General features: G+C 34.1%; 1 pseudogene; it reads left to right on the top strand.

Annotated features, from left to right (window-relative positions):
- The first annotated feature begins 234,782 nt into the window (after positions 1-234,782).
- LOC142857041 (importin subunit beta-1 pseudogene) lies at positions 234,783-242,108 on the top strand (annotated as a pseudogene).
- Positions 242,109-288,358: the final 46,250 nt, after the last annotated feature.

Genomic DNA, 288,358 nt, shown 5'->3' with positions numbered 1-288,358 from the left:
GCCTCCCTTCTCCCTCCCCCTCCTCCCACCCTTCTCCCCCTCCTCCCACCCTTCTCCCCCTCCTCCCACCCTTCTCCCCCTCCCCTCACTCCTTTCCCCCTCCCTCTCCAGTCCAAAGAGCAGTCAGGGTTCCCTGCCCTGTGGTAAGTCCTAGGACCTCCCTCCTCCGTCCATATATAGGAAGGTGAACATCCAAACTGGCTAGGCTCCCACAAAGCCAGCACATTAAGTAGGATCAAAACCTTGTACCATTGTCCTTGGCTTCTCATCAGCCCTCATTGTTCGCCATGTTCAGAGAGTCCGGTTTTATCCCATGCTTTTTCAGTCGCAGTCCAGCTGGCCTTGGTGAGCTCCCAGTAGATCAGCCCCACTGTCTCAGTGGGTGGGTGCACCCCTCGTGGTCCCGACTTCTTTGCTCATGTTCTCCCTCCTTCTGCTCCTCATTTGGACCTTGGGAGCTCAGTCCAGTGCTCCAGTGTGGGTCTCTGTCTCTATGTCCATCCATCTCCAGATGAAGGTTCTATGGTGATATGCAAGATATTCGTCAGTATTGCTATAGGATAGGGTCATTTCAGGTTCCCTATCCTCAGCTGCCCAAGGAACTAACTGGGGACCTCGGCTTGGGCACCTGTGTAGTAATAAGGGCGGCGGGGCTGTGTCCCCCAATATCCCAGCCGCCTGGCTCGGCTAGCTTATGCCCCAAATAATTACACGGACACTGTATTCTTTTAAACACTGCTCTGGCCCATTTTTAATCATCTGTGTAGCGCCCCTAGGTGCGCTTACCGGGAAGATTCTAGCCTAAGTCCATCCTGGGTCGGAGCTTCATAGCGTGCGTCTTCCCTGGAGCAGGTAGCATGGCGTCTCTCCTGAGGCGTCTGCTCCGGAGAGCAGAGCTGTGGAGTCTGACCTCACTTCCTCTTTCTCCCGGCATTCTGTTCTGTTTACTCCACCCACCTAAGGGTGGGCCTATCCAATGGGCCTAACAGTTTCTTTATTGCTTAGCCAATGAAATCAACAGATTGATATATGACACTCCCACATCACTTCCCCTTTTTCTGTTTAAACAAAAAAAGGAAGGCTTTAACCTTAACATAGTGAAATTACATATAACAAAACAGTTATCAAGTAAAAGTTACATCAGAAACATTTATACATATATCAAAATTGACCGTAAATCTCTATCAATAAAGCAAAATCTATACTAATGCAAATTATTCATATCTATATCATATCCCCCTTTAAATGTAAAAGAACATTTATAAACCATATTTGGGAACATGGGCGCAGTTTTTTCTCTCCAAACTGCTTTTTGCTGAATGGGGGCGTCGTTAATCAGATTATTTAGGGTGTAACCTGTGTGCCAGGTTTATCTCAGTTGGCAGTTGAGCAAAGCAATTTTCTGAAGATGTTTACAGCAACCCTTTAGGAGGACGTGGTCCATCATATCAAATCAGAATAGAAGAAATCCATAGAGTCTCATCCTCTGTGAAAACAAAAGAAGAATCTCTTTTTCAAAGTATTATATCCTTAGATCCAAATTTTGAAATCATAATACACTTATATCCATTCTGGTTTAGCTTGGCAGCCCATATAATGAAATATCTCTCTGTACTTAGCTCCTTCACAGTCAAAAATTTTAAAGAAAACACAATAATACAAAGAATCCAGACTCTCTGTGAATTTTTCATCTTTTACGTAGCCTATTTTTTTTTATTTTTTTTAATCTCTTAACTATCTGTACTCTGTCTCTTTAAAGACTTTACCTTTTTTTTTTTAACATTAACTTTATTCTCTATATTCTTTTTTTTTTTCTCCCAAGCCTATGTACATTCATCCAACAGTGTGACTCGTTTAGTGGTCTGAATCTGTCCTATTGTGAATCTGCAATTTTTTACTATCCAGGAGCACTTTTGATTTACACCTTTAAATCACTAGGCGCTAAGCTGTGACATTTTTAGGTTAACTTTTTGCTTTTTGAGCGCATATCTTTGACCTGGAATAACCCTGTAGACCAGGCTGTCTTTGAACTCTCAGAGATTTGCCTGTCTCTGCCTTCCAGGCATTGGGATTAAAGGCGTACACTACTACACCTTGAACTCACAGAGATCTGTTTGTCTTTGCCTTTTAGGCACTGGGATTAAAGGCGTGTGCTACCACACCTTGAAGTCACAGAGGTCTATCTCCCTCTGCCTCCCAAGTGTTGGGATTAAAGGTGTGTACTACGACACACAACAACTCGCTTCTTTTTTTTTGTTTTTTGCTTTAAGAACTTTAACTTTTAGCTTGCATATATTTTTAACACACTTTAAATCATTTAAAAATTTTTTTTGTCTTTGAATCTCTCTTTACTGTATATCTCTCTTTTTTTGACCACATGAGCCTTTACTTTACCAAACAATATCAGTAGGACTAAAGGCGTGGCTTTGACGGCTGGATCCTTAGCTTTCCAGCCTCATGGCTGAGGTACTGGCTGTAGCCATGTTTATAGCCACAACTGGCATTTCAAGGTCCTTGCCAACCAGAGAGCTACAACAGACAACACTCAAGTACTCTCTCGGTAGCCGGCCCTCCTGCCTCAAACAGTCAGAGTTTGCCCTGGCAGGATGGCCCAGAAAGCCGGCATTTTTAAACAGTGCAGCTTTTTTTTTTCTGTTATGGCTGAAAACCGAAAAGCATGTGTTCAGCTTTTCGTCAACACCGTTTAAGTGTTTTGTGGCAGGACCTCTTAATGAGCTGCAGGCTTTGCAGCTAAAGCTGAGTCAGGAAGCCTCTCTTAGATGAGGCGCTTGCTTGCCTCTGGCAAGCAGAGTAGACCCAAGAGATTGCCACAAGAAACATGCTTTACTCTATTCTTTTTCAAGCTTTCTCAGGCTTTCTGTGGACTCAGTTAGCCCCACGTTGGGCGCCATTTGTAGTAATAAGGGCAGCGGGGCTGCGTCCCCCAATATCCCAGCCGCCTGGCTCGGCTAGCTTATGCCCCAAATAATTACACGGACACTGTATTCTTTTAAACACTGCTCTGGCCCATTTCTAATCATCTGTGTAGCGCCCCTAGGTGCGCTTACCGGGAAGATTCTAGCCTAAGTCCATCCTGGGTCGGAGCTTCATATCGTGCGTCTTCCCTGGAGCAGGTAGCATGGCGTCTCTCCTGAGGCGTCTGCTCCGGAGAGCAGAGCTGTGGAGTCTGACCTCACTTCCTCTTCCTCCCGGCATTCTGTTCTGTTTACTCCACCCACCTAAGGGTGGGCCTATCCAATGGGCCTAACAGTTTCTTTATTGCTTAGCCAATGAAATCAACAGATTGATATATGACACTCCCACATCACACCTGGGAGCCACTTCAGGTTCAAGTCTCTTGCCAACCCTAAGGTGGCTCCCTTAACTAAGAATTGTGCTTCCCTGCTCTCCTATCCAACCTTCCTTTATCCCAATCCTCCTTTTTCCCCAAGTTCCCCCCATCCTCCCCTTCTCCCTTTTCCCTCCCCATCTCCCCTCACCCCCATCCCACCCCACCTCCAAGATCTCAATTTTCTCCCCGGCAACTTTGTCTACTTCCCATAGCCAAGAGGATAACTATATGTTTTTCCTTTGGTTCACCTTCTTACTTAGCTTCTTTAGGATCACCAATTGTAGACTCCGTGTCCCTTATTTATGGCTAGAAACCAATTATGGGTGAGTACATCCCATGTTCATCTTTTTGGGTCTGGGTTGCCTCACTCAGGATAGTGTTTTCTATTTCCATCCATTTGCATGCAAAATTCGAGAAGTCATTGTTTTTTACCGCAGCGTAGTACTCTAATGTGTAGATATTCCACACTTTCTTCATCCATTCTTCCATTGAGGGGCATCTAGGTTGTTTCCAGGTTCTGGCTATTACAAATAATACTGCTATGAACATGGTTGAACAAATGCTCTTGTCATATGACAGGGCATCTCTTGGGTATATTCCCAAGAGTGGTATTGCTGGGTCCAGGGGTAGGTTGATCCCAAATTTCCTGAGAAACCAAAACACTGATTTCCAAAGTGGTTGCACAAGATTGCATTACCACCAGCAGTAGATGAAGGTACCCCTTCCTCCACAGCCTCTCCAGCAAAGGCTATCATTGGAGTTTTTTTATTTTAGCCATTCTGACGGGTGTAAGATGATATCTCAAAGTTGTTTTGATTTGCATTTCCCTGATCGCTAAGGAGGTTGAGCATGACCTTAAGTGTCTTTTGGCCATTTGAACTTCCTCTGCTGAGAATTCTCTGTTCAGATCAGTGCCCCATTTTTTAACTGGGTTAATTAGCATTTTAAAGTCTAGTTTCCTGCGACCCCCAAAACTCCACCAAAGAACTTTTACAGCTGATAAACACCTTTAGTAATGTGGCAGGATAAAAGATCAACTCCAAAAATCATGTGTATAGCCCTCTTATACACAAAGGATATGGAAGCACAGAGGGAAGTCAGAGAAGCTTCACCTTTCACGATAGCCACAAACAGCATAAAATATCTTGCGGTAACTCTAACCAAGGAAGTGAAAGATCTACTTGACAAGAACTTTAAGGCATTGAAGAAAGAAACTGAGGAGTATACCAGAAAATGGAAGGACCTCCCTTGCTCTTGGATTGAGAGGATCAACATAGTAAAAATGGCAATTCTACCAAAGGCAACTTATAGATTCAATGCAATCCCCATCAAGGCCCATCAAAATTCTTCACAGATCTTGAGAGGACAATAATCAACTTTATATGGAAAAACAAAAAACCCAGGATAACCAAAACAATCCTATACAATAAAGGATTGTCTGGAGGCATTACCATCCCTGACTTCAAACTCTATTACAGAGCTACAGTAATGAAAACAGTGTGGTACTGGCATAAAAACAGAGAAGTCGACCAATGGAATCGTATAGAAGACCCGAATTTTAACCCACAAACCTATGAACACCTCATTTTTGATAAAGGAGCCAAAAGTATACAATGGAAGAAAGAAAGCATCTTCAACAAATGGTGCTGGCATAACTGGATGTCAACCTGTAGAAGAATGAAAATAGACCCATATCTATCACCATGCACAAAACTCAAGTCCAAATTGATTAAAGACCTCACTATCAGTCAGAACACATTGAACCTGATAGAAGGGAAAGTGGGAAGTACCCTACATCAGATGGGCACAGGAGATCGCTTCCTATGTGTAACCCCAACAACACAGACATTAAGGGCAACAATGAATAAATGGGACCTATAAAAACTGAGAAGCTTCTGTAAAGCAAAGGACACTGTCACCAAGACAGAAAGGCAACCTACTGACTCGAAATCTTGTTAGATGTTGAACACAGTGTAGTCAGCTGTGAAACCATATACACACAAAACAATAGTGGACTCACTAAATTGTATTAATACTTTGCATACACAAACACACACACATGTGCACAGTAATACACAAACACACAGCAGTATTAATCATGGAAAAAGACTTGAGAGTGGGCTGAGGCATAGTTAGGTTTCAGAGAAGATATTTGGGAATGCCTGGAGTAGGAAAAGAGAGGAAACATGATGTAAATTAACTTCAATTAAAAAAATAGCTAAAAAACAAATTCATGCCAAATCAAATTATACATAAAACTCTCATCCAAAATTTATGCACTCATCTATTCAGTTTAGTAACAGTGCAGGAAAATATTGTTCTACAGTTGAGTATAAGAAATCTCTATTGCATAAAACCAAACGAGGGCATTTTAATTTTGCTAATTGTTTAAATCAGCACTGCAAATAATTCTGTTTTAGAACATTTTCCTGTTTTAATAAAATTACACAGTTTTAAATATGAAAATTTATTTGATGCTCTAATATAAATTAATCCATTTATCTAATAAAAAAAGTTGAAATTTTTATAATTTTAAAGGGATGATTTGGGGTTATTTGTCCTATGATATAATGTTAAATAACAATCTGATGACATAGTGCATATATTGAATTTTAATCCTATCATACCACTAGTCCTGCTTTTAACTCCTTCACAATCCCCTTCTTAACCCCTCCAAACGTGTGGCCTTTTAAATTAAATTCACTGAATCCTGTTTATCCAACCATTGTCTTTGTTTTGTGATGAAAGTCTTCATGTAAATCCTAAAATCATGCACAGAAACCTTTAATAATATTATTGTTATGTTTCTACAATTCTAGGATGAGAAATGATATTTTATATTTGTATTATAACTGAACATGTAGCACCTACTTGTGGAAGGTGTCAACAGCGATCCGTTTATCAATGCATTGAATATCAGCCTTGACTATAAAAGGACCAGCACAGAAACAACTGATCAGTAAATGGCTATTATTTGACCTCTGAACACTGAATTTCTGAAAAAGTTTTATCTGGGTTTTGTTTTATAGGTGCTTTAATCTTATATTTTCACACAGATGTTTATGTTACATTTCTTGTGAATTGAGTTTAATTGCTGAGTAAAAACTGTCTTAATGGAAGCAAATCATAAGAAACACATTAAGATCAATAAGAGCAAGATTAGCAGCAGATATTTCCTGGCTTTTATTTCTTGCTCTGTTAAGTAAAAGACTAGCAGTTAATGTTATTTACTTCCTCATATTTCTTGGCAGTTATATAACTAGTGTGCATTCACATGAGATAGAAGTCAATTGATATAACATAGTTATGTTATTGAATTAGATCTTAAGTTTTTCCCATTTTAGTTTGCTAATACACATTTAAATTCTGTTTCACAGAAAAACCTAAACATTCTTATATATGATATAATCATAATGGAAATGATAAAATATTATCGTATTTCTGTATGACTATGTTACTTTAAACAATGATCTAAATTTATATTGTGGCAACTATTCTAAAGAAAATACTAATATTAAACTCTTTATAAAAGTTTAAACTATGTTCTTATTAGGCATGCTTTTTGATGTGAAGAAAGGAGAACAGAAGAGAAAATATATTCATACATGTGTATATATTATTATAAAGGATTAAAGCCAAGATAATAATAAAACAGCATGTAGAAAACAATTTGACTTAATTTGGGTGGCTATACCTGCCGTGTCTGCAAGTGTAACTTAATTAAAAGTAAAAAAGCATGATATTTGGGTAATATATTTTTGAACCTTCTGTCTAATTACCCACTATAAGAGCAGTGACCTCATGCTGATCTTAAACAACTGAAAATAATACAAAATATATTTCCCTAATGGTCCTTTCAAAATAAGTACAGTTAGCCAATTACCAGTAAGTATTTACTTTCAAACTTCCATTTAAACAAATATGTGCTGAAATTAAGATTATTAGAAAAATAGAAGTTATTATAATTCTTTATTAACATAAAATATGTGTCAACATTTTATTTGGGAAAAGTATTTCTATGTTACAAAAACTTATTCAAAGCTCAAGAGGATTTTAAAAATAAAAGTCAATACCATAAAAAACAAAATGTAAATAAATATCAAGCTATAATCTGTTTACTCGGAAAGTTTCAAAATGGTTATTATTTGTGATGCTTATTGTCTCAGTTATTACACCCGAATTGTTGAGATGTGAAGTTCAGGAGCAACTTCTGAGAATGGTGAGGAAGGGAAATCATAAAAGGGTCATGATTCATGAAATAAGGAGTCTCTCTCTTCCTTTCCAATCATTGACTTCTAGAGTTGGTAACTTTATGCAATGTGTTATCTTAGACATGGTCTCAATTTAGAGTTATATTTTAAATGGTAACCTCATGCAGTGTTTTTTTTTTCTGAATAATAACCACTTTCAGTTAAGAAGTATTAGGGAATTAAGAAAAAAGTCCAGTTAATACATCAGTGACAAATGTACATCAATAAGCAGGTGAATGTATTATAGTGAAATAGTTGGAAGAAATAGGAAATGACAGAACCAGGAAATGATTATCAAAGTGTGGTACATCTGTTAATCAATTATATGATCATATGGGAGCCAGCTTCCTCATATTCATATCTTTGTTCACGAAGAATTGTCATTTCACTTTCAAGGGTCTTCAGGTTATGCAGAGTGAACAGGATTCATACATGTTGCAGTGTTTTCTCAGAAAGAATACCTTATTGAACTATTGCTACTTATATCCAAATTGCATATGTGATACATTATGAAGATTTAGAAATTATTTATATATTTGTGTGAAAAAAATAGAATGGTATGTTTATGTTCAAAATATTAAGGCACTTATTGCCATGATAAATACTTATATATAATGTTTATTATCTACCTTACCTAATAATAATTCAAACCCAATCAAGATATATCAGTTGGGCTTCAGAGGTTGCACAATGGTTAAAAGCATCTATTGATCTTGGAGAAAACACACACTTAGGTCCCAGCACTGACACATAATGTTCATTACCATCTGTAACTTGAACTCCAAGGTTATCATAAACCTCTGAGCATCGCTGACACCGCTATGCAGCTGCACATAGCCACACACAAACACTCACACTACACTGTTATTAAAGTAAATAAATAAATAAACAATATCTCGGAGAAAAGTAGAAAATAACGTATGTTTTATTAGTAAATCCTTCCCTTGAAGAGAACTTAGTTATATGGTATGCTAAGAGACAAAATGATACCTATCCATGAATTAAAAATGAAAACCAACATCTATTTGAGCTTTTATGCTTCTTATATACTAGTTCCTACCTAAATAGTCTGATATCTGGCACACCTCAAATATAAAAGAATGTAAGCAGTTAAGCACTAGCTCGGTCCTCTTTGGTATTCTCATGAGAATAATCTTAATCTGTTTCTTTGGACTTTTCCACAAGTGCTGAAAGTAAAAAACTAGTTTATGATCAGGGTTTATACTCTATTTAAATATGCATTTTGTATTGCCTATATGTTCAATATAGTACTAATACATGATAGTGTAACAGGAGGAGCAGGCTGCTTGTTTTCCCAGCTGCCCAGCTATCTTACACCAGAAATAATCACATAGAAACTGTATTCTTTTAAACACTGCTTGGATCCTTAGCTCTAACCATTTATTTACTAATTCTTACATCTTAATTTAATCCATTTCTATTATTCTGTATATTGCCATATGACTGTGGCTTATCGGCAAGATTCTAACCAGCATCAGTCTCAGACAGGAGATCCATGGCATCTGTCCTTCTTCCCAGCATTCAGCTCTATCTACTCTGCCTACGTATCAACCAGATCAAGGAAGTTTCCTTGTTCATTATCCAATAAAAGCAACACACAAACAGAACTCCTACACCATAATAGTATGCATTTAATATTTAAGACTTGATGTATAACATTTCAACAGTTCATAATGATATTAATGTAATAATGCAAGAGGGAAATGAGGGAATAGTTAGAAGGAATAATATTAGCTAGAACAATACAGCCATTTTTGTGAAAGATAAAATATTATAATCAGAGATGAATAGTAGAGGAAAATAGTCAGATGCCATGCATTAAGAAGCACAGAGGGAGGAACACTTCCCTGCTGTGCAAGGTTAATGATCCTAAGGCATATACATTCTTTTAATATAAAATTTACATGCAGAGAAATGAACTGTCTATGGGGGCTAGAACATTAAAAAGGTCATAATTGTATTTTTCACATTTGATTTCACATATTTGTATTCCATTTTGTCTTCTGCCTACTCTTCCCTCAAGTTCACCCCGCTCTCTAAGGGCTCACCTCCCTAGGCTTGCTAAAAGCCTAGCTAAAGTTAACATTGACTCTTATCTGGAGAACTTTGTAAGGGATGGAGATAGAACAGGGATAATGAATGACTCCGCTTTTAACCCCTCTGAGTCTTCCCTCTGCCTGGGGAATTCATATGCTTGGAATCTCCATTCATAATATAAATTTTATAAACTGGAACATAAATTTACAATGAAAATAGAAATACTATAATGAACATTTTATTCAGAAATGAATGAACTGAAGTTTAAGTAAAATTGACATAATCATATATTAAAGGATTTTATTTAGATAATTTTGAAGTGAAGTGTATGGTTGTTTCCCATCTGTATAGTATTTAACATGATTAAAAACTGGAGTCATACTTTATCATCGTGTCTATGTAGTCACACAATAAGTGTATTTTTTAATCATAAATTTCAGGGATCTTTTTAAGATGTGATCAAAAGACCCTAAAATGTAACTAAGAAAAATTGAAAAGATAAAGGGAAAAATATCAGGTATACCAGGAACCATAAAACAGCAGGGATTTGGGACACAAGACTTAAATCCCAGCACTTAGATGGATGAAGCAGGAGGAATGCCGTGGGTTTGAGGCAGTGCTCTGACACATAATAAGTTCCAAGCAGTCAGGTCTACAGTATAAGATATTGTTAGTCAGTGTAAATAAATTTCTTTATTTACTTTACATCCTGACCCGAGTTTCTCCTCCCTCCTCTCCTTCCCTTCCCCACACCATTGCTGTCACTCCCTCCTTCTATTCTCCCTCTGTTTCTGTTCATAAGGTGCGTGTTTTTCATGAGTATCAACAACGAAATCAACAAAGTTGCAGTAAGACTCAGCAAACCCCTTGCAGTAAGGCTGGGCAAGACAATCCAGTGTGAGGAATAGGTTCCCAAGAACCAATCAAAGCAAAAGGTCCTGCTCCCATTATTTGGAGTTGCAAAAGTAGACAAGGCTACTCAGCAGTCATATATATGTCAGGCACCTAAGTCAATACCATGCAGGCTCCCTGGATGTTCGTTCAGACAGCATGAGTTCCAATGAGCCAGGATAGTTGTTTCTGTGAGTTTTCTTGAGATTTTCTTGATCCTTGTTGGTGCTGCAATCTTTACTCTTTCTCTTCAACAAGGTTTCCTGAGTTTTGCCTAATATTTGATGTAGGTCACTGCATCTATTTTCATCAGTTAATGGATGAAAGCTCTCTGATGACAAATGGGCTAGTCAACAATCTGATCACGGGAGATGGCCAGTTCAGGCTACATATTCTATATTCACTATTACTAGGAGTCTTAGCTGGGGTCATCCTTGTAGATTCGTGGGAGTTTCCCTTACATTAAGAGTCTACCTGACTCCGAATTGCCACATATTCCTTTCTTTTTTTAATTTTTTTAATTTATTTATTTATTAAAGATTTCTGCCTCTTCCCCGCCACTGCCTCCCATTTCCCTCCCCCTCCCCTGATGAAGTCCCCCTCCCTCATCAGCTCGAAGAGCAATCAGGGTTCCCTGACCTGTGGGAAGTCCAAGGACCACCCACCTCCATCCAGGTCTAGTAAGGTGAGCATCCAAACTGCCTAGGCTCCCCCAAAGCCAGTACGTGATGTAGGATCAAAACCCCATTGCTATTGTTCTTGAGTTCTCAGTAGTCCTCATTGGCATCCTCCTGAATATTAACCTTCATCAGGCGATGAAAGGAGACACGACAGAGACCCATACATCCCTTTCTACTCCTCTCTTTTAGTACGCTCAGTGCCATTTGTCCCAAAATCGGATACTAGTTCCTATCCCTATCTGCCCCCGGTCCACCCAGGAGATCTTTTCTATTTCCCCTTCCCACGGAGAGCCACATATCCCAAATGCTGCTGGGTCGTAATGTCTTCCTATGCGGAGGGGTTGAATAGGGGTGACATCAACAAACACAGCTACCAGGAGGCAGGTAAGAAGGCTTACTTACAGCAGACTCGTTTATTTAACAACAGGGAAAAACTTACATAGTCTCCCAGCAACCAAGCACTCTGACTTATTGACAATTGCCATTTCCTGCTTGTCCCTCATTGACTAGACACTCAGGAAGCCCAACTTGGTCCCTCCTTATAAGATAGGCAAGGTCAGGACCTCTGACAGTGCCATGCAGACTCCAGGTTGGCTTCTTTTGGCCTGGTAGAACTTAAATTCCTACGCCTGCCTTGAACTCTCTCTGGGTCTGTGTAATATAGCAGAGTTATGCTGCCCTTACAGCTATTAACCACTGATGAGTTAATACATACCATGTTTGTCTTTCTGAGTCTGACTTACCTCACTCAGGATTTTTTTTTCTACTCTCATTTATTTGCCTTCAAATTTCCTGATTTCATTGCTTTTAACAGCATAGTAATACCCTGTTGTGTAATTGTACCACATTTTCTTTATCTTTCTTCAGTTGAAGGGCATGCCAATAGGAGAAAAGCACTAATGTAAATATTAAAAAATATATGTAACATTGAAGTTCCGTATTAGTACAAGAATTTATAAACTAAATTTAAAAGGAAATTGTGAAATACATAAAATAAAATGAAACAGAAAGAATTACGTCAAGGAGAGTAAATAGTAAGTATAGGTTAAAATGCACCTAAACTTTTTCAACCAAAAAGTTGCAAATTACATAACAGTAAGCTCTTTTGCCTGTACTGGGTTAGTAGTAAATCATAATACTGGATAATAACCCATATTGGCAACTGAACAGAGGAATTGACCCTTTTCTTTTCAAGGGTGATATTCAGTTATAATATACTATTGTAGTAAAATATTATTCCCAGCATTAGAATCTAATGAGATTGGACAGTATCTTAGTTCTCATAATTTCAAAATATTTTCATATTTCTCTCCCCTAAATAGGAATACAGTTTGACGAAATATTCTTAAAGCACAGACAATATATCCAGACTCAGAATAGGGTAGTATGGGTAAGTGAGATCTCTGTCAAGTGGACAATCTGAGTTACATGCCTCTGTTCCATATGATGGAAGGAGAGTAAGTGACCCTCACAGAACAAACCCCATGATTTAAGAAATATGACCCACAGAGTGACAACACCAGAAAAATATCAGTGTGAGTATGGAAAGTTCCATAGTTCAGTACCTAGACAAAGAGATGCAGGCTATCAACGACTGTTTAGAGAGGGGACATTGCTATTCTTCAGGGAAGAGACTCTAGAAAGGTATCCAAACCCAAGCAGTTAGCCTTGTGCATATGTACATATGAGCAACATATGTATATGTAACGTAGTTATTATGAAAGAGGTCACAAATTTGAGAGGATGGAAGAGTAAAGGAAATAATCCAAAGGTAAAAGATAGGAATAGAAATGACATAAAAGCATGTATGAACTTCATAAATCAATTGCAAAATAGAGAATAAGGCAGGATTTCCTAAAAAAATCTTTATATCATCATTAAGAAATCAATATATTTTTAACTGCATGAAAACATGGAATGAGGTTAGTGGTAAAGAATTTTGGCAGTAACTGTCTAAGTAGATGCCTTTATTTCTAATGTGGGGTATTTAAAAGTTAAAAGACTTCTATTTTGAGACCAATTCCAAATATAAGATCTAACCAATACTAATTGTATTCTCATTATTTTTCTTCTGTCAGTCCATGGATTTTTGAGCCATAGTAAAGAAGGTGGTTCACATTAGTTATACTCTCAAGAAGTCCTAGTGTGCAGATGCTGAAAATGTTATTCTGTTTCCTTAGCTATGAATGTATAGCCACAGTGCCATTTTCACAGTAAGTACAACCCCCACTCTTGCCCACTGGATTATATATGCTCCTGGTCACTGGCACCATTAATAAGACAACTGGCTACCCGAGCATTTGGCGTAACTCCAAAGGATGAAAGAAAGTTTAGGTTCATGGTAAAATTATTATACCTGCATAATTATAATGAATTTAAATCCCACAGTCATCTGTATTTGAACTACTGGTTTATGGTACAAAAATATACAATTTGTTGTTTTTGATTTTCCTTTCAAAATGAAACTGGGATCTGGCACTTCTTCAGACAATTTTCCAAGAGCTCTCATGATAACAACATTAGGAATCATAGATTCAAAATTATCAGAGCACAGGGAATCTAATTTCATAGAACCTGTTTAGGTGATTTTGTAAGTCAGTGAATAAAAGAAAAGAAATTGTTTCACAATTGTGTGCCTCCTCCTCGATCAATAAGAGAATAGGGAAATTTAGTAGCGAAATTCACATATTACATCTCAACGGCTTATGAAACTATACAGTGTTTCTAGAGTCAAAAATACTTGCAAAACTTTGAGAGTTAGCACTGTATTTAGTACAATGGCTTATTTTGTCTTTTCTCCACCTCTGATACTACCTTCTTGGCTCTGCATTTGTTGATCGAGAGTAGTATACACAATTTGAAAACTTTACATTATTCTAACTCTTATATATGGGTCAGTAAATAGAAGAAGAAAAATTAATTATGAATAAAGTTTGTTAAATTTGAATATACTATTGAATAAATTGAATAAAATCTAGATTTATTTTTCCTATGGGAATCTTGAGTAAGACAGTATGAGAAATGAACACTGAAAGCAAAGCACATGTAATTGGATTTTGAATTGGCCATTTCACCTACCTTGTGTTAATAAAATCCCTCTGCCTTTTTAAAGTGTGAAATAAAGTTATAGCATGCCATAACATAACCCATTATTAAAGTGTTCACCTTCTCAAATTTTTATGCAATATATGACATTATAAGATCAAGTGGATGTTGCCCTGTGGATTTAAGGGCTATGAAGCTATATAGGATTGCAGGATGAGTGACTCTTTATTTTAATGACATTACAGATCTTACAAAACACACAGGAACGGATAGGCTTAAGGACACTTAATCTCTAATTTTAGATGTGTTTTAAAAGCTAGAAGCTTTTGAGCAGCTTCAGAGAAGATTATCATATACCACAACTGCAGGCAATGTAAGACTGAAATCAAGCCTGGGACAGAGCTGAGCAAGTTATGTAAATTGTATTGTTGCATGCCCAATTTTAGAACGCAGTAGAAAATGAATAGAAGCATGGGAACTGAAATTTAGAGAAAGAGCTAAGGAATTTCATTTCCTAAAACCTCTGGAACTTATTTGCTGAGAGCAGCTTCCCTGTCCCACTGGCTATAATAGAATGCTTCCTTTGTGTGAAGACCTTATAATGATCATGAATGAGCATTTTCTTGATGTCCATTTCTTTTACCCCTTTTGGCTTAGGAGAAAATGAAAGGATATTTCTTCATCACTTCCAGAACCTGAAAGAAAGTGTTCAAGGACTAAAGTAATTGCATAAAAGGGAAACTTTTACGAGGACAAGGTCTCTGACTACTTTTAGATAAGAGGATCAAAATCAAGCTGTTGAGTGAGAATCCATTGACAATTAGGTTTTGACACAAAATAAAATGTTCTTCATATGAAATGGTCTGAATAGTTGGTCATTTTTCCTGTAGTAACTATCTCAAACCATAGATTAAAATGATTAATTATATATATATATATATATATATATATATATATATGAGGCTAGCACATCTGTGTACACAATTCATAGATTCAGAGAGTGATCTGAGGACCCTGAAAAATGACAATTATAGAAAATAACTGTAAAAATTGTACCTCGTAAATGTGTACTGCAAAAGAATAAACTGAACACTCACAGTGTATTGTTACAAAAGCAGCACAATGAATACTGGAAGCAAGGGAATTATTCTGTATAAAATGATGTGCAGTCCCCTTTCTTTGCAGGTTAGGATACAAGTTGGATACACTGACTATAAATACACTGCATCTCTTCAGAAATGGCAGAAGCCAGATGGCAGCAGTGGATTGATACAGAGTGGAACCAATTATCTTAATGAGAAGCAAAGTTGAAGTTACGTTTGGAGTTCATTAGCCCCAGAAATATGAGGTAATGGATAATAAATAGATCACGTTTAGGGTGTTCTGTAGGCAAGGCAGATAACTGACTATAGTTTACTCTATTTGCATAATGTATAAAAGAGAGAAAGCTGCAAGCTAGACTGAGCTTAATTTTTGGCGGAGACTGCTCGTTCAACTTGGCCAAACAGATCTGAAATAACCACACAGAAACTTTATTAATTAAAATACCGCTTGGCCAATCACTTAGGCATATTGCTAGCTAGCTCTTATATCTTAAACTAAGCAATTTCTGTTAATTGTGTATAGCCAAGTGGTTGTTGCCTACCAGTAAGGTTCCATACTGCTTCCGGCCTCCAGTTCTGTATCCTGTGGTGGCTATATAAGTTTTAACTTCATCTCCTAACAGTAACTACAAGGACAATAACTAAGGTTTAATGTGCTTTTAATGTAAAGACCATTACATTCCAAGTAAGTATTTCTCTCACTCTGAGGAGAAATGTGTCCCATAGCATGTGTCCAGAGGACTAGGCTATATGCTTAGGAAAAATAAGGTATTTACATCCTTTGTTTCAATTTAATATCTGACACAATTGAGGCAGGTGATCGTAGATTAGCCCCTTACATATTTCTTCTGTAAAGATTGCTATGAAGTATGCTTATTCCATAAGGCTTTTCTAGAGGCATTTTGTGTAACTGGAGAAATTGCTTTATTTTCTTGTGACAATGTGGCCCCAGGTTACACAAACTTTTATTTACTTTTCTTACTTTTCAGAGTCATTTCCCCATTTGCTATTACTTTCTTGAGATTTTGTCTTCAAATAGATTTTTTGTCTTCCAACACATAAATTTTGCTTCAAGCTGTTTCTATGGAATCAATGAAATATTTGGGGTTTTTTTGCTTGTTTTCAAACCCTTAATAATTATAAACCTTTAAGAAAAGAGCATAGCACATAGTAAATAACGGACATGGAAAATAACTTACATTGTCATTGTTAATATTACAATGTAGAAATAAAATATGAGCCTTATCATTAAATGCAAACAAGTAAGGGTTGCTTTAGTACATGTTAACTAAAAATTTGATATGTATACCATTTAAACATACATCTATTTTCACCTTTAGATCATTGCTACTACATTATGAAACAAAGTTAATTTGAAATTCAAAAGAAATCCATCTGATTTTTAGGCATTGGTTCCTTACCATGAGAGAAAATATGTAAGATCAGAATTGGAACATACAGCAATATATTATATTACTTTCCCTAAAGAGTCTATTTCAATTCACTACAAATTGGGTGCAATGCTCAAAAAAAAAATTCTCTCCAGTACAGCTTGGTGAACCACTTATATTTATCAGGGTTACTCATAAGAAGGTGGGTAGTTTCCGCAGTGATGACAAGAAAAAGCTGACTTACCATGCCATTATCAATGTTCACCATGGCAAGGGAAGGTAGCAACATGACTGATAACCCTTCCTGTTTTCTCAGCAATTGAGTACTGCTTCTACAATATTGAGGATGGGCTTATAAATCTTTTAAGTTGTTTGATTTTGTGAATTCTTTGAAGCTCTTTTTTACCTCAAAGAGGAAATGTTTTATCTAAGAGGAGACAGCCCACACACAACTCCTCCTCCCTACACATATGTTTCTGTTGCTCTCTCTTCCACCAATGTTTCTTGAACCTTGGAAATAGTAATAGTAATTATTAGCTATATTGTTTTACTTATAACTATGCAGTTTACTGATAGGCCATACAAATTATCAATTATTCTCAATATTTTAACTGGTTATGGTCCTGCAATAATTACTTCCCACTAAACCAAGAAGTTTCAATTCTCAACCATAAAGAACCAGCAACTGATAATCATTCATAGAAGTATTTAAAAGATGATTTAACAGACACATGTTACTCATTTAGCTATTCTAGGAGATTTCCCTTTACTAGAGTCATTAATCCCTACTCCCAGTCTCAGATCTTTGTTGTGACTACAGTGTTCTTTTCTGCTGTGTGAACCTTAAATCCAGTAAACAGCTGGTTGTATCCGTATTAGTTGTGCCAGTATTGAATCAATAAATATATTTTATTAATACTGTTAATACGATATTAATTCTTTGGAACACAGAATTCACATCCTTATAATTCTCTTGACTATAATTCTTCCCCAGGGGCATGCATAGCCCTTACCAGAATTATGAATATCAACTAATAAGAAGACAACTACTAATTACTAACATATCTCTAGCTTCATATAAATGTATATTATAAAAATTAAGTGTATGTTGTCTTTAGAAGTGTGGCATTACTGTTTACTTCTTGTGTGGAGTAAAAAAAATGTTCATAACATATTAAGACAGGCTGCTTATCAATTTGAATTTCCCAGCCCATTCAAGACAGTTTAGCTTATATTATGTAACAGTTGCTTTTGCTGCCCTTAGAATTGGATTTTGTTTTCTCTTTTTTTCAATTTTCTGTCATTCAAGACATAAGTTATGAAGATCCATCATTATCTATCCAAACAACAGCAAACTGGGATATGGGATTTAACAGATAATAGAAGGAAAAATACGAAAAGAAGAGGAAAGAAAAGAAAGTGAAAAAATAATGGCCCAATGTAACATTCTATAGATGGAATTTATCTAACTCTTACTAAATAGAGTAATGGCTATTAAAGTACTATGGATATGGGATATTACTTTATTTAGTCTTCTAATCCACAGTTATTCCATATGAGAAATTGCATCCTCTGTTGGGTCACTGTCAGGGGCCTGTTGTGAATTTCCTACTCTGGATGGGTTCAAGCATGCCAGTAATATTCTGCTCTAATACATAAAGTATGAGCTAAGGAAAGGAGCAGCAAAGATTGAGTATGGCTGTGATCACCCTTACCCTCCCCTTGAGAGTAGATGAGACAGCATAATGGCCTCAGACACAAGTGTGTTCATAATTGTTTTAAATAGGCTATGTAGAATTTTTCCAGTCTCTGAAACAGGTAACTTTTCCTGAGAGACTTTGTATGACCCCTGTTATTGACAGGACCACTCAGATTGACTCTTACAAGAGATAAAATGGTATTTCCTTGAGTGTTTTTTTTTTGTTAGTGGTGATGTTGATGTGATTTTTAAATTTGAAACATTTTTCAAACTTTGGGAATTTTATGAGTATAGTATTTATATCATTTCCATACCCTTTTCCTCTTTTAGAAATTCTTATGCCTCTCTGGTTTCCTCTCAAAATTATCATGTCTTCTTTAAATATTGACACACACTAATACAACATATGTATATATAAAAATTCAGCATGTTAACTATATTTAGAGTTGCTATTATGTCTCTATGCTTTTGGCTGATTCTTGGAATTTGGTAACAAAACAGTCTCAACCGTAGACTAGAAAAGTCAGATTTCTCACTTTCTCAGCATATATTAATTGCTTGTAGCTGTTTATTTAATTTATTAAGGATAATGCCATGCAAGGTTTTCCCAGTCCACACTGTTATATCAACTAATGTCATCCTTGTGTATGTATTGTTGAAATGACAATATTTTTAAGATTTCCTGGGTGAAACTTTTCTGTACTATATAGAAAATACTTTCTCAAATAGATATCATGCTCCTTTGACTCTTATAATGTTTCTCTAACCTCTTCTGCAATATTCTGTGAACTTTTTGTACAAGGGCAGCATTAGAGAAGCATTAATTGAGTTTAGGCACACCATAGTCTTTTTTTTTTCTTTGCATTTGAGTGGTTCTAGATTTTTTAAAATGGTTTCTATCTATTGCAAAACGAAGGTTCTTTGACAATGTGTGAGAAATATACTTATTATCTTGATTCAGGATAAATATTTAGAATGCAGCTAGAGGTTATATTTGTTTATGAGAGTGGCACTAGAATGTTCTTCTCCCACCAGCTATATCTAGTTGTCTATATTTACAGTGCCAGGCAGGATTTCCCTCTTAATGAGTGGATTCAAGTCTAAATAGGAAGTTGTTCACTACATTCAAGATATATGTGCCACTATTTTACATTAAGGACATCTTGCTACTCTTGTAATTTTTGTGGTTTGTATTCTGCTGAATACTGCTATTGATTGCTTTTTTACATTGGCAGCTTGCACAGCATCATTTTATATTAAGAGAGTTAGTTCTTAGAAAGGTGACTTCCAGTCCAGTTATAGCTCCTTTCCTCCAAGTTCTGGTCTTAAGAGTGTGGTGCTGTCATTAGTAGTATCTCACTTTCAAGTTTTAAGAGGCAACCAAGGGCAAGGATAATAGCCTACACTGTTTTTAGAAGCTCAATTCTTCTCACCAAATACTTGAAGAGAGATTTCCCATGCCTAGTACTGGAGTTTTTGTCAGATAGTCTATGTCTCTTTGGGGAGCATGATCACTTCCAGTGGCACTGATTTATCAAACTCTGTGTTATTTATGTATATAATTATTGTCACTGTCTTGATCCTTCAATTTTTCCATGAATTAGTTGTAATATATATATATATATATATATATATATATATATATTATATTATATTATATTATATAAAATATACTTTGAAATAATTGCGTGGACATTATTCCATAAATTCTACAATATATTTAATAAATGTAATACATTATAAAATAACATTTTTCCCTACAATATGATGGCTTTCTTAGAGAAAAAAAATCAGAGATGCTGGAGTTTCCAAGTGGGGTCCAAGATTTTCCTACAAAGAGAATGTTCTTTGCCTTGTTTTTATATCCTACCACAGAAGGCAAGAGCAGGAGTATGAAAAAAAATCCAAAGTCCACAGTTCTGTCTATGTTAGCTAAACTTCTTTTGCTGTTTTAAATTTTGTAACAAACTCATCTTATGGTAGAAGTTTTCCTTTTTGACTTATAGTTCCTGAGGGCATATAGTCTATTAAAGCAAGGAACACATGTTAATAGGAGCATAAAGCCACTCCATTACATTATAATGGCAACCTGACAGGAGAAAGGAGACAGGGAATGGGGCCAACTATGAAACCACAAAGGTAACCTCAAGTGACTAATTCTTCCATCAAGTCTCAAAGTCCTAAGAATTCCATAAACTCCTTCAACAGCACCACCAGCTCAGTGATAAGTGTTCAAATAAATGTGACTAATATACAGATTTCAAGATCAAAGTGCAATGATACTTTTCAACTTTATCACTAAATGTTCTCCCCCAGTCTCTATATAAGATGGTATGGAAGACACTATAGCAGGGAGTGTATTTTCAAGTTGGTCATAAAACTTTCAAGTTTTATCTCATGGGTTCAGATACTCTGTGATTCCAGCTTACCTTGAACTGCCCATATCCATTTTGTTTCTAGAGTAAGTCTATATGACACCACCAAATGCAGCTAATAGCCCTACATAAACTGTTTATGCCCTCACAATGAGGCAAGATTAAAAATACTTATAATAATTCTTTGAAGGATCAGTTTCTATTCTTCTAAAAAACTGATTCATACTTTTGTACCAGGAAAATAAACATTAGACTATATTAAGGATTATTTTTATATTATTTATTATAATAAAAGAGTTAAAGTGTAACATCTTCACAACAACATAACATATACTTATTAAAATATGAAACTTTCTCATACCTGTTTCCATTGAAAACTTTTTTAACCTTCATATAATGTTCTACTTTTAAATTACTTTAGTAATATTATTTTAAGTGGAAAATAGAACACTATATTAGTTGAATTCATTTGAAAAGTGCATTGGTATAATTTTTTAAAATGCTAATCTGTTGGGGCAAAATTATCTCAGGGCATATACCATGAGGCCTCTAGGACAGAGAAAAGCCTGACTTGAGTTTGAAGGATAGTCTCAAAGCTACCGAGGATGATACAGCAAAATCTAGGTAGATGGCCCTCTAGCCAGAGGGAGGGCTTGGCTCTCTCTCATTGGCTGGAGGTGCCCCCACATCAGAAGACATCACTTAATCTATATAAGCTGATGCTCACAGTAATAAACTGAGCTTCTGCTTTGACTTGACTCCCTATCATGTCTGATTGTCCTGTGTCATGAGGATGCATAACAGCACACACTCACCTTTCCCTGGGGAATAAGTTTAAGGAGGCCTGGCACCTGGCATTGGAATGTGGGATGACTGGTTCCAGGGCAAAGTGGTCCTCAAGGTGAATGGGACCCCTCAATGGGTAATTCAACTTCACACAAAAAAGACCAAGCCCTTAGGGCCCCGAGATATATGCTACTCTCCGGAGGCCTGGAATTTTCAGACCACAATGCAATCCAGGCATGAGAGGATATAGTTATTTATCCTGGCCCCCTGGGTACTCACTGGGAATCTTTTCTCATGGGACATGTGGAACCTGGTGGAGCCTCTGGCCAGAGAAAGGGAAAAACACTTTGATAGACTCCAACATTGGGATTCTATCCAACTATTACAGCCCTTAAGGCGTGTTTTCACCATGCTGCTCTGCCTCCCCCAATGGAGTAAGGATAGGGTCAAAGATTGGGAGAAGTCTGAAGAATCCAAAAGTAACCAATTAACTAAAAGAATGGGAGAAAAGGAAACAGATGTGGGGGGAGAATGAAAATTGGCACAATTTACTGAAGAGCAGTCCAAGAGGAAAGGACTAAGGCAGGCAGAGGCAAAGACAAATGGAAAGAAGATATTGTCTGTTATGAGGAGTGGCCATCTCTTTATGCACCCAGCCACTCTTGAAAGGATAAAATGGGAGAGGGTAATGGGACAAATAAGGGGGCTTCTCCCTTGCTAGGAGAAAATGAATAGACACTTGGATGGGGCCGGACAGAAACAAAGGAAAGTTCTGGCTTCTGATCTTCCCAGGGATGTCTGCCAACCTCCTGGGATAAGATATGTTAGGACAAATGGATGCTGTTATTACCACTGACCACCTAGCCTTTCATGATGATAAATCTGAACGAGGTGTCACCACCCCCAACAACTGGATTCACCCCCAAAAGTAGAGGCCACAGCCCTTAGGGTCTCCCCCATTAGGTGGCCACCTGGTAAGCCAGCATGGGTGGAGCAGTGGCCTCTACCTGAACATAAATTGTAGAAGGAGCAAAGTGCTGCTTCCCACCACCTGGCTAGCTTTACCCAAAATAATTACACGGAAACTATATTGTTTTAAACAATGCCTGGCCCATTAGTTCCAGCCTCTTATTGGCTAACTCTCATATCTTGATTAACCTATTTCTAATAATGTGTGTAGCACCACGAAGTGATGGCTTACCAGGAAAGATCTTAACCTGCATCTGTCTCTGGTGAGAGAATCATGGCGACTGCCTGACTTGGCTTCTTTCTCCCAGCATTCTGTTTTCTTTTCTCCACCTACCTGATTTTCTGTCCTATCAAAGGGCCAAGGCAGTTTCTTTATTAACCAACAGACAGATGACCCTCTTCCATCAATAAATGTAAAATGCTCAAGGAAATCACCAGAAATCTGCTTAAAGAAGGACTGATAAGGCTTTCGATGAGCCCCTGGAACAGACCTGTGTTTGTGATATGTAAACCTATGAGACCTGGAGGATGTTACATGACCTACAAGCAATCAATGCCCGTATGGAGCTAGTAGGGGCCTCTTTAAGGGGATTACATTGGGTCCTAGCAATCCCCCTCCAGTTTATAAAAAAGATAGTCTTTTAAATTGTGGGGAAGCCGGGCGGTGGTGGCGCACGCCTTTAATCCCAGCACTCGGGAGGCAGAGGCAGGCGGATCTCTGTGAGTTCGAGACCAGCCTGGTCTACAAGAGCTAGTTCCAGGACAGGCTCCAAAACCACAGAGAAACCCTGTCTCGAAAAACCAAAAAAAAAAAAAAAAATAAATTGTGGGGAATATATTGCAATTATAATAGACGAGGAATCCAAAGAACATATAAATGAGCACATTTGTCTGTTGGAATTTTGTTTTCAGTTAAGAATTGTTCTTCACATGTACACATATATCACATATAAGTTCTCTGACAATTTTATGAAAATTAGTTTGGTACTTTCCTTTCCTACATACCCAATATTGTGACTTAAAAAACAATCATCAAATCCAATTAGTGCTTCCAATAATCTGGGTCATGTGCCCTTAGGGCGCAGTGTAGTTACCTTGCCAAGAACTAAACTTTTAGTGAAAACTGATTCTCCCTCTCACAAGAGTTAACAATTGAAAAAACTCTACAGCTTCATGCCTTCATATATACACACATAGGCTAGTATTTGTTCTTGCTTGAGCTTCCCAGACTTTGGTGTAATAGTGGCACTTATGTTGTGGGATATGATGCTTTGGCTAAGAATGGCCCTGGGAGGTGCATATATTTGAATGTTTAGTTACCAAGAGTGAAACTCTCATGGGATTAGGATAAGGAGCCAAGGCCTTGTTGGAGGAAGTGTTTCAAGGTGGAGAGTTTTGAGGCTTCAAATACCCAAGTCAAGCCCAGTGTCATTTCTCTCTCTCTCAGCCTGCAGACCAGGATGTAACTCTCAGATACTACCACAACCCCTCGTATACCACCATGTTTCCTGCCATGATGATAATGGACTAACCATCTGAAACTATAGCGTGCCTCAATGAAGAATTTTCCTTCATAAAAGTTGCCCTTGTCATAGAGTCTCTTAAAGCAATAAAATAGGCACTAATTGGGCTGTTTGCTTTATTAATGTTTTAGGTTTCTTTGTTTTTGTTTTTTTTTTTTACTTTTTTGTGTATCCTAAATTCTCAGTCAGAGGGTTTCCCTATCATGTAGACATTCCTTCATTATAATTACTGAGTTCTTAGCTTTACAGACAAGTTTTATTTTCATGATATCTCATTTTTTAACCATTTTTCCCCAATGCCTATGTTATAATGGTCCTTTGCTAAAAATCTTTTCATATGTCAATGAGCTTAAGGGCATTTCCCACATTCTCCTCTATAACATGGGTTTTCTGTTGAGATCTTTGTGGTGGTGAGTTCTGTGCAGCATGAGAATTCAGATCAGGTTTCATTCATTTACATTACATCCCTTTTTAAATCATAAAAAGATTATGAAGATAAACTGAGATTTGATACTTTGAGTAGGCGAGGGAAGGAGGGAAGCGTTGTTGAAGGGACAGTCCCAATCGCAGTAAATATTCAAGGATTGCTGGGGATGACAGCATTTTAGGACACCTGCTAAGGACAGTGCTAGATATTTGGTGAAGTTGACACATGACAATCTGTTCATGCTTTGAATAGCAGAAGTAAACAGTGTAGTCACTGAAGCCTTTGGTGCCAGATCATGGATGACTCCCAGCCAGACACCAGGAAGAAAATTTATAAGATTTTTTTTTTTTTAAGCACACTGCTTGATTTTGATCTTGCTTAAATATAATGCTTTTTTCTACCCCAGCTCTTATCTATTAGAGGGAAAAAAAAAAACATTTAACTGGCTTTGGATTTTACAGGACAGCACTATTGAGACCCATTGGAGTTTAACAGAGACATTGAACATTTCATTTTGCTGCTTTTGTTTTGCTTTTTTCAAGACATTTTCTTAGGTAGCTTTGACTGTTCTAGAACTTTGACTGTTCAATCTGGCCTTGAATTTACAGAGATCCACACACCTGACTCTGCCTCCCGAAGGTTGGTATTAAAAGTGTATGCTGCCACCATCAGGCAAAGCATTGAACTTTTTGTAACAATTTTTAAAAGTTGGGAAATTAAGTCTGTATTGTGTATTTACTATGCTATTACCATGAGATGGGAACAAATAACAAAGGAAAGGTCATAGCTAGAAAGAGAAAACTTTGATTGAGAAATTCTTTCGTTATGGTTGGCCTGTGGATATGTCTGTGTGGTAATAACTTTATTGGTATTTTCTGCAACGGAGCCTGTCTCACTGTGGTCCATATTTCTGCTGGGTAGCTAGGTTTATGTTTTATAAAAAAAAAAAAAAGCTGAGGTTGAGGCTAGGTAAGTAAGAAATTTTCCTACTGTTTTACTTCTTTAGATATTGCCTCAAATTCCCTGCATTCATGTAATGATTTGAATTCTCTAGATACTAAGCTGTAACCTGAAACGGAAATTTACATTTTTCTATACACAAATGCATACAGACAGACAAACAGAAACGTATGAACACATACAGACATACATGCACAGACAAAGTCACACAAAATCACTCACAAAATGAACATATTTCTGTCTGTGTGTATGATGTATAATTTGAATTAAAAGTACTAATCAATATTAATCTCACATACTCTTTGTTTGAAACTTTTTCTTCATATCAATGGCCTAAAGTTATTAAATTTAACACTTATATTTTCTAAAGCAGGCTCTGTCTGTATTTGTAAATATAATTATTTTCCTGAAGCATTTATCTTACTCTGTTGCTCCTTATATCAACATATGTATATTTTAGAAGTTATGACATTCATGCATTTGTTCATATTTTATCACCAAATTTTCCAAATAGTAAAGCAGAATAACTGTAAGTGCAAACTCAGGAATGACAATTCATTTCTTAAAATAAGTGTTTATTAGTTATGCAAGCGAGTATTAGTTCATTTTTCAATTCATTGTCCTTTTTGCTTTTCTGAAAAAGGAGACTGTACTGAATTATCCAACATAAGAATGTTCTTTGTGAAAGTAAATAATAAAATTCATATAAATATATAGCATATCATAGTAAGATAGTTTGCAATAAATTGATTCTGCTAATTCATGTGATCAATGGGTAGTATGTTGAAGCAAATAGATCTCCACTGAATTTTAATTTAAATAATTTCACTTCAATTGTGTAAAGCATTGATTGGCTTATTAACCTATTTTTCCTTTGTCAGATTGTATGATGAAACCACACTGACATAACCCATAATTCTGCTAGTAAATTTTGTATATAAGACTATTATCAGTTTTTTTAGGGGATATGGTGATGTTAATTGACATATATCTCCTGAAATAGAATTTCCTTCCTGATACGAATGTCACTTTTAAAATTAATGTCTGGCAAGCACAATCTGCTGGCAGCTCATTAGAACCAGTTACTCCTCTGAAAGAAAGAAGTGATAAAAATAATAAAATCACCATTTGTTGATGCATACAAATAAGCGACAGATATATGATATCGTAAAGGCTTTTTAGTACAAAGCCTCGTACTGTAGAAATTCATGCCAGATTTCTGTCATTCAAATGCACATATATTTTGCATTTTTAATAATCTATGAGAAATTTTATCCATTGTTCAAATAATATGTTCACAAGGAAATGATCTAGCCTATTAAAATTGATATCTCTTAGTGATTCAAATTCTCTTGAGTCACAATAGCATGCTGCAAATGTAATAAGGTAGTTTTATCCAATAAACAGGAAAGTACTTACTTATTATTGAGAAATGATTAAAGCACCATCTCCATGCCTGGCAACACTTTTCTAGACAATAAGACCTTCTTAAGAAAATTGTTCCTTAGCATCACTCTTAATGATCATTAAGACTCTTCTGTTTTGACAAATTTCTGTTTTTAACAGAAATGCTACTAAAACAAAAACAAAATCGTTAAACCTTGTCAAATGTCCAAGGCTAGTAAAGTCATGGATTATAGAGGAGGGTCTAATACTACCGATTTAAGACACCATCAATATCCCTAGCTACATTCTAAATACTTGTCCTAATACCCACAGATAACTGTAGTTTTTGCCCACCCTCCTTCAAGAAAACTGATGCTGCCAACTGACAGAGACCATACCAGAAAACCACAGTCAAACAGAATTCAGGGATATACAGCCCAATCACAATGGATGCATCTAAAATAAAATTTCTACTCCTCAAGGATCATTGCCAGGTATACAAGAAGTTTTCTGAGAGTTTGTGTCCTCTAGGAAAGTTAGAAGCCACATTCATAAAATCAACCATCATGCATGGCTAAAACATGTGCTGAACACGAACAACCCCAGTAGACATGCGAATGTGGAGAGGGAAGATCCAAGGAGGCCTCAGTCCTACACAAATAACTACAGTTGAATAGAGAATGTTGAAAGTGGGAGGAATACACTTCTCTAGAAAAGAGAGAAAGAATGTGTGTGATGTGTGTGCACATGTAAAAACAATTAATGAAAAGGGAAGGCATGAATTTGAAAAAGAATAAGGAGGGGTATGTGAGAGGTTTTAGAGGGATGAGTAGAAAGGGAAAATGATATATTGTAATCTCAAAAAATAAAAGATACAGACATTAAAAAATTACAACTAAAGTAACTAATATCAAACTTCCACAGACATGTTTAAACATAAGATGTTGTTTCAAATGTTAACATCATTAGGACATTAATGTGATAGCTTATTGTGACATATTTATAGTAGTTGATTTTAAGGAACCTGTATAAACTTAAGAGATAACCATTTAGGAAAAATAATTACATGGATGTGATATAGTCACATACCTTTGAGTACTCAGAGAGATGCCTGTTGCATGTTACACTTTTTGTCTCCTGAATGATCCACTAGGACTTTGTGTTGCAATACACTCACTTGAGGTAAATGGTTTTATTTACAGAAGGAATTATAGTATGAAGAATTCTGTCACATTAAACACAAACTAATTCAAATCAATGCAAAATTGTTTTACATAGTAATTTTTAAAAATAGACCAGTGTAAATAAAAGTGTAAGGATCAACCATTAGTACAAATTAAAACTATAATTAAAAAGCATGAATACTGAGGAACATCGATAAGCATTTTAGTAACTAATAATTTTCTACCAATTACTTTAGTAAAAATATATCTTCTATTTAGTAACTTTTAGTAAAGTAACTGATATTTATATAATCGGCTTTGTGTAGACCTGTATATTTTGACTACTTTCTTTCTCTATGAACTTTTCATTATATATCATTGCTTCTTTGAGAAGACATGTAAAAGAAATATTGATATTGAAATCAAAAGTGTTTGTCAAACATTTTCTAACTTGTACAATTTGATAGTAAGCATTTGGATTGACTTTGTTTTCTCCCATTCACATATGAAAACATGTGATTGTTTTAGGCTTATCATATTTCTGGAACAAAATATTTCATAGTTTTATCCAAGTTTCTATAAGTGAAAAGTATATAAATTACTATTGTAGAATACCGTAATACACATTTGTAAATTTATGGGATTTTCAAAGCTTTCAATCATAAAATATATCAAAGTAAAGGCTAATTGTTCAGGTTAAGAACATTGCATTAATATTCTGAAATATCATATTGAACCACATGAGTAGATAAAATGAATATACACTAAAAATGATTCATCCTAATTTATGCCTAATGCAATTATACATTCTTACAATTTGACTGGGTACTTAGAAGATAAAAGTGATTTTAAAAAAGTGAATTTTAGCTACTGGATTTTATTCTGCAAACTGATAACTAATAGTAATATAATCAAAGCAAATGTATCTTAACTTATGAAATCAATAAGTTTATTTTTATTAGTTATAAAATATAAGAACCATATGAAAATCAACTTGATATTATAGTGATGAGCATATTTTTATGGAAGCTACCCACTTCTAATAAGCATTGGCCTTCATGAAATTTCTCTGGATCTTGCCCAAATGCATGCTGATTTTTTTAAATTACACCACGTACGTCATTTGTTTTCATATTATCTCGTGCATACACTAATATTTACCTGGTCAACATGTAATAGCCTATGCAGTTAAGCACAGTTAGTCAGTTAACGAATATTTATGGAATGGTTTGTTCTCTTTGTTGTCTACTTCCTTTCCAATGGCAGGCACTGCCTCCATGACAGAATGTCCAGGCAATGGGAATAAAAAGCAAATCAAATGCTCACATAAGTAAAAATTATCTGCTAGTTTTATTTCATCCAACCATCAAACACATTCAAGTCCAATAACATATCCTACTGTTACAGACTGTATTGCTGTTAAGAAAATTGTTCTGACTTGTGTTACAAACAGCTTCAAGTTACCACGAAAGTTCTAACAAGGCTAACAATGAGTTCAGTGCAAAATAGAAATATGCTATAAAAGTTTACTATTACATTGCTTATGAATGATAAATATGACTTTTATAGAAACACCCCAAGCTCTCAGCTTATTATGTTGAAAAAAAAACATTAGAAACGTAAACAAACTTCAAGACTCAAAATAAAACAGAGGAAAGTTGTCCAGCAGCAGTTACGGGAAAACACATCCACAAGCAAACAGAGATTGTATAATAACTAGACATCTGAATTTTTTTTTAAATTTATTGTTTCTTGGTTGTTGTTTGCTTATTTGGATTATTTATTTGTCTTTTGTTTTGGGTAGGATATCACTTAGCCCTACCTGCTCCTTAACTCAGCCAGAAATGATCTGCAATTCCCAATTCCTTCCTCTATGTTCCAATTCCCAATTTTAGCACACCAATCACATTCTCAAAAGATGAATTAATGCTGTTCTTTAACCAATTTATTATATAATATAGCTTCATGCCAGTTGAGGGGGATCCTTGACTATGTCCTGTAACTTAAGTGAACCAAGATCATAAGAGACTTAAAGTAACTGCTGTCATTCACTTTCATATTTATTATCAAGGCTGTCATGATGCAGCTTGGCATTCAGGCTCTTACATCAGATGAGGACTGTGGCCTTCTATCTTCCCACCAGAAGGGACATGAGCAGATACTTAAACTGCATGGCAGCTGCATGAAATCCACTCCTCATCACCAGCATGGCCACTGTTCCTGTCTTCGTCATCCAGGTCATTTCTTTCAGTGTCATCCTGTGGATCATGGGTCATATATGTTTGGTACCTTTCTTAAAGCCATTTTCATTGGTCCTGTAATTCATAAAGTGTCCGCATTTTAAAGGTGTTTGTTTTTTCTCTTCTAGACAACTGTGTCTGTCTGGGCTGACATAGCTTTCCAAGAAATATCATCTGGAAGTTGTTTTTAAAACGCTATTTCATAAAGTTGATTTCCTTTACTGAAACAATAGAAGACTTGACAGGTGAAGTTCAAACCAATGCACTAATGGGAAAATATAGATGATAAAAATAATTTATAATTATATAAAGGTGGAATCATGTGACTGACTGAAATATTGCTAAGATTTTAAAAATCTCAATCATTATATTTTGCTTAAATCTAGATAGTTCACCCTCTTAAATTTTCCTTCAAGTTTAAAATGCTCATAAAAGAACGGATCTTTTAAGAATATTTTTATGACAAACATAAAGAAAATATATCACATGGAACTTCAAAAATGCTGAACAAACTGAACACCAAATGAGATTTTTCAGGGTATTTCAAAGCTTATTTTTAAATTACAATTAGGAGATATAGAAAGAAAATCATTACAATTCATCTTTCTTTCTGTGTCTAGATGATATAACTATTAAAACAAATAAGGGGTAATGGAGCAAAGCAAAACTAGTTTTGAAACTGTTTAATATGGAAAAGTCTCTTTGGGAATTCATTGTGTAATCATCAGGGAAAAGCTTATTGTCAGAATAAGAACTACATTAACAAGAGAAAAAATATCCAGAGATTGCCATTTTACTTTGTGATGAAGTGCTAAAAATTTTCTAAAAGCATATTTTTTTTCGGAGTTAATATCTCAATTTGGGCTAAATTACAGCAGCTTAGACATGAGTGGTCAGCAGTTTTGAAAGTCCATGGGTATAGATCTACATTCTACAAATCCTAATGCGGTCTTCCATTGCTTACTTATTTTCAAGAATCGAGAAATTCTTCAAAACAATGTCAAAGAACAAGAAAATTATTGCAGACATTTTGTAGCCTGTGTTTGTTGATGTTGAATTTCGTGACTGGTTACACTGACCACTTGATAGGATAATTGGCAAAAGATGATTAGAATTTTCTCTGCATGTATTTTTGTGTTGAGATCTTGTCAAAACCTTTTAACATGGCATTTAAACATTTTTTACATATTTTCTGTTAATATTTTCAATTTAAAGTAGTAATATCTGGATTTACATCACATAAACTTTACAAGGCATTGAGTTTATTACTATCTTCCATTTCTACATAAGAATATTGAATATTGCATGCAACATTTAAAGAAGGCTTCTTGAATTTGAGCATGCTTACTTCAAGAAAGTAATTCTTGAACCACAGCTGTAGAATGCTGATTATGTAAAATTAACTTACAAACAAGTAATGTATTCCAAATTACTATGACTACCTTTCTTTTACTAGTATGTTTACAATAAACATATAGCAACCAACTATGAACTTCAAGATAAATAATTCTGTAATTACTGTTCTAAATACAATGTCTGCTTCTTATATTTAGGCTGTAACTCCTTGTCTTTACAGATGAGTGTTTCAAAGATTGTTATTCATGAAAACATAATAGAATACTGACATTTTTGTATATTACTATATTCTATTTTGATATTAACACTGAAACAATAAATCTATAATATAAACAAGGAATGCTGAATGTGTCAATAATCATTAAAGCTGCCCTGATGACTTAAATTAATTAATTTATCATTTATGTATTTATCAATTTGCTTTTCCAAGATGCTCTTCAAAATGTTCACATGAGTGTGGACTATTTAATCTGAATCTTGACAAATTCTTTCAGCTAATAATGGAAAACTCTACTGTTCTCATAAGTCATATAGGTATCCATATGGTAATTTGTAGCCCAAAGACTAGCAATAAGCTATTCTATTATAGATAATATATATATATATATGTATATAGTTTATTATATATATTAGTCTTTGGAAATATAGATATTATTAATTATTTATTAATATAGATATTGATATTATTAATATAGATATTAGTCTTTGGAAATGTTATGGAAACAAAAAAGAAAACATAAGAAATATATCTTAGATTTGGAATGATGAGATCAGGACCCAACCTTGAAATAGTATATCACATAGCAGCTTCTCTCTTGATTTCTCAGTGACACTATAAACATTTTTATTACTTAAATATCCCCAAAAAACTGTTTCCTACTCAATAAAAAAATCATTTCACATTTCTGACTTAATTCAGATATGTTATATTTTATATACATACTTTACCTGTTATATAATAAACAAATAATATAAAAATGTATATTCCTCTGCATTAGAGTTAATAGTCAGTGTCTCTATAAGAGCAAAGTATACAAGACAAATGAAATAGTCATTGACTCATAATTTTTAACTCATTATAATTAAGATACAAATTGCTTACTAATTATATTATAACGAGCACCTTGCTGAGAGACTTGATTCTAGTTAGTTCCTGACTAACTTAGATTTTTCTAACATGTTTTATATTGCTTGAGTATCAAGTCATTTCCCTTAAATTTTAAATATATTTGCATACTGATTTCTTCATTATATTCTAATTACATAAACTAATTCTTTCAGACAGAAACAGGACAACTGCTGTGATGTTTGAATGTCTTGCAGTGGATTCAGCAAGTTTCCCCAGGCTTGCTTGTTGTGAAATTCTCTCAGGACTTTTACAGAATGTCCTACCATTTTAATCAAAACTATCCACTGCTTTTTTGTGGTGGGACTTATCAGTTAGGCAGGAATTTTTTCCTAGTTAATGTTTTTTATGCTGTGAACACACCGTGGCCAAGGCAACTCTCATAAAAGAAACCATTTAATTGGAAGCCTGCTTGGAGTTTCAGACATTTAGTTATTGAACATCATGTCGGATTCATGTTAGCACACATGACACTGGAGCAACAGCTGAACACTGTATCCTGATCTGCGGGTCAAGACACACACACACACACACACACACAGAGAGAGAGAGAGAGAGAGAGAGAGAGAGAGAGAGAGAGAGAGAGAGAGAGAGAGAGAGAGATTGGCTTGGTTTGGGCTTTTGGAATGTCAAACCCATAAACCAGTGACACACTTCTTCTAGCAAGTCCACACCTCCTGATCCTTCTAATCTTTTCAAGTAGTACCACTCCCTGGTGACTAAACATTTTTATTAAAACCACTACATCATTGCTATCACTCTCCATTTGCATCAGTGTTGTATTTTTGGTAAGTTTCTGCCTTTATTACTTCATATAGTGAATAAATACTTATTAAACATTAAAAAGATAAATGAAACAGTGTGGCCTCTCACTGCAGAAAACAGTGTCACTAGATAAAAGCAATGAACACAATATTAGAAATTTTACCATATGCATCCCCTCTCTAATATTTCCCAGACCCACCTTCCCTGCCCTACTACCCTACTTTGCATCATTTCTCCACCCCCTTTAAGACCAGTTATGCCAATCAAATACTCTTGAAAGTTTGGTTTTTCACTGGAGTATGATCAGCTTAACAGGGGATACACTCTTAGAGAATTGATTCTCTTTTTTGCCACAGGTAGCAGTTGTCAAGATCCCCACCCCTGAGAGTGGAAGAATTTTGTGCCCAACTCGCCTCTCTATGTTTCGATTCGGACTGGCTTTGGCTTGCATAACTTTCCACTTTGGGGATTTTAATTACACATTCCTTAGATGAAAGGTGTATCATAGAGAGCAAAAAAAAAAAGCTTATTTCACTATTAGAGTCTACAGCAGCATATTTAAAAAATCTGTCTTTATCAACATAATATACTTGAAAATCCGGAAATAAATCCACACATCTACGAAAACCTTATTTTTGATTAAAAAAAAGGACAGAAATACACACTGGAAAAAAAGAAAGTATTTCCAACAAGCAGTATTGATCAAATACATGTTGAATGTAGAATAATGCACATAGATTCATATTTATAGCATCACATAAAACTCCCCTTAAAATGAAAAAATGACTACAACATAAAGCCTGAAAGAACTGAATCTTATAGAATTGAAATAGGGAATTATCTTGAACTTATGAAGGGCAGGAACTAACGTGGAAGGTAAGGGAAGACAAGAGGGAGGGAAGGAATATGTGGTAGGGCAGTTAAAACTAGGGACCATTTGACAGGTTGTATGGAAAGCTAATACAGTAGAACTTTCCTTTAATATATAGATATATCAAAACAATCTAAATGAGAATACCAAATAAAGGAATAGACAGAGATGTCTTAAATGGATATTTCTCTTCACCAAATTCCAGTACCAAGAATGGATTACATCTAATTGAGTCCTTGGCCAAATGATTCCTATGGAAACCCCCAAACAACGCAGGCTATTGACGAAGCTATTTATCACATTACACAAACAAACATATGACCCTATCACTGAAGGGAAGAAATTTACAACACATTGAAAACAAAGAAGTTCAGCTTGTACCTACTGATGGCCTCATCCCTAAGGACTAGTTATTATTCTTGGTGCCAGAAGTTATTCTATACTCTACCAAAAGATATAGGTAAACACTAACACAGTTTATAACCTTCTGATCCATAATAGTGAGCTACCTGCAGCACACTGGTGCAATAACAGCAAAAGACTTGTGCGAGTAACCCATTCCTGATTGGAGTAGAGACCCACTCTATGGCATGGGTTCCATGTCATAGACTGGCCAATCATCTGACACTAGAGAGGCTATAGAACAAGAAGGGAACCAATACTACTCTTTTAATAAAGGAATAAATCAACAGAGTCTAATGACATTTTTCTATACTCACCTATTTTTAAAAGTAGGAAGTGAATTCGTTTTATAGCACAATGCTGCCTATGTAACAAGTGAGATTTGGACCAATGAAAATCTCTTCTTTAGTTTTTGTTTTTGCTTTTGCAAGTAATATAAAGAATGTTGCAAGAATCGGAAATAGTTAGGTTGATATGTATGTAATTAAAATAGATTTAACCACTTTTTCTTTTTTTCCTCTAATATCTCCCTTCTACTTTTGCTCCAACCCTCCTTATGACTCCCAACTCTCGAACTGATAGTCATTTCTATTTATATTTTTGTCATATATATGAGTGGGTTTTTTTTGCTGTTTTGCTAACTATGTTATTTTCTAGGTATTATGTCTAGTTGACCTATAAAATTCAAAGCATGAATTCTTACATTTTGAGGCAAAATAAGTCATTCAATGCAAATATTGTGGGTTTAGGCAGTGGTAGAATGCATAGAACAGCTTTGAGTCTTCTGAGAGTTGAAGAGAGATGTTCAAATTGGATGGTAAAGTAATTCAGTATGAAAGAAACTGCAGGCATGAGAACATATCTGAGTATCTGTGAATGTAACATTACATGACTCTAATGCACAAAAAAAATCTTAAATAATTTTATCTTAGAAACTCTTGAGTGCTTATTATGGAAAATAATAATGTAGTGATCTGGAATTTTACATAAAAAAGGAGATTGGGTCTATAAATGAACAATTCTGTAGCTCTGAGTGGAAAGGTTTTGGTTATCTATCTATCATCTATCTATCTATCTATCTATCTATCTATCTATCTATCTATCTATCATCTATCTGTCTATCATCTATCTATCCATCTATCTATCTATCATCTATCTATGTATCTATCATCTATATAATCGCATTTATCAAATTTATAATTTTATTGCCTATAAAAATAGTTTTAAAAGTAACATTTAAATTTCCAAAAAAATTCAAAATTTAGATATTAATAAAATATTTGCATGTAATGCTTATTTCAAAGCATGCACCTATAAGGATTATTTTTCTTAAAGAAGTATAAGTCATAAATTTAATATGAAATATAAATACAAATTAATAAGATGAAACAGGGATACATTTAATGTAAGGCAAAGAAGTACAATGAAGTTATTAAATAATTTTCTTTTCATCAAAAAATATTTTAAAGTGGTATTAAGTAGTGAGTGCTTTCTTGTAGATAAACATTCTAAGCTTAAGGGATTTAGAACTTTGTTCTCACTCTTCAGAGGATGATTTATCTCAGATGGGCAAATTAGTCATTGTGCTCTTCATTTTCTCTTCATCTGCAGGAAAGAACTCATTGCACCTCCCAGATCAACTGTTTCAGGATTTAAATGGAGCATCTCATCTGAGTAGGTAAGTGTTCATCAAGTAATAATTCCTTACATTTCATCAGTATCCTGGCATATGATTCAGAATTCTGTTTCTTCAATATTTGTGATATGTTTGGTATGTATAAACAACAGATTGAAAAAAATTAAAGAAATGGCCAGTCTCCTGTGAAAATTTTGTTAGCACTCAAATATTTTAATTCCTGGGCTTTGAAAGATCAAACAAATTATTTGGCATGTTTACAGTTTCAACAGAGAGTGAGCCTCAGCATAAAACACATTATGAAGCTCAGGTAATTTTATACTGATTATTGTAACTTCGTGAGAGAATGTGTGATTTATTATACCTGTCTCTCTAAGTGAGATAAAATGTTTGAATAAAAAGTAATTTTCATCTATAAGCCTAGAAATGGATTTCATAGGAAAGAGCCAATTAGTGATAAAACCCCTTGTGATGTAAGGAGTTGAAGGAAAAAAACTGAGTGAAAAGATGAGGAATTCCATTGTTCCAGAAGTGCCAGAGAATTATAAAAACAGGGCTGAGGCAGAAGCTGTGAGAATTCAGAATTGTGCTGTGGGTTTTATTGAACAGATAGCATATCTATTTCAAATTAAGATCAAACACTTTTTCTTTCAGGATTATAGAAAGATAAATAAAACAACTAGTTTGTGTGTATTTAGTTAGTTTTCATAACTACTGCGCTATCCATAGAAGTAGAGTCTATCTCTTGGTATTAAAGTATATATCAGTAGAACCAGAGTTGAAGATTGAACATAACACAATGTGTAGGTCAGTGACTGCTCATTTGGTATATCTTACTGAATACCATTTCTCTATACTGAAATGTGTGCTGAAGAGACTTATTTTAACTGACATATTATATCATCCTGAGAATATTTTTATGATGAGTTCATCTCTAAGTCCAATCATGAATAGATATCTTTCTGTTAAAATAATCAAATTCATCTTTAGTTATATAATTCTTCTGACGGTCTAACAGTATACTAGAGATTGAGGCATAACATTGGGAAATTACCATCTTACCTCTAGTCTAAAAACATTTTGAAAGTGTTGTAGAAAGACTTTACCCCATGTAAGTTATTACTATTGACCAGGTAATTGATGGTAAGTTTACATATTATGAGATTTCTGTGTATGGGTGATTTGTAGAAAAGCCAAGTAAGTTTCATTGTAATGTTTGATTTAGTTTTATACAAAGGAATTAGGATAAGCTATAACAAAAATTATATATTCAAATAGCTGACATGTTGAATTAGTGAGATTAGCAAACAGCCAGTTACAGAAGTTGTTAAGAGGGAGAACCTTAATATTTGTGAAAGAGGGATTTCTTGCTTTCTGCCTCAAGCATGGAGCAAGCTAGATACACATGAAGGTACTATCCTTCAGGGACCAAAACTCAAAAAGTATTCTGTATGAACACATGAAGGTACTATCCTACAGGGACCAAAACTCAAAAAGTATTCTGTATGACTTCTCCCTTCCATTAGGGAAGTTAGTTAAAAATTATTCTTGTTTTTTGTATAGGGAAACATGCATTCTCTTCACTAACTAAATTGCTTCTAATTCAAAAAATGATTTGTCAGCATAAATTAGGAAAAGTTATATTATCCAAATTCATATTGTACTGAGAATAGAAAAAGAGGAGCTAAAATAGTGTGCTAATATATAAGGGCTAAATATATAAGGGCTGACATTCTCTATGTCCACACTCTTATATTATGTCTTAGTGGTCTTGACTACCTTTCTTCCTTTCTGTAGGACTAGTTCTAGTCTTGTGTTTGAAGTAGATGATTTTGATGAAGAAATCAATCACCATAACAAAGAACAAACAGATATAAGAACCTAAGAAGTCAATCAGAGCACCCATTGAACTATCATGATAAACACATATGTCTAATACAATACCAACATGGGGAGAGGCATGCTCCACAATGACTTTCTCATCAACAATGAGAAAGTTTCTTCCTTTATCCAAACTCTAGAAGAAGACTATCTCAAAGAACACAAGTGAGTTTGTGTGTGAGAGACAATCACAGCACAAAGGTGGTCAAATGTGTAGAAGTGGATAAGGGCTGTTCAATGCAAAATTAAGCACAAAGCAGATATTGAATAACACTTAGGGCATCAAGGAATGCAGTAACTTGAAGCATAAAACAAATTTCATGGTAGTAGTAGTAGTAGTAGTGTGTGTGTGGGGAGTATAACATTTTCTCTGTTTTTTTTTGTTGTTGTTGTTGTTGCTGTTTGTCTTTTTAACTCTTTGCTCTTTGGAAACCTATCACCCAGATTCCAAATAAATAAAGACTTATACTTATTATTACTTATAAATGTCCAACTTTAGCTTGGCTTTTTTCTATCCAGATTTTCTTAAATTATCCCATCTCCCTTTTGTCTCTGGGCCTTTATCTTTCTCTATTCTCTATTCCTTTCTTTCATACTCCATGGCTGGTTGTGTGGGTAGGTGGCTGACCTCTGGTGTCCTCTCGTTTTTTTCTTGATCCTGTCTTTCCCCTCTTTTATTTATTTTTCCTGCCTGGCATCTCTGCTTAATTTTCTCTCCTGCATAGCTATTGGCTGATCAGCTCTTTATTAGATCAATTACGTGTTTTAGACAGGCAAAGTAACATAGCTTTACAGAGTAAAACAAATGTCATACATCTTTGCATCATTAAACAAATATTTTATAGCATCAAAGAATGTAACACATCTTTAACTATTTCCCTGCAATGCCACATCATTTGGAAAATGTGGAATATACAGACAGAAATAAAGAAACTTTTAATATTTTTCATCTTATCCTTATATATGAGTAAAAATGTATTTGTTTTATTAGCATGATTGTAGCATAAATATGTTTGTTAATCTTCTTCCTGCTATTAACTAATAGTAAGAAGCAACTTAAAGGAAAAGGAGGTTGATTGTGGCTCTCTCTTGAGCTATAATCTATCATGGCAGGAAAGGTGTGATGGATAGAACTTGTCCAGTGGAGAAGCTGGTGACAACTACTTCATTTGTCATGGATACCAGGAAGCAGATAGCAGATCAAAAGTAAGGACAAAATATATTCAAAAGTCTGCTGTGCGGCCTCAAGTCTGCCTCCTGCAAATTGTTCATTGCCTTCAGTTAGGCTACTCATAAAAGTTCCAAAAACATCTAAAATTAGTGACACTGTACCCTGGGTACTAAGTGGCCAAAAAACATGATGCTTCAAAGGAGATTTCATGTGTAAACTGCAATACTTTTTCCTTTCTAACCCTACTTACTAATGAAAAGTCATTGGATATAACTTCAACAATTTCCAGTCCTAAAATTTCTTTGCTATTTAATGCTCAAAGTACATTCTGAGTCTTCCACTAAATCCTTAACTGAAAACTTTTGTAATATAAAAGAAAATATAATAAATAGAACAATGACTACATACCAGTTACATATATTCATCAACTAATATGATAAAAATTCTCATTCTAAAAGGAAGGAGTTGGAGCATCACCATACATGATTAAAACTCACAAGGACAAACTCTAAACTGAACTCATCACTAGTTTGGGGTTCAGAATGATATCAATTGTGCTCTAATTTTCTTCATTAGTTTTGTCCTTCTAATTATATTCACTGAAACCTGTATGTCATATCCATCAAGCCAAGTCTACTTGTCAATTACAGCTTGTCTAATCTGAAATCCCGCATTCTTTAACTTCCAATGTCTTGAAATGTTTAGTGCAATTTAGGCACTTGTAACATTTGTAGCATCATTCCCATTATACCATGGAACTCCATTCAAAAAATACATGTGTGGTACATGATAGATTATATTTATGGAATTGTTGTGCAAGCCCTTCTGATACGTTTGCTTTTGCATTTTTGCATCCTGCATTCCCATAGAATCAATACTATGAGACAATGACAATATTTGCTCCCAGATCAAGTTGTATCTTCACCCTTACTTTTGGGAACAGTGACTTCTAGGTGTCTTTATGTTGGTAACTACAAAACACTTTCATAGGGTACTGCCTCAAGACACAAATTGCAGGCACTATTTTTCTATGGGCTCTCTTCTGGTTAATTTGTTAGCAGTTTTGAGATAGTTTCTCATTGCAGCCTAGACAGGCCACTATTAACAATGTTGCCCAGTTTTTTTATTATTATTATTTACTCTGCTCTCAGTCTCCCCAGTTCTGAGGCTATCGATATGTATAGCAGGTCCAGCTAGGCACTCTCTTTTGAAATGAAAACTCTTTCAGATATGATTGTATTGTCACATGTGTATCACCACATGAATAGATTCCTACCCATCAGGCACTTTTCTACGGTGCCAGTAAAAAGTTTTATATTCATTCTTACTAGCTATAACCTCTTTGTACTCCTTGTCTGTGACTCTGAATGTTCATTCTACTTTTTGTTATAAGTGCACACTTCACTTCTCCTACAAACTTCACAAAACACAAAGATGGCTAACCATGTCACAGCTTGGCTGTTAGGTTGTCTGGAATTTATTCTACCATGCAACTGAATCAATTAGTTCTGAAATTTGCTTCACTAAAGATTTCAACACACTGGGGGCACTATCTGGGTCTTCTCTAGAATAGATCCAGAATGGCTTTTTCTCCAGTTCCTGATGAAGCCCTTTGTTTTGCTCTAAAATCCTATAAGCACTGTCTATATTGTACTTATTTAAAACTGGTGTAGGAGGCCCTTATGTTTATGTGTTGCTTTCATTGGTTGAATAAAAAAACTGCCATGGCCTTTTGATAGGGCAGAACTTAGATGGGGGAGTATACCGAACTGAATGCTGGGAAGAAGGTCAACGTGGCAGATGTCATGAATCTCCTGACTGAGACAGATGTAGGTTAGAATCTTGCCGGTAAGCCATAGTCATGTGGTATTACACAGATTTAATAGAAATGGGTTAATCAAGATGTGAGAGTTAGTCAATAAACGGATAGAGCTAATGGGCCAGGCAGTGATTAAATGAATACAGTTTCTCTGTGGATTATTTTGGGTGTAAGCTAGCAAGGTGGCCGGGACCAAAAGCAAGCCCTCTCACACAACATAAAAGTATTATGATAGTGTTTTGAACTTTCACCAGAAAGACCTGTTAAGTGTGTCTGGTAAAATTAAATGTTTTTCTTTTCATAGCTTCATACATTCCTATATAATTATGTAGAGCAATTGCAAATACTTTGGAACCCCATGGCCACCCTTGTCACAACAAAAACCCAGTTGTAAATTTCTATTTGCTCCATTCATTACTTTCCTCATTAATGTGACCATATCATATATCAAAACAATTTAAAGAGAGAAATGATTTTGCTACATGGATTGACAGTAATGGTGACAATTAGATCCCTGACAAAGTGGTTCACAGTTTATTACAAGGAACAGAAAAACTGCCACAAGAAGAACTGGCTTGTAAACCTCAAGACCTGTTCTTGACCAATTCACTTTCTCCAGGAACATTCCATCATCTAAGTGTTCCACAGCCTTCCATAATAGTATCATCAGCTAGAGTCTCAATCTTTAAATGATAGCCTGTGGGGAAAGAACAATAAAATCTTATCATACAACATATCTCCTATTTCTATGTGTTCAGCAACAGCATATACCTTATTTATTTTCCAAAATGCTTGCCTTGTTGAGGTGAGCTACAGCCCCAATAATTTAACTTACAAAAAACTAGGAACTGAAATGGAGCAATGCTAATGTAACAAATGTTTTATTGTTATTTCACAATGAATTAGAAACTTTTATGAACTAGACATATGGCACATCATCAATTCAAGCAAAAGATGTAACCATGATAATGAGTTTGAGACTAGCCTATGCTATATAGCATGACTCTATTTTTTTTAAAGTCACATGGAGAAACATGGCTACTACTCTAGGCTGAGTAAAGTTCATAACAGGCATCCATTTCCTAAACTTTAGAAATCATGACTATGTTTGATTGTAGATTAGTCAGGGAGTCAAATTTAAAATATGTAAATCTTTTGTGATGACTCTTTTTGTCAACTTGACTACATCTGGAACTAACTAAAACCCGCAGGGCTTGGTACACCTGTAAGAGATATTTTATTAATTAACTTATTTGAAGTCTGAGGTTTAAAGAGGAACTTTAAGTCTGTGTCTTTTGAGATGGAAAGATTAACCTTTAATCTGGACCACACATTGTATTCAAAGTCTATATAAAGGATATCAAAGAATGAAACTTAGGGTTTCTTTTTGTATTTTTTTTTTGCCTGCCTGCTTTTGTTCTTACTGGCAAGTCCATTCCTCCACAGACATTAAAGCCTACTTCTTTGGAATTCCAGCATATACTAAAGACCAGCTATGATATTCAGCCTCATGGACTGAATAACAGCTTGATTCTAGGACATTTAATTGTTAGACAGCCATGGACAAACTATACATACTGTGAGAAATTTTAATAAACATGTTCTTTCTACACACACACACACACACACATGATGGAGGAAGGTCATTGGTTAAAATAAAAGAAGCTGCTTGGCTCTCATTGGTTAGGAGATAGGTGGGAGGAGTAAACAGAACAGAATGCCGGGAGGAAGAGGAAGTGAGCTCAGACTCGACAGCTCTGCCCTCCGGAGCAGACGCCTTCGGAGAGACGCCATGCTACCTGCTCCAGGGAAGACGCACACCATGCCCCAGCTCCGACCCAGGATGGACTTAGGCTAGAATCTTCCCGGTAAGCGCACCTAGGGGCGCTACACAGATGATTAGAAATGGGCTAGTCCAGGTGTGAGAATTAGCCTAGAAGAGAATGGGCCAAGCAGTGTTTAAAAGAATACAGTGTCCGTGTAATTATTTCGGGTAAAGCTAGCTGGGCAGGGCAGGCGGCTGGGGTGTTTGGGGACGCAACCCTGCCGCCGCCCATATTACTACACACACACATACACACATATATATATACGAATATATACATCTATATTGTATATGTAGAATGAATATATAACTCTTTCCCTTTAGAGAGCCTACTAATTTCTTACAACACAGAGATTTCTATACATTTAATCAATAATAAGGATTTTAAGAAATTACAGGGAACCAGACTATGAAAGATATTGTAGGAGGGCTGCCTATTTGGTTTTTGAATCCACATGAAAGTGTATAATGAGGCCACTGGAAGATAAATGAAAAATAAAATGTTGAGTTCTTGTTATCTGAAAAGTTTGCTTTACAGTATTCTAATATGTTGACAGAGGTTTTTGTCCTGCCCTATCCTGCAGCTGTTCAACCCCAAAGAAACACACAGAGGCTTACATTAATTATAAATAGGTTAACCTATTAGCTCATGCTTCTTATTAACTAATTTTTACATATTAAATTAGCCCGTTATTCTTGTCTATGTTAGTCACATGGCTTGGTACCTTTATCAGTGAGGCGTTCTCATCTTGATTGTTCTGTGTCTGGGTTCCTCTGTGATGATTGCAGACTGACTGTTTTCTCTTCCCAGAATTCTCCTGTTCATGTCTCCCTGCCTTTACTTCCTGCCTGATCACCCCATCTAAATGGCCAGTCAGCATTTTATTAAAATACAAGTAACAAATCTTTACAAAATAAAAGACCATTGTCCCATAGCACTAATAACATAAAAATAAAGGCATAATTGCTAGTACAATCTTTGAAATGCATCAGTCACCTTCTTATAACGCTGTCCTAAAATTATAAAATGACTCTTCAGGAGCCAAGTAAATTATTCATTGGTATTCATTGTTCTTTAACATAGTGGGCAGTTTTTATTCCTGACCTATCATGAATACAGAAATAATCAATACTGTTTTAAAACATTTTACATTTGGAAAGTTTCTTTGGAATTCTGTTCCACTGAATTGTTTGTCTCAAAACCTATGACATTTTCCATTATGTAAGCAATAAATATCATAGAGAAAAGCACATGGAAGACATTTTATTCAATGTTATGCCCAGAAAGGAATGTATCTCATTTAACACTGATAAAAACATTGTATTTGATTGTATTTGTTATTTCACAGCTGAATAGTCTGCTGGCTTATGTTTATCCTCTCAGGTGATGAGGTCAACAGTTGTATTCCACCTACATTTCAATGCCTATTTCTTTCATGCTTTTAGTATTCAAACTTGTCATTTCTATTTTCATCTAAAAATGTATCTAGCTCTCTTACTGTCCCCTCTGACATGTGCACACATGTCTCTGTCTCTCTCTCTCTCATCCTCTCTCTCTCTCTCCCTTTCTATCTCCTTTAATAAATGTTTAGCTTTATGTTTAAAAAAATGTTTCTATTGCAAGGATCATCTAAAAGTACCAAAATTGTTTTTAACAATGATAAAAGATTAAGATTTGCTAAATCAGGCGTAGGTTTAAATTTTTTACCTCAATATAACACTTGAGATTCAAATGACACTACTTTAATATAATAAAACAAAACAGCACCAATATCATCAAAAGGAGAGATAGAGAAAAAGACACACATAAACATACAAATAATACATACACATACACACATATACACAGAAGGTATATACAACTTAATACAACTGCAAGGAAGAGACTTAGTACTTAACTGTTCTTACAGATTCTGGCTTATGCAGATGTAGGTTATCTAATCACTCCTTTATTAGCTTGCATAGATTGGATGCTTCTAAGAGCATCTGTAGATTCTGTGCTTCACTGATGTTATAGGACTCATCACCATGGTCTGGATAAGAAAACTGTTGCTTTGTATTTTAATGATGGGAGGAAATTACACACTAAATGTTTAACAGACGAACTCTCTTTGAGTTTAACATAAAAACTACAAGTGGTTAGTGAAGTGTGAGGCTAGAGCACTCATTCACTGTATTTGTCTTTATGCTAGAAAAGGGAAAAGAGCCAACATAACAAGCCTACATGGATTTTCGAGGGATATGAATCAATTAAAATTCAAGAGAAGAGAAAACAAAAGTCCAGAGCAATTTATTAATTTGTTTACAGCTGTTTGAATATGTAATATGAAACAGTAGTTTGGGGAATAGCTGTAGATTGGGGGATATATTGATTTTGATGATATTGCTCACAGAAATAGACAAGAGCGTTTGATGTATAAACTGCTACAGTGTAACTTGTTTAGTCTATTGATTCATGTGCTTTGATAGAATTGTATTTGTAGGCTGTTTGGGGACTCATTGAAAAATGAGATGCCATTTCAATGTGTACAATAAAAGGCATATTTAAATGTGAAAAGCCTCTGTTTACTTCTGCCATTTTACTGTAGTTTTTGTTCATTGGGCAAGAGATTTAGTCACAGCAATCATTGCATTTGATTTTAAATAAAGTAAAAAGAATAATTTAAAACTTTTGTATAAAAATTAAAGATATATATGTATAATTTTATATAATTATAAATATATGTGCGTATGTACCTTTATATGCATATATATCCATATGCATATGGTGAGCCAGTAATTAAAAGCATTTAATTTTAATTGCTCTTGCAATAGAACAGACTTGGGTTCTCAGCACAAACTGTAGAGTGGCTTACAAATGTCTTAACTACAAGAGAACAGGAATCTCTAGGTAATTTGGACACCTGTATTTCATAGAGGCACAGACATTCCTAAACTAAAATATAATTTTTTTTTAAAAAAAGCAGTCAGCAATTTTGTAGTTAACCATAAAATTTTAAGATGAAATCACTGTTTCAGAAACAAAACAATTGACTTATTGAGAATGAATTCATTAATACACTACAATTCGTTTCTTATGATTTAAAATAATTTTGCTGGGAGCAGCAATCTAATGTATCTTTAACAATAAAAAAAAATAAGAGTCAAATATGGGGGTAAGAACCTTAAAGATCAGAGAGGCAAGGAGCAGCTACCAGTTGCTTTCTACCGCTTCTGTTTCGTCATCCAAAAAAGAAATCGTCTTTCAGCCACGCCTCACTACTTCCTGTCTTCTCTCAGTCTACAGCCCTTCAATCCTCTACGATTAATTTTTTTTCAACTAGCGGATAGCTCTTTCATTTGACTCAACAAGCTTTATTTGTCAGAACACAATAAAAATATCACACAACATTTTCTTTTCAAAAATAATTTTCCTTTTAGAAATTATAGATGCATCATTTACTCATCTTTTTTCTCCTCCTAAACCTCCCATATATTCCTTCTTGATGATTTGAAAATTCTTGGCATTTGTTTTGATTAATTTTTGACTTGTTTATACATACATAGAGATAGACACACACACACACACACACACATTTAATTAGTTTAATTTTTCCTGAATACATAAGGGTAGGTTGTTTCATCTTTATAATGTTTTATATGTGTTTTCAGGCAATATAAAAGGTCATATACTAGATTAGGATGTTTTGAAAACATTTTTATTCTTTTTGTATTTTCCTGAGTTTACTATTGCTACTTTTGGTTACTTATTTTATTTTTCATCTGATATATAACTACATAATATTCACTTTCCATTTCCTCCTGCAAACCCTCATATATACTCCTTTCTCTTTCAAATCTATTAGCCTCTGCCTCTTCATGAGTGATTATTCAACGTTAATGAATTTAGGAGGAAGATAAGCTTAAATAGAGGTGGAGCTTTTCTTTTCTACTGATAGCTGAGTCTGAATAAAGACACAAAAGTACAAATTGTGTATGTCTTTACAAACTGATTGTATACACATTTTTACACTTACATCTTAAATATCATTTGTTAGTTTGCAAGTATAAAACCCTCACAATTTCCGACACTACAGTAAACTTTAACATTAAAAATAACTAAAATATGGTATTGTTAAATAAAGCGTAAAATATTACTTTGATCCAATCTTCAGTAAATGATAGACTATATAAATATTTATATGCATATCACCTTAAATCAGCTCTGCCCAAATTTTTAAAACTTGCAAATATAGCATGTGGTATTCCATGCTTAGCTTATGAACACTTGAGCACACGGATCTGCTGTGGCACAATGGTTTGTACCTTGTCAATTGTATTTTAATAAAATGCTATTTGGCCAGTAGCTGGGCAGGAAATATAGGTGGGACAACCAGGCAGGAAGTAGAGGCAAGGTAACAAGAATTCAGGGAGAGAAAAGCTCAGTCTGCTGTTGTGATCCAGCTGCAGAGGAAGCAATATGTGACTGCCTCACTGAAAAAGCTAAGAAGCCATGTGGCTATGATACACAAGTTTATGGGCTCATATAAGTTATACGAGTTAATAAGAAGCCTGAGCTACTAGGCCAATCAGTTTATAGTTAATATAGACCTGACCAACGTGTGTTTCATTGGGACTGAATGATTGTGGGAACTGGGTGGGACAGAACCCCAGTCAACATGGATCATAGAAAGGAGAGAGAGAGAGAGAGAGAGAGAGAGAGGAAGAATGAGAGAATTAGAAAAGAATTAAGAATGGTGATTGAAACTCTCTGTTTTGTATTTGCCATAAAATTAGAGGTGGGGACATTGGAGCACTGGACTGAGCTCCCAAGGCCCAAATGAGGAGCAAAGGAGGGAGAACATGAGCAAAGAAGTCAGGACCCGGATTGATGCACCCTCCGACTGAGACAGTGGGGCTGATCTAAAGGGAGCTCACCAAGGCCAGCCTGACTGGGACTGAAAAAGCATGGGATAAAACCAGACTCTCTGAACATGGCGGACAATGAGGGCTGATGAGAAGCCAAGAACAGTGGCACTGGGTTTTGATCCTGCTGCATGCGCTGGCTTTGTGGGAGCCTGGCCTGTTTGGATGTTCACCTTCCTAGACCTGGATGGAGGGGGAGGACCTTGGACTTCCCTCAGGGCAGGGAACCCTGACTGCTCTTTGGACTGCAGAGGGAGGGGGAAAGAAGTGGGGGGAGGGGGAGGGAAATGGGAGGTGGGGAGGAGGCAGAAATTTTTTCAATAAAAAAAAATAGAGGTGGGGAAAGGGAGCATGATCCTAGAGTCTGTCATATGAAGATCTGCCCTTAACTGAAATCTGGTGTTGGAAACTCGGTCTTATTCAAGAAAGTAATATGTCTTTCAGCGTTCAAATGCAAGTGGGTTAAGAAGCCACCAAATCCCTGCTATTCACAAAGGGAGCACAGCTCTAGCAACATTTTAGTTTTAACTTCATTTTGAAAAAAATTTACTACTGCTTTCAGCTACAGGTTTGAGTCAATCAGTGTATCCATTCTTTCAGCTACACTGATAGGCATCCTACCCAGCAGGATGCTCATAGCCATTACTTATAAAAAATAGGAAAACATGCTGTTTCTTGCATCCATTTCATCTGGTTTTTAAGCTATAACCCACTACTGTATTTAACTATGAAAACTTATTTTTAAATTATCCACATATTGGGAATAGAAAAAAAAACCCACTTATATAAAGAAGACTGAAGAACCAGACCACAGTGTAAGGACGACCAATGAACTCTACAAAGTTATTGGATCATTGTATTTAGTCTTAACTGAGACTATCAGTGTCTTTAGATATTTTCATCATGCAAGTCCATAAATACAGTTTTATAGACAAGCCATATTTAGATTTTATACTGCTGACTGATACTTGATTCCCGATATTTCAGGAATATTATGTGCTCTACTATAAGCTTTAGTCAGTACTATTTTATGATTTTAAAGTCATTCTTTTCTGCCAAAATGAGGATTATGTTGTTTAAATGAAATTCATGAATGACAAAATTTCATCATAAATATACCTAGGTCATCCATTATAGAGATAGTTTTAAAAAGTAGTACATGAAATACAGTTTGTAGACAAGCATCCTCTTAACAACTGAGGTATTCTTAGAAAAGAGATTGAAACCCAATGATTTCATAAGATGGAACTACTATCATGTAACTCGTCAGTACTTTTCATCTGCTACTCCACAGTATAAGATAAATTTAATATTGTATTTCATCTAATATCGATGGACCTTTTGGAAGAATACAGATTTATAGTTTATAGTAGCATAATTCAAAGAAGCAGAAATAGACATTGATTTTTCCAGATGGCTTATTGATAAAAGAGAGATAGTGTTACCTTGATACCTTTACTCTTTTGTCAATAACAGCAAGGTGAACTATATAATTTATTTTTTTCTTACATTTAATTTTTCTTTCTTCTATAATTTGTTTATGGACATGTATCTCAGACCTTCCTTTAATACACTTATATGTTTGGCCAAGTGAAAAATGAATGATCAATTATTTGTAATAAAATAAAATAAAAAAGAGCCCAGGGAGGTGATTCAGAGGTTAAAGTGTCTGACACCAAAACTGACCACTGGAGTTTGATGTTTGACACTCACCTTCCTGGTAGAAGGAAAGATCTGATTCCAAAGCTGTCTTCTGACCTTTGAGTGTATGACACATAACACACACACACACACACAAAAATATATATATATATTTTATTGAAAAATATTCTTTAATAATTTATTTTAAATAAATTACTTAATAAGACATGCTAATGCAAACTTTAGCACTCAGAATCTTTTGTCTCTAGTAATGTAAAAGAATTCTTTAAATCCTGAAGAATGATAACCATTTGTTGCATTAAGCTAAACAAAGACAAGCAACAGTGAGAAGTGGAGTCACCTTAAAAGCAATAACAACCAGGTGAAATTTGCCTTTACTTTGATCCAGTAACTCTCTGTGAACCAAATTAAGAAAAACTCAATTTCCTCCATATAGGTGACAGCTTACATCTGTAGCTCTGGGACTCATGAGGCTGAGGAACAATGTCTACAGCAAGTTTGAGGCAGTTCTGGGATAAATAGTAAGTACTAGATTGGCCTGAGTTATAGAAAATAGTGAGAGTATAAGGGAGGAAGGAACATGAGAAGGGGAAAATGGAAGGAGAGAAAAGAGAGACAAGATGGTCTATCTTTATTGCTGATACTATCTGAATTTGGTGTATAATGAATGGCCCTGAAATAGACTTTTATGTGTACAAAACAGATTCTAGTAGACACATAATAGTGCCAGCTATTTAGTCAAAGCATTTTCTTAATATAATGGAAATTTTTACTGGCATATTTTTACCCATTTTGATTGTTAATGATAATTATTAAGTCAAGTTGGTGCAATATTTGTAAATATTGAAATTATTTTTCTTCATAATCATTTCGTAAGCTATTATATGTCTTAATCCAATGATGAAACTTAAATTTTTTATTTTTGCCTGTTTTGTTTTCATTGTTGTTGTTTGCTTTTTGGAACAAAGCTACAGAAAGGATTTATTCATGTTGATTCTATTTTGAAATACTATTTTTAAAGAATAAAAAGATTATCTTAAAACACACATAATATACTCCAGCATTCATTTCCTCACAACCATTTGAACTTCCACTTATGTGAAGTTCTTTCATCATTAGGGATAAGTACATCAGTGAACACAAATTCCGTCTTAAGAAAGGACCATTTAAAAACTTAAAAGAAGATTTTAAGTTTTTTAAATAGAAGAATGGGTTACTTCCATTCATGCCCAACCACAAGAAACATTAATTTAATTGGCTTGTCATTGTTTGCTTCCTAATGTGCTAAAATGGTTTACTATTTAACTACAGTCATATATCATTGCTGTAAATTATCATCTCCAATTAAAGTATGATATTAAGGCTCATCTCATTAATTCTTCAACTTACTTTACAGATACTTTAAACATCTAGTTCACCTAAATCAACTTGGGAATGTTTGCTTTTCAGAAATATACATAAAATAACCCACATATGCTTTGTTTTAAATTTTTTAAAGGCTATTCTCTGGTTTCCTCCTCTTATAAAACATGCTACACACACACACACACACACACACACACACACACACAATTTGATTAAAGTTCACTTATATAATTATGTGTAGTAACTTCATGCGATGTCTTTTCTAAACAATGAAATTATTCAAATAGTGTTTATTGATCTCAGCTATAGAAACTTGATTGAAAGGCTGTTCCTTCTCAAGCAACTTTAGCATATAGGATCAAATATAGTGTCCTGGGTGACCCAAGGAGTTAGTGTGAGTTGACTCCTTTTCTCTTAATGGCATTCCATGGCACTTTGTCGGTTATTTACATATATGTTTCAGCCCTAGTAACCTTTCTAAATAGTTGATTTTTAAAATTTTAAATTAATACATATAAAGAGCAATATGCATAGTATCATGAACTTGTGAGTTGAAAACTTTACCTTCTCAGTTTTGCCGCTTTTCTGTTTTATTTTTTTTGCTCATTGAAATTTGATATTAACGTGGACTGTGTTTTATAGAAATTTCAAAAAATAAGTCTTCATACCTAATGATGAGTACATTTATACTTATCATTGTATAAATATACATTTTCATTCATACATATATATATATATAAAAAATCATAAATATATGTACATTATTTGACTGTTAATATAAATACAGTTGTGATGGTCACAGGTAATAAATAGTGTTAGTAGAAATTAAACACTTTCAGTAGTGTTGAAAAGATCCATGTAACTGAGGGGAGGGTGCTGTAATGTGGTGTCTTCAACAGTAGTCTCTTACCATCAAATTCTATATGGTAACTAAGAGAACTGGCAAGTAAGTTTAATATTTGAGTATTTTAAAGACATCAATGAACAACTCCAAAAGAAGTAGTCCACTGCTAATGTGGGCCTCTTTTATTTGTTACCCTTTGGTGGATTGTAGAAGTTGTGTTACCTTGTTAAAGAATAAATCCTTAAACCTCGTTTTCAGAATCTGTAGGTTTACTAATCATAGGTACCATGGGAGAACACTCAACATGCCACATTTCTTTATTAATCCTATATGGTTGTAAAATATTATGGTACAATCTGGTCAAATTTTGTTTTTAAAAATTGATTATCTATTAAAAGAATCCTTATGTTTTTAAAATATTTAACACTTTTTGGAATTGAAAGTAATAACTTGAGGAACTGAGTAAATGAAGTAATTCAAAAATTGAAGTAATAAATTAAAATTCTAATTTATTTCATAATAAATATTTCAAAAATATACATATAAATATTTGCAACTTCTGCTCAGTTTTTTGCCTGATAACTCTAATATTATTACTAAAATACATCTTATAATTCATATAAAAATAAATAAAATCTTATCTAGTCAAAGTATTTTATCTTAATATTCAAAATTAATAAAATTATATCCATTTAAAAAGTCAATCAAGGATTCAGTTATTTTGAAATATTTATGATTTTTGCATATCCTCATGGAGGACCACTAGACGACATGGAATCATTGTTACAAAGTAGAATTCACAGTGCAATGAATCACTCCTTTACACTAAAAATAAAAATTTGAAATTTATTCAACCAAGGTGCATTTATAAAATGTAAATCATAGTACGGCATACCTTCTAAACCCCATCAATCATTTCATTACTCTCCTGAAGTTATACATGATTCAGACACTCAGAATGTAGAAAACTTAATGTAGATTTCATGAGATGGACTTAATGCTTTTACTAATAACAGTCTTGGAATTTTTAAAGCTTCCTATGGTCCCTATGCAGCTGCAGCAAAGGATTTGCAAATTCTTCTCCTGTGTAGGCTTTGGACATCTGACATAATGAGATTCTACTACAATGATCGTGATTGACTCTCCTGGGAACCAACTGCTCGCCAAAGGCAAGAGCATGCTGCCTGTGGGTTATAAGAGCCTGTGTGTATCGGTATTGTTTGAGAACTCTCTCAGAGGATCTGCTTTATTAAACATTGATGACAGAATATCATTGAGAGTTTCTGGTAAAATATTGTACTGATGAAAGAACTTTAAATACACAGAAAGTTAACGCCTATCACCTCTGTTTTGGAATTGAATATGATGGGACATTGATAATAGTTATTCCCAGGCTCTGCTCCGTACTACAGATATAGAAAAATATCTTGGTGATTTTGTTACTTCTGTTCAAATTCTTTCCTGACAATTTGCTGTGAACACATTTTGTGCATAATATTTTATTTTTATCACATATCATTATATGCAACTGATAATTTTAACACAGCAATTATTGCTTTTATGATAATTTATTTAAGTAATTTATTTCCATTTTAGTGAGAAGTCACTAATAATTGTAAATTAATAGGATATGGATCTTATTTGAGTTCATGTCAGAAAGCTTATATTATAATTTTAAATGTTAGAAGAAAGAAAAATAAATTATATTAAACTCAAAACTATCCCAGAAAAGACTCTGACAGTAATAGATATCTTTCCATAGTCATAACAGTTCAAATAAGATGATTTGTCAAAATATTTTGTATAAAATGCTAATAACCTCTTACTTTTCTTATTAAATCGCATTAAATGCAAGGTTTTGACTACTATGTTATTGCAAATGCAATTATGTGGGATCCATTAAAAAAACAGTGGCACACTGCATTGAGTATATATTATTTCTTCAATTTCTCCGCACGTTATCTATCACACCAATGAAAAATTTCTTTCCAATTTTGTTGTATTAGGTTCACAATTTAATTACTTTGATTAAATATTTAACATGGTGCCGAAATTGTTCATTTCCACATCTAGTTTTAAAATCTCCCTTATGGCAGTGTAGAAGGTATGCAAATCCAAAGTCAAAGGTACAAGAGCTTACCTAAGTGTGAGAGCAGATGTAGGCACCCTGGTCACTCATATCTGAGAGTGCAATCAACACACCTCTAATTAGCTCATGAAAGATGAAGGTATATTTCCATAATTGCCTTCTTCCCAAGTGAGCTGGCTGATTCACTACCTCATTAAAAATGGCCATTTGTTGTGTTTTGTCTTTCAGAAAGACATTCTGGCAACAGATAATGACACTGAAGGCTAAGAAGCAGGTCCTAACCACTGTCAATGACAGACAGATGAAAAACTCATACCAATAATGTTGAAATAAAGAGAACTTGAGGAAATCGATTGAGATCAATTTGGAATGAAACACACCATGCGTAATGTGAGGTTATGAATATTTTGAGACTTGTAAGTTATAATTAAGTTATTGCTCAGAAAATTGTATTTAATATATAAGAATAATAATAAACTCAATAATATATTATTTTCATGAATGAAGCAAAAATTAGTTTTGATGTTATGAAAATATTGATGAAACTGTTGCAATCATACTTGGCATTGACTACATATTTATTTGTTCTGATACTAGTGTAAAATCTTGGATATGTTATTGCACTAATTATAATAGCAAAGATAAAGGTTAATAATGCTCTCATTTTTACTCATAATTGAGCTAAGCTTTGCAGAGGTTAAGTAGCATCCAAAACATAATACAGTTGGCAGTCAACTAAGTCATTTGGCTACACAATCAGTGTTCTTAATTGTTTCTCTGTATGTTATTCCAGTAATACTATAGTTTCAATCACAACATTTTATATGTATTTATGAACTTTATAGTATAAAAATGTGAAAGCAAATCATTGCAAAATTCAAACACTTACATATATATTTATCACAAAATTCTAATTTTTGTAATATATATTACAAAAATATAATTTACAGTGATATATATATCACTGTAAATTATATATATATATATATATATATATATATATATATATATATATATCCTTACAGGAAGTAGTGGCATCCCAATTAATAAATCAAGAATTTTTTCATTAAAGATAGATATGAATACAAGTATGTGGTTTACAAATATTAAATAAAAGGCATATAAAAATATATATGGTAAATAAGGAACAAATAATGCTAAATAAGGAACACATTAGAAACTGTTCAATCCTTTTTACCCAAACTCTAATCATCAATTTTATATCAGATAAGGATCAACTTGTTGCCGGGCAGTGGTGGTGCAAGCTTTTAATCCCAGCACTTGGGAGGCAGAGGCAGGTGGATCTCTGGGAGTTCAAGGCCAGCCTGGTTTACAAGAGCTAGTTCCAGGAAAGGCTCCAAAGCTATAGAGAAACCCTGTCTTGAAAAAAAAAAGAATTGACTTGTTTAGGGTGTTATATTTTATTCAGGAGCTATTAGATTTAGGAAATTTTACAATTTTAATATAAATGTATAATTATTATCTCTTCCCTTTTTCTCACTCCAACTCCAATCATTCACTTATTTTTGTTTTATCTCTCATGTTCATGGTTTCTTTTTCTTCAGTTTTTATGATACACATTATAGGTATGGATATATATGTGTGTGTGTGTGTGTGTGTGTGTGTGTGTGTGTGTGTGTGTGTGTATGTATGTATATATTCTCACAGACATAAACACAAAATGCTTATTCCATATTGTACTTGTATGTATGCACTGATTACTTAATGCTGGATAGGAAAGGCCAATACTTCCTTTACTTAGCATTCCTTGGATGCCTGTATTCCTTTGTCTGGCTCTGGATCTCCAGGAATGGTATCCCTACCAAATTGCATTACTATGAGAATGGTTGTCCTTCTGATACTGTTTACTTAGCCATGCTGATGAGACATCTTGTGAGTAGCTTCTCAGACATTTCTAGGAGAAGCAATTTCACAGGAAACTTTGTTTCTCTGGCTTTTAAAATCTTTCTGCTCCCCTCCCTTCCTCAATGACCTCCAAACCTTAGATGCAGGAATAGTGCTGCAGATGTATCAGTTGGAACTGGGCATCACACAACCTATTGTTCTCTACCTTTAGATTAGTTGTGGCCTCTTGTAATTGTCTCTTTGTATTAGTTTCAAAGGTGTGTGGGGAGGTATATGGAAGGGAGGATCAGGTAGGCTGTGATGAAAGTTCTATATAAACTCTTTAATTGTTTCTCTGAGTATTAAGCCTTAACTAACATTAGATGCTAAGCTCTTGGTTATACTCAGTGTCTGTCTATTCATAAAATATGACATATGGCACTTTGTATTATCAATTATAGACATCAAATTCTTTCATAAGATATAGAATTAGAATAAAATATTTAAGCTTATTGATAAATATATGCATAAATTAATTACTTTGGCACTATGATATGAATGTCAATGACACTGAGAGTATTTTATAAGGAAAAACAACAAATTTGTGTTTTCTTTAGTAAGAAATTGTTATCTCATTTAGTACTTCAAAATGCCAAGAATTTGAATGGGTACCATGGCATTCGTAAATAATATGTTATAGAAAACGAAAGGGTTAACCAGTTATATTATCCTCCAACAAAATTAAGTACCTTTAGATGAAGGTCTGAAAGAATTCAGGCAATTATGCTTGCACTTACCCCTTAGCCTTGACCCTTGTGACAACCAAAGGAAATAAGGGTCACAGATTTCGAAGCTGTCTATGAAATTAATGAGCAGCTTCCTAAAGTGAAATATTCAACTATGTGCATTAAAAAATGCATTACTTTGTAACTATGTTTCATAAATTGAACACCTAGGGATTATTTTGTGTTGGTGACTAGCCATAAAAGGTAGGTAGGTAAATGCTTTCTGCTTGGTTGATATTGAAAGGAGAACAAATTAGACCTAGTCAGGGCAGTATCCACATGAGTGCTGTCTACCATGTCTGGTTTAGGGTTTTGATTATTGTCTCAGTTCATTTGGGATTTGAATCTCACCCTTCTAAAACCTTCTATACATCTCTAAGTGGTTTTGCTTCTTAAATAAATGTATCGCTTTCCATTTCTAGACAAATTCACTGATTATTTAATATGAAAAAACTCTTTTCTTTTTTGGGTGTATAGACTTGCAAAAGTTCATTCAGTATGTGCTATTAGCATTTCTAAGTAGCTGAGTCACTTTTTTTTTTTTTTCGAGACAGGGTTTCTCTGTGGTTTTGGAGCCTGTCCTGGAACTAGCTCTTGTAGACCAGGCTGGTCTTGAACTCACAGAGATCCGCCTGCCTCTGCTTCCCGAGTGCTGGGATTAAAGGCGTGCGCCACCACTGCCCGGCTCCTGAGTCACTTTTGAAATGTAATTAAGGTTACAGTACTAGTAGACAATGTGACGTTTTTTTTGGGGGGGGATGCTTTTAATTCACATAGATATTATAGTTTAGGTATGCAATTAGATAGTGTGGAAAAAAATATGGATATGGATAAAATAATGAAGAGTGATGTAAAAGCTAATGGGTCAGGGAACATGAACGCTTGAATGGCAGAAGAAAATTAAATTTCAACAATTCATATTTATATAAGAGGATCTTAGTTTTCAACAAATACGAAGATAAATCAAAATATATTTATAAGCTTTAATCTTCAAACAGAATGCACTGGAGTATATCTTTTTATATGATCTATCCAATTATGCATGTCCATGTTGCTCAAATTTGGCACTTCTATTGACTTACAAAATTAGATGAAAATTGCATGCTTAGTACAGAACTTGACGAGTAGGAATTTCAGTTTAACATTTAATATGAGAGTTTAGAGAAATGCTTTACTAATAAAATTTCAAAATATATTAAGCTACCATCCTTGAGGAGCTATTACTTATTTTTGAATTTTTATTTTAAAAGCATTTTGGACAAGATGGATTGTGTTTTCTAATGCAACTTTTGGTCTGCATCTTTTTTTTATTAAATTTTTTTTAATTAAAAATTTTCTCCTCCTCCCTGCCTCCCATTTCCCTCCCCCTCCTCCCACCCTTCTCCCCCTCCTCCCACCCTTCTCCCCCTCCCCCAAACTCCTTTCCCCCTCCCTCTCTAGTCCAAAGAGCAGTGAGGGTTCCCTGCCCTGTGGGCAGTCCAAGGTCCTCCCTCCTCCATCCAGGTCTAAGAAGGTGAGCATCCAAACCGACTAGGCTCCCACAAAGCCAGTACATGGTCTGCATCTTTTAAAATCTATATGATTTTACATTTGAAATGTGCAGGCAGGATGAATGTTTAACCACCAGTCTTTTTCTATTCATGAGGAACGGGACTCTGGTTGTGGGATAATCTCTTTGTACACTGTGAAGTTACATAGCCATTGATTTGTTTAATGACGAACTGAATGGGCAAGGACTAGACAGGAGAGCACAGGTAGGATTTCTGAGGAGAGAGGGAAACTCAGAAGAATTTGAGGCTTGTGGAATTTGCCGACCAAACACAGAGGGAGTCAGACATATAGAATGGAGCGTGGGTTAAGACCTATATGACATGTTCCTCTTCATTAATAGAAACAGGTAAAATTAAGTTATAAAATCGAGATGGGAAAAAGGCTAAGCTAAGGCCAATCTTTCATAAGTAATAATAAATCTCATTGTCACTATTTAGGGGCTGGAAGTCCAAAAATGTCTGATAAAAAAATACCTGCTCTATTATTTCTTATTGCTAATTTAATGAATGTCTATTATTTTTAAAATCAATTATAGGAAAGAAGATAGACTATTTTATTTAAAAAAAGGAATTCTATCAAACTGAGTTGTTTAATTGGCTTTATTTTACAAATTCATTATTTACTTTATTAACGTGCTGTTAAATTGGCAGCAAAATACCCTGTGATTTTAAGGTTTCTAATGCAATTTGTCTCCTTTGGTTTTATTATGTTTTACTTTTATATTCTCTGTGTTACATAAATATGTTTAATATTGCTGTGTTTTAATATATTTTATAATAAAGTATTCATTTCTCGCAATACTAAATAAAATAACTTTTCAATAGTTTATAGAAGCTTTTCCATGAAATAGCTCCACAATAGTGAAAATTTTAATTCTCTGACATATAGAAACCATCTATTCACAAGTATTTCCTTACCTGTGGCAAAATGCTAAACAAGCTGTGTTCTATGATGAGAGCCTGAAGCTACGACTTAGCAACAGAGTCAAAAAATAAAATCCTATAAAAAAAAGAGAGGCAGCAAATATTATTTCCTGGCAGAAAGCTTTAGAAATCTCAATGAGCTATGGGGGAAGGAAAAACATATGAATGTAAAAATAGGATAAGAGACTGTGAGGAGAGAAGACCTCAAGAATGCTGTAGGTTGATAGTAAAATGCATTATACCAGTGGCATCAGCTTTTAACAATAAGATTCTAATTTCTACTCGTGTTTCTTATATGCTGTTTCCAATTGATGGCCTCGCTTTTGACAAGGATGCAATTGAATAGAGATCGGTGACATTGCTCTACTAGTCTACTATTTCACCTGAATTTTAATAATTTCTGAATCTCTATGGAATTAATGATATTTTGCATCTTTCAGTGATTATGTTCTGTCATTATAATATCACATAACACAAATGTACATGGTATTATGGACATCTCTGTACTATGAGAAAAGTAGCAAAGAGAAAGGAGCTCATGTCTGTATTTCTTCTCTTGTGAGACATAGGAAGTATAATAGATATAAGTTTTAGTTCATTAAGTTTACATGATGATTTACAAGGTAGCTGGCTTACAGAGCACAAAATAGTCTAAAAAGCACAAATAGAAAAACTAATAATTGGGCAAGTGTGATTGTGGCACATAACATTATTCCCAGCACCCAGTAGGCAGACAGAGGTAGAAATTAAAGATGGAAAGAAGGGTATAACTATAATGTTCCAGACCACTCAGTGCTACATAGAGAGGCTGTGGCTAGAATAAAAATAGCAACAACAATAACAAAGTTGCTTTTTATTAACAAATCATTCACAGAAGAAATGCAAAGGTAAAAGAAGGAAGACAATGATGTTAGAGAAATCGAAAGAAGTAGGTTTGCTTCTGGACCTCAATGTGGAATGAAATTTTTGCTTGATTTTTCTTGCTGACACACAAATGAGAGTGACCTCATTAAGTGATTATTGGCTGGCAAAGTTTTGAGTAAAAGCATACAGCAAATGCTTCCTTTAAAAAAGTATAAATTATCATGGTGTTTTATGAAATAAAATACATATAGACCTTTTGCATTAAAGAATAGACTAGAAATGCAAAAAGATAAAAGAAAAAAATTTAGATTAAAAATGTTCAAATATCATTAATAGTAATATTTTCACATAGTGTATTTAAAAGACCTGTGTATATATAAAATGAAGGGCCATTCAGAAAGTTTATAGCAAAAATGCCTTGTTTTACTTAACTGTTTATATCTGTGTTTTTCATTGGTTTTTGTACTGTAAGGTAATTTAACAAGATTTCTACAAATGAGAAAGAAAATTCAAGAAACGATTTCAATAACTTAAATGAAGTTTTGTATACTTATAGTTACCCCTATATTGAATCTTGTTATCTGTATTCTAGAGACTTTATAATATATTCTGTTATTATAATGATTATATTTAAATAAGCAAAAATCCGAAAGGAATATAGACTTATTATCAAATATACCTAGACCTTAATTCATCCTATTATGGAAACTTTTCCCTTCCTTCCCCTCTGTCTTTTATTTTTTCCATCTTTCTTTGGTTAATATTAATTAATTAGCAAACTCTTTAAATGGGTATTTTGAAATAGTACTTTACTAAGCTATGATCTAAAAATTAGCATTTGACATATTTTTATATACAGTACAAACTTCTTTCACTTATTTTGTGCTGTAAGTTGAAAATGAAGAAAAATTGTGTCAGCTTTATCTGTTAAGTGAAGATTTATATCAGAATAAATATATATTTTAAGTATACATTTAATAACACAACTAGAATTATTGTCAAGACTCTTGCTAATCAATAAAGAATGACACTGTATCCATCATAACAGAAAACTGGGAATATGGGATAAAAACATAGAACTTCTTTTTAAGTTTTTAATTCCTCAATGTATAAGAATGAAAAAAAATCAATATTTTGAATCAATGAGTAAGAGAAAAGTATTGTTGCTTTTGTCTACATTTTTAACTTTGGTGTTGTTTACTAGGACTAAATGAAAAAGAGAGAACAAACACGTAAGATAAGGAGAACCTTTGAAATATACTTTAAAGGCAACAAATAATATGTCAGATAAATATTTTAAATCTATTAATTCGAAAATATTTGCTTAGAAAATTTCCTTAAATTGTTTGTTATGCATCCTTGAGGTTCTACGGTGTTATTGTTATTCAGAAGCTTCGGGACTTTCAGAACTTCATTTTAAATGGTCAAATCACACCTTTAATCCTAGCATATGAGACAAAGAGCCAGGTAAATATTTATGAGATCAAACCACCCTGGTCCAAAGAGTGAGTTTCCATATAAACAGGGCTGTTATAAAGGGAAACTCTGTCTGGATAAACCAAAAACCAAAACCAAAACTAAAACAAATAAAAAAATTAATGAACCAAACAAATATAAAGTTTAGAACACAGGTCACTCCATTATTATAATGAGATATTAGGAGTTTTAAAGAGAAACTTTAGAAATCTCCATTGCAAAATTCTTAGAACAATTTTCTGTTTAGTCAGACTTTGAATATTTAAATAATTAGAAATTTATAAGCATCAAACTATGTTAGCATGAAAAAATTTATCCAGTCTTTTAGAGCCCCCCAGGAACCAGTGTTGATGCTATGTGCTTGAAACACATGCTACCCAACATTTACATGTAGTATATCATGGGATTGGCTAACTATAGGTTTGTTTTAAGGATTTCGTCAATATGCTGCAAGAAATTCTATGATTCTAACATGACTTTCAAGACCAAATTATTTAACAACAGTAAAATCTGAACAAATCTATAACCAGTAAGAAATTGAGTCAGCAATAATTTCTTATCAAAGTACAAGAAAAAAATACAAAAAAGAAAATCAGAATCATTTCTTTTTACCAGCAATCTCTGTGAATATTAAAAAAAACAAAGCTCAAATATTATTTCTTCCCAAACTCTTACAACAATTTAAATATAAAATCCAGTTTCAACTCATTTCATGAAACAACAAATTCCTGACACAAAAGTAAATAGAAATATCTTAGTAAAAGCATTGACCAATAATCCCAAGAATTACAGATTCAATAGTCCTCAACAAAATAACAGCAAATTTCATTAAACAGCATAATAAAAAAATCACATACTGTGACTGGGTGAGTCTTTCCTGAGAAGCCAAGATAATTCAAGACACAAAAATCAATTAATGTGATAAATATCTCATTAAAATAATGAAGGACAAAACCATGTATGTATAAATGAAGATAAAACACTTGACAAATTCAGTACTTTTTCATGAAGAAAAATGATTTTCAGTTAAACTAGAAATAGAACATAGTTCAGATAAGCTCCTTACTTGACAGGCAACAGCCAACTGTTGCAAGAGGGGCCACTTGTTTTTCCCAGCCACCCAGCTAGCTTAGATCGAAAATAAATGCACAGAAACTATATTAAATCACTGCTCAGCCTATTAGCTCTTGCTTCTTATTGGCTAACTCTTACATATTAGTTTAACCCATTTCTATTAATCTTTATATCGCCATGAGGCTGTGGTTTACCAGGTAAAATTGACAGCATCTGTCTCTGGCGGTTCCACGACTACTCTCTCTGACTCTGCTTTCTTTTTCCCAGCATTCACTTTAGTTTTCCCTGTCTAGCTCTGTTCTTTTGCCCTATTACAGGTCAAGACAGTTTCTTTATTCAGCACACAGAGGAGAGAGGACTCTCACATCAGCCAACTTCATAGAAAATAGGGAGATAAGTAAAGATATGGGAGCTGAAACAAGGATAAAATGCTCTTCTTGTCTCTTCTGTTCACATAGCATTGGAAGCCAGATTATATTTACTCCTGATGACCCTCTTCTATTTGCCAAGTGTCGCTCCCAATACATCTCTATCACAACTCAGGATCCATCTTCTTTCCTCTTGATTTACTGAGTCCAATTAGTGATGCCCATTTGTATATGGATGTGCAGCCATCTAGTCGGTCAAGTCATGATGTACTTACCTGTGGGCATATCATGTAAAAAAAAAAGACAGTTTCTTCTAGAGCAACCCATCAACTCCCAGTAACCCTCCACCCCCAACGTCCCCACTTGCTGAAATGATTCACTGCTGAGTTTCCAGGTAACTCAGCTGCTTTACAGCATGTCATAGCCAGAAAGCAAGATGCCATAAAATTTTTTACAACCCTCTATTTCTAAAGTTTTCATTATCTGGATTTTATATAATTTTTGCTCCTTCTTCTGAGATGATCTCTGAGCTTTGGACTTTATATATTGGTACAGATAAACAATATATCCTGAAGCTTTTGTAGTTACCTAGTCTCAGTACCTTTTGTCTCTGCTATACTCGTTATTTTCTACAAAAGCAAACTAAACACATTCAACTCTCTACAAATTTCTATGTTAAAACAAAGATTTGGAATTCAGTTTGATGATATAAAAATTTATCAAACAAGAGTAAGACCCCTCACCTATGGTCTAGATCTTCTCCACCATGTATTTGGCCAGGCTTATAATACCAGTAATGAATTCCAATCTGTTGAGCACTTTTTTCTTACCTTTTCTTTTTTGACTTATTTCTGTGGAATTAATGTATATTTTGTCTCTTAAAATTTTCAGGACAATTTTAATCATGATATTTTAATCATAATTTTATTATTTAATATTAATTAGTTATCATATGCTCTTTATTTAGAATCAGAAGTTTTACATAGGTAAAACAAAAATAAGCCATGGTGAAATTAATGTCAAATTATGAGTTAGTGAGGTGAACCACTGTAAAAATTATTCTATACATTGTCTTCACATTTTAAGGAACATAGCTTCCATTAGCACATCTATCTATCTATCTATCTATCTATCTATCTATCTATCTATCTATCTATCTATCTATCATCTATCTATATATTTAGTACTTGAGAAATTTTAGTCTTTTAAGACTGATTAAAAGTGATAAAAACATAGATATATTTTATAAAACCTTTTATTAGCTAAGCTTTTATCAAGACAATAGTTTGATACCTGAATTTATTTCTAGCATCTACACAGTGTTTTCTGAAACAACAGATCTTTGGGATGTATATTGACATTGGACCAGATCTGTGCTATTGCTTTGGATAATATATTTACTGCTGTAGCCATGTGGTGGTTTCTAGACTAATACTGAATTTTTGCCAATCTACCGTGTGTGTGTGTTTCCATGTCTGGGGTACGTGGTTGCATACTATTGTTCAAGGCATCGGTGAAAGTCAGAGGACCACTTGCAAGTGCCCGTTTTCTCCTTCTACAATGTATGTTCCAGGAATCAAAATCACATCCTCAAGCTTGACACAAAATGCCTTTACCTGCTGCCTTTACCTGCTGAGCAGTCTCCCTGGTTCATGCTTTTACCCTTTGCTTTGTTTTCTTCAGTGCTTGGTTTTGAATTGAGGGACTTGCAAAGCAATGGAAATATCACTAGAAATAATAGGTGCTCTGTTATGGCTGTTTTTGCTCTCTTCTAGTAATATTTCCATTGCTTTGCATTTCATTGCTCCAGTTTCTTCCTCCTTGATGTGACGAGTCTATTCATATACAATGACTACACCCATATTTGTTGAATTACTTATATTTTCATAGTAAATATGCCAAAATCAGGCAAAAAATAGAGTTTGAGATATATGCTAATGTTATTCCTTCTGCCTAACATGGGCAAGTCCCTTAATTCAAAACCAAGCACTGGGGTGTGCACCAGCCAGCTCTCAAATAAATCCCATACAGAGGCTCAATCTTACTTATGAACACCTGGCCTATTTTTACTTGTGTCTTGCCAGTTTTTCTTAAATTATCCCAACTACCTTTTGCCTCTGGGCTTTTATCTTTCTCATTTCTGTATACCTTTCTTTTCTTCTTTCTCAATGGCTTGCTGTGTAGCTGTATACCTGGGCTCTGGTGTCTTCCTCTCCTTGTTATCTTGTTCCTCTTCTTTGTCATTTCTCCTTCTATTTATTCTCTCTGCCTGCTAACGCCACCTATTCTTGCTCCTATTTTGCCATTGGCCATTTTGTTCTTTATTAGATCACCAGGTGTTTTAGACAGGCAAAGATTCACGGCTTCACATAGTTAAACGAACATAGCATAAACAAAAGCCACACACCCTAAAAACATATTCCCCAACAGAGGTCCTGGACAAGGTCAAGGAAGGTACCCCTTCATGTGATCTACTGTCATTATCAGAAAACATCTACAATGACTAGAGAAGGGTAATACAGAGTTCAACTTTCTTCTTGCTAGAGATGACTGCACATCTTTATATTATAGTTTGTCTTTTCAAAAATTATCTTTGGATACTTAAAAATATGCATACATAATTTTTAATGCTCATTTTATTTTCTCTGTTAAAATGAAATACTGACTCTTTGTTCACATCCATGTTACATTTTCATAGGACAGTGTCTGAAAAAGAATGTGTGCTCATTAATTAATTTTAATGGATGGGTAAATGAAAATTAATTTATCTGAAAAATAAAGGAAATGAATATTTCAGAAACTGAAGAAGAATATTTTGTCAAATGTTAGACAAGAATGCAAAATATAGAAGATTACCTTTTGAATTATTTGATTATATTAATGTATTTGGTTATAGTAGCTGCTATAATTTTTGCAAATGGATCTCTTAACTTTTTCTAAAACACTGTTGAAACAAATGTGCAATTTCAAGTTTCATGTCCTTTGTTGCCCAATTTCAATTTCGTTTGATTCTTTCTAGCCATTTTTAAATTAATTATTTTATCTTTTTCTGAGAAGTTCATACATATGCACCCTATTTTCACCATTTTCTCCCCTCCCTGCTACAACTGTTGTGATTATTTCCCTCATTCCCTCTCAAATTTATGACTTGTTATTGTTAAATATGTATACGTAATGTATTTCTAGCAAATAAGTATAATTTTGGTGTGTTTCCTATCACAGTCTATGCTCATGTGTACCTGTAGTTAGTTTTGGCTACTTTTACTTGTATAATGTATCCTGTAGTTCATCACAGGAAAAAACTATTTCAGCAGGCATTGATAACATACATGCCTTCATCCAAGGTTAGATAATGACCCCTCCTCAGCACCTCCTGCCTGCCCCCGCTAGTCATTAACTTTGACATGTCAATTGGAGGTGTTATTCTTCAGGTTTTGTTTAAGTGCTCATATTTTGAGGATATTATTTGTCCAGCTTCTCTCTCATATTTAGAAAGCGCTATCTCACAACACCTATTCTGATCTTATAATCTTACAATCTTTCTGCATGTTCTTCTTAATGAACCCTGAGCCTTGGCATGCTAATTGATGTTGTCATTATTCAGAACATGTTTACACAGACATATTATTGAAATTTTTTACATTGAATTGGTTCAACAAGCATGGAAATAGATTTGGGCAGTTTAGAATTATTCATTTTATAAATATGTATTATACTGTACTGTATACATTAAAGAAAACAAAGCAATTATTTTCCTAAAATGTCTGACAAGGGTTCATATCTTTTATGGGAATTATCATTTTCTCTTCTTTCTAAATTTGTTAAATAATTTCTCCTAAAATCATAACATGTAAGAGAAAAAGTACTATTAAATCCTTCTCTTAACTTCCTGTGTGTCTAAAGAACAAACTGGAGTAATTAGTACATAAATCGTGAAACAGAAGACTGGCATAAAAAGGTTGTAAAGTTTTCCTAAAGTTTATAATTTAGAAATGAAACTGGAGTCATATGTCTCTGAACAATTTTTGAAAACGGTATAATATTAACTGGGAATGTTATTGGAGTTTGGATTGCGTTATCGCTGCATCTGCCCATTGTTCAGCACTCTGTGCTCTGGGTCACACAGATGGCCATGCTTGTAATCTCCCTTCTTCATTACTTGACACATTTGGATTCAGTGCTGAGCCAAAAGCCCTACAATTTTGGATGTCAAAAATTTATGATTATATTGTGAAAAATTAAAAGGTATGTGAAATACAATATTTGAGTAGATTTCTCACATGTAGAACACTCTCCTAAACCATGTCCCTAAAGTACCTGGAGGTCACCTCATTCATACACATAAGATACCTATTAAAGGGCTTTTACAGACTTTAAAAAGGAGCTGGGGATTAACTGTTCTCTGTGGAGACATACTTCAGTTAAACAGCTCTTTTGATTTCAGTTGGAATCCATGATTCCCAGGACACCGAATCTATTTAAGAATTTTATCAAACATCACAAGACTGTACTATAAAAATCTGCTCCTAAACTTCCTTGAGTGGAAATGCTGTCATAGTTTTTCAAAGTGATTATATAATAAATAAACAAAATACTCAGGTATTACTATTTTAGAGGATGTTAGATAATAGCCTTGAGCTCACTTTGAAACCCATTAGTCAAGCCTGCTATGTGTCAAAGTGAAAAAAAGTGTCACATAGTCTTTTAGGTGATATGTATTCTTCCCAGTCAGCTTATTCAATATTATTTCGAATTACTTGCCTATCCTTTAAATCAAAATTTACACATGGTATCAACAAGTATTATCATACCACTTAAACTTTTATTTCTCCATGTAGTCTGTGCATGTGTGTACACCTATGCACTTATGTGTGCTGCACGGTTTGCATGAGATCAATTCATATTTGTTAGTTCCAAACACTTGTTCACTCTATTTTCTATAGATGCTTATTGAACTCAAAGTTCACATTTTCAGAAAGAGATTAGATGACCAGTGTGTGTTGAGATGCACCTGTTTTGTACCCATAGCTGGCATTACAGGCATGTGCCACTATGCTTGGAATGAGAACCTGGCTTTTGATACCAACTGGGGGCTTCCAGCCTGTAAACTAGCATTTCACTTGCTGAGATACATCTTTGGGTCACTACAAAATGAAGCCAAATGGAAAAAGGTTTTCTTTCCAGGTAAATACCAATGGTAATGACAGCTTACTTGCAAATTTGAAGAGAACATTGTCAAAATTAAAGACAAAGGACTCACTGTTAGTCCTCTGAAGAATTAAGTTGGCTTTGTGAGTATGACAGTGGTATAACATAGGCTTTATGAATTATTAGTTTCAAGTGTAATAATTTGTCCTAATGTGTTACCTTTCTTTGAAGAAATTGATTCATCACCAGCTAGTGATGAAGAATCATCAAACTGTCACATGTGGTTAATATTTTTTATTTTCCCATAGTGCATGATTATTTTATCAATTGGGGGTTTATCTCCTCCTTGCTCTACAACACTGTACTGAGCAAATAATCCTTGACTCTCAAATATTCCATACATAATTACTGGGTTTATTTTATAAAAATCATTTCCCTGCATTGAGGTCTTAAAGAGCAAGAGTTATGGTACATACGTTGTTGTAAGCAATACCTGGTGCTTGTACTTACAAAAGGGAAATTATAGCACCCATACTGGCATTGGTGATATCAGGTCACTGGGGTTTAATCAAAAGGTAGTAATAGACTTGATATTGGTCTTCAGAAAATACCAACTATATGCAGAGATGCATGAACAGTTTCCTTAATATTTTACCTTTTTACAAATAGTGTTATGACTACCTTTTCTCAATTTATGCTAGTGGAATTTTAGAAAATTTGCAACGGAAGAAATATGACTGATAGATGATAGGTAGACAAATAATTAGATATATCTAATAGGCACAGATAGATAGATAGATAGATAGATAGATAGATAGATAGATAGATAGATAGATGATAGGTAGACAGATAGATATAAATATTTACATATATACTTGATGATAGATATTTAGATAGTGAATTAACCAAACTGAGAGTAATGATATTATAAATTTCAAGGACAAGGATGAGAATAAATCAGGAAAATTTCATTATATATATATAAACACAAACACATACATATGCTAGTTATATATATATATATATATATATATATAAATGTATATATACAAAATAGATATATACATTAGTGAGTGTTTACTAGGGCATTTCTCTTATACAGGTATGTGCAAGTTGGTTATATATATATAGAGAGGGTTATATCAGTTGTCTGCTTCTGTAGTAATCAGTCTTTCTAATTGATATAGAATCTGGAAGTGACCCCAGAGGTCATTATTCACTAGTCTTAATGTCCAGCAACTTCCTGTATCTTCCTGTTTCTTACCAGCCACCAGGAATTCTGATTACAGATCTCTACCACAATGTCCTGTTTTTCACACAGGTACGAGGGATCTAAACTTAGATTAAGTCTTGTGTAGCAAGCATTTTTACTAATGAAACCTTCTCCCAGCTTGAAAATTTGAATTTCACATAGTTCATGACATTTGTTTTTATGGAAAGCATCACTGAAATAAAGAAAATATTTTTCAGCTAACAGCAATGACTAAAGATGTAAATCAATTTTCAGAGAACAGAATCTGGAGAACAGTTGCACAGGTGTGTGGATCAATCACCCAGAGTTTGATAAAGGTTAAAGATGTGTATTATCTGATACTTAGTAATAAGGCTCAGTGAATGTGGAGACTCATAACAGTCAGATGTAAGTCTATTCTTCCTTGTGACTGTGAATCTTTCAGCACCTCCTCCAATTCACCTCCCCATTTTTCTACTGAATTGATTAGAAGGTAATAGTTTTCTCAGGATAGAATACAAGAAATCTTTGTCATGGATTTAGTCTCAAAAAGTGATGAAGATATGCTAGTATTGAGTGAAAACTTTGCCAGACTATTGTATGGAATCATTTCCCAACACAATACCCTGCTCTTTTATTACAGCAGCAAGCCAGGTATGGCATGGCAGGTTGTTTCTGTTGCAGTGGTCTAAATGTTTTCTCATTTGGAAAGGCAATTTTTTGGATTTTAGATTTCTTTCTTCTTGTTACTTCCAGTTTTACACAAATAAGCTTCCTAAATTCTACAACATCAGAAATTCTAAAATTATGATGTTTTCATGTAAATAATGCAAAGTATATATGAGATGTCATAGTATCTAATGTGTTAATTAATGGCATGACATTACCTTCATGTTTACCTTAACAGCCCAGATCAGACCTCTTCATGTGGTGAACATATCTTTGCTGTTTTCAATTTTCTCTATGATTTCCCTAAAGTTTTCTTCTTGAAGTAACTGCTTTTATTGTACCTCTCTCAAGGGGCCTGTTGTGTTCTCTGTCACGGGGAATAATGAATCACAGTATGTAATAGCATAACTAAATTTTGGTAATTAATTGAGCTGTATAGTATTTAGTCCTTAGGTTGAGGGACTGTTAAAAATCTTAGTATTGTGTAATGCTATTTTCTGTTAATCATAGCATAATAAAAAATATATAAACTAGGTCTGGTGAAAGCAACCAACATTTTAATATTGTATCTGCAAACCCACGTTTAAAAGGTCTTTCCCTGGCTATTGGTAATATTTGACTTACAATCTTGAAGTCCAAGTCAAAAATGCATAATAGTATAAACAGTAACTTGTTCACAGGACATTTACCACAGCAACTGTAAGGGTAATAATTCTACAGGGCATCTTGTATGCATTTCCCTGTCTGAAAGTCAAATCATCAAAGGCTCAGACCCCTATATAACAAAATTTTGAATTGGGCTATAATTTAATATTCTATTGATTTTAAATACATCTTTCTCTCTTTCTACCTTCTTCTCCCAAGCCCCCTCTCTCTAATATGTGTGGGTATGTATGTGTACACATGTGTATGTATGTTCAATTATTAGAGGAATAATTGTATTTAATCAAAATATGTGAACCAAATTACCGTGAATGATGACTACAATGGTGAGAGATTGGAAAGCTTTTGTTTGTTTGCTTGGTTTTTGTTTGTTTGTTTGTTTTTTAAGTTAGGGTTTCTCTGTAGCTTTGGAGCCTGTCCTGGAACTAACTCTTGTAGACCAGGCTAGCCTCAAACTCATATAGATCTGCCTGACTCTGCCTCTCGACTACTGGAATTAAAAAAATGCACTGCCAACCACCTTGCAGAAAGCTGCTTTTTATCACATGTACAGTTTCATCTGCTGATCCAAGTGCATTTTATCAATAGTCATTTTAATTTTAAATATAATTTGATATTATTGATAAGACACATATTTTAATAACTTGTAAATGGATATTTTTGTTGTTGTTAAAGAATCTCAAAGCTCTGGCTAGCCTACAGTTTGTCATGTAGCCTAAGACCCTCTTTCCAAGTTATCAAGCACCGGAAATACAGTCCTATTACCTCATACTATGGGTTGTCACAGGTAAATATTAATAGGGAAAAGGAACCTTCATTCTCTGCTTTTGGGATGGCAAGTTGCTGCAGCTATAATAGATATCACTTTAGAGAATATTCAAAATGCAAAGTAACAACAACAAACAATAGCAACCAAAAACAAATCAAAACAATCATATGAACCAGATATACTACTCACTGGTTTATAGCCAAAGACATTACAACTATTCCCTAGATAGTTGCTCAGCCATTTTCTTTGCTGCTCTATTCACAATAGCTAGGAACAGCTAGGAAGAGTTAGAGGGAGGATTTGGAGGAATGAATTCAATCTGATCCTTCTTTCAACTTTTGTATAAAAGCAACCACATTGAATTCTTTAGTCAAAAACAAACAAACAAACAAACAACAACAAAATACTATGGTGTCTGTGTGCTCAATATTTTGTACTCATTTTCTTTGAATTTTTCAATTCTACAGTCAAAAGATCAACATTAGTAAAGATATTGATTGTGATGCAGCTGTTTGTTTCAACAAAAATTTAAGACTATGTTTTAAGAAGACTTTATTATTATCATCTTAATGTCTTCTCTCAAACATTCAATTAGGAAATTCTTAAATAACAATTATTTTTTTTTCTTAAAGTTAACATATGCAGAAGAAATCAGTCAGCTCATTAGAATACTATGACTGTCCTCTCTGAAGGTATGTATTCAACACTGATTTCAGAGGTCTGCCCTGGGAAGTGATGATGGTTGGGCATAGAAAGAAGGCAGCTTCAAGTCAGCAAATACTACCTTTCAGAGCATGCTGGTGAACACTTCTCTTATTTGTCCTATCATCAGTGTAGTGGTTGTTTTATTTCTAATTTCTGAAATCCAATGTATGCATTTTACTGATTGAGAGGCCTGCATTTTTCTTCAGGTATTTTTTTTCCTGTCCTGTTATAAATGGAGTCCTGATAAACATTTACGTTCTTAAACATGGGGAAACAATTTTCCCGTACTCAGTCTAAAAACTGAAAAGCAGCAATGACTAGTGAGCATTGATATATGATTCAGAGATTTTTGCTTTCTTACCTAAAGTTTCTTTTATAAGAGATGTGGAGGCCCAAAATGTGGGCCCATTTTTATTTTGTCTGATGGTCAGAGTTTGAAGGTTGCATAAATGATGGACAAGCAAAGTTGCACACAGTTGCTTGGGTAATTTTAACAGTAAATAGCTCATTCAAGTAGGTCCATGCCATCCTGACAGGTGGTCCGGATATACAAATGTACTTTTGTTCCTTCTTTTGTAACAATGAGGTAACCTGGGGAGGGGCAGCCTTCAGAATAGTGCTGTAGATCAGCCTCACTACCTAGACAACAGAATGCTAATGATTTGATGTCTCAGAGTGTTAAAGCCATTGGCTGTGTGAGTTATCTTTGGATCATGTTAATAAAGTCTTTTGTTACCTTCCCAACCTCCCATTTACGTTGGGTATAAAAGCTATGGCAAAATAAATGCAAATGATTTCAGGATTTCAGTAATCACTAGTATCCCCTCCTGGTTTTATTCCTTGGTTTCTGTCCTGCTATTTTTATGCATCTTAATATTCTTTCCTTATATTTCTAAAAGTCCCATGACACTATTCTGGTAAGAGGTGATTTTGTCAAGGCCCGTCCTTGACAAAGAGAAATATCTATTTTGTTCATGTGAATCAAGATTAGTTATTTTTCACAGGGATAGTCAAATAACCATCATACATAGAGCAAGACCAAATGCAAACCATCCTGAGAACTTGGTAATCTTGGCATTATCAAGGCATTCAGATTAATTCTTCTCCAGTATTTATAAATGTAAAGTTTCTAAATTTGACCAATGACTTAAGGGGGAAAATGGCATCATTTCTATGTTAAAACTTTCTAATGAAGTGGTTATTTTTATCACTATTATAACTAATAGGCTTTCTTAATATCTTCATGTCAATGCCTTATTCACTTCAAGCATTGCATTTGAAAAACAATGAAGCCTATACATTGAGTTTGCTTCTTTGTTGAAACTAACATGATTATCTCACTTGGAAAATGTACATTGAAATAGCTACTTTTTCATATTACTTATATAAGAGATAAATGAGAAGTTGCATTCGTTTCAACATGTGTCTCGTTTCAAACTCAATGCTTTAACCATTATCATAAAAATTAGCTATATTTCTGTATAATATGATAAGTAAAGTTATCACACTTAAAATTTAACATTATAAAGTAAGTGTTCAGAGGCTGGAGAGACAACTCAGAATTTAAAAGTAACTGCTGCTCTTGCAGGATAACTGTGTTTGATTTTCCACACTTGCTGGCCCACACTCATTTGTTTGTTTGTTTGTTTCTGGAGTCAGAGTTTCTCTGTAGCTTTAAAGCACATCCTGCAACCAGCTCTTGTAGACCAGATTGGCCTTGAACTTATAGAGATCCTCCTCCCCTGACTTCCAAGTACTGGGATTAAAGTCATACCACACTGCCCAGCTTCCAACTTTACTCTAATTTCAGGGTTCCAACTCTCTCTGCTATTTCTCTGGACACTGTGCACAAGTGGTGTGTATATATATATATATATATATATATATATATATATATATATATATATATATATGAAGGCAAAACTTTCATACACATAAAATAAAACAAATAAATCTAAAAGATAACTAGTTCACAAATATTTAATTCAATATACCACTGATACACATATCATGAATCTTAACACAGAAACATAATAAAAGTTAATTCTACCATTCTACCATATTCCCTTAATTTATTTCTAAAGCAATAATATTTAGCAAGATATTCAATATAGTACTTTTCAACTATCAATTGCACATAATAGTTGATAACAATTTCTTGAAAAATACATATGTATTTAATACCCTTTAATCTACGATGACAAAATTCATTATGTATATACAACTATAACTTAACCCTGTACATATAAATAATTCTAATTTATGCTAGAAATATATTTGGCATTAGTGTGTTATTAGTGATAATAAGTTGATGTTGTAGGTTTCTGGAAAGTATGGGTTCAGCATGCAAAGTTCATATAGTTAACACTAGTGTTCCTAAGAATTAATATTCAAGAATACTGGGATTATATAAAATATTTTTGATATCATATTTATTCGTTATAACTATAATACATGGTTAGAAACTTTGAAATTATTATGAATAAATTCTAGAAAAAATGTTTCTCCATCCTTGAAAGTATATATTTCAAAGGAAACAGTCAATAAGACAAAACGGCAGTCTACAGAATGGGAAAAGATCTTCACCAACTCCATATCTGAGAGAGGGTTGATCTCCAAAATGCACAAAGAACACAAGAAATTGGTCATCAAAAGAACAAATAATCCAATCAAAAATGGGGTACAGACCTAAACAGAGAACTCAATAAAGGAATCTAAAATGGCTGAAAGACACATAAGGAAATGCTCAAAATCCTTAGTCATCAGAGAAATGCAAATCAAAACAACTCTGAGATTCCATCTCACACCTGTAATAAAGGCCAAGATCCAAAACACTGATGATACTTTATGCTGAAGAGGATGTGGGGTAAAGGGAACACTTCTGCACTGCTGGTGAGAGTACAAACTGCTACAACAGGTTTGAATATCAATATGGCAATTTCTCAGAAAATCAGAAAACAGCCTACCTCAAGACCCAACAATACAACTTTTGGGTATATACCCAAGGGATGCCCTACTGTACAAAAGGATATGTGCTCAACTATGTTCATGGCAGCATTGTAGCCAGAACCTGGAAACAAACTAAATGCCTCTTGACCAAAGAATGGATAAGAAAAATGTACATTTACACAATCGAGTAATACACAGTAGAAAAAAAATGACATCTTCAAATTAGCAGGCAAATTGATGTATCTAGAAAACATCATATTGAGTGAGGTAACTCAAAACCAGAAAGACAATAATCATATGTACTCACTCATAAGTGGCCTTTAGACATAAAGCAGAGATAACCAGTCTACAATTCATTTAGAAAAAGCAAGATAGACACCTTAGGAGAATATACATTCAGAAGTATTTGAACATTATTTTCTGTAGTTATTATGTCCTTTTGATCTACAATATGAATTAATTAAGGTACTCTCCCTGTTTATTTCTCCCAATATGGCCTATCTGTTGATGGAAGTAAGGCACTGATGTTGCTTCCTATTATGTTGGTGATAATATATACTAATGATTATAAACTTACAAATTAGTCAATAATAAATATATAAAACCACTCTCCTTTTAGTAGTTCTATGAATTTGGATATATCCTTTTCATATGTATATATTTAATATGGCAATGTTCTTGATTAATTGTTCCCTTCAGCAGTATGAACTGACCCGTTCCATCTCTGCTAATTATGATTTGAAATCTATTTTGTCAAATATTAGGACAGTGGAACCTAATTAATCCTAGTTCAGTTTGCTTAAAATAACTTCTTTTATTCATTCACCCCAATATTGTCTGTGTATTTTAGGATGAAGTGTGTGTCTTTCAATTAATAAAAAGGTGAATAATAGTCTCAAAACTGCTATGTTGTATTTTTGATTGATGTTGATACCATTAATTATTAATGTTTCTTAATATCATGCATTTTTTTCCTCTTGAAGTTTTAGTATTAGGTCATCTATTATTGATTTGCTTAGCTACTCTCTTATCAAGATTCATTCTTTAGAGTAATCACATAGATGTGTTTATTTTTTCAATATGAAGTATTCCTTTCATTATATTCTATAAATCTCTCTTAGTTGTCATGAATTTCTTTAGCTTGATTTATTACAGATAATATATTTCATTTCAATTATGACATGTATTTTTGCTCAATAGTTTCCTGGGTTGAACACTGTTGCCTCTCAGAGCCTGAAGTGCATCATTTCCCATCCTCTTGGGTCTTATTCCCCATTTGGGGAAGTTAATGTTTGTATGATCTTATGATCTATCTTTCATTATATATGACTTGTTATTCCTTTTTTTTTTTGATTTTCTGTTTGATTTCTTTGTGGGGTTTTTGCCTTAAATATTGTCTGGCGATAGGCAACTGTTTTCTGATATTGACCATTTGGTTATTACAAATGGTTATTAGTCATCTCATTTTCTTATTTTGAAACAGTTTGCTATTTTAGGATTACTGAACTTTTATATGTCTTTAGCATGAAGTCTTATACAGACAACTAATTTGTTGAATATTCTCATAGTGCCCAAATATCTCAAATGTTCTCTATTTACCTTCTTTTATATTTATCTTTGTCATTGTGTTGGAGATCTACTTACTCCATGGCTTTCTAAAAAATTCTGTTGGTGTAATAAAACTCAATGAACAAAAGCAACATTATATATATCTTACAACACTCAGATTAGAGTCCCCACTGAGGGAAGCTAGGGTCAGAACTAACAGTGGAGGCCAGGAACTGAATCAGAGATCATGGAAGGATGCTGTTATTACTATCTTCATTTTTCTTCCTTATCTTGCTATCTTATACACCCAAGGAACACCTGCCTAGGGATCACAGCGATACCACTGGACTGGCCCTCCCCACATAAATCATCATCCAAGAAAATTCCTCCACAGACTTACCGCCAGACCAATCTGATATAAATAAAATGAGACTTCTTCTATCCAGATCACTGAAGATTATGCCAACATAATGCTTTAGAAAACAACAACACATATAATTTGTCTTCAAGAACAAGTAGTTTTTCTAACTTTGAACTGTTTATTGGTGAAATGTTCCATGAAGTTTATATTCAAATTTCTGAAATTTGATTTCTGGTATTTACGGTTCATTTGCTTTCAGTGTATCTCCTTATAAATTCCACTCTCATACTGTTTCAACTTTTTTATTTTGTATTTAGCCGTTCATGTTCTTTTGGCATTCATTCAAGGGTTTATTTATATCTTCTTTTTATCTTTTTCTTTCTGATTTAAACATACTGAAATCATTTTTTATTTTTAATTTTCTTGTCTTGAATTATGTCTTTTTTTCTGAAAGGTGCTATTCAATATCCTCAGTGGTCCTTCTGAAATCAGATCCCAGATGCTGGATATCTCATCATGATAGGTGTCTAAATATTATTCTCCTTTCAAGGACTTCCTCCTGCATGTCCTGTGCCGTGGCTGCAAAGTTACATCTGTGTTTCTGATTATGGGTATTACCAAATCTTCCCCTTGCTTAGTGTGCCTAGTTCTAGTAAAAGAAAGCTCCTTAGGCACAACTACAGGTAATTGGGAAGAAGTATTGGGAATACAGTCTCATGATACTTTCCCTGGATTGCCAAGTGTGCAATTTAGTAAGATAAGAGTTGTCAAACCTTAAAATTGTTATCTTGCTGCTTCTGTGGTACAGCATCAGGAAACAGGTTTCTTCTTGGAACTTCCCTTCCTTTCCTAATGTTTTGTGAATCTCTGTCTCTGTCTCCAATCTTCAAATTTTCGAGGTCTCCTTTACTGATTTTATGAGTCCTTTTCTAAAACCATGACCTCAAACATCTTCTGTGTTGCCTGCCATTGGAAGGAGAAATCTCACCAAACATTTGCAATCTCTGTAGTTTGTTTTCTGGCCTTCTTCCTTTTCTGTCTTGTAAAGTTTTTGTTGTTATTGTTTATTTTTGGTTTCTGTTGTTATTTTGTTTTACTTTGTTTTGATTTCTTCTTTGTTTTCGTTTTAACTCTGTTTGAACGTTGATATTTTTGGTCATCTCTCAGTTCTCATAATTGTGATGGAACACTTTGGCTTTGTCTCAAGTAGGTTCTTTGCATTTATCTATTTTTATATTTATTTATTTGCTTATTCTGGTTTTATTGAGTGAAGGTATCTCTTCAGGGCTCTGACTGTCCTAGAACTGACTCTATAACCAGGCTGGCTTCAAATTCAGATATCCAACTGTCTCTGCCTTCTGGGTTCCTGGAATTAAAGGTGTGCACCACTACTGCCTGGACCAAGGAACATCTTATAGAATACTTCTGTTTATAAACCATCATCTTCTTAATTCCCTTCTTATTTATTTGCATTTATGTTTTTGCAGACAAAATATTTTAATGGTACTTTAGAAGCATAAATTGTGAATATTTTGTAAGAGGAAAATTGATGATACCTTTCAAAATTCTGTTTGACGCTTTATGTAAAATTTATTTCTTTCATATAATCAAATATAAAACTATTAAAATCTGTAAAATACCAAATCATCCAAAAATAAAATGACAAAAAAATTAAAGAATCAGAAAGAAGAAAAGAGAAAGATTTCAGATTGCTAGCTATACTGATAGTAAGGTATTATATCTCAATCAAAAGAATGTTTTCCCAGATTGGAGAGATGGCTCAGAGGTTAAGAACACTGGCTTTTCTTAAGAGGTCATGAGTTCAATTTCCAGCAATCGCATGGAAAATGACAACCATTCAGAATGAGATCTGGTGCCCTCCTCTGGCATGCACACATACAAGCAGGTAGACCACTGTATACAAAATAAATGAATATTCATTTAAAAATATTTTTTTCTATAAGGGAAGTATAATTCCAAATTTTGCTGCAAAAGCGTAAATAGAATAATATTTACAATTGAGAACTGATCTGAAATATGAGATTTATGCGATATCTCTTAATAAGCTTATTTTCTACAGATCTACGAAGTTATCTGTAAGATACTCCAGTATGTTTAATTGGTACAATATATTTTCACATGCTTCTCCTGCATAAATTACACCATAAAGTTTGTAATTACTCCTTTGTCTGAGAATAACTGGTAAATATTTATTACAGTTATAAATAAACAGGATCATGAATGATTTCAAGTTTTTATATAAACACCCACTGAATTTTTGATCTATTGCTGTTAAAAGAGATATGCAGACAGAATTTCTGTTAGTTTTCTATTTTGGCATAATAAATTATAAACTTTTAATTATGTTCTTTGCACCAAACACAGAACAATATAAAATGTTTTCTTTTCTGAGTAACTGAGAGGTATTTAGTTACAAGAGATAAGAAATTTGTCGGCACGGGCAGATGCACAGGTGTATGCACATGCAGATGAACACCATGCTTTAATATTAACTGATTGTTTCCTTCCTCATATTTCTGCATCTTGGATACAACACTGCCAAAGAGAAATAAATATGGAAAATCAAAAAGTTCAAAATCTTTTTTCCCATTTATATTTTTAAATTTATTATACAATTTGCTTTGAAAACATTCTTCCCCTCCCCTTTTTGTTCAGATTGTCTTTACTTTCATATTGAGCCAACTTCATATTCTTTCTTTCTTAAACAGAAAACTAACAAAAATCTTAAAAACAAAACAAAAATGTCAAATATAAAGTCACCACCCACACAGATAACACACATATCACAAAGACCCAACAACATGATAACAATGGTTGATATGTCCAATATTTTACCATTTAAGAAAAAATATTTTTAATATGCCAATTTTTATAAATTAGTAATACTTTTCTTTATATGGATATGACTTTGTATTGACTTCCTTGCCTCTATAACAGAATTTTGTCTGCCAGGTATCTGTGCAATGCTGAGTATGCTATCACATTAAATTTATCCCTGTATTGTTGTTTTCTCTATTTATTTACAGGAGTTGAAAGGCAGAATATATATAATCTCATGCATAGGTAGAGTGAGAGAGAAGCCATGTTACAATGCCAAAGACAAATGCCAAAACTTTAGCCAGTAAGCTACAGTCACATAGAGATATACATATTAATAAAAAAAAGTCGGTCAAATTAAGATATAAGAGTTAACCAATAAAAAGCTAGAGCTAATGGGAGGCAGTGATTTAAATAATATAGTTTCTCTGTGTTTATTTCGCAGCTGAGTAGTCAGCAAATGAACAAGGGGCCTCCTCCAGCACTTAGAGAAACATGATTATTGGCTTTTAGTTTTTCTCATATTTGTTGACAGACACTTGTGTTTTGAGATGAGGTAGCATCAAACAAATAACAATTAAAGCTGCTATTTTCTGGTTTTAATATCTCATTTATCAGTTATCACAAGGAATTCCAAGAGAAGTAAAATAATCGAGCCTATTCTCTGAGCTTGAATATTTGAACAAAAAAATTCCCACTCCAGGCTCCTATTTAAATCTTATCATTGTAACAATCAAAACACTGTCATATTGCTTATATTTTTTGGCATATTGTTATAACAGATATGCTGTATTCTTTTCAGTTAGCAATGAACTATAGCTGTGAGAATTATATTTTCATAAATACTTAAAGTATAAATACAAGTTATATCATTGATACCGATAGATAATATGACTTCTGATCTTTAAATTAGTAGGTCTGCTTTGGAATACAAATCAGTTTTAGATAAATCTTTAAGAAAGACATTAGGATCTAAAAAGATGTCCACCATGGCACTTATAGTAAAATACAATAATATAGCAACACTGAGCAATTTACAAATGACAGCATTGGCTGAATAGATGAGTTTTCTGATAAAAAAACAAGTCATCTACACTTCCAAGATTTTATGCAACTGTTTCTTTCTCTTTCACTTTTATATCACCAGTTCTGTTTGCAATATAAGTGTCTTTTGTAATATTTTAAAACACTTAAGATAATTTAATACTATATTTAAAAATAATGAAAGGGGAGAAAATTAATAATTGAAAATTCTGTGTTTATCATTTCTCAACAAGAAAGATGAATTAAGTGATCTGCTTCTTAGTTTATTGTTGTAGGAGGAGGGGACTCCTTGTTTGTCCCGGCCACCCAGTTTGGGTACACCTGAAATAATCACACCAAAACTGTATTAATTAAAATACTGCTTGCCCATTAGCTCTAACTTCTTACTGGATAACTCTTACATATTAGTTTAACCCATCTTCATTAATCTGTGTAATGCCACATGGCAGTGAATTACCGGAGATTCTAACTGACGTTCATTTCAAGCAGATGATCCATGGCTTCTCTGACTCTGTCCTTCTTCCTCCCAGCATTCAGTTCTTTTTTCTCTGCCTATCTAAATTCTGTCCTATCAACTAGGCCAAGACAGTTTCTTTATTCATTAGCCAATTAAAGCAATACACAAACAGAAGGAACTCCTACACCAGTTTTATTTTCTTTTTCAATGGCTAAATTGTCAGACAACCAGATGCTGTTCAGTGCTTACCCAGAATAGAAAATGTACATTATCACGAGCTTCTTATACAGACTCTGGGCTTCTAGTGCAAGAAAAAATTCTAAGTATTAAAAATTACAGAGAAATGAATAGGTTATGATATAAACATTAATTCTATGGAAGTCAGATGTAGATATTAGATCACTTAATGTTTTAAGAAATGTAGAATTCTGTAAGGATTATTTAAGCAGTGTACAGATACATCCACTACAACAGGGTGCATCTACCTTCTCCAATTACCCTTGGATGTTCTTATAGCAAAAAGTTTAAGTAATTTATGCTATCTTCATTATTTATAACATCCTTAGGGAAGTAGAAAAGCATTTGAGGAAATTTAAAAAAATGTTGTGAATTCCACCAACTGTGATAAAGAAAAACATTTTTATTGTTAAAAAGTTTTTCACACTATCTGAAAATTGTATAGTATTAATCAGTATATACTTCTGCATATATTCCCTACTGTTACATAACAACACCCTTAAGACTTAGAATGCAGTACTGAGGTAGCAAACAATAAGCATACGTTTTCCTACACTTATTGAAATTATTATTAGCAATTTGCCTATTAAATTTTAATTTTCTTATTTCAATCTGATTACTTCTACTTACTGATTAATAAAGTTATTTTCTGTATTCATTGTGTTAACATTTGCAAAAATGCTTAATGTACTGCTCTGAAACAATAATATCTCATGAATGATATATGTAGCAAGGAGGCTCCTTGTTTTTCCCAGCCACTTAGCCCTGAAACAATCACATAGAAACTGTATTAGTTAAGTCACTGCTTGGCCCATTAGTTCTAGTTTCTTATTGGCTAATACTTATATCTTAATTTAACCCATTTCTAGTAATCTCTGTATCGCCACAGGCTGTGACTTATCGGGTAAAGTTCCATTTGGCTCCATGGTTTCTCTCTGATTATGTTCTTCTTTTTTTCCCAGCATTCAGTTTAGTTTTCCCCACCTAGGTCTATTGCCCTATAGCTCTGCTATAGGCCCAAAGCAGTTCCTTTATTAACCAATGGTAATCAGAGCATACAGAGGGAAATCCCACATCACCTCTCCTTTTCTGTTTAAATAAAAAGGAAGGTTTTACTTTAGCATAGTAAAATTACATGTAACAAAATATATATCAAGCAAGAATTACAGTTATAATATTTATATCTATTTTATTTTTATCATAACTAAAGAAAATTATAACTGTAACTATAAATTCTTTAACTCCATGAAAGACTCCAGAGACTATATTACCTATAAATAGGAAATACATTGTAAGCAACTTCCAAAACTCTAGAAATGACAGAGACATCTTGCTGCCTGTACAGTCACCCAAAGTTCTTCTGTACCATCAGGGAATCCCATTTCAGCATACCACCCATAGTAATGAGCAGACTTTTAAATAAAACAGAAAATTTCAAAGACATTTATTTCTATATTGGCAGTTTTTCAGTCACTTTCTTCTGTGTCCTGCAGAATGTATAGCAAACCCTTTCATGAAGCTGGAACCCCGAAGGATAGACTTACCGTTAGGAAAGTTCAACAGTCATTTCTCTGTGGGTCCTGCATGTCCAGTTCATACAGAAAAGCATCAAGCATTCCAGGAAAGTGCAAGAATTCCTATCTAACTGAAATATATCTCTATATATCTAGAAAACCTAACATGACTACTCAATTGACTATAATAGATGATTATCTAGTAACCTATATTTCTTAATTGTATATTATATTTTTAAATGAGCTGCACAAACAAAATACTTTAATCAAGAGCAGAAATACACATGTAACAAAAATTGACCTAAAATGTGTTTTAAAAAAAACCCAACAAGATCCATACCAATGCAAATCTCTATCCTCTTTTAAATGTTAACAAACATGTATAAAAAATCATTTAGGGAATTGGGTGTAGTTCTCTCCAAATTGCTTCCTGCTTTTTGTTTCATGAAGTAATTTTGGGGGTATTCACAGTGACTTTTTGGGGGATCTTAGTGCATCAAACCACATTAATCTGGAATTAATCCATATGATCTCATCTTCTGTGGAAACAAAAGAAGAATTTTTTTTTCCAAAGCAACATATTCTTAGGCCCAAATTGTGAAGTCAAGATACCTTTACAGTATATATTCTGGTTTAGTTCAACCTTTGGTACAATGAATTGTCTTTCTGTACTTAGCTCATTTACAGTCAAAAAATTAAAATAAAACATGATAGTATACATAAAGCAGACTCTGTATTTTTCCATCTTTTACATGGCTTATTTTTCTTACTCTATTACTTTTTCTACAAGTTTACTCTGTCTCTTTAAAAACTTTGCTTTATTTTTTAAAACAATTTACCTCTTCTTGAAGCTCTCTATACCATATTTTTTTTTTTTTTGCTCTTCCAAGCCTAAGTACATTTATCTAATACTGTGACCCATTTTGAGGTCCTTTTCTATCTGAATTTGTTTTTATTGTATATCTATAATCCTTTTTCTGACCAGGATAACTTATTAGTTTTTAGTAGGAGGTTTCTGTTCTACCTCGTCCTATAATAATCACACCAAAACCATACTATTTGCAGTACTGTTTGGCTAATAGCTTAAGTGTATTTCTTGCTAACACATATTCTAAATTAACCCATCTCCACTAATCTACATGACTGTTGCTTACTGGGTAAATTTCCATTCAGTTTCTGTCTCTAGCAGGGCTACATGGTGTTTCCAGACTCTGCCTTGTTTATCCCAGAATTTAGTTTTATTTTTCCCCACTTAGCTCTGTTTTGATCTGCTCTGCTATATGCTCAAAGCAGTTTCTTTACTAACCAATGGGATTCACAGCATACAGAGGGTAATCACACTTTATTTATTTATTTATCTATTTATTTATTTGTTATTTTTATATTGCATTAAGGTATCATCAATAGAGCAGGCTGTCTTAGAACTCAAATATCTGCCTGCCCTTGCCTTTTAGGATTTGGGATTAAATTGGATGTCATCATGTCCAGTTTGAACCTGTTTCATATGCAAAGATTCTTACATAAATAAGGTTTATCACATATTCATTCAAAATTCTGCTTCCCCTTTATAGAATTTTAGTACTATGTCATAATAATTTAAAAATTAATTTTGTTAAAGATTTTAATTTATATATTGAATTTAAAAAGTAGCTGTCTTTCTAATAAACCATTGCTGGACACATGATAGTATTACATATTTTATGTGTTGACTATTATAAATAAAATAAAACATACATAGCCTCTTAAAGACAAATTAAAAGTCATATGATTGATAGCTTACAGACTGATCTGTGGAATCAAGAACATATGAATGTGTTAAATATTTATTTGGGCAAAGTGGTATAAGTTGTGATTTAAATATTGAATCAGTATTCAGAAAAACTGATGTTTAAAAGTAATCTCGATATTGAAAAATATTCTTGTTCTAAATAAATGTTTAGCTCAAGAAATTATCTCTCACCTGCTATTAACTTAATAGTAATAATTATTAAGAGGAATCCTTATGTTTATATTCTCAATATAACTATATTGCAGCATGGGGTTACCCTTGAGACTCTGACTCAAGGGTCTCTATCCTATTTCGCAGAAAAAAAAAAAAAACAAGCATACAAAAAAAAATGAAAGGCATATTTTTAAATCTAGATTTTGTCAGTTTTCCGAATCTTTATTATGGGTTCCAAGACATATAACTCTTTCGTACTAGAGAAAGAAAGTATTTTAAAAAATTTAAAATCTGCTGTATTTATAGTAAACAGGACAAACCGCTTGCCCTATATTTTTGTTTTTACATATTTAGTACTTTGCTGACACACAGTGTGTGCCTCTTTGACAGCTGTGTCTGTGAAATCATATAACCTTTCTCCAACGCTATTTCACAACTCTAAATTTATCCTAGGTGTCAATTTTGATGGCTGCCAATTGAATCAGAACTATGTCCCATGAAATTACTCTAGCGATTTGGATATTATCAAGCAAAGTTGCAAGTTTGTTTCTAGATAAAGTGGATGTTAAATGGATATTGTAGTTCTTGTTTAAAGACTTTAAGCAAATGCCTTCAGTGTAATAACAGCAGCTTTTCCTTCAGTGTTGGCAGACTTTTTCTGTGAAATATGAAATATATGATGTACCCAATCCAACCAGAAACATGGACCTTTAAACCCCACACTGCCTCAGTATGAAGAGTACTTCACTTTGTGCTTAATTTGATGTAATGAAATCCTTGGAAGATGAAAATAAAAAGAACAAAGGAAAGAAAGAAGTCATTTGTTTGGGAAATTTTTTTCCTTATTCTCTACTGTACTCTTACATCTGATTACTAGACACCTTCTTTTCTATATGACAGTAATGGTTGATATCCTTATATATAAATAGATGTACTAAATAGAGACATAATACATCTATATATGGGTGTTATTCCCTTTTATTATTTTCAGTAAGTATAGAGGTTTGTACTATTTTTGAAGAACTGCTTTCACCAGATGAACTATCAATTTCTTCTCCAGTTTCTAGTATGGTGAGTGTCCTGGTTCTCCCTATCTTTAACTTCTCTCCCACAAGCTAGACTTAGCAAGAGTACTACATACATATCCCAGGTGTCTTCTGACAATGCACCCATAGAATAATCAATCTCTGTGTTTCCACTAGTTCCCAGCTGGTATGCTACAACTCATAGGTCCCTTCTGTACAGCATCCAGCTTCTCTATAAGGCCAGATATACAGTATCACCTCCTTCTCTAGAGACAACACTTCGAACATCCCTGACCTCCCAAGGGAACCAGATCTAGCTATGTCATATATCTAATTACCAGGCCTACTAGAGCCTCCCCTACCCAGACTACAAATAGTATTTAGGCTTTCATATGTATCCTCTTTACTATACCCAAAGAGCAGGCCCCCGCAGTGCCATTTCACACTTCCCACTCAGTCAGATCGAGCCCCACACACCAGAATTCAAAATAGATCTTATATAAAAGCCCAGTACATCTCATTCATCTGAGTTAATTCTACCGAAGCCATTTCCAACCTCTAAGCTGAACCTGCCCAATACCCTGTCTTTTCCAATGTGCTTAGTTAATGTGAGCCTTAGCAGAACAGAGAAATACATGTGCCAAGAACACAAATCAAAAATGCCAAAAATATAAATGGTCAATCAATATCTTTCCTAAAACAAAATAAAATTAAACAAAACCCTCCAGCCCTATAGTCTGGCTTGACAATGAACCCCTGGACACAAAATTATAAAAAAATAGCATAAAGTCTATCAAAGTTTTCAGTGACTTTAAAGAAGACACACAGAAATGGCTCCATGAAAGTAAGAAAAGAAATGAGAATAAATACCTGAGTGATGAACGAGCAAACATTAACCCAGGACTTGAGAATAGAATTTAATTAGGAAATTGGGGAAACAAAAAGAACTTAATCTGAAATTAAGGCAGAATTGCAAAACCTACTAACTCAGCTACAGAGCAAAAAGGAAAACTTGGGAGTAGAGTGAACCAAGCAGAAGATAGAATATTATGACTTGAAAATCTCAATCAAACGAGCAAAGAATTCAAACTATCTAAAATGGAAAGGAGCAAACAAGAGATACGAGACAAAAAAATCCAACAACAAACATTTGAATTATAGGCATAAATGAGGGATAAGAATCCCAAGTAGATGACATATACCAAATCTTCAACAAGTTCTAGAGAAAACTTTCCCAAGCTAAGGAAAGCCACACCCATAAACATAAAAGAACACAGAACAGCAAACATCAAATGAACAAAAGCAAGAACATGACATATCCCACTTAAAATTCTTAGCACACATAACAAAGAATGTGTATTGGAAGCTACAAAAGAAAACACATGACCCACATGTAAGAGGCAATCTCTCAGAATAATAGAAGCTTTCTCGATAGAAATTTTGACAGCCAGAAAATCCAAGAACTATTCATCCTAAGTCATAAAAGACTATGACATCATAGTCAATTAAATCCAGTAAAATTATCTGCCATAATAGAGAAAGAAAGAATTTCATTCCATGGCATATACAAAGTAAAACATTCAACAAAAATAAAATACTGGAAACAAATTTGGATTGAAGTACTGAATGGGAATAATAATTGTGGAAGAAAATACATAGCCATAATTTTTAAAAAAACAAAGTACCATTGACAACACACACACACACAGACCGATAAAAGAAAAATCAACAACAAAATGACCATTAACAGTATTGACACACACACTTTCTTAATAACATTGAACGGCTTTCAACTTTAAATAACTTTAAACTTTCATTGACCCCAAGTCTATAGTCAAATGATGAAGGTAAATAAATAGATCAAGAGCAAAATATAACTATCTCTTGTCTTTAAAAGGGACATCTTAGCTATAAATTTTGAATGAACAGAAGTAATCCAATCAAATGGGACCAGGAAGCAAAGAGGGGCTACTATCATAATATCTGTCAAAACAGACTTCAAACCTAACTAATCAGAAAAGAAAAAGAGCAACATCTCATTCTCAAATAGGAAAAAGAGAACCAAGAACATTTATGCACCAACTCTGGGACTGCCAATTTCTTAAAAAAATTGTACTACTGGATTTGATGACACAAATTAACATTATTCCATTAATTGTAGATGATTTCAATACAGCACTATTTTCCAAAGACATCAATTATTTATATATTTATATATGTAATCATATAATTATATATCATGTTAAATATTTTAAAGCAAGTATAATATTTTGAGATTACTATAAATCATCATAAAACAAATTGCTAATTATGCAAAGAATTTTTTGGAAAAAGTATGGGTAGCCCTGTTTGTCTTTAGCCTGCAAACATACTTCTTCTACTCAGATGTTATAACAGGCAACTACTACCAAAATATTTTTTTTGAATTTTGAATAAGTACAGAAATAATACCATCAGATTTTTACTTACTAGTAATTTCAGAATAAAGTTGTTAGTGAAGTTTATTACTCAAAGCCAGTTGGAATTCAGGAATATTATTTTGGAATTGACTAATAAATAATTTCTGCAAGTTTTTAAATGTATATTATGTTGTATTTTCAATGAGAAAAGTCTATGATTCTTTTCTGTTTCCTTGCCAGCAGCTTCTTACAGATCAGTACTAAATGATGTAAGAAACATGCGTAGGTATCTTAAAGAGAAAACAAGTTTTGTACATAAACAGATAAATCTTGAGAACATTAGTCTGCAGGAACATCTCCTGCTGTGGGTCTCTAACCCATGGGGCATTTTTCTTCTCTAAATTGCCCACGAGGTCCCTCAGCTCAATGATAAATAGGAATCACTGGAAAAAATTATGTCTTTCTCTCATATAATATTTCAGTATAGACATGAGCTTTTAAGAAAAATGCATAATAAAACAAGTTATTTTCCATTGTGGTATATTTCATAGTGGACCTTTATGAAAACTCATTTTCTCCAGTGTGAAAAATTAGCAAATAATTTTAAATAATATCATAGGCAAAAATGTACACAAAATGACTGTTCTATCATTGAAAGTAAGCAAGAAGGTTTTCTTTTTTAAACAAATAGTCATCAAGTGTAATGAGCAATTTATCATTCTTCCTCATTTTCTAATTAACAGTAATGAGAACATGTTATTCTTCAAAGTGTTATCGGTTGATAAATTTATCTTGCAGTGGGAATGTTTTAGTTTAAGGTATCTTTTATGTATTGAAAAAATCAGCAACATTAGGTAGATTCTTTTTAGTTTCTTTACTATTAGACACTCATGCTCATATATAGCTTTGGATAAGACACTGGTTCAATAGTACAACTGGATAGCACTGGCTATTTAATGAAGAGGGAATGGGAGATGGAAAGAAGAGGAACTGAAGAGAGACTGGTAACAAAAGAGAGGGAGAGAATGAGTCTTTATATTGTCTTCACACATGGCAGTAACCCTGTTACTGCAACTTTCGCCATATCTTCATGGAAAATGACAAATGCGTTTGGGAATTTCTCAACTTTTTCTGGTGCCCATTGTCTGGGTACTGCTGTCTTGTCAGCTACAGAATCTGAGAGATTGTAGAAGTGTAGATTGGAGGCTCTGGTTCAAGGGGAAGCTTTGGTTGCCGACACCAAGAACTAGCCAGGGAAACAAATATAAACCGTGGTCTCAGGGAATCCTCTTACCTGTTGTTTCTGTGAGCCGTGTTAAAACAGAAAGTCTGGACAATAGTGTTTGAGTGTTTAGAAGCCCTTACCATCTCTGGAGGGCAGAAACCAGGTACTATTTTCAGGGTCTGGGGATAGTTTCACTGTTATCACCGAATGCTGGGAGGAGAGCAGCTGACTGTAATTTTGGTCCAAATGAGGAGCAGAAGGAGGGAGAACATGAGCAAGAAAGTCAGGACCTCAAGGGGTGCACCCACCCACTAAGACGGTGGGGCTGATCTAATGGGAACTCACCAAAGCAAGTTGGGCTGGGACTGATAGAGCATGTGATCAAACCGGACTCTCTGAATGTGTCAGACAAGGAGGGCTGACTGAGAAACCAAGGACAATGGCAGAGTTTTGATCCTACTGCACGTACTGGCCTTGTGGGAGCCTAGTCTGTTTGGATCCTCACCTTCCAAAACCAGGATGGAGGGGGAAGACCTTGGACTTCCCACAGGGCAGGGAACCCTGACTGCTCTTTGGACTGGAGAGGGAGGGAGATGAGGATGGGGAAGGGAGGAGGGGGAGGGAAATGGGAGGAGGGGAGGAGGTGGAAATTTTTATGTAAAATAAAAAAAAGAATTTATTGGATTATTTAATTTTCTCATTTATTTTTTGAAATATGTTGTCTGTGTGTATGTGTGTATGTTTGTGTAAGCTTGTGTGTGCATGCAACATGGTACATTTGTGGAAATCATAGGGAAATTTTGTGGAGTCAGTTCTTTCTTTGATTTCTTTATATGATTCAAGGGGAATAATTGCATGAATCAAATTGGTTAGCAAAAGTTTTTACTTATACAGTCATTTCTCTGGCAATATTATTTAATTTAACAAATATTATGGAGGAAGGGGGAAAGGGGGAAGAAGAGGAAAAAAATATTATGTCTGTCATACTAAAAAAATCCTAGACAAAGTCAAACATATAAGTTATTATTTACAATGAACTATTGATTAAAACAACAGTACTTAGGTGCCTAAAATGTAAAATTAGTTTCAAAAGTAAATAAATTTTCTGCTATTAACTCTGTTTTGGGACTTGAATTTATATTAAATAGTGTTCAGTTTTTAGATGAATTTTGTAAACGTTTAAACTCTAAATATTAATTATTTCTATCATTTTCAAGTAGCATAAGAATTGGATTAATATAAAGTCCTCTTTATTTCTTCTTCCTAGGACTACCAATATACAAATTAGTGACTATAGTGTATTTTTCTTCAAAAAATTTTGACAATAGAAAATAGTCATCATCCCAATCAAGCGTTCTAGATGAGACTGAATGAGTTGTACCATGTTTCAGACTATATGGAATGCTAATTCTTTACACTAATTTTATTATATGATTTAAAACTGCCAAAATGAGTCTTTCATTTTAATAAAGCTCTATACCCCACTAATCCTTGTACTGTTTGAGGTATACTTTGTAGTCAATACTGTTCTGTATTACGTGTTACATTAGTGCTTACAGACTGAACCATGAGAAATATTAGAATTTCTTAAAACAGAATGTAAATTTTGTTGTTGTCTTTACAGCTTATAAGATTTTCTAGAAGTGTTACCACATTTTAGAATTGCAGAGTGTCATCTTTTCTCAGTTTTCACCCTGCCCTCATGAAAATAAACAAGAAATGTTCACTTCCAAAATGATTAACTTTATACAGAGTGTAAAATAGTAATATATAAATCAATTTAAACAAATGTCTATTTAAAAAACCTCTGGAACTGAATAATTTCAGGAACTAAATATGTTTTAAGACACTAATATATAAGAAGATATTTTTACTTTTTTCCAATTTAATGCAGAAGACTGAATAATTTTCAAATTTCAGATACGTATCCTTTTAAGTGTCTAACTAATCTGAATCAGCTGTCTATAACTATCAGCATATCAAATAACTTTGATGGAAAACTAGAATATCATTTGTAATAACAATGCAATAATCTTATTTCATTAGCTTACATAGCACTAAAACCTCACTTTGAAATATTTCATCGATGGCAAAACCTCAAGCTTTTAATTTCTAACAAATAAATAAAAAAGATCCCACACTGGATCAGAGTTAAAACATAAAAATAAAGACAAATCTGGAGTACTGAGGTAAAATTCTGGAAAAATCATGACTTTGGAGCAGGGAGTATAGAAATGGATTTATTTGCTAAAAGTCAAAGTATATAAGACAAGGAAATGCTTTCTGCTCCTCTCCAATCAATCATCCTTCTAATTCTTCATAATCATCACTAATACAATGTGTAAGAATATTTGGCAAGTGGCATGAAATAGTAGCCTGTGTATAAAGTTTTAACCATCATAATTTTTTAAATCTTCTCTTCCTAGATACTCAATAACATCATTTAGAAATTTTATACAAAGACTGGAATCTTTTTTAGTAATTGATCAAATTCTAGTCTATAGGACTCAGTAGACAGAAAGGGCGGTAATTAACTCATAGCAGATATTGAGGGATATAAAAGTACACTTGAGTTATTAAGAAAAATCACCTGGAAAGTATATTTAGAAAATACCAGTTCATTTAAAAAGGAACATATATATATAATTAGAGGGCTTGAAGCTACAGGCTAATTTCATGTGAACACCTAAACTTACCACATCCTTTTATTGAAAAATATTGCAGGAAGTTTTAGGAAGATTTAATTAATGGCAGTTCTGGAAAAAACAGAGGAGTTTGGTAAAATGAAACTTACTAATTTTAGTTAAAGCATCTTTAAATGAGGAAAGGTGACCATTGCTGTTGCAGTCCTCTGTTAGAAATTAGACTATTTTTCTAAACTATTTTCTTTTCTGGATCTCCTGAGAGAGATAAGACATATTCTTAGACTCCCAATTGTACTGGCTAATCTCGCACCATTTTACTAACTCAGTCTTATTTTAAATGTGAAAATGCACATTTGTATTTAGAACCAAAGTAATTGGGCACTTTGGCATTGTGATTTTGACATGGCATGACTTTTCTACAAAGAACCAAAAGAAAAACGAGTTTTAATTCTAAAGCTCCAGTAGTAAGAACCAATAACAATAAAGACTTATAGAAGTTTTCAAGTATTAATGCTCAATAATTTTAAGTAGCTTTGAAATATTCTGACTATATAGATATGGTAATATTAATAAAATGCAAACATATGGACATATGTAATAATAGTACAATAAGATTTTCAGATAAGGTACTTTGAAAACTCCATGGCCATCTTTATAGCTTAAATCAACTTCAATTGATGATTTAATCAAATTACTTTTAGAAATTATAAAATATGTAAAAGTTTAGATGAGTGTAATTTCTTTGTCTATTATAATCCTTAAACACTTTAATAGAATCTTTATTTGGCTGGATAGTATTTTTGTACATATTTTAAAGTATTTTACTTCATTTTTTTTTATTTACTCATTGATTTATTGGGGTATAAGTATTTTTCGACTGGTGTGTATCAAGTTTCGGCCTCTCACATACTGAGCAAGCACTGTGCCAATGATCCCCAGTCCCAACCTAACTTCCTTTTCAGTAACAATTTATAAACTAATGCAGAACTTGACAATAATCTATGGATGATTTTCTTTAAGTGGCTTTCTAAGGGCAGATATAACACTTTCAAGTATGGTATTGATTTCAGAGAGCAATGTGATGCAGCCTTGAGGTGTCTTAGGCCAGAAACAAGACCAGTCGAATGAATTTTGTAGAAATTCACTTAGTGAAACCTTGAGTGCCAGACTTATATATCATAGCTTGGCAGAGAAAGAAGTCAGGGAGAATTGATTTGCTGAAGTAACCAATAAACATAGTCAGTAAGTGATTAAAGGGGCTTAATACTTTTGGAAAACAAGTTGAGAAGAAGACAAATAATTCCATCTAAATTGGAAAACCAAAGCTCTCTGAAAGTGAAAGAAATAGTGTTAACCCCTTGAATATCATTTCAAGAAAATAAGTCTTATATTAAAAAATAATAATACTTCACTTAATTATGTAGAAAATCATAAGAGCAAAGTCCATGGTGTGCACATTCAACATTAAATTATTCAATATTGTGAAACATGAAATATCTTCTAAAACTCAGTTTATGTACTTGAATTGGGTTCTGCAGGATTAATATTAATTTTAAATTAAACTTTTATGTTTGAAACAAATGTCAGAAGAAAACTAAAATCTGTGAATTTGTTTGTCCCACCCATCTGAGCCTATCATGCTCCTCGCTGATGTCTTTCTGGACTCTACTTTGACATACTGTATTTTTTTAGCCTCCTTTTTAATAGAGACATGAACACATTTGTGTTTCTCCATTTTCTGTAAAGCTGACACATAAGAAACTGCACCAAAATCTTGTGTCAAGTTAGTCCTTAAGTGACTTAGCAGTAGTACACATCAATAATGGGTAATAATCATCTCATTCCTATGCTCAAGCCTGGAACAGTTTATATATAGCACAGATTTTCAACTTTTTGTTTAATGTTGGGCCTGGTGATGGTTTATGAATCTGCTCTAACATTTTCAAAATCAAAACAGCAAAATAAGCTTGCGAATCTGAACATTCTTAGACAACACCTGTGAGGTTCCTTACTGGCAATTTCTGAAGTAGTTCCTCTCCTGTCTTTTGAGTAGCTTAGAAGGTCTGATCAATATGTTTCCTTGATATTTCTAGGTTCACTTTAAGGACTTTAAACACTCCTTATTTTTGACAACCCCTATGCATTCCCATCCTACCTAGCATGGTTTTCCTAATCCCCAACACCCTGTCAGAGAGAAACACGTGTTACAACTGATAAGCCTGCTTTCATACATCATCATCTCCCAGAGCTGATTCACCCATATTTCATTCTTACCATTCATTCATGAAGTTAATTCAAATGCACAATAACCTGAGCCTGCCATTACAGCATTAAACAGTGTTCTTGGTGCTCTACAGTTGTTCTGTGACTGTGATTGATTTATTCATCTGTTGCTTTGCCAGATAGCTATTGGAAACTACATACCGTTCAGCATCTTGGTTTGTTCTTTCCAGGATGTTACGTAGTTGAACACAATCAAATATAATAACACAATGATTTCATAGATTATACACTACAAATAATGTTACTTTATATGTTCAACAACATTATCTGTATGATTCCCAGTTACACTGCACCGATTCTTAGTCTTGTTACTACCTGTTCTTTCAAGGAGCTCACTTTGAGGTCAGAGAGTATTTCATTCTGCATCAGTTTGTATTCCCTAAATAAATGAAAAGAAAAACTGGTAAATTTTCTTTCAATTGATATCAAATTTAAAAAATATTCACCTTTGAGAAAAGACTTAGAGTTTTCTTTTTATTTATTTGCATTATTATTATAATAATTTTACATGAAAGTACCTTTCCTTTTTTACTAGTTTGGAATATTAGGGGCTTGTGACATGGTTAGAGGATAAGAGCACTTGTTTCTCTCCGGAGGATGTAAGTTCAATTGCTAACACCTGTTGGGGGAGGCTGTTCATTTGTTCCCCAGCTGCTCAGCTCCCAAATATAAGACTTTTGATGCCTGTATCTAGTTCTTTAGCAGTATAGGTCTGTTTAATTTGCTTATCCGGTCTTGATGTAATTTGGGTAATTGATACTTATCCAGAAAAGTTGTCCAATTTCTTTAAATTATTTTTTCTGAAAAGAAAATATTGGGATATGGGAATGATAGAATAAAAAGAAAGATAATTTAATCTACTTTTAGACTGAAAAAAACATTAGTCTCAAATATTTTACATTGCTATGGATTTCTGTATGTTGATGCAAATTTAAGTGTTTTTGTTGTATCATACTGTACATATGTTTTTAATATAATTTAAGGTATCGAATCTATTCAGCTCATTTAAATGTAATGCATAACACAGAAATACAGGTTAGTAGTTAGTCATCTAATAATCAAGCTTGTATTCATGTTATGTATATTTTCAAGAATAAACAGAGGTATATTTTGAACAGACAAATGCCTTTCAAACACTTCAGAGGTCTACATAATATGGCATTTAATGTTTTAATAATATAAGACTTTTCATGACAGTGAGATATATCTGCTACTGACAGCATAAAGCTACTTCATAAAAGGATAACCAGCATCAAGAACCTCCAGATGGAGTTTTCTTTCATTGTGGCAAATTTAGTCAGAGGACAAGAAACTGCCCTTGCTTCAACTGTTAACAGTATGCTGTCAAAATTGAATATCCAAGACATAAAAGAAGGTGGGTGGTGAACTTTGCCAAGACAAAGTAGCAGAGTCCTTCAAAATTCCTGCTTAACAGAAAGTCTGTCAGATATTTAGAACTTTAAACTGAAAATGGTTGTCCCATTGTTAAAGAGAAACCTTGGCTCACTGTCCAAATAGGCAAATGTGTTTTTCATTACTACAGTTTTCAAAGTTGCTAGCTCTTTACTTTCTTTTTACTCAGGTAGTATTTTATCCTTGTGTCTCTGATAGGACTGAAAACTAAATTGGTTATAGTTTTTTCAGTTTTCTCTGTTACCAAATTCAAAAAAGAAACTTACAAAAGAGATGTAGAATTTGTAAGATTGAGAGACATAAAACCTTAAATTATGTAAGAAAATGTTTTTAGGTACAAAAAGATATTTTGGGGTTCATAATACAAGTTAGAATAGAAAGTGAATTAGGTACAAAACCTTAGGTTCATTAAGATAAGATATATAATAGAATATGTCAAATACAAATGGACTAGAAACTGTAATATAAGGGCAGAGGACCAGGTAAATTCCTGTATACCCCTGTGCTTGCTGCTTCAGTCTCAGGGTTCATATGAACATTACTCATGTGGATTCTGAGGGTCTTGTTTTCCTTCTGTTCTCATAGAAAGGTTTTAATGATGTGAATATACATTTTGACAACTAACTGCTATTTATCATTTATTTTTGATAAACATTCCTGTTTTGTAGTCACCAATGAAAGAATACAGAAGTAATAATGGGAACTGCCTAAATTATAAGAATCTCTGAGAAGTCTGTTTTCCTGCAGGATTTAGTGTACCATTAAAAGAAATGTAGCCTAAATTATTTCTTAGGAATAGCAAGATTAATTAAATGTCTTGTGTTCTTTTATAGGCTTATGGCTAAAAAGGGAAAATGAACATTTTATGAAAACACAAACACAAAGTGATATAATATTTAATTGACTAAGAACATCTGCCCCCTGGGGACTGAAATGTTGGCTTAATACTTTTAGACAAAAAGATGAGAGATAGTAAAGAAAATAAAAAATAAGTGTAAGAGGGTTTCTGTTAAATTAATGTAGTTAATTAATGTAGATTAAATGCTTAATATATAACTAACTGAAACTAAAAAGGATACTGAATTATTGACTGTTAAGTAATTAGTTCAATTATTGATTTAATTATTTAAAAATTTATTTGTTGCAATTAGCATCACCAAATGTATTATCAAAAATACACATGTGCATGTATATTTTACTTTATTTTTAATGTTTTGCTCCTTTTATATTGGGGATTATTATTTTCAAATGTTTGATTTTTGTTTACACTACATTTGTCTAAGTCTGTTACGCTACAATTCTTTGCCTGTCTAAAACACCTGATGGTCTAATAAAGAACAGAATGGCTTTGGGATTGCCTCTTCTGACATGACTCAAGAGTGGGTGACCAACTTGAAGGCATTAGTAGAAAATAACACTGGTTAGAAACAGTTTGGAGGAAATATAAATGTTAGAAAAGTTCCAAACTTTGAATCATATAGTGTCTGCTTCTACTGGAGTCATGACCAGCATTCTTTTCTTGGTTCTGTTATATAGCATCATATAGATTCTCAACAACCCTTACTTCACCGAAACTTTAATGCTGAAAGTTTTCATGTTGCCAACTGTCACCTATGCATCAAGCTATTACTGCCTAACAAAAACAAGAAGAAAATATCCTTGAATAAAACATATTGTAATTACATACCCCCACCCTATATCTCATTTCTATGAGAAAAAACAGCTATGACTATATTAATGTCCTCAGGCCACATAGGTACTCTTCTTAGTTGGAGAGTCACAAATTTCCAATTAAGTTATACCTCTCAGAATTTGAAGACATAAATGGAGATTATGAGAGCATGCAGAGAGTGATGTGGGATTCCCCTCTGTAAGTTTTAGAACATGGTTTGTAATACATATTTTAAAACCTTTATATTTACACATTCAATGGTGAACAAATGACCATGGACTATTGTGTGGAAAACCACTACTCAAGTTAAAATGGAAACAATACCAACAGACCAGACTCTCATTCCCAAACTCTCAAGAGTATCCTAGTGTATCACCAAAAAAATAATTGCCTATTTATATAATTATTAAAAGATTTTCAAATTATCCATATACACATGTACATACGAAGTATGTTTGAAGTCCATTCCCATTCTATTAGTACTCTGTTCAAGTTACATAATACAATTAATGGAAACAAAAAAAAATCAAATAAGGGGAAATAGTTTATATTTTAAAATAATACGTATGGTTAAAATGTATCATGGAATACTGGGGATTTTCCCATGGTAATGAGATGTACTATCTACAGAATATATTTACCTATTTTCACTCATCTTTCAGTTATAACTTTAATCTGTTACTGTTTTGACATAACAACTAAATTAGTCACATGAAAGCACAGACTCACCAAAGAAAGTAATAGTTATAGCTATATGATCAATGATTGCTTACACACAGCAATAAAAATTCTGATAGGAATTTAATCCATAACTTAAATTTTGAGTGGCATATTATTTTCACATACATTATTTTTTCTTAATAATTTGTTTTTACATAAAGTATTTTCAAATATAGTGACATTAAAAACTACTAAAATCAGGTTGTTTTTCATATAGTTATGCATAAACTATGTAGATATTTAAAATTTAGAGAATAAAATAGAGATTTTTAATTAAAAATTAAATAAATAAAAAATGTAATGAGGTATGTAGACATAGATAAGATATATTGCTCAACTAGCAAAGGTAATTATTTAGAAAATATGTTGAGCAGGCTAATTTTCATAAAAATCTTATTACATATTTTCAGATTGAAAATATATATGCAAGCAATTTTTTTCAACACCTGACTTATATCATGTAGAAAAATAACCTCCAATTCTGTCTACATTAATAGAATTGCAAATGGTGAAATTTTATTCTATTTTATGGGTAAATAATATTCTTCCAGATAGTGGTGGCATATGCCTTTAATCTCAGTGCTTGGGAGACAGAGGTAGCTAAATCTCTGTGAGTTTGAGGTCAGCCCATTCTACAGAATAAGTTCCACACAGCTAAGGCTACACAAAGAAATGTCTGGAAAAATAATAAAAACAGAAAAATATATTAATAATAACAACAATAATAAAATATTTAATTGTATTAATATACCACATTCTCTTTATTTCTTTAGTACTATATTGATATAATACACCTGGAAATTTTTTTTTGTGTTGTTGTTGTTCTGTTTTTTTTAATTTATTTATTTATTAAGGATTTCTGCCTCCTCCGCGCAACCGCTTCCCATTTCCCTCCCCCTCCCCCGATCAAGTCACCCTCCCTCATCTGCTCGAAGAGCAATCAGGGTTCCCTGACCTGTGGGAAGCCCAAGGACCGCCCACCTCTATCCAGGTCTCCTAAGGTGAGCATCCAAACTGCCTAGGCTCCCACAAAGCCAGTATGTGCAGTAGGAACAAAAACCCACTGCGATTGTTCTTGAGTTTTCAGTAGTCCTCATTGTCCGCTATGTTCAGCTAGTCCGGATTTATCCCATGGTTTTTCAGACCCAGGCCAGCTGGCCTTGGTGAGTTCCCGATAGAACATCCCCATTGTCTCAGTGTGTGGGTGCACCCCTCGCGGTCCTGAGTTCCTTGCTCGTGCTCCGTCTCCTTCTGCTCCTGATTTGGACCTTGAGATTTCTGTCCTGTGCTCCTCTGTCTCTGTCTCCTTTCATCGCCTGATGAAGGTCTGATCTCCAAAATATATAAAGAAATCAAGAAACTAGACCGTAAAAGGCTAATCAATCCAATTATAAAATGGGGCACTGAGCTGAACAGAGAATTCTCAACAGAAGAACTTCAAATGGCCAAAAGACACTTAAGGTCATGCTCAACTTCCCTAGCGATCAGGGAAATGCAAATCAAGACAACTTTAAGATACCATCTTACGCCTGTCAAAATGGCTAAAATAAAAAACACCAATGATAGCCTTTGCTGGAGAGGTTGTGGAGAAAGGGGGACACTCACCCATTGCTGGTGGGAATGCAAACTTGTGCAACCACTCTGGAAAGCAGTGTTTCGGTTTCTCAGGAAATTCCGAATCAACCTACCCCTGGATCCAGCAATACCACTCTTGGGAATATACCCAAGAGAGGCCCTATCATACAACAAAAGTATATGCTCAACTATGTTCATGGCAGCATTGTTTGTAATAGCCAGAACCTGGAAACAACCTAGATGCCCTTCAACGGAAGAATGGATGAAGAAAGTATGGAATATATACATAGTAGAGTATTACTCAGCAGTAAAGAGCAAGGACTTCTTGAATTTTGCATACAAATGGATGGAAATAGAAAACACTATCCTGAGTGAGGTAAGCCAGACCCAAAAAGAGGAACATGGGATGTACTCACTCATATTTGGTTTCTAGCCATAAATAAAGGACATTGAGCTTATAATGCATGTTCCTAGAGAAGCTAAATAAGAAGGTGAACCCAAAGACAAACACATAGGCATCCTCATGATTTTTTTTTGATTTTTCGAGTCAGGGTTTCTCCGTAGCTTTTGGTTCCTGTCCTGGAACTAGCTCTTGTAGACCAGGCTGGCTGCGAACTCAAAGAGATCCACGTGCCTCTGCCTCCCGAGTGCTGGGATTAAAGGCGTGTGCCACCACCGCCCGGCACACCTGGAAATTTTATGTGTCTTCAAATATATTGATTTTATCTGCTTTTAATAATGTGGCCAGGTAAATGTTTCATACTTCCTGATAGTTCTACTTGATACTTTTTGAGAACCTACATATTGCTTCTGTGTTAACTATATCAGTTTGGAGATTACAAGAGCATGCAGAGAGTGATGTGGGATTTTCCTCTGTATGCTGTGAATACCATTGGTTAATAAAGGACTACTTTGAGCCTATAGCAGAGCAGGGGAGAACAGCGGTAGACAGGGAAAACTAAACTGAATGCTGGGAGAAAGGAGGCAGAGTGAGAGAGAAGCCATGTAGCCCTGCCAGAGACAGACGCCAGAACTTTAGCCAGCAAGTCACAGCTATGTGGCAATACACAGATTAATAGAAATGGGTTAAATTAATATGTAATAGTTAGCCAATAAGAAGCTAGTGCTAAAAGGCCAAGTCATGATTTAAATAATATGGTTTCTGGGTGATTATTTCAGTTCTACGTGGCTGGGATGAACAAGCAGGCCCCGCCAAAAGAGAGTAGTAAGGAGGCCACTTTAAAGTGTAATTGATCAATAGTGCTAGACTGCTTTAACATCCAGACTATCGTGTTTGTTAAGGTACAGTAAGGTGTTATAATGATAAAGGTCATGATTTTGAATTATTTATATGAAAACTAAAAAGAATTAGTGTTTTATTATAGGAAACAGTCATTGTTTATATGTGAGGAATACATATTATACTTGTAATTTAAATAATGTACACATGTATCTAAGCTTACCTGGAAGCTCATTAATAGATATACTTTTCCATTCACCATTTAAAAATAAATGTGTAATATAAGAAAGTATGCCAAGAGTTATGAATAGTTTGAACTTGCATCTTACTTAAAGAAGTTAGCCTGTCACAGTTTCACAGATGCTACCAGAAGAAAGCAGGTTCCTAGGTCAGACATGAGGGTCTTTACTGCTCACAGCACTATAGCTGGTCTGAGATTCATGATCAATCAGGTTTTTTCATAACCCCTAAGTTCCCTAAGACAATGCTGAGACAGCCCCAGGTGGATGCTATACACAGTAATTTCATGTCACAGTTGAGGAAATTTAAATTTGGAAAACTGCTTTTATAAACAAAACTGTTAGTAGACCTGTCGTACCATTGGCCTGGAAGGAGGCATTGTCTTTGATAAACAGGATCAGAGAGGAAACATATCCGCCTTCTGTCACTGAAGGACACCACTGTTTCAGTCTTCAAGGTTATTTCCTATACCATCTTCATTGAAAAACACTGGAAAGACAATCTGACACAGATGTGATACGAGATATAAGAGAATGCTTGGGTAAATTAATACACACAAGGATGAAGCTTGATGGTATTCATTTAAGACAGTATAAAGTCATAATGATTTAATAGCTTTTTAATATTGCTTGCCCTTTGGGAAAGAAATAATTGTTAGGGCATGCACTGATAGAAATTATTACTATAAAACATATGTTTATATATATATATATATGATTTATACATGTATATGCATATATACAAACACATATATTATAATATCGGCAATGAGAATTCACAGATAGGTGGACGCTACAGGTTTGCCTGACAGTCACTGAGCCAAGTCAAAAGCTCCAGGTTCAGTGAGACATTATACCTCAAAAAATAAATTGAAGATATGTGAAGAAAGCAATCATTATTCTTGTCCCATCACATGTAATATATATGTGTGTGTGTGTGTGTGTGTGTGTGTGTGTTTGTGTGAAAAAGAGAAATAGAGAGGTTTGTGCATGTGTTCATGTTAAGTCTTTGATGTACAATGGTGTACTGACTGCAAGTTACAAGTTTGTAATGGTGGCTCAAAGTTTGTGTGAGTAACAAACCAATACCTAATTTGGCTGAAAGACAACTCCATGAGATGGAAGTCATGCCTGACATTATTTGGGTGGTCAAGCATCTGATACAAAATAAATCAAATATTACTGTTATAAAGCAAAAAAATAAATGTGCAATAAAATGACTCAGTGGCATTCTGCTGTATTCATAGATAAGTGTCTTGCTCAGTCATTATCAGGAAAGCTTCCTCCTGCAGCAGATGGGAATGAATGCAAAGACCCAAAGTTGGACATTATTCACAGAGTGGGAGACATTGTAATACCCAGCCTTAAATAGGATTTCTCCACCAAATCCCTCACCACCAGGCTCAAAAATCTCAAAAACAGCAGGTGGTATCAGTGTATAAGAACCAGAGGGTTTAGGCTACCAAGGTAACAAAGCCATCACTTCAGCAAGATCAAAGCACATGTGAACTCACAGAGAATGATTGGAGCCTGAATCAGTTGGAATCCTATAGCTAAAAGGAGAGGTGAAAAATTGCCCCATCCCTTACGCAGAGGAATCTCCAGTTAATATCACCTTCAAATGAATATTTGTTTCCTCCAAGTAAACCTTATTGAGGAAATAAACAGCTCTTAGCAGTAGATGACCAGTAGAAAATGGATTCAACACGATCTCTGGGGATTTCTTTTCTCCTAATTGTCAGACTCCCCATCCTCCTTTTCAAAATTTTATTTTATTAACCATAAGTTTTTATTTCTATATGTTTTTCTGTTTTTATCTATAGGTCCTTTGTACATACATTATGACTTTCAGCTTAGTGTTTTTATGAAATTCTTGAGTGTGGGAACCAGTGGATCTCTGGTTCCAGGATCTGGTCTTGGACTTTTTATACTAATGGCTTGTTTTATCCAGGTCTAATATGTTAGATTTCGTTTTGATGTATTTATTTTATTACTATCACCCCATAATATCCAGTTTATTTTCTAAAGAGACAGAAAGAAAGTATATCTGTAAGGGAGGGAAATTGGTAGAAGCTAGAAAGCACAGTAGGAGGGGAAATTATTATTAGGATATTTTATGTCAGAACAAAACCAATTTATATTTTATTTTTATTCTATCAACAGTTTTCCCTCCCTTCTTTGCTGACATTCTCTACACATAACTCCCTCTCCCACCTCCATAGTCCACTCCTCGGTTTCTGTTCAGAAAGGGGCAGGGCTCCCATGGATATCAACAAAGCAAGGAATATATCAAGTTGCAGTAAGACTAAACACCACTCCTTGTATTAAGCATGGGAATGGCAACCCAATATGAGGAATAGGTACCCAAAACCAGCAAAAAAGTTGTTACCATTCCATAAATAGATCAAGATACATAACTGTCACATATATGTAGAAGGCCTAGGTTGTTCCCATGCAGGCTATCTGATTGTTGATTCAGATTCTGTGATATTCTAAGATAACAGATTAATTGGTTCAACGGGTTTTCTTATGATGTCTTTGACCATTCTAACTTCTACAATCATTCCTCTCACTCTTCCACAGGATCCCCTGACCTTAGCAAACATAATGGTTGGCTGTGGGTGTTCACATCTGTTTCCATCAGTGACTAAACAAATGCTCTATGATGACAACTGGCGTAGTCACCAACCTATGCACATAGCAGAGTGTCATTAAGCATAATTACATTGACATATAAAACCTATATAAAGGAACAGGAAAAAAATTGATTAGTCAGTACACTTGTCTCTCCCAAAGCTACAGTCTATATATTCCCAATAAGTCATAATTATTCAAAGCAGAAATTTGAGGAAACAGATAATTAGTCCTGTGCAGTTGGCAAAGAACAATCTTGGCTTCCTCATTGATATCATTATAAAATTGGCAAGGTATCTTATAAGCAGTACCCCTGGGCAAATAAAACAAATTAAGCACAGGCACATTTTTCTTTTAGTAAAATATATACTTAGTTCAGTGTGTGGAGGGGACTAATAATTTTGCTCTTGAATCAAATGAGGCAACAAAGTAAAGCATAATCCAACATTGTTTCCTTTTGATATAAAACATATAACATATCATGTTCAATCAAAATAGTTTGCCTTAAACTTAGGTATTACTGATGACAGAGGCTGCTCATTCATTTCCTAGCTACCCACATCAGAAATAAGCACAGAGAAACTATATTAATTAAATTGCTGCTTAGTCTATTAGTTTTTGCATATTTCTAGCTAACTATTACACCTTAAATTAACCCATCTCTATTCATCTGTGCATTTTCACAAGGTCATACTCTACTGGCAAGATTCTGGCTGCTGTCTGTCTCCTCTGGCAGCAGCTACATTGCATCTCTTTGACCCCAACTTCTTTCAGCATTCAGTTTAGTTTTCCTGCGTATCTTTACTCTATCCTTTCACAGGTCAAAGCAGCTTCTTTATTCATTAACCAATAACACACACACACACACACACACACACACACACACACACACACACACACATATATATGGACTCTCCACATCATCTTCCATTTTTCGTCTAAATAAAAAGGAAGGTTTTAACTTAAACATGGTAAAATTACATATTAAAAACATATATCAAGCAACAATTAGAGTTACAACATTTATATCTCATATATCTTTTATTATTACTAATGAAAACTATATTATCTATTCTTCAACTCCATCAAAGACTCCAAGAGGGTATAATATTACTTAGGTTAACAGGAAGTGCTTTGTAAGAAACTTCCCAAACCCTAGATTTGACATCTTGCTGCCTGGACACTCACTCAAAGTTCTTCTGTATTATTGGAGCATCTTCAGTCTAGAGGCCCATAGTATCTGGCAGACTTTTCCATGAAGCAGGAATTTTCAAAGACAGTTCTGCCTATATTGGAAGTTTGTCAGATCCTGCTCTCTGTGTCCTGCTGAATGTCTTGCAGAAACTTTCATGAAACAGAAACCCTGAAGGACTGTCTCACCTTTTGGCAAGTTTAGCAGTCATTTTTCTGTGAGTCCTCCATGTTTACTTTATACAACATAACATCAAGCAGTCCAAGCAAGTGCCGTTTCTTCACAAATGGCTAATGAATGCCATAAGGAGCCTATTTGATGCCCATTATTCTCTTGAAGTAGATTGGTGCTGCCAGGAGCAGATATGTCTCATTGTCATAAAAAGTCTATGTCCTTAAAACATTTTAAATGCTATATGCTGTAGTCTTTAAAAGGTTAGAAGAATAACTATCCATCTGCAATATATCTCTTTATTTCTAGAAAACCTAACTAACATGACTACAAGTATGACTATTATAGATGACTATTAGCCCGTATTTCCTAATTATATATTACATTTTTAAATAAGCTCCACAAACACAATACCTTAATCCAGATCAGAAACATTAATCAATGGATAATGTATAATTTTTTCGGTTCTGCCACATTATATTATTGATGAGGGACAAGCTTCATCTCGATTGGGTGACTGCTATTTAGAACATCGTGTGTGGAAAGTGCAATTTAGCACATTTTATCTTGTAACTCATCAGATAAAAACAGGATAGTTCACATTAGTGGATGATGGACAGAGGTTAGTGTTTTCATAGGATTCCCAAGAGAGTGAAGCATTGTTGCCCTGCCAAAAGTAATTTCAAACTGAATACGACAAGAACACAGAAAGAAAATGAAACAGATAAGTGAGTGGAACAGCCAAATTACAGAGGAAATGAGGTGGACTGCCAGAACTACACATCTTTAAATCAATGATATCAAGACAAATTGTACCTTTTAAATATTTCTTCAAATAGTTCAGAGAGTCAAGATCTAAAAAAAATGTGCAGTGAGTCATGAATGAACTAAATTTCAGCAAGAAGAACTGAACAAAGCTTTTATAGCTCTTTGTCAAACAGTGGAGGAAAAGGTAAACACCAATAAGAAGGAAGGAAAGAAGTCTGCCCATAAAAATCATCTCCTTTCTTATTCTCAATCCTTAAGATGACATTCCCTGAACAGACTAACTGCAGCCATTTGGAGATGTATTGAAACTGGAGATCACAGCAAGACTTTTCTTTTCAAGTGGAAAAGTGACAAACACTTTACTGAACATACCTCTGGATTGTGGTAGAAGGGTAGAAGGCATCAAGGCAACATTTTGGCAATTAGTGTAAAAGTTGTTGCAGATTAGTATAAAGTTATTTTTCTTATTAAATTATTTAGAAGCACAGCACACAGAACAAATTAAATGAGTACAACAATTTTTTAGGGCTAAAGATATAAATTTACTTTCAGGGACTGAATTAAGCTTTTGTTTGAGAGCATTACAAGATTTCAGTTGCTTTTCCAAAAATTGGAATTGGTAGTAAGTACATGTCACAGATCACTTTGTATTTTTTTGAAGGATCAGTTTGTTTTATTATTCATTTCTTCCAAACATATATGGTATTTTTATATCATTTATTCTATTTTTTGAGGACTTCACATACAAGCACTGCATATACATTTTTTCTACAGTTTACTCTCCTCCTTCCAACTATTGACATGTCACTCCCATTCCCTCACAATATCTGTACAGCATCTTCTTTAATTATTATTATACATGCACAATTATGTATTTGTAAATGCAAAGTGGTTTTATAATTGGATGTAGCTGTGCCCTTTTAGCATTATTTGTATTAAAATGTTCTTAGGGAAAATCATTTCAGGGGAATGATCACTGAAGAAGACTGATTCCACTAATCTTAGCTGTTGTCTTTTGTTTGTTTGTTTGTTTGTTTGTTTGTTTTCTGTTGTTTTGTTTTAGTGAAAAGATACCATGACCACAGCAACTCTAATAAAGGAAAACATTTATTTGAGATTTGCTAAGAGTTCCCAGGTTAAGTCCATTATAGTCATGGCAGGAAGCACTTGGTATGGGGGCAGACATGGTGCTGGAAAGGTAGCTGGGAGTTCTACAGCTGGTGGATTTTCTCCAGCAAAGCCCTACCTAATCCAACAAGGCCACATCTCCTAAGAGTGCCAATCCCAATGGGCCTCTGAGCAACATTTTTATTCAAAGCACTACAGTTGTCTATACCTTTCCCCTGTAGGAATAAGCTTTGGTAGATTTTCCTGATCAAGTGGATCATCAACTTGTATTGATGACCGGGGCGGATCTTCTTTGGACAACCACGTTGTTAAGGTCCCATTATCTTAGTTTTGATTTATATTTGTTCTTATCATTTTGAATACATTTAAAATTATATCATTCTCTCTGAGGAATGGATGGGGAGTAGTATTGGGGAAGGTAGGTGGAGCGGGAGGAGTGGAGGGACAGGGAACTAGGATTGGTATTTAAAATAAGAAAAGATTGTTAAAAAAAATAAAACACAAAAAATTATATGTATAGTAACACACCTTTGTTATTTTTTACTAATTTCAAATAGATTATTTGTGCTTCCTCTTTCTGTTATATTTTATCGATTGACTCTCTGGATTTCATTTTATTTACTTTTGATATTATAAAGCCTATCTTTCTGGAATCACTCAATTCTTTAATATATTCATTAGCTCTTTGCTTCATTGTGGCATTTTGCATAATTTTTCAAATCATAAAGTTCTATTCAGTAGCAAATAGGCTTTAAAAGCATACATGATGATCACTGTAGATTAGAGTGAAGCTCTCTTTAGGCTATTTAAGTATTAGCTGTGTTTTTGTAAGTTTGCTATGCATGATAAAAAATTTATAACTATTCAAAAATTATATTTAATAATTTTTAAGATAATTTTTGTAGAATTGACAAAATAACAAATACTCTAAACCATTTCTTAAAACAGAAGAAAAATGCCAAGATTCAATAACAAAACTGAAACCTCCAAATGAAGATTAGCAACAAAATTTAATTTTATAATAGTTGGTTCTCACCTAAAAATACAAGAACTCAGGAAGTTAAGATGAGGACTGCAAGTTGGTATACTTGATGGTAGAATATTTCCATATTATGTGACATTTATCAACAGTTACAGCATGATTATATGTTTACAGACATTCATATATGAACAATCACAAACTTCAATGAATAAGGAGAAATACTCTAGAAAGCTGTGACCTTGTATTAGAGTTAATCAGATAAAAATCATTACTCTCTAGTATGCACTTTCATGAGGGACTCCACTTAATAAAAAATATTTTGAAAATTACCTTCCAGTACAAATAATTTCTTTAATCCCAAAGCCATTCTGTCATTACTGTGTTTAAAGTACTCTTAATTTGAAAACATTTTATTATTTATTTATTTATTACTTACTAATGTAAGTATTTCAGAATTAATATATCAATAGACTAAAGAATAAGAGTAACATGAGTTTTGTATTGAAATATGCATGAGCTGCTTCTTTAAATTAGTACTAAATAAAACTGTCCAATATTCATTGAAACATTTATCAATGTAAAAGATATGAAGCTAGATTTTGTTTTCTTTTTCTACAGAAACTAGAAAATATACAGTTTTATATATAAAATCAGGAACATATAATCTAAACTATTTTTCTTGTGTGTAAACACATGCATTGTTATATGTGTATGTGTGTGCAAAAACACATGTATGTCGCATAATTGTTAAAAGAGGATTTTAATTCAATGACAGAAATTAAATTTGTTTAGTACATGAAGGATTCTAAAAAGAAATGCAGTATAAAAAACCTCCTCTTAAGAAAAAGAAGGTACTAGAAGGAAATGCTCTGAAAATGCTAAATGGTCTTTAGCAATCTACTCTATTTTCCTGAACATTTTATTTTCTTTGTGAATTTTTTGATTGATCGATTTTAGCCTTTGTTAATTTCTTACACATAATCAATGTATTCTGATTACTCTTTTCATTTACTTTTTCTCATTCCTTTACCACCTATCAGCTTATTGTCTTCCCTAGAAATTTCTTCCTTATACACATGTCTTTATCCTATGTCTGACTTGGAACTACTTACTAGAATATGCTAGCCTCACCAGCATTTATATAATTGAATAGTGTGCCTCTATATCTCCCTAAATTTGTTAGTTTCCCATAGTTCAATAGTAACTGATAGAGTCCTATAAGCCCCTTTTCATCCATACCTGAAAGTTAGGTGGGCCCAACTTTTCTGAGCCCAGTACAGTGGTCAGAGCTCCTGTAAATTTGTGATTGTCATGGCCATGACACAAACGAAAGACAGAGTTTCACAGCTCTGTTCCATGCCTTCATGCTTTTATGTCCCTTCTGCCCCTTCTTCCACAATGTTTACTAAACCAAAACAGAATGTCTTCATTAGGGTCGAGCCTTCAACTGACTTCAAATTCTCAAAATATTGTACAGTCCTGGGACTCTGTGTTCACATCTGTTCATTGCAAAGAGAAACCTCTCTAATTAAGGCAGAGTGTAGCATTTGCCCTTACTTATCATTTCAAAGAAGAAATAAGTTGGAGCATTGAGTAAAATAGTCTTCAACCCATGGTGGTAACTGAGACAGTGCTTCAAAATGTCACAGCTGAGGAAAGCCATTTCTATTTCTTTTCTTTTTTTTTTTTTGTTTTTTTGTTGTTTTGTTTTTGTTTGTTTTGTTTTGTTTTTCGAGACAGGGTTTCTCTGTCGCTTTGGAGCCTGTCCTGGAACTAGCTTTGTAGACCAGGCTGGTCTCGAACTCACAGAGATCGCCTGCCTCTGCCTCCCAAGTGCTGGGATTAAAGGTGTGCGCCACTACCGCCCGGCTGGAAAGCCAATTCTAGCAAACGATATCTTTCCTTTGGGATATGTATTTCAGAACTGAATGAAAAACAATAAAGCAATATTCTGAAACTATAAATGAATAGATATGGTTGTTCCAGAATAAATAAGTTATAAATAGGAATTTAAAACATTGATGTAATTGTTGACACTAAAGTTATAAATTTATATTTGCAATAAATTAAAATTATCCTGTGAAAATCACTTAGTAAAATAAGTATTCTGTTTGTAAGAAATATGAGGGAAATGTACAACAAGAGGAAGAAGAACAAGCATGTGCTCACAGATTATGTTTTCAATTTGTTCTCAAATTGTTGATGGTGGAGTAATATAATTTTGAGGCTTTTCCCAGAAATGATTTAATTTACTCTAGAATATGATGTAAGCATTTACCCCTACTATTGTCTCTCTAATTCTTACATACTCCACTCAATTTTTCAGTATGTAGAGGTAGAATATAGAATATTTGACAAATAGCTTTAGAGGAACTTGGTAATATCTCATGTCTAAGCAAAGTTGGAATCATATTAAAACCTTTTCATTGGAGGTTCATTAGATGCTTCAGTGGGTGAAGATCTTGCTTCACATGTAAATCCAAGAGCAGCAATCTCAGTACTTCTATAATGTGGTAGGGGTTATCCTCCATAGCTTGTGTGTGTGTGTGTGTGTGTGTGTGTGTGTGTGTGTGTGTACGCGCGCGCGCGTGCACGCACCATTCTTTCAAATATGTGTGAATTCAGCTAAAAGAAGCTTCGAGGTGTCTTTACCAATAACTTTCTGCTGTAAACCTTGAGAAAGGCTCTTTCGCTGAATAGGCATATGCCATATGCAGTAAGAAATTACAAAGAAAGTTTGCCTGATACAAGGTGAAATGGAAGAACCAAACTGACCTCAGCATGCACCATACACAGGCTCACATACATGGACACACATAAACACACACACATACAATTAAAAAAGACTTTGTCCTTCCAATAATTCAGGATCAATGTTGATGTATAAATTTATGATGAAATGGCAATTAAAATGGACACTGGTAGATAATCTAGAATATGTATATCAATAAAAAACAATCTTATAAAAATAAGAATCTTTTTCATAAGGATAATGAAATGATGTTGATTAGTTAGATATCTATCAACAACTTAGTAGTCAAATTATTTCTATGACTGTGTAGTATTCACAATTATTTGAAGCTACACTTTATGTGCTTTAAAAATTCCCTGAAACCTTTTTTTTACAAAGAAAGTAATTAAAGATATAGAAAAAAATTAAGTAAATAAAATTAAAATTATATTTAAAATAAATTTATTTCATAACAGAAACATTATGGTTTTAAATATATTTTAATTTGAGTGAAATGTAAACCCACAATAACTTTACTTTTCAAATCACAGAGGGAAATTACAGACAAATTGTAATTTGGTTAAAATGGGAGTTTAGTGATCTATTTTTATTTCTTTCGAGTGTGAAGAACTGAAATGAAATGGCAGATCATGCTTGAGGATAGTATTATTTTATTCCTTTTAAATCTGTATCCACATTTACACCATTTATATGAAACCCAGATACAAAGTTCTGATACTATCATATCATTAAAATGGCAAGCTATCATGTGAGAAGTTGTGTTTCTACTAACAGAGCCAAAGCTGTTCATACTGTGTAAACTGCAGTCATTCATTTGAATCACTGTCATGACAAAGGGAACTGATCATTTCCCAAGTGTAAATATTATTCTTCAAAATAAATAAATCAATTGGCAAGTCAAAATAAATCTATAGTATAATATATACAACAACACTTAATAGCCAGTTTGCAATTGTGTAACTATCATAGTTGACTATGATGAAGTGGGCAAGTAGACACACTATTAATTTAATTTTTCTGTTTAAAGGATGCTTCCATTGCAACTTAATATGATTAAGATCATTAAAAATTGTGTTATATAATGAATGTGAAATATTTTAAACTAGTATTCTTAGGGTTTTTATAATTAGGCACTTGCATTTTCTAACTATTGATAGAGGATTATTAATAAAAGAAAAAATGAAGTACAATATTTTATGCCTTGAAACTGACAAAATAAATAATTCCAATGGAAAGAATATTAATTCACCTGAAAATTAATGTTGGATTGTTAACCCACACAGCAATATACCGTGCTAGAAAGGAGGGACCTTTTAGAAGATGATTTGTTTGCAGGAACGATAAATCCGTAAGTGACATTCCATTCCTGACTCATCAAGGAGCCTCCAGATAATCTATTCCTTGCTCTCTTATGTCAATGAATAGCAAATTGGCAATATTTATAAAAACGCTTTATGCAGCCAAATTCTAAATAAAACTTCTAATAGTTGGTTCTTGGTTTTCCAAGCCTTGTATACTTTAGGAAATAAAGTTAACTTGTTTTTTTACCTTATATATTTTATTTTATTTTTTATTTTACTGATCTATACATTTTTTCTTCTCCCCTCCCTTCCTCTCCCCTTCCCTTCTACCTTCTCCCATGGTCCTCATGCTCCCAATTTACTCAGGAGATCTTGACTTTTTCTACTTTCCATGTGGATTAGATCCGTGTTTGTCTCTCTTAGAGTCCTCATTGTTGTCTAGGTTCTCTGACATCCTTAGCCATCTGAGAAATGCAAATCAAAACAACTCTGAGATTCCATTTTACACCTTTAAGATTGACCGAGATCAAAAACACTTGTGACAACTTAATCTGTAGAGGTTGTGGGGTAAAGGGAAAACTGCATTGTTGGTGGGATTGCAAACTGGTACAGCCCCTTTGGATATCAGTATGGCCACTTCTCAGAAAATTAGTAATTAACTTTCCAAAGACCCAGCAAAGCCACTTTTGGGTATACACCCAAAGGATGCTCAATCATACCACAAGTGCATATGATCAACTATATTTGTCGTTAACTTGTTTTTGATTTTATTTTTTCATAGCAAGCTAAACAATAAATGCAATAACAAAACTAAATAAAGATATGCAATGAACTCTTTCAAAAATAATAAAATATTTTATAGTCCTCCTTCATCAATATAACTTACAAATGGAATTAATTTTGTTTGAATATCCGAGTTATGGATTCAAGTGCATTTGAATACATGGGTCAGTGATTATATATGCATATATTTATTATCTAATAATATTCTGTTTTCTCATATGTTGTGCTTAAAATACTGTGATATTTTTATGTTTTACTAAGGGTATAATACCAGTGTTTTACCAAGAAAGGAATCCATAAGATCTGTTTTATTATTGTTTTATCTGTAAAGTTTATTGTTTTATCTGTAAACTTTTCAGATCTAAGAGATATAAAAGACATAAAAACATATTAAAGTATGAAATAGAAAGGAGATACAGCATTCCTCAGTCATGTGAATTTCTATGCTCCTGATTATTATTTTGATTATATGACTATACTACTATCACTGAGTACAATGAGATACTGCTATGTTTGTGTCATGACACCTCCAACAAGAACACCGCATAGTCGACTTTCTGATGCAAACCCACAGGATTCTTTAGTGCTTACAACCTCTGGAGCAAGGACCATATCCAGCACACTCACACAGCCAATGAGGGAGGAAGGTCCTCTCTCACATTGCAAAAGACTTTTAAAGGGAAAAACTGCAAGCAGAGAGTTAAGTGCCTTGGCATTACCGGATTGCATAAGGGGATTTGCTTACATTGCAGTTTGTTGTGTCAAGAGCAGATTTTTTTTTTAACTCTCCCCAAAACATCTGGTAAGTGTAAAAAGTTGTTTGCCTTACTTCTGATGGGCAGTTCTCAGGTTTCTGGGCAACCAGGCAGTTTTTGAGGTTCTTTTGTGTCTTTTCTCAGATTTTCTTGGTATATGGGGTGGGATATCGGGGGTGGGAATCCTGGTAGTTAGATTCTCACAAAATAAGGCCTGGATGTAAAATGGCTTTAGTTTTTGTCTCTTCAATACAAATATCTAAAAGATACATTTTCTTTTCTTTCCTAAATTTTTTATTAGATGTTTTTGTTTTTACCTGTGGATATATGCGATCTGATATAAATCACAAAGCATCATTGTAAAAACACAACTTGTAAAACATGCCTGGTCAGCTGTCAGTGTCAGGATCTAAAAGTGGTGAAGATAATCTGTGTTCAACTTTTTTTTTAAAAAAAATGCAGATAAAATGGCTTTTCAGCAATAGGTTTCTCTTAAACAATTAAAATTCTATTTGTTGGAATATTTACTTTCTCAAAAGATGACTTTCCAATAGAAAACGTGCTGTGATGGGAATCTAAAATGTTAACATGTACTCCACCAGAATACAGACAAATACTAAGAGGAGGCTACTTTGTTTTGCTGGCAGTTCCCGTGTTTGCTAAGAGAAAACACTTCATGATTTAATTAAACACACCCTATTCTTATACACACCGATTCCAAATGAACTCCATTTCCAGCACCTCAAATTATTTGTCATTAAAAGTCAGTACCTTTAATTTTAATTCTCTTCTTTCTAAAAGTTTTATGGCAACTTATATGCAAAATTGTCAGTGTAACTAGCAAACATTAAAAGAAAAATTATTGATCACAATTTGAAGAGAAATATTAATTACATATTTTCATTTTGTGCTTAACACTATAATTTTATATTTTTTGTCTTTGTATTTAAGAAATAGTTGAATAATTGTACCTAGAAAATATGCAAAATTTCCTAAAAGTAATGGGACAATCTTTTGTGCTGTGTTAGGAAATTTAATAAATAAATAGATCTATTCAGCAACATAAAAAGTGTATAAGTGTTGCAAGCTATTAAATTAAAGGTGACATGGTGATTGAGATTTACTTCTCTCATGAACTCAACTGTGGCTTATGAATTCTGAAACACATTGAACTTTCCAGCCACCAATTAGCAAAAAATTGTAATTGTGTTCAGATGATTTTGCTTTTTGAGTTTTACATTGAGTAACAAACTGAATAAATGGAAACCAAATTGTCATCTGTTCAATGCTATTAACATCTGAATTAACTTGGGAACAGTCAGTATGGATAACTTCTGGGAACTCTGATTTCTCTACCATTGATGATACAGGAGGGGGGGACACAGTAACTGAATGTTATACATTTTGTGTCTGGCAGCAGAACTCAAAATATTAAATGATCCATTCATCTACATGTAAATGATTGCTCTTATTTATCATATTTTATATTTATACTTAACCATATTATTCTAAGTCCTTGAGGAATGTAAGGTCCTTCACATAATTCCTGGCATTCATTCCCTTTTTATTGACAAATTATTTAAAGTTCCTCTTGACAGTTTCATTCCCTTATCCTGAAAATCTAATGCCCAAGTTTATTTGATCACTACTTTTGTTCTTGTACTTCTCACTGAATCTTAAACTTCACCAGGGCAAAACTCTGCTTTTTCCGTTTTTTTTTTTCCTTTTTTTCTCTATCCAGCAGACAGGTTACTAAAGTGAGTATAACACTGCTCATCAGAAAAATTTGTAGAAAAAAATAAGTGAATGAATAATTACAAAAAGAAAAAAATAATATTTGATTTTTTGTTACTGACAGACATGAATATTATCCCCATGAATTAATATTTCATGCTTGCACTGCAAATTGTAAACACCTTGTGGAAGAAATATATCAATATATAGCAAAAAGAAAATGGAACAAAATGTTAAGAGAGTATTATGATTTAAAGATGAAACCAGGATATGTTTACAGGCTAAAATTACAAAGTTTAGCTCTTAATGTTATATAAGTTTATCTTTTTTCACATTTAGTCATTAGATATAGAAATAAGAAATTTTATCTATAATATTAGTTTTAATGCATTATTGTGGGTTTACACATTATATTGTGATACAATGAAGAAAGATTTGTTCTTATGGAAAAAAATCATTTTCATAATTAAATAGCTGTCAAAGAATTCAAATACCTTTAAGATTCTGGTTTAGGAAAATAAGGAATTACAGGTTGTGATAAATACATGTAATACATACAAACATAACAATTTCTATATAATAACCATGAATATATTTACATAAAGTAAGCATATAATTTTAATCAGATAGTAATACATTTAAATCATTTTTTCTATCACACATACACCCACATATATATGTATGTATATACATAAAAATTTTCTACTATTTAGTGCCAAAATGTAATGTCTCTCCTTTAACTATTATCTTTTTCAGATCATTTTTAAGCAATTGATAATCATTTCTGTTCAGTAATAAAATTAATAAATGCATATTAGCAAGAGCTTATAACTTTTTGTGTCTTGGAAGTAATCTTTTGTTAGAATAGCAAAAATTCTTCTTCAAAATTGACATTAAAGCACAAAGCATCTGTGTTGAACAGAAACTTCATAAAGAATAATATCCTAAGGTAGACATATTAAATACAAAGTGGCCTTACTGAACCTCAGCCATTCATTCTGAAAATGGCCTACCAAGAATGCTTAGAGGGAACAGTTTAATGACTGTTCCTTTGACATACATAATACATTTTTTAGTTCTATACTCTTGCATTTATTTAAGGGCAAATGTTGTATGGCAAAGTTGTCTTCAAAGTTTTTTTTTTCCTCTATTATCCCCCTTGGCCTACACAGCTAGTTTTTAATAATCATAACCTTAGGAAGACATTTTAAGATAAATAGTAATTCAAGTTCTCATTTTCTAATATAATCTAGGAACAGAGTATAGCTTTCTTTTTATTACACAAGCAAACTTAGGAGTGAAGTACAAGTACAACAATATTCTGCACTACTTGCATATGCTATTGAAAGAGCTGTTTGTGTCTATGCCACTATGCTACTCACCAGTGTCTGCATAAACACCCATAGCATTTTATATATACAGATCTTCATTATGTAGCAATAAGAACTCAGTGATCAACTTCTTGTAATGGAAGGACAAGTTCTATTTTTATTCATGCTATATAGTACCCAATATGAATCATAGTAGTTCCTCATAAGTAACTGAATAAAAATACTATGGTGGTTTATTTTATCTTAATTAGAGTGAAAGGTTAATGTCTTACTTCATTTACTTTTATTTTACAAGAGCACCATTTAGCCTTATAATAAAGCTAAGCATATAGACCGAATTTATTAGCTCATCTCGTATGGCAGGCTGAGTCACTTATTCTTTTTAAGAATTAAGAACTTAAAACCATTAATACATTTTAACCCCCCTTTGGTGGTATTCATAAAAACTCTCCAGAACTATTTAAACTAGTAAGAAAAGATAAAATTTCCATGGAGATACTTTATTTCTGCATGTTCTACGAACTCAAGTATTTGATATTTTAAGCAACAGGGTCTACATCAAAGTTCTACAGTGTATCCAAGAGGAATGGCAATAGCCAATAATGTTGAGTGTATTACATGGAACTCCACTGACCAAGAACTAATAAAAAGATATTCCATGCCTAGAATTACGGATATTCATTTAACAGGCTATGGTATCTGACAGAAGAATGTTACCTCTATTAGAGTATAATTCTGTTCACCCTCTTTTACATGTGCATATCTGTATTTCTTTAGTAAGCACCTAGTAAAAAGTTTCCATATGACTTTTTTAAAGTATCTGTAGTATTATAACTTATAGTTCTTTTGTGTTTAGCCCAACCCTCCATTTTTCATCCAGTTATTTGCCAGTGAGAATGTAAGTTACAATAATCATTACCCTGGCAAGATAGGTCCACTGTTGTAAATTACAGTGACTTGAATGTTATGGCAGTAACCAACTCCTCTGACTGCATGAAAGGCCTTCTTCAGAAGATAAAACTATACTTAGATCCCTTAAATTTGCCTGAAACTCTTGGAGAAATGCATAATATTAATGTAAACAGACATAGTAATAAACTGTCCCCTAAAGTCATACCATTATACTCAAGTAATAAAACATTTTTCAATTCTCATGAGAAAAAGTATTTATCAGGAAATAGAGATCAATAGAGATTCAGAACTTGCCAATGTGTAAATAATAAGAGACTATGACATACAGTACTCTAAGTGAGCAGTCAGTATCATACTCCACTCACTTGAGACACAGGGATCTTTGCAGAAGAGCAGGAAGAAAAATCTCAGGGCCTATGGTGTTGGACATCTTCAGAAAATAATTTGATTTGCCAGTCATAACAGGGCCATGAACTCACAGAAGCTATGACTATATGCTTTTGACGTGCAAAGTATCAGATTAGTCAAAACCCTAGCATCAAATGGGTAGGACTCATAAAATTTTTGTCATAGCTGGTATTGATTAGCAGTTTCTTGTTTCTGGAAAATAATAACTTGTTTCCTTCAGGGCGGCTGTTTAGTAGACAATATGCATGATCTAATAGATGGTCCTACAATTGTGTCTATATAGACCACTAAGTGCCCTCAGTGATTTTATAAACAAATCACATGAATTTATACTCAAAAAGGATGAGGGAAAGAAGGAAGAATTGGAGGATTTAATTTAACTGGAGCAGTTAATACGTGTATATGAAATTTCAAACGATATATTTTAAAAAAATTTAATGACCATCAATGTCACTAATATGTTGAAATTTAAGCATTGATCAAATATGGGTTCAAATGCATATATTTCAATAAACATAAATCAATTAAAACACACACAAGCTGAACAAACATAATCTTTACCAGTAAGCCAAGTGTTTTGCCCAATGTCATAAAAATTTTCTACCTGACATCCAAATGATCTGGAGAAGCTGATTTATACAACAACTTCTGCAGATTTATGTCTGATTCTGAGTATATTCTTTCATCATTCATAGGTATATGTACAGTATTCAAAGTATTTCCTCCTGAACAAATTTTTCTCTGTGAAATATTGCATTTGGTCATCATCAGTCCCTGTACAGTGTAGGAAAGGTACTCAAACTGAAGGCATCAACAAGCAAAATTGATTCAGAGAATGCTACGTGGAAACGAGCAAACCCACCCTTCCTCCTTCTATTAATCTACATAATCCCTCTCTGGTTTAATAGGATTTTAACTAGTCCTTAATATATGAGCCTTTTGGAATTTTGAGAGGCTTACACTCTCTTCTAAGCAAGAAGAGTGGATTAAAACCAACCTTTGAGTTTCACAATTTGCATTTAGTTGACCTATTCTGCGCATCTTACTAAAGCCCCTAAGTGTTTTCCTCTCCAGTCTCTGGCATCTTGCTTGGATAAGATCATGAGATTTTTCTCCCCTTTGATTTATCTCAGCTTTGTAAACACAAATGCAAGAGCAAATTCTTTGTGAAATATTTCTTCTCTCTCAACTCACACACAACCCTTAAGCATTTCCCTGTTTTCACATGTTTCAGACATAGCTCTTTATTTTTGTGTTAAATATTTTCATTTTCAGAGGAAAATTGATTTTCTGGGAAAATCCTGAAAGGAAAAATAGATCTTCTTAATAAACTGTCAATAGGATATCAATGAGATGTCAAAATACATTTAATTTTTTATTTCCATTTCTATAGTTTTCTCTAACTTTCCAGAAGCTGATGTTGACAAAATGATGTATATCCTTTCTTTCTCATCTTCTGCATCTAATGAATCTGTCATTCTCAAGCATTGTGAATGCTTTATTCAGTAAAGCAAAGTTAAATATATATACAAATTACACTGTATAAATACATTTTTGTTACTTGTACAAATAAAGATGTTTACATATTTATATGTAAATATCAGACTAAAGGAAGTTTCATATACGCCATTGATTTTAACCTTAAATTGGAAACTATATGTGTGGTTGGTCATATTTTACTTGTAGATAACAAGGAAGTGGTCACATTTTTATGTTTGCTGAATAGACAGCAAAGAATTGAAAGGAGACAACAATGTTTTAAAAAAGGAAAAAAAATGGAAGGGGTGAAAAAATATTATTTGGTAATGAAGAAAAAGCTGTAAACCACGGGGCAATTTTTCCTACCTAAGTACAAAGTTATTTTTGTAAGTATGGAAATTAAACATAAAGGTTTAAAGCATGTTAACTTGGGAACTGCTTCATGGACTGGTTGACTTTCAGAAGCATGACGTTTTAGGTTGCTAAGTTTTAAAAAGTCTTGCTCCTGACATCAAATTATTGTGGATCTTTGAGAATTATTTTGGTACTGTTTAGGAAATTCCTAGACTAAAGAAAGGTTACTACTTGTGTCAAAAATAGTGTGTAAAAAACACCAGTCCTCGGTGTCATCCTTTGGTTCCTTGGATCTGGGCTCTCAGAGAGGGTAACAGCAATTACACCTGGCCCATTACCTGCATTGCCAATTTGACCAGAAGATAATAATAATACTCTGTCAGAAGGTTGGATTCAGAGATTGGCATTGACAAGCATGATTTCATACTACTTTTTCCTTTGGATAATTTTATAAGCCATGGTGGTACCTACAAAAAAGAGCTAAGTACAAGTAACTAAAAGCTAAAGATTTGTTGGATTGCTACAGAAGACAAACAACACTGAATCTAGAGTCAAAATTTAATAATAATCATTATTATTACTGTTATTATTATTTTTGTTAAAGTGAAGTTAAGAGAAAGTGTTCTACCACTAGTATAGACATAGATTCTCCATATTAGCACTAAAGTACCCACAGCCATGATTTAGATTTTCTTAAATCAGAAAAGAGAAAGCATTCCAGAAAAAAAAAATGCTGGTTGAGACACCTGGGAAGACTCAGGTCACTGCCCTGATCCTGAACTAACAAATCTTTAACCAATTTTACTTGCATAATAAAAATTCTTGAGCAAAGGACTTAAGAGAGAAAAAAATTATCTTAATCTATGTTTTGTCCCCATTAACTCTGGGCATTTTTGTAATATATAGACATGGTGAAAATGGATGGTGGGGAAAACGTCTTGCCTCATAATGAGTAAGAAGCATAGAGACTACTAGGGAACAATATGAAAAGGCAAGATAAAGTCACTAATATTCCATGTGTGACCTACAATTTGAAAGGTAGAAACATTAAAAACAGACGAACGCACACACACACACATACTGAACATTTATACACAAAATAGTATTAAAATTCAAGATAAAATATGAGAATATAGATTCACTTGGCAATGTAACATGTAGTCCCAAATCAAAAGTCTCAGTTTCCCCCTATAACACAATGTAGCGCAGGTATTCAGTGACATACAGCAACAGCATAAAGCATCATAACAAGTTACCTTTTTCTGAATTCCAGAGTATCACATGGTGCCTATCTATTGCATTCTGCAATGGAACACAGTAGTTCTGATTAATGCCTGCATCTCTAACACATGGAAGGAAAACAATTAAAACCTTTTGACACTTCTAAAATAATTTCTGAAGAAATATCATTTGTTGTAAGGCATATTATAGGTCAAAATCAGATGCAAAAAAGGGCAGTATATTTTATTGGTTTCTAATAGATTGGAAACTTCTTACAGTGCAATGCCATTAAAAAAGTCCAAAAACCTCAAACAGGGACTTGATTAGTCACATACTCACTTGCACTTCCTCAACAGTTTCTTCATGGGAGAATGATAGTATAGATTTCCTTCCCATATTCTCATCTTCTTAGCCTTCGTATTCAAAAATAATTTTAATAAATGCTTAATTTCATTGGCTAGTTTTAGGTCAATTTGACCCAAACGTATAGTCCTATGAGAGGAGGGATACTCAATTGTGGAATTGCTTCCAAAAGATAGGGTTTTAAATAGAGAAGGCTGTAGGGCATTTTCTTAATTAGTGATTGATGGAGGAGAGCTCATCTCTTTGTGGGTGGGGCCATCCATGGCCTGCAGGTCTGATGTTCTATAAGAATGCGGACTGAGCAATCCATCATGAACAAGCCAGTAAGCAGAATTCCTCCATCAATTCACCATCAGCTCTTGACTGTACAATCCTGCCCTGCTGAGTTTCTGCCTGACTTCCTTCAATAATTGATTATGATTATGGAGGTACAAGCAAAAAAAAAAAGACTTTTCTTCACCAACTTGATTTTGGTTATGTTGTTTTGTAAACTATGACTAAGAAAACCATCAACCATAGTTTTGGCAAAACATGACAGTCATTTTCCTTATGTTTCTGTGGATTTTTTTCATGCATTTTGAAAATTAGCTACTTTTTAGCTGTTACTTAAAACCCATTTATTTTTTTATCATAATCATTGCTTGTCATAGATATTACTGGGTTTTCTTGAACTTACTTCACTTAATCTATTTTTCCTTTTTCATACCCATTTTTATTCTGTAGTATAGAAATAAAATTTCAGGACCAGAGCTAAACTGAATCTTTCGTTCCTTTTCTTTTCCCAACTAAGAAATGCATTAGCACATTATTTCAGTTCAGAAGAAATATGAACTCAGAGTAGTTCTAATTTCCTGGTCCCTCTGGCTCCCTAGAAGAATAAAATACCTGTTTGTACCTTTGAAGATGAGTAGTTTCATTAATTGGTATCTCAGAATATATATCTTGAAATGGTACTTTCCTTGTTCTCTTTTGGTTCTAATAGGATATGTGCTATGCACATAAAAGCATTTTCTGTGCTTTTTCTGAAATCTTTAGCTTCCATTCAGTATACTAAAGTGTTCTATTTATAATTTGGCTCTATAATTGTATCCCACAATATAATAAAATATATAAATATGTAACCATGTATGTAATATTTGTCATGGAATTGTTTTTTCTTTATTTTCTGCTTCACCTCATTCATTTTATTCTTTAATAAAAGTTAAAATATGCATTTTGTTTCCTTTCTCTGCATTCCTATATATATGTATAATATATATATAATATTTTCGTTTTTGCAACTTAGGATCATTATTTCATTCTCAAAATTTGCACACACACCCTTACACGAATTCTTATTTAAAATTCAAAAGAAAACTTCAGCTTTTCGTATGTGCAAGTTAAAGAAAAGGATATAAACTATGTAAATTGATAAAATGGTGTGAATTAAGCTGGCAGATGAGGTTGTAACTTTTCCACTAATTACATGAAAATACTGCACATTGAAATATTGGTTTAAATACCATTCCTTTCAATATAATAAATCGATGCAATCTGTATAAACTAAGGAAAATGACTACTAAGGAAAATATGAATAGTCTGGTAATGTAACTCAGTAGTAAAGCCCTGATAGCATGGATTTTGCAAAGGCCTGAGTTGTACCCAGCACTGTAATACATAAGAGAAAAATAGGCCATAAATAAATGTTTCCTAACTTTTTACTGTATTGTAGTATTATTTGAGATTTGCTTCATTTATTTCATTGCTTTAATCATTTTCTAATAGATTTGAATCTTACATAAGAGTTTGTTTGAAAGCCCATATATTGATAACATCCCATCCCCTATCCCTTCCCAGTTATTCCTCAGCTCCCCACCTATCCAACTCCACACCATCTTTCTCTTTACGAAAAGAATAGGCACAAAACCAACAAAACTTAAAAAAATAAAATAACAGGAAACACCATAAGGAACACATACACATTGAAAATTCTGCTTCATTAATAAATATCCAAACTGAAAAACACATGTTCCTTGGATTTTGTCAGGTGTAAGTTATTCCACTGATATTACTCCATATTTGATGACGATAGCTCAAACTTTTACAAGCATATAGACACACATTCATGTATTACAAATTAATTTACTTAATGTTTAAAATAATTATTTAAAGGGAAAAATATGATCTGATTTCCAGACATACATTCAGGAAAACGGTTTTTGGAAACTTATCCATTACAAAATCTTGGTCAATGATGTTTGCCTTTTATGAAAACATAAAAACTAAATTTCTATATTTGGTCTATGATTGCATTAAGCAATAAATGTATAGATAAGGTATTTGGTCTATGATTGCATCAAGCAATAAGTGTGTAGATAAGGAATTTACACAAATTCATTATAGATTAAAAAAGTTAAGAGAGAAAATTTGTGAATTTATGAGGTTTTTTTCCCCTTTATATCACATGCAGTATTAATTTAAACAGAATACTTCTTTTTATTTATGGGAACATAATTTGTGCATACATTAGTAGCTATTCCTCATGACATTTGTTCTGTACTCAAATCTCTCATGTATATATTGCATTTTGAAACAGTTTTTATCTGTGACATGATATTTATTAACCTTAAAATTAAAGACAATAAGTAGAAATAAATTGAAAGAAATAATAAACTAAGTTTAGCTAAATAATAACTCACAAATAATAATTATCTAAAAGATAGAATCAATTATATGACTTTTTCATGTAAAATAAAAGATATTTGACAAACAAGAATCTGCACAGATTTCCAAAAATAACACAAAAAACAGATGGTAAGAATTTTATCAAGTTTCTATAAAATCGCATTCTTTTTAGGAGCATGCTAATGTTAATTATTGGTCAGTAGCCATTTTGGGAAACTTCCAAGACAGATGTAACCTTGCTTGTTGTGAACTCAACAGCTCTGAAAGAACTTGAAATTCCCAAGGCCACTCGGATTTGAAGGATACTCAAATTAAGTGTATGCAGAGAACTACAGCCTCACTGATGAGAATGGTATCATGAGGTAGCTTTTGATAATTCCTTCATGTAGTGGAAGGCAATCAACTTTTAGATCTCTAAGATACCAAAAGCTTATGAATAGATATTTGGAACATTTTCCTAGATGAAGATGTTGTAGCTCTGAAGAGATAAGTAGACACTCAATGTCATATAAACAAAGAAGTTTGAGTTTTTTCTACATATTTTATAATAATTTTATTGATGTGGATGTCTTTCTGTGTATGTGCAGCTTTTATTGGATAATAAATAAAGTTGTTTTAGCCAATACTTAGCAGAGAAAAGTCAGGTGGGAAGTCTGAACAGAGATATATAGAGAGAGTGGGCAAAGTTAAGGAGAGGCCATGCATCTGCCAAAGGAGACAGACACCACCACAACTTTTCTGGTAAGCCACAGCCTCGTGACAACGCTCAGATTAATAGTAATTGGTTAATTTAAGCTATAAGAGCTAGGTAGATATATGCCTGTTTGCCAAGCAGTGTTGTAGTATGTGTGTGATCATTTGGGTCTGGGTAGCCAAGAAGCCAATGTGCAGTTTCTATTTACATTTTATCACTGAAATTATAATACTGTTTCATCATTTGCCTCTTTTTATTTAACCCCATTGAACTTAGCATGTACCACATTTGCTCTCTTAAATTTATGGAACTTGTGTTTTTCAATTGCTGTTATTGTACTTATATTCCTATATACAGCTTGTTTACACTATGTTATGGTGCACATACAGAGTGAGCCATACCAACACACACACATACACCCATGCACACTCACAAACATCAAGGCTGACCACTTGGTATTGAATTGTGTTTGGAGGTATTTTCTGAGGCAAATCATTTTTTCCAACTCATCACAGCACTTCTGAGTTTCCCATAGTTACTTCTACAGGGTTGAAGTCCTAAAAGATTTTCACCTTCAGTGATGCTGTGTCCATCGGTGAAATCACTGTTCAAGTCTTCTGAAGGTTGACATGTTGATGATACTTTGTTGATGTTGGCTTTCTGACATTTCTGAAGACACAACTTCACAACACACTCTGTGTCCCTGCTTCTTAAAAATCTTTCTGTCTCAACTTTCATAATGATTCTTGAACATTAGGTGCAAGTGTGTATGTCAGAATATTTCAGTTGGGATGAAGCAACAACACCGTTCTTGCTCTGTAAATTTTTTATTAGTTTTGGTTTTCTGTAATAATCTTTGTGTCGAGCAGTTTCTTCGATTGTGGCTGGCAATGACACTTATTTGTAGGTATAAGGATAAATATTTAGTACGTAATTAGTAATTATACCTGTTTATTAAAGTGGAAGTGATGGGTTCTTTTCATGCTTCTATGATTTCACTACCTCTGAATAGATGCCTAGGTTTCCAGGAGCACATATGGTTTCTATTTTGTTGAGTGGGTGTTAAGCCTAATTAGAGAGCTATTGCTTACCACCAAAATATGTGTGCCACATCTGTACCCTTAGGGTAATCCTACCATGCTGGCCATCGCTGTTTGTCATAGATAGTATAGCTAAGTAAGACTATTATTTGCTTCCCTTCACTTGCAGCTTGTATGGCACCTACTGGTTCCATGAAAGCTAGCCATTGTGGAAGAGGCTTTCATGTCATATCGATCATTTGCCCACTGGTCCTGAGTACAAACTGCATGGTTTCTCAGCAGTGTTGATTTACCTTCCATCCCTGATAAGAAACAGAGTTCAACAGTAATAACATAACTTTTTTTAACTATTTTTTTCTTCCTTTTTTTTATTGAAAAAATTTCTGCCTCCTCCCCTCCTCCCATTTCCCTCCCCCTCTTCCCACTCCTCTCCTCCTCCCCCCACTCCTCTCCCCCTCTTCCCCACTCCACTCCCCCTCCCCCCACTCCATTCCCCCCCCCCCCTTGAGTCTGAAGAACAGTCCTGATTCCCTGCCCTGTGGGAAGTCCAAGCTCCTCCCTCCTCCATCCAGGTCCAGGAAGGTGAGCATTCAAACGGGCTAGGGTCCCACAAAGCCAGTTCATGCAGTAACGTAACTTTTTACAATTCTTTAAGACAATTCTTACCAACAACACGAAAACATATTTCTCATGCTTGAGTTTGAGTATTTGTTATGTAGTGTATGGCTTTTAGGGAAGCATTGCCATCCCAGATTGAAAAGTTTCACTGAAGTTACAAATGTATCCACAAATTTATATGTACTGTATAGGGCCTTAGGTGGATAGTTAATAATACAGTTGCTTAACATCTTTTTTAATGTTCTTACTATTATTTTACCTTTCTCCCCTCTTCTCTATCTCCCTGAGCACTCACAAATTAAAGTCTTTCACCTTGTTTTCCTCATTCAAATCTTTTGTGCATTGGTATTTCGTTCTGTATTGCTACTCTCCTCAAACAACCCTGTTATTTGATACTTGTCCTTTTGGATTCTTCTGCATTGACCTTCCTTTGCTCCCCTTGCTTGTGAGAGTCCTTTCCTGTTTGTCTCTTTCCAGATTTACACTGCCTCTCTCCTGCCATTCTGCTCTCAATCTCCATTACCCTATGTCTATGGTCCTGCCTTTTGTATTTAGCAAAAATTTACAATAAATATAAGCATATTGGTGTGGTCATTAAAAAAAGCTTAAAGGGAGTTATGCTACTTGGGCTGATTAATCTGCATAAAACTACACACTAACAAACTTACCAAAAGTGAAAAGAGAAAGTACCTTTAAGTTGGTTGATCAGTAGGGCCCAAGTGACTCCTAATTGACATAGACTATTGATGTAGCCTGTATGCCTCTTAGTGGCTAAAGTATACCCCTGTTGCTGAAGACACTGTATGTTTAGAAAACAAGATTTTGTTTATTTGATTTGTATCTAACCTAAAAGCCTTTACCATCAAGAGCTTACCACAGACAACTAATTTCTACTGGGAGAGAGATGTAACTTTAAAATATTACAGCAGTGATCTATTTAAACTGTCAGGTTCTCACTCCCCAAAATTCCAGAGGATTCAAATTAACACCACAAGCTAAAAAACAAACATTTAGATCATGAATGTGAAAAGGACTTTTCATAAATAAGCCACAACACAAAGTTTCAGGGGACAGGTCAGTGGTTCAGCAAATGTCGAGATCTGGTATTATATAGGTACCAGTAATTTGCAAACATGTGAAAATACTCGATTCCTATAACAGTGTTGTAGAACTATCATTTTCCATCCTTATGTTTTGACATTTTTTTTAAGTTACATTTTACCTTTCATTCACTCTGTCACTCTTTCTTTGTTCACTATCCCTATGCCTGCCTTGGCCATTATGCAAAATGTCTGTATTAACAGGGTGCTACTGTCTTAACAATGTCTTAGTTCAAAATGGTCTCAGTCACAGACAGTGCTTTGGAATGAAGTAAGAGTTTCATTTCATTTCTTTTTATTTTTTATTTCATGCTTACAAATTCTCTTTACATGACTAATGTTTAAATTAAATCTATCCTCTATTACTTTAAATATATCTATTTCGTATTTTCTTTTTTGAGAAGTAAGGTGTATTTCTAACAGGTCTACCTTTATATATTACTTAGTCTTTTTCCTTTGCATCCTTTGAAATTAATATTTTCGCTTTATTTTTCATACCAACCAGAGCTCCCCTCCCTCCTTCCCCCCTATTCCCTCCCTCTGATTCTGATCTACCCCCTCCCCATCCACCCAGTACTCCTCCATCTCCATTCAGAAAGCGGCAAGTCTAACATGGACTTGAACATACCGTGGCAAATTAAGTTAACATAGGACCGAGCTCTTCCCCCTATATAATGCCTGGTAATGTAATCCAGTATAGGAAAGAGGTTTTCAAAAATCAGCTAAATACCAGGAACTGGTCCTGATCTCACTGCTAGGAACCTCGCAAACTGACTATGTTTAATAGCCAGAATCTGCAAACAAACTAAATGTCCCATAACCAAAAAATATATAAGGAAAATGTGGTTCATTTACACACGGACTTTAACTTAGCAGAAAAAAAAAAAACCAACAAAAACAATGATCTCATGAAATTTGCAGACAAATGAATTTGTCAAAATAATTCTGAGTGACAAACATGGCATGCACTCACTAAGAAATAGATATTAGGATTGAAGTATAGGATAGCCAATCTGCAATCCATAGCCCCAGAGAGGCTAGATAACTAAGAGGGCCCAAAGAGTGATTTATGGATTTTCCTGCAAAGGGGAAATAGAAGAGATTTCCTGGGTAAACTGGGGGTGTGGGTGGGAGGTTAGGAACTTGAAGGATTGGGTTGGACAGACTGGGTACAAGAGGCAATTTAGGGACAGAACAAAGAGCTAGGGAGAAATAGGGTGCCAGTAAAGCTCCCAGGAATCCCAAAGGATGACTCCAGCTAAGACCTCTAGCAATGGTAGAGAGAGGGTACCTGAACCCACTATCTCATATAATCACATTTGTGACTACCCTATTTGCCATCATAGAACTCTGATCCAGTAAATGACCGAAGCAGATGCAGAGATTCACAGTCAAGCACTGGTCTCAGCTTTAAGACCAGTTGTTGAAGAGAAGTAGGAGGGATTTTATACACCAGGAGGTTCATGGCAGGAAAACCCGCAGAGATAACTGATCTGAGCTCTTGGAAAAACATGAACTCTAGGCCAGCAGTTAGGGAACTTCCATGGGATCAACCTGGGCCCTCGGCATGTATGAGATACTTGTGTAGCTTGGTAACTTTTAAAGGCTCCTAGCAGTGAGATCAAGACCTGTTCTTGACAACTAGGTGGCTCTCATTATTTATTCCTTAAAATTAAAGTGTAAGCCCCAAGGAAACAAAAATCAACATGCAGTTTTACCTACAGTGCTTGTTGGTACAACACTTGCCTGTGTTTTATCTTAGAAGAAAGGAGATAATGACAAATAACAATTAGATATTATATGACTGTCTTTGTTATTGAAAAAACATTTTTCATACAATATAATCTGATTATCTTCTTTTTCTTCCCTAAACCCCTCTCGGATTCTTCCCACCTTTCCTTCCACCAAACTCCATGCCCTTTCTTCTAATCTTCCTTTAAAAGGTAATCAAATAAAGGTCAGATTAAACTTATTCTTCAACTCCTTTCACAGGTGTTGAACTAGATAGATAAGGAGGGAGAACATGAGCAAGGAAGTCAGGACCACGAGGGGTGCACCCACCCACTGAGACAGTGAGGCTGATCTATTGGGAGCTCACCAAGGCCAGCTGGACTGTGACTGAAAAAGCATGGTATAAAACCGGACTCTCTGAACATGGCAGACAATGAGGCCTGATGAGAAGCCAAGGACAATGGCACTGGGTTTTGATCCTATTTCATGTTCTGGCTTTGTGGGAGCCTAGCCAGTTTGGATGCTAACCTTCCTAGAACTGGATGGAGGAGGGGAGGACCTAGGACTTTCCACAGGGCAGGGAACCCTGACTGCTCTTCAGACTGGAGAGGGAGAAGAGTGGGGGAGAGGGAGAGGAGTGAGAGGAGGGGGAGGGAAATGGGAGTCTGGGAGGAGGCAGAGATATTTTTTCAATAAAAAAATAAATAAAATATTTAGACAGTGACTTTCTATCGCCAGAAGTCTGTATGTAAAAATGACATATAGTATTCTCTATTTGTTCCATTTAATTATGTATTCTATGGACTTATTTGTCATATTACAGTTTAAACTGCATTTATCTGAACTTGATTGCTAATTTTAAGTGGCCTGGAAATGAGTGAAAATCTTTAACTTTCTTTGTAAGACTGTGCAAGGATTAAGTACTGGTCTATAACATCAGTACTCAATATGTGAAATTGATCAGTATATTAACTACTTGTAACTATAAAGTAAGGTGGAAATAAATTAATCTCAAAAGAGCACAGTGAATACTTACCAAGAAACTTAAAGTATTTCCCAGAACAATAACTTGCAAACACATAGATTTCTACCTATGTCCCTAAACTACTTTTCTTGATTTCCCATTCAATATCTCTGCCTCTTCCATTGAACAATTTCAGGTACTGAATACAAATAGATCAAAGGGTTCAACATACAAAGGCTATTTCTAGGGATAAAAAAGTTCTCTAAAATCAAATATTTGATGATGCAACTAAATGGCAAGAACTCTACTGGCAATGTCCTAGTTTTGAATGTCCTCGTATCTGGAGGTCATATTGGTGAGAATTTGTATGTTTTGAGGTTACTAGGAAACACATTTGACAGCAGAGTCACTGTTCTCCTGCATCTTATAATCATTCCATGTTCTCTGTTGTAACAGTCTCTGAGCCTCATGTGTGGGAGTGTTTTGTAGATGAAACCTTTGGGATTGCTGTGCATGCAATGTGCAACAACTCAGCACACTAATTGGTTGTGTTTTTCTGCAGAGGTCTCCATCTATTGCAAAGATGAGGAGCAAAAAACACACTTAACTTTAGGTATAAGGACACACATTTATAGATTGTTGTCTGCCTAATTCTTTTTTTTTATTTGCAATACCGTTTAGCCAAAAGCTTAAGCATATTTTTAGCTAGCTCTTCTATCCTAAACTAACCCATCTCCATTAATCTGTATATCATCACGCTGGTGGTTTATAGGCAAGGTTACAGGGACTGCCTAATTCTTTGAAGTCAGGATCTTTCACTAAACTCAGAGTGATGCTAGCAGTCAGCAAGCTCCAGGGATCCTCTTGACTACACCAAAATGTGGACGTGGTTGGCTTTTCACATGTCAGTTTGGTTTTTCAAAACATGTGCAATAATTTTTGAAGCAAATGTTTTAACCCACTGATTTCCACATTTTATTTGTTACGTTGAATTACACCTAAAAGTATTTTTTCATTAATTTTAGAAGATTTGAGTATCTTCTAATAAATTCATATTTTGAAGAAGGATATTTCCACTAACTTTCTAGAATATCATAGGCAGCTAATAGCAAACAAAAGAAATGCAGTCCACTTTTATTTGTTGATTCATTTAAGTTGCAAACTGATCATTACAGTGTCATTGTACTGCTTTAGGACTTGCCGCTGTTTGTATAACCCATGTTCTCATGTATATGCAGTAATTAGATAACGGTTATTTGGTTTCTTATATTTTGACTATATAATGTTCATGTATTAGTAATGCTAGGTTTAAAAATACTGAATAATTTTTTTTGGCAAAAACTGTTTAATTGGGTCATATGTGTTTTTCAAACAAATACAAATAGTCAATCAATCAAATCTACTCTGAGGCTTGATGAGCTATGAAACACATATAAAATTCAGGCCCTGCTCTGGAGAGTTCATAACAGCCTGGACTGCACAGTAACCCTAGGGACCCTGTCAATAGAAAAAGGTGGACAGATTAGGAAAGCAAAAGAAAGAAAGGGAAGAGGGGAAGGACTGACCAGAGAATTAATAGATCATTCTCAGTTAACAATCTTTTTCTATTGTAAATATAATCAAGAAGGATTGCTGTTTGTATTCTCAATCATTCAAAAACTTTATAACTTCAATTTATACATCAGATTGGGACATATGTGAGATTTTTGTGGGAACTATCCTGAGGAAAAGCTATTAAGGAGAAATTATAGGAGAATGAAAGAGTAATTTTTTAAGCTCTGTGTGACAATCTAAATATCAATTTGGTCAGAAAATGGACAGTATGTCATCATATATTATTCTACATATGACTGTGAAGGTATTTGTGAAAAATAACACTAGAACAGTGGACCACTTTCACAGTGCATTGCACAGTAATCTAAATGGATATCATCTAATTATTTCATAAAGTGAACACTGGATAAAGAGGGATAAGGATTATGTAAGAATAACTTCTGCCAGACTGGCAAGAAGTTACCTTTAGTGTTCTTAAGTCTGCTGAATTTCAGGACATATAAGCTGATGGTTTTCACAAGAATTACTTTATATCTCCATTATATATTATGCTTTTCGGAAAGTTCAAGAATGTTACAAATTTTAAAGCTGGTGGAGGTTCATTTGTAAAAGCTCTCAAAGATCAATGAGTTAAAGGCTTGGTTCTCAATATAGTGGTAATGGAAGTTTACGGAAGCTTCTGTAGGAACATCTGTTGGGCCTGGAGATAGGTCATTGGGTCAGCGTATTTATGAACAATACAGTAAACAGAAAGAAAACTCTTTCCTTTTTATTTATCCTTTGTTTTCTCCCCACATGGTGAGCAGAGTTCTCCATTAGACACTCACCAACATCATATCTCAGCAAACCCCCTAGAGGCTACTCCATGTCTGCCAAGGATAGACATGGGGCACTTTGCCAGGAAATTCAAATAACCATTTTAGTTTTGTAAGTTAGTTATCTCAAGTATTTTTTATTGTGACAGGAAACATTGAAAATTAACTTCTTGAGACAAAACTGAATCTGTGGAACTCCATATCAAGACAATATTAGTTCATATTATTTAAAGTTACTTGCAAGAGTGCCAGCTTCCTGAAGAAAACTTTGGAGGGAATCACCTACTACATAGTTAGATTAGTCTTTCACTCCTAAACTCAGGTCGAGTGACCAAATTGTATGGGAAGTAATATATATTATATTATTAAAAACAATAAAAATTACTTGGTCCTCTTTTCATTGAAGAATACATTTTCTGGGTTCACAGAAGTAATTATTTCTAACAATAATTACTTTAAGGAATTACTTCATTGTGAACATATACATATTTTAAGTACACTTACAAAGCTTAAAATAGCACATTTTATTTCCACTTTATAATAATATCTGTTACCTGTTCCTTGTTCAAAAATGGCTTTATTCACATACATTATCTACAAAAGCACCCTTAGAATGAAAGATGCACTGTATCTTCTAAGTATACATTACATAGAATATCTAGAGTGTGCTTTTAAATATCTCTCTGAGAACATCATGCTTTTTTCTTTGCTTTATTAAATATCTTAGAACCTCACAAAGGAGAAAAAAATAAAATTCTTTATTATGTGTAATTTCCAAAAACACCTTATTTTTTTGGTTTGGAACACTTTTCAAAGGGGGCAGGAATTATCTTTATCTACTGTGTTTATTAAATTTAGAAGGCTCTACTACCTTTCTTTATGAACAGAGAAAGTACTGCACTGGCTAACTGTTCAAATTAGCAAAGTTTCTTTTAACCATTTGAATGATGTGTTTTGACATAGAGTCTCAAACGCCTTAATTGAAAGGCAGGTTTATGATCAATAATAGGTAAGATTATGATGAGTGAAGAGTTACTGATTTCCTTCCTGCTTGTCATCCCGGGCTCCAGTGAGTGGCTTCTTGTGTCTATCACACCTGTCTAGTTAGAGTGTGTTTTTCATCCTCTCTCCTCATGTGTCACTCCATAAGAGGGATGAGCATAAAATTGGATATCTGAGGAATTTTGGTAAATTTGCTGTTCATTAAGATGGGGATTATTTCACTTATGATGTTTTAAAAGAAGACAGAAAGAGAATAGAACCGGAAGTTATAAAACTCCATTATCTATACCAATAAAATGACAGCATTTAAAGCTATTCACAAATCTATTTCAGCTTGAATCCTTAAATTCAACTGGAATAAAATTTAAACTCTAATTTAAAATCTGTCCAGTAAAATGGATAAAATTGCCAACTTAAATTAGCCCCATATTCTTCTAATTCTTGACAAACTATCACTCTGAAATATAAACTTTTTTTGTTGTGTAATCTCATTTTAAGACATATTTGATTATTGTGAAACATACTGTTATCTAATTTTAAATTTCAAAAATGATTCAGCTTAGTCCTTCATAAATATGTCTAAAACAACCAGAATTACCATTATGAAACTTTTCTGAAGAACAAAACTTATAAATAGAAGTAACTATTTTTAAATGTATTCCCATTGTGTATATGCATATATGATACTAGTTTAGATTAAAATTGTAATCAGATTACTAAGTTTAACTAATAGGATATCATGATAATATTAACGTATTCTTTAGGGTATATACTCATTTAATTTTATAATTTACAAATTAATATTTGTTCTGAGATTGTACTGAGTATGACTCCATCATAATTACATTTTATGATCTTAATAAATATTTGCTAGGTTCTTCATCTACTGAGTATTGTATTTTCAAAATTTCTTTTCCCTATGCAATGGCAAAACAAGCAAATGAACAAACAAACAAAAACACTACAATAATATCAGACTAAAAATTACCACCAAGTATGAGTTATAATTTAAGTAAATGACTGCTATTGAACATTAATTTGTGTTGGAAGTCTCTGATATATTGTTAAGTACAGAATTTGAATATGGACATATAGTTTAAATAATATATAATATTTTAACCTGAGACTGGAATGAATATCATTAAGGTAAAGTCTAAAATATTACACGTAAAAAACAATGGAATAAGTTAGTGTAAGGTGGAGAGAGTGGAATGATTCATGGGTAATTTTACTAAACAGCAATGACTTATTTAAAATATTCACAAATAAAATATATTGATAGTTTCAGCTCGCATAGCCCTACCTCATCAGTCACTATATCTACCTTATTCTACAGATTTGTATCATCCAACTACTCACCACAACATGGGCTAACAGAGACACTCAGTATAAAGGCATGCAACTTTTTGAATATTGGTTATTAAAGATACAAATACATCATGGGTATTTTAATAGATTAGCAATTAAAATGTACTTGAAATTTGATATTATATAGTATTAAAATTAGTCTTATCTGTTCAGAATGCTTTAATAAAGGCAATAGCAAATGTGAAATTAATGCATCGTAGGTAAATGTGCCTCAAACGCTGTCTATGGGATAGCATTTCTCTAGAGTTATGCATATTTAAAAGAAGTGGCATTATGAATTGAAACAATGCTAAGGTGAAATTCATAGAAGCGAATACAAAACCTACACACTTTTGATAAAAAAAATAGCTGTCAGCCTTTTAAGTTTCTTAGAAATGAGAAGATCTCTTGAGGGTCCTATTTCATTTTCTCTGGAAGCTGGGGGACCCAAGCTCATTATATCTGTCATGTGCAGTGACAGGTGTAGTTACAGCTGCAGAAAGATCCCCTTTTATATCTCAATTTCCATGTTCTAAGAGGGAAGAATATTTCACTTTTCTTCTGGAAATTTGCCATTATTTAGCCTCAGGCCAAAAAGCTTTAGTATGTTTTTTTTCTTTCCTTCTTAAAATTGTCATGGACAGCAAAGATAAACTTTTTTTTTTCCCTCTACCAAACACTCTGAGCAAAATTCATTTTATGAAGTAAGTTAAAAAATCATAAAATACAAAATATTCAGGGTGGACAGTACTTTTCACAATAGTAAGCATAATGTTCACTCCCAAAATTGATTTATAGGAAAATTCACTTAGTAATTTTTCAATTATTTAAAATGAGAGGAGAAAAACATGCTGAAGAGGCTGTAAATACTGTTGCCCTGAGACAATTTTGAAGGTTCATCAGATACTCGTACTTTTTTTTTAAGGTGGTGAAAACTGTGACCGTCTTTGTTGTTTTTATACTTCATTTATAAAATGCTTGTTGTTATGATAAGTCAGGTCTGGGAACTGTGCTTCTAGGTGATTTTGTGGAATTAAATGCAGCTACTTGCAAGCTTTTATGGAGGACATTCCTCCTCTTTATGTTCCTGAAGTATGCACAAGTGACGTCTAGAAATCCTGCCCTTATTTCATGATAGAGAGTTCCTAATATCAAGTGTTGACTTCAGTAACTCATCAAAACTTTTCTTCTTCACTTGAGATAACTCTAAGTGTGTTTGGAGCCTTTGAGTTATTCAGCGCCTACTGTGATTAGGGGAGCTGTAAGAGGGACTGGAGAAGGAACGGTTAGCTCAAAAGTCTTAGAAGTTTTTCTCATCATATTTGAGGTCTCACATCTAATGCAAAGTTTAGCATTTCATTATTGAATATAAGAAGTGTATGACATCTTTGTTGAGTGCTTCCCCCTTGTTGCATGTGTGCTGAGCATTGGGAAGTGTACGGCACACAGTCCCAGCTACCAAATTTTCTCTGGATAGAAGCTGGCATATAGTGAAAGATTTTCCTGTCAAATTAAGAAATAGGTAAAAGAGATCTTAAAAAGGACTTTAATATCAAAAGTGAAATACCAATATAGAAATTAAATTTAAGGACATAATGGTATCATGTAATAAAACAGAGTGAAGCATAGGGCTTTGAAAACAGTCAACATCAAGACTAATACCCTAAAACTGGTTATTCTTTCCTAGATGAATTTCATGTGCTGATAATTAAATAATCACAATTTTCAAGATAGTACTTTTTTTCTGATTTAGCAGAATGCTATGTAATATCTTTAAAAACATATGATGACAGTTCAAATAAACATCTGTAATAGACCAAGTAGTGGTGATGCAAGCCTTTAATCCCAGCAATCAAGAGGCAGAAGCAGGTGGATCTCTGTGAGTTTGAAGCCAGCCTGGTCTACAAGAGCTAGCTCCAGGACAGGCACCAAAGCTACAGAGAAAACTTGTCTCAAAAAATTTGTAATAGAAACCTTCTGATGTCAAGTAATGTCAATTAATAATCAGCCAGATATGGGTTAGCCTATATTCTCTGAAAATGTGCCTGTTGAAAGATAACTAACACTAGTAGTGCAACAGCTACTCTTGCCTGATCATTTCTTTAAGTATTCAGACACATTATTTGAAATTAGACGCGTCTCTGATGATACTTTCATTGAGTCAATTATCTTAAATACATGATGATATTAAAACATGCATGATATGTATAAAAATTCTTGACCTTATAGGTGTGATTAATGTTAAAATACAGGCCGGGCAGTGGTGGCATACGCCTTTAATCCCAGCACTCGGGAGGCAGAGGCAGGTGGATCTTCTCTGTGAGTTAGAGACCAGCCTGGTCTATGAGAGCTAGTTCCAGGACAGGCTCAAAAACCACAGAGAAACCCTGTCTCGAAACAAACAAACAAACAAACAAAAAAAGTTAAAATACAGGGGATGATATGATCTAAAGAAACTATAATAAGAATCCTTTACCACTATGGAAGGTAAATGATGGATGACATGATTTATGTAACATCATGGACTATGTTTAGTGTGACTCAGGCCTTGAATTAGAGGCTCCAAAGAAAATGAAGAATAGGAATTATATACTTTAACTCTATTTGAACATCTCCAATTTCTTCCCTTAAAATTCTATCAACTGCACCCACCCTGAAACTAACCTATAAACTTTCTTTTCATTAGTAAAGGTGCCATCAAAGTCTGAAAATATACAATGTATTTTGATCTTTTCATGTGCCTATTAAGCAATGCCCATCACTGGGTTAAAGAAACAATGTGAAAATTTTACTGGAAATTATGTATTTCATATTCATTCCAATTTAACATAAATCTATAAAGAAGAAACAAAAGAAGAAAAGAGGTCCTAAGGTTTAAGAGAAGAAAAAAAAAGAATATTTTTGTAGCAATTATGCTACATTGAGTAACTTTTTCTTTTATGTAAGAACTAAAAGAGTACATAAGAAGTGTCCTATGTCAAAGTGTAAAAACTGTTTTCTTATAGTCTATGCTATTAGATAAAAGATGGCTGGCATTCTATCAGCTAAAATGCATGCTGAAAATATTGAAAATTTACAGCAAATAGTAGGTATAATGAGGCTATAAAAATGAATAAAATGTCATCCTCTCCATATTTTATTTGAGGTGAATTCTGCAATTCAGGATATAAGACATAAACAATCACTAAAGGAGATATGATAATACCATTGCTAGATGCACATTAAAGGTATCTTATTTCTGAATTAAAATACCCAAGCAGAGTTAAAAAAAAAACTACAGTTTTTAAACTGATGATGGAACATAAAACCAAGAAGTGAGTATCTCTGGAAATGAAATGTTTGAATATAATGTAGGATCTGAGAGAACTACAAAGATGAGGATCAGACCATGAAGTACTTTATCTTAGTCCAAGTATTGAAGTTGGGGTTATATTTGCATACACTAACATACTACATTTAGCAATCTATTATAAATAATTATCTCTAACATGGATCTATCAAAGCAGTTATAGCAGACAGGACAATTCATTAATGTACCAAGAGTAAAAGTTTTTAGAGATTATTTTGTTTTGTCATGAATTAAGCATGGAAATGCTGCATTGGGAAACTCTGTGTTTGAATTATTTGCCATAAAGCAGTGTCTGTATATGCTAACAATACAATACAATGAAATTTTCACTATGGGAGACTTCATTACCAAATGTTATAGTGTTTTTTGAAACAATAGACTTTGGAGAGATATATTCCTGCATATTCTTCATAGGTGACAATTACTAATTCTAACACCAAGGGTTGTAAACATGATGACATTGCAATTATTAATAATATAAATATAATTGAAATAATGTTGATTACAAAATAGGAATGGTATATGTGTAATTTAAAACATTCATAAGATGAGCTCCAAAATGTGCAATACATCGGTTAGGAAAAAGTGAAAGAATTAATATTTACAGCTATTGTTTTCAGATTTCAGTGGACAGAGGAGCAACTTTACAATGCAGATTCTGATTTAGGAGTCTGAGACAACGGCGAAGACTCACCGAGGTGAATCTACAGTCAATATGCTGATGGGAGTCAAAGGTTTGCACTTGGATATAAGGTCTTTAGACAGACCTTTTAACTTTTTCTTATTTTATCGCCCTCCCTCAGGTCGAGAGTTAACCATGAAGCTGAGTTAGCTTTATGCATGACCTTGAATTTCTTTATATCTTACTACACATATATGTCTCTTGAATTCGTACGAGCTGAATATGCACTATTATATTTTATAATTACGTTACTAATCATGTATTTATTAATTATATTCATAATTTTTATTTAGCTACTTAATTTCCTTTATGTTGCATTTTTCTTTACATAAGCTATTATTTATTGACCATTTTGCTGTATATTTTGATTTTAAATTTGTTATAGCCTATTGGTGAATCATTAGGAGACATATATTTTGATCATAATTCCACATACATGGTAAGTAATGATCAACTAAGGACACAATATGTTCAAGAGAATCTTTGTCTTGGTTCTAGTGCTTGGAAAATATGACTCAAAGAAACTTGGCAATGCAAAGGTTTATTCTAATTTACAAATCTCATTTCACAGTCTGCCGTAGAAGAAAGTCAGTCAGGAACCTGGAGACAAGAACTGAAGCAAATGCCATGGAGTAGTACTCTTTATCGTTTACATAACAACTGAGGTTAGTTTGCAAAATGAAAAAAAAATCAAATAAAAAAGAAAAGATGAAAACACACACAAAAGGAGCATGGAATATATACACATTAGAGTACTACTCAGGGGTAAAAAACAATGACTTCTCAAATTTTGCATGCAAATGGATGGAAATAGAAAATACTATCCTGAGTGAGGTAACCCAGACCCAAAATGATGAGCATGGGATGTACTCACTCATAATTGGTTTCTAGCCATAAATAAAGGTCAGTGAGTCTATAATTTGATATCCTAAAGAAGCTAGATATGAAGGTGAATCCAAAGAAAAACATATAGCTATCCTCCTGGGTAGGGGAAGTAGACAAGATTGCCAGGCAAAAAATCGAGATCTTAAGGGTGGGGTGGGAGGGGGGTAAGGGGAGATGGGGAGAGAAAAGTGAGAAGGGTAGGATGGGGAGAACTTGGGGCAAAGGGATGATTGGGGTAAAGGAAGGTTGGATAGGGGAGCAGGGAAGCACATATCTTAATTAAGGGAGCCATCTTAGGGTTGGGAAGAGACTTGGACCTAGAGGGGCTTCCAGGTGCCCAAGGCGAGGTCCCCAGTTAGTTCCTAGGGTAGCTAAAGATAGGGAACCTGAAATGATCCTATCCTATAGCCATACTGATGAATATTTTGCATATCACCATAGAACCTTCATCTGGTGATGGATGGTGATAGAGACAGAGACCCACACTGGAGCACTGGACTGAGCTCCCAAAGTCCCAATGAGGAACAGAAGGAGGGAGAAGATGAGCAAGGAAGTCAGGACCACGAGGGGTGCACCCACCCACGGAGACAGTGGGGCTGATCTATTGGGAGCTCACCAAGGCCAGCTGGACTGTGACTGAAAAAGCAGGGGATAAAACCGGACTCTCTGAATATGGCAGACAATGAGGGCTGATGAGACGCCAAGGACAATGGCACTGGGTTTTGATCCTACTTCATGTTCTGGCTTTGTGGGAGCCTAGCCAGTTTGGATGTTCACCTTCCTAGACCAGGATGGAGGGGGGAGGACCTAGGACTTTCCACAGGGCAGGGAACCCTGACTGCTCTTCAGACTTGAGAGGGAGGGGGAGAGGAGTGGGGGGAGGGGGAGAGGAGTGGAGGGACGGGGAGAGGAATGGGGGGAGGGGCGGAGGAGCGGGAGGCTGGGAGGAGGCGGAAATTTTTTTTCTATATAAAAAAAAAAGAAAAAGAAATAAATTTAAAAAAAAAGGAGCAAGCACAAACAATATACCACAGGCACCAGGCACACATATTAGTGCTATTACTCCAACAATAACTTTAAACTTTATTTTTGGTCTATAATATGTGACAAATTCATTTTGGGATAAAGTCATGTTAACAATGACTTTCTCACACTGCCTTAGAACATCCTATTTCTCATATTTCTCCACCATGTTGCTCGTTCCATGCCCTCTCCTTTCCTATGATTTGCCAGTCCACAATAGCCACTCTTGTATTCCCATCAACTGTAAATTCAGTGCTTTTAGGTTCCATAGCCCGTGTTTCTCTTCCTGTGCCTGGCTTATTTCTTCACAACATAATGTCAACCAGGTCTACTTAACATTCTCAGAAACATCAGATTTAGGGCTGGAAAGGTCAGCTCAACGGGTAAATCCACCTTTTTCTCTTCTACAGGACTGAATTTGGATGAAATCAGGCAACTCACAATCGTCTGTAATTCTATTTCTAGGAATTGTCCATGACCTTCACAGGCACTTGTATTTGCAAGTATATACCCCACAAACAGTCACACCCTGGTGCGACTGTTTTTAAAAATTTTTAAGAAAGAAATAACAGTTTTACACAATTTTAAAATGTGAGGAGGTTTCATTACACATATGACATATATTCTTCATACATCTACATTTTCATCATTATGAAAATTTAGATTAATTTTACTAGCTGGTTATTGTGAACAATACTGAAATAAGCATATGAATGCAGATGTCTTTTTAGACACCATTTTATTTTCTGATTAACACACTCACAGGTAGTATTGAAGAGCCATACAGCAGTCCTAGAAGTCCCAATTATGTTTTCTTGACGAATCCATGTTTTCTTCCATGGCTATAAAACAATTTATTCTTTCTGGTGAATAAGTGAAAACACATTTTCTACACATTTTCAATAGCATTTTCCACATCTTGGTCATTTTTGAAGGCAGCTTGTTGAGAAGACAGACTAATACAAACAGGACAAAGATTGCGAAGGACAAAAGAAACTGTCCTCAATGGTTAAGGAAAAATAAGAAAAATTGGCTAAGCCACCTCCAAGTACACTAATAATAAATGAGAGAAAACATAAATTCTTTAAAGGATCAAAATTTCTGTTTATCACTTTCCCAATGAAAGATTCTGAAGGTAAATATAGATACCAGTTTTGAACCAGGAGAGAAGTGTCTACTTTAAAGTGTCGGTTGCTTCTAGGAAGTTTCATTTGACTACTGCTCTTTCGTTTAAGGTCACTTGAACAGTCAGCTTTGGAATTATCTTGGCATGATGTCAGAGGACCCAAGGTGAAGCTCCACCATGATTGTGCTGTAGGTGTTAAATAACTTTTAAAGTTGCTTCCTTCTATGGGGACAATGCCTGCTTTATTCTAAGTCCATCTTAATGCACTCAATCTTGGGACCATTTCAACATAGGTTGTGCAGTTATCAATCCTTAGGTGATATGCTTTAGTATAATATATATATATATATATATATATATATATATATATATATATATATATATTATGAAGTATATATAATTGTAAGGTATACATTATCATTTATTTATATAGCTAGTTTCAGTTTCATAGTACTCTGTTAAGTCCCCATTTCATATTTGGTATATTCTGAAATGTTTTTTTTTTTCAAATTCTTGTGTTGGTGGTGTGGGCTTGTTTTTATTTGTTGGTTTACAACTGCTTATACACTGGAACATTTAATTCAGTTTCTAGAAATGTATTTTTCCTGAATTCCTTTTCATGCCTACATTTTTATGTTCCATTTGCCCTGAGGATTGAAGATGAGATGATACAAAGCATGAAATTTTAATGAATATCTCTGAGGTTTTGCAAATAAATGGTTTATTGCTGTTGTAAAATGAGTTCCTTGGTCTGAATTAGGACACAAAAGAAAATCAAAATGAGAAATACCATTAGTTTCTATTTTTTTAAACTATTGGGATGGTGTGCCCACTTGGATAGTACCCAGTCCATATACATAACATGCTAACAATATTTTAAAAGGAATATTTCTCTTAAGGTCAAGATAAATTTATAAAAAATCATGTGGAACATTACAAAGGGGTGGTGAAACATGAAGACATTCTGAGATAAACTAGTCCACTCATGGAATTTGATAAATATATAGGCCCCACTCTTGGAAATGATTTGGCCAGACTTTTATGGATCCTGGGGCAGAACACCCACTTGTTTTATTTGCTAGGCTGTTTGCTATCTACACATGTATCCCACCTGATGGGAGAAAAGTTGCAGCCTAAAGACAAAAAGGCAGGAGCCTAACTGAAGTTCATTTAGTTCAATGTTCCATTCATCTCATAATTGTCTGGCCTTTTGCTGCACCCATCTGTCATTTTTTTTCCAATTTTGTTGCATGTTCCTGATGGTAATTTGAGGCATGAATAAAAGCAGGTTTATAGATAATATAAAAAGGATGGGGTTGCTTTTTGTTATATACTGAGATGTTCGGTTTGGCCTATCAACTCCTGGAGATATGCCATCAATTTCACTGGTACAGGATGGACGGTGGGTAATAGTGTGCTACCAGAGAGATGGATAAATTGTAATAGTGCAGCGGTACTCTGTTGTCTCTGGCATTTGAAACCACACAGAAGCTAAGAATCTGCGGGGTTTCCAGAGTAAAACAACTGCATGACAGGATACAAAACCATCTCAAGTCAGTCCAAATTGGGGAAACTTTCTTTCTGTTCACATAAAAGCTTACAAAAAACAATGAATTCATCAGTTTCATCTGTTGACATTGGGAGAATATTATGCTTCAAGTATTGTTTTTCAATAAATTATACCATAATCAATAATGTTTCACAGTCTGAGTTGGTTAAATGGATAACTGGCCTAGAGAGTGTTTTCATATTTTCAGTCTGTTGTGTAGACGGAAAATAGTCTCTCCATCAGTACAAAGTATGGTAGAGTAAAAATGACTTAGAGTAGCCGGGTGGTGGTGGCGCACGCCTTTAATCCCAGCACTTGGGAGGCAGAGGCAGGCGGATCTCTGTGAGTTCGAGACCAGCCTGGTCTACAGAGCTAGTTCCAAGACAGGCTCCAAAGCCACAGAGAAACCCTGTCTCGAAAAACAAAAAAACAAAACAAAACAAAAAAAAATGACATAGAGTATTACTATTGTGAGGATCAGTGCTAATTGTCAGTTTGTCAGGATCTTGGAGACCAGTCTTCAAGTGAGCCTGTGAGAGATTACAAAGGTTAATGTTACCTTCTAAGAAAAATGGTGAGAGACTATATCTTAAATAGGTTAATCATTGTTGAATGAATTATGAAGTGTAGACAAGAATACCCCTTAGACACGCATACTGAACTTTTCACAAATGGAGAAAGAAAACTCAATACTAATGATCATGCTCTCTGTTTGCAATTGTGGATGGCATGTGACCACCTGTCTCAAGCACTTTAGAGTGTCATATCTGTGCTATAAAGCACTATAATCTTGAACTGGAAGCGAAACTAAAGCTTTCACAAAGTTGTCATAGTACTTTATCACAACAGGAACAGAAACTAAGAAAATATTCATGAAAATGATGGAAAGATTTGCTAATATTCTTCATATAAAGATCATTCCCACTATTGAGGGGTATAATATTTGATAAAATTATTAAATAATAAAAATGGAGATTATAGAGCATGTGAAACATGTAGCCTAGTTGAAGGCAGTGGAGTCAACATTTGTGTGTCTAACAAGCAGTTATGGAGACAGTCTTACAGCATGCACGGACATTTTAACTGCTAATTTCAGACGTAAAGGAAATTAGTGATACCATATAAAGGACAATAAAAAGATAACTCTGGGTTAGGTTCAGTAACTTTTTTGGCATCAGATGAATTAAGAGCATCAGTAGGATAGAGAGTCTTTATATTTTAAGTCATACTGTAAGCTTTGTGTTTTTTGGAAGTAAAATTTGAGTCTCGATTTACTGCAAGATCTGCAACGTGCAGAATGAAGAAAGTAAAAGAATAGCCCACTACATTGAGTCTAACTGCAAGTTCCAAACATGCTGTGCATCAGCAAAGGGAGGTAATCGAGATGTACAAATGCTTTTTGTAGACAACATATACAGATTTTATACCTATACTCATTTAATTCATAGGTATTGAATGACGTCCTTCAATTTAGCCTCTTTCCTGACAATTATAGGAGATGGTACAGACACTGGTTTCCTTATGGGGTAGCCAGTACTAAGGAACAAGATATTTTAAATACATATAGTAAAGTATGTATAGTAAAGTCACATATTTTAAGAGTTCATATTGGATCAACTGAGATCTTTGTGTGTGGCATTGTTATTAGCCACTGAACTTTCTGTCATCTCTGTAAATCTGCTTGGATTTTCAGTAATTGGGGACAAATTGGCTTTGTTGTAAAATCAAACAAACAAATAAAGGCATTGTGTGTGTGTGTGTGTGTGTGTGTGTGTGTGGGTGTGTGTGTATTTACTTGGTCACAGGACCTGTCTACTCAAACGGTATGTTCAGTTATAGTGACTTTGTATGCAAAGAGTTAGTGTCAATGAGGATGATCATTAGGGAAAGAAGAAAAAAAAACTACACAATTCTAGTTCTTTAGCGTGAGTGTTCCCCATAGGCTACCAAAGAGGTCTATGTATCTTGGTGAAAAGGAAGAGCAAGGGAGGAAGAGAAGTGAACATGTTTGCTGAGGTGGGAGAAGTAGGAGCAGTAAGAGTACTGATTAGTAGGTTAGAGAAGGGTGGACCCACAGAAGAGAAAAAGGGAATAAGAAAGAAATAGAAAGAGTTAGAAAAACAAAAGGGTAATGGGAAGTGAGAAGAGGATTTAAAAGAGGCGGAGCAGGAGGAAGTTACATCTGACTCATTATAACTGCATTGGTCAAAACAATATCTCAATTGGCCATTATTGTCATTAACTTTACAGTTTGTGTGTGTGTGTGTGTGTGTGTGTGTGTGTGTGTGTTTTATAACAATGAAGGGTAAATTGACGGATGGTTAAGGGCATTTTTTGTAAAGTTGAGGAGTAGATACATGAATTGAACGAATTTGAATAGGAAATGGAGGCAAGATTTAAGAATTGGGTTTTGTGGCAGAGTAATTGGTAATTGTTAGGATCATGGTTATAGGATAGAAAGACAAACATTTGAAATAAATATCATTGAGATAATATTATGTGCATCCTTTATGCCATTCATAATGCAGTTTCAGTCCTTTGCATCTGTACTGCACACTAGTTCTAATCCTTTCCAGTGTAGAAGTGATTCCAACTAGATGATATGTCAATTTAACAGTCAATTGTAGTGTCTTATCCTATTCTAAGGGTCACAAAAGACTGAAGTCATGGGAAGAATTGGAAGCTACTGTTGAGTGTAGAAGACATTTTCACTATGGATATGTTAATCATTTTTTGAGCAGGTATCTCAGGATGTAAGAAATCACAACCAATAGAAATCACGAAAAGTGAAAACACACTTTGTCCCAGATAGTAAAGATGATATTTGTAAAAACACCTTCCTTTTATTTACCATAAGTTTGATATGGGTTATCCCAGATTCTTAGTATCTGATATTGGAACAATTCCTTCTGGAATAATTCTTTTCAAGGAACTAACAAATCAATGAATAATAATGTGCATAGCCTTTTTTTCTTAGGTAAACTTCCCTGAGTGTTTTCTCCATCAGAGACAGAAGGCTGTCATTAAGCCTGCTGCTTTAAATTTTCAATTTAGACCTTTGCTCTTTACTGAAAATGAATCATCTGTGTACTCTGAAAAGTGTATAGTAAATAGAAATATTTCATTTAATATATTTTAAAAATCAGAATGGAAGACATTTCTAATTCTTCTAGAGACTCAGCACTGTTTTCCCAAATCCACACTAGTCTGATGAGAACTACAAACTCACTTGGTTTGAAGAGCCTCAGGAGCAACCTACATGTTCAGTTGTTAATCCTGCATCTTACCTTTGGATTTTCTGACTTAAGATAAATTTCTAAGGGACAAAGGAAATAGGAAATCATAGTTACCTTTGGAAAAGGAAAGGTCAACGTAAAAAGTCAAGTAAAATATAAGTGGTAATACCCAAGGTAGTGCAAATCAATATTTTTTTTTCTTTTATACACTTAGAAGTGAAGGACCTTAAAAGACAGAGCTGGCCATTGTATCTCAACTAGTATAGATTGAAAACACAACGGAAGGCTCAGGGAGAATGCTTGTCTTTTGCTGGCTTCAGCAGTCGGTAAGGGATGTTATACAAGACAACACAAAGAACAACTTAAGTAACAGACATTGCTTTCTCACAGTCGTGGAGGGTAGAAAACGGGTTATGGTGTCAGTATTATCAGGTTTGCGCTTAGGATTGCTTTCTTATCGTATCTTGTGGCAGCACGTGATGTCTCGTGTGAACACTAGTGTCTGTCTGTCTTGTCAGTAATCATGTTCAGGAGATTTCCACCTTTATGACAAAATTGCATTTCATATCTAGTATTTTGGTATAATCCAATAGGGAATTAGGACTTTCACACATTCATCTGTGGCTATGAACCCATTCAGTTCACAGCACCAAGCATTACAGACCCAAGCAGCAGTCTGTTGGTGAATAGCATGTCTCCAGTTATAACATCTGGTTGTGATCACAAGAAGTAGATATTCTCTCTTACCTTATAAGTTCAAACTCTGTTCCCTGTAAATTTCACTGGTGATATTATATATGCATGAGGCCTGCATAGAAAGTGAAAACTCAAAATTCCAATCAAATAAGAACTTACATGCCTTCTCAACAATGGATGGTTGATGTGGTATTCCCTTCTGTATGTTGTGAATACCATTGGGTAATAAACTGACTTGGACCTGTACAGAGTGGAATTGAGCTAGGCAGGTAAAATTAAACTGAATGCTGGGAGAAAGGAGGCAGAGTTAAAGAGAAGTCATGGAGATACTGCTGGAGACAGACATGCCAGTACTTTGTCAGTAGGCCAGGAGCCTTGTGATAAAATATAAAAATAATGGAAATGGGTTAAATTAAGATGTAAAAGCTTGCCAATAAGTTAGAGATAATAAGCCAAGCAGTGATTTATTTATTTATTTTCAGCTTTTATTTTTATTTATTTATTTATTTATTTATTTATTTATTTATTAAAGATTTCTGCCTCCTACCTGCCACCGCCTCCCATTTCCCTCCCCCTCACCCAATCAAGTCCCCCTCCCTCGTCAGCCCAAAGAGCAATCAGGGTTCCCTGCCCTGTGGGAAGTCCAAGGACCACCCACCTCCATACAGGTCTAGTAAGGTGAGCATCCAAACTGCCTAGGCTCCCACAAAGCCAGTACATGCAATAGGATCAAAAACCCATTGCCATTATTCTTGAGTTCTCAGTAGTCCTCATTGTTCGCTATGTTCAGCGAATCCAGTTTTAACCCATACCTTTTCAGACCCAGGTCAGCTGGCCTTGGTGAGTTCCCGATAAAACATCCCCATTATCTCAGTGTGTGGGTGCACCCCTCAACTATGTTCATAGCAGCATTGTTTGTAATAGCCAGAACCTGGAAATAACCTAGATGCCCTTCAATGGAAGAATGGATGAAGAAAGTATGGAATATATACATATTAGAGTACTACTCAGCAGTAAAAAACAAGGACTTCTTGAATTTGCATGCAAATGGATGGAAATAGAAAACACTATCCTGAGTGAGGTAAGCCAGACCCAAAAAGAGGAACATGGGATGTACTCACTCATATTTGGTTTCTAGCCATAAATAAAGGACATTGAGCCTATAATTCGTGATCCTAGAGAAGCTAAATAAGAAGGTGAACCCAAAGAAAAACATATAGGCACCCTCCTGAACATTAACCTTCATCAGGCGATGAAAAGAGACAGAGACCCACATTGGAGCACCGGACTTAAATCTCAAGGTCAAAATCAGGAGCAGAAGGAGAGAGAGCACGAGCAAGGAACTCAGGACTGCGAGGGGTGCACCCACACACTGAGACAATGGGGATGTTCTATCAGTGATTTATTTAATACAGTTTCTGTGTGGTTATTTTGGAAGTCTGGGCAGCAGAGAAATGAACAAGCGGCCTCATACTATAGAAGATGCATGGTGAAGGGATGGCAAGATGAAAGGTAATTGTGATAAAGTGGATATATGTGGGCTCATTAATTATAGGAGATCTTGAGATTTTGTTTTTGTTTCTTTATGATACCATATCTGTTTCCACTAAAGAAGAGAAGAACTTTTTTTTTTTTGTTTTTTAAAGGGGAAAACTACCACAAATGGAAATCTTTGCCTTGGTTTTAGTCAGTAAGGATGCCAGAGACTTCCTTCCAGTATCATATTTCTCAATTGCCTTTAATTCAAAACAACCCATATACCAAAATGACATATTTGACATATTAAATATTATGCAAAATTTCCAAAATTGTGGTTAGTTCTATCATTTTAAGTAGAAAGTACAGTTTGGTGTTAATACATAAAGATGATCTTAGTTAATATCAATTAATAGTACACTTCAAAAAGAACCACAAGCTGGCAATTATTTCCAAAATTTACTTTGATTTAGGACAGTTAGGAATAAAGAAGAGTTTTAGGGAATTTAAGTTGTATGTTTTCATAGATTTTTTTGTGTCTGCTTGATGTCTTAATACAGGCTTTGTCAATAAAATGTTCCCACAATTCAATATTTTGAATCAACTTCCCTGCAAACACAGCTCTCAGGTTACAAAATCACAGTGAGGGCAACCAGCTAGTTGGTTTTGTTTTTCTCAAAGGATATCTCCAAAATCCTTTTGTTTATTTTTATAATTATGTAAGCTTATCTTTGTCAATGCATATAATTTACATTATTTACTTCTTTGTTATGTTTATTGATATTTTGTTCGATATCTTCTCTAGGCAAATGCTTGTCCAATTACATGTTTATAGAGTATATTTAGGCTCTAAGTATTAAAGATCTTAAAGGCTGTTGAGAGATTTAAGCCTTTGCACAGTGGTGTGGGAGGTGCTATTCCACAAATACAGAAACATATCAGGATATTTGTTTGTTCTCTTTAAAAGGATGGTATAGGATCTCTATTAATTACAACCCAAATCAAATAGGACTCTAATATTTACTTTGAGGAAAAATAGCAAAAAACAAAATTAAAAAAAATAAATTTTAGGATTCTTCAGGTAATAAAAGTATATTTTCTGTGAAATAAGACTGCTTTTATAGACAATAAAAATTTATAGTTGATAAATATAATAGATCCATCATATGAATATTAATAAATACTGCATTCAAAAGATTTTTAAAATTTACAGAAGTTTTGAATTACCAATGATATGGGATTTCCCTCTGTATTCTGTGATTACCATTAATGAACAAAGAAAACAGCCTTGGCCTGTTGATAGGGCAGAACCGAGCTAGGCAGGGAAAGCCTAGCTGAATGCTGAGAGAAGAAGGGCGGAGCCAGAGAGATGCCATAGAACTGCCTCCAGAGTTAGCCAGAAATTTGATGGTAGGCCACGATCTCGTGGTGATGCACAAATTAATGGACATGGGTTAAATTAATATGTATCATTTAGGCAATAAGAAGCTGAAACTAATGGACCAAGCAGTGATTTTAATAATGTAGTTTCTGTGTGATTATTCCAGGTCTAAGCTAGCTGGTTGTCCGGGAATAACAAGCTGCCTCATTGCAACATACCAATGAGATTTAGGACATTTAAAAGATGAAATATAAACAAGTAAAATGTCATTGTATTACCTTTTACAACTTCAGAATGCTATTATCCAATGTGTGTGTAGAAAGACACTTGCACAGAAAATTATGTTTTATTTTGAAAAGAAAAGAGAAGGAAAGTTCAAATTTAAGGGTTGTGTTTCTCAAGAGTTTGAAACTACCATCTTATTACATTTTTTTTTAGTTGAAAAGTGTTAGTAGCTAGAACCTTTAAGTACATTTCTTATATAAGGAAAAAAGTAAATGATAAAATATCCTCTGCAGTCTTTACATTCCTGTGTGGCATTTAGACCTTGGGAATATCAATGCGTTTGGAATTTCTGCAACAATTAACATGTACTGTAATCAATAATACCCTTTGCTAATTGTTATGACTGGTAGGCACTACTATATTTTATAAATGCAGATAGTAGGTGTCTCTTATGTCCAGACTGAGTCATGAAATATCCTTGAATGTGAGACATGCCTTCCTGTATTAAAGGGGAATGGGATTATCCTGATATATCATCCTTCAAAGATATATGATATAATAAAGAAGTAGGAAAAGCTTTTCTCTGCTTCCTACACTAGGTTCTTTTTACCTCCAAGGGAAGGAATCTGATTGAGAACACTAATTTAGACTCTCTTTCTACATATTTTCTTTATATGGATATTGGCATCTGCTTCCATCTGCTACCTGAAGAAGTTTCTCTGATAATGACTAGACAAGGCACCAATCCCTTTTGATAATATTTAAGAATTTGTGAATATCATTAGAAAACATTTCATCTATTTATTTATTAATTTCTGTTTGTTATTTCTTGGAGGCTTGCCTCTTTTCTGAAGTGGGAATGCAGGGGGAGTGAGTGGATCTTGGGCTGTATATTAGTGACAGTTTCTATTTCTGTGAAGCAACACCATGACCACAAAAAGTTTTATTAAAAATTACATACAATTTCAGAGACTTAGTACATTTTCATCATGGCAGAACATGGTGACATTCAGCCAGACATGGTACTGGAGAAGTAGCCAAGTGTCCTACATGCTGATCTGCAGGCAGGCAACAAGAAGTGATTTGAGACACTGGACGTGATTGAGAATATTTTTAGATCTCAAAAGCTCACCTCCATAATGACACCCTTCCTCCATCAAGGCCATCTGTACTTCAACAAGACCACATTTCCTAATATTGCCACTCCTTCTGTGCTATGATGGCCAATTACATTCAAACCACCACAGTGGGAGAAAAAATGCAGTGGTTGTGACCTGGGTGGAGTTGAGGAAGTGGAAAGTGTATCAGGATATATTTTATAAAAGAAAAAAATCTATTTTTAACCATGATAAAAATAGGACAAAGTAAAGAAATGATGTGGTATTCCCTTCTGTATACCATTGGTTAATAAAGAATCTTCTTTGAAACTCTAGCAGGACAGAACAAGCAAGGTGAAAATTCCATGCAGAGATAGAGGAGAAAGTAGGCAGAGTGAAACACCATCTAGCCACCGGAGGAGACAAATGCAAGAAAATTGCTGGTAGGCCACAACTTTGTAGTGATGCACAGATTAATAAAGGTGGGTTAATTTAAGATGTAAGGGCAAGCTAAAAATATGCATAAGCTAATAGGCTAAGCAGTGTTGTAATTAATTCAGTTTCTGTGTGATTATTTCAGGTCTGGAGGGCCAGGAACCAACAAGTAGCTCCTGCCAACAAGGAAATGAAAGATGAACTACCCATTTAAATAAGATATGCACCTATATTCTACTGGAACACTTCCCTGGGTGCAACAGTTTATGAAAAGTCAGTGTTGAATCTGTCTGCTTTCTAATTTCTATCTTCTCTCCATTTCCCTTTGCTCCTATGTCTGGGTTGCCTGCCCTCTTATTCACTGAACCCTGTCTTTCCACGACCCAACAAACTGCATTCATAGTCTCTTGTTTAAGGGTCAAAATATTATATTCTGTTATGTTCTCAATATTTGTTTCTGGATATTAATCATATACCTTCGAACACCTGATTTTTGACAGAGGCAAAAAAATATCAAATGGAAAAAAGAAAGCATATTATACAAATAGTGCTGACATAACTGGATATCAACATGTAGAAGAATGAAAATAGACTCATATCTATCACCATGCACAAAACTTAAGTCCTAATGGATCAAAAACCTCAACATAAAGCCAGCCACACTGAACCTTAAGAAGAGAAAGTGGGAAGTACACTTGAATGCATTGGCTCAGGGAACCACTTCCTAAATAGAACCCCAGCAGCACAGACACTGAGAGAAACAATTAATAAATGGGACCCTCTGAAACTGAAAAGCTTCTGTAAAGCAAAGACATGCTCAACAAGACAAAACGACAGCTTACAGAATGGGAAAAGATCTTCACTAACCCCACATCAGACAGAGGTCTGATCTCCAAAATATACAAAGAACTCAAGAAATTGGTTATCAAAAGAACACATAATCCAATAAAAAATGGTACGCTGACCTAAACAGAGAACTCTCAACAGAGGAATCTAAAATGTCTGAGAGACACTTAAGAAAATGTTCAACATCCTTAGTCATCAGAGAAATGCAAATCAAAACAACTCTGAGATTCCATCTTACACCTGTAAGAATGGACAAGTTCAAAAACATTGATGACAACTTATGCTGAAGAGGTTGTGGGATAAAGGGAACACTTCTGCATTGCTGGTGAAATACAAGCTGTTATAACCCCTTTAGATGTCAGTGTGGCGATTTCTCAGAAAATTAGAAAATAATCTTCCTCAAGACCCAGTAATACCACTTTTGGGTTTATACATGGGAAGTAGAAAAAGACAAGATCTTCTGAGTAAATTAAGAGCATGGGGACCTTGAGGGAGGTTTAAAGGGGAGGGGAGAGTCTGGAAGGGGAACAGAGGAAAATGTAGAGCTCAATAAAAATCAATAAAATATAAAAGAAATAATAAATAAAAAATATCCAGCTCTAAAACCACAATATACATATATAAGTATTAAGGATACACAAAAATAAAAGAGTGAAATTTTCTATTTCAACTTATTATATTTGCTATCTATATCTGGAGTTGTAATCTTTAAAAAATTGAATAGTTACAATCATATCAAAAATATGTTTAAGAGGGAATGTTTTACTTAAAATCATTTGTTGATTTTTCATTTATGCTCTGTGTAAAAATACCTCACATTTTAAACAATATTTTCATTAAACTTTAAGAAATTCCTGCAATGTTTTTTAGTATATTTGTCTCCTATAACCAGCCTATTCTCACCCCCATGCCTTCCCACCAAAGTTTGAGATTTTTTTTTTGATGTTTTGTTTTTTTTTCTCTTTACATATCAAGTTCTTTTAGTATTGCTTAATCAGAATTGGGAGTGTGTCCTGCCCTGGTGTATGGGCAACATACCCATGTTCTCCCAAAAGCTGACAAATTCTAAAACCCCTCTGCTAGTGTGTTATCATGTCTCTCTTCCCTCATGTATGCTATGATTTTTGTCTTACTGGAGTCTAACGGGTCTTGTGCATGCTGTAACAATTGTTCTGAGTTCATGTGCTCAATTTCTCTGTTGCTTCTGGAAAATACCATTTCCTTGATGTTTTCCCATTAAGGATCGTGTACTTCATTGTCTCTTATTCGGTTCACGATATTAAGTTGCCCTGTTGAGTGTTTTCCATGAATTCTCACATACTGCAATAAGGCACTGTATTTAGTAGTTTATGTAGGATTCTAAAAGTGTTGGCAAGTCATACCACTTTTAAATATATGCTCAGTAATATACTCCTTGAAAGTAGCATAAATTTATGCAATTCTATCAACACAACCATTTAATTTTTCAGAAAGTGTATAAAAACAAGGTTTTAATGAACAATTTTAAGATGGTGGTTTAATTATTTCCCTAGGGAAGATGTGTTAAGCTTTACTATATTTTATTGTTTTGAATTATGTTGCCAAGAAATCTCTATAAAAGTCTTATGAAGTATATTTTCACTACCAAATAACTAAGGCTCTTTTATTCATATTTAAATAATATATGTTGTTTGTTCCTTTACAAACTAGTAAAAAAAACCTACCAGTAATTAATTTTATTTAAATTCAAGTTAAAATTCTTATTAATTCAAGAAATGAAATTGGGTGTATGTAAATATATTAATTACTCTTTGAGGAACATGAAAGGATTAAAAGCAGAGTTTTCAAAGACTGTTCTTGGTAGAACATTGGAAAATTGTCATGAAGGAAAATCCTTTGAATAACTTCACATTGTACCACATAATTTCAAAGGCCTCGTGACAAATCTGTATTGAACTTGTCAAGACAAGGATGCTGTAATTTCATTGACCTTAAGTAAAAGTTACAAAGTGAGGGGCGGTATTTTGCACTGAGCCTTGAGTATGTTCACTTTCAAATCAGATATTCACATCTAGAGAATTAATACAGTCGAGATTAAAAATGTCTTTCACGTGAAGTCGTGAAGTATAGATTAAAGGCGAGTTGTCTCTATTTCATATTAGTAGTTTGGGGAAGGGAAAACTTTTAAACAATGACTTTAAAGAAAAGATTTGAAATGTTACTTCCAAAAAACTAAAAAAAAATAAAAAAATGATGTTTTCCATCTGCCTGCAAGATGCATTTTTGCCCAAGGGCAGATGAAGTCACTCCCTCAAAAACCCTTAGGGACCAGGTCTAAATGGCCAGAGGAGACACTGCGGGCAGGCAAGCAGAGGTCATTTTGTGTTGTATTTCTAGCTCTGCTGGCTGAGAGCCCTCAACAGATATCTGCACCCTGTTATGCTAGTCCAACAAGGAAGCTTGTCCCTGCTTGGGAATAAAGAAAAAAATGATTAAATCTTTACATTCCATTTTAGAATTTTAAAATTTTACAGACTTTTTTTTCTGAAATTAAAAAAAACACAGAGTGGTGCTATCTCTAAATCAAGAACAGATTAAAAACTAAGGATCAACTCTACATATTTTTCCAAATATGCCAAATTAAATTCTATTTCTTACCTATGCCTTCTTTATTACTGCCTCCTCTCCTCTAAACGGTAACATTCAGACATTGCTTGGAATGAGCTACTAAGATTTGTATTCTTATTAATCTTCATGGATGAAATGAATTGATTCTCAAGATTGTGCTGTGAGGTCTTTTTAAAACCTCATTTTAGATAAGAACTGCATTGTAGTAACAGCTTCAGATCAACTAGTGGGCAAAGATAATAGGAAACAACAGAGGAAATCAAGACGTTTGTTGTCTTGAAACACATTGGTCCTTTCTATGCTTTAAATAAAACTTTAGGAAAAACGTTTTAAGCTAAAATTTTGACATGTGTCACCATTGGTCTGGCCAGTGTGAGAGCTCAGTAGTTAAATGTGCTTGCCTGGAGAGATGAGTTTAGTCACTAGTATCTGACGGTGAAAAGAAAGGTCCAAGTCCAGCAAGTTTTGCTCTGATGATGTTTGCTATGGTATGTGTGTACACACACACACACGCACACACACACACACGCACACACACACACACACACACACACACACACACATGCATGTGCACATAATAAATAAATGTAACAAAAAACATAAAAATAAAACTGTTAAAATGTCACTAAATGGAGCTAATTTATGCGAATAGGAAAATCACAAGTTGAAGGTTGGATTCTGCTAAAAAGAAAAAAAAAGTTCCAGTATTCAGCATTTTGTTGAACAATGTAATGATTCTTAATGATATTCTGCTATACTCATAGACTGGAGCCTAGCCCAACTATCGTTGGAGAGGTTACATACAGCAAATAATGGAAACAGATAGAGACTAACAGCAAACATTAGACAGAGCTGGGAATCCTGATACCACAGAAATACCAATAAAAATAACCTACAAACCTGGGCTTACAGGGGCTCACAGAAACTGAATCAACAACCAGGAAGCCTGAATGGGACTAACCTAAATCCTGACGAAATTGCCTAGCACTGAATGTCACAAAGTCACAGGTCACAGGTCACAGGTCATGATGCTAGGTAAATAATAAAAGTCGGTAACTTCAGTTTACCAGATTCAAAGCCCCCTTCTGACCTCTGAATGCACCAGGCATATACAATTTACAGATATACATTCTGGCAAAGCAAAAATATACATTGAAATTTAAGAATTTTAATATAAAACAAAAGATTTTTAAGCAAGTTAATTTCCATTAAGTATAAATTCTGACTGATAACAGAGGCTAATCTCTGATGCATAATAACCATTTAGGAATCAGTGATGCATGTCTCTCTCTGCTGGACTCTAACGTAGGAATATATATGAAATCATCCTTCAATCAATTGCTGTCTTAGTCTCCTATAACCTGAATATTATTAGCCATAGTATTTCAGCTAGACATTTATTTTAACGTAACATCCACAGAAATTTCTTTCTTTTGTCTTTATTTTCCAAAACACTATCAATTTTTTATTATATATTAGGTTTTCATAACATGAAAGTCTTGTAATGGATCTCATGTTCATGGTCTTTGTACCTCAACCTCCAATCCCTAGGAATTCATGTGCCACTTAGCTACATCTGAAATGAATATCTCATCATTCAGCTATGTAAAATTGTTCAGTAGATATGATGCTATTGCATCATGTGTAGACTTCAATATATTGCACATAAATATGTACCTACAACAGGACAACATTTGTGACACTCACCTATTTTCTTGTACTGCTCTGCAGCAAAACTCATCAATCTCTGAGGCATTCTTGCATTTTGTTTTACATTAATAATATTCTTGTAATAATATATCTTTACCAACTGATTGATTATTGATTGCTCTACATGTGTAGTGCTTTGTGTCTAATTTCATTGTCACTCACTTAAGGAATAAGAAGTAAAATGCGACTGTAACATAGAGACTATCTCTACAGGGGCTGCAGAAATTGCTCATTCAATAAAATGCCTGATACAAGTATGAGGCACTGGATTTGAATCCCCAACAACACTGCAAGACATAGGGTGTCACTGTGTAAGCCTGCATTCATTGGTTTGAAAAAAACATACTTGAGGAGCTGGAGACAAGATCTTTGGAGCCAGACCTGCCCTATTGGTTAGCTCAAGGTGGAGTGAGAAAACCTGTCTCAACACATAAAGTAGAGAGTATTGGAGAAAAACATTCAAAGTCAACTTCTGGTTTTCACATGCATTGATACTGACTCATAAACAATCTCAGTCTCTCCCTCTCTCCCTTCCTATCTATCTATTTATCTCTCTATCATCTATCATCTACCTATCTCTCTAATGCACACAAACACATGCATACTTATAACAGCACCTAAACATGCATACAAAATAAAATGAAAACATATTAACAATCTATTGCAAGTGACATAAAATATAATGACATATAGTTTTCATAACTATATGTCTTCCAGAATCCAGTAAGTACACTGTGTAACCCTGGGCTGGTCTAACTATTTTCTCTTGCTTTCCTATTTCACCCTGAGGAACTGACTTTCTTTTACTAGCAGAAATTATTAGTTCTGAAATCTTAAAGATGTAGCACAAGAACATAATGTCAGACATTTTCTCATTGGAATATTGGTTTGTAGATTACATGAAAAATGCCTGTTTGAAAGATAAATTATAAATTTCAGAATAATTATTATACTGATTTTGTTGTTTTGGTTAGTGTGATTTTATTTGTTTGTTTTGCTAGTGTTTTGTTTGTTTGTTTATTTAGTTTGGCCTTGCTCTTGTTTTTTAATTTGTAATTTAATTTTATCTCCTTACTTGCATCAACTTCCATTGAAATTTCACTGTTACTAATTTTGCTGGTAGCAAATTTCATTACATACCGAACTCCAATCACCTATATAAATGAATACATATAGGACATTCATGTAAAGGTCATCCAAAATGTTCATACTTTAGTTTGTATTTATGTACAGATATTTCTTGCATATTTTTCTGGCATTTAAAAAATGATGAATTACAGTTTTCTTGGTTTTATTATCTCAAGTTATTGCAAATATTAGTGCTAGCTTCTTATGAGTTCTTACCAATTCAATATTTATTTAAAGCTTCTATCGAAAATAATAGGACAAATTTGTAGAAATATAAAGTATTTTGTCTTTAAAAATATTTCAACTTCCAACCTTTGTACAAAAGCGGAAAGTGTCATGGTTCCCAAACTAAATCCCACGACTTATGAGATGTCTTGCATGAATTAACTTCCATATGTTTGACAGACTGAGAAGTACATCACAAGTTTTAAAACCACTTCAAGATCCTGAAGGACAGGAAAGTACATCCTTAAAGTTTTTCTACGCCACATGCTCCTGGTTTAAGTCACACAGAAATCCATCCAGGTTAAATGAGCTCTAGAGAAGGTTTTAACACAAGGAAAATGTTTTTGTTCTTGCTCTTAGTAGCCCCCTCTTACTGCACAGTTTATTGCTGCCATCAGAGCCTACGTCTGCTGCTCCCCTCTCTATGGAGGTAAAGAACAGCTGGCCAATATCCTCTGCATAAAGTCATTTGAAATCCTGGAATACAGTAATTAAAGCACTTCTTTGTCTTTGACTAACATTTTCTAGGATTTATTGGAACCTTTAATAAGTTTTTAAGAGTTCTTACACATTTCCTAAGTTCTAGAATACTTCTTTTTATGAAGCTGGTATTTCCCCTGATAAAGTATCATCAGTGTAGCTAGAAGTAATAAAAGAAGAGTTGTATATTACAGTAATATATCATTATCTTATTGTTTAAGCATGCTTATAAACAGCACAAGTTATCCAGGTAAATATTCATAAACAAACTTTATTTTCTTACTGAAAATAAAGGAGAAAGAGACAAATTATGAAAAAAGTATTATTTTATACTGCATAAACTTCCTTTACTAATATGTTTTTCAGAATTTTATCTAATTCATCTGTGATCTTGAAGTGCCTTAGGTTATTCCTTGCAATAACCAATTACCAATTATTTGTAGACTCGCATAATCTCCATGGTATGTCACAATCATTATCTCAAAACTTGTTATTGGCCTTGATTTCTTACCTAAATTGTGATTGCTTTTTTCATTTTGTCATGAGGTATGATTGTATTTTGCCTTTGCTTGTTATATGCTTAGAAGGCAGTAAGTTAAACAATAAAAGACAAATGAAATAAACAGCCTTTTCACAAGCCATATGCCTATCATAGTAAAGGACTAAGGTCCGCAAATATTTTCTATGAAGTTCAATGTAGAAATGATTTGATAATTTTATGCCATGATTTCGCATCCACTCAACTTTGAAGTTGTGACTCTAAATCAGATAGAAGGATATAAACAAATGTAGGCAATTCTTTAAAAAAATGTAAACAAACAAACTCATCACAGGTTAGATTTTTGTCTATATCTCTTATTCCCCTGGTTTGTACTAGAATACAAAGTGCTGAAAAGCATTGATGCCTACTGTCATTAGTACTTTCACAATGCAGTTTTTGCACTGCTAAAACTATTCAAAATATTAATATATTTCCCAGAAGGTAATTTCCAAATCTAAAAGATTACAAGTTTCCTTCACATATTGTGATTTGCCTTGATAGACTGACTCCAGGTACAATCCTTCTATAGCCTAACCGGTGGGGATCATGAGCTATTATCTCGGTGTTAGCTGCCCTGTAGATTTTTCATTTGTTATTATTTAGAGCAAACTTGGAACCTTGTCACTACATTGTAGTCAGTACACTGATCTTAAAATGTATCCCTGTGATTGGATTCTGATTCATATCTACTAATCCTTTCCTTACTTTCACAGGTCCAACAACAGCTAGAGTCACTTTTAATTGTTTTCACTCTTCGTTCAGTTCATCAGGAAGTTTGTGAACAGTAATTTAAAATACTCCCAGCCTTATATTATTTATGAAACCCTGTGGTTGAGCTTTCATTAACTATTTTGTGAAGTCCTAAATCTATCATAAAAATAGACATTCTAGTCTCTTTTAATGGAACTATTATATCATTAACAATAAAACATATGTACCTAAGTAAATTGAGTTCTAGAGTGTTTGTCTAGCATGTATAAAGTCATAGGTTCTGTCCATAGCACTAAAATTAATTTATAATTCCCATATTAATAGAGATATATGATTACATGAAGCAGTACAGAAACAATGATGCAATAAATATTGGGTTATCTTGAGATATAATAAAAATGCTGAGCCATATAGTAGAAGGGATGTTTGTACCACTTTACAAATACATGGTATAATAACAAATTACTTATTTTTAAATGGTTAATTTTTATGTTAATATGAGTTTCACTCTAATCTTTAAGATAAAAAAATGTGAGCCAAGATCTATAGAATTTATTCACCTTACTCATCTGAGTGTTTTCATGTTTCAGGCCAACACACAATGTTATATGGACTAGGCATTGCTGCAGGTGCTCCTTCCACTCCTTCAGCCAATAGCCTTTAAGATACCAGCCCACTTGGTATGCACTGAATGAAATAAGCTTGTAATTATTGGGAAAATGTATAGACAAGTTAATAGTAGAAACAGTTCTCTATCAAAGTAGCCACTAGATAAATAGGGAATAAAGACAAAAGGGAAGTAAATGTAATATAATGTTCTATGTGGATATGAAAAAAAAATTAGTCTTTGTGTACTAGGACTAATCACATGTTCATTAGGAAAATTATTCATAAAGAAATTAGAAATTACTAGTACTTAGAACATATTTGTAATAAGAAAAACCATATCTTCCCTCAGGAACTCATTCAAGATAAAATTTTATTTGCTTTCAGTAATAGATTTTTTTTTATATAAATGATATGCTTTTACCCCTCAGAGGTCAAGGAAGCCTGTGCTTTTTTAATTTGCTTTATTGAGCTATATATTTTTCTCCACTCCCCTCCCTTTCTCCTCCCTCCTCTTCTATCCTTTTCCATGATGCCCATACTCCCATTTTACTCAGGAGATCTTGTGTTTTTCTTCTTCCCATGTAGATGAGATATATTTGTGTCTCTTTTAGGGTTTTCTTTGTTGTCTAGGTTCTCTAGGATTGTGAATTGTAAGCTGGTTTGTCTTTGCTTTATGTCTAAAAGATGCTTATGAGTGAAAATGCACCCAGCAGAGACAATTACATTGCGCATCTCACTTTAATGGACAGACAAATAATGATACATTGTCACAATATTCTAAAAGTCATTGGATTCTTGGTAATCAGCGTGTGACACTACTTAAGAGATATTTGAGATGCAGCATTGTGTAAGAAACTGGAGGTTGATTTTCTGTTTCCTATGCCCAAACCACTCCCAGAGTCTCTTCTTGTTACCTGTAGAAGAGATCCTACTCCAGATGGAGAATTCTCAGCTCTTTCTCCAGCACTATGTTGGCCTGTGTGCTGAAATGCTTCCCAACACAATGATAGTGCACTAAACCTCTCTAATTGTACAAAAGGCACAATTCAAAGTTTTCCTTTTTAAGAGTTGCTGTGATTATAGTGTCTTTACACAGCAATAGATACCTAACTAAGACAGTTCTATACTGCCAAGATGATAACAAATATTTACAATTTATTCTGCAATGTAAATGCATCTCTAGGACAATAGATGCTATATTATTCAATTTATTTTAAAATGTTTAATGGTGGACATAACCATAATCCACAATGTTAGGGCACTGAAGAGGAATTACTCACTCACACGAGGATATGTAGAAACATGTTGAAAAGAATTTATGGATTGCTGGTAACATACATACTGTAATATAGTTTCAGAACTGCACCATATTATTTTTTGTATTTCTTTTGTTTAAAAAGTATATATTTTATAGAATACTTATGTTTCTGTAATATTTTTTAAGATCTGAAATTGTAATATGTCCAGCATTGTACTTAATCCCACAGACAAGTGTAGTCTTTATCTCTCATCAAGGAGTCTTTTCTTTGCAACAGACAGAGACAACTAAAGAAAACTTCAAGCAATCAAGATGCTCAGTCCAATTGGATACATCAAAACACACACACACACTCACACACACACACACACACACACACACACACACACACTTATAAAACTCAGTGATCATTTCAGAAGGGGGGCAGAAATATTTAAAAGCCAGATCAGGAAGTTTGCTGAAAGGATTTGTCTTCTAGCAACATCAGGAGCTGTACCTCTAAAATTCTACCAAAATGACAACCCAAATATAACTGAACAAGATGATACCAATATACATGACACACTGTACAGGAAATTGCCCATGAGGCTTCAATGTTTACACAAAAGGCAACAGGCAACTGAGAGCTGGGAGCAGGAGAAGTGGTCCTTCCCAGAGAATAAGACACCAATTTGTCCAATATTGGCAAATGATCAGTCCTGAAAACATACATGAAGGTTACATCATATAACTGAACAGGTTATCTTCAGGAATATAGATGTCTCTACAAATGCACATATGAATACAATAACAATTAAAGAAAATAGTCTCCATAAATTGGGAAGAGAATAGAAAGGGTATAAGGGAAGATTTGGAGGGAAAAAATGAAAGAAGAAATGTTGTGAACAAATTAAATTAAAAAACAAATGAATAATTCCTAACTTAATATTAAATACTTCATAATTATATTTCATTACCCTCTACTACTTATTAGTCACAGAGTCAGTTTTTAAAAGGAATTTCTCTCTTATTTCATGTGGCATGTATAGTGATTGTTCATTCATAAATAAAAATTTTATCATCAATATCATATATAGTTTTCTAGAAAAAAGACATAAAGGATATTCTCAATAGAAATTGTTCACATTAACAGCACTCAGGTAAAATATAAATGTTAAATTATCTAATTTCTGTTCATCTTATAAGTATCAGGAAACGTTTACAGGTTTAATGTTTGTTATATTTTCACTTTAAGATTCATATTTTGTTGTTTTTCAAAGAATTCATGATCAATTTCTTAAGGGATGAAATTATTTACTATCTAAGGTTTTCTCATGATTAATTCATTTATGAGTATATTTTATATCACTTAGTACAGAAATGGAATGAAGAAACCATAGTCTAATTGAACAGATTTTACTAAACTATAGAATCATAAATGACAAATCTTAGTACATCATGCATTCCCATTGTATCTGAAGAGAAAACATCTTGAAATAGAATTTTCCTCTTTTGCTACTAATTATAAACATATAAACTACGGAGCACTCAGTAAATACCAACAAATCCCAGCAATCACAAATTGAAAATCTATATTGAACTTGAAACAAAGAAATGTTTGTGTCTATGCCTTGAAAGAAAGTTATTATTGAACATATTACATCTCTAAAATTTACATTAAATCACTGTCCAAAATAAATATATAATTATTTATAGCAATTCTAATATGTCACAGAATGTTACAGTTGCAAGCCATCAGGTTAAATTGTACATTACTAAAATTAACTTTGAACTTCAAATATGAAACTTGCAAACATACAAAACAGAAATTAGTTTTGATGAAATATTATAGAATTTAAACAAAAAGGGAAGAGGAATAGAATTGAGGAAGGGAAATTGGAGATAGAAAAAGTAAAATTAAGTTTAAATTCATTTTCTGTCAGTGGTTATTATATGAAAGAATATACAATGGTACACAATATATTTTCAATGTTTAGATCACATCAATTCCTCTAATGTTATTAATATTTCAGTTTAAAACTTTATATCAAGACTCAATTGTAAAAACAAAGGCTTTACTCCTTGGCACATAATATTTCAATTTAAAATATCATTAATAGAAAAGAAAATATATAGAGAAGGAACATAATGAAGAATGTCTCAGGCTGGAATTGGTAGAGTTGGTATAGACCTTTCCTTTATAACATCAGGACCAGAGTTTGGACCCTTGAACCCAGACAAAAGAGTCTGATGCTGTGTCAAGTACTATTTACCCCAGTCTAGGGAGGTAGAGATGGACAGACCACTCTGACCCTTGGCCAATTAGAAGATTTTAGCATCTATATAGCATCTATATCTATTCTCTATCTGTAGCTACAGACCCTACCCCTCATATTCTCGTATGCCCAATGAAGTTGCCAAAAACTAGATGGTGAGTTTCAAGGGCAACTGAAAATGGGTAGATGAGATGATCCTATGTGCATGACAATGTTTTAAAATCAGATTTTATTAATAACCATGCAAATACATTTATTAATATAATTAAATTACTCCCTTAAACGGTGAATTTAATTTACTTTTATATCAGTCAAGCATTAGGACATTTTGAAAGAGATCTCAAAGTTACAAAAGCTTAGTTGTGATGAATAAAGAAATAAAAGCATAAAAGGTTTATTAGATTAATTGTACAGTTGAATATGAAATCCAATAAGTTATGGGATAGCAAGTTAAAGGTATATCCAGTCATCTAGAGGTAGTCAGAATGCTTCAGGAAAACTGAGCATGTCTGAGTTTTTATGAACTATACCATGATCATTCAGGAGAAGCCTAGGCTAGAGGAGAATTAAATATTTCAGTTTCCTACAACTTCCTAGCGATTAGAGTAACTTGATAAGCGTAACTTCTCATACACATGCTGTCTGTGTGTGAGAAGTCAAAGTTCAGAAAGGACCTTAGATAAACTGGCTGAGTGTAACAATTGTAATCATGTATTAACTCTTAGGTAAATAAAAAGGAAACATTCACATTGTTGATTTGTTTTCTTCTCTTTTCTTGGTTTGTGTGAAATATTCTGTGTAGACCAGACTGGTCTTGAACTCACGGAGATCTCCCTGTGAAACACTATACCAAGAAGACTTATGTGTTCTTTAAGGAAGACTAAAATCCGTTTGTGTAAGTATGTGTGTTTGTGTCTGTATAAACATTGAGGAGGCATTTATATATGCACCCAGTACCTCCTGCCTATGGATGGTGTCCCCCAGTGAACTAGGGACCCAAAAAATGAGTTAATAATCAAGAAAACCCAACAATCCCATAATTCAAAATGACATTAGTAAATTCTCAATTGAGATTTTACTTTTAGATTTCACAAAACTGTCAAACTGAAAATTAAATTCAACTAAGACAGCTTCCAGATAGACTGAAGAGGAAATTCTGTGATTAATAATTTCTTATAACTATGGCTACTTAAAATAGTACATTTTTATTGTTCTCTTTGAATGACTTATCTGATTTCCAGAGTATTTCTAAATATTAATAGAATCATCCTTCTAATATGTTATTTGATATCCTTATTTCTATTTTTTTCTATTTCAATTTGATTATTTTTAATTTTTTTCCCCAAATACTCTGGGGTCAATATTTTTCCCAATATGAATTTATGTGTCTTACGATTTTTTTTAGAGTGCAATCAACTTCACTGAATCATTCTTTGAAAAGAACCCAAAAAGTCACTTTTGATGAAAACCCATAGCAACCAGAATGTGGAACAAAGAAAGAAAGACAGGTCCTTTGCTATTTTGGGCATAATACTGTCATTGTATTTTTAGTGATTCATTTGAGTTGTACTTCAAATCATGTTCTGTGATGAACAAAAGAGACAAGGAGAATATTCTCTCACATGTAGTAAAACAATTATTTATGCCAAAGAAATGAAGCTTTTAGTTTTCAGGAAGATGCTATATTTGCCTCATTGAGAAAATACAGACAGAAATTGAAAGCAAGCTGTTTGTGGCTATGAATGCATGTCCCAAACCTGTCAACCTGAAATAAAGCAGCAAAATTCTACAAGTAAGCTTTACTAAAATCAACATGGTACTAAAATCAACAGCAAGGTGACCTAAATACATTATAAAGTCATTGCTAAATTTTTGTTCTTTCAGAGAAACATATTCCTTGTTAAAGAATGTAATTTTACTTTGAAAAAAATGTACTGGAAAAATACATATTCTGAGCTTCTGATTATGGAAAGGATACTCTTGCTAGTCCAGCAGTAAATGTTGTTAATACATAACCTAATGTAAGTCTCTTATGCTAGTCAAACCTTCCGTCACTCAAACTTACTTTAATTAGGGCTGTTAGTTAGAAACTTGTGGATTAAAAAAAATCACACCATATTAACTAAGTCACACTATTAACAAAGAAAAATTATAATGATATTTTAAATATCTTATATATAATATATTAATGTTACAATTTGAACATCAATATGTACTTATGCCTATGATTTGTTGGTAACAAGCAATCGTACACCTCAGTTATGAGTAGCACAACATTACAAAGTCATAACAGCTTGGTCTTTTAGTCATATGATGATGGTCTAAGTTGACTAAAACTATACTGTCTCACATGCTAATATGTCAAAATGACTCAAAGTTTGTAAAGACATAGAGAAAGAATAGGAAATCCAAGCCAAACCTTTACTTTTGTTCATATTTAAGCAACCAACACTGTAAATACAGTCATATTTATCCTCAAGGGACCATGAAATTATTCTTTCAGTATTCTAGATAAAAAGTGTCTCTGTGCAGTGATACTTTCACCACTGCTGGGGAACATAATTATAACTGCCATTTCAAGTTATTTTTAACACTTTAACTGTTCACAGCTAGGCAATATAAAATATGACTTCTGGCTATCATGCAATTTCTAATTAATTTTTTTTCACAGAGGATGTAGAGGTATCTTTGAAGATTTACGTTTTTTTTTTTCTTTGTCACCTTCATATTAAAAGACAACCTTGCCAGGCAAAGTCTATATGGTTTAGAAACTTATTCCACAATCTTTTTTTGACTTAGTCCTGTTTTGTTTCTGTATTTTAAAATATTTTTCTTTGGTTGCTTGTGATACTCTTTGTACATGAACTAGAGTAACTTGACAGGATTATAATCTTTTATGTATTGAAAGTAACTAAATCTTTAGGTAATACTCTGAGCCATTTAAAATTAAATTGCATTCATTATTTAAATTTAATTCAATATTTCTGCCCACATTTGTTGGCCACTGTAACCATTGAAGTCATGTTAATTAAGCCTTTAAGATATTTCATATTAAGCTGCTGTTAAAACTATACATGAAATTTAAAATATTACCGTTGTTACCATCACACTGAGTGACTCCCTAAGAAAACCGAGCAATTTTTGAATAAAGAAATTTTAATTTATTACTAATTAATTATAATTAAAGCTTCATTCATAGTTTCATTACCAAAAATTCAAGCATAGTAGAAACAGTCAGTATGTTAACCAATCCTGTATATTAACTGTACACAATATGTCTATACACACTGATTCGATGTTGAATTTTAATTTATTTTTCACTCCTTTAATTACTTCAAACTGAGTATTGGAATTCTTAGTTTCTATTAGTCAAGAATGATTAGCACCTATTTGGTTTAATTTTTCAACTGATAAGATTTTAAGATAAAATTTTAAACAAAATGGACTTGTGACAGAGGTCAGAATTGGGACTAAGAAGAAATGAATTTACTTTTCTCATTTCATTATGATGATCATTAATTTATGGCTGTTGGCTTCAGCTCTTTGTCTTTTGTTATTTTCACCTGCTCTTACGGCAAGCCTTAGTCAGGGTGAAGAGCTACCTAGGATGCTGCTCTGTAGGTTCCTAATATCTCTGGAGAAGAATGGGAGGAGGTGGGAAGGTGGGAGAAGGAGGAGGATAAAATATTTTGTCTGAAATTAATATATCAAAAATTCAATACAACAATACAATAAAAATTTGTGGGGGAAGAATGGACATATACAGTGATAAATAAAAGGGGAGAAAATATGATCAAAATGAGTACTGCATGTTTTGTAGAATTTTCCTAAACTTAACTCAAAATGAAACAAAACAAAATGGATTAAGTAATCATTTTCAAAAACTTAATTACTTCAAATATATGCATTAATAAATGTTCATTAGCCTCCTAAAAGCTACCTGAATAATTATATTCTGGTCCTTTATGTATTTTATTAAGCCTCTGCCTCAGCATGAATGTGATATGAAAACTGGAGTTTTATTATTTGGTATAAATAAAGTCCTTCCTTAAAGTTGAATGATTATTTTGTGTGACTAGGTGACCTATCGATAAATACTTAGGTACCAAATAATTATACTTATTAATTGACTTGAAGTGTTTCAGTTTCAGATATAGAGGACAGACAAACTATATCTAATTGTGGTACAGTCATAGATTGTTTAATTGAAGATATAAAATGAAAATCACTAACATGACCACAGAAAATCTGTTAGCACTTCCCTTTATCTCTAGGCTCTCTTTATCAAGATACTAATCTCTAAATTTATCGTGTTTGAGAATTGCATTCAATTACCTCCTATAGAATAAAAATATCCAGGAAGATTTCACTTTTACAGTCTTTGAAATTGTGTCTTTCCTGTTGTCCTATTATTTCTTGAGCACTTGGTTTCATTTTTTCCCGCTAATCTGATGAGATCAAGTCAACACAGCTCAAAGAAAGTATATAACTAAATCCATTTCAAAAGTATTTATAAACAGACTAGGCTCCCAAAGAGCCAGTACATGCAGTAGAATCAAAACCTGGTGTCATTATCTTTGGCTTCTGGAGTGGGGAGGGCCTTGGACTTGCCACAGGGCAGGGCACACTGACTTCTCTTTGGACTGAAGAGCGAGGGAGAGGAGGAGGGGGGAGTGGAAGGGAAATGGGAGGATGAGAGGAGGTGGAAATTTATTAAAATAAATAAAAAATGAAAAAAGAATTTATATAAAGTGGAGGGTAAGATTAAAGGGAGATGTCCAGGAACTGATAGAGAATGTGACTAATTTTCAAATTTTAGCTTATAGGAAACAAGTTCCAGAGTAATAATACAAACTGAAATAATAGGGTGCTGTAGATTCAAAAGTGAAGTTTAAACTGAAACACTATTTTGAGAATTCAGTTAAAGAAATACATGGTTTTCTTCAAATTCCCAGAATAATATGCCACTAAAAACTGATGCTCAAGCAATGATTTTATTATAAAATAATTCAATGTAAAATACAGAAATGTGTGATGACTCGAGATGGCTCAACTATGAGAAACACTGGCTGTTCTCCCAGCTTAGTTCCAACTAGCCAAATAATTGATCACACCCCTCTGTAATTCACTTATAACGATTCGAGGATCCCTTCTGGCCATCACGTTTAGTACACTGATATGCATCCAGGAAACATTAGGATACACATAAAATGAAACATAGAAAAAATAATTTAAACATTCCTGTACTTAGCAGACAAAAAATATAATTTCAAAAAAATCTGAATAATTTTCAGTAAAATAAAAGCTATATAGTCTATTGATACAGATTATAAAGCCAATTTACTGTCTTTCTGCTTACAACAAGGGTATTCATCTTTATAAGGTAGGACCACCAAAAACCAATATTGATCACCTTGGTATTTCAATATACAAGATAATGGTTGATAAATGTGAGAGAATTACTTATGCATATAGTGTTCAATAGCCAATCTTTTGTATGTAAATGTCAAAGATTTAAGTGAATATATATATATATATATATATATATATATATATATATATATATATACTTCTTATTCAACTTTTGCTTTAAAACCATTAAAATCCTCCCAGGTTTCTTGCAGGAGCTAGAAGTGTAAGCTAGCAATTGTCACTAGGCTGAAATGTAAATAGATTCTACTATTGAGCACACACATGGAGAATGAGTAAAAGTTCATTCCCCCTTCCTTACAACAGTACACATACAGGCAAATTTGATCTGGTACCATGAAAGCTAATGAGAAATGTGTAAATGGCAATCTGCTTTCTATCAATATGTATAAAATAAGTGCTTTTGGAATTGGGATTAAGGGCACTATTATTCAAATAAGTTTTTATCCTCTTCTTTATAAACTTTAAATAATTATTCTTAAATAATATATTATATAAAAACAAAAACTAATATTTCGATAAAACATATTTGTGAAAAATGCATTCATATATTTATTATTTGATTATAAACACTAAGATTTCTAAAGCTTTAAATTATTGTAATATTATTTTCATTTAATTTAGTATAGGAATTGAGATTATAGAGAATAATTTATGAATATAAATCCTGAAGTCTTATTTGTATCTAATTTATTTGTAGCTTCTCCATATTTTAATAAAAATATAATTGAACAAAAGGATTGAATAGAACATGATATAAACTTTGAAACCGTACGTAATTTGATTATATATTAAAAACTTTGACCATACTTATTAAGTGAATTCACTTGAGTTCACTCTTTAAACTATTTGATATTATTCTATACTTTATTACTTTTTTAATTTGATTATTTCTAAGTCTTTATTTTTCAAATAAATCTATAGGAACATTTTATTTTTCTCATTTATTTTATTGTTCTCATTTTAGAGAATAGAAATTACATTAGTGTCTATTATTTATAACAAAATACATGCAAAACATTGACACTATTCTCAATTTATATTGCAGTTAGATTCCACCATGTTATACCAATACTTAAATATTTTGTGATTTCCACAGTAGAGTGTCTACTGATGATTTGATAACTGAATTTAAAATTTTACCTTTCAAAAAATCCACTGCAACATTTTTTAGATTTCCATTTTAATGTTTATTTAAGGATAGATTCAAAAAGTGAAGGACTTCCAAATATATAAATCTTATAATCTCTGATAAAGATATGAAAATTATACCAGATACCTTTCAAGCTATATACATTGTCTAGTCATTTTAGTTAACTCATAATAAAAATATACTGATGGTCATCTCCAGATCCTGGAGAATAAAAGCCCAAACAAGAAATGTTGGGGTTACTTTTCATTGTTAAATACACTGAATTTTCATTTTTGTTAGTACACTGCTTTATTTAAAAGTAAAATATGATAACAAGCAAAAAATCAGAATAGGAAAAAACACAAAGAAAATTAAAATATCACCATTCTTGTCTCTAGAATTAGATAAATGGTATGTAAGGAGAAAATTAAAGGAAAATTAGTGACATCGTATTTGCATTTCACACTGAGGAGAGAATACAAATATTTATGGACTAAATAGCACAGCCTTTATACTAAGAAGACATTTATGGCCAAGTTTGGTAAGGGAATTAATGAAACACAGTAAAAATAGAATAGTTAACCTTTTGCTAATTTGTGTCAGCTTAAGTAGAAACAATGGAAGGAAGATAAAATAATCATGAAAATAAACTTACTAATCTTATTTTTTAAAAGATTATACATGTGTTGATGCAGAAAGAACAACAAAAATGCTCTTATATTAAAGGGAATAATAAAATAGTTTACTCTGAGTCATTTTGAATGACCATGGCCAGGGATCACATATTGAGATTACCCCAAATTACAAGTTCCAATGTGGAAGCAGTTTCATGAAGGCTATATACTCTTTTTTATTTTTCAGTAACGATCACCTTTTTGATTGAAAATAGTTTTTTTTTTCATATATTCTGATCATGGTTTCCCCTCCCCCAACTCCTCTCCACCCACCCAAATCCCCATGCTATCGTTCTCTCCTTCATCAGAGAACAGTTCCCATTCCCTTCCCTCCTCCTTTTCCTTCCCACCTCCCCCATCAACCCACTCCCAATCCACTCCGCAGGAAGGGTAAGGACTCTCATGGGGAGTCAAAAAAGCCTGACACATCAAGTTGAGGCAGGACCAACTGCATTGAGGCTGAGCAAGGCATCCCATCAGAGGGAAGGGAAGGGAATCCCAGTTGCCAGCTTATGCATCAGGGATAGATCCTAGTTCCCCTGACAGGGGCTCCACAAACAGACCAAGTCACATAAGTATCACTCACATGCAGTCTTATGTAGATTCCCCAGCTCTCAGTCACAGTCCATGAGCTCGGGTCTGCTGTTTCTGAGGGTTTCCCTGTCATGATCTTGACCCAACCACACCCTCTTGTTCAGATAATACTTCCTCCCTCTCTTTGACTGGACTTCTGGAGCTTGAGCCAATGCTTGGCTGTAGATCTCTGTACAATTTTTTTAAATGATAATGGGCTAAAGTAATGTAAATTTTCTGAGTTTATATGTTTTTACTTTTAGGGAAGGAAAGTAATGAAGAAAAACTATAGGAGGTGCTTTTGGGTTTTTTTTGGAAATCCAATTATTGTTTATTTATTTATTCATTCATTCATTCAATTATTTATTCATTTATTTATTTTGGATTTTGAGACCGGGATTTTCTGTGTAGACCAGTCTGATCTTGAACTCAGAGATCTGTCAGCCTCTGCCTCGTTGGTGCTATAATAAAGACAGCACTTCCCTTCGCAATCCTGGAACCCATTCTGTAGTTCAGGCTTAGCTTGAACTCGGAGATCTGCCTGCGCCCTGCCCTAGTGCTGGGATAGTCTGAGAAACAATCTTAGGACTTCTTCCTTCTTCACAGACATCAGGGTTATACTTCTTGTTTAGCAATCAGAACTTTCTCCAAAGAATCCAAAACATGTGCAATAAAACTCACAATGTAGATCATGAGATTGTCTTGTGTGTCTCTTCTAGGCAATTGTCTTTCTGCAGTCACAACTATTCATGCGTTCCTCCCCACCACCACCACCACACACACATCCCCCCACCACACACACACACACACACACACACACACACACACACATCAGTGCCCAGTGCCCTTCTCTGCTCTGCATTTTTACATTTTAGGAATGGTTCCTTCAGCTGTCAAGCGCTGACTACCAGCCTACCCTGTTTTACTCTGGTGCCACTTCTTCTATCTTTTTATTAGAATACTGGGAAAACCTGCAGTACTAAAAGCAGACATAAAAAGACCACCAGAGATAAGCTTTTAATTGGTCCCAGTGTTGGAGCACACGGTGGTATCTCACACAGAGACTGCACAATCTAAGACAGAATGATTGAATCTATAATAGCCATTTCTTTTGGACTAATTACAGCCATATAAACTATCCATAGATATATCTTTAGCAACAATCATAGCAATGGATCTTGTTTTTGGACCAACCACAGTCTCACCTCTGCTAACCCATCAGGTTCTCATTTGTGACCAAGGTGGAAATAACTTGAGGCTCATTTATAGTTTTCTGATACAAAATGTTGGCTAAAACACCTATAAAATAGCTCTCATTGGGCTGCATCTTCAGGGCACCAGCTATCGTCATGGTACAGATTTCTCAAGGGATCTGGAATTTTAATGAAAGCTGGTTCTGGGGAAATTGTTAGGTAATTGTTCTTTGAGCATCCTTAGGCTCAAGGCAACTAGGATAGCAAAAGAGAGAATAAAAGCTGATAATTAAAGAGTTAAAACTACGTCTCTTGCTAACCCTAAAATGGCTCCCTTAGTTAAGATATCTTCTTCCCTTTTCCCATATACACCCTTCCTCCATTTCAACCATCCCATTCTTCCAAGTTCTCCCCAATCCTCCCCTCCTCCCTTCACTCTCCCCATCCCCCTTCCCCCCACTCCATCCCCACCCCCATGCTCCCAACTTTTGCCCGGTGATCTTGTCTACTTCCAAAATCCAGGAGGGTAAATACATGTTTTTCTTTAGGTTCACCTTCTTATTTAGCTTCTCTGGGTTCCCAGGTGAACAAGGGTGAAGGCGTAAGTCACAAACAATGCCACACCAATTTGGGTGATATTTATTTAAAGGGGAAAAACTTACAGATCACTGTCCCAGGCAACAGCCCTCTACGCGACCAGGAGTCTAGTCACCGGCGGAGCAGGAAGTGAAGAGAGAGAGGAGAGGGAAGTGGCCGCTTTTTTAAAGGGAGAGAGACCACGCCCCAAGGGGCTGGTATCTCAGCGGTGATAGGCTGGAGGAGTGGGAGGACCTCCCGCAACACCTCCCCCTTCTGTTTAAATAAGAGAGTTCTAAACCTACTATGAAATTATATACAATAAGTACAAATATCCTATTCTAACTAGCTTAGGTCTTGTATAATAAATAACTTGGCCAAGTCATGAGAGAAAGTAACTACATTTATATAGTCTTCAACCCCATCAAAGATCTGAGAAGGGAAATAATGTTACCTGGGTAATTAGGAAGTTCAGTAAAACAACTTCCAAAACATGCAACAAATCACAGAGACAACTAGCTACCTAGGCAATCACCCAAAGTCACATTAGCAGCGTTGAAGCAACCAACTTTGGCTAAGGCCTAACATAACTGACACACCATTTTCAAAGGCAAGCAACTTTTCAAAACTATCTTACCCTGTCTTGGCAGGATAAGACAGCCCTGTTTTATCCATTGATGCATGCTCTGTATCTTTGTCAGTGGTTGAGGTATGGGCATTTCTTTGCCCCAAGGCCAGTTCTGCCAAAAAGAAATGCTCCAGGTGGAGTGTCTTTGGTGCTCAACATTCTCTCGGGAATAGAGTGGTGTTGCCAGGAGCAATTGTGTCTCACTACCACAAAACTCTGAGTTGGATTAAAGGCCATTTTCTACAGCTCTTTGAAGAAGTTGAAGATTATCTATCTATACTGAGTATAATCTCTATATATCTAAAGAACCTGATTAGTCTAATTATAAATGACAAACTTAGATGACTATTAGTCTATATAATTCTCAATATCTATCTAACTTAAAGACTAAGACAATAAACGACTGTGAAACAAATGAGGACAATGACCTCCAAATATAAACAATGTACAAATATACATTGCAGTAGGTAAATATATATCAATACACAAACATTATATAAGTATCTTAATCAGAGGTAGAAATGTACACTGCAATATGGTAAATATATACAATATATATATATCAATACAATATATGTCAATACATAAAAAATGTTTTAAACAGAGGTAGAAACATGAATGCATACAATAGTCAATACAATTTAACTTTGTATCAATATACAAGAATCTATATCAATATATTTGTCTAACAACAGTAACTCACAATTACAAATCTATTATCCCATCATCCCTCTTTTTTTTTTTTCAAAATGATCCCTGAGCTTATAAAATTCCTCCCCCAACCCTCAATCGTATACTAATTATAATCAACCCCTAAATGATGTCCCTAAACCCAAGGGCAAACTTTACTGGGAGAGGGGACGTCGTCCTCTAAAATTACTTCCAGCTGTCATAGGGGCGACGTTCTTTCTGGGGGATCCTGTGAAAGTAAAATGATGGTTAAATTTCAAGATCAGTGTCTTTTAAAATTGCCAATAGTCTCTGAGTATTTTGTGCAGGTCTGGCCAAAATGTTGTATAAGATGTGCACCATTTCAGCTAACCAAGTTGGAACTGTCTTGTGCAGCTGGTACCCAAAGCAGGTCTTGTTGTAGCGCTATCAGTATCATGACGTCATATCAACCAGGTGGAGTTGTTGTTATGGGGCCCCATCTTCTTCCTGGAAACTTCAAATGTCACTTCAGGAAAAACTCATTGTTCATTATGAAAAACTTAAGCATTAATCATATAGACATATATATATATATATATATATATATATATATATATATATATATATATATATATATATATTTTCAATGAAAGACATGATAGATATATTCAATGAAAAGTATGATAGATATGAAGAAAAGCAAAGATGTTTTCTAAACTCATATTTCTTTCTGTCCCATATCATGGCTCTTGACATGAGACAGAAACTCCAGAAACTCTGGGTTTTTCTCTTACTAACAGGCTTGGAATTGGAGAAGGACTGAGCCAGAGTCCAACTTCAAAACCAGCTTTATAAATTTAGAAATATGGTTTAATATTACTTACACAACCCTTTCAGTTTTCTTGATATTTCCTATTGGGCAGGTATTTTTCCATCTGTCAGTATCCAAATATCCAGGGTCCCTTGAATTTTTCAAAGATGAGTGTTTTCCTGTGGAGATAAGAACAGAACCCTGCCCCCATTCTATATGTTTTTCTTACCATCTGTATGAATATCATCATTGTAGATAAGTTGTCATTTCTCCTTTCCAAGAGGTTTCTCCTCTTCAAATCGAAACTTTATTAATTTTGATGGTATCCATAATTTTTCTTCTCCTGTGGAAACAAGAGCAAAACCCCTTCCCCAACGTAGCACATCTCCTGGCTTCCATTGAGAGGTCAGCACATCTTTGAAATAAATCGGTTGATTTAGTTCAGCAGACTTTTCCATTATCCAATGTCTCTCTGCTGCTGTCGTTCCTTTCTCATTAGCGTTAAGAAAATTCAAGGTTAATAAGGCATTATGTAATCTATTTCTGGGGGTATTTTCAGTCCCTTTCTGTTTGTTCAGCATATCCTTTATAGTACGATTTGATCTTTCTATAACTGCCTGACCTGTAGGATTGTTTGGTATACCTGTAATGTGTTTTATATTATAATAATCAAAAAAGCATTTCATTTTCTTAGATACATATGCTGGACCATTATCTGTCTTTATTTGCGCAGGTATACCCATGATGGCCATAACTTCCAATAAATGTGTGATTACTGAATCAGCCTTTTCTGAGCTCAGGGCAGTAGCCCATTGAAAACCTGAATACGTGTCTATGGTGTGGTGTACATATTTTAATTTACCAAATTCTATAAAGTGGAACACATCCATCTGCCAGATTTCATTTCTCTTAGTACCCTTTGGGTTACTCCCTGCAGGCAACGGTGTTTGATTATAGAAAGAACAAGTAGGACATCTCTTTATAATGTCCTTAGCTTGTTGCCAAGTAATGGAAAATTCTTTCTTTAGGCCTTTACTATTGACATGATGCTTCTTATGAAATTCTGAGGCCTGCAACACACTTCCAATCAATAATTGATCAATCTCAGCATTGCCTTGGGCTAGAGGACCAGGCAGACCTGTATGGGACCGGATGTGTGTTATGTACATCGGACAAAGCCTGTTCCTGATTATGTCTTGTACCTGGATAAACAATGAAGTCAACTCTGTGTCATCTGGTATAAATTCAGCTGTCTCAATATGCAAGATAACTCTTTCTGCATATTGTGAATCTGTAACTATATTAAGAGGTTCTTTAAAATCCCTTAGCACCATAAGAATGGCATATAATTCTGCCTTCTGGACAGAATTATAAGGGCTTTGTTCCACCTTACTCAATTCATCTGACTTGTAACCTGCTTTCCCTGATTTATTTGCATCAGTATAGAAAGTACGGGCTCCAGTTATTGGAGCATCACGTACAATTCTAGGAAGAATCCAAGAAGTTCTTTTTATGAGGTTAAGTCTACCACTTTTGGGATAGTTGCTATTAATTTCTCCCAAAAAATTAGCACAAGCTCTTTGCCACGGTTCATTGTCTTCCCATAACTTTTTTATTTCATCAGTAGTAAAAGGCACTATAATTTCTGCTGGGTCTATACCTGCTAGTTGACGAAGTCTCAGCTTACCTTTTATAATTAATTCAGAGACTTTTTCCACATAAGTTTTTAATTTTTTACTTGGTTTATTAGGTATAAATATCCACTCTAAAATAATATCTTCCCTCTGCATTAGAATCCCTGTAGGAGAAATTCTGGAAGGCAATATGACTAGGATGCAGCTAAGATTTGGGTTCACCCTATCCACATGTGCCTCCTGTAATTTTTCCTCAATCATTGTCAGTTCCTTTTCTGCTTCAGCTGTCAGTTCTCTTGGACTATTCAAATCTTTATCACCATCTAAGGTTTTGTTTAAATGAACTACTAGATCAGGTGTTATCCCAACAGCTGGTCGTAGACTGGAAATGTCTCCTAACAATCTTTGGAAGTCATTAAGAGTCTTTAAGCGGTCTCTCCTAATTTGTGCCTTTTGCGTTTTAATTTTCTCTAACCCTATTCTGTAACCTAGGTAATTAATAGAGTTTCCTCTTTGAATCTTTTCAGGGGCAATTTGTAATCCCCACCTAGGCAAGACTTTCTTTACTTCTTCAAACATCCTTTCTAAAGTATCTTTATTTGAATCAGATAACAAGATGTCATCCATGTGATGATAAATGATGGACTTGGGGAATTGTTTACGAATTATTTCCAATGGCTTACTTACAAAATATTGGCACAGTGTAGGACTATTGAGCATACCCTGTGGGAGGACAGTCCACTGATATCTCTTATTAGGCTGAGAATTATTATAAGTAGGCACTGTGAAGGCAAATTTTTCTCTATCCTTTTCTTGTAACGGTATAGTGAAAAAACAATCTTTCAAATCAATAACTATAAGAGGCCATCCTTTTGGTAACAGAGAAGGCAAAGGAATTCCAGACTGTAGTGGGCCCATAGGTTGAATTACTTTGTTGACAGCTCTTAGATCTGTCACCATTCTCCATTTACCAGATTTCTTTTTTACAACAAACACAGGAGAATTCCAAGGGCTGGTTGATTCTTCAATATGGTGAGCATCTAGTTGCTCTTGCACCAGCTGTTCCAATGCCTGTAGTTTATCTTCAGCTAGAGGCCACTGTTTGATCCATATTGGCTTCTCAGTTAGCCATTTTAAAGGTAGGGCTGTTGGTACCTCTAAAGGTTTGGTATTTGCTGTATGTTCTTGTACAGCCTGAATGGCTGGTGACCTTTTTCCATAATACCTCATCATATCCTTCCCCGAATTATGAATTCCTGGAAACACAGGAATGTTAATCTGGGTATTCCATTGCTGTAGCAGGTCACGGCCCCATAAATTTATGGCAATATTGGCTATATATGGCCTTAGTCTTCCTATTTGCCCTTCGGGCCCTATGCATTCAACCCATCTTGTGCTTTGTTTTACACGAGATAGGGTTCCAATTCCTAGGAACTGAACATCTACCTCTTGAAGAGGCCAATTCGGATGCCAAGATTCTGGGGTAATGATACTTACATCCGCACCTGTGTCTAATAAGCCTTCAATAAAAGTGCCATTTATACAGACTCTTAGCTTTGGTCTTTGATCATTAATAGAAGTCTGCCAAAATATACGTTTACTCTGTCCTACTGGGTTTTTTGACTCATCCTCCACACGTAATTCATCATTTAGACCAGTATTACTTTTTACAGCAGAAATTGGAGCTTTTAATTTTCTTGGTGAGGCACGTTCTCCACTGTGACTGGGAATGACTGGGCCACTGTTGGCTTGGGGGCCTGCGAGAGGCCCCCCATGGAGTTTCCCGATGATATCGGATTGCCCCGTCTATCTGTTGTTGACCTACATTCGTTGGACCAATGCCTGCCTTTACCACATCTCCTACATATACCTGAAGGCCGAGGTCTCCTATTTTTGTCATTCCCAGAAGAGATATTATTCCTAGAAATTCTTTGCCTGCAATCCCTTTGTAAATGTCCTAATTTACCACAATTAAAACACCTGGCAGTTTGATGACTCCTCATTGCTTTGGAAATCACTTCTCCTACCCAAGATTCATCATTATAGCTAAACGTCTCAACATTCATCGTATGCTGAATCCATTCATCCATAGGTGCTGATCTAGACTTTAAAGGCCCAATTATCTTTTTGCATTCTATGTTTGCATTCTCAAAAGCTAGAGATTCAAGAAGTATTCGTCTAGATTCTGGGTCTGTTACCCCTATGTCCAGAGCCTTAATCAATCTTTGCAAAAAGTCAATAAAGGGTTCTCTCTGTCCCTGCCTAATTCTGGTATATGATTCAACCCTTTTTGCTGGATCTTGTATCCTATTCAAAGCATTTAAAGCTGCTTGGTGACATAGACACAGTACTTCATCGTCATAAAGAGCTTGGACCTGTGGATCAGCATATTCTCCTGCACCAAGAATTTGATCTTGGGAAACCTCAATACCTTTTGCTCTTCCTTGCTGTTCCATATGTTTGGATTCTTCTCTGAAATAAATTCCAAACATCAAGGAAGGTCCCTTATCTAAAACTGCAGACACTAACTGATGGAAATCATGGGGGATAGCTCTAGCATTAGAAGCCCAAGTCTTTATCATTTCCTTTACATATGCATTGTGCAAGCCAAAATTAACAACAGCTTGCTTAATTTCTTTCAGATCATTCATTGCTATTGGTGTCCATCTAGCTTCTCTGACTCCCTTTGAGCCTTTAGAAGTTGACGCTTTGTCAGAATCAAGTATAGGGTATGTCGCTAGAACCCTGGGTAAGCCAGTTCTAATAGCTGGTGGAGGCATTGTATCCTGTCCTTGTGCCTCCTTACTCTGTTCACCAGCTGCAATAATTTCTCCAATCTTTTCAAATCTTTTTATCATTGTCTCTCTTAAATCCTGAATCTCCTGACCTGTATATATTTCCAGTGATTTCACTGAGGTATCAATTTTTTGGTCCCCATTCTGCACCTGTGATTCCAAAGCTTTAATTTTTTCCTTCAAAGATAACATGTCCTCCTTAAACTTTTCTTGTATATCATGTAGATTCCCATCTTGGAGGTACATTCTGTCTGTTACCTTATCAAAACTTTGTGATAAACTCTGAAGGTCAAATTCAACAGCCTGAACCCTTTCAGGTAACTTTCTAATACCCTTGGATATGGAATCAATTTTGTCTGTCATAGTATCCACTTGTTCAGATAACCTCTGATTTTCAATAATTTTAATCCTGTCAATTAGTTGTTCATTATTAGTTCGTAAAGATTCTATCATTCTTAGGAGTGCCATATTCTTCTGTTCATTATTAGTTTGTAAAGATTCTATCATTCTTAGGAGTGCCATATTTTTCTGTTCATTATTAGTATGTAAAGATTCAATCATTCTTAGGAGTGCCATATTCTTCCTTAATGATAGAATATGGAAAAGAAAACTGAAGCCTAGTAACAAGCAAATTAAGGTATTCCCATACTCATATAAACCTTGTATGATGTAATTCATTGTATTAGTAAATATAAAATTACTAATCCATTGTATTAGTGAAAACAAAGCAGTAAAATTTGCGTTAGAAACGAAAATTGCCATATTACCTATTGTCCAGCAGGTGGCGCTGTTGCAGAATCGCGATGAAAACATGGTCCTGTTTCAGTGCCTTAGTAGATGTTAAAAACTGGAAAACGCAAGTTTCTCAACAAAGTAAATGTAATTAAATCAATTCCAGAGATGGAACCAGAAACCCAGAATCCAGGGGTAGAGAAGAGCAATCTGGAAGCTGCTTATGCCTCCATGTGACAGAGTCACCCTGAGGGGTTGCAGCTTTCAGCAACCGCGTGCTCTGGTTCGCGCCACTTTAAGAGCTGTGCTTGCAAGGGAGATTTAAAAACAACTCAGAAAAGAGCAAACCACGGGAGGCCAAGGCCGCCGCTGCAAGGCACAGGCAGCGGCTGAGGAAGCAAGGGCTCCCGCCAAGCCGAACTTGCGGCCGCCAAGCCGAACTTCCGGCCGCCAAGCCGAACTCGCGGCTGCGAGCCGTGAGAGGTTCTAAAACCAAACGTTGGGCGCCAAATGAAGGCGTAAGTCACAAACAATGCCACACCAATTTGGGTGATATTTATTTAAAGGGGAAAAACTTACAGATCACTGTCCCAGGCAACAGCCCTCTACGCGACCAGGAGTCTAGTCGCCGGCGGAGCAGGAAGTGAAGAAAGAGAGGAGAGGGAAGTGGCCGCTTTTTTAAAGGGAGAGAGACCACGCCCCAAGGGGCTGGTATCTCAGCGGTGATAGGCTGGAGGAGTGGGAGGACCTCCCGCAACACAAGGGGATTTCCCCAACTAGGTCTCTGGGCAGCAGAGGAGAGGGTGCCTGAACTGGCCTTATCCCATAGCCACACTGATGAATATCTTGCATATCACCATAGAACCTTCATCTGGCGATGTATGGAGATAGAGACAGAGACCCATATTGGAGCACTGGACTGAGCTTCCAAGGTCCAGATAAGGAACAGAAGGAGGGAGAACATGAGCAAGGAAGTCAGGACAGCGAGGGGTGCATCCACCCACAGAGACGATGGGACTGATCTAATGAGAGCTCACCAAGGCCAGCTGGATGGGGACTGATGAGCATGTGATCAAACTGGATTCTCTGAATGTGGCTGACAATGGGGCTGACTGAGAAGCCAAGGACAATGGCACTGGGTTTTGATTCTACTGTATGTACTGGCTTTTTGGGAGCTTAGTCTGTTTGGATGCACACTTCCCTAGACCTGGATGGGAGGGCTTGAACTTCTCACAGGGCAGGGCACCCTGACATCTCTTAGGACTGGAGAGCGAGAGGGAGGGGGATTAGGGGAAGTGGGATGGAAAGGGGAGGATGGGAGGAGGTGGAAATTTTTAATAAATCATTTAAAAAAATAGTTAAAACTACCCAAACCCCTCACATCTCTGTCTGTTTACAGGAAAATGTACATAAGAAGTACCATGATTAAGACAATAGGTGGGGCCTCTAGCAGGTCCCATGGTGGTGGAAAGACAAATTAGCATTGCAGGAAGAGCTTAAATCAGGAGTTTATTGAGAGAAAGGTAAAGGGGAGGAAAGAGGAAAAGAGAAACACAGAGAGAAAAATGGAAGAAGAGACAAGTACCAGTCTGCAAAAGAGTATTGCAAAGAAATCAGTAGTTGACAGTGCTTGTCTCTTAAAGGGCCCTTTGCATCTGCTAGTAACTTAGCAGTCATAGGACCCTGGGTTGGCCATGTACACACAGGGCTCATGTACTGCCTGGGGACATGTTACCTTGTGACAGCGGCTAGCATAATGCCTAAATCACAACAGGAAGTACTTATAATAAGAACAAAAAAGGTAGTATTAATATTGACTTTAAAATTATTATATGTGTTTTAATAGTGCTAAGAATACCAAATTAAGGTCACAGGTCTCACTTTATTACAGATATAAAAAAATTAAAGCAAAAAAGTGTCATTAATTTTATCAATGATACACACAGAGGAAGCATGGATGTAGTGATAATAAGAAAGAGAAAATTCAATTCCACACTCTTTATTATGCGTTAGAATATATGTAGATGTAATATCTAAAATCAACAAATCCATGATATTTACCATAATTCCATACTTTAGTTAGGTAATAGAAAAACATTATCATTGACTTATATTTCTTTAAAACAACATTAGAACACTTTCCTACCAGGCTCATGGCTCATAAGTCAACTCTATCACAGCCATTCTTTAAATTATCAAAATAATAAATATAAATGAAATTTACACATGAATAAGTCAAAATGTCATGATCATTGCATCTATATACGATGGTATATTTTATATCTCACTAAGCCAAACTAAAAGAACTAATATAAAAATTTCTCAAACTCTTTTCATAACTCAAATAAACTGGCAACAAGGCTTTCTTTGCAGAGCAAGAAACCCACACAACTCATTGAACATGTAGAAGTTAAGCATGTGCCTACATGGAACTTTCACCCCCACAATCCAGAGATTTTGGTGCACAAAGATACTCTGCAGGCTACTAAAGAGAAACATAAATAGCAAGCAAACTAGTTACAAAGTCTTTGATCTATAATCTGTCCTACTAGGAAAATTCACTAGGTTACTAGTGGTACAGAACATGCAGGAGTAGCCAAACAATTTCTGATTTGCTTTAAGGCCCACTCCACAAGATGGGACTCATATCTAATATTGTTTGGGTAACCAAGAACCAGAGAATAAATAGTCCAGAGACCTAGATTCAAACAACACACTACTGAACTTTAAAAATGCAATGAAATGATTCTTACTGGTATTCTGCTATACCCATAGATCAGTGCCTTAATTAATCATCATCAAAGACACACTGTATTTCAGCAGACAGGAATAGATACAAAGACCCACAGTCAGACAATATTCAGAGAGATGGTCCTTGGGACACACATCCCTAAATGTGATATTTAACAAACCTCTCCCCTCATATTTTAAGGAACCCCACTGAAGACGAGTTGGAAAGACTATAAAAGCCAGAAGAATGGAGGTCACTAGGAGAACAAGGCCTTTGGATCAACTAAGCAAGGTACATATAAGCTCACAGAGACTTAAGCAGAAAGGACAGGGCCTACACCAGCGGAATTATGTATATTATTGTGTTTTCTTTAAATTGTTTTACTGTGAAGGAGCTAAGTACAGACAAACATTAATTGTATAGGCTGCTAAGCTAAATCAATGTATATATCTGAAAGGTTTCGTGACTTCAAAATTTGGGTCTAAGAATATCTTAGTTTGGAAAAGGGGTTCTACTTTTGTTTCCACAGAGGATGATAACCAATGTAAGCCTTTCAGACTAATGTGGTTGGTAGACCAGTGCCCCCTGAAAGGTCTCCATGACCCCCCCCCCATAAAAAAATACTTCACACACAAAAAGCAGGAAGCAGTTTTAAGAGACCTACACCAAATTCCCTAAATGATTGTTTGTGAATGCTTGTTTACATTTAAATGGGGATATGCTATAGATATCAATACTTTGCATTGGTATGGATCTTGGCCTATTAAGTACAAATTTAACACCAATTTCGTTATACTCATATGCATTGCTGCTCTTGATTAAGGTATTGTGTTTGTGCAGTTCATTTAAAAATGAAATGTATAATTAAGAAATACAAATTAATAGTCATGTAAATAGTCAAGCTTGTAGTCATGTTAGTTAGGTTTTGTAGATATATAGAGATATTTTTCAGTTAGATAGATAATTTTGAAACCTTTCAAAGACCTATGGAATATGCTATTGAAAATGTTTCAGAACTTAGGACTTTTCACAATGAAACACTTCTGTTCCTAGCAGCTCCAATTTAGTTTAAGCGGAAGATGGGCATCAAAGAAGCTCCTTATGAAGTGGGTTAGCCATCTGGACAAGAAAATGCTCTTGCCTGAACTGTTTGACTGGACTTGCAGTACCCACATAAAAATGACTGCTAAAGTTGCATAAAAAAGATGAGACAATCCTTCAGGGTTCTTGCTCCGTGAAAGTATCTGCCAAACATTCTGCAGGATACAGAAGAAAATGACTGAAAAACTGCCAATATAGGTGGAACTGTCTTTGAAATTTCCTGCTATTTGGAAAAGTCTGCTAGATACTATGAGCCAGTAGGCTGAAATTGGATGCCCCAACAGTACAGAATAACTTTGGGTCACTGTCCAGGCAGCAAGATGTCTCTGTCAATTCTAGAGTCTAGGAAGTATTTTACAATGTACTTTCTGTTAATTTAGGTAATATTATATCCTTCTGGAGTCCTGATGAAGTTGAAGAATAGATAGTTATAATAATAACTTTCCTTAGTTATGATAAAATATGAAGTAGATATCAATATTGTAACTGTAATTCTTGCTTGATATCTGTCTTGCTATATAAAATTTTACTATATTAAAGTTAAAACCTTTCTTCCTTCCTTTTTATTTAAACAGAAAAAGGAAAATGGTGTGAGAAGTTGCTGTGGGACAATGGATTGTATCTTATTAATTATATTTTAAATAAATGCTGATCGGCCAATAGCCAGGCAGGAAGTATAGGCGGGACAACTAGCCAGGTAGTAGAGGCAGGTCAATGAGAACAGGAGAATGCTGGGAAAAAGGAAATCATAGTCTGAAGTCCTGACTCAGCCACAGAAGATGCAAGATGTGACTGCCTTGCTGAATAAGGTACCAAGTCATGCGGCTAACATAGACAAGAATAATGGGCTAATATAAGTTATAAGAGTTAATAAGAAGCCTGAGATAATTAGCCAATCAGTTGATAGTTAATGTAGACTTCTGTGTGATTTCTTGGGACATAACGATTGTGGGAATTGGGCAGAACAGAAACCCCAACAACAGGAAGTACTTCTGACTATGTTTCTTTCATTGGTTAAAGAATAAATCTATTTCGGTTAGTGGCTTATCAGAATAGAGCTAGGTGGGAAAACTAAATCAAATGCTGGGAGAAAGACGGCAGAGTCAGTGAGAAGCCATGTAGCTGCCACTAGGACAGATGTTTCCGCGGGAGCTAAAAACTTTGCCTGTAAGCCAAGATCTCGTGGTGATGCACATTAGTGGAGATGGGTTAGTTTAGGATGTAATAGCAAGCAGGAAATATGCTTATGCTATTGTCCAAACAGTATTGCAAATTATATGGAATCTATGTGATCATTTTGGGTCTGAACTGCTGGGAATGAGCAAGCAGTAGCCTACTACACAACTGCAAACACACTAGATCATACATGCACAAAAACAAAGTAATTGGTTCTTTGTCACATTCAAAGATTCTGAAAGAATCAATGCAAGTGTTTAGTAAGACAATAAAATCCTCCAAATCAATTTAACATGTTAATCTGTGGCATTTCTAGAAAATAGCCATTATTTTCTTGCTTGCTTTATCTGAGTGAATAATATAGTGAGACATATAGATCTCAAGAATATTGAATGCCTTCTTTAGAAATGTTATAATTTAAATCAGTATTTATTTGAAAATTTTGTTCACAGACTCCTTGATTTTCTGCTTTGGAAAGGTTTTTAGTAATAGTCAATAAGTGTTAGAAGAAAGTTGTCATTGCTGAATGCTAAATGATTAAATTCTTCACAAACGCCATACCTACCAAGTTATTATATTCCACATATGTGTGAACTTGTATACACACATGTGTACATAGTCTCTAATGTAATTTTGATATATAAACAAATATGACCTCAATCCTTCCTAAACATTTTTTTAAATTTGAATAACCCAGGATATCTACTTAGATTACATTCTAATCTCTTACACATATGCTCCTATGGGAGATTGCTCATTTATAGGAAAAAATATTCTGTATCAAGCTTGTCATGTTTTTATGATGTACTTACTATAAAATTATTCCATATGTTTGCTGAAAATGAAGACATATGTTTCATCTAGCATTGCCATATGTTGGTGAGTATTTGCTTCTGTTGGAGCAAGTATGTATACTTTAAATTCATGAAATCACTCATTTTAAACTGTTTTAATTTATGTTAGACAACTTTCAAATATTATAATGATGCCTACCTATAAATTCTCTACAGTCACTAATACCCTGCTCTGAAAAAAAATTATAAGATATTGTAGACATATGTAAAGCTGATAAATGTTATTTCTATAGATTAAAATTTTAAATATACAGTTTTTAGAATTGTAAAAGATATAAAAAAGTATATGAAAACAGGTAATACTCAGAAATAGTAAAAGAAGATAAAATAAACTTTAAATGAAAATTAAATTGTGCTTTAATATATATAATATGATAAAACCAAAACTGCACTTCAAAAGCAGAAATATACTTGATGGTCAAAGGTGTTTTTGAGATATTTTAGAAATAGAGAAACAAATTATGTTACCATTTTCTTCATGTGTTTCTTATCTTGCTATAGAGCAGTAAGAATGTGTAATGGGTAAATTTTATTACTTTATTTTACCTTGAAATTCCCATTGTTTTTGGAAAATATGAAGTTGCTGACTCTAAATCCAAATATATCTATGAATATCATGTGCACTGAAGTATTTTATTGGTGTCAAATATAGACAACTCTTTCCAGGTTTTCTCTTTTCTCCTGATTACCTGTTTCTAATGAAATGTCGTTTGAGTTTCTGACACAGATAATCTCTTGAAAATATTCACAAATGGATTACAGTGAAGTTGATAAGACAAAGGCAGACCTTCAATATATTCAATATATGCCCCTAATATAAAAGCACCCACGTATGTAAAAGAAATATTACTAAAACTCAAGGCAGACATCAAACCACACACACTAGTAATAGGAGACTTCAATACACCTCTCTCAGCAATGGACAGGTCAATCAGACAGAAACCTAATAGAGAAGTAAGAGAACTACTGGAGGTAATGAAGCAAATGGACTTAACAGACATCTATAGAACATTCCACCCAAATAGGAAAGAATATACCTTCTTCTCTGCAGCCCATGGAACCTTCTCAAAAATTGACCACATACTCGGAAACAAAGGAAACCTCCACAGATACAAAAAAATATCAGTGTCCACCTGTGTCCTATCAGATCACCACGGATTAAAGTTAGAATTCAACAACAATCCTACCTCCAGAAAGCCGACAAACTCATGGAAACTGAACAGTCAACTACTGAACCACACCTGGGTCAAGGAAGAAATCAAGAAAGAAATTAAAGTCTTCCTTGAATTTAATGAAAATAAAGGGACAACATACTCAAACCTATGGGACACTATGAAAGCAGTGCTAAGAGGAAAGTTCATAGCACTAAGTGCCCACTTAAAGAAAACAGAGAAAGCATACATCGGAGACTTAACAGCACACCTGAAAGCTTTAGAAGAAAAAGAAGCAGACACGCCCAGGAGGAGTAGAATACTGGAAATAATCAAACTGAGGGCAGAAATCAACAAAATAGAAACGCAGAAAACAGTCCAAAGAATCAATGAAACAAAAAGTTGGTTCTTGGAGAAAATCAACAAGATCGACAAACCCCTATCCAAACTAATTAAACGACAGAGAGAGAACACGCAAATAAATAAGATCAGAAATGAAAAGGGGGACATAACCACAGACACAGAGGAAATTCAGAGACTCATTAGATCTTACTAAAAAAGCCTGTATGCCACAAAACTAGAAAATGCAAAAGAAATGGACATTTTTTTAGATAAGTGACACATACCAAAGCTAAACCAAAACCAGGTGAACGATCTAAATAGACCTGTTAGTCGCGAAGAACTAGAAACCGTTATCAAAAATCTACCTTCCAAAAAAAGCCCAGGACCAGATGGTTTCAATGCAGAATTCTACCAGAACTTCCAAGAAGAGCTAATACCTATACTCCTTAATGTATTTCACAATATAGAAACAGAAGAGTCATTGCCAAATTCCTTTTATGAAGCTACAGTTACCCTGATACCAAAACCACACGAAGACCCAACCAAGAAAGAGAATTACAGGCCTCACTCATGAATATCGACGCAAAAATTCACAATAAAATACTGGCAAACCGAATCCAAGAACACATTAGAAAAATTATCCATTATGATCAAGTAGGCTTCATCCCAGAGATGCAGGGCTGGTTCAACATACGAAAATCTATCAATGTAATCCAGCATATAAATAAACTGAAAAAAAAAACCATATGATCATTTCATTAGATGCTGAAAAAGCATTTGACAAAATTCAACACCCCTTTATGATAAAAGTCTTGGAGAGATTAGGGATACAAGGGTCATACCTAAATATAATAAAAGCTATTTACAGCAAGCCGTCGGCTAACATTAAATTAAATGGAGGAAAACTCAAAGCCATCCCACTAAAATCAGGAACACGACAAGGCTGTCCACTCTCTCCATACCTCTTCAATATAGTGCTTGAAGTTCTAGCAATAGCAATAAGACAACATAAAGGGATCAAGGGGATTCGTATCGGAAAAGAAGAAGTTAAGCTCTCGTTATTTGCAGATGATATGATAGTATACATAAGTGACCCCAAAAACTCTACCAAAGAACTCCCACAGCTGATAAACACCTTTAGTAATGTGGCAGGATACAAGATCAACTCCAAAAATTCAGTGGCCTTCCTATACACTAAGGATAAGGAAACAGAGAGGGAAATTAGAGAAGCATCACCTTTCACGATAGCCACAAAAAGCATAAAATATCTTGGGGTAACTCTGACCAAGGATGTGAAAGATCTATTCGACAAGAACTTTAAGGCATTGAAGAAAGAAATTGAAGAGGACACCAGAAAATGGAAAGATCTTCCTTGCTCCTGGATTGGGAGGATCAACATAGTAAAAATGGCAATTCTACCAAAAGCAATCTATAGATTCAATGCAATCCCCATCAAAATCCCATCAAAATTCTTCACAGATCTGGAGAAGACAATAATCAACTTTATTTGGAAGAACAAAAAACCCAGGATAGCCAAAACAATCTTATACAACAAAGGATTGTCTGGAGGCATTACCATCCCTGACTTCAAACTCTACTACAGAGCTACAGTATTGAAAACAGCTTGGTATTGGCATAAAAACAGAGAAGTCGATCAATGGAATCGAATAGAAGACCCTGATATTAACCCTCAAACCTATGAACACCTGATTTTCGATAAAGGAGCTAAAAGTATACAATGGAAAAAAGAGAGCATCTTCAACAAATTGTGCTGGCAAAACTGGATGTCAACCTGTAGAAGAATGAAAATAGATCCATATCTATCACCATGCACAAAACTCAAGTCCAAATGGATTAAAGACCTCAATATCAGTCCAAACACATTGAACCTGATAGAAGAGAAAGTGGGAAGTACTCTACAACACATAGGTACAGGAGACCACTTCTTACGTATAACCCCAGCTGCACAGACATTAAGGACCTCATTGAATAAATGGGACCTCCTGAGACTGAGAAGCTTCTGTAAAGCAAAGGACACTGTCGCTAAGACACAAAGGCAACCCACTAACTGGGAGAAGATCTTCACCAACCCCGCAACTGACAAAGGTCTGATCTCCAAAATATATAAAGATCTCAGGAAACTAGACCGCAAAAGGCTAACCAACCCAATTATAAAATGGGGCATTGAGCTGAACAGAGAATTCTCAACAGAAGAACTTCAAATGGCCAAAAGACACTTAAGGTCATGCTCAACTTCCTTAGCGATCAGGGAATTGCAAATCAAGACAACTTTAAGATACCATCTTACACCTGTCAGAATGGCTAAAATCAAAAACACCAATGATAGCCTTTGCTGGAGAGGCTGTGGAGAAAGGGGTACACTCATCCATTGCTGGTAGGAATGCAAACTTGTGCAACCACTGTGGAAGTCAGTGTTTCGGTTTCTCAGGAAATTCGGGATCAACCTACCCCTCGACCCAGCAATACCACTCTTGGGAATATACCCAAGAGAGGTCCTATCATACAACAAAAGTATATGCTCTACGATGTTCATAGCAGCATTGTTTGTGATAGCCAGAACCTGGAAACAACCTAGATGCCCTTCAATGGAAGAATGGATGAAGAAAGTATGGAATTTATACATATTAGAGTACTACTCAGCAATAAAAAACAAGGACGTCTTGAATTTTGCCTGCAAATGGATGGAAATAGAAAACACTATCCTGAGTGAGGTAAGCAAGACCCAAAAAAAGCAACATGGGATGTACTCACTCATATTTGGTTTCTAGCCATAAACCAAGAACATTGAGCCTATAATTAGTGATACTAGAGAAGCTAAATAAGGAGAACCCAAGGAAAAACATATAGGCATCCTCCTGAATATTAACCTTCAGCAGGTGATGAAAGGAGACAGAGACAGAGACCCACATTGGAGCACCGGACTGAAATCTCAAGGTCCAAATCAGGAGCAGAAGGAGAGAGAGCATGAGCAAGGAACTCAGGACCGCAAGGGGTGCACCCACACACTGAGACAATGGGGATGTTCTACTGGGAACTCACCAAGACCAGCTGGCCTGGGTCTGGAAAAGCCTGGGATAAAACCCGACTCCCTGAACATAGCAGACAATGAGGACTACTGAGAACTCAAGAACAATGGCAATGGGTTTCTGATTCTACTGCATGTACTGGCTTTGTGGGAGCCTAGGCAGTTTGGATGCTCAACTTACTAGAACTGGATGGAGGTGGGGGTTCCTTGGACCTCCCACAGGACAGGGAACCCTGATTGCTTTTCGGGCTGGGGGGGGACTTAATTGGGGAAGGGGGAGGGAAATGGGAGGCGGTGGCGGGGAAGAGACAGAAATCTTTAATAAATAAATAAATTTATAAAAAAAGAAGATAAAAATTTATCTATTTTATAAGGAAAATAATTGAAAATTTTATTCATTATCCATTTTTGTTAAAAAAATCTGCTATTTTTACTTCCTGTTATTACTAGGATAGTGACTCTTTGTATGTTACGATAACTTATTTCTAAAAGTAGTTTTTAAATATTACCATGTTGCCCAAATAAAGTAATGATTTGTTATATATATGCCTTTATCATATATAAATATAAATTAATAAAGTTATGAATGCACATTTTCCTTATTTTACTAGTATACTGTGTTAATTGGCTAGAACTTTGTCAAAGATCATGTTCTCAGTCTATCCTGCACATCATCTTTGTCGTTTATTTTTAGAAAGACAGTACCTCTGACACCTAGGTATTTAAACCTGATTGCTGAATTGAACAAGCCTCATGTGTAATAGCTCAGTATATATCCATTCATATTTATCCAGCTAGTGAACATTACTTTCTCCATAAAAAACAGTAAATACATTTTTTCAGATTAGACTAAACAAAGAGTGTCAGAGTTCATTAGTCAATATTCTGACATGCTTTTGGTTAATATATAGTCTCTGTCACCATGGACAGAATGTTGTATTGTGTTTTCATGGCTTATTTATTGTATAAGATGGTAATTTATAATTTGACCTCCCAATCTTTGAAATAAGAATTTTTAAATCAATTTCTCCTCAGTTACTTTGCTAAATGTTTTAGTCATTGCAAAAGAGGCATAACGGTTGGAAATATTTTGGTAGAAACTGTGATTTTTCTGGAGGTTGTTTGACAGTCAAATAATTGAATGATTAATTATTTTTGTGTCAAAATCAGAGTCATTTATTTATGCTGTCATTTATAAAAATATAAGATTTTAATTCAGGTAATTGTTTGCACAGTAAAATATTATTTTACAGGCCTTTAATAGGTTAGAGAGCTACAGAAGTTAATTATTAGGATTACAGACCACACACCACCTGGAGCCACGTTTGATTCAGTGTAACATCAGGTTTAAATGACTTAAAATGTATATCAATAAGGAATATTTACTTGAAAGCATTAGAAAGTTTAACAAATTTGTGTTGATTTTCTTGTTATCTTCAGTGTTCAGGCTAGCGGATTTTCTTTTCAAGAGAATCCAACTTGACAGAAACATACTATGCCACTGGAAAAAAATGATTAATCCTTATATTCACGGATTAGTGAAATGACATTGTGCAAACCTGTCACAAACGCAAAGGTTAGCCAGATAAATTCTGTTTCTATCAAGGACAGAGGGAAATCTCTCCGTAGAAATTACTTTGTTTCTATATAAAATATATATCTTGCGTTTAAAATTTGTTTCCATTTTTGAAAAATGAGTACAATGAGTAAATTTGTTTTCACTCTTTCTTCTTAAGATTTGCATCCTATTGTTATATTTGAAAGCAGAGCCATTTTTATGTATCATCTTTTATTATACCTGTATTTATATACAATAACTCAATATATTTATTAAAATGTTTGTAATATCAAACATATTTAATATGGATATAAGACTTTACATGTGATTTGTTTTCTATTGCATTTGAAAATTATATAAATTTGGCTTATAATGCATTGAATTATTGTCCTTTTTAAATATTGTTTTAAATAAGTAACCAAATGAATATTATGTTACTCTAAATTTCAAATAAACATTTGGACTGGGAATATTCTTTGCTAGTAGAAGACTAAATTTCAAAGCATAATGCTCTTGGCTCAATCAACAATACTATCCTAAAAATTTTAAGAAGTGAAATGATAAAAAATTATTAAAAATATTACTAAATATAAATTAAATTTATAAATTTGATATTAAATTAATAAGTTAATGTTTAAAGTAATAAATTTATATGGTATAATAAAAGAATAATTAGAATGCATTAATATGAAAAAATGGAAAGATAAAAGAATGAACAGATCAGTACATGGTCAAGATACAAAAATTAAATTGTGTTGATATCTAAAAGACAACAAATGGGATGTCTGTAAATAAATGTGGAACTTTTCATGACCTTTAAGATGCATTATAGTCAATATGTTAATATGTATGTATTTATTGCATATGTTATTTCCTTCATTTGTGATTGTCAACAAAGAAAGCCCTTATGCTTAAGTTACATTAAAAATCAGTGGCCTGGTAGCATTATGACCAAAAATATTTCAAATAATTTCCTACAATAGGGAAATGATATTGAGGTGTACTTTTCTGGTATTCTAAATTGACCAAATACTATTAATATAGACTACAGTATATAAAAATATATATTCAGCAGCTTTCTGAGTTCACATGTGACCCTGAGACACACATACAAGCCAAATGCAGTAATAAAACACTTGGGAGTTTGGAAGCTAAGATTCCATATTGTTACAAAAATAGTTTCTCAATTGGAAAGTATTATTTTATATATCTATATATTTATATATCTCAAAATTATATCAAAGTTATTTATGTAATGCATGGTTCAAATAAGTATAATATTGTATCATTGAGACTGGTCAATCTATGATTAGTTGCACTGTGTATTTTGACCAGTATTGATTTTCCTTGATTGTCTTCATCTGCTATGAACAAAAGGCACTTTGATTCAAATATATGTTAGTATAAGCATCAACATTTAAAATACAGCTAGTAATTATGCTGTTCTAGGGATGGAGAGGTAGGATGTTCTACAAGTCCATGACCTCATTAGACTCAGGTAGTTGATTAAAAGGCATGAATTTCCACTTGTTGAATTACCTTACATCCAGTAGACAGATACTAGGTAATCTAATAATATGAGAGCAGCCACTATAGCACCATAAGGAATATCTAGCTATGCTAGTCTGGTTGTGGTTCATAGACTTCAGACAAATAACGAGGAAGTCTAGTGAAAAATCATTTCTTCCTAGAAATGAGAAGGAAGCTATACTCAAAATATTTCAACATTAGTTCAGCTTACACAGTTCTCATGCAATAATACTATTAGACATTCAATGTGGACTTAGAAAGTTTCAAGGAGCCCCACCCCTGTACAAAGAATGACAGGCAACTAATGGCTGCTGAGAGACCGAGACTGTCCTAATGGGTTATACAATACCAACTGCTTAGCACTGAAATCATATACATAAAAGTAACACTAACCTGACCCAACAGGTTGTCTTCATGTATATTTATTCACAAATATTTAAGAAAATAAAAATCGGTGCTACACATCTGAAACAGTAATGAGAACATGGCAAGAGTTTGAGGGTGGGTACGGGAAAAGGAATGGAGGGGAGGACAGGATAAGGATTGGCAGGAGAAAAGGGATGGATATACACAATTTAACTGAAATAGAATAATAAGGATACTAGCTTGACACTGAGGGAAGCAGATCGACTCACTTAAGCTTATGAAAACACTGTACGTAAAAGTAGGATGTAACATTCTCTTTCCTTTATGAAACAAATCCCACTTGAGGCTTTTGGACTTAAGGGTTTAGAGTGTCAGATATATAGTAATGAACGATGGAGAGCTGAGAAAATGGTTTGATTGATTTTTGGTTTTGGACTAGAGAGCAAAAGTAACTCTGTGGATGGACAAAGACTTTAAAATTTAAAAAAAAATTAACAAAATAAAGTAAGCAGTCAAATATTTGAGGCGTGGTTCAGAAATTTTATTTGTGCCTGGTGTGGTGGTTCACACATCTAATTACAACAGTTGGGTAGCTGAGATAGGAAGATTGTTATGACTTTGAAATCAGTCAGGGGATTTTGTGATTTACGGTGCAGTTTGAGATACAAAGTGAAACTGCACCTAGAAATTAAAGGAATAAATAAAAATCTTGAAATACATAAAATATTTTTTAATTTAAGAAAGGTCACTATATAACATGAGAGCCCACTGAACTATAAGGGGTTAATAATGGTTATTTTCATGTATGGTGGGAGAAATCAGAGTTTGATGGAATGTTTCTTGACAGTCTCTAGATATGCAGTAGACTTGGGGGAAGACATATCTATCATAAAGTCATTGTTCTTCCAAGATGCTTTGAAGGAGTAAAATAAAATAGTAATCAGTTCTCAAGATACACCCTGCGATATTAGAAACTGGATCAGGATGAAATCCTTACATCTCTGCCTCTCAGAGATTGCTTTTTAATTTTTTTCTCCTGCATTTCACATGTTCCTTTCTCCTCTGCATCTTATAGAAGTTTCATGCTTCTTTTTTTCCAGGTTCAGAATTCTTGCTAGGATTCTTATCATTTCCTACACCAAATAACATGGTGCTTTATGAGCAATAAAAAGGGTTTTAGACTACTTGCTAAACACATGACGTCGTTATTTTTGTCCCAAATCTCTAAATTATTGCAGTGAATAATGTCATAAAATTTATTTTAAAACAGTTAATATTTTCAATGAAAATATGTCTTACAAAAGACAATATTTTCTGAATTTACAAAGTATCAAAAGTTATTGTTTTGTACTTAATCGTTTAATGTCTTCAATTATATTTATCATAAAATTTGATGCATCCTCCTGGGTTTATAATTGTAATGGATTTCTTTTTGAAATTTTAAATTTCAAAATAATGAAAAGAATTTTTTAAATGATAAAATCATGAGTTTCCAATGCATTTTTAAAAAAATACAGAATGTGGTGCTGTGTAACCAAGGCTGGTATCAAACTCATGATAATCTTCAGTCTCAGCCTCTCAAATGCTAAGATTACAGGCCTGACTACCGATTCAGTCTTTTATGAGCTAGAGTATAAAACAAAAATATAAATATAATGAGATAAAATTTAAAACATGTGATTTTTGTCAAGGGTGAAAATAAGAAACTGACACGTACCAAACACTAGAAGAAATTCTTATATATTGGAAGCATCAAGGAAGAACTTATGATATAATAATATATTTGACTATTACTCAAAAATGTCTGCTTTAGAATTAATCCTCTTTGGGTATTACTATGATTTCATCTATCAATACTGTTATCTAAAATATAGTCATTAGAATTATACTGGAACCAGAATGTATCAGTTTTTTTAACATATGCTGTAATTTTGTTTGGTACGTGTTTGTATATAATTTCTGAGATTTCATTCATATGGATTGAACATGATCCCTTTAATTGATGTAGTTCTTGCAAATTATTAAATAACTGACTAAAATATTTATCGAATTCATTAATCAGATAATCAGTTAATGAGAATGTGATTAGTATACAATCAACAAACCATAACTACCAAAACTGGGTGTGAAACATGTGCTATAGTTTTACTAGTTGGGAGACTAAAGAGCTGCTTAATAATACTGACCTTCATGCACACAGAGATACAGATCCACAAAATCACATACCCATATCCATATACTCCCCAACACACACATATAAAAAGGACACATATGCACTGAACAGGGAGAATGAATATATGGACAGGAATAGAAAGGTAATCCATAATACAGCAGAAAAAGGAGAGGTAAGTAACAGAATGTTTGAAAAATAATAAGGAAAGTGCTAATTTATACGTATACTAAAATACATTGTGTGTGTGTGTGTGTGTTTGTGTGTGTAAAGAAGAGAAATATGCTGAATGGAGTTAGACGGCATGTGCATGAAGGCACATAGTCAAAAGAATATATAGTGTCCTCTCTTCAAGCTGTTTATTGGAAGTTTTAAGAAGGGTGGATGGTATTTTATATATTCTTGGATTTTGTTTGCAATGATTTTATTGACTATTTTTGAATCTATGATAAGAAGGAAAATTGATTTATGTTTATTTCTTATTAGTCTTTTTAAAAATTTATTTTATTTTTAAAAGAAAACAAACTATCTTTTTCATTTTACATACCAATCCCAGTTCTCACTCACTCTCCTTCCCATTCCCTCCATCTAAACCGCTAAACCACCACCCCATCCCCTCCTTAGAGAGGATAAAGCACATTGGTTTGGTGAAGGTCCAAGACCCTCGCTACTATATCTAGGCTGAGCAAGGTATCCATCCAAAGAAAATAGGTTTCCAAAAAGCCAATTCATGCAGTAGGGATAAATCCTGGTGCCATGCCAGGGGCCCCTCAGTCTGCCCCAGCCATACAACTGTCACCCACACTCAGAAGGTCTAGTTTGGATCTATGCTGCTTCCTTCCCTGTCTAGCTAGAGTTGGTGAGCTTCCACTGGCTCAGGTACACTGTTTCAGTGGGTGTACGCATCATGGTCTTGACCTCTTTGCTCATATTCTCACTCCTCTCATTCTTCAACTGGACTTTGAGAACTATACTTTGTAAATTTATGCTTCCCTTTGGGTTATCTTCCATTTTCCAATGTTTTCTTCTAAAATGTCTAATGTCTAATTTTTAGCTTATTCTACTAGAATTTTCATCTTTAACTTCTATTTTATCTGGCTATGACACACAATGCTTTTATGAACATAGTTGAGTACATGTCCTTATGGCAAGATTGAGCATTCTTTGGATATATACCCAAAAGTGATATTACTGCTTCTTGAGGAAGGTTGTTTCCTAATTTTCTGAGAAATCACCACACTGATATCCAAAGGGGCTGTACCAGCTTGCATTCCCACCAGCAATGCAGAAGTGTTCCTTTTTCCCCACAACTTCTCCAGCATAAGTTGTCATCCGTGTTTTTGATCTTGGCCATTCTTACAGGTGTAAGATGGAATCTCAGAACCCAAATGCCCCTCGACCAAAGAATGGATAAGAAAAATATAGTACATTTATACAATGGAGTACTACATAGAAGAAAAAAAATAGTGATATCTTGAAATTTGCAGGAAAATGGATGGAGCTAGAAAACATTATTTTGAGTGAGGTAACCCAGACCCAGAAGCTCTTCGAGCTGATGGGGGAGGGGGACTTGTTCGGGAGAGGGGGAGGGAAAAGGGAGGCGGTGGCGAGGAGGAGGCAGAAATCCTTAATAAATAAATAAATTTTAAAAAAAAGAAAAACAGTTATCACATGTACTCACTCATAGGTGGTTTTTAAATATAAAGCAAAAATAACCAGCCTACAAATCACAATCCCAGAGAACCTAGACAACAAGGAGCACACTAAGAAAGACTCACATAGATATAATCTATGTGGGAAGTAGAAAAAGATAAGATCTCCTGCATAAATTGGAAGCATGGGACCTTGTGGGAGGGTTGAAGAGGGGAGTGGAGAGGCAGGGAGAGGAGCAGAGAAAAATGTAGAGCTCAGTAAAAATCAATAAAAAACACACACAAAAAACTTCTATTTTAGTTGCTTCTGCTCAAGTATTATTTCATGTTAATTTTCTTGTTTCAACAGTTTGAATATATATATATATATATATTCATATATATGCTAGAATATAGAATATTTAAATAATTTAAATAATTCTAAGAATTATTGCAGAATACCTTTTAATGAAACATATTATTCTCCATTGCTAAATGATGGTCTTTGTATTTGATGTCTTATGCTCTGGCAGAAGAGCAAATAAATTATTACTAGATCACTTTGTCATTAATGACAGTGAATTTGACCCCAATTCAAGAGGATTCTTTTCTTATTTATTTAGTTTTTTCATGTGCATTGCTTAATCTTTGGATACTGTCCTCAGGCATATGGAGTTATTTATGATCTCCTCTTCTTGTGTTTTGTCTAATTACATCATGGGTTAGTTTTCCTTTTTATTACTAAATTCTAAGTTAGTTACCTTTGGACTCTTTTAGCTACCAATATGATTTTCTGGCTTTCCCATGATTCCTTGAAACAGGCCATAAACAATCAACAAGACAAACACTCATTCCATCTGTTACTTGATATAGACAGTCTTTTAATAACAGTGTTTAGTATATTTGGTTTAGTTTCTGGGTTTCTTTTTCTACTTGAGAGTGCTATTAGTTTATCATAATTTCATATTGGGCTAAAACAAATATATTTGTAAGTTATTTTTTTAATAAAATATCAAACTATGTTTGCAACATGAAGAAAATACACACACACACACACACACACACACACACACACACACACACATTCTGTTAGATTTATTTGACACTGTCTGAAACAAAGCCAGAAATAAAATCAAAATGTATCATTGTTTGCTTACAATAAAAGAAACAGTTGCTTAAGAAAAAAAATCAGTATGAAATTTAACAGCTTTAATTATGTTACAATGACTAACAATGAATAACCTCCAATTTTGTAATATTATTTATAAGAATAGATGTTATATCATTTATATTATAAAATTATATCGAGAGTAAAGGACATTGAGCTCCCAACTTTCTAATCAACAACAGTGCCTTTTGTTTGGTATCTGAGGCTTTGTGAGAATGAGTAAAAAATTACAAATCAAACATATTAAAACTCATTTCAGCTATAATTTACACAATGAAGAATGTATCCATGTCTAAATACTCAGTGCTTCAATACCGTAGTTGTGATACTCAATTAAAATTCTGAGCGAAAATTTGAAAAATTATACAGTGTATAAATATTAAGAATGCGAGTGAGGTAAGCCAGATCCAAAAAGAGGAACATGGGATGTACTCACTCATATTTGGGTTCTAGCCATAAACCAAGGACATTGAGCCTATAATTAGTGATACTAGAGAAGCTAAATAAGGAGAACCCAAAGAAAAACATATAGGCATCCTCCTGAATATTAACCTTCAGCAAGCGATGAAAGGAGACAGAGACAGAGACCCACATTGGAGCACAGGACAGAAATCTCAAGGTCCAAATCAGGAGCAGAAGGAGAGAGCACGAGCAAGGAACTCAGGACCGCAAGGGGTGCACCCACACACTGAGACAATGGGGATGTTCTACTGGGAACTCACCAAGACCAGCTGGCCTGGGTCTGGAAAAGCCTGGGATAAAACCGGACTCCCTGAACATAGCAGACAATGAGGACTACTGAGAACTCAAGAACAATGGCAATGGGTTTCTGATCCTACTGCATGTACTGGCTTTGTGGGAGCCTAGGCAGTTTGGATGCTCAATTTACTAGACCTGGATGGAGGTGGGGGTTCCTTGGACTTCCCACAGGACAGGGAACCCTGAGTGCTTATCGGGCTGAGGGGGGGGTGACTTAGTTGGGGGAGGGGGAAGGAAATGGGAGGTGGTGGCGGGGAAGATACAGAAATCTTTAATAAATAAATAAATTTAAAAAAATATTAAGAGTGCTTTTCTAGGTATTTTGTTTAAAATTCATAATTCTAGATATGTGTATCATGTGTGTTCTGTAGGACGGATGCTTATGCACCCCCTGGTTCACAGTCAAAGGCCATGTGCCTCTGAGCTTTGCATTATGCCTTTTCTTGTGTTCTCCAAATCCTACACTGACACTAATTATTTGTTTTATTCCCAGTTTTCTTTAATGGGTCTGAAGTGGAATGATAGCGCCTGATCTTCTGTTGGCAATTTTAAAATTAAGTACATTTACTTTCCTTAAATGTTTCATGACATTTTAGACTTTCCAAAATCCCAAGACAGAATGTTTTGCCCTACGTCACATTTGCTACATCACAATTTCCATTTTCTCTTGTTTGCCTTTAGAGACACATCTAGATAATGAGCTCTCTACTTTGAATGAAACGGATTATTTTGCTTAGATTTATATCAAGGTAATGAAGATGTCATTTTGTATCTCCCTTAGAGACTAGATGTGGCAACCAGCAGTGATTGTATTGTGATAGTAACTGTGTGTTATCACAATTTGTACTTATTTTATTTGTAATGTTATTTGCTTCATTAAAAATGACAGCACCTACAATTTTTAAATCCCTTATTTTGAAAGGATATTTAAAAATTCACTTAAAGCAATCAGAGAAACCTTCCATTAGCAAACACACTGGTCTCTAAAATGAGCAAGGCCAGACTCATGTCAATAGAACTGAAAGTATTTAAGCTGTTCAGTGAAGCCTGGAAATATCTTTAGTTTTGTGAGTGACAAAAACATCAATGATAAAAATGGAAGTCGATCACCATCTAACACTCTCCAAAGTCAGGCCAATATTTATTGGACAAGTGATATGTTAGGTGTTTTGAGGAAAATAATACAGGTCTTGATTTAACTAAGCCACCTCTCATGTTAAACTTCACATGAAATATCCATCCATCAAGACTCCTGGATCACTGTGAGCAAAGTTCAATATGTTTCAATATGAAAGAGAATATGAAGGTCTGAGGGGAGAAGTGCAAGTTCCTAGAGTTACAATGAATATTGCTTTGTGCCACTAAGTGATAAGCTAAATGTACCAGGTGAGATTTATGGAGTAAGCTCAAAGTAGAAAAACACTTGCAGACACGAACATAAATATTTTCTTCAAATACATGAAGCAATGAAATAGAAACTCTGAGGAAAGATTTATAGAGAATTCACTTTCACCCTTAAAGGGTCCATGGCTATTGTAATCTTTTAAATAATTCTATAAAAATATAGCTTATCTCAGAGAGGCCAAGAGACTATACTCGTTAGCATTTATCTGCCATTACTGATTTATCTTTCTCAAACCCATAAGAGGAAGCAGATACATATCAACTTATTTAGGAAGGAGTTGCTGCTTGGGAAACAAACTCAAACTAGGCATTGCAGGTATCTCTCTGCAGTAAAAGGACCAACAGTACTCTTAAATACACTGAACTGATGACTGCTGTCGTTCTGCTCACTTTCCGTTAGTACTCATGTTGGAGTAGACATGTAACTGTCTTAAGCTACAAACACAAATTTTACAGCAAGCCAAGTAAAGTCTGTAACAAACAACCTGGCCCTATTTTGGTAACTGGTGCTATCACAAGAGCAATGAAACAATTTGGTCCAGATAACATAGCATGCCGTGGGGCATATAAAACACGAAACACCCACATATTTTGATGCATTTCCACCGTTTTTTTATTTTTAATTTATTTATTTATTAAAGATTTCTGTCTCTTCCCTGCCACCGCCTCCTAATTCCCTCCCCCTCCCCCAGTTAAGCCCCCCCCTCAACCCAAAAAGCAATCAGGGTTCCCTGTCCTGTGGGAAGTCCAAGGAACCCCCACCTCCATCCAGGTCTAGTAACTTGAGCATCCAAACTGCCTAGGCTCCCACAAAGCCAGTGCGTGCAGTAGGATCAGAAACCCATTGCCATGCATCCTCCTGAATATTAACCTTCAGCAGGCAATGAAAGGAGACATCTCCACCGTTTTGAAAGAATCTCTTGATAGAGGGAGATAAGTAAGGGAAACGGGAGCAACTTAGCCTGTGTCTTCCGAATGACTAAACAGATGCTGTAGCATAAATTTGTTACAGAAATATTAGAATTATCCATTTTAGCTTCATTTAAAAGTTATTTGTGCTAATATAATAGGCAACAAGCATCCATGTAAACACTATGGTCTAATGACCCACTGTCTTCTCATAAAAACATTGTAAAGATATAAGAGGCTGAGTTATTCCTAATGATTACTATACCATTAAAACAATAAGGCCTAATTATTTTCTGTTGTTATAGTTTATATTATCATAGATAATTAGATTTATCTAGTTTTAATAAGCATGTAGAATATTTTTATTCTTTAATATTTTATATATTAAAACAGAGTTTAATAACATTATATTAAAGCTCTTTGTCAAATCTAATTTGTTGATGAAATATCAGTAAGTATGCACATAACTATGACATCTATTCATCACTTCTTAATGTGTTTTTAGAGGAAGAACTCGGAGCCTTATTATTTCCCTATGAGACTGAAAGGCATTAAAACTCATAACATCCTATCCGCGAAGCAGTGAATTAATCAATGTAAGCAAGTCCACAAATAAATGCCAAAAATTAAACTCACATGATAATCTTCAGCATTTTAAAATCCTGGCTGTTTTCTATTTCATTTGACCACATAAAACTATCATCTCACTGGCAGGCTTTCTATGTCTCTATCCTCTCTAGGAAGAAAATCACCTCACACTTTGAGTAGTTGTGTCCTTATATGGCTGATACAATTAAGCATTCTTTTGGAAGTGAAAACAATGAAAGGTAAAGTACATGCTGATTGGGTAAATGTGAAAAAAAAAGAAGGAATGGTGTAATTAATTTCTAGCAAACCTCCAAAATTTCATAGATAGTATAACTAGACAAGTCTAATAACTGGTAAATCAAACCGTAATGAAGGGAATAATAGAGGGGAGGTAATTAAGACTCCACCTCTATTAAGGGCAGATCACATTTTATTCTGGATAGTTAAAAATGGCCAGTGAAAACATAGCAGATCCCACTTGCTCTTGCTCAAACTGCAAAATTCATAGAACTAAACACTGTAAATGGAAATTGTTTCAGTCCGCTTTTTGGCAGCTTCTGCTAGGGTTTCTAAATAAACAAAGCACACAAGCAAATACCAATGTTGTGACCCTTCTCACTGCCTTTCACTTGCTTATGTATGCCCAATTTTCCTTTGCACACATTTTTACTATGTACTGTAGTAAGTAGATAGTTGTGGTGAAACAACTCTCTCAGGTTAATGTTTGGTTTTGACTGATACATTGTCAGGGACCTCAGTAACTTTTCATATGCACAGTGGACAAGAGAAGTCACATAACTCTTGAAGATCTGTATTTGCATAAATGATTATTGAATAACCCATTCACTCTGGGTTATTTAACATTAGAAAAACCTTAACTGGGCTCAAAAAATATTACATAGGAGTATTAGCATAGGAATGACAGTGAGGTTCCATTGCTATGGAAAACACACACACAATATTAGAACATGGAGAATTGAGATGGTGCCTACATGGGACCAACAGCCCTATGTTCTAGTCCCTTTGACTTGGGAAGGTACTATGCAGGCTACCGGAAGAGATATATGGAAATCAACCCAACCACAAAACCTTTGATCTAACATCTGTCCTGCTCACAAAATATGCTAGAGCAATGGTGGCACAGAACTAATTCCTGATTTGAATTAAAAGCTACTCCACAAGAAGAAACCTATATCTAATTGTGCTTGCATTACCAAGAACCAGAGACTAGATAGCTCAGAGACTTAGGGTAAAACATGACTGAGATATATATATATATAATATATATATATATATATATATATATATATTCTCAAAATGAGGCTTCAGGAGGTAGCCTTTCTGAGTTATTGATCTATGATGAGTGTAACAGAGTATCATTAGGTTCATTTTATTGATACGTTTTTGGAGTAGCTAGTTAGTCAACATTACTTTCTTATATCAATCTCCATTTTCCAGGACAATATTTGATATCTACTCATCTTTCATTCTTTAATAATGTGTTTTGCCATTAAATGCAGTCAACATATAGTGAGTATATATAGTGAAAAGAAGAGTAAGCCCAGAACATTGACTGAGAAGCATTTCTCCTCCCCTACCTACCCAACTGCTCTCAGTCATGAATGTATTCCCATCTCCCAATTCTTTTGATATTCAACATGTGAATGTGATCTTGTATTGAAGTTTCATTTCTTGTGTATGATTTACTTCACTTTCATTGCTTTTTGGGTTTATCTGTAGGGTTTCAATTGATATGAGGTTTTGCTTGTTCTCTAAGGATAAAAATATAATATATTTTTTCATCCATTCATCCATTATATAGTAGGAATTGTTTCATCATAGTTACTGTGTGTACAGTTAAGTCACAAGAGATGAGAAGCTGTGTAGCACTGTGCTCTCTCTAGGATGTTGTCCTGCTTTACCAGAGTGATGTACCCTGCATCCTCAGATCCATAAGACAAAATAAGTAGGTCTCATTTTTAATTTTGTCAGTTATCTTGTCTTAATGACCTACATTTTTAACACAGTATTTTGGTGGCATGCATTCTAGTTAAGAAACATTAAAATAAGACGTAAGTATAATACTCTTGTTCTAAGATACTTTGATGAGGTAAATATGGTAAAATTATTTAACCTGTTAGTGAATGCTGTAACCATGCATTCAATACACTCAAGAACAATGAAGTAAAAGTGTGCATTTCTGTGGTTAGTTGTGAATATGTAATACTAGCATGTTCTTACTGGAAAATATGTAAAGCTCTTCTGTTGTAGGAGGAGCAGGCCATGTCCTGCTGCCCGGCTATCTTAAACCCCAAAATAACCACACAGAAATTGTACTAATTTAATTACTGCCTAGTCCATTATATCTAACCTCTTTTTGGACAACTCTCACATTTTGATCTAACCCATTTTTACCAATCTGAGTATCATCACGAGGTCATGAATTACCGGGAAGGATTTTAACCAGTATCAGTCTCAGGCAGGAGCTTCATGGCTTCTGCTACACTGTCATTTTTTTCTCCCAGAATTTGGTTTTGTCTTCCCTGCCTATCTAAGTTTTGTCCTATCAAAGGGTCAAGACAGTTTTTTTTTATTTAACCAATGAAAGCAACACAAATACAGAAGGACCTCCTCTACCATTTCCCCTTTCTTTGTTAAAACATAAAGGAAAGGCTTTTATTTTAACATAGTAAAATTACATATAACAAAACAGTTATCAAGCAAGAATTACAGTTACAATATTTATATCTATTTTATCTTTTATCATAACAAAGGAAAAGTATAATTATCTATTCTTTAACTCTATTAAAGACTCCAGAAGGATATAATATTACCTAAGTAAACAAGAAGTAAGCAACTTTCAAAACTCTAGAAATGACAGAGACATCTCGCTGTCTGTATAGTCATCCAAAGTTTTTTTGTATTGTTGGGGCATCCATCTTTAGCTTATAGACCAATAGTATTTAGCAGACACTTTCATGAAGCAGGAAATTTTAAATACAGTTTTAACACTTTCTTTTGTGTTCTGTAGATTGACTCACAGACTCTTTTTTGAAGCAAGAACCCCAAAGGATCATCTCACCTTTAGGCAATTTTAACAGTCATATCTCGGGTTTTTTATGTCCAGTTTATGCAACAGTCCAGGCAAGAGCAGTTTCTTGCCCAAATGACTAAGGAGCCTCTTTGATGCCCATTTTTCTCTTGAAGTAGCTAGTGCTGCCAGGAGCAGACGTGTCTCATTGTCATGAAAAGCCCTAAGTTATTAAAACATTTTAAATGCCATATTTTGTAGTCTTTGAAAGATATGAAGAATGCCTATCTAACTGAAATATATCTCTATATATCTAGAAAATGTAATTAATATAACTATAAACTTGACTATTATAGATAATTATCTATTAACCTATATTTTTAATAATACATTATAATTTTAAATGAACTACACAATCACAATACCTTAAGAGCAGAAATGTGCATATAACAAAATTAACCTTAAATTTATATCAATCCAATTTGGGTTGGAGGAGGGTTAATGTGTTTGGCAGAAATAATAGCATTTTCTAAATGGTATGGGGCAAATCAGTACCTGGAAGATATTTAATAGAGCAATGGTGTTTGCAAGAATATGTGTTAATCATCCTGGAGATAGATACATTCCCAAATACTCTTCTGTAGACTATACTAAAACATTCTCTCACTCAGGTTTTACATTATCTAGGTGCATACGAATGCAGTAAGGAGGAATCATATTAACATCAGGGGAATATGGTAGGTTAATATTATGTAAATACTATATGGCATAAGGGATAATAATATCTGTGACTTACATATATTTATCTCAACATTTTTTTCAAAATGGCCGTTGGAGATCTTTGTGTGATACTGCAGTAAACAATTCCAATGATTTGCCTCATAGGCTAATAAAAATATTTGGACAGAAAGATGGGAAACATCCAGTTGAATGAACATTCATTGCATGAAAGTGTTTTGTCAGCAGGAGCACCTTGTTAACCTGGAGTGTCTTTATCAGACCCAGAAACTGGGTTCTTCTAAAAAGGCACTTCAGCAGCTCTAAATTGAATAAGAGTTTATAAAATATCAGTCTCCAGGGACCTTCAAACTTGTCACTCCTCAACTATATTCTGCCCCCTGAGAGCTAATTGGGTGTACAATTAGAAGGTTCAACTGATGTCGGGTTGCAACAATTTATTGCATCTGTGTCTGGAATTTTATACACTCAATACTTTTCTCATAGTTGGTCCCAGATTACAAAATCACTGACTTTAGACCAATATTATATCAATTTCTCTGTGAAAGAAGCATTTTGAAAAGCCAGATATCCTTAGTCTTTAGTTTTAAGTTTTCCATTCTTTTTATATACATTTTAAGTGATATTAATATTCACACACATAAGTTTTGATTCTTTTATTTTTCATATGACATTAAATTCATATTTCTATCACATTTACAAAATTATATTTAATTATATCACACTTTTAATTAAACATATATATATATATATATATATATATATATATATATTCCATGAGTAAGTGTGTACAGGCAAATGGGGAGGTACTCATGTATGCGTTTTGCCTACAACCATTTTAGAATACTTAAAAATGCTATTGTCACTAATGGAGACATGAACTGAAAATTAACACCACAAAAATTAAAGAAATTTGCCTAAAGTCATGTAATCAGATATGCTAGATATAGAATTTGACCCTAAATGGATTATTACTCAGGTACCAGTTTTCTTAACTAAGCATGTCACATAGGCTACACTGAATAGTGTGATTCTTCTGTAGAGAAACTAAAAGGACTAGATGAGCCTGTAATGGAGAAGAATAACAAGTAGATTCACTGGAACGGGCAATCTGTCTTGGATTGTGGTTATTCTATATCACACATTGCAGTACATTAGTGAGGATAAAAACTCAAGGTAGGAACTTAACACTGAATCCATGAAGGCATGAGGCTTGCTGGCTTTCTCATTGTCTTTAAGGACAGCTAGTTTACTTAAACATTCCAGGATCACCTGCCAAGGATGCCGTCCACAGAGGCTGGAGCTTCCCACATTAATCAAGGAAATACTTCAGTAACATATTCACCAGGCAATATAATCAAGGGATTTCTAAAGTGATATTCCTTCCTGAGTCACTCTAGATTATGTTAAAATGACATTAAAATCTAAGGACATTCTTTTATCTTTTATAATTTAGGACACAAACAGCACCATTACAGAACAACATTTTCTTTTAAAATATCCTCTAAATGGTTTCAATTTTGTGCTAAATAAAGATTAAGATTAAGGAGAATTATTTTTAAAATGAAAAAGATAAGAAAGAAATATTAGTATTTAATTAGAAAATTGATGAATAAGAGAGAGAAAGATACAGAGAAACAGGCAGATATACAGAGGGAGGGAAGGAGAGAGAGAGAGAGAGAGAGAGAGAGAGAGAGAAAAAATTTTATACACTGAGAAATGAGATGCTTGAGTGTCAGACGGGAAATGTGTCCTCAGAGGAAACTAAGATGAATATTAGGCACAAAGATTGAGTGAGTCGCCTGTGGGTACAGGGACGAGCTTGAATCACTTTATAGACCAGAGACGAGGAAGAAAGCGAAGTTAGTGCTTTGCATGAAGTAAAGAGGAAAGCAGTTCAGAGCAAGTGATATAACAGGCATTCTCATGGATGACAGGATTGATGGTGTAATTGAAGATCTAAACACGGGCATCTTTCAAAAGACAAAGTGATTCATAAGGAATTTGCTTTAAAAAAGTGAAATGTTAAAAAAAATGTTTTAACAGTTAACTTTGTTTTTTGTTTAAAATACTTACACAAGGTTAAAAAAATCAAAGTTGTCAAACAAGGATAATATAGAGATACAGCATGACATAAAAGGGATGCTATTTACTAATTTTCAAAAATACATTTTCATGTATGTAATTATAGAAAGATGTATAAAATCTTAAGCTTTTCCATTTTAATTGTACCTTGTAGTGATATTGTGCACATTTTTGTTGTCATTAGATAAGAAGAAAATTATATAATGAATTATATATAGCTATTCAATTACTATACTACTATAATTACAAAAATTTTGAGTGAGAAAATAAGTGTCCATAAATGTATGCCTATAAATCTTTATTATGTTATAAATTGATTGTAGACATATACATCTAGACACTATATATATATATATATATATATATATATATATATATATATATATATATATATATATATATATATATGTTTATACAGTATAAAACATAGATGATCTACCTTGATATTTTGGGGTTTCTGCTGTGTAGTACTCCATTGTGTAAATGTACAGCATTTTCTTTATCCATTCTTCGTGTCTAGGGGCATTAAAGTTGTTTTGGGGTTCTGGCTATGACAAACAATGCTGCTATGAACATAGATGAATGAGCACATGTACTTGTGGCATGATTGAGCATCCTTTGGATATATACCCAAAAGTGCTTTCCTGGGTCTTGAGGAAGGTTGTGTCCTAATTTGCTGAGAAGTTACCACACTGTTATCTAAAGCGGCTGTACCAGCTTGCACTCCACCAGCAATTCAGGGGTGCAGAACACAAAATTTTAAGAATAAATTTTAATTATTTCTCTTGTACTGTCAGTCAAAATCTGCATTTTTAGATGGGCTTACGCATATGATTCCATGTGTTATTTACAATGTATGTGCTAACAAGTCATTGAAAACTTATAATAAAAATTGCCTCCAAAAACTCTTCAGGAAGCTAACAAATAATTAAAGAAATTTAAAATTTTTTTAAAAAAATTATAATTTTTTGCTGTAAGAATGAAGAAAAACAAAATTTTATGCCATAACAATAAAAGTTAAATTCAAACAGCAAAAAAATCACAAAGTTAAAATGCTTAGCATCTTTTGGTTCAGCATATATTGAATATGATAAATTTTCTTTTTGCCATTGCTTTAGAAGACACAGTCTTAAGTTTTTAAGTACTTATTGTAAATAGATAGCTTACAGATCTTCGATGTCTGTTATCGCTGATTTCAACAGCAATGTTTGTCCCTCTCTCCATCTAACTGTGTGACCTTTTATCAGTCTATGGATTATAGGTATTAATTTAACATGCTGAACCTTGTCAACCTTGGTTTCAATTTATTTACCTTTATACATATAATTTTATCAGGAAATAGATTTTATTTACTTCATGCTATCTCTTGGTTGTAATTAATTTTACTTTTCAATTTTCGGTGATTCTCTTCAGAGTATTTACTGATTGGTACTATATTTAATACATCTATATTCTGTGTAGAAACAAGTTATATTGCACATTGTTTTTCAGGACTCTACAGTTTTCCTTGAACACAGTCCTGAGTATATTGATTTCAATATAGTCTAGAGCACTCATTGTACTTGTGAGCTAAACACATATTTAAAATCTCAATATTTTCTCTTTTGTCTACTGAACATAGTGTATTTTTGAAAACATCAGAAATATTATTATTATGGGTACACATCAATATCTAGGGCTTAGATTTGGAATGTTTTTTTTTACTCTATACAATTCTTTACTTTAAAAAAATTAAAATTAAGTTATTTCTTGAAAGGTAGAAGAAAATAACTTTATATTGAATTACAAATGATCTTCTGAACTACACACACCTTTTTATTATTAGTCTTCAAAGATTGAATAAAAGAGTTGTTGGTAGTTTTCTATGTGTGTATGAATATATTGCTATGTTTTATACTTCACACTATTTTTTATGTTTAAGGATGCCTGGCTTATAAATCCTTTAATTAAACAAATATTTGTTAATACTATGTAGTATTCAAGTTATGTTCTCAGGGAAAAAAAAAGCTGTGTCAACAAATATAATGAAACAACAAGTCCTCAAATTCTTTTTGGAAACAACAAATAATTAATTCTATTCTACCCTTGGAAAAATTATGAGACATTCTGTCTATAAAATTAAACTGAAGAATATTAGAGGAAGATACCAAAACATTAAACTTTGGTCTCTCCTCTAAACATATACCCATATGACTACATTAAACCTGACTGCATATGTCCATATATAGAGAAACATACAGAAGCATACTCCAAGACTCAAGCAAGTGCTAACTCTTTATAAATAACATATTACAATTATTAATTATAAGATTAAATTTGAATACATATGACTATGATTTCATTGTAATTTACATTTATGTTTCATATATATGACATATATGTCATCCTTCATGACACTTTTTAAATACCTACCAAGTAAACGTAGTTTTAAAAAAAATAGAAAAGATGATCTCATTTCATGTACCTAAAAATTTAATAGTACAAAAATTATGCTTACCCAGGAAAACTAGAAAAATGAATGTGCTGTTCCTTACCAGATTTGCAAAATGCAAATATAGCAGTTTACATTGCACATATTTTAAGGAGATAAATATTAACAGTAAAGCCATAGTGCATCTTTTTGTGAAAGTAAGAGTGAGCTTAGATAACTTCTTACTGCAAAACATTTGTAAGAAGAAATTATGAAGAAAATATTAGTCTGAACTTATTTTAACAGGAAGCTCTTTTCTAAATATGTTTGAAAATATATATGTGACTTTATTTCTCTAAATATTTATAAATATTGCTAAACTAATGAATGTGCAGTTTTCAATAATTCACTTAATAATTAATTTATTGTGTGTTGCTTTGGTATTTTCCTATTCTGTTATTTTGCTAATTTTTGTGTGCTATGTATCAATTTTTCAAAAATAAAGCTAATCTCATATGGGGACTTAAGGCTTGATAGCCAAAACAGGCTATAAGAAAATTTTAGTGGAACCTTTTCTATGATAATTTAACTCCTAGGCTATTCATGATTAGAAGGAGGACTAAGCATGCTATGAAAAGAAAATTGTAAAATAAAAGGCCAGACACTTCCTCCTCTAAAATGCCCAGTCTTATGGAAAGATCTGCTTGCTCTCTATTGTTCTTGCATGGAACAGTGCTTTCCCACAGGTCATTATGTAAAGCTGCACACAAAAACTTTCTAAATATAAATGATAAACAGAATTCATATGAAGTAATATTTTAATATCTTCAACTGAAATTGAGCATATATGTAATAATATGCAGCATAAATGGCATTTAAATAAACACTGAGAGATAGATGCCTTATCTGTGGAAAAGGTTTAAATCTTGCATAAAACTCACCATTTGTGAAGGATATGTTTATGATGTCATAAAAGTACAGAGATGTAGGGTACAAAAAGTTCTTCTGCAAAGAAAAGTACTAGAAAATCCAGGAAAGTTAAACACATAGATTACCTCTTCAGAAGAATGAACTGCACAGCTGCTCCACAGAGAGATGCTAGGAACAATTTAATTTTACAACCTGGTGATCCTTTTCTGTCTGATGAGACAGGATCACTTTTTTCTGTCAGAAATTTAAAAAATATCCAAGACCTTTCTCCCTAAATTTTGAACATTGTTTTTAGATCATGTACTCCACTCTTATGAGTGATGTCACTGTGTTTTACAACTGCCTAAGTGACTTCTATGTTATCTTAAGGCCAGGCAAATTCTAGCAACATAGGTATTATGTTTATGTCAGTCAAGATCCCTAGACTCTAAAACTTGGGCACTATCTCTGAGTCAACAGTAGCTACGCTTGAAAAAGAAGCCAGATATGTTTTGCAATAAAACTCTATATAAACATGTCTTAAATTGTTGTGAAATTGGGACTGATTTAGTTGCTATCTGAGTTGTTTTTTCAGGTATTGTGCTGTGTTTAAATGTGGCTAAAGTAAAATTATCTGGGTCGGACTCTAATAGTTCTGATCTTGCACAGGTTACACTGAAATTGGGCTGAGCCCAATTTCATTCTTGTCTCTTTGTTGATCATTTTTCCCTGTCTCCTGTAAAACCTGCAGGGGACTCACCTCAAAGAGAAGCAAAACAAGAATAAAACTTGTTGTAGCCAACATGAGTAACAGATCATTTTGATTATCTTTTAGGTTAACTTTTAGAAAGCTTTGTGTCAGTTTCATATGTAAGTACTGGACTTGTGGCATCCCAACTTTTTCTTTGGCTCCTCCACAAATGCTAATAAAACATGGAAATTACCTTATGTAAATACATAGCTCAATAGATAAAATAGTCTTTTATTTCATTGTTGAAATCTATAAATTTACTTTTCATAACATGTTAATATAAGTGGAAGCTGTTTAATGGATACAAGCTGCCCAGATCTGACCGAAATGATCATATATTATTGGCAATACTGTTTGGCCAGTAGCATATTTATTATTATTATTATTATCATCATCATCATCATCATCATCAATAGTATTTCTAGTTAGCTCTTACATTCTAAACTAACCCATCTCCATTAATCTGTGCACCCACCACAAGGTTGCGGACTATGAGCAAATTTCCCGCATGCTCAAGCAGTGTGTCTGTCTCCTGTGGAAGCTACATGGCTTCTTACTGACTCCACCTACTATTTCCTCTCTCTCTCTCTCTCTCTCTCTCTCTCTCTCTCTCTCTCTCTCTCTCTCTCTGCTTGGAACTTCCACATTATTCTATTCTTCCCTGTGATAGGCCCAAAGAGCTTCTTTATCAAAAAATGGTACTCACAGCATACAGAGGGGAATTACACATTGCCTCCACTTTTCTGTCTAAATAAAATGAAGGTTTTAACTTTACCATAGAAAAAAATGACATATACAAAACAGTTATCAAGTAAAAATTATAGTTATAATATTTAGCCCATTTACATTTGCAAATTAAGGAAAATACCCTATCATCTATGTTATCTTTTGAGTCTAAAGTGGACACAAATATTTGTTTTAACAAGCAAAGGTCTTAATACAACGTTATAAATATCTCCACCAAATGATAAGGAAACAAGTGTGAAAATATAAGGCTTCCCCATAGAAACAGTAGCATAAACAAATGGAAATTTTACAGCTGCAAAAAATGCAATAATTATTTTTGAAGGAGGAAGCAGAGAAGGCTATTGTTTTGAAGATAAATCAATAGAAGTTATCAAATCTACTAATACAAAAGTAAGAAATTGAATGAAAATAAACTCTACCATACTAAGTGCAAAATTCCTGTCATCAGAGTATCAGCAGGACTGGTAAAAATAAAACTAGTGAAAATTTAAGAACATGCAAACTTTACAGAGTTCTAAATATAGCAGGTATCTGTAGAAGACCAATACTTAGAATCCTGCTGCCTTGATAACAGAATATATGTGGACCAGAAAGAATCACAGTGAGAAGGAGAATCAGCTTCCTTCATTGAGGTGACCCCTGAAAGTTTATTTACAACCCCATAGACAGATGGTTCTACACCTCTACAAAGGTGTGCATCCCAAGGGAACAAGTAGAGTTTTGCTTGTTTGAAAACAATGATCAAACACAATACTGCTCTGACAAAGTTTGGTGAAGGAGACAAACAGTTGTCAAAAGTGAGACAGTTGGTGTGTGAACTTGAGCAAAACACATTACATGAGTGCATGAAATTCTCAAGGAATAAAAATGTCCCCCTCTCTCTGTGAGAGTGTGCAACCAGTGATCAACTTAGGCATCTTTCTCAAATTCTTTTTATGTCTTTTTTCTTGTTACTTGTTCAAGTGTCAGTGTCATTTTTTTCTCCCCACATTGAAGAACTATTTATTATCATGTTTGAGATTAATATAATCATATTATTTTCTTGTTCCCTTTCTTACCCTCCAAGTTCCTATATAATGCTCCTTGCCCTCTTTCAAATTATGTTCTTTGTTTTCATTAGTAGTTAATAAAAATATATTTACATATCTATATATTCCTAATTATAACTTATTCAGTCTATGTATTATTATTCATATGCATGTTTTCAGGGCTCACCAATAAATATTGAAGAATTAATAGGTATATTTTTATTCTGGGGAAGATCATTTCCCTTACTCTAAGTATTCCTTTGTTGTCTGGAATACTATCTCTAATTTGAGGTTATGGTCTTTCCTCTAAATACATTACTAAGTATATTACATGTGGTATTCACTCAAAATCATTGTAGCTATATAAAATGAAACTAGAATTATATACAAAACATAAGATGAAATACATCAAATGCATGTAAGCTCGTTAAATTGTTTCCAAGTAATCTGTGTTAAACAGAAGCCTGGAAAAAAACTAGAAAATCACTCAAACAGAAAAGGAATTAAAAATATAGCTAAAATACTTTTGAAATGTGTATCAACTGATTTTTTCTGGTAATTAAAGCATTTTATAATTATTAGAATATGAAAAAGACTATTTTGTGTAAAATCTACTCTAATTTGTTTAGCAAGAAAAGAACAGATTAAACCCTAATGTGACTAAAGTGTATTATAAAGGCAAGAGCAAAATCAATTGAATTGATAGGAAAATGCAATGGAGAAAATCAATGAACGCAAATCCTGGCTCTTTGAGAAAAGATCAATAAAGCTGCTAAATTTCCAGCAAGTCTGAGAAAGCAAAAATAGTGCAACTTGTGAAATTTGGGAATGCCAAAATGTTGTAGATGGAGACCATGCAGGGCTAAGCAGATATTTGCAAAATATTAATATTTGCCACTCTATGCATTAGCAAAATTTATCCCAAATGAAAGTAAAATTTAAATTGTCCTACAAATGTTATAGACATCAAGTCCCTTGAATACATTTTAAAAGGTGTAAATGCAATTATTTGGTTAATTTTAAGAACTCTTGTCTCCAGATCTTCTCATTGTTCTCTACAAAATAGAAGGAAAAAAATCACTGACATTAAATACCAAACTCAAAAACAGAATAAACATGACAGGAAAATTGTATAGTCGTCCTCCTTAATTTAAAAATAATATTCACCACATTCCACTACTACAATAAACTCTGCAGTCCTGCATTCTGAATTTGGGGAAATCACAGAGATCTGAACATTCAGAGGGCAATGGATAAGCCTCACCCTGGAAAAAAACACCATCATGGTCATAGTATTTTCTCTGCCTGGTAAGTATGGCATAAATGGGAAAATTTAAGTAGCTTAATTTTTAGATCTTATTTGTCAGTTAAGTAGCCTAATTTTTAGATCTTATTTGTCATTTTTTTTGTGAATGCTTTCCTTTCTCCTTATTATTTTGGAAGGTAATTCTAGAACCCAGACAAGTGTTGTACTGACATGTGTCCTTAATACACAGTTAATAGTTCTGATAGAACTGGGAAGTTATATTCTTTCCTTCAGCTCCTTCCTAGGTTCTTAGAGGTTTGTCTTTTATAAGACTTTGTTATTTTTTTAATAGATTAACTGTAGGCCTTAATCACCACCAGGACCACTCTATGACTGTCATTATCTCAACCACACCCTCTGCATTTTCAATAAAGAGATTTATGCTTTCATGTATTGGAAAGTCTTAGGTGAATACAGTATATGTTAGATACTTCAGAAATGTGCAAAGTCCCAGATATGTCAGCTTATCTGAATGACTTTGATTATTTTCTGTAGTCATCATTTGCAAGAAATATGTTTTTTATAAGCACTACTTATACACACTTTTTATGGTGACAATCTGAAAAGAAATGTTGAGGCATTTTCAACATTTTCAGAACCCATTACTTTATTTTGTGACATTTGCCCATTATGTCTGTACTTTCTCACTTATTAAAAGTAAATTGCTTTCCTCTGTTCTCAAGCTACATCCTAACATTGATTTGATGTCTTGTATACAAAATGTAAGCAGTGCTAGATGAGGAAGAAGACTGAAGACAGTGCTGTATCATTACTTTGTTTTAGTGACAAATGTTTAAGTTAAAACACTCTAAGACAGATAGCCAATACATCCTAGAGAGGTGACAGCTTAAAATACGAATATCATTGTAGTATTTATCATCATTGCAGCTTCTTAGATGTTTCATAGGAATGTCTTGTAATGTTTGTTTAAGTGCTCAGAACGGCTGAAAAATTAGGGATTTGATGTGGAAGTAGTTTTAGAAAAAGAGGCATTACATTTACTACTTAACAATATATTTTCAAAAAGTGGCTATAAATACATTAATGTTTAAAAGGATAACATACTAAAACATATGAATGTTTCCAAAATATTCAAGAAAACTATGAAAAACAGCTTTAATGAATAAAATTATAGTATCTTTTAAGTTTTAATTCTAATATACGGTCAAAGTTACAATTTTGCAGCAGTAATTTTCTTTTCTTTCTTTTTTCCTTTTTTTTATTGAAAAAAAAATTTCTGCCTCCTCCCAACCTCCCATTTCCCTCCCCCTCCCCCCACTCCTCTCCCCCTCCCTCTCCAATCCAAAGAGCAGTCAGGGTTCCCTGCCATGTGGAAAGTCCAAGGTCCTCCCTCCTCCATCCAGTTCTAGGAAGGTGAGCATCCAAACTGCATAGGCTCCCACAAATTCAGCACAATAAGTAGGATCAAAACCCCGTGCCATTGTCCTTGGCTTCTCATCAACCCTCATTGTCTGCCATGTTCAGAGAGTCTGGTTTTATCCCATGCTTTTTCAGTCCCAGTGCAGCTGGCCTTGGTGAGCTCCCATTAGATCAGCCCCACTGTATCAGTGGGTGGGTGCACCCCTCGTAATCCTGACTTCCTTGCTCATGTTCTCCCTCCTTCTGCTCCTCATTGGGACCTTGGGAGCTCATTCTGGTGCTCCAGTGTGGGTCTCTGTCTCTATCTCCATCCATCGCTAGATCAAGATTCTATGGTGATATGCAAGATATTCATGAGTATGGCTATAGGATAGGGCCGTTTTAGGTTCCCTATCCTCAGCTGCCCAAGGAACTAACTGAGGACATTGCCCTGGGCACCTGGGAGCCCCTCTAGATTCAAGTCTCTTGCCAACCCTAAGATGGCTCCCTTAATTAAGATATATACTTCCCTGATGATATGAATTGTCCTGTTCCATTCATATCTGTATATTTAGATGTAAGACCTAAGAACCAAAAGTAAGTATTAAAGTATGTTATGAAATATGATATAGTTTGTTTCCATATTTTAAAGTCTTTCAACTAATGTGTATAGATGTTCAAACTCAGCCCAACAAATCTGCTTCCAATTAAATTAACCCAACTAGGTAATTTGTTTCCATTATAATTTGTGTTTTATTTTGTACATATATATTATATATTTTTATTTATTCTCAGTCTCAGTAAGGTATCAAAGTCAAATAAAGTTGTATATATATACATAAATTAACTAAAGTAAGAATATTTTTGTACAATTTAAATGTAAAGATTAGGATAATTGTCTATCTAATTTTACATATATAATTGTAGGGTAAGAATATTTGAATTTATACCTTTTTTCCTGATGAATTCTAAAATGTATTGTTGCTGATACTCTCATACTCTTGAAAAAGATCTCAAATGCTTGTTTATCAAAGTTGTAACTTTGTGACCTTCATTCATGTCATTTCTTTTAGCTTCCTATACAAATAATTTAAATCAACTTAGGTGAATAGAAACTAGGACTGCTAGAAAGACATAATATCTTCTCAATATAGCAGAGCAGTTGTAAAAAATTAACTTACAGCAGCTTTAACATCATGCTTAAGTACTTTATTACCAAATCCCATCAAGTTGTGACTTAAACGTGAAACACCACTTCCTGCTTTGGCCAAATGTTCTGTTTATTTTTTTTTTTTTTTGTCTAGTAGTATTGCCCTGATAAATTTTTCACTGTCCAAACCAAGATCACATGTATAATTTTTTTTTTTTTTGGAAACACAAATTTGTCTTGTAAGTTTTATTTAAAACAACAACAACAAAAAAAAGAACGTTGGTTGGGTTGGGCTGTGTGTTGGATCTGTGAAGAGTAGGGAAAGGCTTGTCCATGTGATTTAAAAATAGTATAAAATTCTTAAGGAGATTATTTCTTTTTGAAAAGAAATACCAAATATAATTTTAAAAAATAAATTAGTCTTTATAGAAAGAAAGAAGATATATTAAATGTCATTTCCCTGGAATGCTAGGAAAAGTTTAAATATTTCAACACGAAATGTTACCACTCAGGGAAGTAAGAACACAATTCATAAGATGGGTTTTATTAAAGTGCTAAATAATATATTTATGAGATGCAAATCTAGTTAACATCAGTACTCATGTTTTTTCTTACTTTTGTTGATACTGTTTTTGATTAGAAATTTACTAAAAATTTCAATAATACATTTTCACAAATAAAATAAAAAAACACTAATTGGTATTTGCAGGACTAAGGTAGAAAAAAATCTGATGTTGAGAATCCTACTTTGAGTACAAATTACAGAAAAATGGCAATGTTATCAAAATTTAAATTACATTAAACTTCTAAAAATATTTTTATTTGATATCCTTTGAATTAAATCTGAAGTGAACACATGTTTTTCTTTCAAGTATGACTGCTTTACAAGTACAAAGAGAAGGGTTTAAGTTGTTTACATCATGCAATCTTTGGCATTTAAAAATCAAATTATTTTTTTATCAGGAGAGTATCTAAATTGAAGGAGCATTTGTCAAATGGGATTACATGAAGTACTGAGACTCAGTAAAGGAAGCTCTTCTTTTGGCCATCAGAGCAGATTTAGTAGTTGTCTTTGTCATTTTTAATATGTAATAACAGACTTGTCAGTGATAAAGACTCAAAAGTCAATTGCAAGAACCCAAGGATGGGTGAAATTTAAGTCCCTTGAAACTTTGACTTTTCACATTTCTTACTTGGATCTTCTTTGAGGGATTAATGCAATTCTCAGATTAGTGAAGATCAACATTGTAAATCATTAGGTAAGCATGGAATGTTTTATATATTACACATTTTAAGAAGAAACCATTTATATTATTTTAATAATTTATAGTATGGCATTGAGTTCTGTTTAGAAAGCATATTTACACACGCACTATACATATAAGAACATAATAGAGTCATACACATATGTGAATCTATGGATGAGTCAACATGAACTGAAAAGGTAATCAAATGTATTAATTATCACACATTCAAACATCAACTTTTGCTACTTCAACTATATTGAAGATTTTTTTATTTAGTAAAGATGCTCAAAGGACTTAAAAAATTAATATATTATAAAAGAACCTTATAATCCTTTCTTTTTATTTACTTATTAGCCATTTTAGTCCTTTTGTGCTGCTACATCAACAAATGAACAGTAAAAACACCAGATATAGGGTGTGGGTTCACTTGTTAATATTGAACAAAAATTCATGATTTACAATTATGTAAACCAGGAAGACAGTATTTGCACCGATCCCTTGAACATCCTGTCATCACTTTAAGATCAAAGAAAAGTACATAGTCCTTTACACATAACAGTATATTTAATAAAAATGGAAGATTCCTATAGAGAATCAAATAATAAAAATGCACTGCAAACAGAGAAATCATATGTTAAATCTATAATAATATTTAAGGACATACTAGACAGAAAGAAATCACACTAGGTCTCTTTGAGGAATAAAGACAGTATTACTGATTATTTAAATAGATGTTCAGCAACTATTTAGAAACTAAACCAATTATGAGGCAATTATAATATATAATTTTTATTAACACGAACTCTTAAAAATGATATAATTTATAATTGAAATTTAACATGGAATACATTGGTAGTTTTCCTAAATTGATATACAAGGATTAAATTCATTTGGGCAGGAATACAATGACAATAATAATAAATTGGATGTTTTTGTTCATATTTGTCATTTATCCTTAGTCAATTTTCATTATAGTCTTTTAACATTTGTTTTGTGATTTACATGCAGTATTGTACTATAATCAGTGCTATGTAGTAGATAAACAAATCCCAATTATTAAGAGGTTGATAACAATTTCTTTCAGCTTTCTTTTCTTCAGTTTCCAATTCAGATGTTAAATATATTTTCATGGAAATTCATTTAGAGATTAAAAGCTTAGATTTTCTTCCATAATATTTTTTTCATGTAGAGAACTGAGAGGACTAAGCAATTATATTTTCATTTTTTAATGAAATTCTTTCTAATATTACCTTAAATTATGTGCTTTTATAGAAGAAGTTATTTTACCCTGAAACATAAAATAAAAGAGTGTGTAGTAATAAAAATTATAGACCAAATGAACTAAATTCAATTATCTATCTTCTATTTATTTTCTGGCTTACAGAGGTACTCTCCAGAAAATCTTTATATTGAGTCATAGAATTTTAAAAAGTCAGTGAATCTATATTCTGCTATACTCATGGATTGGTTCTTAGCACAATTGTCATAAGATAGGTTTCATCCGGCAAATGATGGAAACAGATACAGAGACCCAGGGTCAAACCTTAGGTTGATCTTAGGAATCCTGCTATAGACAGTGATCCAGAAAGTTTAAGACCAACAAATGAAAACCCATAGAATAAACTAACCTGTGTTCACAGGGTATCAGAGACTCATCTGAAAACCAGAGAGTCTGCGTAGGACTGACATAGGCTCTCTGCATATACATTGCAGTGGACTTTCTTGATCTCTTTGTGGAGGTCCTAACAGAACTAGCAGGGGCTATTTCTGACTCTTTTACCTGCTTTTTTCAGCCCTTTCCACATAATGGAAAATTGAAATTAATTAAGAATGAAAAACTCAAAAAAAAAAAAAAACCATTTTATTCAAAGTAACATATAATGGAAAATGTTTTGTTCTGTTTCTAAGAAATAAAACAAGGTGTATGTGTTACCAGATGGAAGTAGATGGCTAGGTGCTGGAGTAAACAAATGTTTTAATTAAATATACAAAAAAATTGAAAAATGTGGTAGCACTGATCATGTCTCAGCACAATGATTTAACATCTTTATATGCAAGCTGTTTCTAAACATTTTTTTTACTGGTTTAAATCAAAGTCTGTGTTTTGCTGTCTTTCAATAACTTTAATAGACTTGTTGTTTGAGTAAACAAGTTCTAAAACAAATTACAAACTATATCTTAAGATAAAAGTAAAGAATTTGAGTGAAAATATAATTCGTTTGCTAACAGAGCCCAACCACGCCTCATTAAGTCTATTTTCCATTTGTGTGCTGTGAACTAGACTTCTCTGTTTGCAAAGTATAATACTTATATTTAATTGATTGCAGAATATAGAGGGCAACAGATTTTTAAAAAGCCATTTCATTGTCTAAAATGATTGTTTTGAACCTTTGTCTATACTAGTAGGATGTGTTTAAAACTTTTATAGTATTTTTTCATAGAAAATATATACTTCTATTTTCATTTAGGAAATCTTTGTTTATGTTGGCTAAAACTTTTCAGAACCTATAAGACTATTTAGAAATTAATTCTACTATCAATGATTATTACCAAAATGTTTAACATATAATCATATTTTACATTATGGCGTTATGAGGGGAGGAAATTTATAAAGGGCCATTAATTGTCTTTATATAATTTTCAAAGAATGGTGAAAATTTTCTGTTGAAATTTTAATAAAAATGGTTAGTGTTACTCCAAGATATTTTATGTTATTTGTTTCTATTATAACAATTGATGCTTCTCTGAAGAGGATGTGAGGTACACTCTTGCATTGCTTGTGTGAATAAAAACTTGAACAGTCACCTTGGAAATAATTATGGTGGTTTCTCAGAAAATTGGGAATTACCTTCCCCAGTACTGCGTAAAAATATTTGTAGGCATATACCTAAAGGATGCACACTCACACCACAAGGAAATTTGCTGAACTTTTGTCATTGCAACATTATTTATAATAGTCCAAACCTGGAAATAACCTGGATGCACTTCAACTGAAGAACGGCTAAAGAAAATGTGGTACATTTACACAATGGAGTAGTACTCAGCAGAGAAAAAAAAACAAAAACATCTTGAAATTTGTATGTGTATGGGTGGAACTAGAAAAAAATATTCTGAACAAGTTAACTAAGACACAGAGAAAAACATGGTATGTACTCACTCATAAGTTGATATTAGATTTAAAGTAAAATATAAACAATATATAGTCCATGATCCCAGAGAATCTAGGTAGAACCCTAAAAGAGACAAACATGGATCCCCCTGGGAAGGAAAAACACATGTACTTGTGGTATGATTGAGCATCCTTTGGATATATACCCAAAAGTGATATTACTGGGTCCTGAGATAGGTTGTTCCCTAATTTTCTGAGAAATCACCATACTGATATTCAAAGCAACCATACCAGTTTGAACTCCCACCAAAAATGGAGTAGTGTTCCCTATATTTCACATCCTTTCCAGCATAAGTTGTCATCAGTGTTTTTGATCTTGACTATTTTTACAGGTGTCAGATGGAATCTCAAAGTTGTTTTGATTTGCATTTCTCTGATGGATAAGGATGGTGAGCATTTCCTTAAGTGTCTTTTGGCCTTTTTAAATTCCTCTGTTGAGAATTCTCAGTTTAAGTCTGTAACCTATTTCTTTTTTTCCTTTTTTTTATTAATTGTTTTTAATTAAAAATTTCTGCCTCCTCCCCACCTCCCTTTTTTTAATGGATTATTTGTACTTTTGATGACCAATTTCTTGAATGCTTTGCATATTTTGGAGTTCAGCACTCTGTCCAATGTGAGGTTGCTGAAGATCTTCACTCATTCTGTAGGTTGCCGATTTGTCTTGTTGACTGTGTCCTTTGCTTTACAGAAGCTTCTCAGTTTCAAAAGGTTCTATTTATTAATTGTTTCTCTTAGTGTTTATACAACTGGAATTATGTTTATGAAGTGGTCTCTTTTGCCAGTACGTTCCAGTGTACTTCCAACTTTGGATTTTATGAGGTTCAGTGCACTTGGCTTTATGTTGAGGTTTTTTATCTATTTGGTCTGAAGTTTGTGCATGGCAATAGATATGGCTCTATTTTAATTCTCCTACATGCCACCATGATTTGTTGAGCATTCTTTTTTCTTCTATTTTTAAAATATATATTATTTGTGACTTCTACATTATCATATATTATGAATTTTATTACATATATATTTTCCAACACAATGTATTGTCAAACAAATAATTCTGCAAATTCAAATCATGTTATGTATAGAATCTTCTGTATCTAAAACTCATTGATATCAAAACTATATGATTTTTCTCATTTTAACTTCTTTTACTTTTTATTGAAGATAGATACTTTTAAAATAAAATATATCTTGATTCTAGTTTTCTCTCACTATACTCCACTCAGTTCCTTCCCAACTAGCCTCCTCCTTGGATCTACTCCTAATCTGGCTCTCATTAGAAAAAGAAAAAAGAAAACAAGGTTCTACGATATGACAATCAAGCATGATAAGGTAAAATAATAGTAAGATGACACAAAACTGTTATATGAAACTGGACTTGACTAACAATCATGAGAAAAAAATGAGCAGACACAAGTGTGAGAGACACACAGTTGTAAGACCTATAAAAACAAAAAGGTAAAAGCTATAATATGTATGCACAATAGTTGGTAGGCCTTATACTTGCTGATGCAGTCTTCATGTGCTCATGTGTGCCTTACTTAACTGATTTAGAGGGCCTTGTTCTCTTGCTCTTATAATCTTTTCTTCTTCCTCTTTCCAATGGTTTCCCTGAGCTTGAAGGGAAGAAACTGATGGAGACCTTTCATTTAGATACTCTCTACATAATGTCTGGCTAGGGTATCTGCATATGTTCTTACCTTGTGGTGGTTTAAAAGAAAATACCCCCAAAGGGAGTGTCACCATTAGGAGCTGGGGCTTTGTTGGAGTGTGTGTGGCCTTGTTGGAGGAAGTGTGACACTGTGAAAGCAAGTTTTGAGGACTCATGTATACTCAAGATACTGCCTAGTGTCCGACCATTTTCTGTCGTCTTTCAATCAAGATATAAGGACTCTCAACTCCAGCACCATGTCTGCTTGCATGCTGCCTTGCTTTCCACTGTGAAGATAATGGACTGGCCTCTAAAACAATTAAGTGAGACACCCCAATTAAATATTTTCATTTATATGAGTTGTCATGGTCTTTGTGTCTCACAATTAAGTAAAGACAAAACAAAATAACAATTCTTCTTTGAGAAAAGAGAAATACTTTCGTGGCAAGGAATGCAGGGCATGGTTTGAAAAGAGCTTAATAAGGGTGAACTGTGGATTCCAGAAATGACAGAGAAACATGGGTTCATGTATCACTGTGCAAATACAGTATATGTAAGAGCTTGATAAGTTGAAACTTGAGAGAAACCAGATACTGATTCTTTTTTGGTGATGACCGATATAAATATAGAGAAACATGGTATTATGATACTTGTTATCTTTACCTATATAAAAAAGTACACTTCTGTTTATGAAGAAGAAGGACTTCTTAATATTATTTGCTTAAAATAGAATATACAGATATACTTATATATATCAATATATGTATACCCATATATATGTATATATTATATATTAATGTGTGAGTATATGTACTCTACATACTTTCATAATTTATAGAACAGTGTTTATTATTTGGATAATGCCTTATCTGAGATTGTATGTAAATGAATAATTTAGAACATTTAGCAAAAATATCCTGCAAGATATTTATGCATGCAAATTAGTGAGCAAATCATATTTATAAATTTTATCATTGATCAAACTCTTGGGCAATATAGAACAATCACTAAGTGACAATTTTAGTTAGCATGAGATATTTAAGCCTGTGGCTTTGCACAACATACTGCTTTATAGTATTTTCATGAGAAGTAATTGATATGTTGTGTTGGAAGAGGACCTGCTTGTTTGTCCTGGCTACCTGGCTTAGCCCCAAAATAACCACACAGAAACCACATTAATTAAATCACTGCTTAGCCCATTAGCTCTAACTTCTTATTGGCTAACTGTTGCAACTTAATTTAGCCCATCTCCATTAATCTGTGCATCACCACGAGGTTGTGGCCTAACAGCAAAATTTCAACGTGTCTATTTCTGGTGGTGGTGACTTCAAGGTGTCTTCCTGACGCTGCTTTCTTCCTCCCAGAATTCAGTTCTGTCTTCCCCACCTACCTACGTTCTGCCATATAAATAGGCTAAGGAAGTTCCTGCATTCGTTAACCAACAAAGGCAACACATAGACAGAAGGCCCTCCCATACCAATGTTATACTTATAAATGATATAGATTGTTATTAATCTAAAAGTACACATATGAAAACATTATTTTAAATACTTATATTAAGATTCTAAGTTTCCTCTGCTATGTACAAATAGGCATAAAAAATTCTTTTTTCAATGGGTGGCTATTAACATCAAGAAATATAACTGTTCAAAGTATTGGTAATAAATGATTGCTGAATGCTTAGCCCTAAGCTGGCAACAGAGTATCCAATGATAAAAAGGGGCATTACGGGGATAATTTGAAAGATTTTAAAAAGGTGGAGAGTGGAGAAGTGTCATATGATATTCTTTCTTATAGATACAACATCCTTGTTATCATCATGGATACACAGAAGCCATGATAAATTCCACAAACTTGAAAAACAAAATTGTAAATGTAGAAAAAGCATGAATTTGAGAAGAGGTTATTTATATATATATGGGAGACAAAGAGAGTAACAGGTTTTGAATATGTTCATAATACATTATATATATATGCATAAAATTGTCAAAAATATATTTTAAAAAGTAACAAAATTGATACTTGACTGAAACCTGACACTAAGACTTAATGCATAATAACTATTGTTTGAAATTGTTGAAAACCTTAAAAGAAATTATATAACTCAAGAAGTGAAGAATCATAACTTATATGTAATTAGAGACATGTTGGAATAAACACTATTACTGTAGTTTCATAAATACCTTAATTAATGACTTTGCTGTTTGGCATTATCAACTAGTCTAATATTTAATTTTATTGACCACACCTTTTTTATGATTGAGAGCATAAGCAATGATTTCACACAAGTTTCACCATTAATACATGAGAGGTGTAGTGTATAATAGTGTTCATTTATTACTAAACAATACAATGTTTCAGCCCCACTGTATTGACATGGGATCCCCCTCTGGCCTGGTACAAAATTTCAGTATTTATATATGACTCTATTTTGGTTTCCAAAAGTTTCCAGAAAGAAATTAATTTTATTTCCCTTTCTTTGTAAAGTTTGCATAAAGTTGAAGCAAATTCTTTGATGTTGTACTATTACAGGAAGTTATGAATTTTTAATAAGAATTCATTTTATGTTATGCCAATAGTAAGTGACAGAGACAGCTGTAGAGAAAAATTGACCATAAATAATATCTGAATTCTTAGGATCAAATTTGACTGATGGTTCTTCTCATGAGTCAATGGATATTAGCTATAAAGCTTTATGAACATACAAAATGAAACAGGAAAATCATCCTTCTATAACTCCTATATAACCAATAAGAAATACAAAGGCCCAAATTTTATATTTTCCTCCATGAATATTACATAGGTTTGTGGATTTTATGAGAATGGCAGGATAGACATATCCTGTTCTGAAACGTTTTCGAAAAACAAGAGCCTAAACAGTACTGGGACTTTTGTCTGAAATGCTGGTCCTCAGGCTCCAGGCTAGAACAGCTTTATCATAACAAAACTTTAATAAGATCCCCTGGTGATTATTTGACAATCTAATTGTAAAATAGCTGTACTTCAAGGTACATAACCCACTTGAGTACACTGAGGGGGTAGTTAATACAATATTAGAATGATATTCTTATGAGGCTTTTTTTCATCTATGAGTTTTTCAATGAAAATTAATAGTTATTTTCAATATTTGGAGATGATGTACATGGGAAACTAGTAACTCTTTGACTTCATAGTATGAAATCCTTTTTAAAGTCTAAGGAAACTGGACTCAATTTGTTTTTGTAAATATTCAGTCATATGTTTCTTAGCCAAACTACCTTCATTCTCACAGACAGAAAATTATACTGGATTTCCTTTCCAGTTTTAATAGGATGACTTTTCCTTGTCTTATTGTGCTTCTTTTGTTCCATTTGGTTGACATCTCTTGATTTTCTAAAGAGGACACAGAAGGGTTATGGAGCTGTGGGAGAGGAAAGGAGGGAGGGTAATTATTTTGAGTGGAGGAGGGGAAGCCGAGGTTGAGATGTGGTGTATGAGAGAACCTATATTCAATATAAAAGGAAAAATACAATACACACAAACGCTCACTTTCATGAAAGGAATGCAATTTTTTTTCTAGAAAGTCTGATACAAGAAGATGATTTTGAGGGGCATGGTGGTGTGTGCCATTAATCCAAGCACTGGGGAGTCAGTCAAGTGTGTCTCTGCATGAAAGGCAGCTTGGATCATACAGTACATATCAGGACAGTCAAGACTACTTTCAGTGACACTGTCTCTAAAAGAAAATTATCCACTCAGTTCTAAATATTTATTTTTGTAACCTACTCTATTATTTAAGTGCAATGGCAACATGATTCCTCAAATACTTGATGTACTATTTGAGAGCAAAGAACTCCCTTATAAGGTTGTGAAGTTTCTATGAAATCGTAGAGATCGAAATTTTACTTTCCATTGGTATATGTAAGAAGTGAAGAGGAAGATTCCCCAAAGTGACTCCGATTGCTGGAATCTCCAGGAAGCAGATTGGAAACTATTAGAGATCATCTAGCATCGCAGTTATATGATTGCAGATAAACAGTAGTTTCATAGTAAAGAAAGGAACAAACCTCTAAAAATGTGCACAAGAAAGAGTATCTAGTCTGCTTAGAAGGCTGCAGCTCCAGGTCGGGTGAGCTCTCCAACCCATGTGCTTAAGCACAATGGTATAAGGTAAGAAACAAGGCTTAAGGCAATGATAAGGAATCATACAATTTTCTCTGTTTTCAGTAATAGAGAAAAGAAAGAAAGGTAGGTAGTCACTTGGAAAAATCTCTTTTCTGGACACCAGTTATTTGACAATTTGAAGTAGTCTATCAATTGCTCTTGCTCTATGGGGGAATGTTTGAGACACAACCTCAGAGTGTTCTATAAGTTGGGAATATGACCTGAACCTTAGAATGGAATGGGCTGCATAAAGAGATATATGGCAATTATACCTATGCCAGAGACTATACACGAACAGACTGAACAACTGCATCGATAGGGAACCTATAAGGAATATCTTCCTACGATCATTTCTCTGCCCAGTTTTGACATTCTTTAATAAATAGCTAATTTCAACTTTCTGGATAAGTTTTATCCGCTCTTGCTGATTTTGCTTTGCTATTATTTAAGTGTTATTTACTTATTCATTTATCATTTGTATATATTTTTAGAGGAGCTATAGCAAGTTTTCTCTAAAGAAACATCTGTGGAACTAATGATGATCTTCCTCTCCTGAATTCCCAATGTATATATTATTTCTATTTGTCTTGTTGTTCTCCTTCCACTCATTCATTTATTCTACCTTTAGTGGACCTGCCTCTTCTCCCTTTTTCTTACTCTAATCCCTTCTACTTATTCTCCATTTTCTTTTACCTTATACTAGCTATTCATTACCATCACAGATTTAATAAAAATGTGTTAATATTTGGGAATTGAAAAGATTATATATAGAAAATTAATATAGAGGAATGAGTATATTTTCATACACTTTTAAAATGAAATTATTTACAGTACGCTTTAAAATATGTTTACTTAATAGTACAAGTTGAGTAAAAGCTAAATTGCCTTCCAAAACTCTTATCTGAACAAAGGAACAAAAAAGAATCACAGGTGTTTAAATAATAGCACTGATCCTTTTCTTCCCGAGAAGCATGCACCTACATGGGCTATACGCAAAGGTTTTGACAGAGCAAATGGAATAGTGCCTTCCTCAGAAAGAAGAAAATCAATGAATCTGTATTCAATAGAATCATCCTGCTGGTCTCAGCTGTCCAGACCTTAGGTTTCAGTTTCCCTTATTGAGGCCCGGTGGATGTTCCCTTTGCCTTTGTCGAAATGCTCCATCTAGTTAACAAGTGAAGAAAGATAGCAAGCAATAATACTCCACAAAAACTCCCTGACAAATTTATGCTTTCAGGGAAAGCAGAGTGAAGATTTCTAAGTGTTCAATGTTTATTTAGGAGTTATGTATTTCACTCTTGCTAGTTTGTATACATTTGCTCTCGGTAGTTTGCCAGAGGAGCTCCTTCAATGTGTTGTTTGCATTACCTTGGTCAGCTTTGGCACTTATTCTTAACATAGACTCTAAATGCTTTCACCAATTTCTATGTTTATTCATGCAAAAAATAGTAGCAGTACAAGATGTATGTAAAGATGTAAAGCCACAAGAATGGAAATCTTTGTTATTATGGAAATGTTATCAAATAGTAATTCTTCAGGGACATTTCTAGAACTTTGTGACAATGTGGACAACAATTTTGACACATATTAGTTACATCAGCCCTGTTAACATAATAGACCCCTATGTAATGACTATTACATGATTACATGTAAAGAAGACATGACTAACTGCTGCTGCATATCCATTTGAAATTCCTGGCCATTTTATCTTGACATTATTCTGTTGGGACCACGCATGTTAAACTTACCCATCTAAGCTGTATTTGCAATGCTTCTTATCTCTAGCCAAGCATACCTTTGATATCTTTACACCTTACTATTTGGACAAGACATTAAAGGTTCACATCATTTCCACATCAAAGACATCTTAGGGAAGGAGGAGACCGGAGTTCAGCTCTCTACAGTATTATGCATTTTGACAAAATTATTTCAATACTGCCCTTGAAATAACATCCATAGCTTGATGTCAATTTCTCTCCTAATTCTGCTCTATATTTTCAACTTAGAAGATAATATAAAACTAACTAACAATGTCTTTCTCATTCATCTGATAGATTAATTGAAGAATGATTTTAATTATGCCCATGGGTATAAACAAATGTTAGAGCAAACTATTCTTGTTTGTTAAAAACATATTGAAGAACAGTAAATTTGACAAAGTAGTGACACAGTTACTTCATTTTATTTGTAATTGTTTAAGTAAAATATAAGTCAAATATTTGCAATGTCTTATTATTAAAAATCAAGTCCAAAATTTATATTGAAAAATGTGTTTTGTTTGTTAGATTTTTAAGATATTACATAATTTTCAATATCAAGTTCCATTATTCAATGTAAAGTAACATGGGTTTATAAAGTTGAAATAAAGATTTGAGTATAGGCATGAAAAATTAAATTATTAACTTCAAATACTTGTAATATGAGTCTCAAAATATTTTAACTCTTACTATTAAAAATATAAGTCTTCCTTTTAACTTCAATTTAGCACTGAGCTAAGATAAGAGCCTGGGCAATTTGGAATACTTAGTTTATAAAAATTACAATTTTCTTTAAATATTGAGATATTCTATTTCCATGATCATTTATGATTACAGAGAAAATATTTTAAGTTAAAACATGTATTATTTGCTGTGGAGATATAAGCAATAGCAGAACTTATTAATGTTATGTCATAATTGGGATTCTTTTACTTAGATACAATCATTGACATTTGCCTCCTCATCAGAAAGTGTGCTAGCATGGGTTTTTCCAACTGATTTTGCCACACAGGTAAAAAGACTTGAAGATTTGTATTTCTTTTTGTTTGGTTTTGTTATGTTTCTTTGTTTTTTTAAAACATTTGAAATTATTTTTGAATATGATCCTATTATCTGCCCAAAGCAGAGGTAGGGGAGAGATATACAAAAACACCACAATCAGGAAAATATAAAATTTGTAAATATATATCAGCCTATAAAAGACTTTCTTTGCAGTAGAAACAGCCAACACTTAGAAGTAATTTAAACCAAGATATTATTTTTTTTTTTAAAATCTGCACATTTTTAAAGGAGCTGAGCATCTGGAGAGACAGGAGCTTTGGTGACAGTTAGGCCCGCTCTTGTGATTTATCTTTTGAGAAATTAATGTAAATTTATATGTGGATGGTATAACAGTTAATCCACAAATAAACTGAATTTCAGTAATATTTCAGAAGCCTTCATGGGGGAATTGCTAAACATTAAAATGTCTATATGATTACTGAAAAATTTCAATATGTGGTAGCCTCTAACAAATGAAGGAAACTTTCTCCAGTGCTAATGTCATAACAATAAAAGTAGCATGACATTTTCACAGGAATAGATAAATAGAGCAATACACCAAAATGAAAAATTGAGACAGACTCAATATTCATTAAATTAGGCACCACAAATAGAGGAGGGAAAACAAGAGTCTATATAGTTTAAGAAAATTTATTAAATTTCATAAAAAACACCTCATCCCCATCTGACACAATTTGCAGAGACGAAAACAGTATACACGAGCAGATACTCAATGTCACCAATAATCACAAACATCGCATGTAAAAGAGAATAATTACCTATAATTTTCTTCTTTTTTAGCTTAGAAAAATTAGAAGGTATTTTAATGTTTCAAGAACCGGTCCTGATAGAGTGATGAAAAACTTTCTTTATCGCTGTTTAGTATGCAGATTACTCATTCTACAGAGTAATTTTTCATAGCTAATTAATCAGGTACATTCTGTAAAAGAATAATTTTTCATTAGGCTTTGCTACGGCAAGGAGCTATCCCAAATTCCAGTGGTTCTTAATTTCTTATTTATGTTCTGTGACAACAAAATGAGTATCTGCGGTTGTGTTCTCTTTAGTTGTCTGTGTCTTCATGCATCTTTAGCTAGAGTTCTGAGTGGAAAGACTGTCTTAGATTCAAAAGTTTTTCTTCATGATTGGAGAATGGAGCTGAGAGGAACCACAACGACACTTAGGGACTCCGTGTAGGATAGGCCCATTTCAATGGGAAATATAAATTTTGATGAATTCTACGACGCAGTATTATTAGACGATCAACCAGGAGATATTCATTAATTTGTAAATAATTACTTGATTTGAGTTTGTTAACCTTTGCATGTACACACAAGCAAAACATGTTATAAAATAAAATGATTTATCAGACCAAGAAAAGCACAGGTTAACAATAAAAGTGAACTCCACCTTTGCTCAATGCTCATTTAGGTACCAATAATCTAGACTGAAAGCCCTAGGTCTGCTTTTCTTTCTTTCTTTTTTTTTCAAAAAAATAAACGTATTTATTTTTTTACATGCTGGCCTCAGTTTCCCCTCTGTCCTTTCCTCCCAGTCCCTCCTGTTTCCACCCTTCAAAGCACTCCTCCTCTGTTTCTGTTAGGAAAGGGCAGGGTCTCCCACTGAGTATCAACAAAACGTGGCAGATCAAGTTGCAGTAAGACTAAGCACCACCCCATGTCTTAAGGCTGAACAAAGCCACCTAGTGTAAAAAGTAGAGTCCGAAAATCCTGCAAAAGAGTCAGAGAGAGCCCCCGTTTCCCTTATTCAGACGTCCGCAAGAAACATAGCTACACAATTGTTACATAGATGCAGAGAGCTAAGTAAATCCCAGACAAGTTCCCATTTGTAGGTTCAGTCTCTGAGCCTAGGTATGTATGTGAATTCTGTGAGTTTTCTTTCGGCGTTCTTCGTTTGGCTGTGGGTCTGCATATGGTTTCACCAGTTGCAGAGAGGCAGAGAGGTGTCATGCAGTTACACAGGTCTGTCTTTTTTTTTTTTTTTTTTTTGCTTTTCGAGACAAGGTTTCTCTGTAGCTTTGGAGCCTGTCCTGGAACTAGCTCCTGTAGACCAGGCTGGCCTTGAACTCACAGAGGTTCGCCTGCCTCTGCTGCCCTCACGCTGGAATTAAAGGCGTGCGCCACCACCTCCCGGCCTCAGATCGGCAGTTTTTAAATATGAACACCATGATGAACTTGAAATAATGTACGAAAAATGGAAATCATTTTGAAATTGTGTCGTTTAGTAATAATCTCTGGTACAAGGAAATTAAAAGGGAATTCCAGTAATAACAGGTAGATGTTTTCTATATTTAGACATTCAAAATGCCTTATTGTAATCAAAGCTCCTGAGACACAGAGCTAGTGCAGTTCATTCCCAAACACAGAAGTTGAGGTTTCTGAGCTGAGATCAGTGACGATATTTCAATATGGGACTGAGAATTGGAAATACGATGGAACAAATTCGTTATAAAACTATATATTAGTTCCTTAAATCAAATCGAAATCTCTAATGCTTCTTTTTGTCTAGAGAGATTTGTATTGCTGCTGATCATAGACTGAGTTAGAGCCACACAGATAGCCCTGAGTATGATCTGCTTTTGTAGCTAACTTTAAATGTCTCTACATACAATCAGTGTACTCCTTATCTCCATTTTTTTGTGAACATGTTTGCTTTGCATCATAGGTTGTGTATGATATATCTTAGTATGCATACTCAATGTGCAGAAAACATTTTAGGAGGGAGAATTAAATTGCAATCACTAATCACTTACTATGCAAAGAATTTACAAACTAAATTCAATGAAAATTGCCACTAAATACAAATTTTAATTTACAGCTCAATGAGGGGGCTAAGTAAAATGCGGTGAACTAGCTATGATCATGCACTTTTGATGCAAATCTAATTCTCATAAGGCATCGGAGGACTCAATGATCTCTCTCCACAGCATAACATCCCACTACAAACCCTCCAAGGCAACAGAATTTATTGGGATGTTCCTCAAAGAACAAGCTAGTAACTGCCTGTTCTCTGCTCCCAGTAATGACACAGGGAGATTTATTTAGGCATTGGATTTCAAGATTTGCTAAATTCTGTTTGTTAAATAAAGATAAAAAAGACATAGTTTGATTTACTCTAAACATCCATTACAATAATTTTACAATAGTATAACATCAAATATCTGGTTGATTATATTTGTATTTATTTTTAAAAATGAGTGCATTAGTTTACATATATGGATGTCTTATCTTGTATATGTATGTGAATAATTTGCAGGATGTATGCCTGCATCATTCAGAAGAGACTTTAGAGCTCCTGAGTCTAGAGTCGGAGATAATTGTGAGCCTGTGAGTGGTGGGGATCTAACTCTGGTTCTCTGTAACAGCAATCTGTGCACTTTCACACTGAGCCCTTTTCCAGCTCCCAAGTAGTTCCTTGTACTTCAAATGTATTATCTGATAAGTGCATAATTAATTTTAATGAATATAACATTTTTAATATGTCAAAAGATCTATTGAACCTTTGGAATATGACATCAACATTTCATCCTGGATATAAATCAAGCTGTGTCTTTAGAAAGAGTGGAAGATGCGTATAGCTAGAGAATATTTTTAAATCATTTTATTATTTAAATTGAAAGGTTATTTCACTTAAGAATGTTCAAAGAATGATAATATATAGAAATATGAATGATAATTAAAATAGAAATTCAAGTAATAGGAAAGATTTCACAAATAAGTGAAAGAAGTTCAAAATATACCTAAGATAAAACAATATCTTAGAATCAAAAGTTGATCCTTGGTGGGTCTGATATGAAAATCTGTCATGGAGAGATTGATGTACAGACTTTACAATAAGTTGGTTGGGCTTGGCTCATGAGTTCCACAAATAGCATGACCTTATCTCATGTCCGCTGCTTCCTTTGCAACATCATGTGAACCGTGATACACATGAATGTCAAGTGCTCTTGCTCTCCACTCCCTCTTTCTCTTTTTCTCCAAAATAGGTTGTTTATTGCCGATGTGTCACTGGAAATACGTTTTAGAAATGAAAGGAATTAGAGAATACTCACTGATTTTTCTAAACAAGGAATTTTAACATGCACCATGGTTTGAACAATTCCTTGTAATGAAACTGAGATTTGTTTTATACATCCTTTATTGCTTTTTATGTCACATGGGTAGAAATGCCTTCATGATTTCTTATGTGAACCAATGTATTTGTATATTCAAAGCACACAAAGTTTTTTTTTCTACATACAAACTGACCTATAGCAGGAAAGAGAACAGTACTAAAGTATATAATTTAAAATAATACAATTAGGGACAATCATTCTGATGTGACGTGCCTAGAGAGCTAATGGCAACCCATCATATATGGAATATAGAATTAAATCAAATGATTATATATATATATCTTTCTTTATATTCAGTTAAGTAAAAAAATAGTGAGCTAGAAGGTCCTGAAGCTGCACTAATAGTGAAAATATCTATATGTGTCATTATGATAAATAAAGAAATGATTCCACACGTTAAGTGTGGCAAGTATTAAGCCAGTGCATATCAAGAAGACAGATTGGCGAAATGTTTAATTATAGAAAATTAAACATTTATCTCACAAAAGCATGTGATTCTAATAATCTCAAGAACAGGAAAGCATGCACTCAATTTAGGTCGAGTATATTTAAGGGATCCCATAAATCCTGAGACAGAAAAACATCTCTGCGCATCTACAAAACAAAATGAATGGCAGGACTTTTGATGCCATGGAGCTAATACTGAATATCATAAAATAGAATCACTGTGAATTTCATATTCTGAATGTGGTACACCTCATGGCCATGACATTTTCCTAACTCTAGCTGTCTCCTCAGGGCCTACATAAGATTGAAACTATAAACAAGTAACAAGGGATTTGTGGCAGAGTGGATGTGGCCCTAACTCCTTGCTAAAGTGCCTGTTAATGATGGATGCAAGGAAAGGGGTATCAATATCTTTATCTACTGAGCAGCTTCGTAGACTAAGTAGTTTCAAACCCAGATAATCCTGATAAATCTCAGCTTGTCACAAAATCGTCACCGGTACAAAAGGGGATGGATTAAGTAGAATTAGAGAAAATAAACATGTGATAGGAATTGGGGTATTATAATAATAAGAAAGCATATCACTCCTGCATGAAATTATTGATGATCAAGTAAATGATGAGAGTTCTTTTTAAAAATGTAAGTATCCAGGAAGAGAACAAAGCTTAATGTTTTAAATTGACTTTAAGTTCTTTCTAGACATTCTTAGACTTCTTGAAATTTACCTAAAAACCAGATAACACCATGGAGCTAACAAGATTTCACCATGGACCTACAAGTTCTAGTTCCTATGTTTCATGAGAATTTTTATTCTTCAGAGAATTCCACTTTAGGTTATAAATGCTGAAGTTCAAAAATACTTCTATAGAGCAGAGTTAAATATCAAGTGAGTCAAAGAAATAAAAAATGAGGTGGTTTGGATTTCTTACTTTATTACAAATGTCTGAGTAGTACTTGTATATAAAAATAAAAATGTCTACTAGCATATATTCTTAAAAATATACCACGAGACATATCACTATAATCTCAGAACAGGAGTTTTCTTTCCTTTCTTTGTTCACCATTCTCTCTCTCTGTGTCGTCATTGCTATGTTTTAAATGTGACATCAGGTGACCACCTCATCCATATACCAGAGAGTTCATTAAAGTATGTGATCTGCCTCAGCAAAGGTCTTACAGTGAAGGTTTCTTTGAATTTTCCTTTTGATTTCAAGTTTTAATTGGGAAGCCAAAAAGAACATAATCTCTACCTGTTACCAGGAAGACATCCAGGTTTCATATTAGTTTTCTTATCTCTAGTGGAAATCTGTAGCCACACAGAATAATAATGAACAAAATCTAAGGCTCTCTGTGGATCGGAAAGGAAATCAGAAAGACAGAAATTCCTCACTGTCAAGAAGTTTTTAAAACTAGTCCACATGGCATTATGCATTTTTCTCTGGTATGGTCTCAAACATATTGCAAGAAGTTTTCCAATGGGTTGAGCTCTTTTTGTGAAGGTGTTGTATTGCCAGGCTGTTAGATGAATGCACCTGGGTCTTTGGGTCTTTTTTTTTTTTTTTGGCTTTTTAGTAAAAGCTGAACAGTGTCCATAGATTTTTCTGAGCCACTTCCAACATACAGTAGAAGCTGCTGTGTTTATGTACAATACCACTGAGCAAGTGACAATTAAACTACAAAATCCTAGATATGTAGTTGGGAAACAGCAGGCAGTCAGCACAAAACTGGCACTGAGCTTAAAGAGAAAGGGTTCCGACTCTGAAATAGGAGAAAAGCTAAAAGTTCCAGGGTACAATGTACATAGAATGGGTTAATATCAACAATTTCTGATAGAAGAGACATAACCCAAAGAATAAAATATGACATCTTTTTTGTTCCTGCATAAAGCTTAGCAATAGTGTCAAATAAGCCACAAACTAGTATTTAATATTAAACTCCTTTAAAAGAGACATGTTGGTTTTCTTTCATGTGTACAAAATACATATAGTAATCTTCTATGGGCAATTGACTTAGAAATAATTATGATGTACTTTGTTCCTTTGGCCTTTGGGCATAAAAATAAGGAAGTCAAAACATTCCAATGTAAAGCAAAAGCAATTATAGTCATAGGCATTTTACCTACTGTCCACAAATTCCTTGTTATAATCCAACATATCCTGAAAAGTGGAGCTGTAAATTCAATGGACCTGTCATTAAACACAAAGGAGATACTTTAGATGTGAGTGATTACCTACTGAGATATTTGGTGTCATAAATGTACCTTGAGAGAAACTATTCACACTTGATGAATACAGTGTCAAGTGCTATAATGTCCTTTATATATATAAACAGATCTTTTCTTGACATACCTAGCAGATTCGGAATATAATTTATTTTTCATACAATTAATGATGAAAACCTATAAAATGCATTTTGCTTAATTTACATTCCTTCAATCAAATAATATGTGATATACTAGATCCAAAGAATAAGTAGTATAAGGTTTGCATAATACAAATATGTAGTGGCATTTCATTTGGATTTAAATAAATAAGCTTCCCTGAAGATCAGAAAATCAAAGTAGCCAGCCACTGGCTTTTACCTCAACCTCAGTGTTGATGTAAGATGGTGATCCTGCCTGGCGATGGTGACGCAGGCCTTTAATCCCAGCACTCGGGAGGCAGAGGCAGGTGGATCTCTGTGAGTTCGAGGCCAGCCTGGTCTACAAGAGCTAGTTCCACGACAGCCTCTAAAGCTACAGAGAAATGCTGTCTCGAAAAACCAACGCCGCAACCCCCCCCCAAAAAAAAAACTAAGAAAGAAAGAAAATGGTGATCCTCCCTCCAGAAAAACTCAGAATGACACTGAGCCTGAGAACTGTCTCTTCCCATCTCTAGTTCTGGGATTAAGGGCTTTTACTAATCCTACCTGATATCGATGGCAAGCTATTAAATTAAAGGTGTGTGTTATTGTGCCTACTGGGATAAAAGTTGTGTGCCATTGCTGCCTGGTCTGTAAGGCTGGCCAGCGTGGCTGCTTCACTATTCTGATCTTCAGGAAAGCTTTATTTATTAAAATACGAAGGCTATAAATAATATATGAAAAACTATATATAATCAGTATAATAACTATATACAATATATACAGGCAATAAATACAACAACAATGTCTAGTCTGTTTGCATTTGAAAAATTCAGAGAAAATACTCCATACCTATCCTATCTTGGTGAGTTTAAAGTCTAGTACCTCATTTACTTTCTATCATAAGTAGCTTTATGCATCAAATAAACATGGTAAATTATAACTATCTAGTTTTTAACTCCCTCACAGACACAAGAAAGAAATAATACTAATTGTGTAAAGAGGAAATGCAAGCATGTGGCTTCCAAAAGAATGTGAATAATGACAGAAATATCTGGCTCCCTGGACAGTCACCCAAATTTCCTCTGCAACATTGAGGCATCCTTCTTCAGCCTATAGTCCTATCATATCTGACAGACTTCTCTGTGAAGCAGGATATTCTGAAAAACTGTCCCTCCTTGTCTTGACATTATTTGGCAGTCACTTTCCTTTGTGGTCTTCTTGTCTAATTAAGACAGCATACTGTTGTAGTCAAGGAAGGGACATTTTCTTACCCAGTGGCAAAGAAAGTATATTTGATGTGGAGTTTCTTCAATGCCCTTATCTTCTCTGAAGTAAATTGGTGCTGCCTGAGCAGAAGTCTCCAGATCACCTGGACCTGGAAGCAGTGCTGCAGCTTCTGGAGTGTGCTGTTATAGAGAACCTGCCCAAGATCCATGTGGAACTGTCGAGAGTGCTGGCATGTCCAGGAAACTGTCAAGCTGCCAGATTTGCAACTGGTCTACCAAGCAAGAACTTTTTGGCACGAAAAGATCCAGATATCAAGGCACAAGTACCAGCAGAATTGACTTCCTCTTGAGGCTAATGTTCGATGGGAAGTCAAGAACTATGCTTTGCAGACCTTGGGTACAGAAACTCACTGGTCTTGTTCTGCTTCACAATATGTGGCTGGTGTTGCCTGTGCAGAGATCCCAGTAAATCAGTGGCCAGAACTCCTTCCTCAGCTGGTAGCCAATGTTACAAACCCCAATAGCATAGAGCACATGAAAGAGTTTGCATTGGAAGCTATAGGTTACATTTGCCAAGATACAGACCCAGAGCAGCGACAAGATAAATACAATGAGATTCTGACTGCCATAATACAAGGAATGAGAAAAGAATAACCTAGGAACAATGTGAAGTTAGCTGTTACTAATGAACTCCTGAATTTCCTGGAGTTGACCAGAACAAACTTTGACAAAGTGTCAGAAAAGCACTGTGTCATACAAGTGGTCTGTGAAGCCACACAGTGTCCAGACACAAGGGTACAAGTGCCCGCTTTACAGAATCTAGTGAAGATGATATCATTGTATTATGAAGAAATGTGATTTTTGCAATCACAGTTGAAGCAATGAAAAGTGACATTGGTGAGATGGCCAGACAAGGAGCAGAATTTTTGTCCAATGTCTGTGATGAGGAAATGAATTTGGCCCCTGAGGCTTCATAAGTAGCAGCACAAGGACGGCCACTAAAACATATCAACAGTGTAATGCCAAGGGAGCTCCAGTACCTGGTTCCCATCCTCACACAGACACTAAGGAAACAGGATGGAAACAATGACAATGATGACTGGAACCCTTGTAAAGCAACTGGGTTGGGCCTCAGGCTTCTGTCTACCTGCTGGGAAGATGACATTGTGACACATGTCCTTCTTTTCATTAAAGAGCACAACAAGAACACTGACTGGCAATACCAGGATGCACCAGTGATGGCTTTTGACAGTTATCTTGGAAGGCCCACAGCCCAATCAGCTCAAATCACTAGTTATACAGTCTATATCCACCCTAATAGAATTAATGAAAGACCCCAATGTAGTTGTTCGCGTGAAAACAACATGGACTATGGGCAGGACAATCTGAAGTTGATGCAATTTGATATTCTACAGAATTGCACAGTTGCAAATATCACTTTTGTCACCATCTCTTCTCTCCAGAAACTCTTGAAGATTATCAAATCCTCTGTGACTTATTTGAAGAAACAATGGCATAAAGTGTACAGTAAATGATTTAAAAATAGATTACAGAAGAGACACAATTGTATCTTATCTGAATAGTTCTTTAATTTTAAAATTTAGAGGAATCACTTAAGCCACATTAAATTTGATATTTTAAAAATAAGCATGCAGCATTCTCCCTAGTAAGTAAGATGGTCTTTCCAATCTCTATAAATTCATATTACAGCACATGTGAGCCTATGGAGCAATACTAGATCAACTATGCTACAGCTTTCCTGAGGTTGGAAAATGCATTATCTGTGTTAATTTTGCTTCAAAACACTGTACCTGACACCAAGGAGCTACACAATATGTACTTGATAAATGGAGATTGAAATGTATCACATTGTGACATACCAATAACTCAAGAGCTCATAAAGAGTTATTTTCTATTAAAATGGCATTGATCTATTGTGCAGTACATTTCTATATATAAATATTTTAAGTTTTGGATTTAAGTTATTTTTCATATATCTATTCTATACACTAATATTTCTTTAAAACTCATAGCTTTTAGTTGGAGGTTTTAATTTAGCCATAATAATTCATTTTTTACCTTAGTATTAATCATTTTTCATAGACTATTCATGTAAAATGAGTTTCTCTATTTTTCCTTCACAGTGAGATTCATGCATCCCCCTCCTTCCCTTGGGCCATCCTTGTTACTTAGCTTCTCTGTGTCTGTGTATTACTTCATAGTTCTACTTAATTTACTACTAATATTCACTTAAAAGTGAGGACATATCGTGTTTTTCTTTCTGGGTCTGGGTTACCTTACTAAGGATGATCTTTTCTAATACCATCCATTTGCCAAGAAATTTCCTGATATAATTGTTTTTAACTGCTGGGTCAAGTTCCATTATATAAATATACAATTTGTTTTATCCATTCTTTAGTTGATGAACATCTATGTCATTTCAAGATTTTGACTATTATAAATAAAGCTGTTGTGAACATAGTTGTGCAAGAGTCCTTGTGAGAAGTATCCTTTGGGTATATTCCCAGGAGTGGCAGAGGTGGTTCTTAGGGTAGATAGATTCCCAATTTTTGTAGAACCTGCAATACAGATTTTCAAAGTAGCTGTAGAAGTTTACAGTCCCACCAGAAGAAGAAAGCTATTCCCCTTGCTCCACCTCCTCTTTAGCATGGCTATCCCTTGTGTGTTTGATCTTAGCCATTCGAGAGATGTAAGATGTAATGTAGGCCAGGAAGGTGGAATGACACTGAAAGCTAGAGGGTTCAGATGGACAAGAGGAGGATGGAGGGAAAGAATACTGGAATCTGGACGTATCTCTGGAAGGAGTTAGAAACATAGAACAGTGGAAACTCCCAGAAATCTATGTGGAAGGCCATAGCTATGACTCCTAGAAGTAGGGAATATGGAGCCTGGATGGGAAATACCCTGTAATGAGGCAAAACTTTCAATGGAAGAAGTGGGCCACATACCCTTCAACCTACAATTTATTTTGCCTACAGAATATGGTGGGTAAATATGGAACAGAAATTGTGGGAGTGAGTAACTGATTACTGTCACAGCTGGAGACCCACAGGGTGAGTGATAAACAAACAAATAAAAAAGCAAACTGTCCTTGAGATAAGTATTGCTTAAGGTAATGGTCATTCTTTAGGGCATATATCCTTTTATTAGAACATTTAGTTACTAGAATTCATTGGGTCTGTGAAAATTCCATTGACTCTCAGTGGGGGAAAAAGTACATTATTCCTCATGAGAAGGAGGAGAGATCCTGGTTTGTTTCTCGCCTTCTCTTGATACCACTGTTCTAGGTCTGCTGTACCACCTGTTTGCTCATAATTGGTTAAAATCTCCAGGTCTTGAAGAAAGTCCAGACTTTCTCCCCACTCTCTTTCTCAGAAGTTCTGATAGACCACTAAGGGAAGAGAAAACATATTTCTGTCAGACAAGACTATTGAAGCTAACTACCTCCCCAGAGTGTCCAATAACTTTACAAAAAGTATTCCTAATTTGAGTGGTTTGAATAAGAATGACTTATAGTCTCTTATGTTCAAATGCTTAACCTAAAGTTAGCAAAACTATTTGGAAAACTTTAGATGGTACCATGTTGAGGGATGATGCACGTAAACAGGAAGTTAGAAATTCACTATCACCATGGTTCTTGTTGTCCCTAGATAAGCTATCTTCTATTATTGATTGCCACTGTTTTCTTATAAAATATTTTATAATTAAGGTCCAGGTATTTTATTTGTATTTGATAGGAGAAATAAAGCAAGTTTATTTACTCTATTTCCCTGAAAGTGTAAGTTGCAAATATAATTTTAAAACTATTATATAGGGCATTAATTAAACCAGGATGTTTGAGCTCAGAAAGTGTATATATGACTAAGCAATCATAGCTCCAAATGGCAAGTGGATTCTTGAAAACCTCTGGGTAGCAGGCATGTAAATTTTGTTAGTTCTTGAGATTTCAAGCCAAAGAAAGAACTATCTGCCCATAAAGTTCTTATAGAATTTGAACAATTTTTTTCTACTATGAAATGACTAAGTCAAGTATGCATCCTATTAACTGAATTATGTTATTAAATTAATTGGAGGATCATCCTAATATTTTTATTCTCTTCTAGTAACCATCTTCAGCCCTATTTGTTATTTTGTCAAAGCTTCTCCCATTTGTACATTAACAGAAGAGTGTTAATTTTATTCTACAATTATTTCTTCTTCTTCTTTTGTGCAATGTCATTTTCTGACACATTTGCCACAAATTGTGTGACTGTGGCTATTTAAATTTATTTTTGGATTCCATTATCTTTGACAATTTGATATAACTGTTTTCTATTTTACAAAATTAATGCTTATTAGTTCTTTGAAGTGTCATATAATACATTTTAGCATATTCAACCATTTTTCCAATTCCTCCCAGATCCACCTCCCCTCCTAACTCTGTGTCCTTGAACTCTGTGTCATTATAAGTGGAATGAATATGTATTTCAGGATTATTGCACACTTATCTCTCAATATGTTAATTTGTGTATTATTCTTCAGGTTTATTTTTAATCTATATTTCTAATTTATGTAATTTTTTTCTTCTTTCTAATATTTTCTTAGACCAGAAAGAGTTTATCCTTGCCTCTCTTAAGTATTTTCTACTTTCATTCTAGTATTTTTATATTACATTTTCTTTTTACCTTCTAATTATCAGTGTCTAGATGTGACTTTATCAAGTCAATATTATTTAAGTTCTCAATAAGAAGCTAGAGCTAAAGGGCCAAGCAGTGTTTTAATTAATATAGCTTTTGTGTGGTCATTTTGGTTCTGGGTGGCCTGGATGAACAAGTGGCCTCTCCTGCAACAAGATTCATAAGTAAAAATTTAGCGGAAATGATAAGTCAGCTTTGGGGTTCATGTGTTGGGATTTCTTGGTGAGCTTTAGTGGGGTTTCCCTTCTTCTGGTAAATTATTATTTTCTTTAGTTTCTCTGACAACACTAAAGTTCAGAAGTCTGGCTTCCTTTACTTTAGTTTTAAGATGTCTTAGAAAAAAGGAAACCTTTATCTGGGCTGAGGAAATGGCTCAGCAGGTACAGATGCTTGCCTCCAAGCTAGACGACCCAAGTTCAATCCCAGAGATTCACATGGAGAAAGGAGAGAACCAATTCCTGCACACTGTCTTCTGACCTCCACACTTGCTATTGCAGGCACACCCACCCATGTACAGAAATATAATTTTAAGAATATTTAGCTTCTCTATTTTAATTTAACACACCAAGTGTGATAGTATGAAAAAACTTTATAATTAATAATTGTTCATTTAAAGATAATAAAGCTATTAATAAAGAAAAAAAGCTGGGCAGTGGGGGCGCATGCCTTTAATCCCAGCACTTGGGGGGCAGAGGCTGGCGGATCTCTATGAGTTCAGTGCCAGCCTGGACTATAAGAGCTAGTTCAGACAGGCTCTTAAGCTAAAGAGAAACCCTGTCTTGAAAAATCAAAAAACAAAGTTTCCATTGAAAGTATTTGTACACCCAGGAGCTCTTTTATTTCGGAAGCATTCATGACACTTTAATTATTCAACTCTCATTTATCAAATTAGTTATTTTTTACCTTTCCAGATAAATTCATTTTGTCATTAACTTATCTTCTAAGATTATTCTGTTAATATTCATTACCATATGTCATATCTAATTGTATTCATATGCTTTCTTAGAGTATTCCAAATCAACTGAAATTTTTGTGGTAATAACTTGATTTCTTCAAGTAAAATCAGTTATCATAAAATATGATGCAGCTATTTATTTGTTAAATTCCAGAGCCCTACTATGGCAGCAATTTTTAAAATCGTTTTTATTCTTGCTTACTGTCATTGTGTGTGTGTGTGTGTGCGTGTGCGTGTGCGTGTGCGCGCGCATGCACACGGGCATGCAGGCACATATGATGTATCTGTGGGAAAAAGGATGTAACCCAGTACAGATGTTGAAGTCAAAGCCCAACTTTGTAGAATTAGCTCTCTCCCTCCACCTTGTTTTTCTTCCTTTCTTTTCTTTTTGAGTTGATAATTTCATTTCATTACTCCATTCCTTTTTCTTCCTCCACATCCCTGTATATATTCTTCTGAACGCACTTAAACCTTGTGATCGTATTATTTTATTTTGTATCAATTGTTATTGCTTGCATATATATGCCTAAATATAGTGTGACTACTCTGTATAATACTACCAGTATGTATGTTTTCAGGATGAAAGTTTGTCATTGGTCAACCAAATAACATCCTCTTTCCTGGTGAATGCCACCTCTCCTATTTCTAGTTTTCTTAGTTTCTTGTAGCTCTTTTTGTAAGGTTAAGTTTTCAAGAACTTTTCTCTAAACAGTTGGTCATGTTTAGTAGGGCCATACTTGTCCAGCTCAAATTTGAGCACTCACATCAATGAGACTATATTCATGTAGCTTCTGCTATTACTAGGAGACACAAACTCACAGCCATTTCCATGATACTCTGGCTTTTACAATATCTTTCCACTCTTCTGAATGTTCCCTGGGTGTTAGGGAAGTTACCATGACCAAAAAATCTCACCAAAAAAAAAAAGAAGATTTTATTTGGGTTTATAGTTCTAAAGAGTTAGCGTTTACAGCAATAATGTCAGGCAGCAAGGTAGCAGGAAGGTAGGCATGTCACTGGAGTTTAGCATAGAGTTTAAATCTTGATCTACAAGCCCAAAGAAGAAAAAAAATAATTTGCAATGACCCTGTTTTTCTGAAACCTCAAATCCATCCTCAGTGACCACCTCTATCAACGGCTATACTGCCTAATCTGTCCCAAAGAGTCCACCAAATTGAGCCATACATTCTCATGCAAAACACCCAGATGCCATGGCAGCATTTCCCTCCTTCTGTGTTACCATGTTTATTGATCCTGTTATTGTCCTAATTATATTGCCTGTCTAAGAAGGCAGTCATACAGCATCATTTTTAAACTGTATTCAAAATCCTGTCCTCATATGCACAGAAAAGTGCAGGTGAGTATCGCCCCTCATCAAAGAAGCTGAAGCTACAGCCTACAGGAAATAGAGATGGTTAGTGGAAACCACAACTAGACACAATGCATATATAAAAGGATTGTAACAGAATGCCCAGCTCCAAATTTGTAGGTGCAGCTCAGTCTACATTAATGGCTTATGTAAGTTTGTGGATGTGAATCAGGAAGTGTATAAGAACTTTCTTTCATTTTTATTGAGACCCTTTGTCCTACATTTAAGTTATACGTAAAAAAAAAAATTATTGCTATCCTCTTTCACAGGCTTACTTTCATTCAACTTGACAGCTTCAATGTTATTGAAATCATTTTTTCAACTTAAAGTTTCAATTTAATTCTTACCTGTCCTTTTGTATAATAACCTACAGATTTTTTTGTCTAGTTATGTAATTTAAAACTATATCAAACTTTTACTTTTACTTGTGGTTAAGAAAATGACTACCGAGTGTAGAATAAAAAACCTACAGCTTATTTTATTGTTACCATAGATAGAATTTAGAGAGGAAGCTCTTTCATTAATCACTGTTTATTATTCAGCTGTCTTTTTATTACAAAAGATGGAATGAACAAGATACAGTTCCTCTCCTGAAGTTATTTTGTGAGCATTTAAACTAAGTAAAACGAAACTACATAAGAAAAAAGAATGTTCAAGGAAGGATGTTTGCTGAGCAGCTGCCGTTACCATGTAGAGGGACACGTACAACAAATATCTGTTTGCCACTGTATGCATAGGATCATGTTATTAACATTATCTTTAAGAAGTTTTACAAATATTTGAATTTAATAAAATGGCTCTATGACAGAGAAACAACAGAATAGAAGTCTAAAAACATTAACTGTTAATGAATATCTGAGATATTTTCCACTAATTTGTTCTGTCTATTTGTCCTCATTTCCTTCTGGTCTTTAAATGTGCCTCCATGTTTCTCTCTTTTTATCCCCCATATTGCTCTGCTTAAGCTAGTAACCATGGCATTTTGACTATCTTTTGTTAGACATATATTTTTTTGATTTCCATATACTTAAGTACAAGACATTGTTTCTGAAGATGAAATGCCTTTTTGTTTTGTATTCCGTGGTCAAATCAAAGTAAAGATGCAGAGTTCTATTAAATCTCTTTTTAATTGTGTAAGTGCCCTGATGAAATTGTCTCACTATACAAAACCATTATGTTAGACACAAATTAAGGCATACACAAGGCTTTACAATGGTATTTAAAGTGAAATATTTATGAAGTGATTTAAATACTAATGACAGAGCATTCCTAGAGGAGTCACAAAATTAAAGGATAAGAACATTCAATGCCAGTGTCTCAGTTCCTGGGTCTGCTGCATGCTGCATTTATTGTTTTTCATTACTTAATTCATAGATTGACGCCAAGAGATCGAAAAGAAAGTTATGGGGAATGAAGTACTGTGTTTGAAGGACACGTTCTGTCCTCCTAACCTTGAGTATTAGTACCATTGCAATTTACATGACTTGTCAAGAAAACCCTTCTATGGCAATTGAAGTTTTGCCATATCAATTTTGACTTCTATATTCAACAGAATATTGGTTGCTATAGATAGCTGTAAACATACATAGGGTCAATGTTCTAGCACCTTCTATAACTCTATGACCAGTTTGATTATTTCACTAAATATCAATATTCTTGGGTAGGTAAAATGAGGGACGCAACTTTGTTGTTTCTATGAACAATCTCCAACTCAATTAATAGATCTGTATTTCTTATACCCTTAACTGGTAAGCAAATAGGTTCTACCAATATCTTTTAGCAGATAATTACTGACCTCAAAGTACAAGCTTAGTCATGTATTCTTGTGACCTTGACCAAACATAGGTAACCCTTTGGTGGGAAAGTATCCTGAGAGGCATATCTCTACACCTGACAATTAATTCAACAGAACTAGTAAGGTGGAATGTTTGGGAAGGCTTTTAATTATACATCAAAGTTTACATATAATCAAATAATGGTCCTCTACAAGTGAGGAAAATAATTTCAAACAAAGAAAAAGAATGCTTAATAAATTAAAATGGATATGGCTAAATCTTCCAAAGCTAGAAGACTTTGAGCTGTTTCTCTGCCTTTTTTATTTCTTAATTTACTCACAATTTATGACAATATTATAATTTTATGGAAAATAACACAAATAGTGAACATTTTCATGTAAATGAATGATGTGGTTGCAATAACATATCATATGAAAATCAGATGTAATAGTTCATGTTTTGGGTAATAAATAAATTTACCCTTATATGTCTTCAAAATTGTGATAAAGAAGAAGAAATAAGAGCTGAATGTTTCAGTGATTAAAGCACCTGCGGCCCTTGCCAGAGCGTTTAAGTTTCTGTTGTAAGTACCCACATAAAGAAGCTCAAAGTCACCTAGCGCTCCAATTCAAGGAGATTTAACTCATTTTTCTGTGCACAGAGAATGAACATAGTGAAAATACATATATCCATTAAAACATAAATATAAAAGAAAAGGAATATATATATATATATATATATATATATATATTTACTCATAAACAAATTTAAAGCAGGAATATAAGAGATTTGAACAAATGCTTAGATTTGAAAGTTTAAAACTACATTTCACTGAATTGCAACTCATTGTTGATGAAATATATTGTATCTAAAAAATAAAGCAATAAAGTCTATCAGGAATATGAAAGGCATGTTTCTCATTTGCATATACTATTATACACAACAATTAAAAAAGAAAAATAAATATATATATAAAACATTGGTGTGTCTCTTAAATCATTTCCTCATTTATTACAGCTAAATATTTAAGTTTTTTTTAAAGCTAGCATTCTTAGGATTGTGTTTAAATGTTAGTACAAGATTGCAAGTTTAGCACATGCAAAGCTTTATGCTCAAATATCCATTGGAAAATTTTCAAAAAAAAATGTCTGCCACATGTTAAATTAATGTTGCACTAATCATTTCTTAAAATACAAACATTCCACATATAGAATTTTGATATTTTAGAGATTATATATGTAAATGTAATTATGCAAATTAATGTAGGTTCTACCTTAGTATTAAAAATAGCTTCTAAAGAGAGGATTGGTGGAATTTTCTAGCACATTAAATTATTGTTTTAAATGATGAACTAAAATAGTAGTTTTATATTATTTGCATTGCATAAATTTTATATTATTGAATAATTTTCATCAAAAAGCATGTCATACAATTGGAACTCTCAAATAAGGCTATGTTGGTCAACTATGTGAATGTTGCCTGTCAAAACCTACGTAAAAATAAGCTAGAAGTTACTAAAGAATGAAACAGCTATCATATTAATATTTCTTAAAGATACTTTTATCCAATTTAACTGCAGTCATCCATGACAAAATTGCAAACACATTATATGTTTGATTTTTTTGTAATTGCTATGAGTTACAGGCAAGTCTGTGTTACAGTGTTTGATATACGAATGAATATAAGAATTGTATCAAGAAGTGTCTTAAAAAACTGTAGTGGTGCCTGCCTTTAATCCCAGCACTTGGGAGACAGAGGCAGGTGGATTTTGGTGAATTCAAGGTCAACCTGGTCTACAGAGCAGGTTTCGGAACAGGTTTCAAGGCTACATAGAGAAACATTGTCTCAAAAAAAATAAATAAAAAATAAAAAAAATAAAAATTGAACATGGTATAACAAGTCACAATAAGACTGGGCACAAACCCTCACATCAAGGATGGATTAGGCAAACTAGTAGGGGGAAATCATGACCTAGAGTAGGCAAAAAATCAGATATCTGCCTTTCCCACACCCACTGCCCAGGTTAAGAGTCCCCCAAGAACACCAATCTACACAACAATAATACGTATGCAACCATAACCTAGCATAATCCAGAGGTTCCTTGACCACTGGATCAGTCCCTGTGAACCCTGCTTAGCTGACTATGTATGCCATGTTCTCATGTTGTCCTGGTGCACTCTGATTCCTATGATCCTTCCTACAGTCTTCTGTGGGGTTCCCTGGGCCCCTGTGAGTCTCCGCAATTGCCCCCATCAGTTGCTGGATGAAACCACCTTAATGAGGATTGAGCTAGGCTCTAATCTACATTTTGCTTGTTCAAGCTTTGATATGAGGGGATGGGAGTAGTCTTATCGTAATTTACTATCCAAAATTCAGTTATTTTCTCTTGGAAGACTGACCTTTCCTAAAGGGAAGTGGAAAAGAAGTGAAGTGGATCTGGGAAGGCAGGAGGTGGAGGAAGAGGAACTAGGGGGATTGTTGGGGGAAATACAGTCAGGATATAATGTATAAGAATAGAAAACAAATTAAAAAAACCTGAAATAAGAAGATGGACTCAAGTTCATGTTAATAGACTAATGGTTTTGGACAAATGTAACCTCTTTTTGAATTTTTAATTTTTCCTCTTTTACTTATATGGACGCAATGCATGTGATAAGTGCATTGTTCTCTAAGACGTCATTTGGTTGAAGTGTAAACCTAGTGAGCTATTATGGGCCCACGGTTAAAAAGAAACACTGTATCAGATTAAAATTAAATAAATGCTTTACCTAATCTTAGATTACCTACTTATTCTTATGGCAGATCATTAAAAATAGGTATCATAATTGTTTAAGTTTATAAATGATGAATCTTGGTTTTACTGATGTTTTTCAAGGTAAAACCTACTAAGTTTTTACTAAATTAAAAATATTTCAGAATAGATTTTTACAAATCCATGAAAGCAAATTGTTTAGATTGCAATATGATTGGAGACAAAAATATAATATTTGCATGCTGAAGCTACAAACTAATGACTAACATAGTTCCCCACTAACATGTGGAGATGGTAAAAGAAGATGTAATTGTTAGGTATTTCTTATAGAAGTGGAGAATACATAAAAATCTAGTTATTGGTAGCAATATTATGAAATGAAAGGAGAAGATTGGAAGGAAAAAGATTGAGAGAGAATGGAGGAAACAATGAATCAGCATGAAGGAAACGAAAGAGGATACAAGAGAAAGAGATGCAGAAGGGAAGGAAAAGGAGACTGAGAGTGGTCAGGAGAGATGCGAAGGACCAGAGGACAGGAGAGAGCTGGTAAGAGTCTTCTCCTACAAGAGGGCAAACAGAATCTGCAGTGTCTCCAAAAATGATAGGACATTCCACCAGAGAACGTCTCCTTGGTATTGCAGAGGCAAAGAAAGAGATATGTCTGTGAGAAAATATTTAGACTTTACCCTCTTACAAGCATTCCTCAGTAGGGTTCAGATGTAGAACAGAGTTTTTATCTACCCTACTCGCACATTTTCAACAGTAAAATGTTTTCAACATTCCAACCTTCTTAAAAATATTTCAGATATATTTATTTATGTTATGGTTAAAACTATTTTCTTGCATGCATGAGTGGGCTCCGCAGAGCAATAGAGAGGGCATTAGAAGGTACAAATGATTTTACTGTGGATAGGAGAAAAATGGGAGGGGGAGCTCTAACTTAGTGAAGGAGACAGAGATAAATATAGAAGAAGGGGAAAGGATTGTAAAGTAATTGTAAGGATGTTTTAAAATGTCATAATTAATTACAACGTTAACTATCTAACCCCCTAGAAAGAAATTAAAATCTATAATGCACCTAAGTTTTTATATAAATAAACATATATTGTTTAAATGAAATTTCACATCTGTTATGACAGTGTTTTTTTCCAAGAGTCACTAACAAAAACCTTAACAGGAGGCATGACGTGTCCTCTTTTAAGTTGTTGGTCATGGTTTCTCAAGAAACATCAGGAGGATTACAAACTGTTGTTTTTGCCCTTACTTTCACCCAAAGATGTAGAAGGAAAGCCTCTACTGCGGACACACTATGTGTTTCAGTTGCAAAATCCAGAGTGCCCTGAACTGGAACTGAGCTGAGAACCGGAAGACACCATGGAAGCTTCTGAAGTAGGAAAACATTTCACCTTTTATTTCGCCTATCGCTTTCTAAACACTCAGAGCAACCCTGTAGATGAGAGGATAAATTCCAATTATCTTAGCTGGTACTTGAAAAACCTTCAAAATCTGGCCCCAAACTATTTTCTAATCTTAGATCTCATTACTTCTCATCACTCTGAATAATTAAAGGGGATAATACTAGATATTTTTAAAAGCTTAGCAAGTTTAGAAAGTTGCATTAGCTATTCCTATTTTTGAAAACTTTTTACTTCCTATATTTTATATTGGAGATGTGTTTCATAAATGTATAAGTTCATTCTGTATCTTAAAAATCAATATATATATATATATATATATATATATATATATATATATATAATTTGAACTGAGTGATTCAGTTAATTTATATAAAGGAAAAATAAGAATATATGTTTTTGAGATTTGAGGAAAGAAATAGAATATCTGAAAGGTCAACGCGACACTCAATGGATAATTGCTACTTTTAAGATGTGGTTTCAAATTGTTTCCTCAAAGGTTGATTGAGAGTTTTTCCCTTGGTTGGAGGCATTCAGAGGGAGCAGGTGGATGGAAGCATTAAAAGGCATGAACTAAAAATGAGCTTTCATGTTAAATGAAGCTATGCCCTTGAAAGGGATTTAGATATTTTATAGAGGTTCCTGGTGGGTTCGTTTTTCTTCTTTCAAAATTCAGTTTATTCACTTTTTTTTCTGTGCAAATGTTTGTGTTTGTGTGTTTGCATATCCATCACGTTCAGGAAAGGATATCAGATAGCCTTGAGGTGGAATTCAAAGAGTTGTCAGTCCAGTCACCAGTGAAGTGTTAGGAGCCTAAATGTTGTCCTCTGGAAGAGAAAACGATGCTCTCAACTTCTGGGATAAACTGCCAGTCATTCACAGTGAGTGCTTAAGAAAGGGCTTTAACCTGGGACCAATCACAAGTCAAGGTTCCTTACCCTCTCCAAAGATTAGATAAGGGTGGGGTGGGAGGATGTGTGGAGGGAATGGGAGGAAGGAAGGGAGTGGTAACTTGGATTGGTATATTTTTTAAAAATCTACTAAATTAAAAAAAGAAAGGGCCATAAAAGTGTGCATTTGTCTGTAACAGGATCTGTCTGATTTTCTTTATGATGATGTCATTGATTGTTCCTCTATGTGTATACCCTTATTGTTTACTATGATGCTGTGGCATCATACTGCTGTCCCCTTCAGATCTGAGCAGAGGCAATCAACACACTTACATCTCTCAAACTTTGAGTTGAACAAACACTTCTGCATTATAAAATTAAGGTGTTTGGGGAATAGTATTATAGTATTGAAAGCTAAGTGATGTACCAGTAGGACAGATGGTTTGGATGTTAACAAACTACTCCTTCACAGGACTAAAGTTGGATCATAGCATATATAACCCTAGTTTCTGGGGCTACAACTCCCCCAGTCTGCAGGACACCATGTGGGGATCCAACTCAGAAAGGAAAAGTAATAGAGTCTTAAAAATGTTAAATGATAAGACCTTAAGCCCTTCTCTTTGAGTGTTTTTTTTCTCATACTTCAATACTGCTTAGATATAAAATCTTTTGAATCCATTTCTTATGTTTTAAATTTGTATTTCCATGATCTGTTAGCACAGATTGTTGACACAATATTTAAAAATTACACCTCTTTTTTCAATACATATAAATAAATATGTAAATAAGTAAATAGATAAATAGACAATAAATAAATAAATAATTTGAACAGCTGTGAAATATGAGTAATTTTCTTGGCCAGTTCAAGTGCTGCAAGGTTAGGCAGCTTGCACTTAACTTCTGCATTAAAAACAATACCTGGCATAATAAAATGTAAAATAGAAATGCTTTCTCCCAGACCCAAAATCAGCTCATTTTCTTTTCCTGGATGGACAGAATCAGAAAGTGTAAACAGCTGAGATTTGTAAGAGTTGTAGAATAGCACAGGTAGTAACCCCCTGCCCCAAATTTCTGATTACATTTAGGTGCAAAGTTTGAAGACCCAGCACAGACAAAATATTTTCAGGAATCTATATGGAATCCCAGTGAAATTTATTACAAGGAGTTATTGGTAGGATTTCCATAAAATCTTTAGAAAATAATGACTAATATGACAAATGGAATTTAACATTTAATGCAGTTACTTTCTTATATGCCAGTGTCATGTGAAATACTCTAAAATTATACTCTCGACAATAAGTGCAGTGCTTGTTGAAAGCAAACTAATGACATTCAGTATGAATTATATTTTCTGAGAGAATATCAGTGGTGTGTATGTCTGTGTGTGTATGTATGTGTGCAAGAGAGAAAGAGAGAGAGAGAGAGCTTATACTTTAAAACAGACAGAATGAATGAGGAAAGGGGAATTAAAATATAATATCTGCATAGTAGTGGTTAATGGCAAAAGTATCATTTATATATTTGACTTTTTCATGTTTTGTAATATACATTATTCTTTTCTTGATTTTAAAAGAAGAGAAAAACTGTTGCTTTGGTTCTTAGATATTTGAGTCTTTAATTATGTATATTTAGTAATACAATGGAAAGTTCCTGATAATCAACAATCAAGTAATAAAATCAAATATAAATAAACAGTAAAATAATGAGTCACCACAATTATAGATGAATTAGAAATGGCCACTATTTCAGCAAGAATAGTATGAAAATGAGAAAAGGGAGGCAGGAGAATCATTCATCTCTCTTTCCTTCTTTCCTCTTCCTCATCTCTACTCACTAGATTCCAGCTCCATTTGTTTTAGGTAATACCAAGCAAAGGGAAAAAACAATGAAGGAATCCATTCAAGGTAGAAATAACCAATTGAGAATCAGTCAAGTCCACTCTAGGAATATACAGAAAAGGTGAAGTGTGCAATTAATCTAATGCTGCTCAAAAATAATCAGGGGATCAAACCCCAGAGAAATTTTTAGTCTTGCCTGAAGTCAAAGCCAGATTCCAATGTCAACAGTCCATTCTAGAGCCAACATATCTTATGTCAAATCTCATCGTTTTTCTGTATTTTCAAGCAATCATGAACACTCACACCCAAAAAGGCATGAGCATCCAGCTAACTTAATGATAGAAGCTTTAGTTTAAGATTATTAAATCACAAAGATGTCAGTAGTCAAATTTTTAAAACCTGTACTTTAAGATAGCATCTAATTCATTCACTGAGATGTTGACAAGATTTTTTAAAAGCAAGTTTGCATTTATCAAATTGACACAACACAATCATACATATTCATGTACAATATAATATTCACTTATATGTTCATATTGTAGCACAATAAAAGAAAATCATAGTATTTGGTATCTCTATTGGATTAGACATGTCATTATTATGATAAGTAATACTCAGAACAAAATTGTACTTTATGCAGTTACTGCCAGAAATATACTCTAGTTTAAAAATGGATATATTTAACAGCAATAATCAAAAATATAATGATTCTTTTAATATAATAACTAATGAGTGAGGATTACCTGTAACACTATCAAGATTACAACGAATAAATATGTATTTCTTGGATAAAATTCTTATGTTACTATCACACTGATACTTGTTACAAACACCTCTATGGTTGATTACCTTTCACTTGGTATCACAATATATTTATTGGAAATATTTTCTATCTCTTCATTAAATTATTTTTAAACAGCATATTTTTTGTACACATACATAATATATATACACATAACTACATACATATACATAGAAACACGTAATAACTATTGAAGAAAAAGAAAGTAAAGTCAATGGATATGAAAGAAAGAAAGGAAGGGATAATATTTTGAGTGTGGAAAGGTTGAAATGTTATAAGACTATTATATGCACAATGTAAAAATTCCACAAATTCGTTTTCAAAATATATTGGATTTATTGAGAGGAATATTTTATATGCCACTACATTTTATATTAGAAACCTGTAAGTATTTTGAAGTTACCTTCTCTAATTTTGCATTTTTTTTTGTTTCAGCATCTTCACTCTATTGCTAAATGTTTATCAAGTCTTTTTCACAATCCTGAAATACTTTTCCATATTTGTTCTAACCTGTTGGTTTCTTTCTTTGCCAAAGTAGTTCCTATAAATATTCTAATTTGATTCTTGCTGTTATAATTCTCTCCTATTCAAAATATTCTCTAAGACTTCAGTTAACAATATGTTTATGCTTCATTTCATTTCCCGCAGCAAATTACTCCAGTTATTTTAAAAATATCATATGTTTAACTTTTGAATGAACTTCCCAGAACAGGACATTAGTATAAATCAGACGTCCAAGATCTTTATATCTTAATCAAATCATGACATCAGTGTCGATTTGAAACAGAACATTGATGAATTTTTAAAAAAATATGTATTTTTTATAATAAAAAATCTTTTTTTGACACAGGTTTTCTCTGTGTAGCCCTATCTGTCCAGGAACTTTCTGTGTAGACCAGGCTGTCTCAGACTCAAAACTGCTTGTTTCTGCTTCCCAGCTTCTGGATTAAAGTTGTGTGTACCACTGCCCAATGTAATAAAAAACAAAAACCGAAATAACCAAAAATACTTACTCCCACAGAAATTGTACCAATCTATTTATTAAAGTAAAGCATTATGATGCCATCATCTCCGGTCCCTATTCCTTATTATACCTGTTCTGACATTTACATTTTAAACTGAACCTTTAAATCATAGCATTTTCCCTTTCTGTAAGTGTTCTGACTTTAATACTTAGGACTCAGTCTAAACATTCCCAGTCATTTCATGTGCAGAAGAAGAACCTTACAATCGTGTTTCCTTTTGGTACTTTTTAAATAATAAATTTCAGATAATGTTATTTTTTCCCCACTGAACTTTTATCTATGCACATATTCAGGCATTAGTGTCTGTTTATACCTTCTCTGGGTTTAATGTTAATTCTTTAGTATTGTATAAATTATTGACCATGAAACTTAAATGCAACCATAAGTGAATATGTTTTGAATTTGTATATAATTTAAGATAAAAATTATACTTAAAATCTAGAGTTGTTTTATTATTGTAAATATTTTCAATGAACTGTTCCTTTTGAGCATACATAGACCCATTTTTAACTGTCTCCAGCTACCATATCCTAACAACTTTTTTGTTATTTTATCACTCTACTAGACTAGACTATAAAGCTTTATTACTACATTTTTTCATATAATATATTTTATCTTAAATTCTCACTTCTTATTTCGTACAGTATAATATAAACACTCAAAGTCTTACATTCTATTGATGTGGGAGTACCCTCTGTGTGCTGTGATTACCATTAATGAATAAAGAAACTTCCTTGGCCTGTTGATAGGACAGAACTTAGGTAGGCAAGGAGGACTAGACTGATTACTGGGAGAAATAAGGGTGGAATCTAAGGGACACCATGGATCTGCCACCTGAGACAGATGTGCAGAAATGTTGCTTCTAGCCCAAGACCCTGTGGGGATACACATATTAATGGAGATGGGTTAAATTAGTATGTAAAAGTTAGCTAATAAAAAGTTAGAGCTAATAGGCCAAGCAGTGTTTTAATTAATAAAGTTTTGTGTTGTTATTTCGGTTCTTGGTGACTGGGATAAACAAGCAGCCTCCTCCTCCTACAAATTGGCACCCATGTGGCCAACTAAATCTATGTAAAACCAGAGAGGGCTTAGAAAGGAATTCTAGATCATCCATGGACTGTCTGTGTGCCTAGAGATGGATCTCTGTGCATGTCTTTCAGAGGCAGCAAGCAGCTCTGCCATGTTTGACAGTGCAGAGCAAACAGGCAGTACCATATATACCATAGCAATGACATTGCTTAAGTTTTATACTTGGCAGGCAAACAGGAAGTATCATTTATATTATAATAATGGTTCAGCTTAAGTTTTAAGAAGTGCTTAGCATTTTAAAAAGTACTCCTGAACAGTAAATAATTACAGATATGCAATAAAGACAAATTCAGATAAAAGACAACTGTAAATGGGTTACAGTGTTTGATAAATGTACATAAACTTGAAAGAGAGAAGAAAAAGAGTATAGGGTGTCATAAAACAAAGTTAATGCTTTGAAAATAAGGTAAAATTTCAAAGAGACAGAGTACAGAAAGAAAAATAAGCCATGTAAAGACTGAAAATTCACAGAGAGTCTGGAGTATTTATATTATTGTGTTTTCTTTAAATTTTTTACTGTGAAGGGGCTAAGTACAGTGAGACGTTCCATAGTATGGGCTGCTAAACTAAATCAGCATAAATATTATAAAGGCATCTTGACTTTAAAATTTTAGTCTAAAGATATTTTGCTTTGGAAAAGAGATTCTTCTTTTGTTTTCACAGAAGATGAGAATCTGTAGATTATTTCTAGACCAACATTTTTTGATGAATGAAGACCCCCTAACAGGTAACCACGAACACCCCAAAAAGACCTTCAAAAATTACTTCACCCAATAAACAGTAGAAATCAGTTTGGAGAAAAATAACAATGACCATATTCCCAAATATTGTCTATACATGTTTGTTTACCTTTAAAGGAGAATATGATATAGAGATGAATAATTTGCTTTGGTATGCATCTTGGTTTGTTGATACAAATTTAAGCTAAATTTTATTATATTGTATATGTATATTTCTACCCTTGATTACGGTATTGGGGTGTTGTAGTTCATTATAAAATGTAATGTATAATTAAGAAATATAAGTTAATAGCTGTTTATCTATAATAGTCAAGCTTGTAGCCATATTAGTTAGATTTTCTAGATATGTAGAGATATATTTCAGTTAGATAGATATTCTTTAAATCTTTCAGAGACATTCAGATTATGGAATTTAAAATGTTTTAGGAACTTAGGACTTTTTATGACAATGAGACACATCTGCTACTGGAAGCACCAAACTACTTCAAGAGGAAGTATCAAAGAGGCTTTTTATGGAGTTGCTTAGCCATTTGGGTAAGAAACTGCTCTTGCCTGGACTGTTGCATGAACAGTACAAGCAGCAGGGATAAAACCTAGTCTCATTGCCAGTGGTCCCACCGTCTGCCAGAGCCATAGAACTGTCACCCGCATTCAAGTGCCTAGTTTGGTCCTATGCTGGTTTCCTAGACTGGCTGACTGGGCTCCCATTAGCTCAAGTAAGCTATTTTAGTTAGTTTCCCCAACATGGGCTTGACTCCTTTATTCATTGTTGACTTATCTGTCCTGCCTGGTCATGCAGTCATTCAGTTCCAAAGAATTACACAGAGGTCTATATCAATTTTAAACTGATTTGCCTAGAATTTCAAGTTCTTCTTATTACTAATTCTTATAACTTATATTAGCCCATAGTTGTCATCTGTGTTAGCCATATGGCTTGATACCTTATTTGGCGAGGCAGTCCCATCTTCCATCCTCTGCATCTGGGTCACGACTGTAGAATGAAACTTCCCTTTTCCCAGAATTGTCGATGCCCCTGCCTCTATTTCTTGCCTGGCTATTGGCCAATTAGCATTTATTTAAAATATAAGTGACAAGGTACAGACCATTGTCCCACAGCACTTCACCCCCACTTTTTTTTTTTTTTTTTTGCTTGCTTCCTCTGTGGCTACTAATATCACTCCTCCCTCTTTTAGACTAAACTTTGGGAGCTTGGCCCAGTGCTCCACTGTGCATCTCTGCGTGTGCTTCCAACAATTGATGGATGAAGGGTCTATGATGACATTTAAGATGGTTATCAATCTGACCATATGGCAAACCCAGTTCAGGCACCCTCTCCACAATTGCTTATGTTCTTAGCTTGGGTTATCTTTGTAGATTCCTGGGCATATCTCTAGTGCCAGATTTTTTGTTAGACCCCCATAATAATTCCCTCAATCAAGATATCTCTTTCCTTGCTCTCTGTCTCTGTATTTTCCCCATCTTAATCATCCCATTTACCCTTTTATTTTTTTACTGTGTATCTTTTAGCATTTTTTGACTTTGTAAGCAAATCTTTAAACTGCAAAAAATTATGGACCTCTGCCTGTGACATGGGTGACTGACTCGGCCTATTTCTCAACTTGTGAAAGTCAAGTCATAGCCCAGAAGATTTATGATCAAGAACTGCATCTTTCTTAGAGCTCTAGAATGCCGGTGCTCATTCTGTGGCATGCAGTTTTACTTAATACGTTTGTTCCTACTTATTATATTATGTGCTCAAGATCTCATTGTATCACAGAACCCCTTAAAGGAGTTGTCTCCTTTTATTATTTTTAAAGCTTTCTCATACCCTATGGAAAGTAGAGCCTCACATTGTTATTCCATAAGAGGAGGCATTTCTCCCAGCTGGAAGTTTCTGAATAACTACTCTGAGGTTCAATATTAATTGTAAATGTTTAGCTAATGGCTCAAGCTTATTACTAACAAGCTCTTTTTTTCAAACTATTTTTTTAATTTTAATTTTTTATTATTTTTTTATTTTTTAGTTTTATTTCAATGTATTTTTTAAAGAAATATATAAAAAACTCAAGAAATTGGACAAAAAAAAAGATCATATAATCCAATAAAAAATGGAGTATAGACCTAAACAGAGAACTCTCAACAGAGGAATCTAAAATGGCTGAAAGAAACTTAAGGAAATGTTCAACATCCTTAGTCATCAGAAAACAAACATTATTTACATTTTCCATACCAATCCCAATTCCCTATCCCTCTCTTTCTTTCCCATTCCCTACACCTACCTCCCCACCTTACCCCGAGCTACTCCTCAGAGAGGGTAAGGAACATAGGTTTGGATATGGTTTGCCTTCATTTTGTTGAATTTTAGGAAGTCTCTAATCTTTATTTCTTCCTTTTACCAGCGGTGATTCAATTGAGCACTCACTGTTCAATTTCCATGAGTTTGTAGGCTTTCTGCAATTTGTGTTGTTGACTAATTCTAACTTTAAGTCATGGTGATCTGACAAGATACAGGGGGTTACTCCAATTATTTGTATCAGTTGAGGTTTGCTTTGTTACTGAGTATGTGGTCAGTTTTAGAGAAGGTTCCATGAGGTCCTGATAGAAAGGTGTGTTCTTTTGTGTTTAGGTAGAATGTTCTGTAGATGTGTGTTAAATACATTCGATTCTTCACATCTGTTTGCTCTCTCATTTCTCTTTTAAATTTCTGTCTGGTTTACATGTCCATTTGGGGAGACTGGGTTAGGGTGATCACATCTTCCTGTTGTATGACCACTGGGTTCTGGTGTTACCATGCTCCTTTTCCAGTTGTTGAATGAATTTTTGCATTGGTACCTACTCATGTCTTCTTCCAGTTGGTGCCAGTAGTGTCTTTGCCTCTGGTTCAATTCTTGTAAGTGGCTGTCTGCGTCTTTGGGATCTGTTCTTTGTCTGCTCTGTACTGTCCCTGTCTGTGTCTCTTTGGCTCTCTCTCTTGGTCCTCTCTCTTGGCCCTCTCTCTTGCTTTGCTCTATTGGTCCATTATGTGCAGTCACAGCTTGTGTTTCATAGTTCCTCTCTTAGCCCTCTCTCTTTGTAGTTGCAACTTGTGTTTTAGTGTTGCTCTGAGGTTATGGGGGAGAATAGGAGGGTTTGGGGGGCAGAGTAGGACTTGTAGCTTACGGTGTCTGATGGATGGGGTAAGGGTGTTGGAGTAGCCTACTTGCAGGAAATTTACCTGAAGACTGGCTAGATAAGCTGAGGCAGGTGGTAGAAGGCCCGGGGATTTGCCCCAGTATGGAGGGCCTAGAAAGTGTGGTGACCTGCTGGGTGGGTTGTCACTCCCAACTTCGTACTCTCTGTGTAGTAGTGGGCTGTATTTCAGCACTAACTAGCTCTTCTTAAATTAGCCTATTTCTTATAAGGTATATATTGCCATGTACCTGTGGTATTGCCAGTATACTGGCATGTTGCTCTTTGGGGAGCTGACTGGTGTCTCTAAGACTCTGCCCTTCTTTTCCCATTTCTCTGTTTATAATTCTAACCTGACTCTACTCAGCCTTGCCATAGCCCCAAGCAACTTTATTTATCAATCAATGAGAGCAGCACATATTCACAGCATACTGAAAGACATCCCACAGCATGGGAAGGATTGAGTAAAAACATTAAGTTATAAGAGAAAAATGACACAGATCAGAATGAAATCATCTGTAAACTGCCTCACAAATAGCATGAAATACTATTTTGCTGAATTTATCAGATGAAAATGCAGTCTTTGTCAACAAAATAGATATGATGTTTTCATTGAAAAATAAATGTTGAGAACATGTAGGAAAGAGGTGCTATGTTTCATGGGTTACAAGCACTTATAGACACCCCAAAACAGGCAACTGGAAATGTTGGGTGAAGTTCCAAATCTACTTGTGGTTTCAAGCAATGACACAAAACCTTAGACGAAGAAGAAGAAGAAGAAGAAGAAGAAGAAGAAGGAGAAGGAGAAGGAGAAGGAGAAGGAGAAGGAGAAGGAGAAGGAGAAGGAGAAGGAGAAGGAGAAGAAGAAGAAGAAGAAGAAGAAGAAGAAGAAGAAGAAGAAGAAGAAGAAGAAGAAGAAGAAGAAGAAGAAGAAGAAACAATGCTATAAAATCAAGAAAAATAAAGTTGTAAAAATTTGCACAGATTTTAACTTACCAGGATAGAAAAATACCCTGTAAAGTAAGAGAAAAATAAATATATGTAACACAATCAACTTTATGGGTGATTTAATTTAAACACTTCATGGGTAATCTGAGAGGTAAACAATCAGTTACTTGGTAGGGAATTCACCCGAAATGTTTCATATTTCAATGGCAAAATTCAGTTGCTCAGTAGCAATAGAAATGACACCTATATGGAAAAATTCTCACTGTGCAGCTAGCCAGGGTGCATTTTTAAGAAGTAGGTTTATAAAGAGGGATTCTCAGAAAATAATATAGAAATCAAACAATACAAGTCATTTGACAATTGAACATGTGCCTACATATGCATGAACATTCACATCCTTGTGTTCACACACCCAAAGTAGCAAATATATAAAACCTACACACACACACACACACACACACACACACACACACACACAAATACGGAAACAATACAAGGATATTTTAAATATCATTTGGATTAGGGAGCAGAGCTTAGTGAGCACCCGTAAGAAAAATTTATTCTTCATAGTAAGCCTTGGCTATCAGATGTTATTTCCTTCTTCTATGTGTTTTCTCTTACTGTTAGTAGCATACTATTACATGATTTTGATGAAAGAAATGAGATCTGAGACCTACCTCTGACTCTGGGTGATGAAATGACTTTCTGCATCACTCAAAATACTATAACACCTTCAAATCTTAGTATTGCCTCCTTCCTCTGAGTTAATCAACTGGACCTGTCAATCACCTGGACAGTAGACCTCAAGAAATCTGAGACTGATGATATTAGTTAAGAAGATAGGAGGGATAGGTATTCTCTATGCTATTATAGACTCCTGAAGATTCTCCCATGATGCAGTTGCTTCTAGACTGTCATGGTCGTGCCTTAATGCATTTCTCAATTCTAACTAAAAATAAATTCTTACCCTTTTTCTTTACCCCCTCCATTTATTCCTAGGATATCATCCAAAATCTTAACCATGTCTTGCTCTGAGAGTTTTATTCTTTCCCTAAAGAATTCCACGGTTGCCACTTTCTTGCAGCTGCTTACAGACTTTTCTGTCACTTAAAAAGGTATAAAAGTATGTGTTTCTTTTCTTCCCTTTATCTCTCCCTTTCCCCTGGAAGTTGCAAAGATTTACATTTTCCTCTCTGTTTTGTTTTATTCAAACTCCAATAAAATTGTCCTTAAGGATTCTCCTAATTTTTTAAAATCCTGTTATTTATCAAGTATAAAAACCACAAAGCAGACTCTGATTCCTAGGCAATATTTAAATCTAAACTGATCCTAAATTTAAAATACCAAAGACATAACAGTTTTGCAAGAAAAAAAATAAGAAAACCCACAATTTACTCCTAGAAGTACTGATGTACTTTTTTTTTCAGACTGTCTTTATTTCTTCCTGTCATCTGTTAGTCAACGAATTATTTGATCTAAGGACACAAGAATCTAGAACTCCCAACGAGTGTCCTCCAAGCTCCAATAATAGCCTAGACTTCATCACATTGCTCATATATTGTCAATCTCTTCAGAAACAGAAGCAGCTGCTCTAACATCCCTGATCTATTTGCATTCCAAATCTCGTTTTAATATTCAGTGCTCAAGAGCCTTTTCATTGCACTTCGTTTCACCTTTCGCTAGGAGTTTGCAGTGAGTTTGAGTTATCAAAGGATCAGTCTACTTTCACATGTATTTGAGTTGATCGCTGTGACATCTATTTTTTGATTAACTTTCTCTTCTGTGTATGTCAGAAATTCTTTGAGCATTACTTACATCATAATAAGCAACCCACAATTAACCTTGGAGCCATTCAGTGACCAGTTTTAGTCCCTCCCAGTCTCAGGAATTTTTGTTTTTGAAATTTACTGAATTTCTTTTTAGCCTGCCAGAGTTCTTATTGAATGGCATTGCTTCTAAATCTGACTACATGAACAACTTTAAAATCTCTTATGTATATAAATAATAGCTGTTTATTTTTATTTTCACAAATCTCACTATCACCTTGTATTAATATCCATTACTCCTTAAACACCATTATCCTCATATATACCCTTTGTCCCCAAGCAATGACCATCTGATTAAGTGTCATTCAATTTTTCTTTCCTTTCTTACTGGATCTGTTCCTCCTGTCTATTATCCCCCAGAAGCATCGTTCTCTTTCCAATTCTGCTTTTCTCTCAGGCTTCTTTTTTGAGATGCTAATCCCTCTATGATTGTCTCCCTTCTCTTTCTGACCTGAACCTTGACTTCACCATTTGCCAATCAGCCAGATCCAGAGTGCTTGATCAGAACCAGGTTTCGCCTTTATTGCTTATCTCACAGATAGAGAAATGATCCTGCTGATTTTCATTAAACTTTTTTCATACATTTCCTCCCACACTTTGCTTTTCTCATTTCTATATTTTTTTAAAAAGCCAATTCAAAATATCCTCTGCTGTCCTCATTTATTTCTATAGATCCTTATATATTTCAAATTATTTTTCTCTCCATGTTCAGATGCCTACATTTCTCCTTCCTTGAGAATGATTCAGAGCACATTGCCTTTATTCATCTTAGGTTACCCGTCATTTGTCATCTCCGTCATACTCAGAAGAGTTAGTTAGCAGAAAAAAACTGTCCACTTCTGCAGACCAGACATGACCTGGATCTTCCAACAGTTGGACTGGATTTGCACTTATACTAAAGGCATGATTTGGAGGAAAAGGAGAGGGGAATAAAAGATGTATCAAAATAAGAAATCTGGGTATTAAAGAAGGCACAGTAACAAAATAACAGCCAAATCATACTGATTGAAGCAGAAATCATAAAAGCAATACACTGAGCAAAGCTACTCAGACTGACATAATTGCCACTCAGGAAACTGAGAGTTAATTTAACATAAATGGCAGTTATGAATAACTATTAGGGACATCTTTTTATATAGAATATTTTCTGTCTTTCTTCTTCTATGAAAGTGCTCATGTGACTTCCCTAATATGTAATCTGATACAAATTTAATAAAATATCTGAAAATTTTCAACTGTACGACTCACTAAAATTATTTACTTAGGCCTATGAGCCACATCTCCATTTTATTCTGCATATAGCATTGACAAATATTTTCATGATAGAATAATTTATATGAAAAAAACCACTGTATTTTAACTGTTCTACAATACAATGTACTCTACACAGTTTTACAGATGTCATATTTATTAATGCTAATATTCAACTCACTGGACTTTATGAGAGATTAGTTCTATTGGCTTTTTAAAAGTGTTATGCTTACAAACAACAAGATTTTATATAATATTCATCATTGTCCTTTATATTTTAAGATGCTATTGGAAAAATCTAATTTAAAGCTAATTTTCCTTGTAAACAAAAAGGCATGTGTTTCAGGAAGAATTTTCAGAAAAGTGAAAGGATGCAGTAATATATATTCAGTTGGGTTTGCTTTATTTATTTATGTTGATTTTAATATTATGATGATATCATCAACCACACATTTATCTTCAATAGTTCTTTTTAATATAAATATTAATTGTTGTGCTTTGTTCAAATTCGTCTCAACTTTTCACTTCTTACCTCTCAAACTTACAACTTCAAGTCTTCTTTTTATCTTTCATTTAATGTTACCCACCCATTTCAATTTGGTCTTATATATACTCTTGGGTGTCGAGTTATCCCTACTTTTCTGTTGACCTACCAGGAATGATATCCTTAAATGAGTATACAGTCCCACCTCTTGAAGTCATCAACTGTCCATAGATTACTAGTAGGGTATAAGATATCATGAACCCCTACCATTCATAATGGGGTATTGACTGGTTTGAGTTCGGACAGGTCATGTGCACACAAGAACAGCTGCCATGGGTTCTTGAGAATAGCATTTCTAATACCATTTACTACTACAGTCCTTCTTGACTTTTAGTTTGATTATATTGTAGCCCCCTCTTCTGTGATGGCTTCTGAGCTTTCATGAGGAGGTGTGACATAGTTGACACATTTGTGTGTGAATAATACACTCATTCTTATTCCCTGAAGATTTGCCAGTTTTGATTTTATAATTACCACTGCACATTTAACAAAGAAACTTCCCTATTGCTGTGAGAAATATAGGTAGAGAGATTAATTTACAGAAGAGATAGATACTATTTCTATTTAAGAAAACTATGTCTCTGTTCGTTTCCTAGCAATGGGATTTTGGTTAATTTTACAGTAAGAGGCATGCGGCTTTGCTGTTGTTTTCTCTAGGAGCAGATGTTAAGTCTAATCAGCTTCCAGTTACTGCAGTGATATTTCATTTGTGTTTTAATAAATAGAGTTTGCCTGAAGATCAGAGAGTTAAACAATCCCATTGATCATCCTTACAGACTAGGCAGTGGTGCAGACATGTTTTATGCCAATAATCACACTAGTTTTCCATAGAAACTGGGCAGTAGTGGTGCATGTCTTTAATCCCAGTCCTAGAGAGGAATATAAGATGGGAGGAGACAGATCTTAGACACAGTCTCATTCTGATAATTTTTGGAGGCAGAACCACCACTTCAGACTGAGGTAGAGCTAAAAGCAAGTGGCTGGTTGTTTTCCATGTCTGACCTTCAGGTTGAACCCCAATTTCTGTCTCTGCACTTTTATTAATCATGCTACAGATTACATAAAAATATTTATGACTCTAATACAATATAAGAACACCTTGCTATAGTGATCATTAGTAGAGTTCATGAGGTTCACAGCTGAGTAATATTTTCATGAATCCCACTCACACCAAGCAGCACGCATACCACTTTCTTTCAGTACTACAAAAATCTAGCCAACCAAAGTAAGGCCTTCTCATTAGGGCCAACTTGTTTTCTCTTTGTCCTGTGTATGCACTGTCTTCAGCAATATTTACTGTCAAACAAGAGAAAAGGCAATCATGGTACTGTTTTAGAAATGTGTAGATTATCTCTTACTAACAAATCAAGGTCTTACTAACAAATCAAGAAGAAATATCACACATCTGGTGCTAAAACTATTTTTTAGAAAGTTAAGGCCTTATAAATGAGCAAAATTCCACAAATAAGATAATTCCATCTATTCTATTTTGTATGGATACAAAAATTTATATATATATATATAATTTATTATAAACAATTCTGAAATGCTATAGAAATTTTTGAGTTGTAAATATTATTTTTATTTATCAAGTTATGTGATAGATGGTCAGAGATGAAAATGATATAGACCAACAAGGGATTTACTTTAGGAAAAAAGGCAGTATTTTAAAACAGAGTTCTAAATAAAATGTCATAAATCTCAAAACTATCATTTTTTGATATGCATTTCACCCTAAGCCATGTCTTATAACCATTATACTTTCATCCTTGCAATCAATTTTAGGTTAGATGAAACCACATATTTTGTTTTAGTGAGTGCTAAGGTTGAGCTCTTCAGCTGGGTCTTTAGGCTTCTGTGATTCACAAGAGGAGGGCTGCCATCAACAGAGGCCATTTGATTTTCATAGGACACATGTAAGAAACATTTCAAATTCAATATTTGTTTAAAAGCAAGTGGCTGAATTATATCTGACAGTGACAACATACCTATTACTTCAAAGCAAAAACATTCTGTTCACTTATGCATTAAAATATTTCAAATGTGTTTTTAAATAATGCAATTGAATCAAAACATACAATGTACTTTCTTATACCTTTCATATTGTTTGAAAGTATATGATAGTCTCATGCATTAAGAATACAAAGACACAAAAGTGTGCATACAATGATGGAATTAATAAAAGTCATATTATATAAAAATGGAATTAAGAATAATTTTGGGTAAATCTCATTTGTACAGTCAGTTTTTATCATTTTTGAGACTCTAGGCTCAATCCTACACCAAGAACTAAAGAAAAAAATAGGGTTCTAGACATTATCTCAGTGACAAAGCATGTGTATAACATGGGTTTAACATCCAATAAGAGTAAAAGAGGCATGTGAGAAACATAGAGAAAAACACACACACATATACACAGAGATATACAGAGACAGATACAAAGAAACATATACAGAGAGTGATGTGAAGCATAGCAGTTATGATGAATAAAATGAACAAAATTGGTGATTATACATAATAACTATCACAAATCAAACTACCCTAGTGGCAAAATTCTTTTCTTCATATTGCACAAATTATAAATAAAAAATTGTGCTGACTAGTGTTTTGCCAACTTCCCTGACACCAGGATCATCTGGGAAGAAATAATCTTATTGAGAAAATTCTTTCACAGGGTTAGCCTGTAGGTAAGTATAAAAGGCATTTCCTTCATTTATGAGTGATGGCCCAAAACATTGTAGGTGGTATCCCACCTGGGAAGGTAGTACTGGATGGCTGAGTAAGCCACAGCTTCTGCTTCTGTTCCTGCCTGCAGGTTCCTGTCTTGAGTTCTTCCCTGACATTCTTTCATAATAAGTTCTCATATGAACATTGTAAACTGAAATAAACCCTTTCCATCCCTGAATGATTTTAATCATGTTATTTTATCACATCTGTAGAAACTCTAGAATAATTCCCTAGCATATACTTGATATTTCCAGATCTTATTCATGATTCATTGACAAATTAAAGGATTGATATATTTAGAGTAAAAATAAGACTTATTTTCCAGATCAAATATTGAGATTGCTTTGTGTACATATACATCCTATCTTTTAAACCATTATGATTCTTCGTTTATCCCATAGAACTTCTCACAGTGCTTCCTTCTTTGAAGCTAATGCAAACTTATGCACAGATCAGTATTTAAATCTCTGACTAAAGTGAAAAAATTCAAACTTGCTGGGCCTCTTCTAGGGACAATGTGTACAATGAGAATTTTGATGTGATGCTTTTGCCACATTTCAGTATTCAGATACCACACTGATGATAAATCTGGGAAATGAATCTGATCTGGGTTTTTGAACATTTTTTCTTACACTTTAAACTGGAAGAAGAGGCCTAAAGGATCTTGAATCATTTGCAGATCTGCAGAAAGTGTTTGTGGATCTGAGTTAGAAGCGAGTTGAATGAATCTCTATGTTACTCATTACCTCCATACACACACATAAGAATATTTAAGAAAGTGGGTTCTTACTTCAATTATGCTAACTGATTCTATTTCATTTGATAAAGAAAGTGACAAATGTCCTACTGAAAGTGAATATTTACATCCAGTTTGAGAGTTTATTCATTAACTCTATTGGAAAAGGAGTCAATGTCTTCAAGTTCAAAATTATGCTTCACTAACATTGATAGGATGGTGCACTTAGAAAATGACTACAGTATTCTGATCTTGACAAATTTTAAAAGAATAAAACTAGGTGTTATTTATTTATTAAGACCCGTCTAATGTCCTTCAATTTGAATAAACTCCTTGAAATCATGGCCTAGCTTAGAAAAAAGAAGTTATCTGGTACCGTGTAGACAATGATCAGTCGAGTACATAGAATTTAAACATGGAAATAATCATGGATTATATGATTAATCAAATAATTATTTTTAATTTGAATAATTAAAGAAGAAGATTTTTTAATTTTTAGGTTTTTGATCCAAAGAACCCATACAATAATTTAAGTCTTTAAATTCATATCAGAGATAACAAAATTGTGATATGTTCTTTTCAAGAACAGAGAGCAAAGCAAAGTACATATTTGCTGCTATTTGAAAATGTATAATCTAAAAATGAAGTGTATGGAAAAAGTCACTGTTCATGCTAGGCAAAAAAAAGTAGTGGTGCTAATTATACTAATTAGATAAACGTTGTAAAGAACTTAACTGGCACCAAATAAGGGCATAAGACATAAGCAAATAACTGAATATATGATGCTGAATGATGTAGACTTGAGCAAGCCCAAGTAAATTTAATATAATACTTCACTATCATTCAGCATTAAATTTCAGATCCTGATAAGTCAGATTTTATCTGAATCTCTTTGATGTTATAACTATACTCTTAATGTTTTCCATATATCCTGCTGTATCTCTTTTTGTACATCCCTATTTCTCTAATTTTTTTGGGCATGTTAATAGATCTGTATCTTATTCTTTTATCTAGAGAAACTCCTAAAATGGCCATTTTTGGTTCTGTCAATTACAATCTTAATTTTAATTTTGAAAACACAATAATGATGCAAGTTTAACTTAAAATTTGCTCCTCTTTGATCTTCACCTTAACTAAATAGTTCTTCTGTTAAAGATTATGATCTTTAGAATTTTGGGGTTTCATAATACAGAAGCTAGGGGAGGAATCCAGTCAATGGATTATAAGGTAAATATCTCATAAATACTAGGAAAGTGCTTCCATATTTTCTCACGGTTTTTCTTATACTGATGGGGCCAATATTGTACAGATGTAAGCATACACTGCAACTATGAGACCATGAGTTCCACAGTCATGACATCTCTAGAAAATAGTATTTTATATAATTCTTTGACATTCTACTTGTCTGATATTTTTTCTGCCCTCTCATCTTTGATGGTTCCCAAATTTTTGGAGATTATGTAGATGTAAAATTCAGTGCTGATAACTCAAAAATTACCATTACCCTTCTTAGAAAAAGTTGCAGGAAATTTCATATTGTTTAGTAGTGTAGCAGCTTTATAATATTTCCTTTGTTTCAGCAATCAATGTCCTACTGATGCTCATTTAGGCCAATCTGATAGAGGTGATCACATACACCCATACAAAAATGATATGAATTCATGTGAGAAACTTAAAAAGATTTTGTATGAGGAGGATGATTAGAGAGGACAATTAAGAGGGAGGACTTTGATTACAGAACATTATATACACCAATAATTTTTGATGAAATAATTTCTTTAAAATTTTCACATATTATCACCTAAAGATATGCAGTCTTATATGTATGTATATACATGTAACAATGCTAATAGCTATAAAGTATGTTTGTTTAAGCTGTCTTTGTCTATAGATTATGAGGCCATTTCTGTGAGAAATGGTTTAAGAGTAGACATCTTTGTAATCTGTCTCTTAAATTTTTTCCTGCACCCCTTTTTACAATGTTCCCTGAGATACCGATGAAGTAGCTGTAATGTAAGTGTATCAATTGTTACTGCAGTGCAAATGGTCTCTTGAATTCTGAAGTGTGTCCTGTTATGTTTTTCTATGAAGGTCTTTGTTTGTTGAAAAAGACTATCAGGAGACATGCTTATATAGAGGAGGGAAAAATCATACATGGACAACCCTAGATCAACAAACAAACTAACAACCAAATAAAAGCTAATGACTGCTGAGAGGGAAAATTTTATTTCCCAGGGGAAGAGTCCCTAATTTGTTATCTGATACATTGTGGTCAGTCCTGAAACCATATACACAGAGACAAAAAAAAAGTGTCTCAGCAGGTGTATTAATACATTTATGTATAGATATAAAGAGAAACAACAGTAACCAAAGGAAAAAAGACTATCAATTTGAGAGTTCAGATGAAATTAAATAAAGGGAATTGGGAGAGGCTAGAGGGAGAAGAAGAATGGGATAAAGTGATATAACTGTGTTTTAAGTTTCAACATACAAAAATAAAATAAAATAATTATTACCTAATATTTTTGTCATTATGTATGTGTTTCCCTTGTGTGCATGTGCAAATGTGGTTACCTGATACCCACAGAAGCCAGACGAAGATTTTGAGCAACCAAGAATGGCGTTATAGTCATGCTTTTAGCTGACACGTGGGTGCTGAAATTCTACCCAATGTTCACAAGGAGAAGGAGATGAACCAGTTCTCTTAGCCACTCAGTCACATCTCTATCCATCTTCTAATGCTGACCAGTTCTGAATTTCTGTAGAAGTCCCTGGTTGAAAAAGAAAATTCCTTGGTGAGGACCTAGTGCCATACTGATCTATAATTATAATGGCATAGACTTAGAATGTACTTAAAAATTATATTGGTTTAGAAAATTATAAAAATTATAAAAGGATTTCCTCTAGGGTTCATGAACTTACCAGTCACTGATAATTGGTAGATTGCACTACTAGGCATGAACTTCTTCTAATTGAGTAAATCTGAATTTTCATTAGAAATGTATCAGTTGTCCCCAAGATATGATTCCCTCTGTCCCACTCTTATTGCTAGATTATCATACTGATGATTATTGTGGTTCATAGGCTTACAGCTTTGTAGGATTTTTTTCTGCAAATATAGTTTTGTCTGATTTAAGGATTGAACAGTATCAAATATTTATGGTATATATGTGTATCAAATATCACACAATATCATACACATTATTTTTAAGTTTTTATATGTTAAATATATAAGTTAAAAAATAAACAATAATTTTAAGGAGACAATATGGAACACATGTAAAAAATTCAGTCTGGATCCTTGAAATGTATTGATGAAATTGTAGTTAAGAAATTTAAAGCACTAAATAATAAAGTATTGAATGAATTGCTTTGTTCAATGCATACTATATTTCTCTGATGAGAAATCTCAAGATTTTATGGTGCTAACTCTGCATAATTATCCAAAACTGCAATGTGTGCTGCATACTTTTATTGTATGCCTTCAGCAAAGTCTTTAAGAAGGAATAAGAAATAAAGATTAACAGGAAAACAGCCAAAGTGAGCAGACTAGCTCTTACAGCAACGGAGAAGGAATCAATGTTGCTCAGTGTTACATTGTAATATTATCATCAATTTGTATGTGATTTATGAAAAGAAGGGGCGTGTACAACCACTTTACTGCATATTTTAATTGAGCATATTTTTTTTAAAGAATGAAACCTTTTAAAGAATAGTAACCTAATTTTATCTACAACTGAAATCGTTTTCGTATTTATCATTTTATTTCTTGGCTGTGGGTGGCTTCTTAGATAACTTTGGATGATATATCATGCCCCGCTGATGGCAATTGGGCTTGGGACCAATCTATAAGCATAACAGAATGTCATTAGAAATCATTTCTTTGTTTTGTTTGTTTGTTTTACCAGTCATGTTTGCTTCTATACTGGATCTAGTATATTCCATCTCTGGCTCCCGTCCATCCACGCAATGTCAGGCATAGGCTCCCTCTTATGCTGTGGGCGTCAGATTGGACCCGTCATGTTTAGCGACTCTGTGCCATCATTGACTCAGCACATCGTGAAAACAGGACACATTGAAGGTCAAAGGTTTTTGTGGTATGGCCGAGGCCATATTCCCACTACTAGGAGCCTTGCCTAGTTATAGATGATTGTCGGTTATGGCTCCATATCCATATCACCCATTACTAGGAGACATCGCTATGATTGTTGCCATAGATTCCAGGGAGTTTTCTAAATTATTCCCCAAATTTCCCCAGTACCAGTCATCTCTCTGTGTACTCCTTCCCTTTGTCCCTCTAACACCTTTTAGGATCCCTTCTATTCCCATCCCTACCAACCCTTAATCCACTTATGAAACCTTTTCATTTTCCCTTTCCCAAACAGACCCAAGTGTTCTCCTTGGATCCTCCTTGTTTTATCGTCTCTCTTGGTCTGTGGTTTGCAGCATGTTTATCCTTTACTCTATATCTAATATCTTATAACTGAGTAAATACCATCTTTGTCCTTCTGGGTCTGAATTACCTTGCTTATAATAATTTTTTTTTCTAGTTCCATCCAATTGTCTTATAATTTTATGGTATCATTGTTTTTAACTTCTGAGTAATATTCCATTGTTTAAACATATCACATTTTCTTAATCAGTTCCTTGGTTGAGGGTCTTCTAAGTTGTATCCAGTTTGTTGTTATTGCAAATAAAGATGGTATGAACATGGTTGAAAAAGTGTAAGCTTCCTTGTAGTATGACGGAGTGTCCTTTTGGTATATGCTCAAGAGAGGTACAGGTGGTAGATTGATTCCCAATTTTCTAAGGAACTGTCATGTTGATTTCTATAGTGGCTGTAATGGTTTCCATTCCCACCTGAAATGGAAGAGTGTTCTCCTTGCTCCATATCCTCTCTACCATGAGCTGTCACTTGTGTTTTAGATCTTAGGCATTCTGACAGATAAAAGATGGAATCTTAAAGTTGTTTTGATATGCATTTCTCTGATGACTTAGGGTATTGAACATTTCATTAAGCGTCTCAGCCATTTGAAATTTCTTGGTGAGAATTCTCTAATTATATCAGTATCCCATTTTTAAACTGTTTTTTTTGTTTTGTTGAAGTTTAATATATTGAGTTCTTTAGTATTTTGGATATTATTTCTGTTTTGGATGTGGACTTGGTAAAAAATACTTTACCATTCTGTAGGCTGTCCCTTTGTCCTATTGACTGTGTCCTTTGCCTTACGAAGTGTCTCATTTTCTTGTGGTTCCATTTCTTGTCTGTAGTTCTTCATGCCTGTGATACTGTTATACTGCTCAGAAAGTTGTCTCCTATGCCAAAGAGATCAAGATACGAAATGTCTATTCTTTGTTGTCAACTTGACGATATCTGGAATGAAGTACAATCCAGAAATAGAGGACACACTATGATCCACATATTGAGGCAGGAAAACAATATGGCTTTGTTCTCGATAGTTTTCTAGAGTCATAGAAGTTATTGAATCTCTCTCTCTCTCTCTCTCTCTATATATATATATATATATACATATATATATATATAATATATATATTATATATATATGGAATTATTGGAATGATTTATAGGATGCAGTCTCACTAATACAACAATGTCTAGCTCTGAATGGAAAGTTAAGTTCAAGAGTATAGTAGCTGCTCAAGCCCATAAGTTTGGGTGTCTTAGCTCATCTTTTGGAATCTTGAAGAAGTAGGTTCCAAGGCAAGGATAAGCAGGCAAGAATTAAGGAAACCTTTCTTCTACTATTGCCTTTATATAGACTTGCAGCAGAATGTGTAGTCAAGATGATAGATGTGCCTTCCCTCCTAAAGATCTGGATTAAACTCATATGTCTCCCTGTCCCAAGATCCAGAATAAAAGCTTAAGCCTTCAAACATCAAGATCCAGGTCACAAATGTGTTTTCCATTTCTGTATTTTTGTAGTTTATTCCAGATATAGTCAAGTTGACAATCAATACTAGCCACCACAAGATTTTCCCACACTTTCTCTTCTATTAGGTTCAGTGTATTTGGTTTTTTGTTCAGGTCTGTGATCTCCAGATGACATGTGCATGGAGATAGATGTGGATCAATTTTCATTCTTCTACATGCTGACATCCAGTTAGACCAGCAGTATTTGTTGAAAATGCTTTCATTTTTCCATTGTGTGTTTCTGACTTGGCTTCTTTATCAAAAATCAGTTGTCCAAAAGTGTGTAGATTTATATTTGGGTCATCTCAAAATAAATATTATTTTATTGTAGAAGTTTTAGCATTCATGTTTCACAGTAGTTACCATGTATGACATATGGAAACAAAAATATTTTTCTATCTGCTTTGCCTTTAAACCATTAATGAATTTGTATTGCACACAAATACAGAAATAATGTTATTAAAGTCTAAAAAGAGTTATCAAATTAACTATTTTTAGAAGTTTACATGACAGGAAAACTCATTCAAATAAAATAAATTTGCTTTATCTACAAAATAATGATTCCTTTGTCTCCATTACAGTATGAGTCAAGTCATCAGGGGTATTTAACCCCTAAGAGGGTTTCTTCTATTACCAATGGTTGGCAATATTAATAAAAAAGAATGTTTTCTGTCCCTAGTTAATTACTTATAGTATTCAGGACAAGCTTTTTCAGATGAACAAATTATATCCAAAGATCTCCATAACAAAGCATACATCTGCATCCATTGGGATATTTGATGAGGCATCCACAGTCTGTTTCAGATGTTTCAATTCTTTGGATATAGGTTAGCTATCGTGGAAAGTAAGTAAATGTAGCAGCAACTATTCCCAAAGAATTGAAGCTCTGATAACAAAGGAAAGGCTGCATATGACATTTGATAGGAATCAACAGCAGGTAAATGATGAAACAGAAGTTAGGGAAGCAATATTAATGACAATTTCCGAGGATTTTTTTTATTTTTATTTTTTGGTTTTTCAGGACAGCATTTCTTTGTAGTTTTGGAGCCTGTCCTGGAACTAGCTCCTGTAGAACAGAATAGCTTCCAACTCACAGAGATTGGCCTACCTGTACATCCTGAGTGCTGGGAATAAAGGTGTGCTCCACCCCTGCCTGGCTTCAAAGAATATTTTTAAGTGATATAGTGTGAGGGTTGCATCAGTGGTTAAGAACACTGTTTGCTTTTCCAGACATATTTTCGGCATTCACATGAAAGCCATTTCTAACTCCATTTTCAGGAGATAATGGAGGTATGAGATGAACAGCATCCATACAAGCATAGCATCTATATGTATGATATATAAATGATTGAATCTTAATAAAAATTATTATTGGTAAGACTAGACAGGCAAGGAATGGTTGCTATGCAAATAAAAATTTATGCTAGCAAAAATAATTCCTCGTTTTAGAAAATAATATTGTCTAATATGTACCATGCTAGGTAAACCATGACAGCTTCAGCTTCTGCTTTAAGATCTGGAGGAAGAAAATAAAATGCCTGTAACAATTAAAATGAGAGCATTTCCAGTACTGTCCTTAAGTAGGTGGATTAAGTGAGTGGGCTGACTCATGAGTTATTCTACTTGGAGTGCAGGAAAAAAAAATCATATAAAAGTAATCTTTTGAAGATAAAGCTTAGAAGTTATGGTTGTTTTTTTATTTTTTATACTTTGGATTGAATTACAATTTATATGACAGCCTGTGGAATTTATTAATGCTTCCCATTTATCCTAAAAGATAGATTCTTCCTCTACAAGAAAACAGATGAATTCCCTTGAGGTTATTCCACATTCTCTCTGTAGTAATACATAAAGAATAAACTGATGCGTTGGAGGCAGATTTTTTTAAAGGAAAGTTTAGGGATGAACAATATTTTTAAAAAGTAAGGTAAGAATTGTTGTGAATATTCATAGCATCACATTAGCACATACAATAATTTTAAGCTCTATAAATAAGCATGCTGTTCTCTTTCTTTCTAGCATAGTTAATATTTCATAAAATGTTCTGATACACTGTGGGGTTACCAACACTCTCTTTAATGTAACATTTTTCTTTGAAGGACTGAAAACAAGTGGTCTCTCCAGGGCATCATAAATCTTAGTTTTCATTTAGAATATCGAAACCATAAAGAACATAAAACAATATTTAAGCCTCAGAGAAGACCAATTTTCAATACAAAAATGGGATTGTTATGACAGTAAAGGAATGAGGAGATGAGAATAGGAACACTCCAATTTACACAAGGCTGCCAGAAACAAAATAAAGGAGGCACAGCAGCCGCAGGGATTAGATATGATAGAACAGTGTCCAGAAAACTGAAATGGTCCAGGTGGATGCTACATTTTTCACTCATCTGTGTCAAAGAATTCAAGCTATATGGCTAAAGACAGATGATTAAATGATTCTAAACTGACAATTAGAAAACCATATGAATTTAATTGAAAGGTCATCATTTTATAAAATATGCAATAAAGTAATATAATTTGATAAACTTTAAGGTAAAACAGCTGCATGGAATTTAGCTAAAATGCACTAATATTCCCTAACTATATTCAATATCTTTAAATTTTGAAACTCCTTAAGCTTGGCAGATATTTAATAAAATATCTGAATTTGTATCCAGGTATTATATGATTTATTTCTCTGAAGCTCTATTGAATCAAAATTGGAGAAGACAATTTGCTGGCAGTTTATTACCCAATACTACAATATTATTGTTATTTCTAAATATCTTCTGGCATTGACAGAACATAGATGGGTCACCCTAAAAATGTCTAAGTACATCTTCATTAATGTGTTAACAGAAACAGCTTTTGAAAATCTTTATGCAAACAAACTAAATATATAAATATGTTTCACTGTTAAATAAAATAAGGAAAATTTATCATATTATCATTTGCCTAATCACCCAAAGTAACACATAATCAGAAGGAGGATGGCTAAACAAAGTTTAATAAACACATTTGGTTTAACAAAACTTATATACTAGCATATCAACCATTTCAACTTTATATGCTTATAAAGCACTGGAAAGCATATAAAGATTTTTATAAATGTGCATCCAAAACACGTGTAATTTATAACACTGTGGGTACTAAATATCTAGAATTTTATCCTATGGAAAATTGACTTGAAATTTCTGCCTTTAATTATTAGGGATTTTCAAAGCCTCTTGAGAGTTCCTGTGCTTCATATATTTCACATTACTAGTTCTAACTTAACCAATTTTTTAATAGCCTAGCACAGAATACAGGCACATAGTAAAGGTAATAGTGTAAAAATTCACAAAATCGGAGTGAATAATCTTTCTAATTTTCTGCATCGTTTTTATTTCAATCATTTTATTTGTGTTCATTTTGCTATATTTATTATTATTATTACCTAAATTTATTGTTTTATTTTACAAAGCACTGAAGTTTCCCCTTCCCTTCTTCCTACCATTCCCTCACCTGACTTCTCACTCCCATTCCTCTCCTCTGTTTTTGCTCAGAAAGGGAATGGCCTGCTGTGTGTGTCAAAAAGTATGGCATATCAAGTCGAGGTAGAATTAAGCTCCTCCCCTTGTATTAAAGCTGGGCAAGGTAACCTCATATGAGGAATACTTTCCTGAACACCAGACAAAAGCATTAGGGACAGGTTCGGCTCCCCCAAGGAGTCCCACAGTAATACAACTGTCACACATATGTAGAGGACTTAGGTTGGACCATGCAGGCCCCTTAGCAGTTGGTCCAGAGTCCATGAGCTTCAATGAGCCCTATTTAGTTGTTCCTGTGGATTCCCTTGTGATGACCTTGATTCCTTTACTTTACTTGTATGATCCTTTTCTACCTTCCCTTACACAGGATTCCCTGAGCTAAGCCAAGTGCTTGACTGGATTTTTGCATCTGTGCACCTGTCTTCATCAGTCACTGAATAAAGGCTCTATGATGCTATTTGGAATAGTTACCAGTCTGATAACAGGAGATGACCAGTTGAGGCTACCTAGCCACTGTTGCTAGGTGTCTTAGATGGAGTCATCCTTGTAAATTTGTGAGAGTTTCCCTTGCACCATGTTTCTACCTGATCCCAAATGCTCTCATCAAGATATGTTTTTCATTACCCTACCCCTCCTCTCACTACCCAACCCAATCTTTCATGTTCCCATCCCAGCCAAGCCCCAGTCAACCCAGCTGATCAAAGAGATATTTAAAGAATTATTCAATATCCATAGTCATCAGAGAAGAGCAAATCAAAAAGACATTGTGATTCCCTCTTATACTAGTCAGAATGGCTAAGATCAAAGAAACTAATGGCAGCTTATGGTGGAGAAGATGCACAGTAAGAGGAACACTCTTCCACTACTGCTGGGAGTGGAAACTTGGACAGCCACATTAGAAGTCAATATAGAGGTTTATCTTGGGAACCTGAATAGGACTTAAATAGACTCTCTGAGTGTGGGTGACAGTTGTGTGGTTTGGGCAGTTTGTGGAGTCACTGACAGTGGGATCAGGATATATCCCTTTTGCATGAACTGGCGTCTTAGAACCCATACCCTATAAAGGGATACCTGGTTCAGCCTAGATACAGAGGATAAGGCCTTGGTCCTGACTCAATATGACATGTCAGATTTTGCTGACTCCCTATGGGAGGCCTTACCCTCTCTGAGAAATAGATGGTGGTGGATGGGGGAAGGTCGGGGAATAAGAGAATGGGAGGGAGGGAGAACTTGGATCGGTATGTCAAAACTTTTTTAAAGGATTGTTTTTAAATTTAAAAAAAAAGTTAATTAAAAGTATTCAGAATCACTCTAATTCAAGACCGTGCTATAATACCACTTTTGGTTATATATTCAAAGCATGCACAATCATTCCATAAGAACATTTTTTCAACTATGTTCATAACAACATTATTCTTTTTTTGGTTTGCATTTTGTTATTTATTATTATTATTATTATCATTATCATTATTATTACAAATTTTCACCTCTGCCCCTTCTTCCATTTCCCTCCCCCTAGCCCCATTTCCCCTCCCCATCCCTCTCCAGTCCAAAGAGCAGTCAGGTTTCCCTGCCCTGTGGGAAGTCCAAGGTCCTCCCCTCTCCATCCAGGTCTAGGAAGTTGAGGATCCAAAGAGGCTAGGTTCCCACAAAGCCAGTACATGGAGTAGAATCAAAACCCAGTGCCTTGGTCCTTGGCTTCTCAGTCAGCCCTCCATGTCAGCCACATTCAGAGAGTTTGGTTTGATCACATGTTCCATCAGTCCCAGTTCAGCTGGCCTTGGTGAGTTCCCATTAGATCTGCTGGTGAGATTGCAAACTTGTGCAACTACTTTGGAAATCAGTGTGGCAGTTTCTCAGGAAATTCAGGATCAACCTACCCCAGGACCCAACAATACCACTCCTGGGAATATACCCAAGAGATGCCCTATCATACTACAAAAGCATTTGTTCAACTATGTTCATAGCAGCATTATTTGTAATAACGAGAGCCTGGAAACAACCTAGATGCCCCTCGATGGAAAAATGGGTAAAGAAAGTGTAGAATATATACACATTAGAGTACTACTCAGTAGGAAAAACAATGACATTTTGAATTTTGCATGCAAATGGATGGAAATAGAGAACACTATCCTGAGTGAGGTAACCCAGACCCAAAAAGATGAATATGGTATGTACTCACTCATTAGTGGATTCTAGCCATAAATAAAGGACGTTGAGCCTGTAATTCATGATCCTAGAGGAGCTAAAGAGAAAGGTGTACCCAAAAAATAAAAACATGTAGTTATCCTCCTGGATATTAAAATTATACAAGATTTCCGGTCAAAAATTGAGAGCTTGGGGGTGGGGGTGGGACGGGGGTAAGGGGAGATGGGGAGAAGTGAGACGGGGAGGATGGGGAGAGCTTGGGGGAATGGGACAGTTGGGATGGAAAAGGAGTGGATATGGGAGCAAGGAAGTATATATCTTAATTAAGGGAGCCATTTGAAAGTTGGCAAGAGACTGGACTCTAGAGGGGCTCCCAGTGTTCATGGAGATGTCCCCAGCTTGTTCCTTGAGCAGCTGAGGAGAGGGCACCTGAACTGGCCCTATACTATAGCCACTCTGATGAATATCTTACATATCACCATAGAACCTTCATCTGGCGATGAATGGAGATAGAGACACAGACCCACACTGGAACACTGGACTGAGCTCCCAAGGTCCAAATGAGGAGCAGAAGGAGGGAGAACATGAGCAAGGAAGTCAGGACCGCGAGGGATGCGCCCATCCAACATTATTCTTAAGAGCTAGAATCTGGAAACATCTAAGATGCTCCTAAAATGAAGACTAAAGCCGGGCGGTAGGGGCACACGCCTTTAATACCAGCACTCGGGAGGCAGAGGCAGGGGAATCTCTGTTAGTTTGAGGCCAGCCTGGTCTACAAAGAGAGTTCCAGGACAGACTCCAAAGCTACAGAGAAACCCTGTCTCGAAAAACAAAACAAACAAACAAAAACAAAAAAAAAAAAAAACCAAAAAACAAAAACAAAATGAAGACTGAGACTGCGGTAAATCTACACAGCTGCTAAAAACAATCACATTAAGAAATTTGAAAGTAAATGGATGAAATAGAAAAAATTAAATCATCCTGAGTAAGGAAGCCTAGCCCCAGAAGACAAACATTGTGTATATTCACTTATAAGTAGATATTAACTCTCTTGCAAAGAATACCTATGTTTCATTGCACAGGCCCAGAAGAGCTCAAAGTGTAACAGTAATACATGGATTTCCTTTGGAAGGGGAAACAGTAGACTTTTCCCTTTTATTAATTGTAAAATCTTTAATACTAATAATAAACCCCCTTTATTATGAGTGACATAGGGAATTTAAAATGTGTTGTGAAAATTGTTCATGTTGGAATTTATTACTTATTTTTTCTATAAATTTCTAATATGCAGTCAAATGATCCAACTAACAACGTAATTTTTTTTTTGATTTTTCGAGACAGGGTTTCTCCGTAGTTTTTTTGGTTCCTGTCCTGGAACTAGCTCTTGTAGTAATTTTTATGTATCTAAACTTGTCTTTTACTTATTAGAGACAGAAAGTAAATACTTAAACAAGGTCAGTGATATATCTATATGAGATTAAAGGCAAAGAAGAGAGCCAAATATCATTTAACATTTTAAAAGTTGGCTTAATAAAGCAAGAATGGCTTTTTTCTCAGATAATTTTAGCATATATTTAATTTATTATTCATGAATTTAATCCAAATACCATTAAAATTAAAAAAAAATAATTGTATTTATTGTTTCTCTTTGAATATAAGTACAAGATTTGTGAGCGTATGTGCATACGTGATTTGTAAATATTTTCTTATTGAAAGTAGAGATGGGTTTCACATTTATATTTTTCAGAAAACAAAGGAAAAAGTTTATTTGAATTGCCCATTAAAATATTTAAAATATAACTGTACAAGAGGGTACAATTGAATGGGAAGGAGGTAAAAAGAAGGAAGAGATACCAGGTTTTAAAATTTCTTTCTTTCTTCTCAAACGATCCAATGTGCGTTGGAGTGAAACCCATGCAGCCTGCAGGGCATCAGGAAGAAACAGAGCAGCAGATGAGTAGGCACTGACATCTGTGGCTTGGGAAAAAATTGGCAAGAAGAGCACAAAACAAGTAGTTAAGGAACTCAAAGTGGCCATAAAAATGGAATCTTCTGAAAAGCATAGGGCAATTTAAATTCTTACTTTTATCGTCTCCTCCTCGTCAGTAAAACATTGGAAGATCACCGTTGGTGAGAAATAAAAAAAAAAAATCTGAAAAGAAACTCCAGGTATTTTTATAGAAAATGGAAACAGAACATCATTTGTTCCTTCATGCAGAGAAGTTGTCTGAAAATATTTAGTGTAAATCAGCAACACTTTCAGAAACACACTACAGGTTGTATCTATGGTCTAGTCACAAAACTTGTGTGATTCTGTTGTTAGATTTCTAAAATTTGGAAACTATTTCCCTTCAAAGAGCCAATCCCTAAGATGTTGAGCACATCTTCTGTATGTTGATTGTTATGAATTACAATAACAAATAATACATCATACTGAACTTTGGAATAGAAATAGTCAGTACCTAATCTATGACTCATGTTTTAGGTAGAATCATAAATCTTATTAAATAAATTAGATATGAAGGAGTTCAGTAATCTAATTCAAGTTTTGATGTGCTGAGAAAGTATGTCACTAAGAATAAGGACATAAAGAAGGGCTGAAATGAAATATTTTTCTGTATTTTCAGAGTATGCTTCTGTTCATAACTTATAGGAATAACTTAAAGACCACATCATCTTGTAATAATGTACGCTTGAGTGCAATTATAATTGAAAATGGAAAGCTTAAGTCTAAACACTCCAAGAGGCGATTTTACCTAATACTTGAGTATGGATGGGTGGAAGTTTTAGTACACAATTTAAAAATAGTAATACAGTAAGGTGAACCTTTCTCAATTTTGTTCATGATAATTTTCTCACACATCAATTTACTAACTTCTGATCATGTGTATTTTTTGATAATTTAGACTAAATAAAACGTCTATTACTGTCCTTGTAAAATGACTGCATAGATTCCTTGTTTAATAACTTTGAATCATTGTATTTTGTTTGGCAGAATATTATGAATCACATGTAACATAGCAGGCCAACTAAAACATCCCAAAGATTTTACTGATTTAAAAGTTCACAATGATATGAACTGAGTCACTGATATAAATTGTAATGCCCACAATGTCAGAGTAAAAGTAGCTTTAATTTTAAAATCAAGTGCACAGGAAATATTTTCTGTGCATGATGGGTATTAAATATTTCAAAACACACTAAAGCTGGGTATTAATCTGACTTTAATATTAATGATTTTTATAATGTAATATGTTCTATGGTTTCAAAGTGTAAAGAACATGGACAGATTAATTAATTTCCAAATAATTCTAAATAGTCAACTAAATGTCTTCTGATAATTGACCTATAAGTTAAAAAACAGTTGCACAAAATGTTTATGAGCCCAGGGAATTTATCATAGTCCTGCATGCTCCATTTAGGATCCTGTTTGGATCGAGTCTTTTCTGTCTTACTTTGCTTGAAGTATTGAAATATTAATTAAAGCTTTAAGGAAGCACTTCTACCAAGATTTTGTCTATATTATATAGCTAATTTGGTTCCTCACAACTTACTCCCAATAGCTGATAGTCCTCAGAGATACTTTGAGATATTCTTATAGGCATTCTGATGCAAGATTCTTGAAATAGTGATATAGTTAATCCATTGATGCATAGTTGCTTCAAGATTCTTGACTTGCAGAAGGATGTAATGTATATAATGGTGTTATGTATTTCTAAACATCCTATTTAAAAGTAATGTATTTTTTAAAATTTACAAGAAAGCTATGTACTAGTCATGGTATATAGTGAGTGACTCGTCAATTAATATTTGCTGTTTTGTGAGCTGATAAGCAGAGAAACACTATTCTTATGGCTAAGGGTATATATGACTATAAATTCTTAATTACTTCAATGGAACTTTTTCTTTCTTGTTTGAATTCATGTGTTTAAGACATCAATTTAATTTACTTCCTTTATTGGAGCTATAATTTCTGTTTGAAGGAACACTCCATGGTCAAATGCATTTAGCAATTGCTGTTTTTGTTCCTGGATTGAATTTTATATATGATAGAGTTATTTTAAAGCTTAGCAGAAAAAGCACCTGCAGAAATACTGGAGACTGGATCTAGTACTACTTTTTGATCAGTTAATAATAAGTAGTCTGATAGTATTTTATCTGTTATTTTGAAACTGTTCAGTCTCTGTGTGTGAAAGATAGATTTGTTTATTTATTGATGGCTTTTATCTGCTACAGTCTGCTTTGGCTTCATAACTTAAAAGATATTAAAGTCATGGAATCAGATTTCTTGAACATGTCATGGTGCTTCCTCGTTCAGAAGAAACAAATCTGAATCTCTGAGAAAATATTGGGACAGTGTTAAAGGCTGTAAAACCTCTATGCTTGCTGCATTTTTGAAATATCCGATGATCTACCATTAATAATATCTCAGAAGTGTTTTGTGATTGTTTCCAATTATTCTAACTGAACTTATTTACACATGAGTATATAGAAATTCTGTATTAGAATTTTGCTGTCTGCTGGAGTACATGCTCTTGTTCTTTCAAGAAAAACTGATTTTCTTTCATCTATAATTTTATAGTTTTACTAATTTTCAGTGGCAAGGTTATAAATTAATCATTGTTCTATTTCCTCTGCATTTTGTTGTGTTTTCATTTGGCTCTGTTGTAACTGGGATTTTTGAAAAAGTTTAAAAAACAAAAATTTTGAATAGAAAATCAAGATGACACCCCATAATTACTAATAGTAATACAAAGGTGAATGGTTCTCACATTTTTTATGCCACGCTATTATTTTCCTTCCTTTACCAAATTATATAGTAGAAATTTTTTTTGTAAATTAAAATAACAGATTACATTATCTGTATGGGGAAAAAAGCTTAGAGTGAAGATATGATCATTTTTAATCTTGAATCATAAGTATAAATTAGAACACTGATATCTGGAAAAAATCATATGCATTTTCTAAAAAGAAAGATTTTGAGAACACTGAATTGTCTTTATTTAAAAAAAAACTACATTAAACTAATTAAGTCTTCACACTAAAGAACAGGTTAGTATTTTTAAAAGAACTTTTTTCCGTAAAGTTTTTAAAGCAATCATGCATTAATAATTTGACATATTTATGTTTGTATCTACAGAAAAAGTGTAAAGTCTTGTTCTCCTATTTTATATAAATCTTTCAACTTCTTTGGAAAAGTATTCTTAAACAATCAAACAAAACAAATGATCTATTAATTTTATGTTTTTTATCATAGCATTTTCTTCTCATTTTATACATTTCTGTTATAATGACCAGACACTGATATTTAGCTTGGTAACCACCATGGTGTATCTCATACTTTTCAGTTCATAAAACCTATCCTACATTAACTGATTAATATCCATAAATCAATTATCTGATACCAACCTTACAATTTCAGTTTGCAAGGAAGCACATAGACAGATAGATATATAGATCAAATAAACAGCAAAGATTCAAAAAGCAATGGGAGTTT

Source organism: Microtus pennsylvanicus, chromosome 9 (genome assembly GCF_037038515.1).
Source record: "Microtus pennsylvanicus isolate mMicPen1 chromosome 9, mMicPen1.hap1, whole genome shotgun sequence".
Taxonomy (NCBI): Eukaryota; Metazoa; Chordata; class Mammalia; order Rodentia; family Cricetidae; genus Microtus; species Microtus pennsylvanicus.
Note: the sequence above shows the minus strand (reverse complement) of the source record. Positions and strands in the feature narration are given on the sequence as shown.